The sequence below is a fragment of the Tinamus guttatus genome, unplaced genomic scaffold, assembly GCF_059628265.1.
Source record: "Tinamus guttatus ecotype Peru unplaced genomic scaffold, ASM5962826v1 Tinamus_guttatus_pri_ptg000601l, whole genome shotgun sequence".
Taxonomy (NCBI): Eukaryota; Metazoa; Chordata; class Aves; order Tinamiformes; family Tinamidae; genus Tinamus; species Tinamus guttatus.
Window position 1 is genome coordinate 3,880,884 of NW_028289135.1, and position 288,358 is coordinate 4,169,241.

The window sequence follows — 288,358 nt, forward strand, 5'->3', positions numbered from 1 at the left end:
GCTCCCTCAGCCTCTCCTCATAGGGCAGATGTTCCAGGCCCCTGATCATCCTTGTAGCCCTGTGCTGGACTCTCTCCAGCAGCTCCACATCCCTCTTGTACTGTGGAGCCCAGAACTGGACACAATACTCCAGATGCGGCCTCACCAGGGCTGAGTAGAGGGGCAGGATCACCTCCCTCGACCTGCTGGAGACGCTCTTCTTAATGCACCGCAGGATCCCATTGGCCTTCTTGGCCACGAGGGCACACTGCTGCCTCATGGTCAACTTGTCATCCACCATGACGTCTAGGTTCTTCTCTACAAAGATGCTCTCCAGTAGCTGCATATTTTGATGCAGTGTACATGTAAGTGTACTGTTATGCTTGTTGCCACTCTATATGTCATCTAGGGTCTTCTGGATTTTTTTTTTCTGGGATTCCCAGGAGAAGACACCAGAAACTAAAGTTTGGGATTAATTGATTCATTGTTTTTTCAGGATCCCACTAGCCTTTTTTTCTCAATCTAAACTGGACCATGCTCAGAGTGCTACCAGATGACATGGTGGACACACAGAGTGCTGGACCTTTCTGTTGAGGTACAGAATAGCTAACCCATTTGTCCAGGGGAGTGTTGTGGGGCAGCAGCAATGGCTGCTTCCTCTCCCAGATCAAAAGACAGCACCTTCAGGAAAGTCAAAATTCCTTTTCTTCAATGGCATGGGCTTTGGACAGCCAATTTAGCAGTCTCCACAGCAGTAAAGAAGTAAAGCTGGTCTGGTGCTGCTAATCTGTGCACTTCAGAAGGAAAACTTTTGAGTGTACTAACTGAATAGCAATGCCGTTTTAGACCTTTCAAATTTGTCATTGTAGAATGACAGTGCCATGGGTTTGTCATTACACCTGCACTCCCTTAAGCACCTATTTTCCAGAGTTTCCAACTCCAACTGAAAAACATAATCCAGCGGACAACAATTTGACATCACAAATCTCAGCCTAGCAAGATAAGAGAGATTCAGACACTGAGACTTATGTATCTAGTGCATTTCCTAGGCCTCCTAGAATATCCTGCTGGTTTGACAGATGTGATACAGATGTTACAGGAGACCTGCACCCTGCAGAGCACAAGGTCAAGCTGTGGGCATCTAGGATGGTACTAGACTATGTTTAGCCACCTAAATCACATCTTCAATGTCTACCTAAAAAGGAAAAAAAATGAATTTACATAAAATTCTTCTGTGTAATTTTGGATCAGAAACTGATCAGTGATTTGAAATAGACAGTAGTTCCCTACTGTAATCAAACTATTTCATAAATTGGGATTATTGTGGTTATTATTACAAAAAGAAAATTGACAGTCCTGCCATCTTGGATATTTCAGTATCTTTTGTTACTTGTATTCATATTTTTTTAAAAAAAACAAGCTTTTTGTATAAATTCTATTCTTATAAATTAACATGACAATGTTGAGTGTAAATAAGGAATTGTGATCTTCTGAGCTCTAATCTGTCTGATAACTGTGGTGTTAGTCTGCTTTCATATCTTCCTCTGTTTTCTTGTCCTTAAGATAAGATTGTTACCCGCCATTGCTTTTAAAGATTCATTGGTCTCGAAAATAGGAAAGCCAGAGTCTAAAAAAAAGGCTTATGAGAAAGCAGCACTGGGAAAAGCAATGTCTGATGCCATAGTCTTTTCTTTTTGATTCGGGTTAAAACTAATCAAAAAGCTTTAGGTGTGATTTGTCTTTATCTAGGTACCAGTTTGACTCCCTGGTTATAGGAACCTGTCTCACACACCCATTTCTATTCAATATGACTTAAAGCCCACTGAAGTCAGGGGAGCTGGAAGCACAGCTTGTATGAATCAGGGAAGCTGGGAAGGAAAAACAGGATCAGGCAGGAGTTTGCAGTTGAGCACTACAGATCTTGTGGCTTGAAAGCCTGAATGCAACTTGTTACTGCAGAGTCCCCTTAACCCCCATGTCTATAATTTAAATAAAGACTATATTCAAGCATATAGGCTACATGACACTATTGCAGTTGCTTAGTTTGTTATAATTCAGACGTTTCCTTTATTTGAGTGGCTTGCAATGGTAACATTGTCTGAAAGCATTTTTCTAGCAGCACAGAGGTTGCTGGAACCTTTTATGCAGCTGGGAAGCAGCTGCATAAAAAGAACTAAAGGTTACCCTTAAGGGTAGTTTTCATTCTGCTGCTGGTCCAAGGCCAGATTATAAGGATACTTTGTGTCATTTGGGCAAAACAAAACAGTTGGCAGCTCCTCCATGCTGCTCACATCAATGCATACGAAGTTAAAACTCATATTTTGGTGGCATTAGAAAGATCTAATCCATAAGCTCTGGGTTCTTAATGGTTGTAATATAAGATGGATGAAATATGCTTAAGGGCAATCCTGAATACAGAAGGACCTCAGCACATTACTGCACTTTTAAAATACCTTTTTTTTTCAAACTGGATAATGATACAAGGATCTACAAAGCCAGCCTGCTTTTCTGAGAGTGCTTACCACCATGGATGCGGCACTGAGGCCGACCCAACATGAGCATCACATCGAGAGCAAGGCTCATCAGTCCATGCAAAGATGTAGGCCAAGGGACTCACGTAAGTTCACAGAGGTGCTCTATGGCAGAGGCAGGGGTAGCAAAATTGTTTGTGGGCAGAATTAATCTGCCTTAACCATGGACTTACCTTCTCCTGCCTTAACCATGAGCTTATATTCTCTGACTCACACACTGTGTGCTTTCCCTTTTCTACTATTGGTATAGGAGTGGCTTTACAATCCTTTTTCCTTCACAACTTGGCTTCATTCCTGGAGCATTCTGTGATCCAGAGGAGGAAGGTCCCATAGGTAGCACTGTGTCACCCACAGTGAAGTGTGCACACCTGTACACTTCCAGAGGGCTTCCACACACCTGTACCCTTCCAAACACCTGTCTTTCCAACTCACTCTTCTTGTACATTCCTTGGTGGATAATCATTTTAAGTGCAATTTCCCCATTCCGATGTGGAACAGACACTGCTACATAAGTAGTCCAAAAAGAAACTGATTCCAGCTGAAAAAAAAAAAGGTGAAAACTGTGCTTTTTGGGGCATATACTTTGCTTGGAAGATTTGCTGCATCCCTGAAGTACTGCTGCTACTTCAGAGAGAATGTCAGGAGGAAAGGCAATAAAGCACATCCAGGTATGACATTCAGTGGTACGAGAAGATGGTATGACATTCAGTGGTACAAGAAGATGTTTATAACTGTACTTTTAAATATCCATCTTTCTTTATGGCATTATGATCAAATTAAGTATTATTTTTGTACAATGATAAATCAATGAAACCATGTGATGCAAGGATGGGCTTCTACAGGCATGAAAGGATTGAATGACTCACACAAGGCTCCTCTTGACAATATGGCATCTTTTTTTATTATTATTATTTTTCTGACTTGAGTCTGTCACAGCTCTTTAACTTCATCTTCCCTGAGATAATGCTAGATGAATAAAATGTTGTTTTTATGAAAAGCCTTGTGACAATGAAGAGCTGTATTAAAATGACATTGCTAACAGAAAGGCAGTATGGTCCCTTTTTTTGGCACGTGATGTTGACAGTTAGAAACTCCTAAGCTGGTCTTATACTTTGGAACTAGATTGCTTAATGGCATAAAAATTGCAATGTCTAGTGCTATATGACAGAAGGGAGAGCCTAACTGACTGCTTCTTCAGAGATTTGTGAGGATTTCGCTAGACAGAGTTGGACTCAGATCCAGATCCCAACAGACTTCAGGAGAAAGAGGGCTGAGGTTTTGTCCACTTGGAAAGCAGCTGGAATACCTTTCCAAAACATTTGCTTGACCCATCACTCAACAAGCACAGTCTTGAGAAAAAATGAGCTTTTTATGAAGTTGCAAATGGACGTGTATAGCAAAAGCCTATAAAGCGGGACTCCCCGTATTGAAGTAGCCTATACATGGTCAAAGCGGAAGTAGGGACACTGCATGAAAGGGATTTTTACTGCCCACACCAATTCTGATTCATCCCATAGAAATGAGCAGAGCTATTTTTAAGAGTTATTGTGGGTACTTTGTCTTGATTTGCACACCTAGTCACAATAATAACGGAGCACTTGACTCATTCATTCAGGTGATGCTGGTTTTCTTCCAGGCACTAACTGTAATTTGACAGATAAGATGGAGAACATACATTTTGAATGGTGAAAGTTTAAATACTGTTATGAACAGTATTAAAATCAAGTAAAACTTTTAAAATAAAAACAAGCTATTTTCTCAGGAAGCGATGTGATCTCTGCTTATTTCCCAGGGCTTCCCGGATACTTCAGTTTTATACCTATATCAGTACAAATGCCTTATTAAGCCTTATCATGTACAGTCATTGTGAAGTTGTTTCTACAGCTTCTACAATTCACTTTTATTACCCAAAGTAAAGTACAGCCATAGTGATGTTTGTCACGTATAGAAAGCTAGCACACACATTCTATAGTGCCTTTCTCTAGGGAGATATAAAAATTAACCACGTATTTCAGTTCAGTAAAAATGCCAAGAAAAGTAATCCTTCAGCTTATTTTATTGACTTTGACAAAGAAAACATGAAGCTGGAAAATCCAAAGCCCTGGGACATTCTGCTCAAACTCTTAAAAAAAAAATGCTGCTGTGTTCAAACTTCTGATATTTGAACCACGATACATAGCAGTCAAAAACAGTCCTTATGAAGCTGTTGAAAACTGCTATGTATCTCGGTTCAAATATCAGATGTGCTGGTCTGAAAGGGAAGAAAATGACTAATTAGACTGAAGTCTTGAGAATTCCCAGATTAGAAGCTATGATGTAATAATTTGGCATATTATATGTAATCCTGGAAGTTACAGTGGAAATTCTCTTTTCAGGGAGGGGACTTAGCTGTGTGTGATAGCAGCCTCTGAAGAATATCATGAAAGCAACAGAGAAAAACACTTACAGATAGGATGAATTTGGTGCACCCAGATAGTTCCAACTTCTTTTACATGGAACTTTTCCTAAGTTTATATGGGTGTAATATCACTCCATGCAAAGATACCTGGCTGCTTGCACGTGAGCTGTGGTACTGACAACTGTCATGCATGGGTGCTCTTGCGCAACTACCTTTTTCTTCACTTTCACAGGTTATTAGTTTTTTAATGCTCATTTTCACAGTTTTTGCTTGTCTGTCTTGATGGCAGATCATGATTGAAAGCAGTTACAAAGGTAGTACAAAATATAGAGCTTCACTGAGCTAGTTGCACTGGTAGTGGATCCTTCTTGCCACAATTCAGAATCTTCCTCTGCTTAAGAATTATTGATATCAGAAACTGCACCCTTCTGATTGCTTTGTGTTTCTTTACAAGTCAGATATACTTGATTAATAATAAACAATAAAAAGAGGGGAATTAATATACCATTAGAATAATGAATAGAAAAATAGAATTAATACAGTAATTCTGAGCATGCATTTTTCAAGCTGATAAAATGCGTATGCTTTCCCGTATATGCATCTTTTTAGTTATATCTACCAACAGCTACGTGATACTTGAAACTGGAGACAGAGAAGAGCTCAGTAGTGTTTGGGAGGACCTAGGAAATCAAAGGTTTGCACATTTTACCAACAGACCTCCTAAGCCTGCCCTAAGAGCTGCCTCAGTCTTTGCTCTCTCCAGTTTCAGACCTGCACAGGACGACGTTGCTTCTCCAGCAGCTGCCGGTGGGAGAGGGTGCGAGGGCCTGCGGCAGCGCTCAGCACATCAGTAAGAGCTTCGCTGCTCCCCTTGCAGCGTGCAGCGAGCACAGCTCTGCAAGCTGCCCAGGATGCTGGATACACCAATCTCAGGAGCTGTGGGTACGTAAACTCCACTGAGCCCCCATGTTTACAGTCAAAATAACAGGCAGCAGCCTTAACATGCAACTCACCTAGAAGTCCCATGGTTTAGTATCCCTCCTGGTCTAAAGATCTCTGAAGACTTAGAGAAAAGCCATGAAGTTTATATTTAGAAAACCTTATACCTTTAAAGTATAACAAAATAAATGGAAACAACCTGCTGCTACACAAAATAATTTCAGTATGATGTACCATTTCTGAAAGACTTTAAAACATCCAGTGTGAAGGAAATGCAAAGTCCGATTTCCCATTGTTGGAGAAATGCCAAATTTCTCAAAATTCAGGCTGTTTGTGTATCTTATTAATATGATAATACAAATTCCTAAATGTCAGTATGAAACAGAAGAGTGACTGTCAATACCTGTCTCATACAGAACATAGATTTAGACAAATTACAGGGATGACATACATATCAGTATTCTGCAATATGCAGAATGATCTAGATATCAGCTAAAGTGATTGCCTTTCAGAGAAACCTTTTTTTTTTCTGGTGATGAGATGTTACCACAGTCCAATAAACAAAAAAAACCCTCCCTTGCCCTTCTTACGTGCATATTCCAGAGACATCCATTTCATGCTTAGTTACTGGGGAGGGGAGGGCTGTTTGCAGGCTTTGGGCATTATTGAGTTGTAAAAATGTCCTTTCTTAGCAATATTAAATGTCAGTCAGAACATAATTTAATCTTGGACGTCCTTTATGATGGAAACAACAAACCACTTTCTGCTGAACAGGAAAATGTTTTAAATTCCTAATGTCGTAGGACTCAACAGAATTAATCCAGGAGATAAACTAGCAAATTTTCTGAATACATTATTGTTACTATAGAAACATGTCAGAATCCCGACCTTCGCTGTGAGGTATAAAGGAAGATTTTGCTTCATCAGTCATTTTTACTCTCCAATAAATATCTGTTGGATCGGGGCTGGGTACATGCAGGGCTAAGAGTGATGGGGTAAAACACAGCTCCTGCCCACCAAGGAGAACGGGCTAGACACAGAGCCAGTTCGTTCCTCAGAGCTGAGGTCAGCAAGGCCTTTCCTTCTGTCATCAATTTGTGCAGTGCAAAAGCTGAGCTCCAGAAAGGGTCTTACTCTCCACCAAAAGCTAACTATAACTTTTGAGTTACCGCTTTAAGATTAAAAATGTTGGCCTGAACCTCCTGTGAACATCACAGCTCTCTCACAGCCCCGTTTTGCCAGGGCCATTTCCATGCAGCCATTCCTCAGCCTGTCCAGGAGGCCGGGACCCCAGGGCGCACAAACACATCTGCTCAGCTGAGGCATCTGACGTGTCACACGGGACAGCAGGCCCTTCCGGAGAGACCCACACGGAGGCGCTGAGTTCTCTCAGCACATCACCAAGAAGGTAAAATTATGTAACTTTTTTTTTTTTTTTTTTTTTTTTTTGCAAAAATGGCATGAATTTGTCCATGGTTATGCTTTCTTTGGAAAATCTTTATAGAGTTTATTAAAGATTAAATTGGTACTCTGCTAGAGAAACCATTGTAATAACTACCAAAGTTAATAAGCAATACCTTTTCATTTGAACTATTTCAAGAATACAAATTTAAAAATACAGTTGGAAGGATGAAATAAGTAAGTTCCCCATGGATACTGAGATTTCTAAACTATCTGCTAACTATCTATTCTATCTGCTAAGAAGAAAACCAATCAGACTCTCCTTTTATCAGTACTCTGGGAATCTCCATAAATTGATTAACATCCAAAACAGAAAGCACATGACTTTCCCTATATTTCCTCTGAGGATAAGCTTATTTCTAGCCCTCCTCAGCCCTTCAATTACTCCTAGAAGCTCTTTAGAAACCTATGGTCCTCTCTAGAACAGACATTCAAATTGGGTTTCTGTCAGAGTCTTATTCAAGAGCTACAGCAACCAGGAGTCAACTAATACCTTCTTTTTCTTTTTCTTTATTTTAATCATTCTACAAATGTAGTAGTCCTTAAAATTTTAAAATCCTCGCTTTAATAAAAGGCACAGAATTGTTATGCTTTTCATGCAAATATAAAAAGAAAGTGTCACCAAGTTATAATAATGAAGCTGAAGACCAAAAACTGAAAAGAGGGCATCTATTGATTTTTCTTGGTGAGTAGTTTCCTAAACACCACATTTTATACAAAGTTTAAATGGACCCTTGTTGTTTGTTTTATATACATATACTTCTGGATTACAGCTGTCATTAAAACCTGCCCTTTTTTTTTTCCTCCATGCAGATATTTAAGATGCTCTTCTCTGGTTTCTCATTGGTAACCAAACATATTAGCTCCTATGGTCTTTCACTGTGAAGAGCTTTGTCTAGTCCTTGAATCATTTTGTAACCGTTGTCTGTTCTAAAACAGTTCTGAACAGAACTTCAGTTCTGAGACATCTTTTAAGAAACACACATAGGAGAGCTGGATACAATATTCTCATAGCAGCCTTGCCCATCCATAAAGAATTTCCCCCTCCTTCTGTTTGGTGTACACCAGCAGTCAAAATGACTCACCTTGGCACCTGGTTTCACTAATAGCTCAAGCTGTTTGCCCATGAAGACATATAAGCACCTTTACTTGCCTAGGTAGTAGTCTGGTTGGGGCTGGTGGGGTTTGTTTGCTTTGTCTGCTTGTCCAAATTGCTCATAAGGAACAACTGCTCTAATAAAGTCCCATGATGGTAGGTACATACAAGTGCTTTGTTTTGAATCTTTGCTTTCTATGTAAGTTTTTTTTTTTTTTTTTTTTTTTTTACTGCAAATTACCAGTATTCACTGCAATAGACACATCAAATTTAAAATAATTAGAGGAAATGATTTCTCAAAGTGTCTTTTTAAGAAGCATTACATTATTTGTCTTACAGATTTTGTAATACAGATTTAAAACAAATCCTAGAGTGAAGTCTTGTTTTTGCGTGGGAAATTGTTTTTTTTTTGTCTGAAAGACAATTGTGCTTCTAGCAACATTAGTCTGAGAAATTTGTAGAATGTGTTTGCCTGGATCTCAGGCAGATCTAAACTCATCTCTTAAGCTGATGTCACATAAAATTTTTTTGTTTCTTTGTCTTTTGTATTTTAAAGAGCCCTAATAATGGTTCAGGTTGCAAAGAACCCTACCCTCTTTATTCTATGAATAAAGAAGTAATTGATTCTTTCATGAGAAGAAAACAATATCAAACTAATTGATACTTACATACTCCCTAACCCCCTCTGAATAATTTCTGAGTATTGTACAAATTAATTTAAGCAGGGTGTCTTGTCACTGGCTGGCTTGGAGAAGACCCAACATTCCTGTTAAGTTTGCTAGCACTTCATCTTTGTGTGTTAGTTGCAGTGAAGAAATAAGTGTCTCTGCTTTCAAAGAGTGTATCTATTCATTCAGATGAACAGATCAAGAGAAGACATTAAGATAAGAACTGTGAAGGACTTGCGAAGGAAAGAATAAGTTTTATCTCACTGGACTGTGCAAAACTCTGAGCACTGCTCAGAAACATGTTTTAACAGTTTTGTCCTCCCTCCCCTATATCACAGTACACAAGACAATGAACTTCTAAAATTATGTGAATAAAAAAAAAGTGTCAAATGCTTCTGCAGTGGTTAAAGCTTGATTTAATTCCATAGATTGTGTTAACAACTAGCAATCATTGAGCTTGTTTTCTAATACAATTCATTCAAAGGAAATTACAAAATACAGCGAGGACTAAATTATATGGGTATGTGATTGCATTGCAAGTTATATTGCAACAAGCTTCTCAATTTACAGGCAGGAAATGAGATCCTGTAATTATGCCACAATATAAAATGAGAGTAGCACAATCAGAATGCAGTCCCTTCTCTTCTAGATCTACTTTTAGCAAGTGTGAACTTTATCCATTCTTACTTGTATGTAGATCTTAAAGAGGGGGAAAAAAAAAAAGTATTAATCAGCATCTAATGAGAAACAAGCAATTTAGATACTTCAGAAGAGCCTATCATAGCCAGAAAGTGTAAGGGTACCCAGCTCCAATGACAGGAAGCAGGGTAAGACCCCACATTATTTTGGTATCCTAGTTCAAACACTCTAATGGGACCTAAGCACATATTTTGGCAGGGTAAAGTGCATGGACTTCAATACAGATGGACTAATCTGAGCTAGATTTGGAATCTGTACTGCTCTATGGTGTGATCATGCAGTAAGATGTCATATTCTCTCTGACAAGTACAAATTTAACAAACTTCCCTGTCCCAAAGTAGTCATCATCTCAGGACTTTAAGTTGCAAGCCATAGAGGCTGAATGTTTTGAACCCTTATGCTGCTTAAGCATTATTTAAATGTGATTTACTAAATACAGGACTGATATCAAGAGGATACAATGATATGAGTTTTATATAACATTTTTAATGTAATAACTTATAGAAAGAAAAATGCAAAACGAAAACTAAAGTGAAGCTTAATGTGTAAGTTATTAAGGATTTTGGGCGAAAACAGTTTGAGAGTTGTATGTATAGTATAATGTGCTAGTTTTTATAATGGTGATAGTCCTTGAAGTATAGAATATAGCTGTATATTTCTATTGACATGAATACTTAATATTAAAGAATGTGATCTTTAGAGTAAAAGAGACTGCTTCTGAATACCCTTGTTAGGAATTCTATTTCAGTTAGAGTAATCCATGGTTATCTTTGTGATTGTGCATGTAGAGTAAACAAATAAAAATCTGTTTTTGATGCCCTAAGGCTTAGCTTAGGGTAAGGACTGGTAGAGAGTATCTAGAGCACCAGTTGCGTTGGGCTGGAAAGGGTGAACTGCAAGAATTCTACCCTGAAAATGTCTCTATTTCCAGTAAATGATTTTGAGAGACAGTGATAATGAAACTTGAACAAGATCATGTCATGGAAGGTATAACTTTTCCATAATTTGAGAATAGAGAGTATTTGCGGCTCAAACACTTAATCTTTATTAAACTGGTAAGGGAAGTCACTTGTCACATCCATAATGCATAACTGAACTCCAAAAGCTTTTGAACCAGTTTTCTCCATTAGGTAAGTTCTGTGTTATGCTACTGTTAGTTATGGTCTACTTAGTTTAATAAGAGGAATGAATTAACAAATTTTTCAACTGTCTTGGCAAGGAATATAAATATCCCATCTTTTTCTCTTCCTGTGTGCAGAAGCTATAACTAGTCACTACTGGAATACAAATATTGGTTGCATTAATAAGTAGTAATGCCTTCTTGTAACACAGAAGGATGTATTTAATGTGGAAAGTAGAAATTAGAAATTGCATCATCTATTTGACAGTAATAAAACCCTTTTCAGAGGTTTCAAACTGGACTGCAAATGGAAGGAACAGACCGTAGGTTCCCTGGTCAGATGGGGCTCTTGCTTACTCCGAAGTCCTGCTTGTTTCTTCTTTGCATAAGCAGACTTAGAGTTATCAAAAAGTGGGAACAAGAAGGAAAAAAAAGTTGTGTACCTGTGACTAACACTGCCAGGTCATTGCTGGAGCCTCTGCTTGTATCAGGAGGGTGAAAGAGGAGCAGCACAAAGCAGTTAATTTAAAAAAAAAAAAAAAAAAAAAAAAAAAAAAAGGGAGGGGGGGGGCATTTAGGTGTCTGTTGCTGAAGATAGCAGTTCATCTTCTGAAATAGTCCTAAACATGCCATAGTAGATGCACACACAAAAAAAAGAGCAGCTGACTTTATGCCATCTGGAATTCCTGCACTGGGAGCAGATTATATTGGATAGCTGTAAGTATATTATGAATCTCTGAATGTTCCTGGCAAATGCCATTTATTGTAATTGACTGAGCTTTTCTAAAAACTATTAAAGACTTAATCTCAAATTTGAAGAGTTCTCTTGTATACCCACAGTAGTCACTTAAACTCTCTTCTGTATTTGTGCATCTTCTGCCTAATATGTGTAGACAAACAGCATATTATGGTATTCTCCCCTACTATGTTTTGACAGGTTATTTTAATTAAAATTAACATTTAGGGGGTGGAAGGCCTAGTAAAAAAATTTTTTTTGATGTGATAGTTTGCCTTTTCTTTTTCACCTTCTATTCCTTTTCTTGTGTGGGGGGGTGGGGTTTGTTTGTTTGTTTTTCCCCTTAGCTGAAGTGCTCTGAAAAGCAAACTGAGTGATCAGACTGTCCAGAATATCACCTAAGTAAAGGATTTCAGAGGTGTTAATTGCATCACAATATGATTTTAGTGCTAACGCACAACTGGAGCAGCCTTTGTAGTTGCTTCACAGTTGATCAAAGCATTCAAGAAAAGCGGAAATAATATTTAAAAAGTAGCATGGTGGTGTTCACTATCATTCTAGCACAGTTACTTACAGATATGTTTAAGCAAGCTAAAACAAATCAATTGATTTCATTATACAGGCAACAAGAAATATATTTGTACAAAAAGAGCAACTTACCTTGAGCCTTAAATAAACATTAAGAACATGCTATGAAGAACTAAAAGAGCAGGGGGGAAAAAAGTAGAGCCACCAGCAGGAAGAGCTAAAGATACCTGTACTTAAGGTATCTCAAAGCATGGCAAGAGCAGAACCTTCTGCTCAGCTAGGTGCACCTTCCCAAAGCCTTGCTTTTGCACCACCTGGAGGCTTCTGTGAATTGAACCTCTGCAAACTGAAAGAAATATGTTTTTTTGTTTTGTTTGTTTTTAACTTAGGTATATTGAGCCAGCCCAGCAAGCTGCTATTTGGGACCAGTACACCAGGACTCTGTTATGTTGTCAGTGCAATGTGGCACCAAAAATAATGCTTTATATGCACTCGGCATAATGCTGCTATAATGCTATGCTAAGTGAGTGCTATATTAAGCTCCTCAATTTTTTTTCTCCCTGTTCTCCCTCACAGCAAACTGTTGTGCTATTGTTTGACTATCAAACTATTCATACCTACATGTTTTTGATGTTAGAATAGAATTATATCTCAGATCATACTTCCAGCTACAAAGGAGGGTATAGAAAGCAAGGTCTTGCTTGCTATCTGGAGATATTTGGAGACACTCACATTAAGATATTTTTTAATGATGTATTGTCACCATCTGAAAGGCAGAGCTGAAACTACCTACCGCACAGTAATGCTAAGTACATGGAAGTGATTCTTGGCTAGAAAACATGATGGACAAACCAGTGACTTTCAGGTTGCTGCCAATTCTCAACACTTCCTGATGAGAAAAATCAATTTTTGCATGCTTCAGGCAATTATAATTTTTATTTTTCTTCAAACAGGATAGAAATGTAAGAATTGCTTAACCTCATCTTAATACAGATATCCCAAACAACTCTATTCTGCAGTTGTAACCAGATCTTTATTTATCCATATATATTGCCTGTCAGTTGAAGTGCAAGCAACCTGTCTGAAAGGAGAATAGTTTTACTGAAAATATGGAAGGAGAGATGAACTTGACTTCTTAATGAGCCTCACCACAGTGTAACATGTGTTATCTTGTTACAGAATAACTAAATTGTGTTAATTCATTGATAAATGTGGATAATGCTTGTAATTGCTAGAAGTTATTTAAATAGCTTAAGCAGTTGCTTTCTGCAAAAAAAAAAAAGGGGGTGGGGGGGGGGAGCAGAAACGGAAGCTTCTTTACACCCTGACAGTTTGGGCTAGAACTAGCTATGTGTAGAATCTTGATTTTGAATTACCAAAGCTTGCAAGATTTTATCTGTTTTAATGAGACAAATAGATTCACAAGTTTTTAGTAATCTCACCACCCAATAATTATATATATCAATAATCTAATACTCATGGAAGTTCTCAGACTTTGTTTATTCCCAAAAGCAACTGGTAACTGTTAAAGATTTTGCCTAGCTACTAGAAAGAACAGTCTCAGAATGAAAGCCATGTCGCCTGCCTGCAACTCTTCAGAACCCGTCAGTCTCATTTCATGTGACAGCAGCCTCGGCATCCCTCGTAGATGTTGTTATGGTGACAATGGGAATCTAACACTGAGCACTACATCCTCCTGCTTATCAGTCATTAGCAACCCTGCTGCATACAGCTTCAAAAGGAAGTGAACCTATGGGCTGTTTCTGAAAGCTCCTCAATGATCAAAGAGGAGAGAGATTACAAAACTCTCCTTTTATTAAAAATTTAATGCCCAAGTTTGATCTCAGCTAGAGGAAGGAAGGGGAAGATAAGTCTTTCACACAACTCTGCAGCTAGACTTGTTGCTTATTTAGGGCATATTCGTGTTCCTGCAGAAGGCAGCAAAACTCACTAGCCCTTTATGAACAGTCTTCAGTGGAGTCTGCAGCTTATAGAGCAACTTGGAGCATGAGCTGCTCAGAGCTGTTGTCCGGAGCGCATGGGTGAGGGTGGACACACGTGTATTGCTGGGAAGGCAGCAGCACAGCATAAGGGTGCATGTGTGTGTGCTGGCAGGGGGTAGTTCCATCTCTCTAAATGACCCAGCTCACTCAGGGATGTCTTCAGCCACCCTTGGGTAGTTACTGCACTTTGCTTAGTGTATGACAAAGCAGCAATCATGTCTTGATAGGTAAGCACCAGTTGAATTATTTTTAAGGCTATTTAGGAAAGGCACAGAAATGAAGTGTGTGGGGTGGTATGAGGGGGTGGCCTCTTAAAAATCGCAGGTTAAAAATACAGTTGCTCTTTGAAGTGCAGGTGAATAGTTGCACATTAGTATTTTTTCACTATTAAAAAAGGTGGTCTGGGCCCCACGAGGGACCTTGCTTCTCTCCTCTGAATCTTTATATCACAGGCAATTCCTGTAAGTCACTTGGGGTCTCTTGCTGCCTTCCCTGCAGTGCACAAACCTGTGCTCTTGGTTTGTGTCATGCAGTGACCGCACAGGCCGTGTAGTTTATAGTAACTACTAGACCCATCTGCAGCGAGCAGGACCTCAGGGTGACACACGTGTGCCCTGGCGGGAAACTACAACATTGCTTGTCTGATATTCAGGGGTTTAGAATCCATGTACTAGATGGTGCTCATCAGAAGGCTTAGGCTGTTTCTCATAAAGCCTTCTTTTCTGCTCCTGGGTAATGGGAAGAGGGTTCTAAGTTTTTCTTGTGTTTTTTTTTTTTTTTTTTAATATTTTCCCTAATTATCTCAGGGGCTGATGAAGACATTTTGACTACTCTACCACAACATTCTCTGCAGCTCTGAGTGGGATAAAATGAGATGCAGTTTATAAGTATCCATGAGTAAGAAAGAGTCATGAGTAACTTAATTTTCTCAGATAAAATGATTCTTAATTCTGGAAGAGAGGTGAGGGGAAAAAAAATCTTAGTTCTTAGCCAGAGAATAAGTGTTCACAAAAGGGAAAACAAGTCATTACCCATATTACTGGATTTATTTATTTTCAATCTTCTTTGGTAAGTGAAACGTAATAATATGGAAAAAAGAAGGAGGCCGAAAACAATGAAGCTGCTACTAACTAACACAGCACAACATCTTAAGATAAATAATAGCAGCAGCTGCAGTAACACTTCTCTGGGTATCTAATACTGTGCTTGCCTGTCGTTTTCTGTGGAGCTTGTGGCCTAGTGCATAGAGCAAATTGGGACCAGGGACCCTACCACAGAGCTGAGCTGGATGGGTCAGAACCTGGCCCTTTACAGAAATGTGCCCAACTTTTTAAATACGTGTGATGGAAGTCCAGCACAATTCCTAAGCAATCCACTGATATGTTGAACTATGCTTACCAACAGAAAGGTCTGCTCAAGTTCATGCTAAGTTTTTTTGCCAATATTTAAGGCCCTTACTACTCCTCCTACACCAAGCAAACAGGAAGATCAATATGTCTTTTTCCACAACAAATAGGTTAAAGCATTCATGTTGTTTTTTCCTCAAACCAACAACTACAGTTTAATAAGGCTATGTAGAGATGGCATGTTCTTGCTATGCCCTGCCTATTTATATTCTGATCTGCTGACCTAAGAAAGCAAAAGAAATGTTACTCCTGGGCAGTCCCATTGCCCTGTAGGAATAAAACAGCAGAGAAAGTGAAAGCAACTCCCTTCCTCCTCAAAGCAGTGTCTTCTGAACAGCGAACCTTTGTTACTACTGCTGATGGCACAAGCCTGAAAAACAGCTTTCATCTCCGTCCGTCTCAAAGGGTTTTCTAAAAAGGTTTGTTTGTATATGATCTTGTGGTGTGGTGGCATGAAAAATGCAGGTTTCTTTAATGACATGCAGATTTTCTCTTTGGACTATAAGTGCACTTTGGAAAACCAAAGAGGTAGCTCTGGTTTTTGTACATTTTCTGCTATTGCAGATGTTCTGGTTTCAGTTGTTTGCTTTTTGAAAGGTCTATCCACTAACTATAGAAAGGTCTAATAAAGTCAATCCCCAGTTTTACTAAACAACAACATAGCTAAATAATCACAAATACACTTCATATTAATTTAAATCCTCTATTTCAGTCAATGGAAACTTTTTATCATTTGCATTGTCTGTCCTAGTTTTAGAAAATATTTCAATACTAAAATAACATAAGCAATTGCTGCAGAAATTACTGATCACAGAAGATGAATATGTAGTTTCTAGTGGGAGATATATCAGAGTCTAGAATTAATCTGCTAGTCCACAGATTCAGTTTCAGAAAAAAAGTTGTTGCTAACTTGAATGTTTATTGCGTTCATATGTTTATATATATATCCCTTCAACTTCATGTTTTGATCTGACTATTTCTCATATTTTTTTAGTTTGATCTTTAGTAAGACTTTTGCTTAAAACAGAAATTGTTTCTGTCTATTACAACTCTACCTGTGTGTAACACTGGGGGTTTTACACCTGCTAAAGCTGAGAACGTGCCCAGGCTCCGGTCTCCTCCACAGCTACGGGAGGACGGAGGGAAGGGAGGTCCTGCTCAGCCATGAGCAGATCCCGTGGTTGTGTTTTACGGACCACTGCAGCACAAAATTAACTCGGGGTTTGTGGAACGACATGACCATCTGACCAATAATCCAGGGGGGCTTTGGTCTCCAAAAGGAGATTACACAAGTTCTCAATATAGCATGAGAGAGAAGTTGCATAAAAGGCCTTTTATATTTATGGCATCAGAAGGAATGAATATAACCTTGGTCCATAATTGGTGCAACAAGTCAGAATAAAATTTGTCATGATGAGGGCTTATTTTGCTTTAATAAAGAGGCACCAGATTTAAGGTTACAAGACATTAAATTTTGTAGTGAGTGAGAGCTAGAGCTTTATTGGTGCATATATATGCATGTGAATATGGGAGGATGACAAAATACTATGAGTAGCTCTGTGTTCAAGCAGCAATAATGACTGTTTTATATGCTAATGTTTTATAGGACATTATAGGGAAAATAATATTTTAATTCTCTTTCACTGTTTATAATAAATACATGGAGGACATAAAAATCCCATGTGTGATATGAAGGGTATAGATTACCTCATAAATGCAGAGTAAAGCACAAAATATGCCATTTTTCATTTTTTTCATAACTTATAAAATCATAACTTATCTATTTTGTGTAGTGGGAGAAAAAATGCATAAAATTAGTCTGTTTTTTTTCCTACTTCAGAGATGTGATGCAGCTAAAATTGAGATTTCTGACACAGATATATTTTCTAAAAATCCTACTATAACAATTTGAAATCTTCCTTTTTCTATTTATTACAGATTTTAACCAAAGAATATCAGCTAGAATTCTGGCTTATCTTTATAAACAAATGCTCTATAGAATACAAAAGGTCCTGATTAATGTTTTTCTTCTTTTGGTCAGATGCCTGGCAAACTCTACAGTTCATGGGAACTAACAATGCACCTCCCGTGTAAGTGGTGCTTTGTTTAAGTGGACTTTTAGATCCCCTTCATTTGGTCTGAGGATCATTTTGTTTTAAGGGACACTTTAACACTCTCTTTTTTTTTTTTTGAAAATGGCTGCTTCAAATCTCGTAGGGCACGATTATATGCATTTTTGCCTACCAATGCTCAGACCAGTGGTGCTCAGGAACCCTGCCTGCTCCTCTGCCTGCCTTCCTCACCAGTGGGACTCTGCTCCGGCACTACGGTGTGCCATGATCACTGTCAAAAATCTCTTAGTGACATAAGGAGGCAGGAGACATCGGGTGGGAGGTGCAAGTCTGCCGTAAGTAGTCTGCATTTGGGGATCTCTCACGGAGCATATGGCTGTCAGCACTTCCAAGGTCAACCATAACACATGCCAGCCCCTGAATTTTGCTTTAAGCAATGACATCTTGACAAGTGCAATGGATTCCTACTGTACAGGAAGTTTTTTTTCAAGGACAATACTTTAAGCTAGTCATGGTGACTGCTTCTTTCCTAATTAAGATATCTAAACAGGATGAGATCTCCCCCTCACCTTCAAGCACAGTTTTCATTTGCCTTTCATACATTGTCTCCTGTTTTCTCCATTGCTGAAATGGCTTAATATGGTTTCAAGAAACCTATCAGATTCCCCTCTCAATCCTTGAATGGGAATTTTGCATGGGTCAACACAGGAAATTTTGTATATAAAGGCAGACCTTTTTAACTAGCTCAAAGTTAAGGTAGTCTGGTGGGGGGGACGATGGGGAGGGGGGAGAAGGTGTTTTAGCAGAAAGATTACCTATAAAGGAACATTAGCACCTCTATGATTCAATGTTTTTGATTTTTAGCTTAACAAAAAACACAAGTAGAAGTTACCAATGGTAAATACAAAAACTTTCCTTGCAATCATTTTCTTTGAAAATATGATAAAAGTGACTGATCAGAAAAGCTATACCACTCTTCCACCCGAGCCGTCTGCCTGTGAATTCTGAGGTTATATGCTAAAGCCAGGAAGCCTGCAGAGTTTCACCAATGTGAAATCAGATTAGATTATTTTGAGTTGCTGGATAGCTTTCCCTTAAATTGTAGCGACTTGAAACTAGTATGAACGAGTACATCTCAGCTCTCTTGAGAAACGGTGCTGCTTGTGTCTAGATACAAAAGACCAACTGCATCTGGGAAAACCATTTGTAAACCATATTTTTACTTGCCTAGGATATTCACCTTACATGTGAATGAATAAACTAAACAGTTTACAAAACAATGTTTTGAGGTTCTGTTTAAGAGACTCTTCATTCTGTATGAGAATTATGGTGCAATTCACTTGATAACCTAACTCTGTGCAGGTATGCATGCCATAGATGCATGATTTTCAACAGCAGCTATGACATTCATCTTGATCCTTGTGATCTTTTGGTAGAAAAGATTACGCACAACTGCTGGTACCTTTCATATACTTTTTTTTTTTTTGAGATGTGAATTTTTAAGTAAAGATGAGGCACTAGTGAAAGTTACGTGATGGATATGAATGATCAGATACGAATGTAAATTCAGTTGTCTACTTTTTGATCACCATATGATGCTGCAGTACTTTAGGTACTAAAAAATGTGAGAGGTTGCTAGTGCAAGGTTGCTAGTGCACATGACTCTACAAATGAAGACTTCTGTGGTTAGCTTCCCAATAAGCATACAAAGCAAAATCCAGCTCTAGCTTCCCAATAAGCATGCAAAGCAAAATACAGCTCTGCTTTGAATAACACAAGGAAAAATTGGTCTGTTATAGTTCTGTGCAGTAAGCAGTTCTCACATGACTGTTAAAAAAAATCTGGACTGTTCAGGACTACTGCTTTTGCAAGGTCATCTTCTCTTGACTCAACCTTTAAAAATATGATTTAAAAGCTTTCAGAACATGCCCTTTGGCAGGACTAAACTGCACTGGTGCCAGGCAAGCTCAATACCAAGCATGTTAATGAGGTGCCTTGGGCTTTTTACTAATTCTACAAATAGGGAAGTCCACTCAGCAGTGACTGACAAATTTTTTTTATTTTTTAATTTTCTTTACAAATTTATCATCACTACACTACAAATTTATCATCATCCACTACAGAAATACAGGATGAAATAACTTGTTTTCTAACGCTACTCCATTTTACAGTAACAAGCAGTGCTGTCTTGAGGCTCCCATGGAAAAGTAGTGCTAACTTCTGCCCCTGCGCAGTGTATCTACAGAAGAATATGGAGCAGCCGATATAGAGCAGTAACTTTGTGAACTGTCTGCCAACTGCTTGCAGATTTTAGTATTATTCTTACTATAAATTTGTATCTTTAACAGATTTTTATGAAATCTTCTGATTTCTAAAAACAGATGGGGGAAAAAGCAGTGCAGTGAGATATTGCCCTTATCTTATGTGATGAAATATATGCACTGTGGACAATAAAAGGCTAAGGGAGAGCGCTTTACGTCCATGGGGAAAGAAGCAGCTGGCCTGGGGTTTTGGTCAGCAGAGCAAAACATCTGTAGTAGCTTCTAAAATTATTTCAGGAAGAACTGGAGAAATAAGGATGGTTAACTTTGGAATAGGATTCAAAATGCATAGATAGAAGTTGCTGTACTCTACAGAACCATGCGGCAAATGTGCAATGCCCCTTCATCTCCTGTGCTCTTAGATCAAATATTCAGCTTTGGGATTTTTAACATTTCAGACACCTGAGCAGCTTCAAGCAACTGCCATTAACTTCATACAATAAAAACTGCCTGTCAAGTTGGTCTCCAAGTGTTCCTTTCTCTTCAAAAATTACCCCTGCTGAGAAAACCGCACAGTCCAAGGTTAGTGGCATGTTTTCTGCATCAAAAATGTCAGTTTTAAAGAGCACCTTCAAAACTAGAAGAACAAAAGTTTATCTCAAGATTGAGAATTACCACATTCTTCTTGGGGCTAGCACAATAAGCAACTTTAGGCATAATATGAATGCTGTGCTCTGAATCACCAAAGTGACTTTCTTCGCCATGCACAAATCGTTTTCCCTCTTCACAGTCTGACTGGGGTCCTTCACTCTTCCCTATGTATTTTTGTGGCTACTGCTTTTTTCTCTGTGGCTTTTCAGAGCTAGCCAGGGTCAGTGGCTGTAGCTGGGTTCCCCTCTTTTTGTTACCTCTGGAGTGTTTGGCTTATCCCCGCTCAGCCAAATGATGGCCCTGTTGCATCCACCACAATGTGGAAAGGACAAGCCAGGATGGATATACAGACAGATAGTGAAAAATTGCCAGATCAGTAGCTAGTAATTTCTGTTACGTAGTCCATTATTCATAATATGTATGGCTTGAAATGGGAGAATATAAAGTGATATCAAGCCTATGTAGAACATGCAATGACTTTGGGATTCAAGTTTCTAGCATTTCTCAAAATATGGGATATTGAAGAGATTGGCTGCTTACTACTTTCCATCAATTACACCTCTTACAGCTTTCAGCGTCTCTTGCTGGAAGGAGATCTTTAGATACAAATATTATTTTTTCCTCTGTTAAGATGTTAAATTTCCACGTGAACTGAGAAGCGAAAGAATGGCAGGGCTCACACACTGCTCAGAAATGATGATATAGCCTATTTTTTTCCTGTACTTCTTATCTAATGATAGAGGGGGGAAAAAGAAAAAAAAAAAAAGTAAGCCTATTTTAATTTTCAAATCTAAGGGAATTCTATTTCCCATTGTGTCTGGGAAAAGAAAACAGTTCATATTCAACAGCTTCAAAGCAGTAGATTAAAATCAGCTTTCTATAGAGCTGCAGACTTCTCAGAAATGGACACTCTGTAACGTTCCTTGCTGACTGCAACAGGCAACTACATCATAATTTTTCAGAGTTTTCTAGTTGCTTTCAGCAAGGAGTTATGTTTGAAATCCTGATGCTTTGGTTTTGCCTGTGCATTGCAGGGGTCCCAGAATAACTTGGGCGCTTACATCAAAGACGCGCTGCAACTTGTCTCTGATTCATCTGACTGTGCTCTCCCAACGTCTCTGCTTGAGAAAGCAGGTCTGGTGAGTCTGTTGAAGGTAGCTGGACTGCTTGTGCTTGACCTGTTGTGTGTTTGCTGTTGATTGTCAGCTCTATCGTTTTTTTTTTTTTTTTTTTTTTTTTGTTCTCTGGGTGTCATTAAAATATTGAAAGGTAATATAATGTATTTTAAAAACATGAATGCAAGTAAGATTCTCCAGGATAGACTGGAAAGTCTGTAGCAATATAATATTTTATGTTGGTGATTCAAAATATTTTGCACGTGAAAGAGATCGTGTTCAAAGTTGCACTCTTATTCAGACTGCATAGTATATGATTCCTAAGTCAGTCCTACTGATTTAGCTAGAGACGCTTTGGAGGTATTGTAGCATTATATTCATGTGGATGCCAAATTCAACAGAAACTAGAGAAAATGAGTAGTTTTGCTATATAAGCATTTCCATATATTATATGAGGCTTTAATCCCACACATTGCATTTGTGTCTCTAACACCCCAAAGCCCTTAGAGCATAACCTCTGATTAATGGGTCTGTATATACCTTCAGTGCTAAACATAAACATAAAAAGCAGGTCACACATCAGCTATGCAGAGACCTAGTCAGAATACCTGTTTGGCGGGGGGGAAGGCGAGAGGAGCTGGGTTGCCTTAAAAGACTCTAAACTCCTAAGCATGATTTCTAAGAACTGAAAAAGGAGGAAAAGTTAACTTCACATTGTGCTTTCTACAGTTGTGGTTATGTCATTGCCCAATGAATTAGCTCTACTACATTATCCTACTGCTGTCATTGTATCCTCTAAACACAAAAGTCTCATCTTTTTAAAAAAATCTCACTTATCCTTCACATGAGATGAATAATACTTTGATGAGTATTAACTTCTATCCCAGAGAGACTTTTGGCAAGCTAGTACTGATGGGAGGGGAAAATAAATGCAGTTTAAATCATGTTTTCCTCTGGCATGGCATCATATTGTAGACAATACAGTGCTAATATATCTTAATGGTTGTGTCTTTTAAGAGCTGACTGTAAGTCAAGCATATAATTTCATGTTGTCTAAAAGAGAAGTTTTATATAACAGGTCACCAGACTCTGAAATAACTATTAATTGTTCCCTTGCTGCAGGACACTGCCAGTTTTTAATATATATTATTTCCTAACTATTCACTGCTTGGACGACTGCAGAAAAGCTATTTATAGTGTCTCCAGTTTGGTGTTGCACAGCATACTAGGTGGCTCCAGTTTAAACTGTGAGTGAAATCCTGTTCAGTTTTGGACAGCATTTCCTAAAAGAGCACATGCTGTTCAGCAAATGTTTTCTGTCTAACTTGTTGCTTCTTTTTGGTATCACCGGTAATACTCCAATACCTTTTCTCTTCTCATACTAAAAATGTTGTCAGCTCCAAAATCCCACAAGTATAAAATCATAAAGGATTCCCATTCTAATGGTTAGGCATTCTCTGACATGACATTGTCATGTTTCAGTTTTCATTAAAATGTCAACTTGTAATCACAAAACGCAAACACAAACATATTTTTACTTGCATGTCTCCAGCAACTGCTACTTTTAAGAAATATCACCTACAGCAAGGTTTGAAAATCCTGAGAGCTAGCTGTGTTGATGCTGCCTCTTACTAAAGCTTGAAGTGTCATTTTAATTAACCATTTCCGTTAGCTCTTTTTGACCCCTGGGCGTTCACTTCTCCCTCCCCAGATGCCCGTCTTGCCATGCATGCTCACTTCAAGCTCGCCAGCGCTGCCACCCAGCCTGCCCAGGGCCACTCGCCCGCAGAGGGGAAGGGATTAACACCCGCGTGTCGCTTCACTGACATCGTGAAAACAACACTGCTCGGGAAAGAGTAAAACAGCAGGAAGCGACGCCCCGCGCAGGGCAGCGCCTCGCCCAGCCGCTGCCGGCGGCCGTTGGGCCGGGCGGCTGGCGGCCGTTGGCGGCCGTTGGCGGCGGCGGGGCCGCGCGGCTCCCCCTGCTGGCGGCCGGCGGGCGCGCGCCGAGGTGCGGAGCGGAGCGCGCCCTGCCCGGCCCGGCCCTCGCCGCCGGCGCTCGCTCCGCGGGTGGGCCGGCCGTCGCGCTGCCTCCCGCCCGCCCGCCCTCCCTGCCTCCCTCGCCGCGGCGAGCGCAAGCCCGCGGTCCCTCGGCAGCCGCCGCCACGCTGCCTCCCGCGCTCCTCTCCTGCCTCCTTTTCCCCGTGTCCCGGCCGGCCGGTGAGCGCTGCCGGCTCGCGCCGCCGGGAAGCCTGGGCGCCCCCCAGCCATCGCTGCTGCTCCCCATGGGGATCCGCGAGTTCCCCAACGGCTCCGCGCCGGGCAAAGCCGGCAGCCTGTGAGTAGCTCCGGGAGGCAGCGCGGGACGGCGGCGCCCGGAGGGAGGGCGGGAGGCAGGCAGGGAGGGCAGGGGCCACCTCGCGGCCGTGCCCGGCGGCCGAAGTGGAGGCCGGCGAGGAAAGTTTGCGGCGGCGCCGCCGCCTCCTCCCGCCGCGGGGCGCGGGGCCGCTCACCTGGCGGGGGAGGCGCCTCGGGGCGCGCGGGGCGGCGGTGGCGCCGGGGCCGCCTCGCGCCGCGGCTCACGCGCCTCTCCGTGCCCCGCTCGCAGCGGCATGCGGCGCTCCCCCGACGTGAGCCCGCGGCGGCTCTCCGACATCAGCCCGCAGCTGCGGCAGCTCAAGTACCTCGTGGTGGACGAGGCCATCAAAGAGGACCTGAAGTGGTCGCGCTCCGTGGAGGACCTCACGAGCGCCTCCGTGGGGCTCACCTCCATCGAGGAGAGGATCCTCCGCATCACCGGCTACTACGGCTACCAGCCCTGGGCCGCCAGCTGCAAGAGTGAGTGCGGGGCGAAGGCTGCGGGGCCGGGGGCGGCACGGAGGGACCGGCGACGGGCCGCGCTGCGAGAACCCGGCGTGACACCCGGCGTGACACCCGGCGTGACACCCGGTGCGACACCCGGTGCGACAGCCGGTGCGGCGCCGCGTCTCCAGCCCAGGCACAGGCTGGGTCACCTGAGTGGGGACCACCCCCCGTGCAAGTGCTTTCACTCTCTGCTCAGGATTTTATAGCACAGCACGTTAACAGTTAGGCAGCTTATGGCTAGTGGGAGTGCGGGCTTCAATCACTACAGTTAGATTCTGTTAAGGAAATAGAGCAAGTATTTGACTTACTATTGCGCTTGGTGGAGTATGTTGATTGCCTTATTTGTGACAGCTCTCTCCAAACACCAGTGCGTTCATGCACATACGTATTTTTAGAAGTAACGTTGTCAGTATTTCTTTCCATTGTTCTAAAGGTCTGTCAGATTTTCACAGTAGTTATATTTGATCTGGATTTTATGCCTTTCCTATGTGTACTGCAACTGTTTTTTCCATCTTCCTGCACTTGAGAAAGAAACTTCCTATGATACCAATACAAAGAGAAGCCTAGCCTTACTTCTCCGCCACATACATGATTTACAAAGGAGATAATAGCATGAGAGGCTTTAATATATCAACCAGAAATATGTTTGCATGTAACACTCTTGTCCATAGTTCATCACCACCAAAGACAGTTGCATGAAATGACAAGTTTTAAGAATTAATTTCACTTCCTTAACTGAAGTGAAAAATATTTTGGTTGTCTTAATGCTGTTCATAACTGCAGTTTTGTGTTGTAAGAAGGATGATGCGATGACAGAAATCATTACTTGGACAACTGGCTGTGACAAAGTGACTGTTTCTGTGCTGTGCGTTTTTAAGTAGTCAGTGTAAACATTTTAGAATGTCCATGGATTATCGTTACTAAGCATACTGGCAGGCAGAAGGGGAAAGCTATAGGAAAACACAGTAGATGATAACACTTGTTTGGTTTCTTCATGAGGAAGAACAGCTCACGATTACCTGATAATAGGACTTTGCAGGTAAATACTCCAATGCCTTTTCTGTTAGAGTCCTTTATTTTTCTTTACTGTGATTTTAACAGAAGTATATGATAATTACTACCTTTAATCACAGGGAGTATGAATTTTGTATAAGAACAATTCCATTGCCTGGATCGGGACCATTCCTAAGAATAAAGCTTATTTGGGTCAGTTCTCATGATCAGACCATATACTGATGCCAGAGTGGATTGGATATTAGTGCTTCTATTTGACATAGTGACTAACAATCCAGTTGAAATCACACTGAGCTACTGAGGCTGAGCCTTCTAAAATAATAAACGTCATGCTGGCTGTTCAATTATAACCTATTTGTTGAAATTTATAACTGTGTCTGAAAAAGGAGTCAGACTAAGCTTACTCTTCCAGTTGTGTTTTTTCTGGTAACTCATTTGATTAATAAAATTGCATACTTGAATTTGTGGGGGACAAGGGGGAGATGTCTGAGGTTTCTTAAGTCTATTCCTGAAAATAATAGGTAGTGTGAAATCATTGCCAATTTAAAATCTTGTTGGTAGATATGTGAAAAACAATATTCAGAGAAAACGGACCATCTCTCTCTCTGGTGTAATACAGTATGGCTGAAGCAGAGCTCTGTTTATCTACAGCAGCTGAGTAGCGGACTAAACGCATGTAAATGGAGTAAACTGACAAAAGAGGGAAGCTGTAACAGCTACTTAGAATTCTTTTGAAGATTTCTGCGTTTTGGACTTAAGCAATTAGCTTTGGGATATGAGTCTTTTTGACTTTACAGTTACTAGCTTTAAATTTGCCCAAGAACTGTCAACAAAAGTAATTTCTATTAACTTCAGATTACACTCTTGTACTTTTTATCTTCTTATTGTGCATGTTTGAAAGATGCTCAGATGTTGGCACTAGATAAATAATGAGTATAATTAATAGAGTTCATTAATAATGAACCTGTTTCCTGGGAAATAAATAAGTAATCCAGTCTGAACTGATCAACTTTCATCCATCTCAATGACATTCTTGTTACTCTGTCACCTGTAGGGTTAGATCTATCTGTTTTATTATTATTATTATTTTTCCTATGCTAGATCTATTTTTTTCTTAACATACTTCATTTAGGCTCTTTATTTAAATAAAATTATTATTTGGGCTGTTCAGAAAGCTTTTCACAGTTTTTAGAAAAACTCCGGGAAGGAAATTACCAAAGAAGTTAATTGTCATCAAGTCGGAGATAAAGTATTGATATTTCCCCAAAGCTGGCCAGGAGACTGGCTTTGTGGTTGTATAAATGACTATGTAAAATAGATTGGGATTTTGTAAGGTTGTGGACCAGCTCCAGTATTTAATATACCTATACATGAGATGGTTGTGGTCATGGTAGAATCAAGATTTGCTGAAGACACAAAGTGGTATAGATTGGACTGGACAAGGATTCTGCGCTCCTGTAGAGATTCAGGCAGGTGAATAGCCCAAGCGTTAAATCCCAAATACAAGCCTCGTATATTCCCCCAAAGTGCTATTGGTCTGCCCCACAACGTTTCATATTGCTACATCAGTTCATGAAAGGGGATAGGCAGAGTCAGTAAGCAGTTCAGTGAAAGACCTCTGCTTTTTAACTGCACTTGCAAACAAGATTGTAGGTGTGCTATAGGAACTAGATTAATACGTGTTTGTGTTGCGATATCTTTAAAAAATTTAGTGGTACAACCTGATGAAATGTTATGCAATATTGATTAGCTTCTCCCCAAAAGATAGCAGAAGACTCTGAGATGCGTAAGGAGAAAGAATATGTACAGACAGTCTAAAAGGAGACACTGGAGAGTTTTGGCTGTTTACCTCAAAGAGATTGGGACAAAGGTACATAAAGTGCTGGCAAGTATTGTACAGGCAAAGAGTGCTTTTCTTCTTACTGTATTGTAAGAGGAAAAATGTGAACAGACAATGAAGCTGAAAAGCTATCAATAAAAAAAAAAAACAGAAAAATAAGCATCTGATTTTGAAACTCATTGCCATGTGCAATTTTGAGATCAAGAATTCAAAAGGATTATAATTTATAGTAGTTGCAAGATCTAGAATTACCATAATTAGGAAAGGAACATTGGAGAGAATGTTAAACTTCATTCTGCAGAATACAAATTAGGCTCTTTCAGGCTGAGAGGCAGACCAGCTTCTCGCTGAGAGCGCCTTTCTCTGTAGCTTCTAGCCACCTTCAGAGAGAGGATAGGTCCTCATCCAATTTGGCAGTTCTCGTTTTTTGAAATTCCTACTATTGATTTTCAAGGGAGCTAATTGTGTTACTAACTGTTCTCCAGTCTAAATCAAATATTCATATCTCTCCTGTAGGAACTATTTTGAAGCAACTGGATTTTTTTTTTAATGTGAAAAGGCTGAGGGAAAGAAACACGTGTCAGATGCAGTCAGACTACAGCATCATAATCTGGTGCAGCTGTGTTGATATTACAGCTCTATATTTGTGAAATCTTAATTTTCTATCAAAAATAACATGTGAGGATCAAGGTATTTAATTACAAAAAAAAAAAAGAAAAAAAAAAAGAAAATCCACAGTTCCCAATGGTAGCCTTTTTGTTGCATGGACATCAACATTGGTCAACCATTTTTTTTGATGAGAGCTAAGTAAATAACCAAGAGTTCTACCTCTGAAAGTGTGCATCTAGGTAAGTTTCTGGTTCTCACCAATATCAGTAGTAACAAGCTTTTTTTTTATTATTTTTAAATGTAGTCTCTGGGAGCTTTTTTTGTGCTTAAGAAATACAGATATCACTATACTTCTCAGCTGTCTTGTATAGGTATAGCAGACGATTTCAGTTATGGCAGCAGTTGGCTGGATGTTTCCACCTGAAACATGCACAGCTAGCACCTTTGCCAGACATTCACTCTTCTTTGTGTTAACTATGTATATTTTGTAAAGACTCAATATCACAGTCTGTCATTCTGTGATTAGTGTTTAAAATATGCATGTGTGCCAGAGCCAATTCTTCCCATTTTTTGCAGTCTTTGCCTCTTCTTACAGATTGCCTACACACTTTTAGTCGATGTTTAAGGCTTGAACCTTTCTTCTAAAGCAGAGACCCTGAACTATCCTTAGTATGTGTTCCTAGACACACACGTTTCACGGACAAACCAGGATCTTTCTCCTTTTAGATGTCCAGGGGACCACCTGGCATCCTACTTTCATTCACATATCTGTTTTGTTTACAGACAGATGTTGCTCTATATGCAAAAATAGCATGAAGAGAATATTACGAAGTTTTTACTCCTTTGAGAGCTGTGAAGTAGAAGTAGATTAGTCTGTGGTTCGCCGTTGTGAATATACATTTCTATGAGACCTTGAGAATAGTCCCAAATTGGTCCAATGACTTCCTTCAAGTGGCACCTTGTTGTTCAGGTGAAAGGGAAAGACTGTGTCCACAAGACTAAAGAACTCTGGTTCTGCTCCTCCCTCTTACTTTAAAGATGTATTGCCTATTTTTAATATTTCTTCATCAGTATTTCAACCATAACAAAACAAGCCACATGGTGTTATTTCTCAGACTCTCAGTGTAATACTCATACAGCTTGTAGCACAGTAGGTCTTGACCTGGATATAGATTTTAAGTGCTGTCACCAATATTTATAACTTATTAAAACACGTTGACTTACAAAACTTTTGAACTTTGCTCAGAAAACATAAATGTCTGAGTATGAAAATATTCCGGGTCCTGAACTTTGATAGATTCTCAAGATGGTTCTTTAGAGTTTATTTTATCTAATTAAAAGAATGAGCAGTGTGACATTATAAAGACGGGAATCTGCACATATAAGGTCCAGTGCTTCCAGCTGTTCCCAAGCTTTCCTCCTTACAATCTGTTTTTCACATGCCGTTGAACGCTATCGCTTTGCTACTCAGTAAAAGCAAATGTAATGGGGATATGAATCAGGATAAAAATACTAATACTTGAAATCTGTGCAAATGCTGTTTGGCAATATTTGCAGTTGAGCCAGATCTATGTTTTTGTTTTATTTGAAATGGTGTGCAAGAATCTCCAGAAAATTTGAAACCAGAATTTGAATAGTATTATCTTTTCTGGAGAAAACCATTTTCAGGATAGCTGTAGTAGATTCACATAAGGCATATTCTTACTTTCCAAAGGTTATGCGTTATAACTAATGCAATGCTTGATGATATTGTTCATGTTGCTATTCCTCAGGTTGAGTGATTATGTGAGAATCTCAAGTTTTCAGGTGAAAATGCAGAGTGGTCTCTAGATGTCTTGTTTTGGGAAGAAAAACTTGGATAGCTACTTAAAGGTCAATCCATGGGTCAAATAAAAAAAAAATCCAAGAGCTTAGAAAATAAGTAAAAATCTGCTTTTTATTTCACTGTTTTAAGCCAGCTTTATGGTGTTTGAGACCTAATTCATCTTTTCAAATATACTTCATTGACAGTAGTAACAGTTTTTCTTGCTAGCATAAAAATAGTTAGGGAAAGCATGGTCACTCCAACAGGTGAAAGAAAACAATGGTAAGCAATATTTTGTAGCTTTAAAAATATTGTGACATTCAACTGTCAGCTGCAGTCCCCTGCCACATGCTGAGCCTATGCATGGTGACACACCAACCAGTTACATTACTGATTTATCTCCACATGACAGTTCACATTCAAAATTTAAAGCTATTTCCCCATATTTGCAATATTCATTATCACTGAGAATAACTGTCTCCAAAGCCAATCCTTCTAAAATATTTCAGAGCTTGCCGTGGGTGTCCCAGGAGACATTTCTCATTGGCAAGGGGACTCATAGTCCCAGTGGACTTTTAATTATTTGGATGGTCTTGCAATTGAGAATGACTATGACATAGCTCAACTTGGCCATGTGAAACAGCTAAGAGGTATGGGTGATGAATACTGAGCAACTGCAAAAATATCACATGAATGACAAGAAAAATGGAGTCAGAAATGAAGCCTTTCAGAAGTTTCTTGTTCGAGACAATTCTAAATCGGGCAAAAACAATAAACAAGGAGTCCTTATGCCTTTTTTCTAAGTCAGCATATATCTTTTAGTCTGTGCTAAGCAGGAAATTGCTTCTTGTTAAAATATTTAGCTTCATTAATCAAAAATTTTAGGTTTTAAACTGTTTGCTCTCAAAGTGAAAAGTTTGAATTAAAACCATTTTACGAAACTTTTCAAATTGTTTACTAAATGTTTGGTAAATTGTAAATGGTTAGGGAACATATAATTTGCCTGCTAAAAATTTTCAGTTGTGTAGTGTTAACTTGCCACCACTTTTAACTAGGCATCTAGTTAAGATTAATGGGTTGCTTTCAATGTTTCTTGTATGCAGCGTTAATTACATGTCATAGGTATTAGGCCATTTATATAGAACAGCCCAGAGCAACTGAGGGACTGTTGGTGTCCAGCATTTATTTTTATACCCTTTAATATAAATTTTGCCATCAAATTTTGCATTGTTAGTAGAACATACCACAGAGGTCTCCATTGTGAAAACCTGTTAGTAAAGCGAGTTTAATGTGTAAATGTTTGTAAAACTGGGGCTGGGGTCCACATTAGTAGTTTTGAGAGATAATATTATTTAGCCTTGGAAACGACTTTGAGTGGTGAACTGCATTTTTTTAAAAAAGAAATGTTATTACTCTCAGTAATCAATATGTTGGATTGATAATAGATCATTCCTGAAAACAAAAACTACTCTATATTGATACGGATTAATAATAAGAGAACAAATTAATTTTCTAAACAAAACAAGATTTGGGTAGTATTGAGAATTATGCTCAAATTTGCATCAAATTTATGGAATCATATCTGCTTTACTGAGGGGCTCTTTCATTATGGGTAATATCTGTAAGAGTTTTGGAGTGTACAGTGTGGTATATTTCACATGCAAATCAGTTTAACAAAAACAATTGACTGCATAAGATGGAATATGGCTGCAAAGTTGGTGATGATCTATTGCAATATGTGTTGTGTATCTGGAGTATTACTGAAACACAAAGGCACAAAAGGGCAAAGACCCTCTTGTCCCTCTTGAAATTACATGTACATCAGTCAATCCAGTGATGCTAGTGAGCCCAATAGCTATTTCAGCCAGATTCTGGCTAATGTCTGGACTATGTTGAAGGGAAATTGCCGTTCCCCAGTCTCTCATTAGTGTAACGAGGTGTTTGAGTTTCCATAAATTGGAACCTGCCATTTTTTTGAGGTTGGATGAAGCAACCAAATTTTCAGGTTTTGAACAGTGAGGCAAAGCCCTATCCATCGCCCCACAATGTAAATAATAGCTAGTAGGTTTATCAGCAGAGTAGCTGATAAACCGAAAGGATTTTTTTTTTTTTGCCACATCATTTGGCTCATGCCCTGTCTGGCAGTGATGCTGTTCATTAGGCCTGGTGCAGTCTGCACACTCTGCCACATCCTGGGGCCCTTATTTTAACTGAGCCAGATCCATGTGGTTGTGTGCACAGAGCATGGGCTTGTGGTCAGGTGCAAAGTGAGCTGCGGAGCCGCACCTTCAGAGATGCTGCCCTTTGAGAGGACAGCAGTCTCTCCATGCACATGCTCTGAAACCCTGGAGATTACTCTACTTTTCCAAACAGTAACTTGCATTCAGACCATACAGCTTTTTCAGTTGGTCAGTGGGGATGAGCAGCTTGCAAAGTTTTGCCTAGCTGAAATATTCAGCGCCAGGGTTAAGATCAGCTGTCCAATGTTTCCACCATGAAAAAGGAAATTAGCCTTTTTTTATTTTTTTTTCCTGCAAGGACCGGCCTCTTGTCACTTCTGTGGACACACGTTGTGACTAGGGGACTTTACTGCACAGGACTTGCATTTAACTATTTCTTGCATGCACATGACAAGTGTATTCTGTGGACTGTTTTCAAAATGTTCCCTTTTCCATCAGGGAAGGCGCAGGAGTTGGAGTGAAACGTAAGTTAGCATGGTGTAATAGGGCTGCCATATGCACCATGCTTCATGCTTCAAGCTTTCTGTGAGGCTCTGTGATTCTTGGACAGTTTCTCAGACTTTCCCTGGGAGAATGTATGAGGAGGATGCAAGGACATGTCTTAAATCACTACATTCTTGCAACTGGCTGAAAGGAGTTAAGATAATCCTCTTAGAGGTGCAGCATAGAATTTGACCTCTTATTACTGCTTGTAAATTATTTCCAACTCTTTGGAAGACCTTCAGAAAGGTTGTCTCAGAAGACTATAATGGCATAAAAATTCCTAACTTTAAGTAGAAAAGGACATTCACAATCTTGGTCTTAGTTTTGTTGCAAACTAGTTGCTCAGAAGTCCTTTCCCAATTGCGTTGCTTATCTAATAAAAATATTTGTTATCTATTTACTTTTCTTGTATTAAAGGCATAAATAAAATACACAATGCTTTGCTATTTCAGATTTTGCTCTGTGCTCTGTAATGTGTGATTCAATATCTGCAGAAATTTCTTTTGCAAATAGTGACAGGTAGGACGCTCTGTGTTCTGATTTTGTACACTCCGAAAAAGACAGTGAGAAGTAGAGCCTTATGTTTCATAATATTTGTCCAGATGAAAACAAAAATGGTCAATAAATCATAAATATGTGAACAAGTACATTCCCAGTGTAGAATTGCATGGACAACAAACAGGTCTTGACTCTGGTACAGGGAGCAATGCTTTGGACCTTCCGTTTCTGGTATGCTTATAGTGGAAATGGTGTCTCTTTGGAAATAATACTGCCAAACAATGTCAAGTGTTTTTTCCTTGAAATAATAGAATATGGAAAGATTTTTGTATGTCATCTTGATAGGAATCTTTGATATTGATGTCATTTTAAAATATCACTTATGTAGCAGACTTGTTTTCTTTCTGCATGTCAAATTCTGTTACATCCTACCACAATACTTCTTCAGAAACACAGTATCACTTATCTACATAATAAAAATATGTTGGAAGTGGGAATGATGTCAGAATCCCCAGAGTATAAACCTAAACTCTCTTATGATTCCCTAGGTGCTTCTTTTTCCTTGATGGAATTATTGCACATAAGGAAAAAAGAGAAGAGCTCTTCTAGTAGGGTATTTCTGGCACAAGGTAGTATACTCCTCAGCTCTGCACACTTCTCCTAAGACTACAGATATGACAGAAATAGAAAAGCTGTTGTGATGAAACCCTGGCTGTATCCAAACTCATGGTACTTTTGTCATGAACTCCAGTCAAGCCAGGGTTTCAGCCACAAGGCTTAAGTCTTTGAGTTCACCTTTTAAGCATCCTTCCTGTTTTACATGCTGAACATCTGTTTCTAAGGTGACTGCATCCCATTACACCTACCTCTACATGGTGTTATTATACGTTCCTGAGCAATACTGAGGAGCTCTATTTAAATTTTAGAATAATAACTTATTTTAACAGATGTTCAGTGTTCATTTTCTTTCATCTTGAACTTGGTATTTAATTAGTACTTCTCAGCTTGTCCCAACACGGGTAGAGGGCATCTACAGCAATTGAGGAGAGACCACTTTTTCTTCCTATTGACTAGAAAGGTGACTACCCAGAGCCTTAGGTGTGAGAAGAGGAAGAACATATACATATAGTCATTGTTGGTTTTTGGTTAGAAGCTGAGATTGGAGACCCCTAACAAAGTTTGCAAGAGAATCCCTGGAATAGGAGGAGAACATCCTGAAATAGATCCACTACTAACAGAAAATTTCTTTTCCTCTAACCAGGTCATGCACTGCCCCCAATCCCTTGTTCTTGCTAAATCATTATTTGTGGGTTTCCACTTCAGTTGAGGAGACAGAATCCCCCTGTGGCAATATGAGGGACAGAAAGAGTTGTTTCGAGACAGGAACTTTTTAGAAAGCATTTATTAGAAGCCAGTTAAGCTTTTGACAGTCCTAACTCAAATTGGTCACCATCACAGTCAATTCAGGAGTAAGAGGGAATAAAAATGGGCCTCCTTGCAAATGAAGAGACAGTTTGCAGCAGGATGGAATTACAGATAAATGCAGAAATTAAAAATGACACTAAAGTGAAGTGTTGTTCGTGCGTCTTGCTTTATTTATTTATTTATTTATTGAAGTTTCTCAAATAACTGTCCACTGAGTCCCAGGAGTGAACTAGCCAAAGTATTTTTGCGAGCACAAAATGCTTTTACAAGGTACTTGTCTGTGTCCCTTGCTTTTCCAATGCCTTTTGCACTTCTCAAGTGGAAGTGTAAAGTGCTGGATCTGGCCTCAGCCTCCAACTAAGACCATTCCTGCTCTAGCTCTCTATTGATGCAAACATGTCTAGTAAATCCTTGTATATTCTTCATTCTATTTTCTAGGAGAAGACAATTAGACAGTATGCATTTGTGATCCTTCAGATCTTTGTAAGTAAATGATCCTTCTTATTTATGCTAGGTGAGGCAGTTTGAGAGCAAGGAAACTGTCTTTCTGTTTGACTTTACCTCTTCCTGTTCTGAACCAGTCTAATCTCAGATGCTGTGACGGATTTGATCTTGAAACGTTTACTTTTTTGGAGGGAGGATTGTAGAAATGTGGCCAGTCTTGTGCTCCCAGCAGTAGGAATCGCACAAGCGAAATGAGTGATCCAGGCAAAGAGATTTATGCCAGGTTTTGAATGCATGCATGAAATTTGTAACATCTAGGGTAGTAACTGTTCCAGCTAGATCACTGGGTATTGAAGACTAGTTTTGTAAGGTACAAAACATTAACATTGTTGAAAGGATGCTTTTGCTTTATATACATTTCTTCCTGCTACTACAAGGTAAAGCCATTTGTACTGTCTACTGCTTCGTAGGAGACAGTGCAATAGCAGTTAATTTTACTGAAAGAAAACTGATCACATAGGTCCAGGCTCATTGCTGAGGCCTTTTTTTGTTGCACTTGATTTTTGATAGGCCAAAGTACTTTACCATTTCTTAAGACTGTTTTCATTAGTTATTTTTAAGAGTTGAAATGAATCAACTCTCAACCATTACTTTAAATAATGTTTCTCAAATAACTTTGTGTTTATAAACTCTTGGGATTATATAATGAGCAAAGTTTAAACCCTATGATAGTTACTCTTGATGTCACTTAGCATTTTTATTATGTTTATATTATGCTAATAAAATATTAAGGATCTCGTCCAAAAGCCAATGTACTACCTGAAAATATCCATGGATGTAACTACAGGGTCACATATCTGCTTTACATTTGAAAGGTTTTTATTCAGTATTTTTTCTTCAGTTAAATTACCAGGAAGCTGTGTTTCCTTGGACCTACTGGATTCTAAGGGAATGGTTCTGCAAATATTTGATAACACAAGTAAATATGAGTATATGTACTGCAAAATATATACGAGTAACTTAAGCTGTGCAGGAACTGTGTGACTAAAATTATTCATACGTTTCTTTTAACTTTGGGGATTTTAATTATTTTTATGGACCCAACTAACTGGTTTCTACTGAATGTTAATGTAATATTTTATTGAAAGCTCTAATTTAATATTCTTCATTAATGTGAAATGTCATTTTTATATGTCTACAGTAATTATAGCACTTTAGAAGATTTCATCTTTGCTAATATGCTCTTCATTGAAAGTCAATTTGTGTGCGAATGAACCAAATAATTTTTGTGTTCAAACAAAAGTGTTTCCATTCTGTTTCAAAAATATTTCAGTTCTCTGCTTAGTTCATTTTAGCTTAAAAGTTTCCCAGAATAATTGTTGATCTGTTTTTAATTTCGTCATCAGTCCGGTCTTGTCATTTTTCTGAAATACAATATAATCCAAAGTAATTCATGTGTGCTGAGCAGTTAGGTTTGACAAAATAGTCTGTCCATAAGCAAAAACTTTGTGACAGCAGTTCTTTATAGGCTGTTTAATGCAAATTGAAAAGATGTATGAATTAGTGTTTTGGTGGTTGTTTGATTTGTTTGAAAAAAAAAACCCTGGTAATCTTTCTGATCGAACAATTTAAGCACTATAGTACCATATTGTGGCATTAACTTTCTTTAATACCTCATTTGCAAGAAGCACCATTTTCTTAAGCATAAAACACTCTTCAAGCCAAACACATCCTTCATTTTATTTGACTTGATCCTGTGTTGATTTCAGAGGAGTGCAGCACTACTTAAGCAAAGTAAGTTAGTAGAATCCAGTTTAATATAGGCTGAAAAAAACCCACAGCATTAAGCATTCAATTATCTAGTAGAAAACAAAATACTTCCAACATCCTGAATTCCAAGTGCAACAGGTGACAAAAAATATAGATACCAGATTTTTATGACCAAAGTTAATACAGGGTTCAGGTTTTTCAACAATAGGATAATATAACTCTGTGTGTGTTCTATAGAGTTCTCACTTAAGGAATTATCATCTTTAAATAAACAATATTAACCTCTTTTTCTGCAAGTGATCAGCTAAGATATGAGCAAGTGGAATGGAGAGAGAGAAATGCATCTCCTTTACTGCGAAGCATAGCTGCAAATTTGCCTTTCTGTTCTTCAGCCTTTGCCTTTTCTGTTCAAGTGCTGAATTTATTCACTGCACACAGGAACTAAAGAGCAAGGGAGAAGTCTGTAACAAAGGTGAAGTAAAAATGTGGACAAAGACTCCCATGAATAAGCAGGACAGAAATAAATACTCTATGTATCTTTTTAATTTTCCCATCTGAAAAGACAAATCATTCCATGTATATGATAAGCACTTGCAAGTACTGTGTATATGGTAGCTGACTGGATTGTCATAAACAACTGCAGAGAAATGTGATAGAGTTTTCCTTGTTGAATTTCACTGTACTATGACTCAGGTAACCATCTAATGGCCTTTTTCATGTAGATTTTGGCAAAGAGATCAAATTGGTGAAGACAAGAAAAGGAAGAGTGCCAATTTTTTTTCTTAGATCTAACACACTAGTTGATCAGTGTTTCAGGTAACAAGTGCCAGCCTGATGCAGTCTGGAAAACTAAATATAGTTGAGTTAAATTCTCCAGACTAGTTTTCAGGTTCTGCATATTTGGGCAGAAAACCAGGATGTCCAAAGGTTTCACTGATTCCAATGACAGCCGTCTGAGTATAAGGAGCTGTACCAAAGATTCATTCCACCCTCTTGGACTTAATTTTCTTGCTTGCTGAGTTTCCCTCAGATGTAGCATAGGATCTGTGACTATTTGTGTGTCATTATTCTCTGGCAGGGGCTTTCTGCTGCCTGATTTAGCATCACACTTAATCTCTAGTTTGTAGGCCATTATTTCAAGCTATACCCTCCATTTCATCTCCTTCATTATCTCATTTGCCTCATTTACTCCTGTCTTCCTTCTCTGAAGGGCCAATTATTTTTTTCCCCTTTACTTAGGTTTCTCATCTATTTACCTTTTGATTTCTCATATCCCCAGTAGCCAGCTGTGTTGCACATCTGGAGCACTAGTTGCAGATAGATAAAAATCACACATAGGAGGGAAAAAGACTTAGAGGGCCCAACAACGCACTGTGGTTGGAAGGGAAACTACAGATATATTCTGAATTTTCTATGGGAAGTCCAAGCTGGCCAGTACCAGGATGTCAGTTCTGGAAACTGTTTTTGTTAAAATTTAAAAGGGAGTGATAATAGATTTCTAAATGACAAAAAAGATTTTTCCAAATGTTTTCAAGCTAAAAGTAAAATCTAGTTTTTGTGCTGTGTGGCAGGATCTCTACAACCTTTGGGCACAAAAATTAGCAATACAAAGCAATATTTGTAGCACAGAGGAACACATTTCCTAATTTGTTTGTGTGCAGGTCACTCATCTGTTCCTCAAAAATAAAATGCCAGAAAATTCCATGGAGTCCCTCCACCTTTTTTAATCCAGCCTTTTCTAAAGAGCCTAGGAAGGGTGTTTGCCTGACTTTCATAGCTCCTGCAGGTGAAATGAGAAAGGGGCTTCACGAAGCAAATGCAATCTAAGTTTTCCAAATTCTATTTTTGGTAGTTACGAAGTTCTGAGTTATTCAAGTGCCTATCTTTTTAGCATGAGTATGACAGGGAAATTAGGAAGAAGAAACTGTGGCAAAAAATGGAACTATAAGGATAAAATATAAAAATGTAAACAAACAGTGCGAATCACTTTAGTCAATAAAAAAGCAAAAAAGAGAGTAAAATACACAAACTCAGTGAGATTGCTACAAAAGTCTACAAGAATGCCAGATGAACCATTACACTGCAGAGGGCCAAATTCATGTCTGATACTGAGGTCTGTGAAAATTGATAAGGGAATAAATAGAATAAGAACAGGACTGAAGGATAGAATGATACAGCAAAGGGATGAAAGCTTCAAGCAGTTCTAAAGAGCTAGCACTAGGAAGAAAACTAGATTTTTCTTGTGTGGAAAATGAGTTTTAAGAAGTGTCAGGATTAAGGTGTCTTTATACCTTTTCCATACTCTTATTTAAGTGGATCTTGAGCTGAAATATTAACACACAAACGGATTGTACCCCCAGCATTTTTTTTAAGAGGTGAGTGCTATCTAGGCAATCTTGTAATTGCTGCATTGTTTTGCTTTGTAGGAAGGGAGAGAAAGCTACTTTATCTGACATAACCAAACCAAAAAATCGGACAACTTAGTGGCAGTCAGAATTACTCTTGCCTAGAGCCATGCAAGTTCTAAAGAAAAATGCCAAGAAAATTCCTTCACATTGAATATTTTCCTCTTGTTAAACTATATCTTAACTACCTAAAATAAAGGCCAGATCATAGGTATTTTTTTTTTTTTTTGCTGGCCTAGGAGTAAGCGGATTTAATTATTGTTGGAGTATTTCCTTGGCTGAGTGATCCTTTGGCCGGCAAGTTCAGCTGTTGCTGATACAGGACATGGAAGGTACAGCCATATCCTGTCAAGTAGATTTTAGGGTCAGAAAAATGGAGTGTGGCTGATCATCTCTGCATGAACAACAAGTCCCTTCATGTTGTTTTCTACTAACACTGTTTAGAGTAGCCCAGCCCTGTACCGGTCCAGAATCCCAAGAAAGGAAAGGATGGAGTAACATATCGATGTGGTCTATCCTGACTCCAGATGTGCTGTGTACTGGGAATTTGGCTCAGAAGAGTACCCTTATTCTCTTCCTCTTCAGTTAAGCAGTTGTTTTATACCAGGCAACACTGGAATTCACAGTATTAGCTCCTTTCCTTTGCTTTGTGCCTTAGCCCATGCATGTGCAAAAAGACACATGTCCAAATGAAGATTGTAATCCTCATGTTATAGTGTCCTGGACTTTTTTTGTTGTTGTTAAATACACTGGTTCAGACATGCACACAGGACAAATGCACGCACGTACATGCATATGCACACACGTATGAGAGAAGCCAATTTTAATCAGTCTGTTGGTATTTAACAGCGTAGCGTTGGTGAAAGCTGCGTCCCTGAACAGAAACAGTTAAGTTTGCTCATAACAAGTGCCTTCAGAGAACATTATGTAATGATCCACACTGACATGTTTGGATGGTTTCTTTACAATGACTGATTGTTCTTACAGTTCATTTTCCCCCTCCCTTTCTAATAATTTAACTCATTGCCTTGTATAAAGCCCATTAGTTTTGCACTGAATTTAACATCTCTGGCATAGCTATACATTTGTTCAGCATTTTACAGAAGCCTTAATTTAGCCTTTTCTGGAGTCGCAGCCATGAATATTGTAGTTTGACAACCAGTTATTTCAAACTGCATACAGCATTCCTTGAGTGCTGTTCATGGAGAAATGGAAAAAAATTATTAAGGAAGTTTGATAGAAAGGTCTATGTGCTATGCTTTTTACCTTCTTTTTTGTTTTTCCACCCTGGTAAGCCTCTTGGGAGATATAGAGAGAAGGCAGCAGAAAAGAAATCAGTGCTATTTTCCTATGACTAAACCACAGTCTGATCTGACTGCTGTACTAAGAAGTCTGTAAGCACCCACAATATATTTTAAATTGTGAAAAGGTCACTTGCTTGGACACTCAGTAGAATGCAAAGACATCATTTTTTAAAACATGAATTGGAATGTGCATTAGAAAAGACATTTCAAAATACTGCAGAAGCGTATGTGACAGACATGATGCATAGTGTTGAGGCAGGAGCTAGGTAAATTCTGTATAATTTGAAATAATGTGGCAATAACACCGAGCTGCAGTGTGCCATTAAGTCTGAAATACAGAAATGTAATGCCTGTTTACTTCTGAATAAGGAAAATGTCTTGTCCTCATTGTATGTCTCTCTCCAAGGCAACTTGTTGGGCTTTGCGTATACTCCTAATGTGACATTTTAGGTTTCTAAGTGGTTGCTTACTCAGTGAGCTTCCACATCTACAGACAGGATAGTTGTTGTTACAGAATTATACCATTTCACATAGTATGTTTGCCAAACCCTAAATCAGACACTTAATCTGGGCTAGACTCTTGCAAATCTAGACATCAAACATTAAAGCAATAGCTCATTACAGTGACAGCATTCCCTTGTGGATATAAGCATAGGAATTACCATGATTGATATGAAATGCAGTCCATCTGACTGTTATCTGGTCCTCGGGAGACGGCAATATTAGGCTGCTCCAACAAGTTGATTTGAGACAACCTTTCTAGGAATACTTCTCTCTTAGTTGTTAGCTATTGAAAATGAGGGGTAAGATACTTCTGGTTTTGCATATTGGTATTTTGCAGGCTCAGATATATCCAAAATAATTTATTGATTTGGATAGATATATTTAACCAGAAGAAGGTAAAAAATATTGTGTCATTTATAAATAAATATATGGGATCATTCTCTTAGGCCATACAAATAATAGTAGGTATCACTGGTAAGGTCAGCATTAATTTACTTTAGGATTGTGTTTGTGTGTGCGTGTGTTTGTCTCTATGGCTATAACTATTCCTACAGCAGAATATAAGATATCTGTAAGATCAAGATATGATAAAAATGACTTTAATATCCCCGCTAATATAACAGTGAGGTAAACGAGTGAATGATTGGTGTACCTAAACGTGCAAGTGGATTAGCTGATTCAGTTAGTGATTGAACAGATAAACTGTTAGTGATGGAACAGAGGTGCAAGAGGTATGTTTAAGGGATAGGAATGAGAGACTTTTTAGGGTGTTCACTATGTCCTATTTTCCAGGTTTTGAAATAAACAGTGGAAAACAACTGATTTAGATCTTACCTTCTGCCCCTTGATTTGTGATTATGTTCAGAACCTCTGAACTAAGGCTAGACAGAGCCCAGCTAACATTCATTAGTCTTGCAAAAATCATATCAAACCTGACAGGCTTTTAATCAAAAACAATCTGTCGGCTTACCTCTGTCTGAACCAGATAAGATGACCAGTTCAACAAGCTGAAGTCATTTTTTTATCTCACAGTGTTGTGAATGAGCTCTCCAGTGAGTTTCCAAATAGTATGTATGGTGAACTGTAATAATTCTACCCTAAAGTAATGTAAGGAATTCAATTCATCTTCACATACGCATTTTCTGCTTTTCTGGATCTAAGCTATGCTTTCATATCACCAGATTGTGGCTGAGAAGGAGGAGCTGTGTATGGCTTAATATTTAATAGTTGCTAACTCCAGTGTCAGACAAAGCATTCTGGATTCTGCTGATTTTGCAGGAAAAAAGACATCTGTAGTAGTTGCATAAATGTTTCCTTCTTCTTTAACAGAAAAAAATACTCAAGAGAACTTTCCTGTTTATAAGCTGTATAAATATGAGATTGGGTGTTCTGATTTGCTATAGAAGCTTGTTACATAATGGCTAGCAGTAGAATGCTATTCCGCTTTCATCTTTATCCTGCTGGGTACTTAACAGACCTTACGTGGTAGCATAAGGGGAGACCTGATTATCTTGTGACATGAATGAACTCAAATAGGTGCAAAGCCTTCACACTGCCTTGCAGTGTGGATCTTTTAAAAATGTTTGTGTTTTGTTTCTCTGATTCCAAGGTGGCTAATGTATTTGGAAGGATGATACATTAATTAGCAAGTATTTGATTATTTATGTTCTTTCCCAGTATGGAAGAGTATACTGCAGGAAAAAAAAAATGCACTAACTTTGTACTAATGCACTAATTCTGAGATATACAGTAGCTGGCTATAGACATCAGTCTGATTTTTTTTTATAAACAACTAAAGTCATCTCTGTATTGTTCTTGAGTGTAAGATGAAAAGGAAGGGAACTATGTTTTGTGTGATGACTTCTCCTCGGCTCCTCGCTGTTCTTGGCAATATTTTTTCTTAGCACATGATCAGTTGGCCTGTGAACAGGTGTGTGCAGGAAGCAGAGGCAACTGAACAGGGGAAGTAAACAGCTTGAGTAATGCGCTCTTCTTTCTCTGGCTATTGCTAATGATATCTCTCTCCTGTGTGATCTTTCCCATGGTTTTATTCCTTTAGATATTGGGCAGAGAAGAGAGCACTTGGGACTAGAATGAACTGCTAGGAGGTTTCCTTTCCTTGGTGTTCATGCTTCTGCAGTATGATGGCATCTGTGAAGAAGGCATCTCTTGTTGAATGTCTGATATGGTTGAAATTCTTTATTTCCTTGCATATTCCATGACTTTGGTTTCTTTGAGGCGATTTAGGAGAGTTTTGCAGTGAAGAAATGGTGCTTCAGTTCTGAGGCATTCTGACTTGGGCTGCAAGATTCTAGGGAACTTAGAAACTGCTTAGCAGCACTGCATTGCACTGGCTCCTTTTTAGAAAAAAAAAAAAAGGATGAGATTTTTCAAAAAATCTTGACATTCCTCTTGTTTTCAAGGGGACTGTATGTTGCACTCCTCTCGTATGCCTTTGAAAGTCTTTGAAAGTCATCTTAGTTCCTTAAATCAGTTTGAGTCATTCCTCAGCTCCTTGTTCAGTGCAGTAGATTCTTGCCTGAGTCTTAGGATCATCACTAATGTCTATGACAATGGCTTATTGTCTGGCACTGAGGTTTATTGAATGGCTGAACCCACTTTTATATGTGTAGGCTTTTGTTGGGGAATGGAAAGAATATTCTTCAGATTTAGTAAATTAAATGAGTAAATTTAGAATTTGAAGAAAAGATTGTAAACTTTGAAATTAGAAAAGTATTTTTTCAGCCTATGAATAAAGATGCAATGTGTGATTTTAAGGATCTGGTATCTCTAGACTCTTGACTAATACAATAACTGGACACAATCTGTTACTGTAGTTTGGTTTATTATGAGAAATACATTTCTGTGTTGAATGAACTATTTTAAAATTCAAGATATGTTATGACAAACTAGCTTTTTTTTTTGAACCTAAAATCCACTGCACTTAGCTGTTAAAAAACCCAGTAAAACAACAACAAAACTCCCAGCAAATTTAGCGTAAAAAAGGACAGCTTTGGTTAATTTTATGTTTAAGAAATAAAAAAATGTATATTTATGATCAGACCTTTAATGCAGCTTTCATCTAGGAAGAAACTAGTTAGGTTAACATAAAATAACATGAGAAAAAATATTTTAAAGAGAAAAGTATATAGAAAATAGCTGATCTTTTCACAAGGGAAGCTCAATTAAACATTGAGGCACCAGTTTTCATATAACCATAAAAAGTGTTTGGGCTTTCTTTTAATTTGTTTCTTTTCTGCGCTCTTGTAATAAGATTATAGAAGTCGCTGCCCCAGGATATGTGGAAGCTAAAAAGGAAGAGGATGTGTTGGAGAAGAAACAACGCATTTATGGAGAACAGATCTATAGCTAGTGACAGCCTTGATGCAGCCTCTGGCTTGTGAGGCCTCAGTGCCTGATAGCTGGAGCAGATACACGGGGAGTGGTTGTTCTGCTCTTGCCCCATTCCACTACTTTCCAGTAAGCATCCATAGTTGGTCACTGATCGTACTGGTACTCCCTCGTCCACTCTCCCCCGGAATAGCCCAACAATGAGAAAATGACGAAGGAGAGGGAGATATTTTAAAAAGTGAGAGGCAAAGTGCAACTAGGATGTCAAGAGATTGCAGAGGAACTGGCAGAGGCCAGGCAGCTTTGCGTGGCTGAAGTGCATGTGCACCGGCAGCTCCCCTTGCTACAGAAGGAGCTTCACTCAGAGTTCCCACCCACTCTGCTGTGAACATGCCAGTGGCCACCGCTCCCCAGAGGGCTTTTCAGTTCCCGCCTGCCTGCCCCATGTCTGCGCGGTTAGTCCAGCAGTCTCAGCTGGCGCCTCTGCCTCGCGGCGGCTGCGTCCTGGTGCCCACAGCTGCTGCTGGCCTCACCCCTCATGGCACTTCGTAAGCTCTGATCATTAAAGCTATGTTCTTCTGCCTTCCAGTTTTAAACTGCAGCTCTTCAATACCTCTAAGTAATTTCCTTCTTCTCGATTACTAGCCCCTATACTTAGTCATGATGGTGCTGATCTTCCACAGGTGAAAATTACTGTATTTGAGAGCTAATGGTGAGGTCCAAGGAAAATTAGTTTTTGTCTGTACACCTTCCAAACTTCATTACTCTCCATCTCAAAAAGAAATCACCTCTGGGTTTCTTTTATTTACCGTTTCTTTTAAAAAACCCTTGATTAGTTTTTTTTTTCCTTGCTGTTTGTCTAAGAATGTTCAGGAAGGCTAGGACAGGTTGTTTCTATTGAAGGATTCTCTGAAGTCCTGCAAAAATGTGTCCACAGTGAGAGATTTTCCCATCTGTTTCTCTGAGTTCATATTAAATAGGTTTAGCAGAAATGAAAAGTAAACAAAGAGTTTTAAATAACCAGATTCAACGTCCTCTTTCTCCTTTATAGAGAAGCTGGAGAAGTCAGAAGCAACTCTGCTTTACTTTATCATAATTTCATCCTCTCATTATTTTTCAGTTATCCTGCCAAATCTGAGGAGTTAAGAACTATATTTAATGTAAGAAATGAGGAGAAACACCCTTCATGATCTTCTGTTTGAGTAACACCTTCTTCCAAGCATTCTTCGATTTTTGTAAAGAAGGAATAAAAGGACAACATTTTTGTTTCCTTTCTGCTGTTAGTTACCTTTCTACCAGTTGCTTTTTTTCAGTACCAAAAAATGTTCTTTTTTTTTTTTTTTTTCGATAAGAGGAGTTCTATGGGTAAGTGCAGATAAATTTCAGTGCTGTTTTTCAAGTTAAATATCTATCCTGGCACTGTCTAGGCTTTCCTTCAACTTTTCCATACTGTTAATCATATAATGGCACAATGGAACATGTCACTGTTCCATTGTGATGTTATTGGATTCCATAAGAAAAGAAAAATGAGGTAGAACAGTGTGTGTAGTTAATAGTTATACTTGCTCATTAAATTCTTTGCCTTTTGTTCACTTGGTTACTTCAATAAACTTACTATGAATGTTTCTTTTTTCTGACATTGGTTTTGTTCCTTTTCATTTTTGACATTATTCTGAATTGTTTCTGTATATTTTCTTGCACCTTCTGCTCATCTGTATCCACACATTCTTTTTCTTACAAAAAGCATTGGTAACTTCTCTTTTGTTAGAAGCATGTGGGACTTAGAATGCACTTTCTTTCTAAATTGACAGGGAAAGCCAAGATCAGTAGTAATGCTATTGGACTTTGGAGGATATCTATTAAATTACTGAAACAAGAATAAATCAGATTCATTTAGAGTTTTACCTGAAACTTCCTAACTATTGCTTTCTTTGTTTTTCTATTAGACCAGCCTTATTTCTTCATTTTTCATATCCTTTTTAAAGTATTGCCATATCCTTTATATTTCTTAGGGCCTACTAGATCATTTTTGTCTGTCTTTTGTCCTGCAGCCAAAGTTATGTTAGAGTACACATAAAGTCATGGGTTTTTTTGTTTGTTTTTTTGTGAAGTGTTTTTTGGAAGCACTTAAGTATGTGCCCAAAGCTATCCGTTTTCAGGAAAGTTCGTATGTACCTCTATTTGCCCTCTTCCTCTTAATGGATCTTGTGTTTGTGACACTCCTCTGTTGCAGTCTTCCTGCTTTTGTCTTACAGGTTTTTCCTCAGAAACTGCATCTGACTTGAGGGATGTTATTGTTATTCTGTGGTCTCATTACCTCTGTGCTATTCATGCTACCAGAACGACTGACCTGCATGTCAAGTGCTGAATTCTAAATTATTTCTTTGCCGCTTAGGAGTGTTGGTACCATTATGCTTTCCTGGCAGGGTTACTCTTTACAAGGTAGGTTAAGGTTTTACTGTCATCTTTTCTTTGAAGGTTTATCAGAGGCCAGCCCAAAATACAGTGTGTAACTTTTGCAATGAAGGCTTAGAAGTGATTAAATTATCTACTAGTAAACAGTGTAAAGGAGTAATCCTTTTCCATAGCTTAAAATATTTTGATTAGGAAGACATTAAGGGGATGTGGAGGACGTAGGTTTGTGGTACAATCACATTACTTGTTGCCAAATTTCATTTTGCTGAGATTGATCTGGGGGCTCTTGCTCCTGTTCTACAGCGGTCAGTACTTGATGAGGCGATGGCATAATTAGGTAAGAGAAAACAATTAATTCTGCAACATCCAAAAATTTAAATTAGCACTTTCTGCAGAAGCTCTTTAGTGGCTCTCTTGTTGATATATTGTCAACGTGTATGAAATTCTGACTTAAAATAAATGTTATGCTTTTTTCAAGCTGAACATAGCACTGCATCACTGAGTACATGGAGGGAAGAATTACTGGAGCAAGTAATATATTGCTGGTACAGTTCTACATTTAACACTAATTCTATAGAACATCAGTAGGGACAATGACGTAATATAAAATAGAAATATGGGCTGAAAAAGTCAGCTGAGATTAGAAAAAATGCCAGTTTGAACCAGATCTGTGAGACTTTTGCTTGATACAACTTCAGAAAAGTGACTTTCAACACAGCTGCTTGGTAGAGAGAGGAAAGATCTGACTGAGATGCAACAATAATGAAGGTAGTCCGAGAGTTGGAAAAAATACTGTACACATAAATTTGCAGTAGGATATAAAAATCATGACTGTTTATGCATCATCAGGCCATTCTGGAGCGATGGCAATTGATGCAATGATGAAATTGAACTTAACATACTTAGTTTGTTTCTGGACACTATTTCTTTAGTAGGGAAGTCTTTAGGGAGGAAGTCAAGAAGGAAAATGTGCATCTTAGGTGAATAATGGGACCAGCATACGAGTAAGACTAGCAGAAATTAGTTATTTGTTTTTAAAAAAATACTTAGATTGACTAGGAAATACAGAGGAAAAAACAAAAGTACGATGCTGATATTCTCTTAATTTAGCATTCATATCCCTGGAAGTAGTCAAAAGATCATCCTGCTGTTTTCCACCTGGACTATCAGAAATAGTTTGCCTAAGAGAAACCCTTTTTCAGGAGCAGACTGAATGTGCTTTTCTGCCTGGAAATTATTGCAAGGAAAAATTGAAAGAGGTCTTGCTGAACTGTGTCTTTGCTGGCAGTGATAGCACCATTTGTAATGGAGCTATTGAGCCCTGCATTGATCAGGTAACTATCTTTAGGAGGAGCTGATGTGTACTACCAATGTCATGTTTAAAAAATAGATCCTGAACTGTTTGCAGGCATATAAATAGGTTTTGTCTTTCTACAGGTTCTTATAAGCATTTGAATCATTCTTTAAGGGGTAGGAGTTAGAAGAAATTCATATCCAGGTGGCATGTGAAATACAGCAAATGAATCAAGAGCTTTGAAAGCCTGAGAAACTCAGAGAAAGAGTGAGCCTCCCAAGACATTTGCTTGGCAAATAGCCAAGCTTGCTTTGTTTTCCAGACCATTTAATTTAATGAACAATGACTTTTTGCCCATAATCATGACTGATGGGAAATACTGCTTTGTCTAAAGGTTGAGACCACAAGAGCTGTTACTGCCTTGCAGCCTTGCAGAGGTTACTTTAACTCATTTCCTAACTAGAAAAAAAAAGTCTTTTTTTTTTTTTTTGTAGTAAATGAGGCCTGTAAATATTGCAGCATAGTATTCTAGAGCTCTGCTGCGTCATGGAAAACATGTGAAGGAAACTGCTAGATGCAGCACAGTTGACTTGTGGTGATCCTTCTTTCAAGGGTTGAGGAAGAAGAGTGGCACTTTAAAAAAAAAAGCTCATTTTAAAACTCAAATGTGATGACAATGATACTAACATTGTCTTGAGTTTTGAATGCTATTTTAAAGCTTGTAGGTATGTTGTATATCAATTTTAAAGGAGAAGCTGTGTTCCGGAGGACTTTCATTAGAACAAAATACAATAGTGCTTGTAAAAGTTCTTAGATCCTCTGAGATCGCTAATAATATGACCACTGATTTTAGCACAATTACTGCATGCACCTTTTTATTTTTTGTTGGGGGAGTTATATTTTTTGTTTTTGAAATCTGTTTGGAAATTGTTGTGAGGAATATTCATGCTGAGGTCTTACTCCATTTGTTTTTCTTTAGCTCAACGTTGGCAGCATAAATCTTCATTTGGTTTTAAGGTTTTGTTGTGCTAATGTGTCTTGTAGGTTGATAAGGTCACATATTGAGGTCTTAAATAAACAGCTTGTTTCTTTTTTTCCTCATGTCATGTTTTGAAATGATTTTCTTCCCTTTTCTGTGCATAGTATGAATCTTAATAATGCATAAATGTGGGTTTTGTTTAATAAAAGCAATTGTGTGAAGTCCTGATGTTCTAAACAGGATCACAAGAAAGATGTCAAGAAGCTGCGGTGTCCAGCATCTTTTTGGAAGGCTTAAAAATAAAAGAGAGAATAATGTTTCTTAAAGCTTTTTGCTTTGACCTAGTTTTGTTCCCCTGAGCGTCAGTGGTAGAATTCCCATTAGTTTGCAGAGTAGACAACACTGAGAACTTTGAATGTGCAGAAAGTGGTTTTCAAAAGCATTGAATAAACATAAATTGATCAGCTTAATGCCTGATGCCCCTGAGGTAAGCAGTGATAGCTTAAGGGCTTTTTTTTAGACAAACAAACCAATGATTTGTGAGCAACTTTGGTGAGCAATTGTGGGAGGTTTAAGGCCTGGCCAGACGTTTTCTGATGTATCTTGTGCAGAGGTTTTCAATGTTGTCACCCACAGCCATGCACCCTATGGTAGCCTTGGCAGAGTCCCATTCACAGTGCAGTTCTTAGCTCAGACACAGGGTCACTGGCAGTCTCTACTAGGCTGCTTAAAATGCAAACATTGCACCTAGTGACTGAGAGGTGAGTGTGTGCTCTCTTCCACACGCCTGGCTGTTGAGGAGGCACATCCAGCAAAGGGAAAGAAAGAACTGGAAGTAGAAAAATCTTAAATCACTGCAGCAAGATTGCCACAAAACATCTGCTAGTACTTTTAGGACAAGTCACAGTGGAGGTACGTAAGTTAATGTATATTATATCATTAATAGTGCTTAACAGTGCACACGATCGTCTACATATTGTCATATGGTGATACAGGTGTATGTCTATTTGTTTATTAATTGGACTTGTCTGGTTTTTTTTTTTTTCAAAGGGCATTGAGAAATACCTAATAGGATTGAAGTCATGCATGCCATACTTTGCAAATAAAATGATTTGTGGCTGTTACTTCAGTCATGTGCGTTTTATGTTTTGTTTTCATCTCTTGCACTTGTTCTTGAGATAAAAATAGATGAACTTAAGCATGCAAAAAATTACATCTAAACAATCTCATTACATCTAAATCCAAGCAATCTCATTCTTCTGTTCTGTGAAGTGGCATTGTGCTAAGGGCCTGTGCTACATGAGGTTGAAGTGTGAGCAATGTGTCGTTCCCTTTTCAAATAACACTAAACCTGTGCTTTTTCCTGCTGTTGCCTCATCTGTTGTAATTTCAACCTACTACCAACTCTAGAGGCTACAGTGTGAGCCTTAATTATACCCATCTGAAGAAAAAAATGTCAATGAATCAGCTCTTCATCAGGCTGAATATTAAAATGGCTCAAAATAAAATATTTGCTACATTTACAGATTTAAAAGATTCTTTGGTTGCCTGGCAACGGCAGAAGAAAATGCAAACAGAATGCGGCTTTTCGGTGGTGATGGGCGAGCGGTGCTTAATTGTAACAGCAGGATTTTAAAATGGAAGTCCATGTGTACTAATACAGGTTTCTGCCGAGTAAGACGCATCCAGCTCCTTCTGGACTCTCTGATCTCCGTAGGAAGTAGGCAGCATTTGCTGCAAGGTTGTTCAGCCACAGGAGCAGTTAGTTGCACAAATTGCCAGTTGTATAGCTCTTGTTCATTGGACTTTGGGGGCTGTCAGCGTCTCTAAGCATGTAATTGAACTGCAGCCCCCTCAATATTGAGTTGCGTAGCCACCGGTCAGCATGATGAACAGTTGTTCATCACAAATGTCAAACCTGGATCTGTCTTGCTGTGGTTGTAGCTCATTTGCTTTTGTCTCAGCCACTGTGGAATTATGGATTGAAGAATATGCTTTTCATGCTGTTGAAGAGTGTTAACATGGTCTCCTCTGTCTCCTTCTCCATTTACATCTCTTTGACTTCTCTTTGTAGCTCTCAGTTGCTGGATTTCTGCTTGCTCTCCCTGTTTTCTTCTGGACTCTGTCCAGATGGTCTGCCTTGTTCTTGATAGCTGCTCCAGCCGTGACCTTATCCGTGCTAAAGGTGGACGTTACTAACTGATGCAGTGCAAAGAGGGAAGGACATGCTCCAATTTGCTTGGGTTGCAGGACTGTATGCCCTCATGGCATTGTAGCCAGCAGTGAAATGTGTGCCAGTGGCTTTACCTAAGCTCACACCTCACAGGTGGAGAGCACAGGGTGCTGGAAGAGACTGCAGGGAGGTCACTTTGCGTTTGCCCAGGTGCCTCGCTCCAGCCTTGGCCATCCCACAGTGGACATCACTTACAGTGCACCGGTGCTAATATGGATGCATGAGTAGGTCTACAGGTCTGCACTCCCAGTGCTTTTCTTTATACATCCCAGGCAATACATTGATTACTTTTCTTTACATTATCATCACCAGTAGTTCCTTTTTATCCACAGGAATTTCCCATCAGTATACAAGCCTGCTAAACAGCTTTCAACCTTCTCAGCAAATGGTTGGTGAAATGGCAGAAATTAAGCAGCTGCTTAGGCAGCTGTCTCTGCCTTCCCTGGTGTAGAAATTGCAAGTGAACAGGGAGTAAGCCAGGAGGCAGAAGGATGTAATCACACAGTAAAATGAAGTTACAGCACAGGGAAGGGCAGAGAGTGAAAGAGTATCTAGTGGTCCAGGGGAATAATATCAGATTCCTGTGCCCTGGTCTTAATTCCAAGAGGCAGTTCAAGTGGAGTGGAGTATATGAAGTTGATCAGTGAAGTATATGAAGACCATACTGTATATTAACTTCCTTAACTGTAAAAGCTCCAGATTAGGTAGAACCTTCTAAAGCTTTAGATTGCGTAGGGAGTATTTTTCTTACTAAGTTTAATTACAGAATTCTTGTCTAAGCTGGGATACACAGTTCCAGGCCTTCATTGGTATCCTTAGCACAGAAGCAGGATAGGCAAAGCTGAGGAGTAAAAGGTCTGAGCAGTAGTTGCAGCTGCCCATGCCCTGCCAGATGCAGCACTTCTGCATGTCAAGGAAGCTGATGGCTCATGGTTCTCCAGCAGGATCTGCCGGTGGGAGCTTTGGACCTTGTGCTTCCATGTCACTCAAGCGCTTTTGAAAATGTCACATTAAGCTGTCTGAATATGAATTCAGAAGCCTCACCTAGGCTCCTGAAGAGGTCATTCTGTTTGTATTTAAAAATAAAGTAGTTTAGATGGTTGCAAATCAAGATTACTTTTGTTTCTTAAGGCTAGACAGTTTTCTTGGGGTTTGTATTTTCTGAAAATAAAAAAGTCATAATCTTTAGTGCTTGATGCTACAATAATAATAAACATACATAATTTTAAGCACAGAAGTAGTTTATGGAAGATTTGGAGAGTAACTATGTGAGTAACATTTGGCTAGTGTCTGTTTTGCCCACAGGCTCTTTTTGTAAATTGAGGTAACATTATCCAGCAGTAGCAACATTTAAAAAAATACAGCATTTTCAACTTACTTCATTGTAGAAGTTTATCTAGAATAGGAGCAGCATGATTGTTCAGATGATTTAAGGCTAGGAAAAAATAGATGAATTCTTTTTTAAAAGGAAGTAATTTTAAATCAGTTACTTAAGCTGAACTAGATGTAATCATCATTCCTTGATGTTTTCAGTCATTTCCCTCCTCCCCTTCTTTTATTCTGTTGTTTAGTTTCTCTCTTTTTCATTTCATTTCGATTTCATTTACTGTATTCATTCTTATCTCGGTTTTACTGTTCCATTCCTGACTGATGCAGCATTGCCAGCTCCTTTGATTTGCTTAAACAAGCTGCAGTGTGAGAGACTTGTGTGCTTCAGCTTTGCTTTGAAAGCATGGAGCCTGCCCCATTGTCCTTCAGCACCAAGGGCTGGCCAATGTTTTAGGAAAATGCTGCTCAGCAGCTGTTGTGTGTTACCTGTTATGACTGGTCAGCAGGATTTGCCCTTTAGACTTAGGCCCGCAAACTTTCATATAAAGTGTCAGACATCTGCCAGCAAGGTGCTAGAGTGATAGGCAAAATGTTATGCTGATGAGATATTAATAGGTGGCTTTTAATGGGCGATGATCCCTGCTGGATAGCAGATGTGATTAATTATTCTCAAGAGCAGAAGTATTCTGGCAGCAAGGATGATCAGTTCTCATTCACACTAGCGCATATATGCCTGGGCTGCTGCTGCTTTGCAAACTCCGTACTGCTGCTTCTCAAACTCAGTTCCCTAATAATTTTATTAGCAGTTCCTGAAAGTGCACAGGGAATTCAAGGTGAGTAAGTTGACCGCCAAAGAGCAGAAGCTCCACAGGCTCCCCATGCAGCCCATTTGCTTTAGCTCAGAGAGAAGGCAGATGACATAGGTCAAGGTGATTCATTACCTGTCAGAGACCAGCTGTAGCCCTGGACCTCCCAGGCTCCCTGCCAAGCCAGAGTACTTCTTTGGATATGTAAGGAGGAGGAACGTGCTGACCTGGCCAGGGTAAGAGCTGCTGCAGGGGCAAAAGCAGCAGTGCAGAGGTGTTTATCTCCTGTGAGTCTCGGTGGGGTATCTGCCATCTTTCCATGAAGCAGCTCAAAGGTCTAGGAGAGGAGTAATCAGTGGGAACTATAAGATGCATTTTTATGACTGGCCCATATCTGCTCAATATCTTGAGTCTAGATTCTCAGTGCTGCAAGAGGAAAACCATTTTCTAGCGTGCTCCAGATAAATATTTATTCAAGTTTTCTCCTTCTGGCTGTGATTTGCTTTCAGATTTAGTATTAATGATGGTATTAGTATTGAAGCTGTCTACAGTGGAGGATGCATGCAGCTTTGGTGGCAAAAAAAAAAAAAAAAAAAAGTTTTGATTCAATGGAGTTGGTCAGGCAATGCTATTGGCAAGATAGTTCACCAAGTGGGATTGCCTCTGGCTCTGTTTCCAACCTGTTTGGCTGGTAATTCCTGTAGATCTGACCTTTGCCATGAGGAACAGCCAAGTCTCCAGAGTGGGTCAGGGCGTCTTGCAGATGTAGCCACCTAGGAAGAAATAACCACAACTATGTTTGAGCAACTCTTTGCTTCCTATGGAAAAACTGCACTAATCTCCATATTTGAATACAAAGGCAATTGTAGATTAGTCCTATGGGCCTAAAAGCTGTAATCATACAAAATGCGGAATGCAGCTTGAATTAGACTTAAATGCCAGCAAATCCAGCAGCCAGGAAAAAAGTTTAGGGATTTTATGGTCCAAAAGCCAATTAAGGCTTTACAGAGCTTATAGAAGAGATTTAAGCTTAAAGCCTCCATGAAAGCTTGCAGAACATATGCCAAAGCAGAAAATAGTAACAGTTCGCAGAAGCTAAATCTATTATCCAAAATGAACTCTGTCATCTCAAATTGTCAGTGTTAGCAATCTGAATCAACTACTGAAAGTACACTTATTAGGAAAGGAAAAGTTGAGGTTGGGAAGGTAGTAGGGAAATGCTTAGGAAACGGCATGTGATCACCTATCAGAAGTAAATAATCGTGATTTTTAGATAGTAGCATTGTATCAAGTTCAAGGATGATACTGAATAATTTCACTTGAAAACCAGCAACCAATTAACTTGCATTAATTGTAATTTGCCTGCTATACTCAGAAAGAGATACAAATCTAAGTCTTGTTAAGACATGCTTGTTTGGAAACAGTTTATAGTACAATTGGAAGGCAAGAGAGAGGAATTTCTGATCCTTGAATATTTTTCTTTCTTACCACACCTGAAAAGAAAACTTTGGGAGCCACAGTGTATTTCATAGAACTTAAAGGAACGATTTGTTGGTATACAGTCTATACATCAGTAAGGTTCATTGCTGTGTTGCTTCCAAATATATAGGATTTGAAAGTGGATGCCAGTAGGTGCTTCAGGTGGCTCAGCTGTTCAGAAACAGCTAGGTTAGCTGTTCATCCTAATTATTAGCTGGTCATCCTAATTATTTTCAGTAGGGGAAGGGACCAGTTGAAAACACCCAAGGAGTTTTCACCACTAATAGGTACTGAAAGCATCAGCTATGGACAAGGAGACTATTTCCATGCAAAAGGCATGCAAGAGATCTGGTATAATGTTTCACACCTTTTTATGCATTGTAAAATGTGATAAATATTAATAACACTAAAATAATTTGGCTAAATAGGAGCATTTTGTAACCAAACCTATTGAACAGTGTGTCTCAGGAACCCTCAAACTCTATTATGCACATTAAACTTTTCTGAAGAAAATGTTGAGTTGTTTGCAACAACTCAAATACAGCTGTCCATATGGACCCCCACAAATGAAAGGTTTGTATTTAGCTGCATAAAAATGAGCTTGTGGTCTTTCTTGTGTTGACTGCTGGATTTGTTAGGGTAGACCAGCAATATAGATGCTCCATTCACCCTTTGGTAACTCTTGTGTTGTGCATCAGTTGTGAGAAATTTTCTACATCTGATATTTTATATATTCAGTCTTTACACTTTTTCATATCAACAATTAATGCAGAAAGTAAAGTGGTCAACCCACAGTGACTCTTCAATAGTATATTATTCAAATTTCCCTAATGTTATCCTTACATAGTTCAAAATTATTGGATATTCTTAGTAACTAAACATTTTTAAAATTAAATGTGCTGTTGAATGTGCTTCTGTCTATCCGATGAACTTTTTTTAAAAAAAAATTTGGCAGGAGAACTGTATTCATTCCCACTAATTCCCTTGATGGATTATAGATTTAGGCACTCACTTCCTAATCATTTCACTTATTCAGGAGAGACTAGAATTCAGAAAATGAGCTAGGAAAACTGTGTCTGAGCTGGTATAGTGAAGAATGAACCTGAGATTCAGCGACCATAGCCCAAACTGAGGAAAGTCAGATATGAAAGCAGTTCTTGGGAAATGAAGCAGAAAAGTCTGAGTCTTTTTGACATTTGCCTTTTCAGAGCTGTAAATGGGTTCTGGGATTCATGAATCTCAGCATTCCTTCACAGTTATTTATTAAGTAACTATGCAAACCTGTGTGTGCCTCATGCCCTGGCTGTGCTAATCCTGTAGCTGGTGTCAGCTCACTTAATAGGTGTCTCGCTGGGACTTCCAGAATGATTTCGCCTGGCATGATGAGTTTCAGTAGGATGCTGTGATTCATTTTTTCTTACTTTACTTTCACTTTAGAAATAGCAAATTACAAAGAAATGCTTGTTTAAATGGGTATCACTAGGGTGGAAAAGTGGAGTAATTTTGAAAAGCCAGGCTACAAGTTGTCTGTACAGCCAGGACACGACCGAGTTTGTGTTGGTGGATTCACCAGAGTCCATGAATCCAGGCTGCTATAGCCTGATGTAGCCATTCGGCAGACAGCTCAGAACAGTGGATCTTTCATCTTCTCCACAGACTTCTAGTTGTGGCCATAAAATAATTTTGATCTTGGAAGTTACGTTATAATAAACGTTAGACCTATTAAAGTGAGTAAGAAACACCAATATAATGTGCTGTGAGAAAAGGAGATGGAAGACACTGCTAATGTTTTAGGTAGCTGCAGTAGCTGAAAATTGTCCCCTGGACCGTTTCACAAGGAGGTAGAACACAGTCTGAAATTCTGCACCTAACATGTGAACATGTGAGAAGCTAGGCCAGTGAGGCACATGAGACATTGAAATTTCACCAGGAATTCCCTTGCTACCCAACCATGCACTTTTTTCCATCTTTAACCAACTTCTACTGCTTCAGAGAAAATGGGAGAGAAGTACAGAAACCAACTTGACAAGAAGGAAAACCTCAGATAACTTGCAGAAATCCAAAGAGATGATTAACACAGCGTAAGTATGATGGAAACAGTTTAGTGCCAGCCATCTACAATAATGTTGTAGTTCTTCCTGTGCAATCTGAGCGGGGCTCTGCATCTACTAGACAGCGGTTTGCTCGCTTTCTCCATTGCTCCAGGGCAGGAATTAACTGCAGCCACCTTCACAAGTGCTCCAGGAAGCCTGTACAACATGTCACTGTACATCTTGAGGAGGTACCAGATTTCCTTACCATCCACTCAGCTCCCTGCAGGACAGAGAAATGAGCTGCTCAGTAGAGCCTGCGTGACTCTATTTGGAAGAAGGTGCCTTGATGTACTAAAACAGCAATGGACAGAGATGTTTGCCTTGGTATCCCAAGGTGTTGCAACAGCCATGAGCTTTAGGAGGAGTTGATAACAGTATCAGAAGGCTTTTTACCTTCTGCTTTATGTACTTTGCCTGTATATGTGGTACAGACAGAACTGTTTCTGCAGAGTCGTCTTTGTGGCAAAAGCAAATTTTGTGCATGTGTGTATGAAGTTAAATTAAATGGAAAATGTGTTTAAAAGGCACATGCTGGGCTGGATATTATAGAGATTTGACTATCAGATCTGATGGAAGGCCAAGAAGGCCCAGCTAGAGAAGTGTGGGCCTGACTGCAGCAGCATGAAAGCGGTGAGGAAGAAAAAAACAAGTATAAGCATTCCTTAGGTGTCATGCCATACAGCCTGCTTGTCTGTTTGTACAGGATGCTATGTTTTTAAGAGGCATAAATTTTTGCATGATTATATGCTCTGTTTATAAATAGACATGCTTATACAGAAGAGCATGCTTTCTAATTCAGCTTTCTGTGCTCAGACAGTTTGCAGTATTTAAGTAAACTCGTATGTTCGTTGTGCTCATTGTTTCTTGCATAGAAACTGAATGTCAGTCATTGTGATTTTCAATTCCCCTTTGGCAGGCAAATCTACAACATTCTTTCTGTGTTGCTTTGCTCTCTTTTATGCATTCAAACTAGAGGTTTCTTAAATATGACTCATTTTGATACAAGTCATAGGAAAAATATTTTGTGATTACAGACATTTTGAATGCAATTTGTTTAAGACAATAGTTTATAAAAAAAAAAATATTGATTTTATAAAACCATCCTGATGTTCCATATGACTCCATCAGAATAAAAAAAATGAGCCATTGGATGGAACAAACAGTCACAGTGTATTAACACGCACAAAGCCACACACAACCACAGTGTTTTAACAGTCATATTTGCACACTTGAAAATGTATTTCTTTAGGCAGTTATTGAAACTGTGGTTTCTTTTTGCCTTACAATTGTTCAAGGAGTTACTATTTCTAATAATACTATTATTAGAAATCTATTATTCTAGAATTGTAATAGTGATGTCCTGAGCAATTTTCCATTTCTGAAGTCTCAGGCTGTCACCAAAAAAAACCCACAAACAAACAAAACAAAAAAAAACCCCTTAATTCACAACAATGCCATATGATTTTTTTAAATGATGCTGCTCTTGTTTGCCATATGCTGAATACTTTTTTTTGGGGGGGTGGGGAGGGTAGGTATAAAAATAGATGAGAGTAAAAAAAACAAGAAATGTATCTCTTTATTGCAACTTACTCATTTCATTTTGCAGACAAAATTTGTAGGTTTTCTTGTCAAAGAAGAAATGATAAAAACAATATAGAAATTGAAGACATATTTGAAGAGGTAAAGCTTTAATATCCTTGCTGCTGAATAAAAAGAGAGTAAATACCATGTCCGTGGAGCTTCCAGATGCTGGAGCTATGAATTATTACTAGTAAAGACTAGTGGATAGGAGTTGAAAAGCACACAGAAGGCTATTGGATAGTGCAGACTAATACAATAAGGATTTTAAAAATAAATGCACTGGAGTCTCTAGTTTTTCAGAAGAGATTAAGCAATAGATAGATTCTCAGGAGCAAATCTGCAAATAGTAGCATTAATTAGACCTTGCTTGAAGCTTTTATGATTTGTTTCAGACACTGAAAGTATTAGGAATATTTTTCTACATTACATCTGGTTTTATGAAATTATTACCACTGTTTTGGGGTGTTTTTTTTTAATATATGTGAGTGATAATATATGTGAGTGCACAGACCCTGGGTTAGTGTAAATAGCAGAGTTTATGCTCCAGATTCTCACATATTCTTGCCTGGGATCTAGTCTGGAGTAAATCACAGCTGAAGAGAGTTTTGGTGCTCTCATATTAATCTTCCCTAAATCTCTCTGCGTGTTGCAGAGGCAGTACAGGCTGCAATACAGTTACGCTCTTTTCGCAGCTGTCCCCTGAAAAGTTCCACGAAGAAAACCATGTGTGAGCTGCACTGCTTGACTCAAAGGAACAGCTGTAAAGTAGCCGGAGGTTATGGTCTCAGTGTGAAAACTCTGTTTATGCAGCACCCACCCACACGGGGTCTAACTCTTCTCTTCTACTTGCTTTCATAAACATCCCTACTTGCAAAATTCTCCTACTATTTTTTTTAAGGAATAAGATAAATATATTTCACATTTCATCTCCCCCTCCAGAGAGACTTCCATTTACTGTAAACATCAGACAAGTATGACAGCCTTCTTCCTGTAAAGAGGATGATGAATTCTGACTTCAGAGGGAAACACAGCTCAGCTACAGTCAGTGGCAAAACTCCAGCTGACTTGAACGGAACTAGGATTTGGCCCATAGTATCCAACTGTCTCATTCATAACTAGCAAAAGACAGAATAAAACATGGAAATGCATGTGTTTATACTTTGGATTTGTTCATCAACAAACTCTCTGTCAGGTCCTTAAAACCATCTGTGGATTTTTTTTTCAGCTCAGGGAACTGGATTACTGCCACATTCAAGTTTGAAATATCTAAGGCTTTCAGTGAAGTCCTACACTGAAAAACGAGTATGTGAGAGTAACACTTTGTACCTCAACAGATCAGGAAGCTAAAGTGTGTTTTCAATACCTGTTACTCCTGCTTGCGCTGCAGAGCCTGTACAACATAAAACAAGTGCACATTCTATCCATCCTTTGTTGTCATCTGCACATCTTTCCTTCTCCTTTTTTCTATACAACTATAAAACTTAAACCTTTAACTCCATCTGGCATTTCACAAACTCTTTTCATTCACATGAGATGATGACAAATAGATTGTACAATTTCAATATAGCTCAGATTGGCCATTAGCACCTTGGAATCAAGGCAGTCAGAGGCATGGGATGCAGTGGGTGTCGACTCCTCAGGCCTGCAAGAGTGTTTCAGAGTTGGGATGAAGAGCAGTAGCATACGCATGCTGGAGTTTGTATTTTGGGTGGTATGCAACCTTAAGTAGGCAGCAGTGGCTCCGAGCAGGCAAGACGGTGCATCTGGTTGGGCTAGAGGCATAATTTCAAAGGAGAAGCTAAGATTTCAGTCTTAATCCCAGGAGTCCAGAAACTGGGCCACTAAACATGCCCTATAGCATTAAGGGCCTGTTACTTTTGATCTAGGTTGAAATTAAGGAGCTAGCAGCTGGGAGTTGCCTTTCATTAGCAAGATGAACAGACTCCATCCCATCTGTATAGGATAACAGCTTGTTAACTATATATATATATAGTTAATATCTTAAAGGTTTGAGAGATGAATGTGAAGAGTTTACTAAATTCTTTTCTTAGAAATCTTTGAATAGGAACCTATACAACAATGAGTAATGTGACCGACCAACCTGCCATCTTAAAATGTCATTAGAGATGCTTGTGAGGAATCCATTTTATGTTGTCTACCTGTATATATGTAAAAAGAAACTAGGGTTTTCCTGCAAAGGGTGTCCCTTGCCATGGGACCAAGCAGGAGCTTTATACAAACTAAGTTAAATAAAGAGCTTCCCACTTACTCCTACTTTGCATCAGTGATATATCTCTTTCCCTGCAATTTCAGAGATTATTGGATGGTGTTTTGCTTTTCACTGCATTTTTCTGTAACTGGCTTTCACAGTTTGGAGGTAAAATGAAAAAACAAAAACTTTGTCCCATGAGGACTCGTCCAATTGCCTCTGACATATACAAAGTGTGTATTTGACATGTTTTTCTAATAATCAGAGCATGTAAAAATGTATCATTTAAACGGTATTAAGCTTCGTTGTGATCTTTTTGCTAGAAATACTGGAGAGAGCAGACATCAGATTAGGGAGGGAAAATATGGCAACAGATGGTTATTTTGGATTTTGAAATCTTGCAGATAGGACAATAATCATTTTTTTTTTCTAAACTTACTCTGAGAAAAGAGATTTTTTTAGAGGAGCTGGAGAGGAAGTGACCTTAATGACATCTTGACAGTATTTGTCATAACATTTCTCTTCCCTTTTAATGCTTTCTGCCTTTGCTGCTTTATATCCAGATCTTCTTGTCTCCTCCTCCTTGAAACCAGTCCACTGAACTACCAACCATGCTGAGTCTTACTGTCAAAACACTGAAAAATGTATGTATTCTAGTATGGTGAATTTCCATGTGCCGTTACTGTGCTTGTTACAGAATGAACTTGTAGGATAGTAAATGTAGTTAAATGAAAACAGGGACTTTAGTGACAGTATGGCAGGCAATAGTACAAATAAATGGCAATTTCTGGCTAGAAAGAAACACTAAGTGAAAATGTGAAGATAAGTGCTAGAAGGATGCACAGCAGTGCAAGATAAAAGCTGTTAAGGCAAAAATATGGTAAATGTTGCTTACTTGATTTTCAGTGGGACAGTAGAAAAGTCTGTGAATGGAGAATTCTTTTACAGATATTCTTCCTTCTAACCCATATTATTTGATCTTGTCTTCTGGTAACAACAGAGCTTGTCATCCTTGATGTTAATATGACAGGAGCTGAGCCAAGAAAATATATTGGAAAAGCAATGCCCCCACACAAAACCTACAGATAATTTCTAGAGAGCTCTGTCAATAAGAAAAGCAAAACTGTTCAATTCAGTGAAAGCTGTAGGATCAGTTGAGGAATTAATTAAAGAAAGAATTAAGAAGGTAAAGTGCAGGAGAAATGTCTTGTATGAAGGTCATAGCTTTAATCTAGCCACACTTCAGTTTTAGATGATATTTTGAAATCCCTGAGGAAATGGCTGGAAGACAGTCTGGTCTTCAAGCTAAGAGAACAACTTGGACACCAGCAGCAACCAGAAGTGTTATGAACTGCGGATCTAAAGAGAGTAGAAATCCACCTTAAGGGCTGAATCTAAGATCTCAGGTAGATTCATGAGTCAGGGAGTTTTGTATAGTATAGTTTTGTTCAACACGTATAGTTTTGTTCAAGGAATATGGTTAGATAAGTGACTATAAGCATTCAGTTACATGAGCTATTTTCAGCAAGTTGGGTTAGTAATCTTTCTCCTACTCCAGTGAGGAGTGCTGGATTATGATGGGTTGAGCTGAGAAAACAAACTCCGTTTATGTTAAAATTAAATGAAAGACACCTCTCATTTCAGTCACGCTTCTGTGTTTATGACTGGTGGTCAAATGCATTCTAAAAAGCATTTTGTGTTATTCCAATAAAAATGGGGAAAAAACAAGTTGTTGGATATTAACTTTATGCTTGCAATTAGACTGATTTATGAGAGCTACTGTAATATGATAGACATCAATTCACTGGTGTTTCTCAGAGGCTTTCTAATTTTAAAATGATCAGAAATCTTTTTGATTTGATTGAAGTTGTTTTAAAGTGTTGTAATAAATGCTTCAGCAAGGGAAAACAGACTTCTCTCTGCAGATATTTTTTCTTGTCTGTTTTGTGTAACAGAAAAAGCATTTATAGATCTTTTATGGGTATTTTCATTTCTAGTATGATAGTTAATTTCTACATTTCACTGAAGTTTTAAGGTGTTGGAGTGAAAAATACTGTTCATTTGAATAACCAGCTAGTTCTAGCATCATGGATTCACAGAAGACTTCAGTCTTTCACAGGTCTTTCATGTATGCATATATGTATGCAAAAAATACAATTCCTATTAAATACAGGTTCTATTCAGAACATCACTTTCAATTTCTTAAGTATACATAAATTGTATGCTTTTCTATAAGTAGTTGTAATTTTTTTAATTTCATGCTATCAAAGCCTTTGTCCAAAAATAACTTGGGATTGTGAAGAAGTAAGCTATGTATGCCAAATATTTTATCCAAATTTATGTAGCTATGAGCAGATGAAAGTGTAAATTCTGTGCATTGAGAAAAGAAAAAAAAAACACTCAAATTGTTCATATTGTTTAAAATTAATCCATGTATTTTCAGGATGCTTTAAACCTATTTTTGACCAAATCCAGACCGAACGCTTTTCTCTCTTTTATAAGAATGTATGAGAAAGAGAAGACTTTTTTTTTAAATGCCTTTTTTTGTACACTAGTAATTATTGTGTTTCACTTGCAAAGAAACTTCATAAAATTCAAATAAACCATAATGCACTAAAGAGATGTGGTTTTGAACAGTTCCAAGTCCACTTTTAGAAGTGAAACTACCATATAGATGAAAGCGTTTTAAGATTTTGCTTATTGTATAGGTACAAATCCTAGTGAGGATAGAGGATACGTTTAGAGAGAGATCCTGATTTAGGCACCAGGCTAAACGCTCATTTCAGTAGAACTGTTGTTGTGTAAATGTTTATTTGTTCATAGTCAAGAATAGACCGTTATAAGGAAGGTTTATGTTCAGCCAGTAAACTCTTGGAATCGCAAAAAGAATTGATCTTTTCTTTCTGAATATGACCACTATCGAAGATCCTTGTACCTTTCATATGTATTTGTGCAGTCAAAGTTACAAAGGAACAACTGTCTGTTCTTATTGCTGATAAAGTGAACTCTGGATTGATGCAGGGAGTTTAGCCAAGTGTCACTGCATGAAGGAGAATCTCCGATGGCAAGAGGTGATCAGGAAGCACATCCTGCTGTGTGCGGTAGAGCCCAGCCCTTGACAGATCACTCCAGTGCTGTTATGGAATTCAAACTGAGATAGCCAGGAAGTTGGCTGTGGTATGGAAGTGGGAATAGTGGGATAGCTTTCCCATTATAAGGTGGGGAGTTGCAGTTCCTTTTAACCATACCTTTGAGAGACTCGTGATGTCAAAAGTACATAGGTAAGCATGACTGGGTCAGGGATGAGAGGGAAGATAGAATGTACTCAAAAATTATGAAGAATAAAATGTATGTGGTTTCAGGTGCTTTTCAGGTACCTATACACAATTTTGGTGCCCTTTGAGCTTTCTAGTGATCTCATATATCATGTCTTTCGTGTACTTTCTTTTGAATTCTGACAGAATATTTTGGGAATCTTACCCTACCTACATGATATTAACAGTATTTTTGATGTATAACTCTCTATTTTTTTGCTTTCCATTGCTTGAAGTGACTCCTTGGAACCTTCTAAATAATGTATTTCATACTGTCACTTTTCTTTCTCCATTGATTTGTTTCCAGTGGAGCAAGAACTTCAGCCTGAGATATTGATGCAGCCAACAAAGTTCATGCAGCTCTGAGAGTATGGTTTAACTTATGCTTCCTTCTCTGACTCGTTAGATCTTCAGAAATGGAAGTCCACATGCTGTAGCTGTGGTTTAAAGGGCAGTTGTTTGCCTCATTTTATTTTATTATTTGCCATCAATAGAGTGGTCAGTATTTCTCTCCTTTATGCCTAATCAGTAGGTGCTTAATCTTGGGAATGCATTTCCAATCAGACAATGGGTCAAATAATAGGTTAAGTATGTCAAATTTATGGGGAAAAAAAAAAGCTTGTGCATTTTCTAGTGCCTCATATTAAGTTAATTTGTCCTCCTTCTTGAGTAACTTCTCATCCTGACTACTTCTTATGTACTATAGATTCCATATCTTTATCCAAATGCAAAAAACCTAACTGATCTCTTGAGGATAAAAAATTGCTACTGCCTGTAATCTTAACCACACAGGATTAGCTACTTCTCATCAGGAAATATTTTCTCAAAGCTGATGATTATTAAACATAGAATCATAGAATCATAGAATGCTTAAGGTTGGAAGGGACCTCTAGAGATCATCTAGTCCAACCCCCCTGCACACGCAGGGACACCTAAAGCACGTGGCACAGGACAACATATACAAAGAGATAAACCAAAATAAAATCAAATATAGCTGCGGGGAAAAGCATAGCAACATTCTGCATTTCATTGAATAGAATGCATCTAAATGCATAGTTCTTGACAAAATCTTTTTTTTTTTTTTTTGGTCTGGATTTTAACTTTAAATGTGGTTTGCATTTGAGTAATTTCCCTTCTTTTTTGCATTCAGCAGTCCTGCTTCTGCACAGATCTAAGAGAGTGAACAAGTGTGCTTGCAATGTGTAGTATAGTCCTCCTTGAGTATGTATTCTATGTGCAAGAAGAGCTGTACTAGGTCACACAAATGATCCATGTCCTTCAGTAACCTCTGAAGAACTCTTTTAATCATAGAATCATAGAATGCTTAAGGTTGGAAGGGACCTATAGAGGTTATACATGGTCCCCTAGAGCATGTGGCACAGGACTGCGTCCAAGCAATAATGGCCATAAACTGTTTTTTTGTGAGAAGTAAATTAAGAACAAGCTTGTATTAATACCTCCCTCTGCTCTGCCAGCATCTAGTACCTTCAGGACAGTGACTTCCTGGGCCATATGTGGTTTATTATACTTCGTAATCTCCAGTCAAATTCTCTTCTGTGAACTTGTCCCATTTCCTCTTGAATCTCAGTAAATTGTGTACATCCCACAGTATCCTTTGGCAAGGATATCCACAAATCTACTACGTACTGTGTTTCTAACTACTTCCTTTTGTTTACGGTGAGCGTGATCCCTGCTAGCTTCGTTTGATTCCTGCTAGTTCTTGCACAGAAGAGATGCAGGACACCAATCCCTATCTTTTGTCCATTTATTATTTTATCCGTTTTTATTTTGATGACCTTTCTTGAAGTCATTTCTTGTATGGAAGCCATTCCATAGCTTTGATCATTCATGTTGACCTTCTGAAGCTTTTTCAGCTCTACCATTTTCTTCTTCAAATAAGGGAACCCAGAATACATGCAGTATTCATGATGTACCAATCACAAGTTTATATAATTGCATACAATGTTTCTAGTTTCCTGCTTTGTTCCATTCCTAGTAATTTGTAGCATTTAATTAATTGACTTTTTTGCTGAGCGTTGAGCTGCTGTCATGAGCTATCATGACCTTAAGATCATCAGACTGATAGTGGTCAATGCAGTCCATCATTTTATGTGTGAAGCTAGGATCGTTTTTTTGCACATGCATCATGAATATACAAGAACTGTTGGAATTGGAGTCCCTTGTAGATATCCTGTAGATTTGTCCAGATTACCAAAACAAGACAGTTTGAGTTTGTAGCTGACTAGTGCATTTTATCTGTTTTTATCCATCACTTTAGGATGTTGAGAAATGAAGACACTTACCTTCGATTTAAGTTGTTAGGATTCCCTGCAGTTTCTCCAAAATTTTGCCTCAGCTGCATAGGTAAAAGATGTTGTATCTACATGAAGGATAGAATCAAGCTCAGATCCTTCCTAGAGGGCAAAATGAGTTAACTAGTGCTGACCTGTTCTGAGCTACCTGTGTGCATCTCAAAACATCTTTGTATCTGAGTATCTTCTCAGATTGCTGAGGATGGCTTTAGGGTTCTTCCAGGTACCATGCACTGGGTATTTCATTGATTATCCTTTCAGAGTCAGATCAGAAAAAGGACGACTACTTGTGTGTGTGTGGTTTTTTTTTTTTTTAACAGACTTTGACCTTAGTTCTCATTTATTCAAAAGCCATGTTGTACTATTCACTCAGTGTAATGAGGAATTAGAATAAGCATAAATGGAATTTAAAGACCATTTTTGCTACCATTATTGTTTAAAGTACTCTTGGTAGAAGTGGTAATCAGAGTCCTCATTTTGGACATAAAAATAATTATTTTATCCAGGGCTGAAAAACAAAAAGCACAAAGTGTAATTGTATTCTTAAGCATTATCTGGGACTAGTTCTAAATGAAGATTGCATTACCATAAAAGAAAAGCACTTTTATTCATTTATCTAGTGTTTACTCTTTTGTTTGATGTCTCATTAGAAATTATGTGAACTGAGCGTTAAAATCTTCTTTCCCTTTTAGCATAGGCTGTTTCATTTTCTACTTCTTATTTTGACTATATCTCAGATACAAGTGTCCATTACTATGAAGTACCTGGTCACATCTGCAAGTAATTTTCAAGCTCTTGAACTATGCCAGATCTTCTCTTTTATTAGTTGTATTCAGATTTTCCATTCTAGTTTTACCTTCATCATATTTGTTCATGACATCCATTCAAACAAAAAATACATGATGATGTTACTCAGTGAACAGCTGGGTTGTCTTTTATAATGAAGTTTGCTTTAAAACAAAAAGAGGATAAAAAAAAGTGTATTAATCCTTCCTCTCCCTGCTGAAAAGAATTAAAACAAGAGACCGTGGTGCACAGTCCTCTCATATGTGGGATCATAGGCCCCCATGTATGCCCTTGCATCTTATTTAGTTCATTAATGTTAACTGTCAGAAAAAGTTGCTTCTGCTCTCAGAGCTATTTGCATTTTTATATTTAATAGTCCAGCTTTTAGTTGAATTTTTTGACGTATGTGGAAAGAAAGATGAAAATTGCATACAAGCAGGCACTGAAAAAGAGTTATTTCTCCTCCTGTGGAAGTACCCTGGCATCTTCTGTGCATCAAATGGCCATGCCTCTGTTTTCCACAATATGGTAGCAGTTTATAAGCAGGAATGGCAAATCCTCTCTCTGAGTCTAGAATAATCTGTAGGCCTGGGTCAGGGCGCTCTGTGGGGGTGTGCTCTGAGAAGCCATCTCGTGCTATGTGGGCACTGTAACCACTGAACGCCTGGTCCTGCAGTAGCCTCTCCTGAATCAATTGCTTAGCTGCCAAGTTGCAGGAGAGGTTGGTAGTCTAGGCAGCTCTTTATGTCACTGCCCATCCTCTCTATGGGTTTGGACTGTATTCTGCTCTGAAAGCCGAGCATCATAGTCAACATCCTTTTGTGCATTAATCCCCAGCTCCATTTCATGCTCTGAAAGCAGAGAAATGCAATCTGAGGCCATTTCAGGGCCTTCTTGCCATGCCATGCTTAGTCTTATGTGGCTATGGTTGTGACAACTGTTTGCACTAACTTATGGCATCTCTTGAATCCTTCAAGCAGGTAATAATAGGCAATCTATATTCTGTAGATTAATCATAGATTTTTTTTTTTTTAATTCTTAGGAATGAGAAAATATGCAAAAGTGAATTTTGCTTGTACAGAAGGTGTCTTGTCTTGGAAGCTTTTCCAACTCCTTTATTGTCTACAAAGAAACTCATTAATTCAAATTTCCAAGAATGAAAAATAATCTGAAGCCTTTTCATTATGCATGATAAAAACTCTAGCAAAGCATCCGTTTCTCACCACCTTGACTGACTGTTTTTCCTGTGGTCCTATGGTACTGTCTTTCATGAGGGAGTGCTATTCTCTAGAGGTGGAGTAGATGTGTTTTCATTTAAAAATGCCCACCCTAGTCACAGAATTCCCCTCCAAGGAAGTAGAGGGTCTGGTGGAGGCTATCTAAGTTTTGATACAAAATTTTCTCGTGTCATTTTACACAAAATACACAGTTACATCAGATGAGTAACAGCAAGAACCTGTTCCATGGTAGATAAAAACATGGAACCATGCAGCTTATGCAGTTTCCCTTCCTAGCCGATATGGTGAAGACTGGGTTCACTGCTTCCTGCATTTCTGTCTACAGAACAGTGTGTGTTAAACCTCCCCGGGCAGTCATCCTCAATAAAAAAGACAGTGAAACATGATTAATTTCTGACCATGCCTTAAGGCTGAACCAGTCATTCTAAATGCACAGAAGGTATCTGATTTACTTTACTTTCTTAGTATTTTTATATTCACAACTCAAGAATCACTAGCATTAGCTTTCAGATGTTATACATGGATCAGTTTATTTTAGATATTTTTTAAAAGTACCATGAAGTCTGTATTGTCTACATTGAGTAGCTGCACAGTACTCTAATTCTGAACTCCATGAACACTATAAAAACAAGAGTACAAGGTTTTATCCACTATCTTACCATTTTAACTACAGTTAAGTAGTATTACTATATATTACTGGAAGTTTCAAAAACATTTCACTTTGGAAATGTTGCCTTGATAATTGCAGTTTACCACAAAGGGGTAACTATCCTTAACCACATAAGTTAGTTAAATCACAGTGCGTGGCTTACTGCCCTGGGCTGATTACCTTTCCTAGAGGAAGTCACAAAAAACATGCATAGCACAAAGTTAGACCCACAGTGTTATAAAACAGAACATCCTATCTCTAGGCTGCCTATAAAGCGATTTCTCTGAGTGCTTCCGGGCATGGTGTATTATGAAGAGGGCCTGGTGAAGAATTTTCTAGCAGCTAGCTAGATGGTGCTGGTGTCAGGATCATGTGTTTTCCCTACAGTGCAGCAGGGATGTGTAGAAAACATAATGATGGGCTACCTCTGGCGTATGAACTTATTTTATATGGCAGCAGTTAAATCAATCTTTGTGTAGCTACTGTCTTAGGCTCAATATGTCCTCTCAATATGGTCCTTCGTGCTATTGCTGGAAATTTTAGTAAAGCTATTCCACCTTTTTTATTAAATAATAGGATGCATGAAGTAATATTTCTTTTCTTTAGCTGTTCCACATGATAGCATTATATTTAATCACTCTCTGATAGGAAAGCAGTTCCTCTTTGTAACATAAATCATTGTGTAACTGTCATGTTTGCTTGATTTTGATCAGATCAGATTTCAAATCCTTTAAGTTTACCTTGATCAATATTTTATCATCAATTTCCTGAAAATGAAATTAATGATCATGCAAGTCTTTGATTGTATGTGTAAACTTATTTATTATATTGACGTTTGCTTTGCCTAGGAATGACATCTGTACTATCAGATACAGATTCCCCGTGAGCAGCATGTAAGAACCCAACAAGAGTTAATAGCAAAAGGTAGTAATGCAGAAATGGGGTTCAGAGGGGAGCTGTGGATAAATAATATCTTTCTGTCTCCTGTATACTTTTCCTTGTGTCAGGGTAGTGTCTGAAGGTCTTTTTCTTTGACTTCTGTAACAAACAACCTCCAAAAATCTTATTTCATAACACACTGAAGTGGCAAACACATCAAAGAGCCATGTGTTGATTTATAAGGGTTATTCCTTTCAAGGTTACACTAGAATACAAGTTAGCTGGCTTAATACAAAACATAATTATTTTTTCTGAACCACATGCTTAGTTAGGATTTCAGCTTCCCAACAGAGGCAGATACAGGTAGCAGTTTTGAACCTGTTGAAACCATGTGTGTGCATAAAATATATTTTTCAGAATAAGCAGTTAAAGAACTAAGTTTTTATTTTTTTATTAGAAAATAAAACACCTTCAGCTTCAGGAAATGGTCATTTTAATAATTTGAACCAGAAATTATATTGTGCATGTATTATCATAGAATCATAGAATGCTTAAGGTTGGAAGGGACCTCTAGAGATCATCTAGTCCAACCCCCCTGCACACGCAGGGTCACCTAGAGCAGGTGGCACAGGACTGCGTCCAAGAGGGTTTTGAAGATCTCCAGAGAAGGAGACTCCACAACCTCTCTGGGCAGCCTGTTCCAGGGCTCTGTCACCCTCACTGTTAAGAAATTTTTCCTTAAGTTCCTGTGGAACTTTTGGTGTTTCAGTTTGTGATATTAGTTGTGATATTAGAAGTATCAGAATGTTCAGCTGCTCGAGGCAGTAAGAAAATGCTAAATACTTGACTGCATTTTATCCAGTTTTTAAGAAATTTTATTTTCACACTTTATTTTGGGGCACCAATTAAGTGATACACATTTTATTGTATTCAAAATGTTTGGAAAAGAGTTTGAAAATGCTGTAATGTTTTGTTGGAGATTATTGAAGTGTTAGTGATAGTTACTAGTATGTTTATTTCTGAAATGTTTTTCTGGAAATCATTGACTTGTTAATGATAATTGCTAATGTTGATTTCTGGTTTTTGCAGATTAATATCCCTATTCCAATGCACAGTGCAAGATGGCTTCGTATTGATGAGAATTAATTTTGATCTTTGCTATATCTTTGTTAGGCTTTGCTTCCTGGTGTTTAGAAAACAACCCATTAAGATGCCTGCTGGATGCAAAGAAAGGTTTTCTATTGAAGTACAGATTTTAGGTTAATTTCTCTGAAGCGGTAGTGAATAAAGTAATTCAAGTTACTTTTGTAGAGAAGTGTGTGTGCTTTGTAAGACTTTCTATAAAAATTGACCCAGTTGTAGGTAAAATTAAAAAAAATCTTTCCATGCTTAACTTTAATTTGGTCCAGTTTTGAAAAAATGCTGTCAAGCACTTTTTTATTCTAAAATATTTTCTTATATGTATTATTTTAAAAATTTCTTTTGATTAAAATGAGGTATACAATTTAGCAATGCCCGTTTGTCATAGGGCTTCTGTCTGCTAGTGTTACAAGTTCAACTAACAGTGACATTCAATTGTAATCAAAGGAAGTGAAGGAGAAGATGAACCCATCTGTTACTCGTTGTAGGCTCACTTTGCATGTATTATTTAGAAATAGGTTACTCTTTGCGTTCAATAGTTTTCCATTCTAATTTATGGGAGACTTTTGCAAAACAACTGGGGAAGAGGGAGAAAATAAGAAAATCGATTGTTCAATTACCATGCTGGCTGGAGGAATTAGAGTTGTATTGTAGCTGAAATTGCTCCTCATTTCTTTTTTTCTAAAAAAGTTAGTAAGGCTTAAAATCCACCTTTCCTTTAAAACTAATCCATATTTAAACAGTTTTCTCTGTTCTTCCACAACAGTATTTTTTCTTGTATATTTTACTAGCTTTGATAGAGCATGTTTATGTATTTTGCAATAATTTTTTCTGCAATTTTTTTTAGTGTTACATACTTTGGGGTATGATCTACCTAGGTATGTTTTTCCAGGTATGTCCCATCCTATATTCAATTATTAGTTTTGAAAATAGAAAAGATGTCATTTTAGCAAGCCCAATAACTACATCTTGCTTAACCGTAGTGTTCAGTGAGTTCTGCCAGAGCTGAGCTCAGAGGAATTGCTCCCCTAGTTGCCATGTGGCCCAGCCGCATTTGGCCTTTGTGCTGACACACTGGAGCGAGGACCTGAGACCACTGTGTCAGCTGCAGACTGTGCTGCTCTGCTTCTGCTTGTGGGGTGGGATGTGTGTGTGTGTGTTCACGTGTGCGTGTGCTGTTCTGAGCATCAGACAGGGCCGGGGAGGGCTGAGCTAGTCTTGATCTGCCCTGCTATATTGCTGAGCATTACTGACACCTGTAGTTTGGGTTACCTGCGTAGTGCTGGTATGAACTCTCTTACCAAACTTCAGACATGTTCATTATTTAGGACTAAATTCGTAAAACTCTTTCTGCCTGGGGATAACTTTCCAGGTTTTTCAGCTTACATGGAATTGACAGTCCACAGCATCAAATGGGGTCATTGGTCACAGGATAGAAATATACTTGATGTAGTAACATTAAAATATGTAGCCTTTTTTTGGTTTTGTTCCTAACAGTAGTAGTGCTAGAAACAGCCAGGACTGAGAAGGGGAGTATTTCCCTGACTTAAAATATCTGCCTGCTTTCAAGTTTGAAGTGTTATAATAAGCCCTTGTCAAAATGCATCAGTAAGGGTGGAAAATATGAAGCAGCCGACAACACATTAGGATGCAAGAATGGCTCTGCCATTCCAGACCAAAGGTCCAGCTAGCCCAGGCAGTGCTATTGGCAGACAGCTCAGAAGAGCCTCAGACAAGGCAGGTGTGCAGCTACAGCTCCCCAGAAATCTCCCAGGCTCCCATGATTTGCAGCTCAGGGATGATTTGCTGAAACAGAGGGTCTATCTTTGTGTTTGACTGCCTTCATCCTGCTCTACAAGCAAGCTCGCAGGTGTATTAGGACACAGTTGGCCACTGAACCTGATCCATCAAAGTGAGGAACAATCCACATGCCCACAAACTGCTGCTTGTTAATATGGATGTGAAGGTTCATGCTCATGTTGCAGTTTAAAGCTTTAGAAAGGGTAGCTGTCCATCCACTAGCAGGATTTGAAACCCAGACCTTGCATACTTTATTATAATTTGGTCATTTGAGTTGTACTCAAGTTCGGGCAAACATCTTGAATATCAGGTGCCTCTAGCTGGCTTGCCCCCTTTACTTCACAGGGTAAGACCCAGCAGTGGGCCAGAGCACCAGGGGACACCAACACTCATAATTTAATGCAAACTTAATGAAAGAAAGACCCCATGGAAGCTGCGTCCTGTTAGGGTGAAAGCCAGAGCGTAAGCAATAGTAACAACAATATTTTATTGAATGTGTGAGATAATTGCGAGCTGATCTTGCTATCCCTTTTCTCATTGCATGGCTCTAGGCTGTTTTGTTCTCCCCAGAATGGTGGGAGATCCAGCAGAGAAGGCAGGCAGAACCAGATCCTATTCTTTGACAGATCAGTCCAGTGCTGTTATGGAATTCAAACTGAGATAGCCAGGAAGTTGGCTGTGGTATGGAAGTGGGAATAGTGGGATAGCTTTCCCATTATAAGGTGGGGAGTTTCAGTTCCTTTTAACCATACCTTTGAGAGACTCGTGATGTCAAAAGTACATAGGTAAGCATGACTGGGTCAGGGATGAGAGGGAAGATAGAATGTACTCAAAAATTATGAAGAAGAAAATGTATGTGGTTTCAGGTGCTTTTCAGGTACCTATACACAATTTTGGTGCCCTTTGAGCTTTCTAGTGATCTCATATATCATGTCTTTCGTGTACTTTCTTTTGAATTCTGACAGAATATTTTGGGAATCTTACCCTACCTACATGATATTAACAGTATTTTTGATGTATAACTCTCTATTTTTTTGCTTTCCATTGCTTGAAGTGACTCCTTGGAACCTTCTAAGTAATGTATTTCATACTGTCACTTTTCTTTCTCCATTGATTTGTTTCCAGTGGAGCAAGAACTTCAGCCTGAGATATTGATGCAGCCAACAAAGTTCATGCAGCTCTGAGAGTTTGGTTTAACTTATGCTTCCTTCTCTGACTCGTTAGATCTTCAGAAATGGAAGTCCACATGCTGTAGCTGTGGTTTAAAGGGCAGTTGTTTGCCTCATTTTATTTTATTATAAAACTGCTGCTTGTTAATATGGATGTGAAGGTTCATGCTCATGTTGCAGTTTAAAGCTTTAGAAAGGGTAGCTGTCCATCCACTAGCAGGATTTGAAACCCAGATCTTGCATACTTTATTATAATTTGGTCATTTGAGTTGTACTCAAGTTCAGGCAAACATCTTGAATATCAGGTGCCTCTAGCTGGCTTGCCCCCTTTACTTCACAGGGTAAGACCCAGCAGTGGGCCAGAGCACCAGGGGACACCAACACTCATAATTTAATGCAAACTTAATGAAAGAAAGACCCCATGGAAGCTGCGTCCTGTTAGGGTGAAAGCCAGAGCGTAAGCAATAGTAACAACAATATTTTATTGAATGTGTGAGATAATTGCGAGCTGATCTTGCTATCCCTTTTCTCATTGCATGGCTCTAGGCTGTTTTGTTCTCCCCAGAATGGTGGGAGATCCAGCAGAGAAGGCAGGCAGAACCAGATCCTATTCTGGTTTTCCTCTCTTCCTACGCGCTCTCCTAAACATAGAGGCTGCTACCATCTTTCTACACTGTGGACACACAAAGAAACTGAGCTCATGTATGTCACATAGCCGTGTGGAAAGAATCAGAAATGATGGAGAATGTGGCGTGAATGTTACGTTCATTTGTCAAAGTGGATGTATAAAGGTTTCAGCAGTATAGGCACAAAACCATAAAGAGTTAAATCTTAGAAAACTAAAAACTGTAATGGAAACACTTATCAGAGTATGCAGAAGATTCTCAAAATGTAGTATTTGCATGTAAATAAAGGTAATTCCATTTTGAAAGAGACTCCCTATTGGGAATAATGCTGGATCCAAAGATACCTTTAAAAACAAAAAGTTTTTTCTAACTGTGACCATGCTACATTCACTTAACTGTATCTGTCTGACGTATCCCTATTGCAAGGAATTCCTTGAATCCTAACTGTTATAGTGTACATTCATTTCTTCTTAATCAGGTTCTGGCAATCCATTGCTTTTCACCATTTCAGAGATCATTTTTCTCACATTTGCTTGACTGAAGGGTCTGTCATGCTGTAACTCATCACTTCACTCACCACATCGTTTTCATGATGTCACATCTATAAATTACATTGTTTTCTTTATTTTTCTAATGTTTTTGGTATTAGTCCCTGCAGTATCTGATGTATAGCAGCTTAATACATTGACAAAAAATACTTAAAGGCAGTGTTTCGTACGGAGTTGCTCTGGCAGCAATTTTAAAAGGAAGAAAAAACAGCTCGAGTGGCATGATAAAGGACATTCAGGAGGTAGAAGAGAAAGGAGAAAGAGTAGGGAAAGGGACAAGAAAGCAGTTATTGCTCACCTAGGGAGACAAAAAATCAATTGATAGGAGAGCTAGCAGAAATAGTAATTATTCACAGAACTACAGGATTTGTAGTTCTCTTCACAGAGACTTGAATCAGGGAAGAATAATATATGAAAGAGGGGAATGGTAAATGAATTTTAAAGAAAGGAGTGGAAAATTGTACATGAGAAAATTCCTAGGTTTGGAAGTCTGTTTGTTTTTCAAAGAGAAGCGAAAATGGTAGCTTGTGTTCTTTCTTGCATTGCCCTGATTGATGGGTTTATTTTATCTAGTCTTTTAGATGTGTTCTATTTGTCTGTTTATTTTCATCTATCTGTAGATGACATTTTGAAATAATAAGGGTAAATGTTCCATTATGTGCAATCTTTTGTCACCACATATATATAATCCTGGATATTAGCGAGAAATGTTTTTTTTTTCAGCAGTACCGATTGTGCTGCCTTGAGCAGCTCCACAGAGAAAACAGAATTGCAGATTGTATACAAGCCAGACAACAGAGACAGAGCCAAAATCCAGGTAGGCAGTTAGGGCCAGGGAGACACTGTTGGGATTGGAAAACATTTGAGCCGAGAAATTACAAGCTCCCTTTGAAGCCTTCTGTAAAACACACTACATGTATCCACACTGCATGTATCTCTGCCTTTTTTTATTGTTTTTTTTTAGGTAGCACCTCCTTCTGTATATCTCATCTTCCACTATCCTGGTCAGAAAACTGGGGATCTGTAAATCCCCCTCCTTTACAATGTGTAATGCTCCCTCTGAAAGCCTGAATGTGCTGGTGGGCACTGCACGGATGCAGTCTCCCATCGCTTGCAGGCTGCTTTGTTGCTGGAAAGCTGCACTGTCGCACAGTGTGCAGGGCTGTCAGGCTTTGGCTGGACCTTCAGTGTGAGTAAATCAGGAAACAGGAAAAATCTGCTCTTATTTGAAAACCTTTGAGTGCTCAAGAAGTGAAAAAAAAGATTATATAAAAATTGGGAGCATACTAATGTGATCTCTTATATGAAAATTGGCAATATACTGTGTGATCTATATTCGATGAATATCTTGATGCAGATAGTTTCAAATGGTCATTATTCTAAATGTAATACTTCAATTTACTCCATATTTAAGAAAGCAAAGAAAGTTAGTATTGCATTTGCACTCATACCTAATGTACAATCCTTCACATGTACCAAAGCCTGTAGAATAGACTAAAAAGTTTAGAAAGGACTTGGCTGATTAATTTTGAAAAGCTTCTTCACACTGTTCAGATTGATGAAACAATTGAGTTTTCATGGATGTTATGGTTGTGGGAAAGCTGAATAAACATCCTAGAACAAGATTATGAATTGCCCGAAGAGAATGCATTTAAGATGAAATATTGAGGATTGCCTGAAGGGGGAAGTAAGAGAATTTTTTCCCAGTTCAGGTTATATCCTACCATCACATAACTGGTGGATCAAATACCAGCTAAACAGAGGTGTCCTGTTAACTTGTGTTCAGTTCCGGAGTACAGAAGGACTTTTTTAGAGCTTATAAGTCATATGGTAAATTTCACAGCAGGCATCTAATAAAGTAGTGAAGCTGATAAAATCTCATCATAGAAGACCAAATGAAAGGCAGCAGTTTTTCAATGACAGAGGTAGAGTCTTCAAGGCTGCACCATATACGTGTTCCCTTTTTAATACAATAAATTAAATTGTAAGGAGGAAAGCTAATTGTACGTGAGCTTGATTTTAGCAGGATTCCACTGAGAAAATGTGCTGCTGTAGACTTCAAATTAGACTGATTTGACTTGCTAGAATTTGTCTTTTCAGATTATGTGGAGATGTGCTTCTGAGACTGAGCAGCCTTGCTCAGGGAAAAGAGGCAAAAAAAACAAAAAAACAATTGGAAACCCCCCCCACAATATTACAAGAGTTACATTCAGTGCTTGAAGCTAGGGAATGGGAAGTTTTCCCCCCAGAATTTACATACTGATCTGCACTTTTCACGCAGTGCACTCATCTCCCAGGTGGAGCCAGGGCTGGAGAAGATGTCTGTGTGTGTCTAGACTCTTGCTCTCCCACTAAGATGTTGTTATTTTTGGAAGAAAACTCAGGTTAGTTTTTATATCATGCGAAAGCAATATCTGTGCTGAATGTAATAATAAGAAGGGTCTGCTGGGAAAGGAAATAATTCATGTCTTCTGTCCATAGTCAGAGTGCAATTATAAGAGCTGCAAATTCATCAGCCAGATTTCAGAACAGCTTCTCTGAAGGTGAATTCCTGGGTATACTTCTAGAAACCAAAGCTCAAAATATGCCATCCTGTAAAGAAAAAAACTGCATCAGGGATCAGAGACCTATATGATAGCCCCTGTGATGTCAAGGTTTGCCCAGGAGGAGAAGGCTTGAAAGAGGAAAAGTTTATTATGTCTCAGCTTAGCAGATTCCAGGAGACGTGGTGAGGTCAAGGCCCCTCTAAAGAATTCTCTGACTTGAGTGTAACTCTTCTTACTCCTGAGGAGCTCAGTTGCAATGACTGAGACTGTATTTTGCACTGAAAATCAGCTGCTTTGGGCTGGATTGGGCTTTCTTTAAGAAAATGAATTGCCTAAGGCTGCTTTCTTTCAAATATGACTTTCACAGGTGCCAGTTTTCCTTAAAGGGATAAAAGTTGGTATCTAAATTGACTGTGCTTAGCTAACAGTGCTCCCCAAAACTGCTGCAAAATCACTTCCTGCAAAGCTGCTCAGCCTCCGGCTTGTGAGAGATTTAGATAACACTTGAACAGAAATATGAATTGTATATTAGCTCAGCAATGTTTTTTATTGTAAAATAGTAAAACACATACTTTTAACAATTAAAGTGAAGGTGTTATTTTTTTAATGTCACATCCAGCGTCAAAACATCGGCAGTGTTCTCTGACAATGGAACATCTCTATAAGATTATGCATTAGAAAAAAAAAGTGTGGTTGAGGAAATAGGTTCCCAAATGCTTCTCAGTGTTGAGTGGTTCCAGCTGGCTGCTGATGCCAGGTAGCTGCCCACTTCTTTCAGACAAGCATGTTTTTTCTTTTTGCCAAGCTTGAGATATGCAATCTGCCTCAATATTTGTATGTGCTTTGCATGTTTCTTGGTCTTTAAGTTTTGTCTATAGACTAAATGATATATAATTGGACTCTAGGAATAACAGGTTGCAGGCAAAGTTGTCAGCTTCTTCAAGAAAAGCAGCAACACCATTAGAAAATGTGCAAGTCTTTGGAACTGGCATTTGCATTCTATGATAGTGGTATATACTGTGAATTGTTGGTCATTAAGAAAAGAGATTCTTCATGGTTCAGAGTTCAGATGAGGTCAGCTCTGTGTCTAACTGCTGTAAGTTCCCAAAACTGACCAGGAGGTTCTTTAGGAACTTTAGGAACATTTGTGATATGAACAGGTAAAAATGTAGTTCTTTCTCGAGAGAAGTATGTTTAATATCCTTTTTACATTCAGCAGATGCAGGCTGCGCTGGGGCCATTTAACGCCCAATCAGAAATAAAGGTAGGAAAATCTTTTAATTAATACAGCGAAGCCTGTAGCATCTTCAGTCATCACGACTGCCTTGTGTTTGGGTGGGAGAAGCTTTTTATAGTCATCATCAGCTTCATGGGTAACTTCCCTGAGTTTGTCCAGGTTGACAGAGGATGCTGTCAAATATTTTTGGAGAATCATCATTATTAAATGCATTAACATATATATAAATATTTATATACTTGTATAGATATATAGTATATTGTATATTTATATAAATCGGTCTGTTTTGGGCATACGTTTATATGGATACACATTTATATATATGTTTGGTTGTGTGTGTGTATGTGTAGGTGCATATATGTATAAATACATATTATATATAAACCTGCAGTTTTGGACAAACTGATGAGTATTGACCAAGAAGGTCTTCCACATCAGCTCTCTGTGTGTGTGTGTATGTGTGTGTGTATAAGTCCTTAGACATCCATAGAAACATTTTTATCTGGCGTTCTCCTTATTTATGGGACTCTTTGGAGAGTCAAATTCACACTAATCCATTACAGAGTTCTAGATGCTTTCAAATCATCTCAAATGTCACCATTGTTAGAGGCTTCTTCTGTCAAGCCTGAACTATTGGCTTCATCAATTGCAGATGAAAAGGGATTTTTCATCTTCTCAACCAATTTTGCTATCGAGTGTGGTTTGACAGTTCCATTCAGGATGCTGATAGCTTTTCTTCTAGCCTTCAGATTGTGGTCCCTCAGGGAACACCCAGAGAAGAACAGTAATTGCAACTTCTGGCTGTGCTTTCCTCACCTCTCAGATTGAAGCAGACATTACCTGACGTAAGTCTCACCCAGCTGCCAGGGGACATATTTGTCTTCCAGGTTCTCTGGTCGCTGCTGTTGACACACTGGCACACAGATCAGTTTCCTGGCAGTGAGTCAGGCTGTATCGATCCAGCACTAAGCAATATTGTGTGTATGTGCCCAGGTTGGTGTAGGTACTGGCAGACTCATAGTTATGTCAACAGACTGCTCTAAACTACTTTATCCTGCTTCTTAGCCAGGATGTCTATTTTACATGGCATATTAAACTGCCTGTATTATGTGAAGAGCCCAGTTTAGCTAGCGGAGAATTAGTCCTTATGTCCACATTAAACTGCATCATACTCAGTAGTCATGCTCTCTGCTCTCGAGTAACTTTTGTGGGGGAGAACTATATATTTAGTGTTTCTTATTAAGATGTTAGGCTACTTCTTCCCAACTGCCTGCTTGGAGGTGGACATATATCTACAAGTCACTGAATACTTTTCAGCTTGAAGTTTTTGTCTCATTGAGATATCACATGAATTGCCAAATAATATGTTTGGCTTTTGTTTTTCTTTTCCCTCAAGTATACTAGATGGTTTTGACTGTTGTTTTCCATCCTGGCAGCGAGTGTGTTTAATAAGGGCACTTATACAAGAAGTTGTTTAGCTCTATTAATATCTGCTGCTTTCTCAGGTCAGAGGTTACATGTTGTGTTAAATTACTGCTTCCCCCTGCCTGGCTAGGAGCTTTTAACTGCAAATACAAGTTAGCAGGGTCAATGATTATTTCATCCCCCGCACTGTCTTTTAATCCAGAACTCCTTTTCATCGTATGTTCCTAGACACAACACGTGGGAAATATTATATTTGATGGACCTGAAATGAAATGATGTCCTTTCATGAATGTGATACTTTTATCGTTTATCTGGAGATTAATGTTATGTACTTCCTGAAGAATGCTGCAGAATATCTAACTTGTCAAATTAATATCAGAGACTTTTCTATTAACGGTTTCACATGTGCAAAGCATTGCTTTCTGCCCTAACAGTTCTATTAATGGCATTTGTTCTGGGATTTTCGTATTATATTAAATCTCTCAAACCTATCCTTCGATGTCAGCTGATGGTAGTGATTTTACTGCTGTGACTCAACTCTGAATTGCCTTTCCCGCTACAGTCACAGAAATATGTGATATTAGGAACTTACCTAGAAAAGTACTTTCCAGCTTTCTTCTCTTTTCCTTTTGCCATTGGACACATACCCTTGGTTATGCTCTTAAATTAGGTATATTAGATCCGACTGTGAAACAGTTATAATATATCTTGGTGTTGGTACTATATGCTTGGTCAAGACAGCAAAGGTTTGCCAGGATGGTGTGTCGAACGGCCCAGATGAAGCCGTGATGAAGCTGTGGTGAAGCTGGAAGCAGAGAGGATGGAGGAGGAGCAGGAGGGGAGCGGATAGAGGGGGAAACCCAACCTGAAGAGGCTCCAAGATTCTAATTAACAGGAAATAATAAACAACTGTTCCATGCATTTCTATTACTTACTACTGAGTTGGTTGCTCTGCCACTGAGAGATTGGTAAATTCAACGGTCCCAGGAAAAGAAAAACCACTGAGGCTTATGATGAGATGACTTTACAGCATCTTCACAATTTAAAGACCTCCTAAAATTTCTCTTAAAAACATCATTTCTGTTCATTTGCTATACTGTTGCACCCTTGCAGAACATTTGGAAATGAATTTTGTGTGACTTAAAATCAAGAACACTGTCCCATGCCCCAGACTGGCATCCACATGGTTTCTGTGTAATGTGAACTAGACAGCATAGGTTCATGTATCTACTCCCAACCGCTTGGCTGGGGGAAAGCGGAGGCTCTTTTTTTTTTCCTGTTTTTCCCCCTCCCCGTTCTGCCCCCGGAGGACTGCAGCACAGAATCACTAGCAAAAGCAACACTACAGGCAAGCACTGCGGCCTTCCAGAACCCCAGATCCTTTCTTTTCACTCTGACAAAGCTGCCTGTCGGTGCTGCTTTGACACAATATGCTTGCTAAATGCTGGATGCTTCTCACTATGGGACTGCTGTATAGCTTCTATTAATAATCACCTTTCTAGGCAAATTAAATGAAGAGCTGTGTAATATGTGCATCATGAGACTTACAACAGCGTTGCAGTGCAGGTTTTGCAAATACATATTTCCTGATAACTTCTACCTGCAAAAGTGGATCAGCTGATTAGGATGAGAGATGAAAAACAAATGGGAGAGCGAGGAGGGGTGGATTTTGTTGGCGGTGTTTCAAAGCCTGAAACTTAACAATAAAGCTTGCTGTGCTACCACTGCTATTTCTTGCTGCTTAGTAGCTTAGATGCTGGGTCTAGCACATATGGAAAGGCCTGCGGGCTGCTTGGAGGGTCTGTCTTTAAAGTCCACGTCTGGGTGGCTGGTTCTCTGTGGAATTTGAAGCTCTCACCTCCTTTGGCTCCTGGTGAAAGAGGAGACATGGGTTTCTGTTCCCTTTAGTCTCTTAAGAATCTACTAGCTGCCCTGATGGAGGGCTGAAGTCTTTCCTACTCAACTGTTTCTTCAGGCCCAGATTTTTGGATATATATCCGGGCCTCTGTTTCACTTTATACTGTACTAGTAAATTCCGTACCCGCATACAACATCCTTAGATGTTTTGCATTTTGATTGCTAGGCATTTCAGAACTGCCAGTCAGAAATCAGAGGGGGACTTGAAAATCAGTAGATACAATAATAAACACCTTTTATGCCTCTTTATTTTTGTATTCTAAATTTCCAGAGCACTACATCAAGTTTTTCATCTTCTTCCCCGTAACCAACAGAACTAGGAATGTTGTTAAAGGTAATTCAAGTTCTCACAAGTCCACATGCACAATTACAATGGAAACAGAATAGCGGATGTCCTGAGAATCTCCATGAAATGGAGAGAATTCACAGTGCTGTACATCTCCCACAGAGCCTGAGCTTGATGAAACTAGTGAGAGTCTTATAACAAAGACTTCATAGTGTTTGTTGCTGTGCTTGGATGTCTTAGAACCAAAAATGCATGCATCTTTTTTGGTATTGTTTTGCAATCCTCATAACTGCATTGATACTTTCCCTTGCAAACTCGCTAGTGGTTTGCCATCTTCTGTTAATTTTGTCTTACAAAATCTGATGTTTTCAAAGGTACATGGCCCCACATTTTGTAAGGGTGAGGTAACTTGTTCCTAGTAGCATGCTATTCTTTCTGTAGTATACTCTGCACATCTAATTTCTAATCAAACAAGACAGTTTTGTGCTGTATCATCACTGCGACCATCTGGCTATGAGGCCAGGCCATCGGAGCAGGGATCAGGCTGTCTATAGCAGCCATGAAGCTGCACTCTGCCTGGCCTCGGGGCCTCTCCCCTGCAGCTCATTAGGTCACTTAGCTGCGTGGCCGCGTCAGAGCAGGGCTGAGCCCTCCTGCGAACGCGCGCCGGGCCACCCCAGCCTTGCACGCGAGCCCCGGGAGCCACTCGCCAGCAGTCGCTGATGCTCTCTGCCTCTGAGGAGGCGGCTGAGTGTCCCCACATGTCCAGTGCAAATATCCACCCTTCTTTCTCAAGGGGTAGAAATGCTCGCTTCCTTTGCAATGGAGAAAACACATTTATGCACGCATATAAATATGCATACATATATATGCACATCAAGAAACTCTAGGATTAATTTTACACTAGAATGAAATTCGTATCTCCACTTTTGTTTTTGTTTCATTTCTGAAGCAACAATAAATTCTGCCTGATTTTGATCTCGTATTTCTCTAGCTCCAAATCATCATCCATTTATCTTCTGATTTCAAGCAGCATATGAAGTGGAGTGTTGTGAGTTTCCAAACATCCTCCATAAATTATTTAGAACCTAATGTGTCATGTTGAAAAATAAAAAACAAATAAATAGAGCATCTGGTGATACAACCCTGAAAATAAAACCAGAGGGCTTCGTGCTCCCTCTTTTGGCCATGGCCGGGCAATGAACAGTCAAAATGTTACTCGGAAGCCCATGGTGGCAAATCTTTGCTATGACAGGGTGCTAATGATGAGGGTCATGGCTTAGCAGTGTCCAGCAACTTTGTTCATGCACCTGATAACAGACAAAGCACAGGTGGTGTTGGTGCTGCTCAGAATCCTGCTGTTTCCTAGGATGGCAAGTCCATGACTCCTCCTGCCTCAGGCTCCTTGGAACTTCCTGCTGTCTCCCAGTCCTTCCTCATCCTCACTAAATCACGGCTTCTTGCAGTATGTCAGAACAGCAATATTACTGTGGATGCTGGAAGCATTCTTTCATTTGGGAATTTGGTAAGTCTGTGGGAAAGAGTTGGAGATTTGGAGAGGAGAGTTGGAGAAAGTAAGAATTTTAGAAACCTGTCTCTAATCTTGCAAGCATTGCTCAACAGGGCAGTACCTGTAGGACTTTTACACACTGAGAAGTGTTCTTTTGTTAGGTCAATTCTCTGGAGTCACTTCACAAAATATTTCGGAAGCAGGCATTACCTAGTGACGCTTCTTGGGAAGTGTGGCGAAGCAGTGAACACTGAACTCTAAGCCTCTCCAGTCTTAGGTTCGTACCAAGTGGTGTTGCATGTTTAATATTCATAGTATAAGCAAAGAAATAGAATACTGTGTCCAGCCAACCCCCTGTGTGAACCTGCAACTTCCCAAGGCAGAATAGTTCCTGGTAGAAGCATCACCTACCTATAAGATCCAGTTCATGTGCTCCATCTGTCCTTGCTGTCCATGGAAGCTACATGTGATCGAGGAAGTCTCTGAGCTGTGCTTATTGAAAAAAATCTCTTAGAAATATATGAAAATGTGAGTAATCATAGAATCATAGAATCATTAAGATTGGAAGGGACCTTTAGAGATTATCTAGTCCAACCCCCCTGCACACACATAGGGACACCTAGAGCACATGGCACAGGATTGCGTCCAATTGGGTTTTAAAGATTTCCAGAGAAGGAGACTCCACAACCTCTCTTGGCAACCTGTTCCAGTGCTCTGTCACCCTCACTGTCAATAAATTTTTGCCTAAGATCCTGCGGAACTTATGGTGCTTCAGTCTGTGGCCATTTCTCCTGTCCTGTTGCTGTCCAGCACTGAAAAGAGGCCGGCCTCATCCTCCTCGCTCCCTCCCTTGAGATATTTATAAACACTGATCAGGTCCCCTCCCAGTTTTTTCTTCTTCAGGCTGAACAGGCCCAATATATATGTAAATGAATCTTAAATTTTCTGTGTTTGAGGATGGTATCTAGTTCCTTGTCATAGTGATGGAATGGCCAAAATATGCCTGAGCTCCACTGGAATTCTCTCACTTATACAAGTTGCAGGGTAATTTTCACTTCCTTGGATACTTACTGCATATATATATGCTCCTCTGAGATAACCTGGAATTTTGTAAATTTTCTGTTTTACAAAAAAAAAAAAAAAGCTGCTTTAGTGTTATATTGTGTAAGGAGTGACTGATTGCCTTTTGAGTTTTTGCAGTTCTTTTTGTGGATGGTGGTGAGATGTTTATAAAAGTTGAGGCATCTCTGTGTTGAGAGAAGACAAAGCAGGGTCCATACCAGCATAGAGATCTTTGTGCCCTGTTGTAATCAGATTCCTTTTCTCGCAAAGTTTGTGCATATTCCAGGGACTTTGCTTGTTTCCCAGTTAATCATTCAGTGATTTCTCATCTCTGGGTGAATCTGTCCTCTAAATTACATTCCTAGGGATCCTAGGAAGTTCAGTATATGGAGGTTAATTCGAAAATGTGTTACAAGCAACTTCTTTGGCGCCTCAGTTGTCAAATTAATCCCAGAGACTACCAGTTTCCATGGTTGAAAGGCTTTATTGGCACAAATATAAATTCGGAGGCTTTTAGGATTGGGCTTTTAGGCTTTAGTCATTCAATCTGAACACAAGGTGGCACTGCAGCAATGGATTTTTTATGCGCAGTTTCATTTATTTTCTGAGTTTATGTTTTTTGTGGTGCTCTTAATAGACTACAGAGGATGTTTTTCATATCAAAGTTTTCAAGAATTGTTATGGGTGCATTTACTGTAAAGTGAATAGAAAGCAATAACAGCACCCCGGCTTAAGTGATCACAGGCTGTAGAATTTCTTGTCTAAAAAATCTGAATGATGACACTTCAAATACCAACCATTCTTCCTCCTGAAAGCTCTTTCTTTCTTTAATGTCTACAAAAATTTGAATATGATGAGATTATGGAGTCCCCAATCTGTCGACTATCTTGTTGACTAATATGGGCTTGTTTTCGTGTTTTTTTCTTATCCATATGTTGTTTCTCTCAGTTTCGTTTTGCCTTACTCTTAAATTGTAAACTCATTGGACCAGAGGCATTAATTTCATTCTGTCTTTTATAGCGCCTCACACAATGCTCCCCAGTATGTAATATGACTTCCAGCTGCTGTTAAAATGTGCATTAATTGCAAGTCACAATCAATCATGTTTATTTTGCAGTGGAGAGTCAATCTTAAAAGTAATCTTGGGTACTGTGAAGTTGTATTCTCGGAATAAAATAGAACAGAACTTAAAACGGAACTTACTGATAAGTTTATATTGTGCCTAAGAGAGAAGCTCTCTAGACATGAGTCTTTCTTCTGGCGTATGAAGAACCCTGCCACTCCTATTGAAGCTATTTCCTTTTCAGTCAGAGAAAAAGAATCGGGATATTCTAGTGTTTAGGACACAGTGCTCAGATACATGTACAGAAACTGGGAGAGGTTTATACTTAGGCTCAGGTGGGTTTGGAAGATCTGAATCCAGATAGCTGCTTTGGAGCAAGGGTTTTAATGTGATAGACTATATCCCAGGTAAGTCTTCTGATCCCTAGGGAAACACACATCTATATGCCTTCCTGCCCTGCATCTTGTATTGGGACTCACAAAATTCAGGCTCACTGACAAGGCTGGAGAGGGATCACTTCACAAGATGTGTCCTGCTTTGGCTTTTTAGCTGGTGCTGTGTCTGTGGGCTGCTCATGTACTCTCAGGTTGCACTGTCCCTGAGGATTTGCTGTATATGCCACACAGTGGCTACTCAAGGTCCTACAATAGCAAAGCAGCAGTTTTGAAGGTGTCAGCAGTGCCAAAATAGCATACAAACACCTTTTTTTTACTTTTCCTTTTTCTTTTTCTTTTTTTCTTTTTCTTTTTCTTTTTCTTTTTCTTTTTCTTTTTCTTTTTCTTTTTCTTTTTCTTTTTCTTTTTCTTTTTCTTTTTCTTTTTCTTTTTCTCTCTTTTTCCTTTTTGTTTTTCTTTTTTTTTCTTCTTTTTTTTTTAGTATAGTCCAGGCCTAAATGGCTAGGAAATCTGTTGTACTGCAGATGTCAGCTCAGAGCCACATTCTGGGAAGGCTTGTAAGAACGCTCAGCTTTATAAAGAGAATGTAGGTTTGGAAGTGATTCATAGCTGAATAGTTGCAGGCTTTTTTCCTAAACTAGTTCGAAAAATAATATCAACTGAACTAATAATAAATACAGAAGCTGTATGTCTTTGTTCAGTTGTTCGTTTTCAAATATGTGAAAATGAAGCCTGGAGAGATTTACGTACATTTATTAAAATACTTACCTAGGAAATCCTCAGCGAAATGAATCATCTTGTCTCTCATAGATCCAGAGTTGATAGTTTCTTAGACTGTGTCATACTGAAAATAGAAGAGAAATATGTATTTACTGATTTTTTTTTAGTGTGCCAAACAAGTTAGGCATGTATGCTCATGATTTGTTCTTTGTACTGTTGGCAAGTGTCTAATTTTCCTTTTGGGCATAGTGATTATCAAGTTAAATTGACATCTCCTGCCTGCTAGTTGCACTGAACATCAGCTTGAAACCACTTTGGAGATATTAGGCTCAGTTCACTCTTTGGCTAGATAACTGCACTAGCTAAACATTTCACATTGCTTTTGTCTCAATCTGCGGCTTCTCTGCTTTACCAAGAGATACCTGGTAATTGGTAATAAAACTTGGAAAGGTGGTAACGCGTGGGCTTATTTTAGAGGGGTTTTTTATATATATATACACGTATATATTATATATATAAAAGATAAAATGCCAGCAATCAGAACATCTCAAAAAATAATGCCTGGCAAACAGCAAAAAAAAAAAACTGTCAGTGCAAAAGGGTCAGCTCCACTTCTTCACTTCACTACCAGCTCCAGCAATTCAGGACCCCTCTGTTCAAACACCTGTACCTGCCCTGTTAAATACCATCCAGAAACAAAAGGGAGAGAAGGTGTAGTTACTCATGAATTCCATTATGTGGAAGTCATAGTAAGGTTTGCACCTGCTGTTTTAGTTTGGTGTTTTCTTATTTTCTGAGCGCTTCCTCATGCTCCTCTAACATTTCTTCATTCTTTTTTTAGCATGTAGTATGTATATGTTCCACAAAAGCAGGTGTTGCTGGAGAAGAATATAACAGTTCTGGTTTATGTCAGACAGCAACATTTGATATTTTTTAAAAACAAAAATAAGCACTATATTTACTTACATTTGCAAGGGGGATTTTGTTAGGCAAATGCTGACATTGGAATTTGACTAGAATATTGTTTAAAATATTTAACGTTCATCTACCTCTTAAATGTAGATTGGACATAGCTAAATGGAGAGGTTTTAAGGAAAGGAGAGTCAGAACAAGGAAAAGTCTGTATGGACAGCATTATTTCTCCTGCGAGTGACTGAAACCACAGACTTGCTTCAAAATCCAATTTAGTTTGTGACACTCTGTTTGAATGATAATTCCTCTTCTTTTATTTATTGTTTATCTTAATTCTGAAACAGCCACATTTAATACATAAGTGATAGTGATGATTTTCAGACATTTTCTAAAGGTTTGGTGTACTTTTGAACGCCCTGTAAATACTCTGAGATGATGAGGCAGAATAATTTTATTGGTTCATTATATAGAGCATATTTTGGATCAATCTCAGCTTCTTACAGATTGAGTATAAGATATCTCTCTTGATTTACACTAGAAGATGCTGTCAGCATCTGAAGTGTTTAGTAATGTAAAAGTTTCTTTGTGTTAGTCTCTGTATGCAAATAGAAAATGATCAAGTATAAGCCTAATATACTGCCCTTTGGGCATTTCTGTATTCTGGTATAGAGGTGTGTGCTATGCATGTGGTTTCTCTGGGATTCTTGTTGTCAAAGAACACGACAAAGTTTGTGTCTTATAACATTCTTTCTGTCACGTTCGGACACACTGCAGCTAAAATGGAACAAAGGGAAAAGCAGAAAAAAAGTGCAAAATTCCAAAATGAATTGTTTAAAATAGATCTTTCTCTAATTCTTTAAAGTTTTGTCCAGAAAGTCTAGGAAGTTCATATAAATGTAACAGGGCCACTGTTCACTCCTGTTTTTTTCTCTTAGACAGTACTCTTTGTGAAGGCACCTATCTTCGAAAGATGTCTAGTTGTGTCTACTTAAGAAGCTCCCTTTCTCGCACATACCTTACTTATTCACTGTAAGTGTTGATACTTCCCAACTAGATGTGTACTTAGGAATCTTACTGGGGTGCAGGCAATAATACTGAGGACTGAAGTGTTCATTGGGCCCTTCCAATCAAACCACAAATGCGAGAACCCTGTCTCCGAGCCTCAGAACACATGTTCTTGTGGAGCCAGAATATCTTTTATTTCCCATTGCACTGGAAAAGGTCAGTTGGGGATTCAAAATAATTGTTTATTTTAAAAAAATCCTTGTCTGAACAGTAATGGATATAATGATTTTTTAAGTAATGTTTGCCAAGCAGTTTTTGATGTATTCATATTGTAAACTTGATATGGAAGGCCCGTATATCTGTGTGTATGTCACAGATATACACACAGAAAATGGAATTTAAGATTTAAAAAATGTGATTCCTATTAAATTATTGCAATATTTTCACAAGATACTTCATTTCAGCTACTACAAAAACTTAATCATTTCTCAGCAACGGCATTGTGGTTGTGGTTTCTAATTGGCGCGGTGCCTGTGGTGAGCAGTATGAAGTGATGCTGTTTCACTCTTCTAACCTAAGATAAAAGGTCTTTGTACTTCTGAATACAGAAAAGATAATGGGTTGTTTTTCATATTAAAAGAATTGTTTTCAGGGATCATAACCTACTAATGTCTTCCCATCATTTATTGAACTTCTTATTAGTAGAGTCTCTGGACATTTACAGCCTTACGATAAGGAAGAGGAACTGAGTAATAGAGATAAAAGTCTGATAGGAGATTGTCTTTCAGGAAGCTCGTGCAACACTTCAGAGCCACTTTGCCAGCAATTGGACATGAGCGGGCATTGGCAGCACTCACATTTCTTAAAATCTGATGGCCGTTACTGGGAGCTCTTCTGACTGCTGTCTGATCTGCGTGTCCCGCTCGGTAGATTTTTGAATTCACATCCAGCAGTGCTAACTGTCCCACAGTGGCACTTGCTCTCAGTGGTTTATAGCAGATGGAAATGCCGAAAGGATAATTTGGAATACAGAAGGAGCAAAGCCAGCGCTCCTGTGCCTGCCCCCCAAACAACTCCCTGAAATCACCTTAGATTCGGCACATGAAGGAGACAGTTTCTGTGGGCCACATCCTACATGCTTTCTTTAGGCAAATCACTATCAGCTTTTGTAAGTTTGGGGTGAATAAGGACTACATATATCTCAACTGCATCCATGTTAATAGATGAGACTAGCCTAGCTGGTAAAAACAAATAAAATGACATATTGATGTTGAATATCCTCTGAAACATAGATTGTAATTATTTACTCCTTTACTTTAATTCTATTTAATTATAAAACTACGAGCTTTCTGGACAGGTGTTTTCATGTTTAAAAATAAAAAAATTACTAAGGAGATTTTTTCAGTTATGACATCTTTTAAAGGCTTTCTTTTATGAGTGATAAGTAACAATTGATGTATGTGTTTGAATACTGTACCTTGGAAAAGTCACTTACAAAATTAATAAGTCTAATAATATATATATTAGAAAGGGTAGCAGGAATTAGCTTACTTACCAGAATGTTCATTAATTTCTAATGAGTCATGCTTCATACTCAGAGAGTGATTAGCAGTATGTTTAAATATCCCACTACTTATCAAATTAAATTTTGTTCCAAGTGTATTCAGATGTATTCATAGCATAACAATTTTTGCTTTACAAAACTATCTGCAAAGTTCTGGTAGCCTGTAAGGAATTATTATTAATGAGACTTTGAAATATTTTTCCCGTTGTTTTGAAGGACGTTTCAGCACTGCATAGCTTCAGCTTTTTAACTGCAACTGAGACCCTCTGAGCTGTGCTCAGCATGAGATAAAAGAGAAATGGGATTGTGGGAGACATGTAATTTCTTGTGGTTTGTATGGCCTGTTACAGCAATCCTACAAAGGACCTTTGCAGAAGAAGTGCCTGGGGTGTGGTGGCTGTCTAGACAGCCTCAGCAGTCTAATAATCTGATACCATCTTAACAGCACTGAAAATATCTAATACAATAATTTCCTGTATGAAAACATTTTTACTGTTAAATCAAAACATACTGTGGAATATGCAGACTATGCACTTTTAATTCTTCAGAGAAAAAATCGTTTTACTAACAATGAGGTATTTCATTTGATTTTATTGTTTTAACTTTTAACTTTAGTATATCTTTTACTATAGCCATGGCATTTCATTACTGAATGATGAGACTGTTTCATCTGAAGCTTGAATCATTGTATTGTTTGCCAATTTCAGCTTGGAATTCTCATTTTCCAATTGTCTTATTCCATTTCTCTGAGCTTCAGAGTGTCTGTTTCTTTTTTTATTTTTATTTTTTTTTCAGGCACTCATATTTCTTGGCCTCTTTTTAGCATCTATAGTAAAAGGCTGTTATTTCCCTTAAGTTTTCCCATTACTTGGCTTGTGACAGTACAAATATAGCTCTGAATTCGTAAGTCAGAAACTTGTTTTTTGGGATTGGCAGCAATCTACAGATTTTTTCCTTACCTATTTAAATCTTACATATTTAATAAATCATATAGAAAGACTAAAAAAAATGCAGAATTTTAATTATCATATTTGGAGGCAGAAAGGCCACTGGGAGAAAGATGTCTTTGAGGCTATCCTACTTGGTAAAAAATGTTGATCACATTGGATAGATCCAGCCTGCCTTTCTCTCTTGCATCTAGGTTTTGCAACTCCGTATCTGACCACGTAGCATGCACTTGAATTGTATTTAGTGAAGAAATGCTCTTCAAACAAGCGCCTACGTTCTCTGTCAGATAAATGGAAACTTCTGAAGTGCTGCAGAGATGTATACTCCTGCATACTTGAGTTCAAGCTTACCAATAGGTCTTTGTCATTCAGCTCACCAGTTGAATACAAAAGTATTGTAGTAACTCGGTAGGTAGAAGGCTCTCCTGGTGAGAAAATGAAATAGGAAAACAAAAATCTGCCTATGCAGCCATCTCATCACCGGCATGAGTAGAAGAGGTGATAGGATGTGATCTGTGCATACCTCCATTCAGAAACATTTCCAGGAGCATTTCATCAAGTGCCATTACAGGGGCACACAGTTCAAAAATGGTTATTTTTTGAAAGCTTGCTTAAAGTGGAAACCATAAAAACAAAGAGAATCTCATACCAAATACATTTATCTCAACAGTCTTCTGGAAAATACTGTAAGGAATTTTGATTCATTTTATTATTTCTTTTTGTTGAAGAGCAAAGGATATTGTCTTTGTTGCAAAGGATATTGTGCTTTCGAGGACAAAAATGATTAATTTTTAATGCATTTACCAGGTAAAATCCAGCATATTATTTGATTATTTCAGGATTTCTAGGTTTCTTTTGTTTTAGGTTTTCAATGGTTTTGACTTTTTCCAAAAGTTAAGTGTAATTTTACAATAAGCATTTAAACTTCATGGAAGAGTACAGTTCCATAGAAAGTGTTTAAGATGATACATGTGAACCATGAAAGTAAAACTAGTGGTTCAAAATGTTTATTTGGGAAAGAAGCTGACAAGATGTGTGGATGCTTATAAACTACAGTTATTTCACGTAGTTAAATATGTCCAGTGAGCTTAATGTTTCTTCTTTTAAAGTTAATTTCTTATGTTTCTGTGTGTTTTCCTAGATGTAAATCACAGGATTTAAAAAATGCAAACCATTAATGAGCAGGAGATTCATTGGTATGCTCTGCTCTGAGTTGAATGTCAATTCAAGTGCAGAAAGCAGCAACCGTTCAAGAGGATTATAAAAGTCAATATTTAGACTATTATCAGTGTCCAATAAATCTGGTTATGGAATAACATTTAGCAGTAATGTCAAGTGTACAGAAGCAGATATTTGTCTACAAAAAAGGCTCAGCAGAAGAGCATTGCTAGCAAATATCAGAATAACCAGTGCTACCACAGTCTCTCCTGCTTGGTGGAGTGTGTATTTATATAAAATCAATCAAACTGTGTTGATATTTTCCTGTTTAAGAGGATTAAAAACAATATATTGTTTTTAAGCATCCATCCATCCCTGTGTATCCTCCTTATTTTTTACAAGTGTTTTGCTTCTAAAATAGTGAAGGAACATTTGAAAATACTGTTCTCATATTTTTTATGATAAAAAATGACAAAAAAAGACAAAAAAAATGAAAAGCTTTTGTGTGCTTGCATCCATGCAGCACCTGGAATTAACTGCTGAAAGATGGATTTTGGGGCCAATGATTTCAAGTTATTGAAGCATCTGAAGATGCAGAGAGACAGCAGATAACAGTTCTTGTCAAAAGGGTTTCATGAGCCTAAATCCCATCTACTTTCATTAATTTTAGTGCCAATTGGGCAAATCCTGTTTTAGTGCAAATCATGTTCCTGTTGCACTGGGAGCAGCTCTTCCGCAGGATGACTGGTCTCCACCTCTCTTCTAGGGTGAGCAGCGCCTACCAGTTCAAACCCTTGAAGCGAGAAGAAGACAGTACAAGTGGTGGAGAAATTAAGGAAAAGGGATAAAAGACACATTCCCATGAAAGAGCTTTCTATTCTGTACAGAGCACATACTGGCATGCATTACCCCCAGTGCATACCTTCCAGAGAAATTGTTAATAGCCATCCACTTCTCTTCCTCACTGTATGTGTGTATAAGGGATGCAAGGAGCGCATCCCTGCTTATAGGATACACAGAAATAAACCACAGTTTTATATTTTCTATCTTAAAAATGAATTTAATGCACTGACTTGTGCTTGTTGAATTATCCCCAAAATTGTGTCCCTGCTGTCAGTTTAGAATCCAAGTCTAAATATGATTGGGTTAGAGTTTTCATCTGTGGTCTGTTTTGTTTCATTTCTCTGCCAGGGAAATACTCCTGTATTTCATGATGCTCAATCAGTGTCACGTCTTTCAGAGCAAATGGGTAGACCAGAAATCAAGTCATATGTGGTCTTTCTCCCCCCGCAAAGAAATTAGAATTATTCCTTTTATACCTTTGTGAAATCAGAAAAAGAATTTGCAGTAAGAGGTAGTTTTAAATAACAGATTTCAAGTTTCAAAATACTCTTCTTATGACAGCTAAGAAGTGCTACCACAGCTCAGCTTTTGGGTGCGTCTACAAAATCAGTGAATGAAATTTAGTGAATCCTTACTCAGCAAGAGTAAGGAGAATTGTTCGTTCAGGTAACTACTTTAGACAGGGACTCCATCAAGAAAACAAGGACATTTGAACAGTGCATTTTGAGGTGCAAAGCTAGGAATTGAGTGGATTGGATTTTGTCCATTCAGAAGTTGAAATAGATAATAGTATCTAACCTAAGCTATGTGCGACAACAAAATAATCTCAAAATGACATATTTTAGGTCCTGTGCATAATACTGAAAATCACTTAGAAATCTCTGAGAAGTGCACCTCAGCTGTTAGTCATTGATCAGATTTTTGTCTAGGAGAGACCTGATTCAGCTTTAGACTTATTTGCAAAAGTCAGACATTGCATGTGTCACCTGCAGCAGATCACAGCTGTGATGCTGAGTTTGAAATATCTGGTTAGGAATTGCTATCAGTAGCTTCAGAAAGAAACTCAACCAGTAGGTTCAGGTTATGCTCCTTATCAGCACATTTGCTGAAGGGAGGGATCTCTTTTGCAGCCTGGGAGCCAGGAGGTCTGTGTCTATTCATGGCCTCGTTCTGTTCTGTGACCTTGAACGAGCAAGGTTAACCTTGATGAGCTTCTATAGAGCTGGTGTTACACCTCTATTTAGATAATAGCGTTGCGAAGTGTTATTATTGTAGTGATTGGGCTTCTCTTTTGAGGGCATCTTCACCTTCAGTGCAATGGAAGTGTCAGAAGGACAAGAGAAAGCTTTTTCCTCATGCATTCAGGTGTTAACAACAGCCTCCTGTTCACATGTGCTGAACTTCGTCTGTGTTGCAGACATCTTCCCCCAAGGATGCAGGTGGCTCAGCATCTTCCCTCCACCTCATCCCAGTGCTTAGGGTCTATGAAGACATGCCACTTCCCTTTTTGCTGGGCATCTATTTGATGCTCTGTCCAGGCCCTAGGCAGTCAGCACACACCACCTGAAGGCTCCTGTGTAAGCTTGCTCTAGCCCCACGGCTTCTCTCTGCAGAAGTGGGAAGCAAAGAAACGGCTGTTAACAAGTTCCTGATTGCAGAACCAGTAGGTCATACAAGTGATGCTGCTTACAGGGCTGTGGGTTTCTGTACAGGGCATCCCTCGCTGCATAGGGGGAGGCCTTGTGCCCTCGCACACCCTCATGTAGGTACCCATGTAGGCTACGAGGCCTCTCGAGGCAGCCAGCGGACCTTGCTGCAAAGCCGCAGGCCTCAGCACCCGCCAGGGCTCTGCTCTGCTCTTCATACCAGTACAGAAGGCAGGAAAGGTGCGTCTCTTGGGTTGCTGTGAAACAGTGGGGTTTCTGTTAGCTTTCACTTGTGTAATGAAAATAAAACCATTGTGTGGCACATGTGAACATGTGATGGTTGAGCAGTTTGTGTTTAATAAATAGTACTGTGAGCCTTATGAACGCTCTTCAGTAATGAGCCCTCATATGAACTATTTTTGCTGAAAGAATTTCTGAGGTGAAGCAGGAATAAAATGTTCTCGTATCTATGGGCAGTAGAGGGCAATATAGTTGCTCAAATCTCAATAGCAGCAATTGCAGTTTGAAGATTGTGATATACTGACATTTTTAGTTGCTTACCTGAACAGTCCATCCATTGCTAATCATAGAGATTTCTGCAGATCACACAAGGGACACTCGTTCTTGGTTGTGCATTATTTAATACATGACTTGTATTAAAGTCATATATTAAAGTAACATTATCTGAACAATGCAAAAGGAAAGGATCACAGATCTGATTTTCATTTCGTATTGTGACAAATTCTGTACCATCCCATTCTGAGTTAGTCTTGCATTCAGGCTGTGGACGGGAATTCACACAGGGGTGACTGAACCTTTTCTTTCTGTCCACAAAGCAGATGAAAGGCAGTATTCCGTTTTATCTCTAGCTACGTGCCAGGTGATAATAACAATGTACTAGATAATAATAGCAAAAACGAAAACCAGGTTAGGGAAACTGGATCACTGAAACTACTTGAAAATAACAGTGTTCAGTACTGCTCTGGAGGTGGCTTTCATGGGAGAAGAGGTGGGTGGTTTGGATTTTCTACTACCCTGGGACAATGGGAAGATAATAGATGGAACATGAAAATTAAGCGCTGTTTTCTCTACTGTCTGAGAAGGGGAGCCGTGAAAGTCTGTCAGTATTAATATTACAAGGGATGGAGCCATGTTTCTATTAAACGGATCTGCTACATTTTCTCTTTCCTGCAGTAGCTTTGACAGAACAACAGCAGGAGTTAAAAAAATCAAATGAGTTTACCTGGATATTTACTGCAGATCTTTCATCATAGAACAGTAGTGGGAGGCAAAAATAACAGGAAGACACTGCCATCAGGCAGAAAATTATTAGTGTAGAAAACAGGCTTAAGATCTCAAATATATCACATACTGTATAGGAGCTGGCTCTCAAACAACAGCTGAGAACAGGTCCTAACGCTTAGAGATCACCATGAATTCTCATTTTCCAGTCTGAAGCAAATTGTGGAATTGCTGTACCTGTTTCCCTAGTTGTCTCAGTATTATTCCGGCTTATTTTTTTTAGGAATTTTACATCCTTGACTGTTTATAATTCTGTGAGCACTGAGTTGAATGAACTTCTCATACTTTGGATCTAAAATCAGATCTGAAACTATTTTGCTTTTCTGACAGTTGACAAACTCAGCCTTTGTCTCTGCTGAAGAAGGTATTGGAAATGTGGCTGCACTGGCAGATGTTTATCAGCAACCTTCCTAAATATACACTTTACCACCCAGGAGATTTTTTTGCCTATACAGCTTATAGCAATTCCCAGAAAAAAAAAAATCTCAATCCTAACAGGTAGAATTATTTCAGTGGAACCTCTTAAGTGCAGATCAGGTCTTACTAACACTAGGAAAATACCAAATAACAGCAGGCTTGCTGCTCCACTGAAGCCTGAACATGAGGGATGAGAGATAGTTCCTCTTTCCATCTTAAAATCGAGGGAACGAAGAAGCTCCAGAATTTTTTGGTACTACAATCTCTACACAAACATGGAGCATCTGCGTGCCTAATGCAAAAGTGTGACTTCTGCTACTCTTGTCCCCTGCCACAGCTGCCCTGCATTCCCCTAGCCACGAGGACGCAGGTTTTAGGGCACCCGAGCACCCAGCCGAGGTGCCGGGAGCTCCTGCTGCCGTAGCTGGCGTGGAGGCACCGCCGCCACCGTCCCCCTCAGAGCCCGGGGAAGTGGCCCTGCCGCTGCCGTGTAAACCCCGAGCCTGGGCATTTTCCAAATTGGAGAACTCATGCTGTCGCCCTGATTGCAGATTTATTTGTCCTGCCCTCATTTCCCCGCAGCCAGGCAGGGTGACTGCTGTTTGCTGTCTCTTTAGTCACCCAGCAGCCACAGCAGGTGATAAGCTCCTTCACTCCTGCCTTGCCAGCAAGGTCTGGTTATATGTTTACCTACCCATTAAATTATGCATTTTGTTTCATCTTTTGGTTATTAATAAGATTTCAAGCTGAAGTCTTTTCTCAGATGGCATTGTAAATGGTATTTCAATTGCAACTAATGCATTAGTGGCACTTCCAGTGAGGAGAGGCTGCTTCCCAGAGACATAAATGTTATTTACAATAAAGACAGACAGTTAATTGATGTTGGCATACGTGACATCAGAGTGTTGAAACTATGGGTGCATGACTGCCAGTGAAAGCCGAGTTGAACAGCAAGGGCTACTCGATCCTGCCACTGCTCCCAAGGTCGCGAGATTTTGCTGTGGTTGTGGGGGAACTTCATGCCAGGAGCTATGTCTTGCTTGAAGGGCTTTGGGCAAGGTGTAACAAACACTAAAACCAAATGTTCATAGATGTAGACTGCAAACCTTAACTCTAGCTATCAGCTTTACTGTTCTCCCCCTCACAATCTGTAAGAATTTACCAAAACCATTTGCTGAGGAGTGAAAGAGCCCTCTGTCTCCTCTGTCCCCCTTTCCAGTGTGCTTCTAGGATTGCTAGCCTAGCAGCCCTCCGCTCCTGCTGCCATAGGGCAGGAAAGAAAGAGGTAAGCACCCAAAGGGAGTGAGGAAAAAGTCTCAGAGGAGTCAGGAAAAAGAAAAAAGCAGAGAGCTGTAGTGGGCTGAGGAGATCTGGGAAGAGCAGACAGCCTAGCCCCGAGAAATACTGGATTAGTCATTGCTCATACTGCACAGGAGCGAAGGGATGGGGCTGTCTGTGTGTACGTGTGTGCTTTTTGCTCATTTCTTAGCTGCCCTAAACACTCTCAGAAATTAGATTTGGATGCAATTTATTTTGGAAGGCATTTTTGGAAAGAGTCTCAAGGTATTTTTCTTGAATAGGCTGAATGCCTTCAATCCCTCCTCTTTGCAGCAGTTTTATGAGATCATATTCTGCAGTGTGTTTTTGCTACTGTGCACTAGGTATTACTGAATTAACTCCTGCCATAAAAGAGGTGCCAAAGCATTTGCAGTGATATGCAGATAATCACATGAACTTAGACACGAAAACTAGGTTGACAGACCCAAAGTAAGCACTATTATTGCCAATATATTTAGAAATTAACTGTAGTACAGGAAATTTTGTCCTGGATGCTGGATTTTCTGAGACATTGTGTACAACATTCTCCAGTCACTACCTCAAATCCATTTCTAAAAAATTGGAGTGGGAATAGGATGCATCTACAGTAATAGTGGATTTTTTTCATTCAGTGGATCTTTGTTGGAGACCAAGAATTAGATGTCTTATATCCTAATGACAAATAATATAGTAATAATAGAGCATATGCAAACAGTTTTTTGGGTAACTTATAGAGAACAAATGCCTTTTTTTGTCTCTTCCTTTAGTAAACACTTACAAAAAGAATCTGTCTTCTCATCATGTTCTCAGTGTTAGCAGTGAGCAGCCATTTGTTAGCAATGTTGGGAGACCAATGTTTTGGTAACTCTGGAATTTCAGGCTTGCTTTCTTTGAAAAATGTTTCTCTGTGCTACCAACAGTACAGTTAACTTTTCCTATGTCATTTACAAACCCGTGAGGAGTTCACCTTTTCATATTTATTTGTGCGCAAAGGGATTACCCAGTAGACGGGTAAGTGTTACGGTTAGAAAACAGTGTCAAAGAGCGCAAACCGTGAGTGGCCACGGGACACTCTGGGGCAAGGTGGGGCAAGGTAAGCAGCAGCTGTTGCCATTGCATATGGATCAAAAACAGGCATGTAGCCAACAAGAGCAGGCAAAAGAAAGGACCCGTGGAATCACAGTGAATAAATCTGCCAGTGTGACAGCCTTAGGAATAGGCCTCTGGTGGCTTCTTTGTGTGCGTCCCCTGACTGAGATAGAGATGGGAAGGGAAAGCCTACTAGGCCTACTGAAGGCAGCAGCCTTGGGGCTTTCCCTATCTAGGGATTTAAGGCCACCAGTATTAACTACTTGCTTAGCAGTATGACATACAAAATACAGAGCACATCTGAGAACTTTCTGTCACCATTTCTTTACAGGGTGACCGAAGGTGGCAGGGTCACTCCAGCTCCCCCAAACAGAGTGTTTTGGTGCTCAAGATCCCGCACTCACACCAGTGTGAAAATGTTTAATAATGCTTTGCACTTTTATGAACGCTTACCTAAAACAATTTCATAAAATAGATGAAGAATGAGGGAGTTTATATTTATTTCTGGTTGAAAGGAGAAATCATGAACAAAACAAAATTTACTCTATTTAAATTGCAAATGCTTTCTTTGAAACTGAAGCTCAAAACAGAAGGCTTAGAAGCTTACCTTTGGCTGGTTATTTTAAGCATTTTGTGGGCTGCAGCAGAGTAGGAGGGTATCACTGGCAAATAAGCTTTGTATTTCTGACAAGGAATCTTATGACATTTCAGAAACTTGGATCCTTATGCAGCAACGGGACTGATCTGTGGTAGCATCATTCCTTATGTGTGAGCTTCTTCATTTGGAAAAGACACTTGTGTGTTTGGTAACAAGGCAGCTTCTCATCACCTTTGCAGATGAAGAGAATTGCTGGCTCAAGTTGTATACATGCAAATACCGTGCAGTTTGCCCAAGAAATGTACCGTTGATTCTGCCTGAGGATCAGTTGGTAATCGGTTGGTGAAAGTATAGGTCCACATAGTACTTTCTAAAATAGGAACAAGATTGACATTTTTGGCAGACATTTAATTTACAATTACATTTTTTCTATGTTTTTCAAGTAATTTCATCTCAAAACACATATGAGAGAGAAACTCCTTATTACATTCATGCTCGCTAGGTTTACAAGAAAAATATGTTTTTTTTTCTGAACTGCAAACTCACTGGAGATCTTAAGAAAGAGCTTCACAAAATAACTCAAAATGACAAGAAAGAGTTTGACACAATTGCTCATAATAAAGGTTTTTTAAGTGGAACTTACTTGAAAAGGACCATTGATGGCATGCCATGCAGAATAGAACCTCAAGTGGCTGCACTTGAAGCAGTGCCAGTTCAGCAGAGCTAAGACAAATATAGTTCTAGGTTGGTAGTTTCACCCAAAATCCCTCGAATGAGGAATAGGGCAGGAATGTGCATTTTAAAAAAGGACTTGGCTGTGACTCAGTAGTAAGGAAAGTTGAGATGCACTTGAATTTCAGCCTTTGTATTGCATCATGCCCTGGAGATAGGGAACAAAACGAAAGAGATTTATGCAACATAGAGGGTTTGAGATACTCACACCCAAGTGCAACTGAAGTTAAATGTCAAGTGCACTCATTCCTCAAGGCAGCACTAGCTTATCAACACATACATTTTGGGGGCTGGCTATAGCATTTAGCAAATGAAATCAGAGGAGGATGGCAGAGTTTACTTTAAATGTCAGAAGTACAACCCAAAGCACTGTTTCATGGCTGCTGTCCTACAGACTTCACAGCTCAATGGCTTCTCCTTGAAATCTTTCTGTTTTTATTGTCCATGAAAAGTGTGAGTTGAAGTATATTTTAGCTGATAAATAATCAGTTTGGGGGGGGTGGGATTAGTCCTATTCCATGTATTTGTTTCATGTTACTTATTTTTCCTGCCTTAAAAATGGTGCCGCTAAAAATCATACTTCTTAAAATACTATGTTTTAAAAATATGAGGAGAAATAACTGTTCCCCAGTTTGAGGAGTGGAAGGAGAGGCCAGATGTTCAAAGTCTTTTATCACAAGACTTTTCTTTATCACATAAAGAAATTGCACAAGAGGAGTAGCAGGTGGCCACCTGTAATCCCGTGCTGTGAAATTTCTAGATTCCTTGTGGTAAAAGAATAATTATAATGTGATTGTTTGGACTGGATGCTTCATCTTTTCCTTTTTCTATCCCTTTCCCAAGATATTCAGGAGAAACTCCTGAAGGAGTAGTAGGAGAACCTACTAACAAAAGCAGTGAGAAGGAGAAAGGAGAGGTCTCCTGTCTGAATTGCTCACTGGATACTCTAACCCTTGCATTGGTTCACTGGATGGATCCTTGCGCCCCACGACAAAAAAAAAAAAAAATCTTCTCTTCAGTCCAGGCACAGATTGCATCCAAGACTTTTTTTCCATTGGTTTTAATTAGCTCAGGATCAAACTTACTGAATGGAAAGATACCTTTGGAGGTAGCAGAGAGGCAATTTCCTTTGCAAACAGCTCCTCAGAACAACTAAAATTCAAATTCCTTTTGATTTGTTTTGATTATTGGATGTGTCAATTTGATTATTTTGATCTGTCAATTATTGGATCCAGCTGTAGGTTAGTCCCATGAACTCTTGTTGATGCGGTAGCGTACAAAGTTCCATATAAATACAGTAAACTGTTGAAGTGCCACCATAAGGAGACTGTTAGCAAGTGTCATTGAAGCGTCATTTCTAATCCCTTTATTCTTAAGTTATATTGCAGACCGACAGGCCAGCTAGTGACCATACATTCTATTTCTTTTCCTGTTACTTTATACTATTAATCAGATGTGTAATTGGTCCCTCAGTTACAGTGAGGTGTTTGTCAAATGTGACAAGTTGCACACACAATATTAACGTTTGGATGTCAGACCAATTTTGATTGTTGATCAGATTGCCTTAAAATAATAATATTATGGTGGTAATGATCTAGTGATATATTCTGGTTTTGGGTGGCTGGAATCTGAAGTTGGCATTGGTATCATTTGCAATTTTCATATTCTACTGTAGAAAAAGCAAAAGGATAGTAACTGCTGGGGAGAAGTTTTGTTGGTCATTATTACTGAATTCCTTTTCTCTGGATGGCACTCATCACAGATAAATAATTTTCATTTTCCTGGATCTTCACCTTTTTCCCATGCCAGCTGTGTTGCAGTACTGGGAAGATTGTGCTACAGTGGAATACAGGACTCTATTACAGATCTGCCAATCTCATTACGCAGAAGGCATTAAATGCCCCTAGTGAACATGTGAAGCAGCAGACATCCAAATGGGAGAGTGGAGCCTTTCTGCTCCACTGAAATCCTTCAAACACATCCCTGGAAACAGCAGAGGGAGAAGGGCTCCCTCAGGTTTTCTCTGTGTAACAGTGTGAGAATCACCGGCCCAGGACAGCTACGCAAGGCCTGGTCCTTCCACACTCCCCGGAGCACGCGCCCACGTGCTCCTCATCTTGTGGGCCACCAGGAGGCTGCTCAGGACCCACACGGGTGGGAGTCTGGGGCTGCAGAGTCATGGGGGCTACCTGTGGCCTCTCACTAACTCGTCCTCTAAAGTCAGTATAAGGTGACTGTGTGGAATTTTTGTTATTTGTTTCCACACTGGTTTCCAGTTGTCACAATTCACCCTCCACAGCATGCGCTCTCCTCGCCTGCTGTCTTTTGGGAGTCCCAGCCATGTCTTAGCTTGCAGGTAGCCAGAACGTGTTTGCAGTTCTGCTTTATTTAAACCTGTTGCTTCTGAGAAAGTTGTGTACCTGTCTCATGATATGTAAAGCTGGTAGAGCACATTCCTGGCTATAAGCCTGCAAACACAGTTACAAAAAAGGTTTTTTTTTGTTTATTTTTTTTAGAGAAGATACAAAATAAAACCAGAGATATACTTATAAGTAATTTCTGTCTAAACTGTCATCTTGCCTTTTGTCAAGACATATGCCAGCTGTTACAGCCAAGGGCTAATCCAGGAGGCTGCATTCCAGCCTGGAAAAAATTCCAGGCCCTTTGCATATGATCTCTTCCAGAGCTCCATGTTGGAGTTTTTTACTCTGATACTTACAAGTTGTCAGGCTGACGCATGTACAAATGGTATGTCAAAGCAGGTGTAGGACCTTCTGTTCCCTATTAATCCCTTTTAGGAGGTGTATTGTGTTTGCAGGCTGGGAATTTGCTGGAGAAATTGTATTGAATGGCGTGATTGTGCTTACTGCATTGTTCAAGCTGGTCTGGGCTGGAATGTGCAAACTTCTCGTGATAGGATGCATGACTTCTCACCAGAGCTGCGCCCTCCTGCAGAGGAAGCTGCTTAACCTGCAGTCTCTTTCTGTTCCAGACAGAACAGTTTGTAATGCAAACACGTGCTCATTTTTATAGGAAAATTTATAGACTAATCACATTAAGTCAGACCACCAAATTAAAGAGAAAAAAAAATCCTCAGGGAGAAAAAAACATTTTTCCTGGGCCTAGCAATGAAGTAATATGGTCCCCCTAACTATAAATCCATGATTTATATACATCAAGTTTAGCTGTAGTGGCCAGTTCTGGACATCCTGTCACCAAACAACTTCAGCAGGACCAGGAGAAGCACTGGGTGGGGTCAAGACAAGCCAAGGCCGGAGTCATAGAGATGTTCCAGAATAAAGTAGGAAGGGAGATGGGGATTTGTTTCATTTAGAGAAACATTACCTAGGAGTGAGCAAGGTCAGGGCAGGCAAAATAAAAAATGTTTTAGGAGCCGTATTTCAGATTACTTCAGTTTATGATTACTCATAATACAAGTACAAAGGGAATTGTTCTTGTTTACCTACTCAGGAAAATGGAGAGGCAACAGCTGTGATACTGAAAGAGTATTTTTCACATGGCACAAAACTAACCTGTGGGATTCCTGCATTAAAAAATGATTCGTAGGACTCATGAGGGACTGGGACTTTCACGTGAAGTAGAGTGTTCTCCCAAGAGCATCAGTTGAGAGAAAAAGAAACACATGCCGTAGGTATTGATCAAATAGGTATAGATCAAATAAATCACATGGAGAGAGGAGGCTAATCAACCTCAGTTAAGCACTGATGGTTGTGCTCGGCTTTAAATATCTACTTAAACCCACTCAGCAAACCACTTCTTAGGCAGATACAGAGCTCTGAAGATGTGCTCGAGCCAGATGAAGTTGAACTTCATTCTGAGGCATTTTGTGCATGTGAATGAGCACTTCTCCGTAATAGGAGGCCTGGAACTGAAAAAGGTCATGGGATAATGTCAGCAGCAAGCACACCATTCATCAGATTATAAACCATGCAAGGGACAGAAAGTCTGACAAGAACATTGAAAAAAAAAAAGCCCAATAAAATAGACTCTTGGTTGAGATATACAATAGATCATTTGGATGCAGTCTTCCATCTTATGTATTATACCCAGTTGTTTCAGATCCAGGTATGTTTTGAATCCTTCCTTTTCAGCTTTTGTCTAATTTAGACTTTGTATTCACATAATCTTCCCCAGGGCTGAACAGTAAGAATTTTCCCTACAAGCCTGGACAATCTTCTTCATTCCCTTTCATCCATCTCTGCTACATTCAGCAGAAGTAGCAGTCATCTAATTATGGCATTTCTGTAATTACTAACATTTTATAAATTATCCTGTTTCCTCTTTGGCATGGTCCAATTCCAGCAGCAGATTCCCTCACATTCCTCTACATTACTGGCAAATTATTACATATTTGGCATTCTGCACAGGTAGGGTTGCAAAGAACCTTTCTTTCCTTGTTTTGGTACCTTACTGGGTATTGCACTTTTATTTATTTCTTTTTTAGATGTAGTTTGTTCGTGTTCAGATGCAGTAACATGCAGGCAGAAGAATATCGCATTTTGTCAATGACAAGAGAAGCAGCAATGATTTCTGTTTGCTGTGTAGTACCTTTCATCCCAAGGGTTCCTAAATACTACAAAACAAAACTAACAAACAAACAAAAAGCTTCAGTAGTGACCTGACAGACATTGTCAGGCCCCACTTTGGGGTATTTTTTTCAGCATATACTTACTCTGTACATTGTAGTCTGGGTGGAAAGTAAAAAGGAAAGGACAATTTCTTTAGCTAAACTCAGAGAAAACACAGAAGGTTAAAATATTTTCCTATATCCTATGCTGAATGGGGTAAAACAAGTGAAAGATAAATATGAAAGGCTGAATATAATGACCATAGTTGCTATCAGTGTATATTGACTTCCATACTAACACTTAGAGCAAGCTCTTTAGTGGCATTGAATGACAACTTCTGAAGCAGTGAAAATAATTTTGAAACTGCAAACTGTCTGAAATTGAGACCAGAATAATTCAACTTGTAATGCAGCTTTGCACATTGAAACACAATCAGTTTGCTAATAATGCAATAGGACATGTCGTCTCTTCAATTAAAAGCTCTTTTTAGGACATTCAACCCAAAGTGAAAATGCAAATAACTGTAAGAGATGTAAAAATCTCTGTGAAATAGCACATATATTTTTTGCCACTTTTTATTGAATGACACGAGAGGAGAGTGTTAAGTGCACATGATACACACTGCAAGTAAAGACTTTTTCAACGTGAAATGATGTATTGAATTCTGGTGGCCTTGGATGATTAGAGAATGTGGTAAGCTCTTGTTTGAGAGTAAATTGTGAAATAGAGGCTGCCTAATAAGCAGCAAATTATGGCAAAGTTATGTTTGTTAAGATAGACTGAAAATAAGGATGTAGTGAAAAAAAAGGTATAGCTTGGCTCAAAATCTATGTATTGACAATGATCAGATTGAATGTCATTATCTGAGTGTTTTCCTCACTGAGAAATAATAAATGTTGGAGCAGCTGAGTGATTCTCTGGAAGCTACAGAAGGCTGCTTTTTAAGCAAAAGGATTTAAACCAATAATCCTCACACTGCTTAAGGATTTAGGCAGTTAGCAATAAGACATTAACTAGCAGTTAAATCAGCTGAAGCTTGATATAAGTGATATATATTCAAGACAGACAAAATCTTATTTTCTTATGTTTATGTGCATTATACACTGCCAGAATGGGGGAAGCAGGGTAATCACTCTTTAAAATATGTAAGAATTGCTCAGATGAGGCAGCAGCTATTATTATTATTCCTGCCTTACATGCACTGAAGCACAGAAATTAAAGGTGACATTTCATCTAAATATGTCCCTCCAAAAGTTAGAGATCTAGTTTGGGGGATTTCCCTGTAATCCTTTTGTAATTAGTAGGAAGAGGCTGTAAAATGGATCCCATCCCAAGATGGTTGTTTGGCCTGAATAGGTTATATATCTTCTTGTGAGTGGTAAAGATACTCATCATATACATGAGATGCGGGGTGCAGAGGTCCAGCTAGCCCTGGATCCTGTCTCCAGCCATGACTGAATGGGAAGGCTTATGGAAGCATTCCAGAACAGGCAAACACAATATTTTAGACCAGAAAATCACATTTCAGACAATTAATCTTACAGGTGAGAAATACTCTCCCAGTCTGCTACTATCCGGCCTCTGCTGCTTTAAAATATCATCCACGAATGATGTAAATAGAACATTATTATGATAAAGACAGGCAAAAATATTAAGTTAGCTAGCTCAGCTCATGTTTGCATAAGTACATCACAAGTGATTCTGCCTAGGTGGCAAACACATTATTAATTTTTAAAGCATTTTAAAGTAATTCTTTACACTCTTAGTGAAATGAGTCCAAGCTATTTTTCAGACATTGTTCTGGAATGAGTTCTGTTGCATTTATCTCAGCAAAGCCAACCTACTCTCCCACATTTCGTCTAGTTGGTGGTTCACGTCTTCCCTTTTTATAGTCGTAATGGCACTGGTAAGGTCTGTAGGGCTACCTGCCTGGTGCCTCAGATGGTTATCTTCAGTTATTGCTGTGTTTGTTTTGTTACACACAAAAGGGTCATGCCAAAAATGCTTCCCACAGATATCCCTTTCATGACCTTGTTTTAAACAGTAGTTGTATGAATAGCTCTTAAATGTTTGTATGGCAAAAACTATTGTGAGTTCCTGGCCAACAGAATGGAGAGTCCTGCTTGACTGGTGAGAGTTTGTCTCAAGTTTAGTCACACAGCGCTCTTAGTTCCTTGAAGATCTAAGTGTTTCATTGAGCTCTTGCGAGCCCTCCACGCAGGATTTGGCTACTTGCAACATTTCTTGTTGATTAAAAAAAAATCCAGAAAAGGGCACAGGATGATCTTTTTTTTTTTTTTTTGTGGATTGGAAGAAGAAATCAGAGAAAAGCTTGTCAGTTCTCATATATAAGCTTGTGCCCTGGGATGTATATATGTTTCCCAGTTAGGCTTCCTAAGGCTCCTTTAAGTGCAATAGCTGTGCTCTGTATGGTGGTTAATGGATGCAGTGAATATATGGCTTAAGGGGCCTTATAATCTGCTAATCTCTTATATATGCATTTGATTACTGGTTTTCTTTTCCTTTCTATGTTGTTTTTTAATCCTCTCTTGAAAGTTGATGGTAGATAGATGCCAATACCTGGGGAAAGACCGAGCAAACAGGGGGGTTTATATTTACTTCTGAATGCAGCTGGAGCCCTGGCTTATTCCTAGAAATGCCTGAAATGAATGCCTCAGAGAGGCTGAAATCTGCATAAATGTCTATTTTTTAGCTCTCCGTGAGCAGTATTTAGTATGTTTTACATTCTGCCTTGGAAATACTAACATCCAAGGCAGGCTTAAATTGATGCTGTTTCCTGAACTATTAGTTCTTTTCAATGAATTATTACATGAAACAGCCATAAGTTATTTGCAAGGTGTTTTATACACAGTTAATTGGGAAAAAATAAATTGTTTGGCATTTGTGCTGTTTATTTCCTTTGAGTGGTTGGGGAACTAGTTTTATATTTCAAAGCTCTGAGCAACTGTGTGTTGCATGGCTGAAGTCTTCAGACTGTTTTATGAAAGAAGCAGTTAAGAAAATACATGTGGCTGTTGCTGCCTGAATTATTGCACATATCTCAACAACAAGGTCCCAGGCACATTTGCCTCCTGCCTGAAACTATGATCAAAGGTACTTGTAATTTTAATTACCTAGAGCAAAATTCAAGTGATTTGTTAATGTCAACAGAACCTTAGGACAGAATTATAGCTGTGTTCTACACACACTTTGGGGGTTTGCTGGTGGAAATATTATTCAGGATATAATTCTGCTGTCTTGTTGCTTCACAAATCAGTGGAAATTTAACCTGATATACAGATCTGATTCTGGTGGAATGGAAGGTGGGGAGGGGAGCACAAACCTCCACCTCTAAACGTTGCAGATTTCAGAAAAATGATGGTGCCATCGGCTGCAGAGGCTGGAGCCTCGCTCGTGAAGGCTCGCAGCGCTCCAGAGGGAGATGGGTAGGCAGATTGCCATCTTCATCCTGGCATCGCTCAGGCACCTGTCCAGTTCCCAGCAAAGATCTGAACGTGCCTCGTGCTGGTGCAGATGAGGCCAGGAGCAAATGTTCCCCGCGGTTATGCCAAGAACACAGCGCGCTGGGCAGGGAGCCCCAGACAAGGTGCCGCTCTCACACTCCTCAGTCCCGCTCCCTCCTCCGTGTCCGTGAAGCAAACACCCCTGTGACTGTATCTGACAGGGTTGCTTTGCATGACGGGATGATGCAAGGCAGCCGGATCCATCCAGGAATTCGCTTTGGTGGCTGGGGTGAAAGGAGCAAACTGCAACCAAAGAATGAGCTGGAGGTCTTTCCATAAGGATACAGCTTAACCCCAAACACTGGGTACTACAGGGCAAGCAGCCTCACCGTAACAGAAATGGGTCCATCCAAAAGGAACCACATCCCTGAATTCCCACTCTCTATCCCAAGCACTCATGGACTTAACTCACGCTGGGCAGGTGCTTCAGATCTTCTGATTTAGTCCAATATTCCTTCTCATTTCTGACTGCAAGTCTGCTCTATCTACTGATGCAGTCTGAAATTTTGTCCATCTGTCTTTGGCTTGTCCTCTTGGTGTCTCTCCTCTTCTCTATCTTGAGTATTTCTACTAATGCCTTGCACCCTTTTAGCTTCTGTATGTATTTTTAGCTTATGATGTCCCTCCTTCCTTCTCTACTATCAGCTAGGATTTTTAATGTATCTGCTTTTTAAATTTAGTTTCCTTTTTAGCTGTGTTACTGTTGTATCAGAAAAGACCGTTCCAGTATTGTGTATTTGAAGCGAGTGGCAAAGTTCCCTTTAGTTGAAAATAAAATTGACTGAGTCATGGGAAAGTAAAATCGTGTGGATAATCTTATTACAGAGAGATATCCCTGGTGCTGTCAATTAATGATCCAGATCCATTCCCCAAGAGCATTAGCTAATCGCATCTAGAAGGGAGAGGATTAGGATCATTAAGAAGCACAAGTTTTTTTGAAGAGCCATCTTGTTATTTTGTAAAACACTGGATTTACAGCATAGAATGACACATTTTCAATGCTTATAGCCTTTGTCATCCAAAACGAAGTTGAAATTTCAGTCCAAAGGACGTAAACATCCCCTTTGGTATTTCGCTGAATATGAGGCAATATACCTTTCCGGTAGGTATTTATCTGACGTTACATTCTGCAATGCAAAGGTTAAGTTTTTAAATCATGCACACTGTAAACAAGATTATGAATCAATTTATGGACACCAAACATATCACGATGTAGTTTTGTATTTACAAAATGCTGTTTTCACTGTTATTTCTAAACTCAGATTTTGTTGGTGACTTGAACAACAGAATTGTTTCTGCAGTATTGATAAATGGCAATAATGATACATTCACTCTCTGCACTATTAATAAGTTCATCTGCTTTATTAAGAGAGGATGATAAATTATAGATAGGGTGTTAGATACAGTCCAACTATTTAATAATAATAATTCTTGGCTCTTCTCGGGGCTTTTCATCATAGATTCACAAAAGCACATTAAGGAAGTAGCTAAGCTGCATCCCAGGATACTCATGAGGAATTTGCAGCAGAAACTTAACTCAGTCCATGTGGTGTGTTAATGGCAGGGCCTGGAATGGAATATGAGGATCCTGATGGCTCTACTCTTAATATACGTATCCACTGCGTGCTTTCATATTCTATAATACCAGGGAGGAATCACGTACCACTCCAGCATTTCTCCTTTTTCCCTTTCCTATCCCTCAAGGCACATATTATCCTGGGAAGCAGGCTTGTATTGCTATCTTATCTCATAGTATAATAGCTGGAGCCCACCATATTAACATCTCCCTTATTAGCTGTTGAAATAAGCAGGAGAAGCCCAAATCACAGCGAAGTGGCCAGCAGGCTTACTGAGAAGCAATTAGCCTCTACAGGGGTGGGAGGCTGGAGTGCAGGGTAGGGAAGATATAATTATAAAGCACTTGGTCCTAAAATGTTTCTTTCTATAATGCCTTTTAAATACAAGCTACACTGGAAGCAGGAACTCAGTGTGCCAAACTGGTCTCTCTCTGGGGGCAATCAGCACAGCTACTCATTTTAATCATTCTTTTAGAGGTCCCAGGAAAATTAACCTGCTGCCTCCAGGGCTCTGACTTGGTGAAGGGCCTGAGGGTGAACCCAGAAGTCCCCTCCACAGGACGTCACCTGGAACACCAAGTCAGTTTCTCTAAGGAAGCAGGATAGACTTGAAAGATTGGAGAAGAGACTGTGCCTCTGGCATTGTTTTCTGTCCTCATCTTCAGTTATTGTGGATGTAGCACTGATGGTTTACACCGACAGAAACTTAAAATCAGAGAGCAAAGGGTAGGAGAGCTAGGGAGGTGCACAGCTTTGGAACAGCTTCAGCAAATGTATTTTGAAGCCATAAACTGCAAAGTCTAATGGTAACTCCAAATATTCCAGTACTAGCTAGCAAGGTTTTGATGGAAATGAACAGTAAAACTTTTTTTTTTCTACTTGTCCATGTAACTTTTTAAGTAATGGACACTGCAAAGCTTGTAGCATTAGCATCGGGAGAAATTTGACAATGGAAAGATATGAGAGAAGAAAGGAGGAGACAACTTCAAGCAAAAAAATGTAAAAAGAAAAAAAATGCAGACAGAAAGTACAACTGTGCAGACACATGTCTCTGCAAAGTGCAGAGCACACAAAGAACAGGGAAAAAGTACATTTCTGCTTGGATTATTAGAGTTTTTAAAATTATGTTCTTTAATTTTTTAAAATCAGTCTCCCTGATAAAAGAACAACAGAAATCTGTCTGGACCTGCTGGCTTTTATGTATCTATATCTGGATTTTAAATAGGCAGCAATTTTCTACTGTTGTTTACCAGGCTGGAAGACTGTCCATTCCAAAGGCCACCAGGAGTGCTTACATCCCTGTGTTTGGGATCCTCTTGATGCCCAGCAATGCCAGATAGGTTTGAAGCAACTTAGCAAAGTGAACATGCTTTAGGCTGTTTCCTGTGTATATGTGAAGCTTTATTCACATTTTTTTCTGGTCTCATACCTGCCCATTGACACTGAATTATCTTTTCTTAAAAACTCAAAATAACTTAAAAAACTCACAAAATAGTTCCTTTACAGTATAGGTTAAGACATAAATGTTTCCTGTCAAAATCATAAAGCACAAGTCTAAAAATGAAAGACATACATCCAATATTGAAAATCTGAGACTTAAACTATCTTTTTATTGAATTATGTGGAATCGACCAGAGTTAATACTATTAGAGTTAGTACATTATGAGATTTGGAAATAAAACTCATCAGCTGGGTCTCATCCACTAATGCTCACCACGAGCTATAAACGCAGGAGGTAGATGAAGGAACACAGGCAGGGTAGTCTCATCAGGACTTTACATCCCTTTACAGGAACTGTTGGATATATGGTCATACATACTCCGAATGGACTTTATGGGCATGTAAAATTTGGCTGTTATTTGTAACACAGTATATCTGATCGAATTTGGAGAAAAAGCATTCAGCTATCACAGTTATGACTCGATCGCGGCTCAGTGCAGACCGGCGAACACCTCTAGTCAGTGAGTTTCCCTTCCTGCCTCTTTCTTTTCTATCTTGCTCTGAGAATTGGAGATGTCCTACCTAAGGCAGCTGATCTACTTTGAAACAGAGAAGATCAAAAAGACATCATCATTACAGCTGGGCTAACATCACAGGGAAAGACTGCATATAAATTTGTCAAAATATTTGAATTTGTTTTGAGTAGCTGATATGTAAGTGGAAAAGGACACTGCTGGGGGATGGTCAGACAGCAAATTTTAAATGCATATTCAAAATGATTGCAGGACAGCAAACAGCACTTCCAGAATAGCTATTGTTTGTGTTGGGAATCTGCTTCTGACAGCTCTGTTTATTTAGCTGGGAAATGGAAACAGATTAGAAAGGAATTAGACAGTAGCCAAACAATGCTTAATGCAACATTCAGATAGAACAAACTACTCACAGACAGACTAATAATTATCTGCAGAGAACATTCAACAGATAACTTCAAATGAACTAGAGGAAAGGAAGACCAGTTCTTGGACAAAATGTGGACAGTGTGGGTTTCTAGCTAATGTTCTTGCATGTATTTGGCTTTTTGCAGATTAATTTGTTTCGCCATGATATGTAGCCTGCTATGAAATTAAATTGACTGTGCAAGTTGAAGTCAACACTGTTTGCTTTAGGGTTGCTAAGCACAGTGATTATCCTACTCAGGGTAAGCAGGTACCTGTTCTGCTACTGTGCTTTGTGCCTGGTATTTTTATGCACAGTAAGACAGGAGCCTAGCATGGATCTCGGTTTGTAAGCATGTGCGTCAATAAGGGCAACAGAAGAAATCAGACAAGGCCAGAGTTAAAATGAATCGGAGTCGAGCATGGGCATTTCAAACTTTGTTAGCCCTGATTAGGGCTGCATTTCACAGGCACAACAGGCAAAAGGTTTCCAAGAGCTTGCAAGGTGGTGAGATGTCCTATCTCTGGTTTGAAATCAGTGTTGGATCCTGCTCGTCCTTGGTACCTTTTGAAACCTTCTTTGGGGCAATTAAACTGACCGTTGAGACGGACAGTCCTGCATGCTGCAGTTACTCCAGGTGTCCTCAGAGGAAGGGGCTTTAGGAGCCGCCCAGCCCTCCCACAGCTCCAGCTGAAGGTGCTCCCGTTTCTGACATGCAAAGCACTTGGGTGCCACTGTACCCTGAGCAAGGGGAGGTCCAGCTAGACACAGCAGATGGAGTTATTGCCATACAACCCTTTAACGTTTAGACCAAAATAAAATAATGCAGGCCCAGCTTACCTGAGTTCTGTTCCTCACTGATGTTACTTGGTTCTCTTAATCTGAGGAAATCACCTAAACTCTTTGGGTGTGTTTTATCCACCTGTGGAATTTCTTCACAGAGGCGATGTAAAATGAGTTGATGTTTCAGAGTGTGCTTTGAAATCCTCAGATAAGAGGCACTGTAACCTTGCAAAATATTTATGGACATAACCATCCACTTCTTTTGATGTAAATTCTTTCAAAGATCAGAAACTAATCAGACTCCTACTATAAAATAGCCCAGTGAAACGAGATGGACCAATAGTTCCTAACGTACCTGTGATCTGTAACATCACACGAAGCTGAATGGATCAGATAATCCTGTAAGACCTGGCGATAACACAGAAGCCCAGCTTTTGAGGTCTTAGTGCTCAGCGTCCCAATACTGCCCTAAAGAATCACATGGAAAGGAACCTAATGGTTTTTTGGTAAAGCGCATCCTGAGAGGGTGTTAGGAAAGGCAAACGAACCCCAGGGCTTGATTAGTCTGCAGGTCACCAGATGAGACCTTTACTCACTAACAGTCTGGATGTGACCCTCCAGGAAAGCTCGGCTCTGCAACACCAGTAGCCTGGCTGGCCTGTACAAGGGAGGTGATTTCCCATGCTGACAGGGCTGCTTTTCCATAGCTGCTCTTTACCTAATTAGCAAACACTTTGGAATGTGTGTGGAGTACTGATGGAGTCTTGTTTGCAAGGGGCATTTGTCTCAGTTTGGCCAAATCTTGAGAATCGCTGAGTATTTGCATCGCTGACTACTGACACATCTTGTGTTTGAATTTGGTAAATGCACTATTTGCATTTCCGTAAAAGAAGTCAATAGGAAAAAAAAAAAAAAGTGCTCATTCCATTGTGTCCATTGTGTTCAGTAGTTGCCAAAACCTGATTCTTTGCTTAGATCTATATAATCCTTCCTATATTGGTGACATATTCATTCACTGGACTCCGCTTGCTCATGGAATAACCTGCATTCAGTCCTGTCAGTTTGTACCAGGTAGACTCCGGCATATGCACAGAAGGGTAAATCTACCACAGATGGTTAGCATGCCATGACTGTGGATCCTAAACTCATTTCAGAAAAAAAAAAAAAAAGAAAGAAAAGAAAAAGTTGCTGCATGAGCAGCATCCAGCTGTCAAGTATTGTATTTTCTTCATTTGGTCTGTGAGTAAATACTGAAATACTGTTTAATGCACAGAGATGCCTCGAGAAGGAGTTAAGCTGTGTGAAGAGGATGCTACCACGAGTTATAGTAGTAGCAAAGCAATAGGGCATCCTCATTGTGGATACTGTGCCTGATTTTGCTCCTTTTCTCTTCAAAAGGACACAACAGGACCAGAAAGGCTCTGAAAAGATTTGTGAAATTACAGAAGGCGTGGGTGAAAATCCGCATAGGAGAGCGGTTTGGATTTACTTAGTTTTGGGAGGAAACAGAGGAGGGCTAGAATCTAGACCCCACAGATAGTAAAGCCGGTCCGGGGGGTGCGAATACCCCGGGGGGCGCACGGAGCGGTGGCGGGGGCGCTGCGCCGCGCGCGCCGCCCGGCCGCGGGGCCCGGGCCGGAGCCGGTGGCCGCGCGGGCTCTGCGCGGCGCCCCTCGCCGCGGCGGCGGGGCGGGCGCGGGGGCGGCGCGGGCCGCGCCGCTGACGTTGCCGCTGCGGCAGCCCCGGGCGGGCGGACGGGCAGCCCCGGGCGCCGCGGGCGCGGCGGGCGGGCGGGCGGGCGCTGCGGCACGGGGCGGCGGGCCCGAGCGCTCCGGCGGCGCCAGGATGTAGCGCGGGCCGGCGGGGAGCTGCCGCGGGGCGCGGGCTCGCCATGAAGAAGCACTCGGCCAGGGTGGCCCCCCTCAGCGCCTGCAACAGCCCCGTGCTCACCCTCACCAAAGTGGAAGGTAACGGCGCGGGGACGGCGGCAGCGCGGGCCCGCTCGGTGCCCGCTCGGCAGGTGGGAGCGGGAGGGCGGCCAGCGCTGCGGCGGCCGGGGCTGTTAGCAGGGACGGGGCTTCCCGTCCCCTCGGGCGGCCGGGGCTGTTAGCAGGCACAGGGCTCCCCGTCCCCTCGGGCGGCCGGGGCTGTTAGCAGGGACGGGGCTCCCCATCCCCTCGGGGACCTCTGGGGACTGCAGCCCTAGCAAAGGCGAGGACGCCCTCGGCAGGGGAGCGGAGAGCTCCAGAGCAGGGAGCTGGGGCCAAGCGAGGTGCTGCGGTTGCGGAGCAGAGCCCGTAGGTCATGTGCGAGGGTAGAGGAGCTGAGCGAGGGCTGGGCAGGTGAGGTGGGCACAGGGAGACCCGCATAGGAGGAGGAGAAGGGGGTGAGAGTAGGGAGGAGGAGAGGTCCCTCTGCGGAGTGAAGATGGAGCTGGTTTGCTGGAGGAAGGGAAACGGGGAAGCTGCTGCTTGGGGGGATCGGCTGCGGGTTTTGGTAGGGTCGGGAGAGGACTGGAAGGTGAGAGAAAAAGGCTGGCTGCGAGGAGGGAGAAAGCCAAGGCGAAGGAAAGAGCTCTGAATCCAAAGGGGGATGAGAGTACAGCAAAGTTAAATGTAAATGTGAGACTCTGTGGACAGTTCATGAAAAAGAAAAAAAAAAGGTAGTATTGCAACTGAGGAAAAGGAAAGGGAAATAAAAACACTAGTAATAGCTCTGTGGACAAGAAATGGAGAAAATGCAGAAATACCCAGAGGGGATGGGGGAGTGAAAGGAGCTAAAATCAGCAAGTGAAAATGAAAGATCTGGAATTCCAGGTTGTTATTTTTATTTATGGAGAATACAGCTGTTGCATTCTCCCAGTAAAAAAAATCTCCTGCTGTAGAACTAGGAAAAGGGATATCAGCCTCCTGACTGAAATAAAAAAAGCTGAAAGCCTGATTTTCTTTACACTATAATAAGCAAAAGCCCTTGGACTTAGCCCTATGCTGGGCAGTGTTTGTCTCATGGTTTGCACTGGAGGCTCCTCTGGGCAGGGAGCATTTCTTCCTTTCTCTCACTGCACTGCACATGCCGTATGAATCATAAATAATAACAACTCAGTAGGTTCCAGCTTTGAAATGCGGGTCATATCACTCATTTTCTACCAGTTCAAATACAGTTTATTATCTACTTTCTATAGAAACAGAAGCAGCGATATCTTCTCCTGTGCTGTAAAACTGAACTCTTCCAAGCATTTCCGTGTCTGTTTTGCATGCCAGCTTTTAGCTACCTTATTCCTGCCCAACAGGGACTTTGTGGAGCTAGCTGGACCTTTCCTCCTTTAATTCAGATTCTTGCCTTTCTGTTATCATCACTGGCAACATCTAGATTACCTTGATTGTATATATTTCGGCCCAGAAGTTGTACAGAGGCAAGCAAGACTTGCCTTTGCCTTTTTTATCTCTTTCGTGAAACAGACGGGCTCCGTTTGGGAGTTTCTCATTGCAAATCAATTGACATTTCCTTTGAGACGAATATTGACTAATTTTGCCAGCTGGTGTTTAGAGCCACAAGAAAAAGCCAAGATGGAGTTAATAGGCAAAAACAGGCAGGCAGCGGGCATGCTGTGGACGGCTCTCTGCCGTGGTCTGGCCGCCGCACCTCTGGCAGAGATCGGCCTTACCGGGTTCTCTGCCAGCCCAGCTCTCTTGCAAAGGGACAGTGCTGCAGGAGAAAGAACTTCATTCTGCTCCAGAAGTACCATTCCTGCTCTCCCCTGTGTCCTGCTACTCTCCCCTATCAGCCACCATCAAAACCATTCAAGGATCTGTGGCAGAACAGTGGGAATTTGTTTCACTGCTGGATAGTTAGGCAAGAGGAGCCTTTCATTGATATGCACTGCTCCAAGGCCTTCCAGCATTGCCTGTCTTTTCCGGCCTGTGCAGTAGCTTCTTGCTTTAAAAGGGAGATAAGGACTTTGTGCGCCTTCGGAAGCGTGACTGCCATTTCAAATTATTCCAGAGATTGAATCATCAGTAGGCACTGAGCTTGCTGTACCAGCACTTTTAAAGGCAACTGTAGCTACACGTATCACTCAGGCAGGCAGTAACCATAGAGTGTTTTTTTTTTTTCCCTGAGCCTGGTACTTTTTTTGAGTGTACATTTTGAGAAACGTGCGCTCAGTGCCTGGTAGGTTATGTAGGTTCATGTCCATTTCTCTCGGACCAGCCAACGGGCTGGTTTCACGCTGCCTGCACGACAGCCCCGTGTGCTTTGAGGACTGCCTTCCTCTCCAAGGAAGGTAAATGCTACCAGCTCTGCTCGGTGTCCTGGGATCTGTCAGAGATGAGTGACATCGGCTTTCCCCAGAACATCCAGGGCTGTTACCTTGCCAGAGCAAAGCCAGTCACGGTGCCTCCCCACACAGGTCTCCTCGCTTGCCGGTCCCTCGCGCAGTGCCGTGGTATCACAGCGCCGCGGTATCGCAGCCTCCCCGTCGAGCGCATTTCCAGCACGTGCTTCCATACCTTGATTCGAGCTCTCACTCTTTGCAGAAAATCACCCGGTTGCATCAGATTTTGGACGCTACGGTTGATATCTGACCAACGTTAACTAAAATTGAACTTCCTTTCACGCCAGGGAGGTTAGGGGAAGTTACCCTGGTGTGGAGGCAATCAAAATCAGACCCTCCTTCAGAAACGTTTAACTTTTATTTGGAAACCATCCAGCCATGCAGGATGGTGTCACTCTGTCTTGAATCCAGGGTTGTGAAGAAATGACTTGGTCAAATATAGCATAACCTCAGTCCTTCTAAGGCCATGTCAGATGTGTGGGTATGTGATGGGGCAGAGGTGGTAAGAACAAAAGAACATTATAGAAGAGCCGTTGTGTGGAAGAATGCAGATATATGATATTGATGTCAGTACCATATCAGCTCCACATAGGCTTTGGATTTGACCCTTTTTTTACAGTCTGTCAAGGACAGCAGATCTGTACCATAATTTTGGCCATCCACAAGAAATGAAACTAAACTAACACATGTACAAACACACTCTTTATTATAATTACACCTCATTTAGTTCTTTCTAGTTCTATTTATTGTAATTATTCAAATCTTGTTATTCTTCACTGAACAATGAAACACTTTTGTTGAGGAGTTAGTGGAAGCAAAGAAAGTGTGTCTGGTAATGTTCAGAAGCTGCTTATAATGTAAATGATACATCTCTTCTGTCATTATGTATAAATGTCTAAGCTTTGCTGCTGTGGAGCCAGGTTCTGCCGCATGCTCGTCTGGAGTAACTTGGTTTGCAGCACTGGAATTACAGAGAGTTCGTGCAGGTATAACTGAGAAACTAGTTTTCCCATTAGTGTATTGCATTCCTACAAGGACTTCATGGTGCATTCATCAACATTTTAGTGATAAAACTTTCACTTTTTCAGTAAGTACAGACAGAAGACCTCAAGCACAGTAAAAGCATTCATGACTGGCGATGTGCCTCCCTAAGACATGTGATTTTTATTATCCTTGTTTTGCTGACGGGACAGCTGAGAAACTGCAAAATGATACAACTTCTCTAAAAACAAACAGCACATCTTTTCACAGAACAGAGAGGAAAAGACCTAAGAAAGCATAGAAATAGAACCTGAACTGTTGACCACAAGTGGGCACTCTTTCGTGAAGAGATGCAATATGGGTGCAATGAGGCTCGCTTTTTATTGAAGTCAACCACTTCATGCATATTCCTGATAAAACTTCCTTTTTAGGAAATTAGCTCAATGCAGCGCAAATATATCTCTGAGTAAACTGCTGCATAAAAATTAGCAATGATCTACTGGTCTCATCTAATGGTTTTGGTAACAGAATCTTGCTTTTACTTTCACTGAGCAGTAGGAGAGACCCCATGAAAATTTGGCCCTGGAGTTAATATTTATAGAAGCAAGAGTTATGCATGCTTTTTTTTTTTTTTTCTTTTTAATGTGAGAACATTGAAGTATAGAAATATATATAGCACTTGCTGTTAAACTCTTGTGTGCTCCTGTATTTTAAAAACAGAGCAAGCTGGAGCGCAGGAGAGGCTGGCTGGTGGTTCGGAGCAACGCGGCGGCTCCTGGGTGCAGTGTCCTTGCCCGTTTAAGTGGCCTTCAAGAGGAATGCAGGTGTAGGTTTGCAGGGAACAGATTGTTTGCAAAATGTTTGCTTTTGTTCAGGTGATCTTTGTGCACAGCAGACAGCAAAGCTGATTGTTCTATGTGGGCATTCAATATCAGGGCAGAGACAGTCAAACCCACCCTGTACTAGCTCTACAGATGGGGTAACAGCTTTCAGTCACTCCTGATGGGAGCTGGACTGAAGCAACTGATCTCGGGTGAAAAGGAGTGTGTTTGAGAGAGCTGGGGCTGTACGTACTAGTACGGGAATGAACAAGATGGTGAATTTGTAGTGTATCTGCTTCTGCTTGGTACTGGCCAGCATGTACTCTGTTGTCACAGAGTAAACTAAATGTAGTTTATGACCTTCAGAGAAAAGGATACCCGTCTTCACATTTACTATGGGTGCACATAGGCCGTGATTATATGCCAGATTTATCCTGTAGCAACTTTCTTTTGAGCCTAGTTTTCCAATTTCTTGCTGTTAATGCAATGGTATATTTGAGCAGATGTCCAAGATCTTGTTCCAAAGAAGTGATGGGTTTTTTGTTGCATAACACCTGGCACACTTCCCATATGGCACAGTGCTTTCTGAGACTTTAAACAGGCTCAAAATGAGCTGCTTTTAGCTGTGCTGCTCTTATTCACTGGAGCGTCCAGCCAGCTCATCTCTGATCCTGTCCTGCTGGTTACTTAATGTATCATCTCACTGTGCAAACTCAATGGCTATAGGTTTACAGATGACCCATTCCTTCTACGCTATAGGTACCCTCCCAAAATGATACCAAAAATATATATATTTTTTTCTGTTACCATTTCGATGTTACCAAACTGCTAGTTAATGCCAAAGTAGGAGCTTTAATGCAGCATGAAGCAGTAGGATAAGTTATTAAAATTCATGCAAGGTTCCTTACTTTCAGTGGCTAAAATGAGCCAATATGTACATACAGTAGACTAAGATATTTTCATTTAGAGTGCCAGAACTTAAGAATAACAGCAACCACTGGATCATCTCAGACCTGTAGATGCACATCCTTACATTTCACCCACATACACCTAAATGAAGCAAGATTCATTTTCTAGTCATTTTGTATCAATTTACGTATATACCCAGAAAAAAAGTAAGCAAATTCCTAGTCATATATTTAATTACAGATTTTGCCCGTGAGAAGTCAGAACAAGAACTAGTAAAAATAAAGAAGTCATCAGAATGCACCATTCATAGTCCTCTATTTTTGTTTTATAAATGAAATTTTATAAATCTTGTAAAAGACATTTCTGTGACTCTTTCCTAATGGCTAACAATGGCAGGCAGAGGGTTTTATATCATAAAAGCTATTTAGAGTAAGAGTTGGAGTTCAGAAAAGACTGTGGAAGCTCCTCAGAAAAGCGTACAATAACTCAACAACTATTTCCCAGTTATAAGGCACATACATTATATTACTGGAATTATGGTTGTTGTGTTCTATTATACTCAGTGCAGCAAGTTATGTACTAACTGGTTTCCTCAACTTGGCTGAAATACCATTCCCAACCTTTAGTCCAAAGCCTGGTTAATCTTTGTAGTTATAAACTGTGAGATGTCGTTTCGGACCTGGATAGCATCCTAAGGAAGACAGAATTTGGCTAATAATGGAGTCATTTATTTGTAATGTTCACTGAATTTTGCTGACAGTAACTGCAGCATAAGATCAAAGACTGCAGGAATCTAGGCATTTTTAGCACTGGAGAGTGTGCATAGCTTTCTTCTAGCAGAGATAGCCACCAAATGTGTTGGCACCATCAGTTAATGTTGGTGCCTCCAGTATTAATTGTTCAGTCCCAGGAAGCAGCCATGGAGCTGCAATCTGCCCTGCCTTGTCACTGTGCAGGAAAAGCACCTCCTGCAAGGTCCCGCTTGAGGCATTAACTTCTCCATGGAATCCAGCACCAATTGGTGAGACAAATTTCGCGGTAACTCTTTGTGGAGTAACAGGAGTATGTTTTGCTTATTATCACTATTCCTGGCCAAATAACATATTTGTCCATTAAAAAAACTGTGAGCCCCATAAGCATTGTAATTCAGCTATGGAGAAATCAGAAGTGAGGGAATATGATCTTGAAATACCATTTCCATGGTCACCTCAGATTCCCTAGGGCACCTCACAGCAAGGATAGCATTGCATTTATGGCTGAAAAAAGTGTCCAACTTCTACAGCTGATTGAAACCCATGAGGGACAGCAGGTTGCAAAAGCCTTTCCCACTGAAAAGAGGAAGAGGCAATAATTAGCATGAACTAGAATCCTCATATGTAATTTCTTTTTACTGGGAGTTATATCAAGTGCCCTGCCACCAACATGGTGTAGTCAAACCCAGCCTGGTTGTAAAAGGACCCCCAGCTTCTGCAGAGCCTGAGGAGCCATTCCTCTTCCCTCTTTTGGTCAATCTTTTGCTCATCAAAGATTTGCTCATCAATCATGGGAAGGCCTTGCTGGATATACGCACATTACTCTGACTGCTGTGAGCCCATTCAAGTCCATGTCAAGTCTGCTGTAATGTCTGGTTTTCAGTTGGTAGAGACTGAGAGACTGATGGTCAAAATGTCTTGTTCTGAACTTAGGACTTAAAAAAAAAATGTGTGTAGGTTCAACAGCAGGTTAACCCTGTATCTTAAAATCTTCAACTGTAATGAAAATTTATTATGCAACGAGTAGACTGCAACAAATGTTCCATCTGAAACTAGGTACTTAACCATCAAGCAGTTTGGAATTTTAGAAAGCTCTAAAAGAGAAAAATAACCTTGTCCTGGTTTTGATAAAATACAGCCAGCACAGGCTGCACAATTAGCATGAATTCACTTAGCAGTAAGCATAAATGCCTGTATATATGCACGGATGTGAGTAAATGGTATTTGTGTCAGTATAAATAGCTGAGTCTCTTGGAGATTAAGCTGTTGCTCAAGCAAGACATTTTCTTGCCTATGTGGCACTCAAACTGTTGGCTAATTAATATAAATTTCTCGTAGTCCAGTGTCTTTTTTAAACTAGGACAGACAGTCATCACTCAAATCACTCCAACTCACAGTAGCCCATGGAATCCAGTTTTGATCCTTGCTCATTTTTGTTCTGGCGGAAGCACAGCTTCCACACAGGTACTGATCTCCTCATAGGCAATGGCAAAACTCCCACTGACTTAACCAGGTATTGTGCTGCAAGCTCTAATCCAATTTTTGTTCAAGGAGAAAATGCAGAATAATGAACAAATATGAAATACCTCATTTTCTAAACTATCCAAAATAGGTATCTCACAGTTAGGATTATTCTTCACATGTTTTCCTGATACAAGCTTCCAGTACCACAATGTTGATGTTATAGTAAGCTTCCAGTATTTTCTGTTTTCACTGTGGACTCCAGTCATGCATTCTGATTTAAAATAGAGAGGAAAGCATTTAAGGGGAAAAAATCTAAGTGGAATATCATGTTTTAATGAAACCCAGTTGAGGGTAGCACTTTTAACAGAATTTCTAAGCAGTTGCCTCTGAGGATAAATTAAACTATTCCTTTTTTTGGATTACTGTCCAATTTGCTGCAGTGTAGAATTGATAATTTTTTAGCTGCTCCTATGTCACAAACAGGAATCAGAATATATGTGTTTTGTGAGAATATTTGATGGAAGAAGAAAGGAGTATGTATTCCAGGCAATAGAGTTAAGTGTATATCCAACCATATCTGCAGATTATTACCTAATTCTAACTCTTTCGTTAAGCTTTATTAAAACAAGAAATAGTGTATGATAACCACTAATTAATATGTGATAACCATTGGTGAGCACTAGAACAGGTTGCCTAGAAAGGTTGTGGAGTCTCCATCTTCAGAGAGGTTCAAAAGCCACCTGGGCAACTGCTTCAGGTGATGGTGCTTGAGGAGGAGCTGGACCATGATTTCTAAAAGGCCCTTCCAACCTGAAACACTCCGTGTCTGTGTGTATCGGTCATAGCAAATGGTAAAACTGTGAGTAGCACTTCAGGGTTCAGCAGTTACAAGAAACTCATGTCTATTTACATTAAGCTATGCAAAAGTTACATGCTCAGGTAATATCAGTGGTGGGTTTCCACAGACAAGAAGTCAGAAGAGTCATCTTGACTTTTACTCTGTTGAAATTAAAGTGAAGTGATCAGGTCAAATTTGAACATCCTGCAGTTTATCATAACAGTTTATTTTGTCTAATTAATGAATTTTATATGCTAATTTGCAGTAACAAAAGAAAGTCTTAACTCAGACTGCATTGCTCTCTCTTTGAGCCTTTGTGCTTACAAAGATCCCCATTTACAGATATTTATATCCCTCTTGGAATGTATTCTGTAGCTTCAAGATTTCAGATCTTTTGACCCAATAGGTTAGTTTCTTGGTTTTGTTCTTTAAAATAACCTTTACTTCATGTTTAAAATTATCTCATTTCTTTTGTTAAATTTATTTATATTTTGTACCCACCTAATCATCATTTGCATTATTTTCACATTATGTGGTACATGCATTTGCTAGGTCATGCCTGTATTGATTCATTCTTTATTTAGTCATCCTATTTCATGATCAAATTATAAAGTAAAATTATTTTTGTCTGTTGCTGTAAGAGCAAGGTATTTAAAGAATCTGCTTTAATCTTTTATAGCTTCCCAAACTGTGTCTAAAAATTAACATATGTGCAATGCCATTTTGACCTAATATTCTCATTTAGAAAGTGATTTAATAATAGTTGCAGAGAGGACTTGTCATTTTTACATTATGATACATTAGCCAGTATTCACTGAAAAATAGCATAGTAGTCCATTAGACCTTCAGTAGCAACCTTGGAAAGAAAGTTGGGATGACCTGCATGGACAAGCCATGGTCCTTGCGATGCTGTGCACTGCAGTCCCATCAGTATCTCATGGAGCTCTCCTCTTATGGTTAGGCACCTAAGCACAGCTTCCACAAAAACACACAAGCAGCCACCATGCAGGGTCCAACAAAAGGCCCATCCGGTTGTCTCCTTATCCTGGCTCCAGCTCGGTGGTGGGGTTGACTGACGAGGTGTTTCTCCCTTGTGCTTCTCACATCCCTTGTGCTATGGCTGAGCTGATCCCTGCAAATTCCCCAGATCCTGGAAATGGCTGTATTTTACTGTGTTTTCTTTTTTTGTTCCTCATAATTCGTAGCAGTTAATTTACCTTCATGGCAGAGTCTGGGAGGACCTCATGTTCCCGAGTGGAAATGGCCAGAGGCCATCACTGAGTGGGCAGCAGGAGGATCACTTCTTCTGACCTCTTTAGCTGTACATGCTACGTTTTATACCCAGTCCCTTAGCCTGTGTGTTGTCCCTCACAGCTGGTCCTTACTCCTGCTACCCTGGATAACTTCACTTCATCAGCATGTGTGGGCAGCACCTCACTGCCTCCTCCTTGCTTACGAGTGCGGCGAGTGGTGCAGATGCCGCAGCAGAGCTCTGTGGAACCTCGGTTCCCTCCTTCTCTTGCTTTATTTACTCCTAACCTGTTTCCTGTTTTGTACTGAGCCATTTCTCCATTCCAGTACCTTCCCTGGCTGCTTTATTCTATACTATTCTAGTGTATATTTTAAATACAGAATGGAAGTATTTCTTGGAGATATCAAGAGAATATTAAGAGGGAGAATATGGAGAATATTAAGACGACAGATACAAAGAAATGTCTCTGTCCTGACAGGGGTTAGGTGTAAGGGAGGTGCAAAACTCTGTAGGACCGGCAGCACTTATGCATGCCCCGGAGCAGGTATTTTGGCATCTGAGGAGCTCTAATGGGATTGTAAGGAGGAAACAGCTGGTGCAAGCAGCCTTGGCAAAGCTGTAGCTAATTTGGAGAAGACAGAAATGTCCCTCGATGCAGAAGTCAGGCTCTGTATGTTCTCATTACTATTCTGTGCAGCAGGGGTCGGAAGGGTTGGTACAGGGAGATTGCTGCCTTCTGAAATGAAGTGTTACTGCTCCTTAAGATGAGCTATGAGGACAGTCAGCAAAAGGTGAGACTATCATTGACATAAGAAATCTGCCCTGGCTGCTTAGTGATCTGCCATATGACTCCCTAAGACTTCACTCTGTAATGTGACCAACTGCAGAGGAAATGACTGGGTAATACATCAGAGTCACTATTAACATTGCAGATTTAGGCAACTACAGTGGCAGTTAGAGATGAAATCCACTTTGTAGATTTGACACTTGGTCTTTTCTTCGCAGGATGATATCTCAGGTCTTTTTAACAGCTAGGCTCTAAAATCCCAGGCAGCTAAGTAATGCAGAGTTAGTGTGGTGGAGGGGGGTGGGTTAATAACGCTCTGAAGAGTCTGTGAGCCTCCTACTGAGGCGAGCAGTATTCTGTATCCAGAAAGCTGCCACCAGAAGTCAGCATGTGTATTTTGAGGTATAGTCATAAATGCTATGTAGTTACTTTGGAACTAATTTTCTTCATGTTGTAATTGTTGGAGATGAAGGTGCACACCAGCCAAGGCTGTGAGGAAATATCTTGTCCCGTGCTGACCCGGTGCATGTTCCTAGAGCTCTAACCATTGTAACAGTTTGTTACAGGAGTAGCGTAATAGCCGTGCCTCAGCTCCTTGCCTCCTATTTATTATGAGCATATATTATTTCTTGCAAGCTTTACAAACTCATTCTGTGCAATACCCAAACAGATACAAAACATTTGAAAGGTTGGCCAAATGCAAATGCCTTGAAGATGGCTCATTTGTCATAGTCAGTGAGGCCTGTGAGGATTCTTCCGTTTTGTCAAAATTATTTTCAGAAGCCCCAGTTTAAAAAGCTGCATTAAAACGTGCACATTTGTAGTCTGGGGAGGCCGGTGGAATTATACATCATCATTAGGCACATATTTCGGTCCCTAATAGTCTGGACCTTGCTCTGTGAGGGTCACTTTCTCGCTCTGAAGGATTGGCATGGGCATTTTGCACGTTTGTAATACTTCTTTCAGTCATTTGCTGACTTGCTGGCAACAGCACAAGCAGTTCACCAACGACAGCTCTACCTGTTTGTGCTGAAGGGCTCCCCTCTGAGCCTACCCTTGTTGTCTGCAGTGACTTCAGTCCAGGTTCCTGACAGCAGCGGCAGGACTCATCTCACCCAGCTTCAGACACCTACAGTAGGGACACCTACTTCTGAGCTTGTCAGCCAAGGCTATTTGGAGCTGGTGCGAGAAACAAGCACTTGGAGAGGGTGATTCATCTGGCTTGTCTTAATCATCTGCTTCAGGAGGAGATAAATCGTGCTGTGGAAATGCTTTTTTTTTCCTGTCTACTAACTATGCAGAAAGTGTAAATGAGTGTCTGAGATGTACAGGTCTGCGCAGCAGATGTCTCAAGCTGCTGAGATGAATGCTGCCCTTGGTTTCCATCAGCATTGCAGGTTTGGCCTGTACAATGAGATATGGTGTAGCCCTGTAGTGAGGCTTTGATGGGCTGGCCAGGCACAGGGGATTTAAGCCTTAGAGCACTTCTGAAGTGGTCTAGACAGGCTTTCTAAAGGTGATACCACTGCTGGGGTTGATCTCCTCTACCCCAGTGCAAGTGTCAGTAGTTAGCAAGTGAGGACACTTTGTCTGAGGCACATGCCTTAGGAGAGACGAGTTTCCTTGGACTCAGCAGAGAGCCTGGAGGGTTGAGCTCAGGTGCGGGTGTCTGCTGCAAGTTTGAGAGGAGTCTCCCTCCTACTGGTCCCCAGCAGAGGAACCATAGAAGGAGGGCAGTTTTCTTGGGGCTGCTTCTCTGCAGGTTGTGGAGTGCAGAGGGTCTGGCGCTACGGTGGCAAGGCTCGTTGGAAAAGCTTGCGGAGAAGGTGCAAATCCAGTAATCATTGCAGGATTTGTGTGGAGGACAGCAAACACTGCACTGGCAGCTGCACATTACTGAGTGAAGTTAAGGGAAATAAAAGTACCGCTGTTCTGTAAGGTGAACTCTGACCAGCCTGTGCAATGAATCAGGCAGAAAGCGTTAGCTACATACAGCGATGTAAAGAAAATGTATTAAGGTGATTCTGAGCAAAGTAAGGGTTCACAGACAGCTCTTATTTCTAGCCACTCTGAACTTTCAGCAGATAGGTAGTAACCTTTTCAATATGTGCCTAATATGATGTCAGGTTAACTTTGGATAATCCACTGGCCTGCTGGTGCATCTCCATTTGTGTGGGAAGCTGCTCACAGTTTTCTCTTGAAAACTGAAGTAAGTGATCAGCAAAGTCTCTTTTAAAGCCACTCAGGAAAATACCAAGAAAACTCTAGATCCTTGTGCCTTTGTTGCTATGCTCTTTTATGCCTCCCTTTTTGATCCAGAGCTACCAAAGGGAGGCCACAGTTTTGGAAACCATTCCGAGTACTCAGTATGATTGGGTTGTTTTTTATGTTATAAAATTAGTTGGCTTTAGTGGGCAAATTTACAATGCTGTTAGCTTAGTTCATACATTTCTCATCTGTAAATAAATAAATAAATGGTTATCTCCCCAGCATAAACCCTTTATTTACTAATGTATTATCTTGTAAAAATACAAAATGAAGTAAGAGGTATTATAATACTGCCCATTCAAACTACTGATTTCCTTAAGTATAAGGAAGGATTTTTTTGCCTACAGATCTCTCTTCCCGTGCACCAGGCTAGGGAATAATATGTATGTGAAACTGGGATTTCCAGCCAACATCTTTGGCCCAGTTAAAGCAGGGCAAAGCTGAAATCAGGGTGCTAAGTCGCAGTTGGTGCCTCGAGGGGAAGTTAGGGCTGATGCTCTTCAGAGCACCCGTGGGTTGCTGTAACTGTTGCCCATCGGTTACAGCCTCTCGGGCGGTCCTGGCACGCGTGGTGATCCAGGCTCAGTGTTAATCATGCTACTTACTTTGCAGGGATCACACTTAGCTGCAAGATTAAATGCATACATTAAGTACATTGTCCCCTCTCTCCTCTTAAAGAAACACCACGATGCATAAGCTGCCCAATTCCACATTTTACAAGACAATAATTGCTGCTGTAATCCTCTCTGCTGCTTTATTAATCTCAATGCCATATTTTGCATTCATTTGCACATCCCAGCAGCAGCAGTTTGAGTGGCCCATTGCATCTTTCCATGTACATCAAAACAACATGTAATTTCACTTTCCATTTTGCTCAGTGGTTCCTAAACCTAGAGGTGATAATTATTGTTTACACTGTAATTGTGCCTCAGAGGGGTTGGATGCCTTGTGATGATCTAAAAATGAATGACATGTTGTGGCAGGAGCTGTATCTCATTGCGGTAAAGCTCCGCATGACTTCAGAAGGACCCGGGGTTTGAAAATGGAACTGCTGCCCGGCTCTCCTTGGTAAGCCCTGTTTTTTCTTCTCCGCAGGGGATGAGCGCTCCCGGGAGTCTCCGGCCCCAGCAGAAGCACAGATGCAAGCTGGGGCAGAGGGCAGCGGGAGGGTGAACCGCTGCTGCTGGAAATGCTCCGTGACGCAATTCAAGAAGTTTTTCTGGGGTGTCGCTGTGGTCCTGGGGGTCTGTTCCTCCTGGTCAGGCTCAACCCAGCTTGCAAAACTGACCTTTAAGAAATTTGATGCACCCTTCACTCTAACGTGGTTTGCAACAAACTGGAACTTTTTATTCTTTCCCTTGTATTATCTTGGACATGTTTTTAAGTCAGCTGAAAAGCAGTCTCCAAAGCAAAGATACAGGTATGAGAGTTTTCTTTTTCCTGCTGTGACACTTGCATGCTACTGTACCCCTGAGCAGACATTTTACTTGGATCAGTCTCTTAAAACAAACTTGCAATAGTTTTTCTCTTCAGTGTTGTTAAAGGGTGTGCTGAACTCACTCTGTGCGATCTGCCAGATGGTGTGTTACTGCTCTTAATATAATTTAACTCAAACAGTAGGAAGTCCAGGTTTATTTACAACACAAGTCATTTAATGAAGGTCTGTACTTTCTGTCATTACTTTTCAATAATTTTCTGCCCAAACTTCTTTGACTATCCTTTTTTTTTTTTTTAATTAATAGTGTTCTTCCTGTATGATACAGATGATTTCTTCGGCAGTCTCTGAGTAAGCTAACAAAGCTGCTCTTTCTAAAAGTGGTACTCGTGCAGCTCCTTGATTAGCCAAAGGACAGGTATTACGGTATTTTCCTGGCATTATGCCCTTGACATCTAAGGCCAGACTGTGATCCCTGTTCTACTTGAGCTATTTTGTTTGCTTCCGAGAGGAAGCGCGGTCCTAGCTGAAGACAGCATTTTGTCTTCAGTGCACCTTTCTTCTTTTATAGCAAACCTAAACCTACAAAGTGCAAAGGCTCCTGTGAAACCCCCCGAGTGCCCAACTTCCACGAGGGGTTGGAGCTGTTGGAGCCGCTCGCGCGAGCGTCTGGCAAGGGCTCCAGTATCTCCTCGAGCTCCAGCTCAGGAGCGGGGCCTGGGACAGCTGGGATGACTTGGCCAGCAAGGAGCCCCGTGGCAGGGAGCCCCTGCTCTGCACGGGGCACTGTGAGCGCTGCTGTCCCCTTCTGCTGCACAGCGGCGCTCGCGGCCTTCGCGGAGCTGCTCCATGGAAAGCAACGGGCAAGAAGTGCACGACCCCCAGCTCCCGGTTGTGCAGCAGTGAAGGAAGGAAGAAGGGAGGAACATGGGGTGCTCGTGAAATGCTCTACCTTATATCCCTGGGGCTGAGATTGTAAATATTAAAACTGTGCTGTTTACCTATCGTTGTATTTTCTATGTTTTCTAATTCACCAGGGATATGTGAATAAAGGAATTTCACTGTATGGCAGGTCTTAGAGCAGCACTCAGAATTTTTAAACTTTTGTAAGATACCATGTTTCCTGCTTTGCCCTTCAAACTTCAGTTTCTACTTGTTGTTTACTAAATGGCAAACATGGGTGCCTTAGGGATGAGAAAATATGGAGGTTAGAAAAAGCAAGTGTTTAATCTAAGAACAATAACAAATGCTAACACCAAACAGCTACGTTTTAGTTTCTTTGGTTTGTAAGTATTTTTCTTTCCAGCTTCCCTCAGATAGTGTTTTAAATACTGATAATTCTGGGGTGAGCGGTTGTGGCTCACCATTTCCCTGGGGTTAAAACCAGAGCATTATACTCTTCTTAGCTACAGTTAATTGAGATGGCTGGTAATTTTATGACTTCCATTTAATTAAATGATGACTGAGCTGAGCTGCAGGTGCAAGTCCTACAGCTTACTTGGGATGTAGTGGGGAACGTCACTATAAATAAGCCTGCAGCAGGCTTAGAAAAGAATGGGCATTTGCGTGTCTGAGTAGCAGATTGAATAGGGTTAATTTGCAGGGTTTTTTATTGCTCTCAGGGCGCAGACTTGGCTTTGTTTCCCAGCTTTGCTGCAGATCTGGCGTGTTCCTTTGAGCAAGTCTGTGCAAACTTTTGATTCCCTTGTACTCACCATTCCTTTGGATGGGACAACCCTTCAGAGAGAAAACTGTCCCTGAGCATGTACTTGTGTGGAGTCTGCCTCAGCCTGTCCTTTCGGGAGGCTTTACGGTGGTGCCGTGCCAGGAGTTGCCATAGTAAGAATGATTGTTCACCTGCATTCCCCGTTATGACGGAGATTTCTCATGCACATATCAGAACACACAAGCAGGGGATCCCAGAATCCCTCCTTAACCTCTCCCTTCTCATGCATACGGCTCTGTGTGAGGCATTGCTGTCTTCAGGAAAGGCTGTGCTCCAGGCACAGTGGGACACATTGGGAAGGCTTCCCATGGCCTTCTGAGTGGATGAAGTAAGACAATTCTGACCTGGAACTAACAAGAAACTTGCTCCCTCGCTTGCTTCTAATTTTATCCTCCATCCTCATCAATATTTTATACATTATCTTAGTGCTCTGGCAGGAGTTCGCAAATAGATAAACATGTGGGAGAGTGTATGGTGGAATTACGATGTCCAAGTCACCTCATTAGTAAGGTATTAAATGAAGAAATTCTCATGTGTTAGCTACACAGGTGCTAAAATCCATGGGCACTTAATATTTTTTGGCAGCAGAGTTCCCAAGGAGACAAGCAGAGCTGCTGCTGAGCAGGGTGGACAGTCACCCCCGGCCCTCAGTGTGGCCCGACAGTGCTCTCAGGGCACGGCTTCTGCACGGCGGCCTTTGGGCACACGTAGCTCTGTCCTCCTCCTCCTCCTCGCTTCCTAAAGGTTGTGATAGCAGCTGCTGAGAGCTTGGCAAAAGCCAGCCGGGAAGCGTTATGATGCTATAAATCTTTTGCAGTTCAAGAATGTGTAAAGAAGAACAGCCATTGGGGAAAAAAACATATAAAAGAGGGATCATAAAATGTAATTACGGTGAAAAAGGAGTCTGTCCTCCTGCACACACACACACACACACATATATATATATGCTTATCTCCATTAGTTAACTGTACCATCCAAAAGCCTCAGTATGGTTTTAAATTCCTATTGTGTTATGCCACAGGCATACTATGCCATATATATAATTTTTGAACACTTTGTAATCTCACTTAATAACATACCTGCTGCAGTCCCAGACCAGTTTAAAGCTCTACAGGCTTTTCCCATTTTATAAAACATATGTTGGTAATTAACTTGGCACCAAAACCTTATAGTAGCACATTACGTTTATTAAGAGGTTTATTAATTTTCTGTATAGTATTTTGAGTATTAGACCATAATGTAAGGGATTAAAGATCTCTGACTCAAGCCTAGGACATAGAAAGGAGCTTTCAATGTAAGCACAAGTGGAATAACACTTTTGTCTGCAGCACAGGGGGAGAGTCATTCGTAATTCCATTGAGATAATATTGGATTTTTCCAAACTGTATCCAGAGCATGACAAAGAATAAAATCCCTTCTGGACCAGTACTTTTGGTGATGATCAAGGCAGGCCAAAACACACATGCTCATGTACAAACTATTGTAGATTCCCTCCATAAATTGAAGAGTTGTGGATTAACAGGGAATTAACAGGGAGATTTTGCCCCATGATGGACCATCCATTGGTCACACACGACTGTTGTCTTGGTAAAATGATTCCGCAAATTCTGACAGGCCACAAAAGAGCACTCCAAGGTTATCTCTACTCTCTTCTTGTTCAAGTGTTCACCATCTTAACATAAAATTACAGTAACTAGATTAACATTAATTTAAACCGTTGTCCAGTACAGAAATAACCCATGTAGTGATTTATGGGCCTAATGGATCATTTAAGGGTACTTCATTTATCTTCATACTTTTTGCTTCCAAACTACTTTATAAAATGACACATTCATTTTGATGAGCTCTCTTCCATCATACTTATATTATTAATTTATGAGGTAATCTAAATTAAATGCGCTGAAGCTTAGAACTCCCTAGCTATAGGAAGGATGAAGTTAAAATCTTTGTAAGATGTTATTAGCTTTGTATATTTCTAGGCAGGAGAGACATAGCACAGCTCTTATAAAGATGCACTCTGCATACCAGGGGGAGAACAGCTGGGGCTTCTGTGCACATATTAGCAGCAGAATTCCTCCTTACTTATTTTGATGGTATTGTGGTTTTATCTAACAGTTTTCAGAGCAGGACTTTACAGAATGGTTTGCATGTTTATTTGTTAATGTTATAGATCATAATTTTTATTGCATACCACAATAGGGCTAAAGGAATCTCTTCTACAGCCTTGAATACAGTAGATGTGTCTGGAGAATGCAAGAATCATCTCATAGATTGCTCTACATCCACATTTGAACTTGTTTTCACGTGTTATTTTTCACTAAGTCTCTCAACTGTGCCTGAATTCGCTGCCACTCATCTTTCAGAATTTGAAGATATTTCTTTGTAAAGAAAGAAAAATAGTGTAGAGTAACACTGAAATACCGTTTTTGATGCATATACATAGGGATTCAGAATAGAGACTTAGATCTGTGACCGGAGGTGATCAGTGCCTTAGCTTCACATAAAGTCCAAGAAAATGTGGGCCAATTTTGAAATCTATTTCATACACATTCCTGCATGAAGGAGATGAGACACTAGCCCAGCATCCCCATGTTGGCTCATGTGAAAGTGCCATCAACATTGCGCCCTTCTGCAGCAGCACTGAGGGAACTTGGCCATGCAGGTGCTGGTAACCACCTGATCATGACAAAACTTTTAAGTGGAGATAAGATCAGAGACGAATTTGGCAAGAGTGGATGCTTTTTTTTTTTTTTTTTTTTGCTATTGATTTTAAACATTATGTATTCATGAGTCTCTTTTACACAACAGCATTAAAATGTTCCAGTGTGGTTGACTTCTGGCATCTTACTGATTTATGCTACTACTTAGGTGGGAACATTGCCACCAGAGCATACGGTATTACCACAATCATGAATAAGCTACGAAAACATCCAGACATGATGAATACAAGTGTTTTAGCAAATATTACCCAGTGGAACATCATGTATTTTTTCCTTTCAAAATCCTTCCATTATAAATTCTATTTCAGTATATGAGCATTAAACCAAGGCTTATTTACTTTGTCCTCCTCAAAATAGAATTGTTTTACAATTTAAGTTCATGCTAGCTTATTGGGGTAAAAAAATGGATACAGCACCTGATTCTTGCTTGATTTGGACAGATACAAATCAAGACTAACTGTAAATTAAATCAGTTTGGTCTCCTCTACTAGCCTGGCAGAACTTATCTTCGTACTCGGGATTAAAGCAATTAATTAACAGAAGATGAGTATACTGCTGCCTTGCATAACTAATTGAGGTTTAGTATTATAGGAGAATGGCTGATATATTGTGCAAATGGTTCAGTCAAAATTTTGGTTATTTCTACTGCAGGTCTCAACTGTGGTTGTCCATGTTTTATTCATAGTCAACTGTATCCCCTCAGAGATAGCTTTCACTGGATCTGCACTTTTCTCCCAGCACTTTTAGCTGAAAATAAGGCCAAACTGTACTACTAACAAACACTAAGCAGCAGTAGTAGTGAAGCTTCCTTGTGGAACAACATGGTGTTACTGGTAAGAGAGGTGCTACAGGACATCTGCCAGATGTCCTAGCTGTGGGGCATACAGTCAAGTTCGGGCATGGAGTACTCATTTGGGCTTAGCTGAGCCAAAGCCAAACGCAAATCAGTAAACTTGATCACATGGCCTACACCAGTATAGGAGCCATAACAAGGATGAGCAGTTGTGTATTCTGAGGTTATGAGCTGTGTTTTATGTATCTATGAGGTTCTAATGCAAATGCATTGCACAAAAGGAAATATCTTATTTAAAAAAATGGCAGTTTGGCTTAACTTGTATAAATTATTGGCTTAACTTATATAAATTACCACAGAATTGTTATCTGCTGTCATCTTCAGAGGCAAAGGAAGAAGCAGCAGCCTTACTCTGATAACCATCTAACCCACATACTCTCCTGCTGTTTCGTTTTTCACTTCTGTGGCCATTTTCTGCCTCCTTTTGGATGACCCAGAAGGATGCTGCTTCTGCAGCTGGAAGGACTCACTGGGACTCTGTTGCCAGATGTCTAATTTCAATCCTTCTGGCTCAGATGGATGCTGTTGTTAACCTCAGTTTCTCTAAGTTGTGAAATTACTGCTTCCTGATGAAAATCATGGGAGCCTCTCTCTGTCCTTGCAAGGATACTGTGCAGCTCAGCAAACTGGGAGTCCTAAGGACCACAGTGCATCCCCTCCACCAAAGTTCTGGAGGGAGCACCTACCTGCAGATTTTTGCTTTTGTTAAAGGTCGTAGTACAGCTATGCTGCATTATTGCCAAAATTATCATATATGCCATTAATTCAGCAGTTTCCCCAGGGAGACGTCGCTCAGGTAATTAACGGATAATGTCATAGTTTGTGGCTCTCTGTATCTCCTGGTGCAATTTTTTTTTCTCAACCAGCTGTCTATGATGTGATCACAATATGCCACTTTCTTGCAAAAATACGTACTCCTCAGGCTTCAGAGTATTTCTAGAGCATCTTCCTGTTCACGTAGTTCTTTCCTAGACACTGGACATCACCAGAGGTTAGGTTAGCATGGAAATTCGCCTCAACTGGCTCTGCAGTAAACACATTTGAGGTGGCACCACTGCTGAGGTTTTCTACTGGAAAGATTAAAAAAACTTCTCCCTGACCCCTGTTCCAGCTGGTAGTTTTTCGGCTCCCCATATGCTCAGTAGGAGAGCTTGATACCTAAATCAGGGCTGATGATGACAATGGCTGGTAGATGCCCCAGAATTAATGCCCAAGTCCTAACTTCTCTGGAGGTAGCTCTCACCATGTGGAGGTTGCTTGTGGGTGGTAGGCATTTAAAGTGGCATTTCTGTTCTTACCTTTCTAAATCTGGCCCCAGCTTTTTCCATTCCCTGGAAAGAACTCCCTTAAGAGAATTTCTTTAAAAAAAAATGTGTTTCAAAGGTTTATTAAATCCATCTGTTCAGGTGATTAACACTGCCTGTGAGAGTTATGTCTTAGCTTCTGTGTGAAAACTGTTGTCGTTCCTTTTAGGAAACCAATCCTTTGTAATTCAGCATTTATGTTTCTTGAAAATATGCTTTGAGATCCTCATTGTATTTCAGGCCATGATGTAGTGGAAAAAAAAATCATGTCTGGTAAAAAACTTTCTCCTAATTTGAGAATTTTTCCTCTGAGAAAAAACTTCCTGGCTGTGAGGGTGACAGAGCCCTGGAACAGGTTACCCAGGGAGGTTGTGAAGTTTCCTTCTCCAGAGGATGTGATCCTTCTCCTGCCTGGGTGCGATCCTGTGCAACGTTCTCCAGGTGACCCTGCTTGAGCAGGGGGCTCGGACTAGACGATCTCCGAAGGTCCCTTCCAACCACAGCCATTTGCCATTCTGTGATTCTGTAATTTGAAGATCCTTATTCCAGTGAGCGTCTCCTCTTCTGGCTTTTGTGGCACTCTAGAGGGCTAATAAGGAATAGAAATGAGGTGCTCCTGATCAGAAGAAATGCATGTTCTTCAACTATCCTAGAGCTTGGTTTGCAAAACCTTTCCACAGATGATTAGATTAAATGGTGGCCTGTAATTTTATCTTGTTGTCCCATTAATTTTTCCTAGTAGAAAAAAAGATGCACTCTCTTCCATATCTCCAGCAGATACTCTAACTATATTACATACCTTGTACGAGGTGGTGCTTGCTTGAGGCAAGGGCTAGAAACAGAAGTAATTGCTCTCGTTATCTGGAGACAGTGCACATGTGATGCAACAGTGCGTTTTTGTAGTAGTGTCCTTGCTTGAAAGAATGTCATGTCTTTCAGCGCTGTATGATCTCTGCTGGCATTTAAACTTTAGGCTAATAGCACTTCATTAACTTGCTTTACCACTGGTTAGTAAAGCAAGCTGCTGAACTTCCTTGCTTCTAGGGTTTTCTTCAGGAGACCTCATGAGCAAATCTGCCCATACTGCAAAACTGAAAGTAGCACATCGAAGAAAGCAGGAGTGAAGGGACTTCAGAGGTCATCTCATCCATTCCCTGCCTCAGTGCAGAACCTACATGCACACACAGAAAAGTAACTGCATTTTGTGATTGGCAGAGGGGAAAAAGGGGACCCAGAAAAGACAGTGCAAGTGTGTTTACCGTGTGTGTAAGGAATCAGAAAGCTGATTGAGCATGGATAAGCTGTTTTTCTAAGCACCATAGCATGAGAGAAGGCAGAGTTCACTGCAACTCCCTTTGCACAGGGTTTTACCTTGGTCATCACAGCAAGTATCTTGACCCCCAGTGCAGAAATCTACTGAGGACTATCCTGCAGAGGTTCTCCCATGTTGGTTACAGCAACAACAAAAACAACAAAACTCAGGACACAGTGATAAGAAAGTATATTTCTTTCCCCCCACCCGAGATTTATGTCAAAATATGTTAAGGGCTGCCACCCTTAAATTTGCATTAAAAAGCAAGATGCCTGTATGGTAACAGACTTGATGGTTGTAACTGGTAGTTCTCAGTGAAGACATCTGAGGCAGTAAGAAGTGTTTGAGGCTGACAGTACTAAGAAGCGGAAAAAACCTTTTTGTCCAGCTGCCTAGTGGTTATGTACTGAGTCCAGAGTTCCCATGATTATTTCTGGTCGTATTAAAAGACAGCCTTGTATGAAATCCTGTTTGATCAGGATAGGAGTGAGCTGGACACCCTGTTTGTTAATTAGAGCTATAGCTAGTAAAAAGGAAAAAATAGCCCAAGGTGAAGGTTGGCCTCAAGGTGAAGGTTGACCTCAGTGTAGGCATGGGTAGGTATGTGCTAGGACCGACACCCTGTAGGAACAGGGTTTTTTAAATTGGAAAATCTTGCCGAGCAGTTATTTAATATTGCCTGTGAACATCAGTGGATTTTAGGAGGGAAACACTGAGAAGATATGAGCTGATGGGCAGAAACATTCATATATATGTATTTGCTAAGATCTGCAACCATTCCCGTGTTTTCTGCCAGTCTCGCATCTTTCAAATGGTAGTTTTCTGCCAGATAATCTTCCAAAATGCCATCCAAAATAGCAAAAACAAGCTAAATGTAGTTTTGTAACCTGATTTGCCTGCTTGAGAAGGCAGTTAGTGAAGATTGCTTCTCTTCAGTTTAGCTAAGAAAAAGAAAACAGATCCTGGTGATCAGTTCGTCCGTCTGTAGGCATCAGCTAAAACTCAGTGAGTTTGAAGGAAACAGCCTCATTCACTTTATGCCCTTGGGGTCATTACCATGTCATTTGGGCCTCTCATACTCAGCAAGCCTGTAATGATCAGGTTCACTGTGGCTTTCTTATCCGTTCTCTGCTTGCCACATTTCTGACAGAACTCTTTCCCACATACTCTGAAACATTTGTGTTTAGTTTTATTATTTGCTTTATTTCCCTCTCTTAAATGAGGTTTCTGTGAAATTGGCATTGGTTGCTCGTGGTTTGATTTCTGAGTCGCATTCCTTCTCTTTAGAGCTGAATGTTTGCTTTTTTGCTTAAGCCACTTATTTTGCAACTGTATAGAGATTGCTGTAACAATTCCTTGGCATCTCTGAAAATCTTTCACTTTGTCAGTAAAAAGCTAAGGCCCCCATGAGGTGAATGGGCCCCTGGAAGTCTAGATGGGTGGTGGCACTCCCAGGTTCTTTCATCAGAAACAAACGGCAAAGCGCAGGCACCTCAGGTCACTGTGGATAGCTCCTCCATAGCAGAGCAGTATTCACCTTTCCGTTGCTAAGACAGGGCACCCATGCATAGTGTACACACACATCCATCTGTTACAGTAGAACCTTGTCTCTGTCAGTCTGCTTTTGGCTGTGCATCACAAACAATAAATGTTTTCCTTAACCAGAATACCAGATTTTTTTTTCCTTAAATCTCTTCACTATATCTGCAGGATAGGCCACTTAGGCCAAATGAGAATTGGATCATGCTTTTTATGCACTGAAACTACAGCTTTCTTGACTAATCTGGCTTTTCATGCATTCAGCTGGAATGCATATGCATTTCCAACTACAGATCATTCTAAAAATTATTCAGCTCTCCTGTTAAATAACATGTTAGAAGACAGGCCAGAATTGCGCCTCTATTCTCAGTACCTCTTAATAATACCTTTGATAAAAAGGATGTTCCAGCATTAATGCTGCCTGTTGTTTTCACCATCTAACAACTGGTTGCTGTTGTCAGATCATCTCACTGTGATACGCTGAATGCCAAGTCATAGAATCATGGAACGGTTCAGGTTGGAGGGCACCTCAGAAGGTCTCACCTTGTCACCTCCCTCCCATTAATGTACCCACAGATCTATAGCTGATCATGGAATTTTTAGCAATTAAGGCCAACCCTCTGAAAGTCTTAAAACATTAAACAAAGAGCTATATTGATTTCATGGATTTTTTCAAACAACTTAAGCAATCATGTAGCAAAGCAATGCACTTTATATCCAAGTGACATCTGTATGCTGTAACTTTCAGCCTTGCCAAATTCTACATGACCTTTATAGCAGAGTTGGATTCTGTAGAAGGGATAACCATAAAAGAATATGAAAAAAAGGCCAACTAGATGGCGTCAAACAGGATGAGTGAGACATTCAGACCAAGTGAAGTGTTTTTTCATACTATGTGAGCTGTCAGAGGTGTGAAAAGTGAACATCCTGGATAAATGATTGGTGCATGCGTGGAAGCAGGAGTTGTTGGGACACATGCAGCTTGGTACGGGAGCAGATCGCATGAGCTCTGTCAAAACTTAAAATGAACTGATGGCCAACATACAAACGATAGTTGTATGTAGCAACACCAATAGTTGTAGCAACACAACTTCTTCTGAAAGCTCAGCTAGATCAGTATGTGTTATATTATTCCAAATGACAGCTTTCTTAGTGCATTACAGCTAATGTTAACAATTGCATGACTAAATACAGATTCTTAACATGTGAGAGATGTCAAGATCAAGGCTCAAGAACCACAGAGTCTTCCAAATTGCAGGAATCCAAACTAGTAGCTTGGAAATTGAAGATTTTATCATATCAATAATTGCTATTTCACATGTTAGCAGATTTGTTTCTTAAGTAGAATGAATGCTCAAATAAAACTTACCAACATGTTAAAGATGTTTTCTTGGGATCTTTCCAAAGGGAACATCACACTGGCTTTACTTACAGGTAAACAGGAATCATAATGAGGGCACTCCTCTAAAAGATTATTTCAGTTATATGAAACTTAACTGTGTGTCTAGAATTTGGCTGTCAGGTTTGACAATACTGTATGCCACTTTAAGTTTCCTGAATTTTGTTTTGCTTTCGTGATTCAAAAAATGTAACAACTGGCTTCCCAGATATGCTTGTTGCAAGCAACTGGAGACAAGTGGTTGCAAAAAAGTGGGAAAAAATGTGTTTCCTTCATAGCAATTCTACTGAGAGAAATTTGTCTATTTCTCAGTGTGGCTTTAGATGCTTTCCACTGTTACACTGATGGTATATGAGACCAAAAAGCCATTGTCTAGCACAGAACAATAATTAACCACAGATTTTAGGCACATGTAGGAACATCTCACTAGGGAAATCTGAAAACGGAGAGGAAAAATAATATCTCTGAGTCAATATAATGTCATGGCAAATCTTCCTTCCTCAAGTAACTCAGCTACTGAGCACTACAGATAGTTTGCATTAAGCTACAAGCATGGTTTTCATATGACTTGGGCCCAATGGTGGTCACCAGCCAGCTTCTCTACATGAAGGGTGCTCATGGTACTCACTAGGTCTTGTACAGCTGTCAGGAAAAAGCTGCTATAGTTCATTAATTTTGTCATTCTGTATAATTCATACGTTTTCAAAGGAAATGGTACTGAAAGCTTTGTAGTACTGAAGGTGCATAATAATCACATCAAAATTGCCCATCTGCAGCTAAAGTGAGATAATTGCCTAGGCGTATTCGCCTTTCCAGAAGAGATTTTGAATAATAAATGTTTATAAAACCATTCTGTCATCATATTATCCAGTTCTCACCCCATGAGCCAAACTCTCAATTCATTTACACTCCTTTTAAACCAGAAATAGCTCTCATTGGTGCAGTTCTGAAGTCAGCAAAGATCAGAATCTGCACTAGCTTAAATCAGCTGGTCTTTGCTCAAAGCTCCTCAGCAACCCTTATGAAGCAAATTAGATAAGATTAATCAGCAGAATTCTGATTCTGATACCAGATTCTGGTAGCAGAATTTTCTGTATCTCTAATAACTAATTTAATTATGGAATTTAGGGGCTCAGATACTAGTCTTTAGTGATGGCCCTCCTTCCTGAGGGGCAGGTCTTGTCAAGGCCGAGAAATATGCCCTACTCTGGAAAAAGGCATAAATATCTACCTGTGATTGCAGGGAGACACTTCCTCCTCGGGAGCCTCTATTCTCTCTCAGAGCTAACGGCCTGAGCTGATCCATTCTCACAAGATATAGATGTGCCCACGATATTGTGAGACTGGCAGCAGCAGGTTAGACTCAAGACTGTATTAATTAGCTTTGTCATGGCTGAGCTAAGCTAGTCTTGCAGATAAGCTCATTAGTACAGACTCAGTTCACCCAAGGCTTTGAACGTGGTTCTTGTACAGTTGATAAAATGCAGGCAGCTCTAGGACCAGGTTAAAGTGTATACTTTCCTGTTCAATTCCCTCTTTCTTCACAGTGATGCAGTTTGCAAATGTTTCTGTATTCTGCTATGCTCACTTTTCCTCACAATTAAAAGCTGAGAAACAACAATGACCAGACAGTGGATTTTTTGGTATGACTCTGCTAACGCTTTTCCAAGAATGAACTGATTTTTCCATTAAACTTGATACAAATCATACTGATGCCTTGATCATCCTCAGTAAGCCTGACTGATCTGCTGATCTCTAATAGCTGGCCCATGATCTTTGCAGCACCTCTCATGCCTCTTCCAGATCTCGCTCAGTAACTAGAACTGTGTGTTCGAGCCTAGCCATGCCAAAAGTGCTCAATGAACACAGACGGACAGTTTATATAAAGGGTAAAAAAATGTTTCAGAATAGATGACAAGATGACCTGTTTTCTGCCACTTTGTGCCACTTACTTACCCTTTTGTGTGAAAGCAGGAGCTGCCATTTCTTCTGCAGGATGCCTTCAGCAAAGGAGCCATCTGACCAATATGTATAAGTACCTGAGGGGAGAATGCAGGGAGGATGGGGCCAAACTCTTCTTTGTGGTGGCCAGTGACAGGACGAGGGGTAATGGGTACAAGCTGAAACACAAGAAGTTCCATCTCCATGTGAAGAAGAACTTCTTTCCTGTGAGGGTGACAGAGCCCTGGAACAGGCTGCCCAGAGAGGTTGTGGAGTCTCCTTCTCTGGAGATCTTCCAAACCTGCCTGGATGCCACCCTGTGCCACGTGCTGTAGGTGTCCCTGCTGAAGCAGGGAGTTGGACTAGGGGATCTCTAGAGGTCCCTTCCAACCTCAACCATTCTGTGATTCTGTGATCTGCTTCTCCCGAGGTCTGCAGCTCACGTATCCCTGTGTGCTGCAGTGAGTTCGCAGCGTGGTGCCGCGCTGGGCATGGGAGTCCTGCTGAGCACCATGGCCTGGAAGCGGCCGAGCAGCTCTCCCGACCTGGGAGATGAGGCGGCAGTGCTGGCAGGTAGCTGAGCTGGCGTTCGCGTGGCGCCGTGCTCGCCTCGGTGCGCTGCACACGGGCATCGCCTCGCCGGCCGGGCGCACCGTGTTGCTGCTGGGCAGCTGGGCGCCGCGGCCCCCGCGCTGTCAGCACTGAATTATACCCGTGACGCGGCAAAATCCTCTGCTGTGATCCCTCAGCCACTTTGAATATATCTCCTTTGAATAAACAGAGGCATAGCACTGCGCTGGTGGAAAGCCAGCACGAAGTGCAATCTCCAGGAGTGAGACACTCGCTGCTGATAGTGAAGAAAATACAGTAGCAGAGCAGGTATCCCTTCGCCAGGTTTCTGAACGATGAATTTCGCCTTCAGAATTGAAACCCCATTGCTGTTGTTATTATTATTCCTGTAAAACACTTTCTAAAAGAAATTCAGAGGTTTTGCTAAAATCAGTAACAATATGCACTGTTGTTCAGTACATTTTTTTTTCTCTCTCAAAGGCTTAAGCTTACTCAGTAATGTCTCTCTGTTTCCTCCTCAAACATCAGGTTTTGGTAAAGGGGTGAACCCAACCGGTAAAGATCTTTATTCCAGTTGTATAGCTGAGGTTTGTCAGAACCAAATTGAACCGCATTTACCCAATGCACACTTACAATAAAATGAGCCAAGTTATGTATGTTACAAATCAGGGTGGTTCAGATGGGGATATCACTGTGATGCTGGATTGATCTATTACTGGGACTCAGGAGTGGAATTGTCATGATATTTTAGAAGACTGGTGAAATTTTAATGGCTCAGAAAGAGTCATGGGTCAGTAATGAAGGCTTTGGGAAATGTCTCTTTATGGTTGTGTATCTACATGTGAACCTACGAGAAAAATCTTAGCTTTGCTGTTTCTTCCTCCACAGCCATCTGCACATACTGCCCCTCTTCCTAAACGGAAAATTCTGGCCAAACAGCTTTTTACGACTCTCTTCTGACCTGGGCTCCTATCATGGCTGATGCCATGTTTGAGAGACACAATGCTAACCTTTTTAATCTCTTTTTGGAAATCTAAATTTGATCACTCGTACCTCATTTGGAATTCAGTCAAAGCTGGCAATGTTCAGCCTGCTGAAAAAGTCAGTATGTGTAGGTATCTAGTGATTAATTTATGCTTTTAATTTGATATGACTCTCTCAGCATGTCACTGTGAAGGTAGAGAAATCTAGGAATTCCTTGCAGCTTGCCTGTTTGTGCCTTCTGTGGATTATTTTCTGTGAGTTTTTTTTTTATACTATCTTCATGAGAAACTTGATGAATTTCTTCAACACCAAAACATTTGTCTCTACTGATTTACTTTCTAGGATAATTTAGGAATGCATTAAATGTGATTGCAGCAATTTCCTTACACATATAAACTTCGTTTTTCAACGACCTTATGAGATGCACTTAAGTTTTAGTACCAGGCTCACATAAAACACCCCATTCTGATAGTAAATATGAGAAAATCTGGATACACAGAGCTTAGTAAAATAATCACTGACTTGTTATTTCACAAATTATTCTCTATAATTAGGGAAAAGTGTCTTTTAAGATATGCACTGATTGCGTTCCCCTCTCTTGGTATTGCATCCTTGCATGTGCCATTGGTCCTGAAGGGAAAAAGTTATTTTTTTTTTAATTGAGGGGCATCACAATAATACAAAATCCACATTTAAAAGAAAAAAAAGGAAAAGATTTATTAGGTAGAATTTTTTATAATGTATTTTCAAGGTGCTTTTCTGTGCTTTCCTTTGGGTGGCTAGCATCGTTTGCTCGCCTCTGCCATACAATCTAAAGTTGCCAGCTCAGCCTTTTTCACATGCTGTGAAATGTGTGAAATGTGCTGTGCTTTATGGCTCAATCCACCTACCAACTATTTCAGCTAGTGAGATGCACTGAGCTAATCATCTTCTACATTTGTCAGCTGCTGTGTGATGAAATGAGCAATAAGGACTTACCCTCGGTCTTCTTTGCTGTATTCTCTCTCCCAGGCTAGGCACTGCCTTAACTCAGGCCGTGCACATTTTCCTTGCTAACAGTTCATTCATGTATTTTTGTGCTGTATTTGCTTCCAATTCCCTTCCTCTCCTAGTGTGCATGCGAGATTACATCTCCATTATCTGAATCTTCATCTACTTTGCCTAGTTTATGCAGCCATGTAAGTACTATTATTGCCATGTAAGTACTAATATTTATGTGAAATCAGCTTCCAGCAAATCCTGATCCTTACCAGTGCCTTGTGCTAGGTGCTCTTCCGACCGAGGAGCAGCCACCGTTCCTCTGCTGCAGAGTTTGTAGTTTAGGCTGATGCACAGAAATGCACAGATCTGCACAGAGTTTTCCTGAAATCTGGTATTTTAAATTTAGCCAGTAACAAGGTTCTGACTTCCACAGTGGCTGTTGGAGACCTTGTGTCAGCCAGTCCCTGCAGAGGGAAAGTCAGGGCAGTGGCACAAGGACATTGAGGATATTTTCCTCACTCCTGGATGAGACCTGTGTGCCTGAGAAACACAGCATGTAACACAACAGCAGAGTGGCAGAGGGACAGGGGAGGCAGAATTAAAAATGTCCATGTAGGTGAGGATAACCTCAGGATTTTCAGTAGGTCTGGATCTTCTCCTGCTTGGGATGAGCTTTTTACCATCAAAACACCACAATTTCAACCCATGTTCATGTAAGAATATGATTCAAGATGTACAGATTTTGTTAATGTCAGTAGGGGAAAAAAAAAAAGGAAGGCCTGGGTGAGAAGTAGGAAAAACAGTAAGTTTCACTGTGGATCGCACATCTTGCAGCACTGAGCCCACTGTGGTTTGTCTTTAAGCAAAAGACATTCTTCAAATCCAAGGGCAGGATACTCGGGTTGAAAGAGATCTCAGGGTCCTAGACAGCTGTAAGATGCATAATGCTGAGTAGTTGCCCAGTTAAGTTAATCTATGTCTGACTTCAAACTGGAGTAAACGCTTGCAAAACATGCAGGCTGTGACTCATCCCCAGCAGTGATGCTGCTGCTCTTCTGACCCCCCAGTACGTACGTGTAGGGATTTGCAGGCGCACCAAGACCGGCCAGCCCCGCGTGCCCCCGTCTGCTGCTTTTGGGCAGCCCCAGAGCAGCGCTGGGCTCCTCCTCCCTTGCCTGACGGCACCAGACGGAGCGTTTTCTTTTCCCAGGCAGCCCATTCCGCAGGGCTGCAATTGCACCAACCATAACTGCGACCGAAGAGGACCTGGGCCAAATTACATAGCGTGTTCTGATGTTGGCCTCTAGAACCACAGTTCTGGGCAAGGGCCAGAAAAGCCATCAAAGTCTCAGTCTTGGGGCTCTATAAATCCATTATTAAAAGAAAAAAAAAAAAGGCAGGGAGAGTACATGCACAATCCAGACCTTAATAGCGACTATTTGAAATCCACTTCTCTCTTTGGTAGCAAGTGCAGGACTTGTGCAGGAGCCTGCTCCTGCCCCATGCTCTTTGCAGTGACAGCACCTTTGCACCGTCACAAAAGGGAGCAGATTCTCCCTGACACCTGCACAGCTTCTCTGGAAGCAGCGCGTTGTATTGGAAGTCAGGGTCATCTTCCAAAATGAGGGAAGGAATAAGCACATCATAGCAGTAGCAGGTGGAAGACAGATGGCAGCCGGTAATTCTGTATCTGACAAATGCTTGGGTATCCTCACTGCAGTTCAGCATCCGGAAACAGCAAGCAGGAGGTATTCTCATTGCACAGCCCTTAGACTCTGGCTCGGAAAACCACATCACAGTCCCTGTCCTTGTGGTACTAGACAGAGAGTGCCACAAACTGCAGCTGTATGACGTTTTAGCTAAAAGTGAGTATTGTAAAAAATGAATATACTGCATGCTTAGCTGATGTAAATCAGGAGAGTTTGATTTCTATAGTCAAAAATATTCAAAGAACAGGGATGACTTTTGTGACCCTAAATCAGGTTATATCAGATGAGAGTCTTTCCTGACCTTTTGGTATTTTATTTTAGAGACTCTTTATCATAAGAGCATATTCCTCTGTACTATAGTCAATCACATGGTATCTGAGCATCTAAATGTAAGAAAACTCTTTAACAAGGTCTATTCGAGACATTTTATTAAAGCCATTACCAGAGGCACATCAAAAAGTAATGAACACAGAAGCAGATAATGGTTAGAACATTTCCAGCATGAAATGTGTAATCTGTCCCAGTTAGGGGAAATACAGGTTAAAATTTGTCATGGCACTTTCAAATGCCACATTGGCATTTCTCAGACAAATGCAGGCCGGATGCTCCCCGGTCACGTCAGGTTTGCTGTCAGCAGTCCGATCCTGCCATTTAAGCACCAAATGACTCGATCTCAGGTTTCCCAGGTGCTCTCACTATACAGTGCAGTTCAGCCATGGGTGCTTCTGACTCCATCTCTTGCCTGCAACCCTAACTCCCAGAAGGCAGTTTTACTGTTTTCTTTCAAGAGAGGTAACCCTAGTAAATCCCAGCCATGCTACGGAACAGTGCTGACGTTGCAGCCAGTATAAGGATGTTTCCTTATCACAGCAAGAGCCCCAGGAGCTGGCAGGGCAGCCAGCCAAGTCGTCCTTATCCGGCAAAGGCTGCACTGGGCTGAGGGCACTTCAGGGGGCTTATTGCAGGGGTTTGTGTTGTTCTTTCAGAGACAATAGAGCAGTTCAGAACACTTTAATTAATTAAATGTTAATTAATTCCCACTGCTGCAGAGATTTACAGTCATCCTGCAGGCTGATGGATTTTCCTGTTTGTGAACTTGGAGTTCTGCCTTCTGCACCTTGCTCAGGAAAGTCCTGGCATCATTGCTGCCTACAGATGAGGCCTCCTTGCTGGTTGCAAGTCTTCCCTGAAGTAAGTCTGAACTTTCAGCGACTGTGGAGTAGAAACCCTAATATGCAGATGCACAGCCCAAATTAGGCTGGTGCATTAGACACTAGGGAGGCACCAGTTTTCTCCTCACAGGGACAATGTTTCCAGAGTGATTCTCTGGGCAGAATTGTTTTCTTTATGCGGAGGATCACACAAAGCAGAGCCAAAGGAGACTGTTTAGTAGGCAATACAAATATAAAAGAAAAAGAACAAATACATAAAAAAGTCAGAAGAAGGAGGGCAGTGTACGCTGTAGCAGTCTAATCTAAAACACACTGTCGTTCCCCCTACACGTTCATTGCAATGACCAGACACTACTGCTTTGTATTTGTGTACTTCTGTGGCACCAGCATCTGGCCAGAGGCTTTTCATGTCATTTTGATGATAGCTCCACCATCTCCAGTCTTGCAAGATTAAAACTCTAAAAATTTAAAACCTTCTAGTTAAATATTTTAACATTTGAAAAATGCATAGGTCAGAAGTCTGAAACCCAGTGTCCATGCAAAGCTTCAAAATCAAAACAAGTTTCTGCCTTGACCTTCGAAGAGTAGCTACATATCCCAGCCAAACACATAAATAATCATGGCTAGCGCCCCGCTTCAGAGGAGCACTCATGGCTTTCAGCAGGTTTTACAGCCACACCGACCACTTTGTTCTACTACCCCAACTTCAAGCCTGTTTACTGAATTCATTAGTGAGATGGTAGCAAGTCTGAAGCCTCCTAAAATTCTGCTTCCCCAGAATTTCTGAATATCCCTCACCATTGTTGTCATTTCTAATCTTTCCAGCAACTTCAAATAGCTTTCATTTTCTTACAATATAAACACCTCAGTGTCAAAGTCTTTGTCCACTTCTGGAACTAATCAATTTCTATCTGATCTCTCTCTTCCCTTACATTGCTTCTCTGTTCTTTTTAACATCATGCTTGCTTTGCATCATTTTGAATGAGGCAATCGAGGGCTAATAGCCCCATTAGGTTATTTATATCCTCATTTGTCTATAGTGAGAATGTTGGCTGGAAAGTCTCGAGTAGGACATTGACGGCAGCAGGGAGAAAATCAACATCAGATGTGGTTGCTGTAATAGCCAACAGCGGAGTCGGAACAGCAACCTACGTTTGTGCCCCCTGCACACTTCCAGAAGCAACTAGGTGAGCCAATAAAGTTGCATCATGCTGAAACAAAAATGAGCAGAAGGCTTAATTGCTTTGGCAGCTGATACCAGCTTTAAAGACCTCCTGCATCCAGTGCAACACTACTCATAAACTGGTTGCTGCAGCTCTTTGAATCAGAGGTATTTGCTTGCAGTTCCTTCTCTTAGACCCCAAATATCCATCAACATCAGCAAGGAAGGCTCTGCCTTCCTTCCTCTGCAAAGGACTTGCTCATAGCTCTCCTCTGTTGCTGGCCACATCCCAGAAAAGATGCATATGGGCATGTGGCTGGTAGCATCTGTTGGGTAGCAGACTTCTTTTTACTCCTTTTGCATGCGTGTCCAGGCCTTGTGCGGCATCTTCTGCTTTTCAGGAAGCGAAGGAGCAAGGGCTCTTTCAGAGATGAATACTCCTGGCATGACTGGAGGAGAAGAAACAAAGAACTTTGGTTTCAGTGAGTTTGAAATACAGAAGACTTTCCATGTGGATTTTCTGGAAAGGTGCAAGGAGTTGATGGAAGGAGGTGTAAACTTTTAGAGCTGCTGTGGGATATTTCAGAAGTCAGCATCATTTCTGGAGGGAAACGCCAGTGATCCTGCTCACTCTCATCAGAGGGTGTGAAGAATGACAGAGCTTGAAAATGAGGTTTGACTTCTGGACCGTGTAAGACTGAGCAACCCATTGATCCACGGAAACAAAAAGAGCTTGAAGAAGAACAATGAGGATGCAGTGTCAGGAGTGTCAGGAGGCTGCAAGACAAATAGTTTGCAGCCATTCTTTGGAGCTGCCTTTGGCACTCAGAAAGTAAATGAAGTGAATAGTCTGTACTTTATGTTCTGAGAGGCACCTTCAAAGAAATTCATGCTTTTTTACAGAGCTTCCTCATGTAATACTGCCTAGCATTTTACAGACTTCTCTGTAACTCTGAGAGGTAGGGAGTAGAAAATCCCTTATCGACAGGGCAGCTGAATGGGCACAAATATGATCACTACAGCAGTGCTAGGGTTATGGTTTCTTTTAAAATTTCATCTTAATTATAAAGCTAACTGTAAACCATATTGTTGGGATGTGGAAAGAAAAAGTCTCTTATCTCAAAAGACTAGTTCCATATTTGCTATGATGCTTGGGTCAGCAGTGCCATTTATGCAGTCACATAGAAGAGCTGTTATGGGATAATATAAAGGATAATTAGTAGACTGGACCAGCAGTTATTTACATGTTCTAGGAGCTATTTTGAAATTTCAAAATAAAACTTGTTCCAAATGGGTGAGAGGTGGAATCCAAGGGTATTCACAGATGGGTAATGAAAACAAAACCTCATCCTGGTTCTTTACAATTCTTTCTTATTATCTCATGTTGACTTTGATCTCTTTCATAATTTTCCACTATGGATTTAGTGAACATTCATTCTGATTTTTTCTTTTCTTTTTTAGAGAGAGAGATTTCACTTAAAATATTCAAATGGAACAATTTCAAAGCTTCTTTCAATGTTTTTTATAAATGTTTTCTGAACCTATACTTTTCTTCAAAAGATTCTGTTCCAGAATTAGAATTTTGTTTCATGAAATTGTTTCACCAAACCTTGACTGAAAATGAAAATTTACAACTTTATTAACCAAAAGCTGTGGAACAAGTCCTGGAGATACAAACCACCTGAGTTCCTGCAGCTCTCCTCTGAAGCTGTCTCTACCTAACTTTCCATGAACAGTCTTGTGGAAATTCAACTGCCATGGGTCCATTTCTGCACTACCCAATTTTCCTCTACAAACTCAGTGGGTGCCAGTATTGTCTTCAGTTTTTCCTGTCATCCATTTGGATGAAAAAGTGCTCATATGAAGAGCAAAAAAGTACATATTTCTCCTGGATAGCACGTAATTGATTTTCTCAGTTATTGTACGCCACTCAAGAGACCTAAATGTACCAATAATGTAGAGAGAAGCTATTCAATTAGTGTTATAAATCCCTTTGTTTTGACCTTTTATACTAAGGTCTTATCGTAAATTAATGCAGCCATCAATAAAACCATATTGCACAAAATGTTTTTTGAAGAAATAACCTATTGGGAGAAATGTCAAAACAAGTAAAGCCGTTTGGAAATAGGAATTGTAGAAGTGCTCTACATTCGTATTTTATCGAAATATTTTTTTGACACTAAACCATCAGCTTTAATCTTGTATATAGTATATAAGACTGGTGAGTTTCCGGATTTTTCCCACACTTATTTCTCAAAGATCATTCCATGCTGAAGTGTGCTGTTAACCCAGCCTTTGGGGTTAGTTTAGCTACCGTCACAGTGTTCTTGGCCTTCCTAATTTCACTTCCACAGGAAGTTCAGGACTCATTCTCATCTTCCTATGCTGCTGAAGGACAGAGAATAGGGAGCATAGGAAATAGGATACTCCGACTTCGTATTTAATGGACATCATCAGTACTTTAAAAAGCAAACAAACTTCTGAGAGAAAAGATTCACCTGCTGCTGATACAAGGTACTCTGAAAATGACCATATGTAAAAATAGTTATAAAAGGTTGTTTCCTCTCTGTATCCTGGTTTATTTAATGCATTTTGCTGCAATTTGTGCGTCATAAATGTCAGCTTCTCTGTTGTGTCAGTGAGCTCTCAGCTTTCTTTTCTTTGTATAACTTTTAATTCTTTTCTTTAACTAGATGCCAAGCTGATGCTGTCTCTTGGTATTTCATGAATCACGTGCCTTCCTGTTCCCAGCTGTCCCAGCATCCTGTCCTGGTGCTGAACTATTAGTCATAGGCTCTGAGGCTCATTTGTTTCGCTCCATCTCTGTACTGCATTTTGATGCTGCTATTGAGTCGGGAGTTACTGAGGCCATCGTTTATGCCCACGGCCTGGTGAAGGGCTGTGGACTGGCAATATTTTGCCCATCTGGAACTATAGCTCCATGTGGACTCTTTCTGACAGTCTATCAGCACACAAGTTTAAAGTATATGTACGCTTAAGTGCACATGTGAATATTCATAGGTATATGCTTAAATAGCAGCTATCAGTCTCAGGGTGTTTGTGTGGCCAGTGTCATCACTGAGACATTTCTCTTCTCCTTGCTCTTGCCTCCCTCATCTTGCCCTCCCAAAGCACAACAGTGCTGCTTCCTCTCCTGTCAGCGCCGTGCTTCCAAATCAGCAGATCCCAAACCCCAACATTTCTGGAAGCCAAGAAATCGACCCTTATAAAACCATTTTATTCTTGCTGACTGCAACCGAGCTCACTTTCTGTCTCTCTGCGCTACACCAAGCGCTACATAAGTACAATTCACTGGAGGCCAGCTGGCCAGTTTCTGTGACATAAGAATTTCATTTTTACTCTTCCAAAATGTAGTAGCTGATTCAGGTCACAGCTGAAGAGTGCAAGCTGGATATAAATCAGACAGTCCATGCTTATAAGGTAACTGTAAGTGATCACTGCACAGTTTCAGACTCTGCAGGCCTTTCACACCCAGAACTTCCCCTGACGTCAATGGAAATTTTGGATGATGACAGAGAGCAGTGACAATGTTGACTCCGGCAGTGAAAGGCTTGAGAGCCTACTGTTTATGTTTTCTCTGCCTTAGTTTGTATATGCTGTCCCTCACCACGTTCAGAAGGCTACACAAATGCATGACTGCATTTACCTCAAAACAGTCCTGGGAAATAACAAGCCTTTATCCTCCTGTACAGCTGCCAGGTTGAGGGGACACAGGCTGCCTGGGTGTCTTGGCCAAGTTCATACAGGAAATCGGTGATAAACCTTGTAGATGGACCTCACATTCAACCTCACCTCTCACTGCTCTTTCCACTGCTTTCCCTGGAAGACTTTTCCTTCCAGAACCAGAACTGCTTTAACATTGCTCAAGGTGCCTCTACAAACAGCTGGAAGTTCTCTGCTGCCTTTAGAAAACTGCCTAATTTGCTAAGGTGACATTAAAAACAATGTTGTGGGTTTGGTTTTGTTCTGTTTTGTTCTGTTTTCCAAAGCAAGCACTATTAACACCAGTTTCAAATAACTCAGCCTTTTAAAGGAGTCAAACCTCATCATGCAAAATTCAAATTTGCTAGCTTTGGCCCATGTACAGCGTGCACTGCAGCTTTGCATTTGCAGTGTGAAATTGCTGCATTGAAACTTTTTTTCCCTCTTGCTGGTGCAGCTCTAATGCTTGCCCTCAGACCAAGTCCACTGCTCTTTTAGATGGACATCAAGCAGCGCCACCAATTCCCCAGCGCCACGACAAAAGCGTTCCTGTAACAGCTTCTCACAAACCTGTGGGTGCAAAGAGAAGCCGTCTGCCTTGTCTGCATGGGGGCACATCAAGCAGACGGCAGCACCCACTCCACTGTAGAGAACAAGAGGCCTATGATCTGCCACAGGTCTGCAACACCCCGCAGTACTCGAGCATCACCCCATCCCCGCTGGAGCGAAGCCCCACTCTGCACCCAAGGGTGGCCAGAGGCTGGTGTTGTGCTGCCCTCTGCCTGGGCTGGGGTTAAACTGCATTACCGCTTACCTTTTAGGGAGCAAATTAGGCATTTAAAGAAATGAAATTCCAAAACTGTGGAAGTGCAGTGGGGTAAATTAAGCTCACATCAGAGAAGCACAGAGCCGCCCTGTCACTGGCTTTGCTATAGGAGCACCCAGCTGGGAAGTCAAACGAAAGACTTATGTCAACCCATTTGCTCTGCTGTTTGTTTCCTTTTGCTGCACATGATAAAAGTGAGGAGCAAGAGCCATCCATGTCTCAGTCCCTCTGGAGACTCGGCAGCGTACCTCCAGGGCCATGTGGTGCTCTCATGTCAGCAGTTCAGCTTGAGCTCCACACGGGCATCCAGGAAAATCTGAATTAATGGGCGCTCGATTGCACCACGCAGTCAGTGACCCGTTTCTGAACACTGTCGTCATTGTGTGGTCCTACTGCAATCAGGCTTTAAGAGCACAAGCTCATGAGCCAGTCAGCTGGCTTGAAGACATTCACAGGCATCAGTAATAGCTTGACAGTATAGAAGTGCCTCTTTAGTGGACCTCCCCTGTCTTCATTTCTCTTCATGAACCAATTGCTCCCTGGGCCAAAAGTGGCATAGTTAAAACTAGGATTTGCAAACATATGTATGGAGTAGCTTTCAGAAAGTAGAAGTGCACTCCAGTATGAGCACAAACCTCTTCTTGCAACCCCTGCCTTGTAAATGTAACACAACCCTTGTTCCCAGCTCGCGGCGCAGTCCAGGGTTTGAGTGGCCGGCTGCTGTGCAAGCTGCAGTATGGCAGCTGAACGAAGACTGGTAATGAAGTCCTAACCAAATGTATGTGTGCAACTGCTTTTTTACCTTTCATTGCCTGCCTCACAGCAGATTTCTTCATTGTACATCTATTGTTGCAATGAAAGTGTGGAAGTTAGACAATGACTACGTTGTTAGAGACAAAAACAGACTTCTCTGAAAGAAATAAGAGAACACCCACCATTGATGAGAAGGACTAAGGGCCCTGATACAAAGGTGACCAAATCCAAAATGGGTGGTCATCCACAGTCTTAATACTAATTAGCCTTCCTGTCAATCCTTTGGATCCAGTATGTAGTAACATACAATCATAGCTTAAAAGTGACTCAGTCTACCTTTGAGTCACAAGCTTAATTTCTATCGTCCCAAAACACCTTCAGTGAATGTATTGCTCCTAGAGCTGCTTTTCACAAGAAAATGAGGGAGGAGAGGGTATAAGGAAGATTCAAAGATAGAGTGAGCTCTCCAAGCCAACTGGATTGTCAGTTTGCTGAGGAAAAGTCTGCCCAGAATGATGGAATTCTTTGTTTTTGTTTTTGTTTTTCCACAAAGAGGATCAGAAGTAATTCCATAGACACAGACCTTGTATAATTTTAATCTGCCTCCTCCTACAGAGCAGATCCTAAAATCTAGGAACAGGCTTTTCTGTTCACCTTATTATAAAAATTCCACACTTTTTTCCATAAAAGACCATGTTACCATAACACCTTCGATAGGGTCCCATCACACAGACGTCTGGTGAACAGACTGGCGGAATCAACTTCCCATATGTTCCCTCAGACAAATACAGCAACGATACCTCACGCTTGGTGTGTTACTTGCCATCTAACTCCTCAGCAATGGACAGGGAAGAAAACTAACTTTGAATAAAAAACAATTTGTATTCCTTATAATTCATTTCATTTAGAATAAATATTAGGTGGAATCTGTGTCTTGCTTGCATTTTTCTGTGTGTAAGTAAGTTGGAATCTAAGATGCCTTGAAGATTGATTACATAAAATGCAGCAAAAATTAAGGCCTGGGGAGGCAAAGTAATGTCAGAGTGGCTGTTAATGTGAATTGGGGTCTGGACTCATGCACTTAGTTCCTAACACTCTTAATGCTATGCACATACATATCAGTTCTCTGTCTGATCACTTACATGAAAGATGTGGGTATTGGTGCTTTCGGTAAATAGAAAAGGAAATTCATTTTAAGCATGGACTCTTCTGATTTCCCAATACATTCCTGTCTCCAACTGTTTGAACTTGGGAATTTTCTGAATGAGCTTTTTTGACTGCTCTCATGCACTGCATTGCCACAGAATGGCCTTTGGTGGTCCCAATATCTCAGTCCCAGCCACCAGTGAATGTGAGGATTGGGTTTTGCCACTTGCAGCTCTTCACCTCCATCTGTACACTTCTCCACCTGTCATTTTACGACATCGTCCCTCACAGCTGCCCCTTAGCCCTGCTATCCAAATAATTCAGTTTTTCAGCAGACTTTTTCACTTCATGGTGTGACTGCATGTTCAGGTTGCTTATGAGCACATCTAGTGGTGCAGATACCCCAGCAGAGCTCTGCAAGACCTTGGTAATTTCCATCTCTTGCCTTATTTACTCCTACCCAGTTTCCTCTTTTGTATTGATCCATTCTTCCATTCCATCACCTTCCGTGACTGTTTTAGTTCTCTTAAAAGCCTTTTGATTAGGGCTTTTATCAGCAATCCTTGGAAATTTGCACAGGGTAAATTAACTAGATTACGCTTAGGCACATGCTCACTTCAGTGAACCCCCAGAGGTTTGCAAGGCAGTACTTCCCTAAGCCATGCTGGCCAATAATTCTGTTCTCATCACAGTTTCTACCAGTTTGTCCAGTACCACCATCAGGTTCATGGACTTAGAATTTCTCATCTCTCCCTTAGGTTGTTTTCTGAAAAATCAATGTCATGCATTGGGCAGAAAGATGAGTTCAAAAGCAGCTACAGATCCCTGCTAGAAAATCACCTACATCATTCTTGGACTTTTTTGAACTCCTAGGTAGACACTGGCAACTTGCTACGGTTCATTTTATCAGTTTGCTTCAGAGCTTCTTCCACAGTCACTGCCATTGCAGGCAGATCCTGTGATGGGTTCACTGGATGGAAATCTTCCCGTTCCTTGTCCTATGAATCCTGCTGCCTAGAAATCACTCGTGCCCCCTGCAGTGACCTGCTCTTCTCTGAGTGCTCATGTTGTGTTCTCACCATGAGCTGCACTCACCGGCACTGGCAGGCAGCTTGTTCCTGTGTAGTGGAAGAAAGGTTGTGGTTAGCCGTGATTCAGCTCGCTAGCTGTGCTTTCTTGGCCTGCTTTCTTATGCTTTTGCATGTCACTGTCAGAGTTTATGACCCCTCCTGCTCGTGCCATTTGGACGTGACGTCAGCTTCTGAAGTAACATCCCTCCCTCGCACCCTGCTCTTTAAACAGGCTCACTCCCTTTTGCCCAGCCTGTGGAAGGCAGCTGGAGCTGGAGCTGGAGCTGGGCCTGTGCCTGCACCACGGTGCCCTCCAGTCCCATGCAGAACCCCACACCAAGTCCAAGGGCAGGGCACTAGAGGCAGTGGTGGAGGCCTCATCAACTCTTAAAAAATCAGGATTTTGCCTTCTATCATTAGCCCTTTGCATGTACAAACTGCAGGAGTGACCTCCATGTATAATGTCGTATGGCGCAGGACCATCGCATGGGGCAGTAATCTATGAAGGAAGCTCCAGACTTTTCCCCACACTTTTGCAACCCCAGCCTCCCATCCCTAGTGTTTTCCTAAAGCAGTTTACAGTCTGTGAATTTTCCCTGCAGTTTGGTCTTCTTCTTTTTATTTTGTGAGTGTGTGTGTTAGTTTAAACAGTCTCTCGTTAAGGCGTTTGAGTGCATGTTAAGACTTGTCTTGGAAATAATGTATTCAGGTGGTTTGCAAGATTTGTATTATTTGCTTTTTTTGGAGCCATTCTGATGTATTATGTAAATCCATAGCTGAGCATTTCCTGGGACCATTTATTGTGCAAATGCATAGTTTGGCACATGTACAGTGCTGAGAAAAACCCATTTCTTTTGCCTCTCTGCTTCAGAGAAGAAAGATCAGCCAGGAGCTTTTTTTTTTTTTTAATAGAAGATAATCTTCTCATTTCATTTCCTATCAGAATGGGTGTTCTGCAAATGAGCTGGGAGCCCCTGAAGCAGATAGAAGTTTGCAGGCAGACCATTAGCCCTAAACTCTGGGCAAGAACAAGTAACGTTCAACGTCAGACACACTGGATGGAATTCTGCAGTCATTTCCATGAACTTGTGATTAATAAAGTGCTTACAGAAAAGAATATGTGTGGGCCTATGGGCATTAGCAAACTGATTGGGTAATGTTCATTTTGGGAAACTACTTACTATCTTAGCTATTTTTCAGTTCATGTAATCCTGTGGGTTTGGTGGAAGCCCCAGGTCTACCAGTTGCTGGAAGCTGTAGGCTGTGCATAGACTGCCCTGGCTGTGCACGAATCCAGCTGCAGAGCAGAGCTGAGCAGAGCTGCGCTCCCTGACATCGCTCGGTGCCTGCGTTTGTGCCTGTTCTTGAAGCTCTGATCGATTATTCCCCAAGACACGAGGTCTGGCTCTCAGCCTGGAGGTTTTCCAGCTTCCATGTTTACAGGCATGTTTTTTTTTCCTAGCGGTGGGACGGAGGCTGTACCCCGTGTGATGGGAAGATGTTTCTGATGTGACCATGAAGTGTGCCTGGCCACCTGCCCGCCAGAGCAGAGCACGTGTCCTCTCTGGGCGATGGGTTGATGAGGTCGGGCAGGTTGGCGGGAGGAGAGCAGCAGCCCTGGGGCAGCATCGCTGCCTGAGCAGCCCACCCCATGCTTCTCCAGGCCGGAGATGCCCCTTGGTGAGCGACAAATCCCTCACTGCTTTGGCCCAGAGGTGCAACGAGGAGGCCAGCATGAGACACAGTGGTCTGTGCTTCCAGCCTCCCCACGGGGCTGCTGGCAGCATCCCAGACGCAGCACGTGCAGTGGAGCAAGGGGCTGCTTGGGCTCCCCGGAGCACAAAGTTTGTGGAAGTGCTCTGTATGGAGCTGATCCTGCAGGCAAGGGCAATCAATTAAGGAAAGTCTCTCTGTAAAACCAGCTATAGAAATGAAGCTGTATGAGCACCTGCACTTGTTACACTTTGCTGCCAAAGGATAAGGTGTTCCAAGCTTAAGATTTTCTGACCATGATCATGCATTTATTTAACTCTTTTTAAAAGCAAATCCAATATGGAGAAAATGCCTCATCTTCATGAATCACTTGCTGAGCCACATGATGATGCTCCATCACTGGGATCTTCATATGGAGGGTGTCAGTTAAGAGCACCTTGACGCATGCCAAGCCCTCAGGGCCTGCAAGCCTTTGCCTTCCCTTGGCATTGAGACCTGCCAGCCTGCAGGTCCCACCTCACACTGGATGAGGTGCAAAGAGGAGACCACAGAGCCAAGGAGGCTGGGGCAAAGAGGGGATCAAAGAGGAGCCATGCCGCAAGGGCACTTCATTACTTGAGGAAGCCCACTTTGCAGCATGGGAAAGCACGAGGCTCCTATAGGTAGGTAAGGAGGTCTGCCTCTACACACCTACAGGGAGCCAGGAGTTAGTTTGGTCTCCAACAGTCAGGCAGGATTGGATGTATCCTGGGTGCGTCTCCCAGGAGCAACACTGTTTGGTGGAGCCCGTGGTCCTTATCCGGGCAAGGAGGCCAAGAGCCATGAGGAGCCTCCCTGGTCAGAGGGATGGGCAGGGGCCACCAGGACCACCCAGGACAGGCTGGGATAACTGCAAAGCAGAAGCTCTAAGGAGCTTTATGGTCTCTCAGCATTAGTAAGCAACATCCCTGAGCTTATCTGGACATGCAGGAGGGATGCTGGAGGCAGGGTATGAGGTGTTTTAAGGGCTCTGGAAACAGAGTAATGAAAGTCATTCCATGAATCCTGGGCACTTCTCCGTATAATGCTGAAGCTGGCGGATTTATTTCCAGTGCTTTACAATCTGGGTCACGCCACAGGAGCCTCCATGCAACTGTTCTGCTGGCATGTGAACCTGCAGTGACTCAGGGGAAAAAAGCACTCAGAGGCAGTCTTGATAAGTAACAGAAGTCAGTTATAAAATAAACATAAAGAAATAAAAAGCAAATGCCCAAATCTCAGGAAATGAAGCATATAGGCATTCCTTATCCTGTCTCTTTCAAGCAGTCACTGACTTTACCTGTCATGCTTTGGTCACCATGCCTGTAAAATGGGGATCTTGAAACCAACCTTCACTTGCACAGTTCAAAATCTGTCCATTGGTGAGGCCGAGATTATGCCTGCCGTTTACATGAGCCCTAAGCATCTTCAAGAGAGAGAGAAGCTGAGCTGGAGGTACAGTGCTGTGCTCTTCTTCAGTGATTCTTCTTCATTATGTACCTTTCTGAAGATCTTTTTTTCAGGATATTTTAGCATAACATGTGTTTCGTATCTGCATATCTACACAGTAGTCTTCTACCCAGCACCACTGGTGATCTTAATGCATGGGGCATGCTGAACAAAATAACTCAGGATTTTTTTTTTCCACTTAAAGAAATAAAATGTTGTGGCTGTTATTTCCCTTTCTTCTGTCTATTTACTTGCAATTGTCTAGCAAATATGTTTTCTGCAGAAGTTTTTATCAGGAACAGTGAGCATTAAAGAAAAACTCTCGCTGAAACCTTTAGGGAACCTAACGTCTTTCAAGACTAGGAGAACAGTTCCAAAATCTAATGATAAATTTTTATTGTCTGTGTTCATATTCTTCTTTCCCTTTATTGTTCACCCTTAATTTGAGGTTTAAATTGCTGTATTCGTTTTCCCCATGGGAAATTCCATTGCTTCATTTTCTCATGTTACCTGTTCACTCAGCACAACTGAGGTGTCACTGTGTCCTGTTCACCCCAGAAATACCATCAGAGGCATATAGTTACATGTCATCACCTTTTACTGAAGTTTTCACCCGTCACAGATTGGAATTACTTAGGAAAGCCAACAGTGTCTTTTCTTCTGATGAATTTAAAACTAATTTAATATTGTCTGATCCAGCTGTGCCATATTCTTCAACATAAATGTTCTCTTTTTATCTTTTCATTGTTGTATATAATGTGCACGTGTCTGTTAGTCATTTCTTGGCAAAGCTGTGGCCTCAACCTACATGTCTGCATAAGGAAGACATCAGCTACCTCCAACCAGTCTAATAGAGCACCGATTCTTGTGAGCTGTTTTGCTGTAAGATGACTGGTCAGGGTCTGACTTGGTCAGCCTTGGGGAAGGTCACCAACGCAGAGTTACTGTAGAGTTTTCTTACTCATCAGTCTCAGAGCAGGTTTCAGGCAAGTCCGTCCTTCACTGGAGTTTGCACAGAGGTTGGTAGTCAGGACAGGCTCCAGAGTTTGGCACATTGCCTTTTCCTGCTCATCCTGTCATCCCTGTTGCTACAGCTGCTGTAAAGAGCCGTACAAGTCCCCTGGAATTACAATGCCTTACCGAGTTTTCCAGTACGTACTGAGGCCTGACCACGTTCCAGAGAAATCTAAGGAAGGAAGAAACTGGAAGTCACCTATTAGCCCTCCACCTCCCCAAACACCAGTCTGTGCACAAGAAGAATTACACTCCAGCTTCCATTTGTGTTATTTATTCCTCGTCCTTCTTAGAGGGACTCAAGCCTGCCACTGGTTTCCAGGAGAGGTGCCTGGCCCATCAGGTACAGACTGCTTTGTGAGACCTTCAGGTGCACAGGTTTACCCTGTAGGGAAAAATTAAAGAGTTAGGGCCTCAGGCAATAAAGCAGCAGACATGAGCGCACATCAGTAGCCCACACATTCGGGTACTCCCCACATGCTTTCACATCCCATCGCAGGCGTGAGTTGTTTCAGGCCCAGGAATGTCCTCTCACCATCACTACAGAGCTGCACTCCCTGGACACATGCTCCACATTTACTCTTTGCTACAGGAGTGAGTCAGGACCCACTCGTGCCTCCCCACAGCAGTTAATGTGATGGTTGCTGCTGAGACTTCCCTAGCAGGCACCAGTTAATCCTGACAGGCATCTGCATTAAGTACAGGTGTCCCGGGTACTTTATGGGCATCCTGACATGCCCATGACATTGTGATAGGTCTATAACTCTCTACTTAGAGGCTTCACCCCTGCCAAAGACTTACGGAATCTGGTTCTCAGCTGCTTCTCACAGCATGCGCTGACAACTTGGTGTGCCCTCACAGAAACCTGTAATGCCTCAAGGGAACAGCACTAAGACCTCTACAACGCTGCAGAAGCTGTGCTGCAGTGATAGGTATTACAGAAAACCCTGAGGCATAAAGATCTTGTTGTCTCTATTATTTTACTTTAAACTGTTTGCAGATTCCATAGTCTTTCATATACTGGTTCATGTTTTCCTCCTTATGTTTGTGGTGTTTATCTTCACTAAACCGGCTAAATTAGCTCTGCCCCATTATGTGCAACACAAGACTATCACTGCAACTATGCATCTCCAAATGACATAAATCAGAAGCAGTTAGTGCCAAAATTGCATGCTAAATAAGAATTAAACATATTAAAAGCAGGTGTTGCAATCAAATGAGACTTCCAAATAAAATAGCAGTACAGTGCTACTTCTTTCCCTTTGATCTCACAATTACATGTTTAACAATATTCATCTCACACTGTCTTTAAATCTTTAGCTGTTGTTCTGTAGTTGAAGCTGGTGTTAATGAAGGCATAAATACTACCAAAGCAGAATGAGTGCATTTCACTCTCATTTTGCACAACAGAACTAACTACTGAAGAGGAAAGGTAGGCAAGAACAAGAAGATGCACACTTAAGTGGTCCCCTGGGACAGGGATTTGGCCTGTTGGTACCTCAAAACAAAAGTATGCCAAAAACATATTGGGTTACTGAAGCTACCATTACAGATTTAGGAAAGATGCAGCAGAAATAGAAAACACGTGTGAGGAATACCTTCCAAAAGGGAATGATTGTGCAAATCAGTTAATTTTCCTTTCCAGGTTAACTTTTGCTGCAGTTTTCTCTCATTGTCACAGAGCTAATACTAGAACCTTCTGGTCTGAAGCAGGTTTTGATTTACTGCTTCTCCTAGCAAGTGACTTTCTCCTTTCTGGGTTGCACTTACTCCTTACACAGTGTGCAGTGTCTGCATCTGCACACTGCCCACTGAGTAAGGCCACCTTGCTCCTGATCTCCACCAGGGTGAGCACAGGGCCGCTGAGGGTAACGAAGCCAACAGCCTGCCAGGGAATCTGGCCTCTTCATTAGCTATTGACAGGAAAAACATGCCCTGCTCATCCCTGCACCAATTAGGCCTGCATGGATAATTTGCAGTAGCACTGTTAAATTTTGTATGTTTTCCATTCAGTGTACAAAAAAGAGATACGGACTAAAACTTCATGCCTTATCATCTGGGCAACTTGAAAGCCAGTTACAGCAAGCAGAAGCAAACAAGCAAGACAGGATACCATGGATATTAAAACCCTGCAGACTAGAAGAAGAAATCCCTGGCTACCAAGTTGTGTAGGGGCTCAGTTCTGCAAGGGAAGAACCATCTCCAGGCAGTTCTTGCATCCCGTTGCAGGCGGCATCCTAGTTCAACAGCAAAGCAGGCTCTAAGGAGGCCCACGGAGAGCAGTATCTGCACGTCTGGGTTTTCAGCTCCCCCAGTCCCTCCCCAGCCTGGGTTCATGTGCAAAGCAAGTGCATCCAGCCCGCAGCTGGCCCAACAAAACTGTATCACCAAGCAAGGAGCCAAGCAGGCTTGGGGGTGCCAGGCAAGACTGGCAGCTGTGGGATTTCTGGTAATGCGGCAGGAGTAGGTTGGGTCAGTCTTTGATCATGATTTCTCTTTTAACACCGAGGGTGAGGTTTCTGTTACCAGACATGCCCTGGAGGTGTGTGTGTCTGTGTTCCTGGCCCCAGGCTCCTTTCAGTGCTGAAGGGAAAACATAGCTTCTTCCTGGGAGCAATTCACCCGAAGATATGCATCAAAAGCAGCTCAGGGAAGTGTGTCTCCATCCACTGTAAGCATGGCCTGGGATGCTTGGCTGAGAAGCAATAATTAACTTGTACATGGTTGAAGTTTAGTATGAAACTACCTGCTAACATTCAGTTTCACAAGGAATTGCTGACACTTTGGAGCTCTTCCTGGTTATTGCAACCACAAGTGCACTTAGGGAACTGGTGGAGAGTGTGTGCTGGCTGGGGGGACGCCTCTCTGGCTGGATATCTTGGAGGTGCATGAAAAAGCATACACCTTTCAAGTAAATCAGGCAGCTTTCCACTGCTTGTGCCGTTGTTCAAGACAGGCTCTCCCTCTTGTAGAGGTGCTCTGCTTTCTGGAAAGCTGGCTCCTTGTCCATGTCAGGGTGTTGGGAACAGGCCTCAGCCATGGTCATCTTGGTCGATGCCACAGGCATCAGTTGGGATGCTGGCCCTCAAGGACGCCTTAGCAGAGCAGATGAGGAGAGTCATCATCCCACTTCACCACCTGCCCATCAGGGCTCCCCACAAAGTTACACTGCCTGCGGTGCCCCAGTGGCTTCAGGGTCCTGACGGGGCAAGGGCGAGTGCCTGGCATAGCCCTCATGCATCCAGGTAGCTCTGGAGACAGCAGACCCAGACTTCCTGACAGGCAGATGGACCAGCAATGTTCTGCCCTTTCAGATCCCAGGGAGTGACCCAAGGAGACTCTAGAAGGCTCTGCACCCTCCTACAAGGGATCTCAGATCCCCAGTTAAGTGAAGTTGACTACCTGCAACCTGCCCTTTCACCTTTATTAAGGATATGTGTTTTCATTGTCAGAGGAAATTGTTAAATATTTATACTCAGGGTCTTTGGGTGTGTTCAAGCATGTCTGGATAGCCACAAGGAACAAGCTCTGATGACACAGCCATCCTTGCACACCAAAATCATCATGTTTCTCTTAATTCTGCTCAGATCATTGCATTAAAGATTTAATTTAAGACACTAGGTCTGAGAGGCCTATTTAAGCTGTGTGCTAGCCTCCAGAAGAGCGTGTGGTTTGGCCCGGGTGGCACTGACTGGGTTCAGCAGTCTTTTCAGGCACTGCGCTGGGTGCATATGGGTCCTGGGGTGAGTGCCAGGCTGTACTGCCATGCAGATCCAGTGTCATATGTTAGAAAAGATCCAGTAAGAGGCCTGGAGTGTATGAAAAGCACATGTTTCTTATCATTTCCAAAGCACCTTGTCTCATTAAAGCAAGTTGTAAAATGGAAGTGTCTTAGTAAAAAACACCTATTGTACCAAATAGGAAATGGATTCACAGTGACAGAGAACAGCATCTCCTGAAGTCTTAATAGTAAACCATTTTCTGAATTGTGACATGATTTATGACCTCTGTCCATATTTGCTGGTAAGCAAATCAGATGTTCCTAGATATTTTAGATGCTATTAATTATGTAGTACTTGGCCTCACTGGACTGCTTTCTGTGCACATGCACAAGAAAAGATTACCCTTATTTAGAAGAACTTGAGAAATATATATATAATATATATATAAAATGATAATTATGAGAGAAGAGTTCACAACTCGTTCTTGTGTAGGGCACAAGAACAAGAGGGCAAGGTGCGTTCTGGATGAGAACCTCCATTTCATTAATGTGCAGTTTGATGTTCATCATAATTAACTTCATGAAGAATGGTTTCAGAGACTGCTAGAAAGGAGCTCTGTGGATGGACGCAAAGAGGAATTGGAGTAGTTAGGGATAAAAGACATGGCATGCAGCAGGGGTGCAGGTGAGGAGTGCGAGGGGCTTGGTTTGGAAGGTCCCAGCCTGCCTCCTGGATCTGGATTAGGCTCCTGTTTTGGGGCTGTCATTCCTCTGAGGGCCAATCGAGATACCCAGCTCCTCATTGCACATCTCTGTTTGCCTAGACTGCTCACCTGAGAGCCATGTCAGCGTGATGTGCTGGGCTACATATAATGTAGTGACATCTGATTCCACGCATGGGGAAAAGATTTGGGCAGGAATACCTTTTTTTTTTTTTTTTCTTTTTTCCCTTGGAAAATTGATTGCCATTTTAGTCCTTACATTTGACTAAGACCATCCTGTCCCTCTCACACTAATCTCATTTAGTGTAATTTCATTTAAACCATGCTTGTGCTTTTGGTCTTCAAGGCATTAGGCTGGCTGCCTGTGACACACTAGCAGTTGAGCCCTCATCTGCATCCAGGTTTCTGCCCATAGTTGAAGTTCTGACAAGTTGAAGTTCTAACCCAGGATTTTGTTTCTAAATGTCTCTCCGCATTCACTTCAACTCTCTCGTGTCTCCTATGGCAAGTGACAGTCGCAGCTGGTGCTTTGCAGGGCTGAGTGGGGCCTCCGTTTCAAGTGAATATAATGTTTGTGAACAGGGCTGTCTGCAGAGTGAATCTGCAGCACATGTTCGGCCCAGGTGGCATCTGTTGGTGCTGCAAGCATCTCTCAGCTCCCGCTTGCACTTGCAAATTCAGGCTTGACTCTGCCAAGAGCCAGGGACTGGGAGGAAAACGTCTGTCTGCAACTACCCTAAGACAGGGCCACTTCTGCACAGCCGTTAAGTCAGGCTGACCAGATACCAAAAAATAAAAATAATGCTCTGCCTCTTCGCTGCAGCCTTTTACCAGCTGCAGCAGAAGGGATGTAAGCAGATGGGCCATGAAGGAGGCTCCTCCATTGCACTGACCGCCTGCCTTTTGTTCATATTTTATCTAAGTACTAAGTACTTTGAGGGCTTGGGGGTTTTGCAGGTTTGGAAAGGAGCAAACAGCGCAGGCAGTCCCCCTGTTATATGTGCTGTGCGAACGCGCGGCGAGGCCGCCGCTCTGCCGCGTGCACTGCAGCCCTCCGTGCGCGTGGGCGCGCGCAGGCCGCACTCCCAGCGCCGCTGCACGGCGGGCGCGGGACGGCGCCGGCTTCGCCTCACGCCGCCTGCAGCAGAGGGGGCCTGCGCGGCCGCCTCCCCGAGCCCTTTCGCCACTCGCTTCGACTCCCTTCTCCTTGTCAGGCTTGTCGGAAACAAACCATTGGCGCTTTGCTTTCCTGCCCCGCAGCGGCACCTGCTCCTGCGGCCTCCTGCTTTGGGACTCGCAGTGCCCCGTGCCCTCATCCCGCCGCTCATCCTGCTACCACGACCACCACGGTGCTTTTAGCTACATCCCACCCCTCTGGTGGAAAATCTCAGGGCCAAACTGGGCTCCGAAGAGGCTCCTCCAAAGCCAGCACTGGGTGTCCCGGGCTCACGGCTTCCAGGCGGCACCGAGGCAGAGAGGGTGCCAGGGCCCCTGGTTTCCACAGGTGTGAGGTGAAAAGAACAACACCAGAGTGTCCAAGATGTGCAGCTGTCTCAGTGCTCACCCCAGAGCGAAATTTAACCTCCTGGCTTCACCTCTTGCTGTCCTTCTGTGCTTGCAGCCCCCAGCATGTTGGTGTTCTGTGCAGGTGGTGGCTGACGCACCAAGTGCTGAAACGTGTCGTGTTTTCCTCATCCACAAGATGCGCGCCTTCTCCAAAGGGAAGAGAAGGGGAGAGCAAGCAAGGATGAAGCCCGTATGTTTGCGCTGTGCCTGGCCTGTGTAATAACGCTGCCTTTTTCTCCTTGTTTTAGGGAGTGCTGCCGATTTTTTGGAGACAATGGCTTGACTTTGAAGGTGTTTTTTACCAAGGCAGCACCCTTCGGTGTTCTTTGGACACTGACAAACTACCTTTACTTACATGCAATAAAGAAAATAAACACTACGGATGTCTCCGTGTTGTTCTGCTGCAACAAAGCTTTTGTGTTCTTGCTTTCATGGATCGTTCTGAGGGACAGGTTCATGGGAGTGAGGGTAAGTGCCTCCTTATCTCTCTGTCTCCCTTCCTCCTCCTCTCCCTTCTGCCTTTCCTTTACCCCTTTCCTCCTGATGCTTTAGTTGGGCACCAAGCCCTGCAGGCAAGTGGAAATCCTTGCAGAAATTCTTAGTGAGGGTGAGCGAGTCCTTTCCCACAGATGGGCTGGAAGCACCTAGCTGCAGTTGGATCTCTGGTTTCTGGCAGCCTTTGCACATTCGTCCTCACAAAAGAGGGAACTGGGATGAAGGTTAACTGATAACTGCATTTTGCTGCAAACACTTATTAGTCTTGATCTCTTTTAAGTGAATATCCCCAAGCCTGGGCCGTTAGACTGGTTTCTGTGTGTGCACGCCTGCGAGCCCACACCATGAGCAGAGCATTACTAGTTCCACTTGGGAGTATTTGGGGCCCTCTCCTCTCCTGCCTGCAACAGGGGCTTGGCGCTGGCACCATTGCCATCCGCATCCGTGTTGGTGTTGGGTTGCAACGGAGAGGAACTTGGGAGAGGAGAATGGGCTCGTTTTGCCTTTGGGAATGTCTGAGTGTGCCTCTGGCAGAGGATCAATGTCCAGTGCGTGCACAGGGATCCACCCAGCTTTATGTCTGGCCAGCATCTGTGGGGACCCAAACTCACCCTTGGCAGGACGGGCTGTGGACACAGAGGCAGCCTGCTCTTTCTGGGTTTCCTTATGCCCTTCATCCTAAACCCAGCATAAGCACCTATCCCTCGTGGGAATAGGGCATCTAGCACTTAGCTTGCACAAGGCACCCTGAAGGAGAGGCAGGGTTACCTCAGCCAGGCCAAGGTGAAGATTTAGTTCAGGTCTCCCACTTGTGGCACTGACTGCAGTGAGCAGCAGGCTGCCCGCAGTGAGGTGGTGGGGGGCATCCAGCCCTGCGTGTTAGGGGAAATGAGGCCTCCATGAGGAGGCCGGTCCTGCAGCGCAGGGGCTGCCTGCAGCCCCAGCTCTTGGCAGGTGAGGTGTAAAACCCCACGGCGCCCGGTGCTGGCCAGCCCCACGTGTCCAGCCCCACGGTGCCCGGTGCTGGCCAGCCCCACGCGTCCAGCCCCACAGTGCCTGGTGCTGGCCAGCCCCATGCGTCCAACCCCATGGTGCCCGGTGCTGGCCAGCCCCACGCGTCCAACCCCACGGCGCCCGGTGCTGGCCAGCCCCACGCGTCCAGCCCCACGGTGCCTGGTGCTGGCCAGCTCCACGTGTCCAGCGCCACAGGGCAGCGGGGCTGCTGCAGGCGCTGGCTCCATGCCCGACGTGTTGGTGCTTCGCAGGTCCACGACATATGGTGCCCTCTGGCAATGGAGAAAGGCCAGTTGCCCACTGGCAACTGTGGTGACCCACTGGGCCAGCGCAAAGGTGCTTGTGCTGAGGCAGAGAGGAATTACAATAGAGACCAGTGAGTCATACCTGCGTAACGGCATCGACTGGCAAGTATTAATATTATCAATAATTATGATAATAATACCTATTTTTTCACCCTCCATTTTAGGAGCATTCTGCTCACTAACATGGTCAATATTTTTAGTGCTCAGAAGAGGTTTTTCTACCTTATTGCTTGGTGCAACTGTGAGTTAACTTTACCAGAAGTATTTCTGTCTGGCAGGAGAGCTTGGACAACCATGTAGGTGTTGTAGCCAAGAAGCTGCACAGGGGATCATTGCAAATTGTACCTGCCAAAAGCCCATCCTCTCCAGCTGGTGTCTGCACTTGCCCATTAAACTTCCCAGGTAACCATACTCTGAAAACAAAGCCGTGTTTTTGAGAACCCAGGCAAGGGTATCCTGAAATAACCCTGGGGGCAGGGAAGCATCACTGTTATCCTAGCCATGTTGACAGTGGTCAAAAAAAAAAAAAGGAGCTTTGTGGTTTTCATGGTTTTTCATGGTGCTGTCAGTAGCACCATGTCGTGTTGATCAGACCCCAGGAGAAATGATGTGCAATCAGAGAACTTCTGCTTTCTTGCATTTGCAAGTGGCCCCTTAAATCATTACAGTATGAGACTATACGGGCTATTTCTCACCTCTGGATGTGGCTGGTTTGGGGCGAAAAAGCTGATAGGTATACGGACACACATACAGACACATACATGCAAGACCAAGGACAATTTTGTGAATGGATTGTGCTCTTCTGGGGTATGTAAAAAGAGGGAGAAATCCCCACAGTTCACTAGGAGGTCTGTAGTTAGAGCTTGGCCTTGAGTCACTGGAGGTGGCAGGCACTGAAGGACAAATCCTACTCCAGATTTTTCCCCACTTCCCAAAGGGATAGAAAGAACAGGGTGCACAAAGTGCTGTGGTCTCAGTCACATCTTGCCTTGGGAGAGCTCAACTTGCCAAGCAGGACCGCGCTGGGGAGCTCTGGGGATGCACCATGAAGGGACATGCATGGGGAGTCCCTTCTCTTTCCTCAGCTGACAAGGCACATTCTCTGCTCTCCTTCCTCCCTTTCTGTACAGCTCATGTGAAAAGCAGTTCAGCCTGCAGTGCAGCAGCCAGCCTCGGGTCTTGGCCACACTGCGACTGGGGCACCCCCAGGACCCAGGAGGAGATCTCAGGTCTCCCCACAGCAACAGAAAACAGCCAGCAACTTTCAAACACCTTTAAGCAGACACCATGTAATGTGTTCTCCTTTAGGTAGGAACATACGGAGAGGCAAGGAGTTTTTAATACATGCTAAAATCCCAGCTTTGCTGCTTATGTACTTGTTAAGTCCCTCCATCTCCTGTAATGAAGCTGCGCTTCTCCCCCATTCTGATCCCCTCACCCAGAGCCCAGGTAGGATTGTCCAGGTAGGGTGTGAGGTGTCTTCTTGCTCTCACACATGGCAAACGTGTAATGAAGCTGTGCGTGCCCGAAGCGCTCCTCCTGCAAGCCCTGTCACCGGAGGTCCCGAGGCGTTTGCAAATAGCACAGCCCGGTTGCTTGATGTGCCACCTGCTGCTCATGACCTGCTTGATAGACAGGCTCAAAGGCTCTCAGAGGAAACGTACATGACATTCCTGACATGGTGAGGGGTTACTCCAAGACCCATCTGATAGTCATGGCATACTTGATAAAGGAGGCAGGAACCTCTGCCAGAGCAAAACTGTTTGCAGGCTGGTTTTATCTGCTTTGATCTTTGACTCTAGTGTTCCCTTTTGTGAAAGAGTAAATAAATAAAATAGTTCAGCATTCGAGAGGCCCTGGTTCTCCCGTGAAGAGTGGGCAGGTCACACCAGGTCTTGGATGGATGGATAGTTGCCCAAAGGACGCATAGGAAATGCTGCAGCTATCATTCTTTTTTCCACTCTTTGTCTGTAGTGCAGGGGATATTAAAGGACTGAAGATGCCATCTTTCAGAGGAGCCCCATGCACACGCCTGGAGAGTGCGAAGAGCAAAATTGAGTCAGACGAAAGGTCCATCTGCCCCGGAATCCGGGCTCCAACAGGTGGTCCAGTAGTGGACACCTAGAAAAAAATGTGTCTAAACAGGAAAAGCCTAAAATGATATTTCTGCAGCTTCCAACGATTTGTGGCTCAAGGATTTTCTGAGACAGAAGTGATTTTCATGCAGTTCCTTGATGGATTTTTTACTTCTGTGGTCTATTCTTGTAAACTTTTCACATCCACAGTATCTTACAGCAAAGATTTCAATGGTGAAGACAAATCTTGGTTTGTTCTGCATTTGCTACATGCTACTTTTCACAGAAAATAGTTTCATATTTTTTCTTGCACATCAGTATCTGTGCAGGCTGTCTGGATGCTCCTTTAGCTCTGCCTGTTTGAAATAGCTCGGTTTGCTGTAGAGGAATGCACTGGATTGTTTTCTTTCCTTTTTTTTTTTTTTGGTTGTTTTGTTTGTTTTAATTCTCTTTGCCTTGAGGAGAGAAGCCTGTCTAGCACTGCAGGGCCTATTTGCACCAGTACCGTGCTTTCCATGAGGGATGGATACACTGCAGCTCTGCGTGGCAATGGAATACAGGCCAAGATGGCTTCTCTGAACCTTCCAAAATTCAGCCATGTGCACATCCAGTCTTCGCAGTTTGGACCAGGCTCAGCTCTAATCATGTCATAAATCTTTTGGGTATCTTTTGGGCTGGAAACTGCTGTGTGGATTCAGCATCTTCTGAATGTGCTGCCCACAGGCTTCATCCTGTGAGGGGCTGAGCAGGGTCGAGGGCTGAGCAGGCTGCCCCTCCATAACCCTCAGTTGTGCGTACTCGGCATCTCAGGCAGAAATTTCCAGACTCATAGCCCTTCTTATCGAGGTATTAATCATTAAAACTTGTATTTTTCAGGGTGCCTATTTTTCTGCTCATTCTGCCTTCTTTCAACCTTTATGCTTCTATGCCATTCTACACAAACACCTCTGGAAAGAACATCTTTTGCAAAAATGCACCATTCTGCCTGAAACAGGGATTGTAGGCGTTGGTATCAGACTGTAAGAGCTGCCTGCTTGATGATGTTCTGTGGAAGCTGTCCCAGGGGCCTTTCCAGATCCCAATTTCAAAACTTGACTGTACAGCTCCAAGGCTGAAGTGAGGTGGTGAGAGGAGGCTCTTGGCTGTGCAGGCAACAGCAGCCTGCAGATGGGACTCAAACCCCAGGTCTGGGCCCAGGAAAGGGTTTGTTGGCACTGAACCATTTACCAGCCAGCATAAACTAATTTACTCCATACACCTCAGAAACCTGGCCGTGACTGTGCAGCTGTGGCCCAGGCAGGGTGTCCCTGCATGGCTGCAGAGCCACAGCAAGGCCAGGGCTGCTGAAAGGTCTTGTGATCCAGGAACACCACCTGGAAGGGCCTGAGGCAACTGGCAAGAGTCCCAGGAAAGCCAGGAGCCTCTTTCTGACAGGAAAATCTCAGAGGTACCTTGTTACCCTCCTTCACAAATGATACCAGTCCCTGGTGCTGGTTCTGCAGTCCCAGGTACCAAAATGTCTGAACTCTTCTGCCTGCTAAACCTCCCTCGGCCGTTCTCCTGCTTCTTCCCCATGTAAGGTGGCTGATGGGCTGAACTGGAAAGCAGATACATGAGTTTTATTCCACTGTTTGTCTCAACAGGTCTAAGGTTTCTACGGTTTTGCCGTAAAAAAAGGGCAGGAGCAGATGATGGAGAAATACCGCCATCTCCCGTGTTTGCCCGTGGCGAGGCTGCTCAGTAACACTTGCTCTCTGCTTGTCTCCACGCAGATCGTGGCTGCTATATTTGCTATTGCAGGGATCGTTATGATGACGTACGCCGACGGGTTCCACAGCCACTCCGTTATTGGGATAGCCCTGGTGGTGGGCTCCGCCTCCATGTCTGCTCTCTACAAGGTAAACGCACCGGGGTCTCCTCACCCAGACACAGGCCCGTCACCCCCTGTCGTTGACTTCTCAGGAGCACTACAGGTGTCTTGTGCTTCTTGGAAAAGGAGGCTGCTGGATTTAATCATGGGTGCTGGAAATGCCCTGCAGGAGATTTTGCAAAATCACAGCTGTTTTTCAAGTCACTGCATTGGCTCTCTTGGCCAGTCCTCATTCAGTAACATACATCGTCTGCGCTGGGCTTACATGAGGATCAGGGAAATAATCATATGTTTAAAATTCAAAGCACATGTTTATGTATTTGCCTCTATGCAGCACATGGCACTCAGATAGAAATGAGCATTTTTAGGGTACAGTTCATTGATCCCAGCTCAGATGTGTGCACTGGGAAGAGCAGTCAATGTCTGCATCTCGTCTGCTGAACTACAAGGCCAATAGGGCAGTTAAATGCTGCAGCATTAAGCCTGGCAGAGCAGGGAGACTCGCCACCCTGAGCAGCAGCCAGCCGTGTCCCCGAGCACGGTGCTGGGCTGCTTTCCCCTCGCTTTCTCAGATAGCCTTAAACAAGGAAACTCATGGAATTTCATATTGCCCTTTCCTCTGAAACAGCATATCCTTCCAAGGTCAGGCATAGACACGGCTCTCCGGACATTGGGAATCACCACCGAAAGGCAGAGGTGGTGTTTCCTGTTCAAGGCCAGGGCTTGGTTCTGCTCCATTTCTGCCCGGTTGCTGCAGCATCAGCCTATTGGGGACAAGACGACCCCAGCTGAGGACAAGATGTCAGGCCCTGGTAGTGCTCAGGCCAGCCTGGCTCTTACAGCCTCCTCAGCCAGCCCCCCATCAGTAAAATATTGCTGTTACCAGAGCCTGCTTCTCCAAGGTAGCAAGGCCCTTCCTTTGTCAGGAAAAAAAAAAAAAAGGGGGCTACAAATTAATATAAAACTTTCAGCTTTAAGCCCCTGTGTCCTTCTCTTGCAGGTTTTATTCAAACTTCTTCTGGGCAGTGCTAAGTTTGGAGAAGCTGCCTTATTTCTGTCTGTGCTAGCTGTCTTCAATGTCCTCTTCATTACCTGTATTCCTGTCATCCTTTATTTTACCAAAGTGGAATACTGGAGCTCTTTTGAAGTCATTCCTTGGGGAAACCTCTGCGGATTTTCAGTCCTCTTATTGAGTGAGTACATGTCGGGCATTTGTAATGCTCAGTGGTGAGGGAGCGTGCCAGAAACTAGCCATGGAGGGAGGCTGTGCATCTCCATACACAGGAACTGTTTTTTTCTTCTCAGTTACTGCAGCTTTGCCACCAAAGGACCTCAGCTTGGGTGGGATGCTAAGTGAGCTGCAGACAGCTTTTTGCCGTGAGAAGGATCCAGAGAAAAGAGCCTGTTTGGCTGAATTCTTCTAGATGAAAAATATTTAGTCTTTCAGCAGGAAAAGAGGATCAGTGTAGAAATGGGGAATAGCCCAGGAACCAAGCTCTAACATTGAATGCTGAGAGACAGAAAGTTCCCAAATCTTTCTACCTGCTGCTGGGCCCTTGTGGGCTATACAGCCTGCTAGAAATAGGAATGGCTCAGACACACAGATATGCAGCAGACAAACATCTGTGTAGAGGAAACTTGCAGGAATGCTAGCAGGAGCTAATGTGCAGCCTCCGTGGACAATGTCAGGGGGAGTAATACAGCATTTTTCAGATGACAGTCTTTTTTCCCAGTTTCACTGTGAATCTAATAATAAAAGGTGATTTTCTTTCTCTCTTCAGCATTCAATATTCTATTAAATTTTGGAATTGCTATTACATACCCCACCTTGATATCTCTTGGAATTGTACTGAGTGTCCCAGTAAATGCAGGTAAGCATTTCTGGCTTTTGCATCTCAATGAATACACAAAATCTCTGGTCTTTCAAAAATCGAGTAGGTATAAAAAATGATAGCTTTAATAAATATGTTTTTCATTTTCTCTTTGAAAAATTATGAAGATGACACTGATTAAAAACATATACTTTAGGGTTAAATTTGTACTATGCAAATAGGCATAAAAATTAGTAATTTCCCTAATTTCTTTTAAAGTTACTGACTGAAGAAGTCAGCATACTGAAAAATAAAGTAGATTTGAAGTCACTTGTGTCTGGGTTGGGACGAAAACTCATGGAGGGAGCAGAAATCAATTCTTATTGATTTCCTTAGGGCAGCCTGTGAGATTGCTTACATTGCAGAGCTGCAAATGTATATTAGTAATTCCTCTAGCCCTGGGTAGGTATCATAGCAGGCGGTTAGCAGCACCGGGATTATTGGGGACACTGGACGAGCTGATTTTGGGCACAGCTGGTCCATTTCTCTGACCGTTTTCTGACCCGCTGGGAACCAAGAGGGACCAGGCCGGGGAGGGCCCGTCTGCGTCCCCTCCTGACGCCCTCGGCAGGCTCTGGTCCTGCCAAGGGCTGCTCGGCCCCTCCAGGAGCCCTGTGCACCCCGGCTGTGTGTGGAGGCAGCGGTAGGGTGGCCGGTGTCCCCAGGGAGACACAACCACGCAGGGGTTTCACAAATGCTGCCAAAAGGGAGGTCGGTCTCCTGAGGCTCTGTGAGTAGTCGCAGGAGTGAGAAAAAAAAAAAAAAACCTTCCAGAGTGGGCACCTCTCCTAGCGCTCCCAAACCAAAGATGTCTAAATCCAACGTGATCAACCAGTGCCGTGTGCGGGCAGCAGCTTCCGGCTTTGCTCTGCCTCCGTGCACGCAGATATGGCTCGGGCAGGCACCTACCGTTTTGAATTAGCTGTCACACCTCTAGAGGCACACGGGAGGCCTTGGTGAAGGCAGCAACCATGTTGGGAGCCACCGCATAGTGATTAGGGAATTGTTTCTGAAAATCCTTGCATAGAGTTAGCGCTGAACACAGAGGCAGTGCGGTGTCCTTCCGCCCAAACATACTGCCCATGGCATTCAAATCATCAGAGGTGAATGCCTCACTTTGCTACCGTGGAGCATGGCTCAGTGTGCCCCGGACTTCTTGCTCAGCAGGGCAATCAAGGAGAGAAGAAGAATTTGCAGGAAGATGCTGCTGTGCCAGGGAAGGGAAATGACCCCCGTGCTTGTTGGTGAACAAGCTACTACTATAGAAAACAAAAGTAGCTCCAGGAAACATCCTCTTTTGTCTCCTGTGCTCACAGGCAAATTCCGTCTGCTTTGAACTGGGCTGAATCCCGCTCTGGGCTAAACCAGGAGTAAGAGCAGTCTCCCTGCCCCATCTCATCCATGGCCTTGTGCTCCTGTGCACCATACTCAGCACCTTCACAGTCAGGGAGGTGAGGGAGGGAAGGGCGCCTAACGTTTTGTCCCACATAATAACTCCAGTTCAATGTTCCATACAGTTGTTGATCACTACACGAGTGAAATTGTCTTCAACAGTGTCCGAGTAATTGCCATCATCATTATTGGCCTGGGCTTCCTCCTGTTGCTCTTGCCAGAGGAATGGGACGTCTGGGTGATAAAGCTCCTCACGCGTCTCAAAGTCCGGAAGAAGGAAGAAATCCCTGAAGGAAATGGAGACATTGCATCAGGATTGCCCAATAAAAGCCGGAGAACTCGCCCCTCCATGTCATCCTTTGCTCATTAAATGCTCTTTTTACCAAAACTCTGTGGTTAACCTTATATATGATGCAAAGGTCTTTTCTTTGGAAGAAGCACACCTGTCCAACATGGTGTACATACCTGTACAGTTTTGATATGATCACCATCTAAGGCATCAAGTCTTGGCATGTCCAATTTGCTTGTACTTTTTTCACATCAGACCTTTCACTTAAGTAGTACACTGAAAGAAATTGCAGACCAAGAACCTCTCCTCTCTTTTTAAATGAATGTAATATATAGTCAAAATATATTTGCATAGGTTATTTTAAAGATCGATTTTCATGAGAAGCAGGGTAGACATTTTGAACATTAGGTACTGAATGATGCATTGCACACTGTGACTTAAAAGAAACAAATGCTATGCTACATCACACATTTATTTTTGACCAGATCTGCACTCTGAAAGTTTTCAAGGAACCAAAAGAGAATATTTTTGGGAACGGGAAGAGGGGGGAAGAGTAGAGGGAAGGAGGTTTAGAAATCACTCTGTGTAGATGAGCACGTTACGCTAGAACCAGATGAAAATTCAAAGTGTTAAAATGCTTGCACTAAAGTGCTAGAGGGGGAGCAATCTAGAGCCCAAATCTCCTTATACTGCACATGACTGTAGTCCATGTTTAAAACCATGCAAGAGAAATCCAGTGCCTTCTACAGAACTCTTGTCTTTATCCATGTAGGACCAGGTCCCACCGCCAGACACTCGCAATGAAGGGCTCAGGCTTGCAGCCCTGCGGGATCCCAAATTCCCACCAGCATCAGGAAGTGCCCCCTCATACGTACGGTTGCTTCTGCGGGAACGCAGGGCCCAGGGGGCTGCAAGTTTGAGCCCAGGAGACCTGATTCTCTTCTCACTTGCACAGGTTTTACCCCTGTGTGGAGTTGCACTCGATTAATATTAGTGTGAGAAAGGGGGAATCTTGGTCATGTGTGGAAAAATCTGACTGAAAATGAGCAATGGAGCGACAAGAACGTGGTTGCTACTGTACAGTCGGAGAACACGGACTAAGGGGGTGAATCGCCAGTTGCTTTTACTCCATAATTGTGAGTGTTAAGAGTTAAAAATGTAAGATATTTACATCAAATGTAACACTTTTTATGAAACTTGTAAGCACCAGGATGTTTACTTACGCGATTTTGGTTCGCCATTAAATTTCTATCTGTGATAGATCACATGCTATGTAAAAAGAAAAAAAAAAAAGGTTATAGTTTACTATTTTTGAAGTTTACATTGTTGCATACAAAATTAAAGTGTTCTTTCGAACCATTGCCATAACCCAAGGGTCCCTGCTGTCACTGAGGCCATCTTTGTCTCAGGCAGGGGTGGCATCCACTTCAAAACATTTGAGCAAATCAACTTCAGATTCCATTATCTGTTTGGCAAAGCTAAATAATAAAAGATTTTAAACTCAGTCTTAGTTAATGCCGTCTGCTTCCTTCCTGGCCCTGATTGCACCCTTGTTTCAGTTTTACTAGTATTTAGACAAATGGGTGGGTGGTATTTAGCCAAACCTTTAAGAAGACAGAGGTGAGACCATCAAGCCTTCAGCCAGGTGTTGCAACCTAAGCTGCAGAGAAGGAGGCTTCCCCTCCATCCAGAAACCCACTAACTTCAGACACAGAACTAGCCCTCTGCATGGGCACGGTCTAGGGGAGAACAGGTCAACCCGTACTGTGCAGTCTGACCCTCCAGTCTACAGGCATTGCAGTGATCCATCCGGGCACACCTGCAGCTGTTAAACTGCAGCCTCCATCACCTGGTACCCAGCGAACGTGGCAAGGCACCAAGCAGCAGTGCACACACACTCTTTGCTCCTCTAAAGCAAAGCCTGTAACTTCCCACTGGGACAAACTTGTTCAGAGGGTCCAAACCAGGCATCATTAATGTCTGCTGTGTTTTCTGGTAGATTGTCCTTTTCATCCTCTAAGTATCCCACACTGCTTCCTAAAGTTCCCTGTCTGAGGTAAGGCAAGGCAAGGCCTTGCAAAAAAAATAATAATAATTTAAAGTGTGCACAAAGGATCATTCCATCTTCCATATTCCCTGTAAATTACATCCTCTATAATCTCTGCACTCCATTTACTTTGAGTCTGATGCAGTTTGATAGGTATCTAAAGGGCTCCAAATGCCTTTTTAAAAATTGCACCTAATATGTATTAACTCCTAAAAGGGCAGCAGATTTTTTTAATATTCAGTAAAGACTTTAGAGCTCTTTATGTATGGTAATGGATATCAGCATCAGTAATTTTGTGATTTACAAGATATAATTGTCATTGCTTCTGCTGGCTTATCCTTCCTGAGAACAGGCTAAATAAAAGCAAGCTCTGGGATTTTCAATGGTACTTTATTATAATAGCTCACCTGAGTGGGAACTGTACAAACTAGATTTACCTATTCTAAGCCATTCTAAACTACATGAAGACAAATTACTCACACAAAATAACCTATATATTTAATGCAATACCTTGATCTAAAGATAACCAACAGTTTTGAGGGCAAGCATTTCCTTAACAAAATTTTCCAGACAAAAGAGTCCAGAGAAGGGCTGGAAGAATGTCAAGAAAGCAGCCTGTCCATACGGATAGGTGTGTCACTTTTAGGTGCAAAGTGTTGGATATATGAAGTTGAGGAGTGTTAGAAGGACAACATTCTTCTGACTCACAGAAGAGTAACATGACAAACAACAAACCCATCTGGGATGCAACTGCATCATAGTTTGTATGATGGCAGGATTGAGCTCTCCTCCTGGACTGTTCAGGGACTTGCAGGACAAATTAAGCACCATGAAGGTCAGACTCCCCTGCCCTGGTAAGTCAGTGTGCTGCAAAACGTCCACAGCTCCACGCGATTCAGTCGCACAGTGCAGCTCAGCAGGGCACTACTGAGGGGCACCATGGGGGAAAGCAGCCAAGCCTGCACGTCTAGTCCGTTCTCAGCCACCTCACGTGCCCCCCGAGGCAGACGGGCAGCTCCCTGGCAGCATCGGGCCCGCGTGCCCATCTCCTCTGAGCCGGCCGCCCGCATTGCCGCTGCCAGGCTCCTGCCCTCGGCACACGGCAGCCACCGGCGCGCAGCCCTGTTGAAGTGACCCGGATCCTCGGGTTCCTGCCCACACAAAGTCTCCTGGCTCCTCCAGCAAAGAGGGATTCCAGTAATGATTAAGAGGGCTCGTTAAAGCAGTCAGTGAAATAAATCTTGGGACAGTCAATAGCATCACAACGCTCCATCACAGCTTCCTGCTTTCACTGCTGCAAAATGTAAGGGCAAGGAGGCCAGGAAAAGAGTAACAGTTCTCCTCCTCCCCTCCTTGGCTTGTTGTCTGCAGTGTTGTCTCACGCTGCTGCCTTCATCATCCTTCTTTTGTTGCAGCCCTCTAGTGACTGCAGCGCCTCTCATCACCAGATGAGTCAGAGCCGGGCTCATTATGTTACAGAGCTTCTCCAAAACTTCTGTCAAGGATGGCTGGGCCCATGTCTGCAGCCTTCCAAAAAAGAGCTATGAAAGGCATAGATCCAGCCACAGCACTGAGCAGAAGAACTGAAAACACTGAAACCAACACGTAGCTTTACTGTTTTGGGCACGGAGGGTAGATTAGCAAGACCTGGGGATCGCCAAGGTCTATGGCAAAATGAATGTCTTCTGCAAGCTCATGGACAAATCTGGAGCCCTCAGCTCTCCAGAGCACACTGAAATGAAGCAAATGCAAAACTGTGTTGGTCAGGATGAATATAGACAGTGACATTAATCCACAAGGAAAATAACATCACTAGATTGATCCTATTTCTGGTTAAAAAAGAAAAATCTTTCTGCTCACTGTACTTCCAGGTCTGAAAACGCACTGGAAAGCGAAGGTTTCCTCATGCAGTGAATCCTGAAGTCGTAATCTACTAAACACTCTGTGCTATTCTCAATAAACTCAGAGTCTGCACAGCAGAAACATGTGTGAAAAAACCCGTCTCTTCACCCAAAGGACGTTATAGATCTGTCATAAATGTTACTTATACCTTGGTCTCTGTGCAGACTATAGTCACAAACTATGGGGAGAAACCATCAGGATCCAAGTTTCTGATTTCTACTGCAAACAGGAAGAAGCCCTGCAAGGTCTCCAGAATGAAGCTGCTGCTTGACACAGGCCAAGGTTGAAAAGCTCTTTTCACAATCCCATCTGCATATAAGCAATCCTTGCAGAAACTGCCATCAGTAATAGATTTTGATGGATGAGATTAATTAGCTCATTATTATTAAGAGAAACAAGCGGATTTTAATCTTTATCTTGTATGTTCTAGGGCACTTCTGTAATAGCCTCCATCTTAATTAAGTCTTGAATACTAAAAAGTGATCAAAGTGGTGATTCTGAAGAAAAATAACCATGTTTCTCTCTTCTATATAAAACTCTGTTACAGAAAAATAACAAATATGATCAACTGCAGTCTATCAAACATACCTTAAAGATTTTTTAAACAAAGTGCTCACATTCAGTAGCACAGAATAAGCTTACTCCACATTTGTTAGACTGACTTAATATTAATGACTATCTATGACTATAATGCTATCTATAAAGGAAATATATCACTCTAAGTCAACAAGATAGCAATCAAAATAAATACATGATCTTCCATGGCCTGTATATTTCTTACTGGATACAAAAAGTTATAAAATGCAAAAGAGGACTTTGCATCCAGAACAAGAGCTTGAAATTAGACTATACCTAACTTAGTGAAAAACAAAAGTCCTTTAGTCAGATGAAGTCAAGCAACCTGAAGACATGCAGGGTCCTGCACCTGGGAAGGAATAACCTCAGGCACCAGTTACAGATTAGGGGTTGACCTGCTGGAAAGCCCTCCACAGAGAGGGATCTGGGAGTCCTGGTTGACAACAAGTTAACCATGAGGCAGCAATGTGCCCTTGTGGCCAAGGTGGCCAATGGGATCCTGGCCTGCATCAGGAGGAGCGTTGCCAGCAGGTGGAGGGAGGGGATCCTGCTTCTCTGCTCAGCTCTGGTGAGGCCGCACCTGGAGTACTGGGTGCAGTTCTGGGCTCCCCAGTACAAGAGACATGGAGCTTCTAGAGAGGGTCCAATGTAGAGCTACAAAGATGATTAAGGGACTGAAGCATCTATCGCATGAGGAAAGACTAAGTGAGCTGGGCCTATTTAGACTAGAGAAGAGGGGATTGAGAGGGGATCTGATAAACACCTGAGGCAAGAATGCAGGGAGGACGGAGCCAATCTCTTCTCAGTGGTGGCCACTGACAGGACAAGGGGTAATGGGTACAAGTTGAAACACAGGGAGTTCCACCTCTGTGTGAGGAAGAACTTCTTTCCTGTGAGAATGACAGAGCTCTGATCTCTAGAGGTCCCTTCTAACCCCAACCATTCTGTGAGTCTGTGATTCTGTGCATACTTATGTTAGACCTTGGATTTCTCTAATATTTCAGAATAAGCTAAGTTGGGCTCAGGGAGGAATCCAGATGAAAGTAACGTAGAACCATAGAATTGTTAAGGTTGGAAGGGACCTCTACAGATCATCTAGTCCAATGCAGGGAACACGCAGGGTCACCTAGAGCACATGGCACAGAATTGCGTCCAAGCGGGTTTGGAAGATCTCCAGAGAAGGAGACTCCACAACCTCTCTGGGCAGCATGCTACGCGGCTCTGTCACCCTGTCAAGAAATTTTTCCTTCAGTTCCTGTGGAACTTTCGGTGCTTCAGTTTGTGGCCGTTTCCTCTAGTCCTGTCAGTGGCCACCACTGAAAAGAGACCGGCACCATCCTCCTCACTGCCTCCTTTGAGGTATTCATACACACTGATCAGGTCCCCTCTCAGCCTTAACATCAGCTGATTCAGAAAATATTACCCACACCTACAACGACAAGCTGAAGGGATTGAGTTTGATGAGACCAGAGAGATCAGACATGAGGGAAATTTAAAATCCATCTTTACATATACAGAAGATTATTCTAAAGAGGATGGAGAGCAATATATCTCCGTGCACACTGCAGATATACTAGGATGGAGCCAGCCTACTTTTCAGTAATGGAGAGTGGAACTCATAATGGATAATTAAAGTCTGGAACAGGCTTAAACAAGGCTGGTTCGGGAACTCCCGCTTTCGGATGCTTATGAGAGTGTTAAATATCATCACTCTGGAATGATCTAGGTATAACCCATCGACCCTACTGCTGAACTGGGCATCTCTCAAACTTTCCAGCCCTTGATCTCCAGGTTTCCCTCCCGTTGTAGATTCATCCAACCTCACAGCTGAAGACAACCATCAGTGCCTTAATTGGGAAAAACACTAAATAAAGTGCAGAGAATTTTTCAGGCAAGTGATGCATGGTTAGGCTTAAAACAGACATGTATATATAAATTGAGATATATGTATATATATATTGTATATATATATGGAGAGAGAAATATACATATAAACTGAGAAATTCTTTCCTGAGAACAACTGTTTTGAGCCCCTCACTGTGAATTTTAGTTTTTTTTAAACATGTCCATTACTCTGTATTTACTGATTCTGAAAGTCAACAGCTATTTTACTGCCTACTTACGTGACAGTGAAAGATTCTGTCTCAATTTTAGCCTTTATTCTCCTGAATCAGTAAAAAAATGCATGATCAGGAATTTTTATTTTCCCAACCATTTATTCCCAAAACTCTTTGAAAATCTAAGCACATTGCTTGCCATTCTTTGGAAAAAAAAAAAAAGATGACAACATGGAAAGTTATAAAGTTACCCATCCTTCTGATTGCTCTGAACATGGAAGGACAAAACCACTGAGCACTGAAACCTGCCTCCCCACAGGGAGGAGGGCCTTGGTGAACCTCCCCAGGATGCCCACACCAAACCCCATGTTTTGAATAGAGCAGCATTTTAAGACTTAAAGGGCTAAAAGCTGGACTCCAGGGAGGGCCGAGCAGCAGGATTTGTGAGGACTCGGTAACTTTGGGCTGCAGCTTTCAATTCCTGCCCTACTGGCCGCTGCCAGACAGTCCGGGCAAATTCCGCACGGAGGGAGCTGCGTTGCCCCCAGCAATACATCCCGCTGCCCCTCTGGCAAGGGCTGCTCCTGAAGGCGCCAAGTCTTCAATGATTAGTGGGCAAACAAAAGAAGCCCTTTAACATTCTCCCAGTGATTCTTGGCCATCTTCAATGCTTTCCTGACACGTAAACAAAACCATCTTCTTCTTGTGTGAGTTTGGATTTGGTCAAAGGCATGTAAAATTCCTAGCTTGGCTGCTATGAAAATTGACGTTGATCTTAAAGAACAAATCCTCCCCATGTTTGAGAACTTTGTGGCCCTTTGAGCATTTGAGCATGTGTAGGCGATCCCATGTGATGAAGTGCTTCACTGGCAGTGTTTGTAGAACACAGAGGGGTCATTCTAATCCTTGTAGCGGATGTACTAAACGCAACTACTGAATGTGAGCATTCAGTTGCATCTCTGATAAGGAATTTTAGGATGTGTTTCAGTTTCAGAAAGACCCAGAAACCGCATGTTAGTTTTCAGTAAATAACACGTCGCAGTAATTTGAAGGCACCCAAATGAAACGCTGAATTTTTCTTATTCCTTTGCACGACTTTGAAAATGGGGAGTCCACCTGCAGGAGAAGCCGATGCCCAGCTCCCCATCTGAGCTTTCTTGCAAAGATCTGAACATTCCTGCACATTTTGGTAACCCAATTCTCATAATCATAGCAAATAACAGAAAGGGACGTCCACATTTAATCTATCCCTGGCCAACGTTTATCTTCTCTCTCTGAAAAGCTTCCAGTGATGGGCACCCAAAACCTCTCTAGGACACTTTTTTTTTTCCTAAAATATAAAGACATATGACTGCCATACTTCCCACCACACTTGCTTTTCCATCCAGTGCTTACCCTCCATACACTTAGATACATCTAAGACAAGCTTTAAAGTGAAATACGTTTTATTTATGGAAGAGCTTTCCAGACAGATGGCTCACGTAAAGAAACCTCTGTTAAAACATCTTCAAAAGGAGCAGAAAGAAGAAAAAAGTGCACTCTCTGTAGTTTATGGAATTTCTTTGCTTAACTTCTTCCTTTTTTAATAGTAAAAGTAGGCAGATTTAATCACTACAATTATTTTGTTTTTTCTTTAGTAATTGAGTCCAACCATCACTATCAAGGAACCTTGTGAGACAAATGGAGTGGGAGTTATATCTTTAACCAACATTTGAGAAGGAAGAAAGAGAATATACTCATATATGATTTTCTCATACTACACATTTTTGCAATTTTTGTAATATAATTACTTAGTTTTTAACAATTGAAGAGAATGTATTGGGCTACCTCTGGTGAGATTCTCTGGTATTATTTCTAACAAAATAAATAGTAGAACATAAGGATATAGTACTTAACTTCATTTTTAAATTAAATTCATTACAGATAAGGATCATAATTTGAAGGAGGCCACATCTGAGTCTTCCTATGTCAGGAAAACAAATTAATTAAACTGCTGGTACAAGCACAAAGCTGAACACAGCCGGGGAACTTCAAGAACTGCCTGGAATCGCATGCAACAGGCTAATACTTCAAATGTAAATGCAGAAATAATTACAGTTCTCAGTCCAGAAGCTGTTGGATAAATACTGGGTAAATAAGTCTGTAAGCAATAAGAGACCTGTAAGATGTTAATTGGGAAGCAAAGAATATATCACACTATTCCAATTAAAAACAGGAGGCATAAAAGAATCTGAGAGCTGAAAACAGATACATGAATCTCCCCAGAGCTCACCTTAGTGCAGTCCTGGAATTTCGATGGCATGGCTAGCTATTTATTTAATACCTCAATAATAACTAAAAAGAAATGTAGGCTTCAGTTGTGCCAGACAGCTCACCTAACAAGTCTGGAATTATTCAAGCTTTAAATCTTTCCCAAACATTTTCCTGGCTGTGATTTATTAATTAATGGGCATATTTTTCAAAGACTAAAAATGACTGAGCTGGCACAGGAACAGCAAAAAAAAAAGTCCACCATGTTATGATACCAATTTAACCAAAAGCCAACATTTCCATTAAAAATATGTTAGATAAAAATGCATTTTTTTTTCTATTTATGTAAGTTCTATAATCAGATCACAAAATCAAAATAAAAGCAAGACTACAACATTCCCTTTATAGTTTATAATTAACTTCTAGTTAAGGAATCACCCCAAAAAAGAAATCGTCTTCTCAGGGAAATAGGTTTCTTCCTTAAAACCACGAGAATATTGCTTTCCTCTCTCAAACTGCCCATTTGCGCAGACATTGGGTATTACTTGTATTGGTTAGCCATCTGACATGATGATTAATTCTGTCAGTTAATACTTTACTTCCTTTCTGTGATACCAGCAAATGCATAACAGTATTGAAAAAACTTGAAAAGCAAAGCCAGAAATCAATAATATCTTGCAGGAATGCTGACCCCTACATTTTTACAGTCTTGTTTACAAACATTTCAAGTCTAGTACATTAATCCATTCAGGTTAATGTTCTTATTTTTCCATTAAGGGAGAACCATGTGACCTTTAATACTGAGCTGCACTACTATGTATGCATTTCGCTCATGTTCAAAATTTAAATTCTCTTATCTCTATTAGATAAACTAACAACTAATCCTTTCAAAACCTTAATTGGTTTCTATTCAGGTACTTTTTACTTTAAAAAAAATCTTTTTAGCACCCTCAGCATAACACTTCCCAGCTCTGCAGCGTATGCAACAACCTCCAGCTGAGTGTGGAGGAAGAAGCAGCTGAATCCAGCAGCATCCTCATCCTCCACTGCCACGGCTGGACAGGAGACTCACCTACACGCAGCTCCTGTTTAACAGAGGCAGTGTATTACAAAGACAACTAAAGGTGAGTTTGAAACGCTCAATAAATGTTGCAAATCAGTCCCTGTTTGGAAATAAGTCCTGGAGCTATTATAAACTTAAGCGCTCATCCCAATTCCAATCCTTTGATACTCTTGGAAAAAAAAAATGATTGAAGCCACAACAAAAGAGGTTAAACAGCATTATGAGAAGCTGCACATGGCAGAGCACAGGATCCTCCCTGCACATGACCTGTGGTGGGTCACGAAGGACGGGGCTGACACCTCTTACAGCCTCCCTGCTGATCCCCACGGTTCCCTTCTCAGGGCCGTGGCACCCGTGCCGATGATAGCGGTGAGGTGAGCCGAGATCCTGGCTCCGACCACCTTCCACGGAAAAGGCACGCAGAATCCGGATACTGGCTTCAAGTTTCTTAGAGAAGGGAAGGAAATGCCGCAAATCTGCAAGGATATAATGTAAAACTATCAGAACTAAGGTCTATATCCTACAGGAAGAGATCTAAACTCTGGACCAAACTGCCAACACACATTACAAACATAGTAGCTTTGCTAACTCCAAATACGGACCACAGAAACAAGATTTGCCAGAGCTCGTTCGTTACAACATTTGCTTTTGCAAACAGCCATGAGCTGGGGAGCACCAGCCACCCCACAGCTCCCAGTGACACCATCTAAAAGCTGTTTGTACCTCAGGACTGCTTGGAACTAGGGCCCTGCTAGAAGTGTTTCCCTAGTCGTCCAAGTTAGAACAACCCCAAAACTCGACGAGTTTTGCAGCTCTGCGAGTTACTTTGGAAACAAGTGCCAGGGCTTTTGAGACCACTAAAACATAGAGCAGGTTTCCCAAGTGGCTGATGTGTATAATAAAGGCCATGAGCACCAAACCCCGCGCCTGGGGACACCCCTGTGCCCTCTGCCAGGTGGTAACAGTGCAGGCGGTACTGGAGCTGCCCAACACAGCTCCCTGCAAGGGCCAGGCGCACCTGATCCCCGCTCGGCCAGGCCTCTCCTGCCGCTTCTCACGCTTTGCTCTACTAAAACTAAGCATGAACAGCAACATGGCAGCAGGAGGACACAAGCTAAAAGCGCAGACTCTATTGCAGTAGGAGTGCTGGGGTCCAGGTTCCCAGTTAATGTGCAGTTACCTAGTATGCTACTTGCTGGCAGACTCAAAGACAAGGGTGTTATTTGCGTTTTGCTTCACTCCGAACTCCCCGGCAAATCGCCAGGGGGCTCCGTTCCTCGCTTTTCCCGCTTTGCAACTGCCGCAACCAACCGCCAGGTCCCCGCCGCGCGCCCGGTACCGCGGCGCCGCCCGGGACCGCCCCGCCCCGCCGCCATGGCCACGCCCAGGGGCGGGGCACGCGGCGCCTCGGCCAACCGCGGGCCGGCCCGCCCCCCCCCCAGGGCAGCGCGTGCGCACTAGGCACGGCTTCGCGCGGCGCCGCGGCACTTCCGGCGTTGTGACCTTCGGCGGAGGCGGTGGAGCGGCCGTTAGAGCCGTTGGCGCCGGCGCTGCCCGGCTGCCCCCGCCCTTCCTCTGGCGCCGCGTGCTGGCGCTTTTGAGGCGCGGTAAACATGGCGGCGCCGAACATGGAGCAGAGGAAGGCCTGCTGGGGAGCGCGGGACGAGCTCTGGGAGTGCTTGGACAGGAATAACGAAGATGCAGCCAAGTGCCAGCACCTGAGGCTGTCTTTCGAGTCTAAATGTCCCCAGCAGTGGGTGAGTAGCGACAGCTCCTTCCTGCTCCTGTTATGCCAAGGCCAAAGCCTGTACTGCAAGGATAGAGCATTCCATGTAGAAAGTAACAAGAGTACCGTGTATATTTACCATCCGTATCGTCTAACGTAATTATGAAAAGGTCTGAAAGGTGCTTGGAAACTACTGCTACTAAACAAGAGTTAGCATGGAAGGGAGGTGGCATCCAGGACTTAGAGTAGCATGGCATTGTAAGACTCCCATTTGGCATGTGACAGGGCATACACATACTGTTTTTCATGCAGAATAATTTCACTCTATACCATCTGCTTACCTGCAGGTGTTACATATTCTGTAGTTTAGTTTTCAGAGTCTATGCTGATTTTTTTAAATAGCCATTGCTGTTTTATTACCTTATAGTGTTTGCTGTTTTATTACATTATAGTGTTATGTATGTAATATACGTATTATACATATTTCTGGGGGTTAGAGTGGAACCTTATTTAAGTTCAGTGATCAAAGATACCTGTTTTACTTTGTCTTGTTGCATGAAGCATCCTTCCTCTGCTGGTTTCTCTTGAACAACACAAGCTATTTCTCTTTTGAAACAGATTAAGCATTTTGACAAAAGAAGAGACTATTTAAAGTACAAAAAGAAGCTTGAAACTGAGGGATATTCTCCACTAGAAACAACCGGAAAGTCATAGCTACTCAGCTTTCCAAATACATCGAATGAGAGTAAGTTTAAGGAAAAGAGAAGTGACAGAAGCTGCTTGAGCTAAAAAAGTGATGTCTGTAAAAATGCAGGCTGCTGGCTCTTGCTGCCGTGTCTCCTGGATCTGCCTAAAGATGGTCATGGATGGCTTTTTTCTTCATGAAAGAAATACTTTAAGGCTCTTCATAAACTCATGTGTTTGGATGCAGAATTACAATCGAAAACTATTTCATGAGAATTAATGATTACATAATAATGTAATGAACTTATTCAAGAGTAATAAAAGTGTTTTTCAGTGAGCTATCTTTCCTTAAAATAAATGCCCCACCAGCCCTTGTGAGAAGGGGTGGCATGAGTTTCCATTGTTTACCAGATCCTTGAAAATGTTAGCTTCACCATGAAAGAGCAGAGATAACATATCCTATATGAGAGAGAGAGATAATATATCTTGTGTGTACAACAGTCTTAAGTTACATATTTGGAATACTACAAAAAAGTTATCTATAAGTTTAATCATACAGGTCAATTTTGAATTAACATCTGTACTAGGGCAATTATTTATTATTTTCACATGATGGTCATTACATTATTTAGTATTTTTAATTGATCTTATTGTAGCAACTCCACTAGAGTCACATTTACATTGGGATTAATCAATTTCAACATGAAGGGCACTTGAGTAAGTTAACTTTTTAGAACAGGTTAATTTGTAAAATTGTATATAATTACTACAGCTAGATGCTGCTGGTTTTAAATACTTTACTGTGACTGCAGTTACCTGAAGACACCAATTTCAATCATGGTTGTCACAACGTAAGCAAGCACTGTTAAAATACTATGTTCATGGGTGAGAGTCATGGTACTATGCTGGTTTTCTAATAAAAGAAAATTACATGCCACATGCAATATAAACAATATTTATTATCAATGCAACAGTTTATTTAATGAGGTAAAGTATTAAGGCATTGAAAAAAAAAACTGAACTACAGAGACTAAAACATGCAGAAGTTCAGTATCCTCATTCACCCTGAGTTGTCTCTTATCTATTCAGAATCCTGTGTTTTAGCACCATAAGAACAGCTTCCCTTCCCACACCCCCTCTGGCTGTACTATAAGGCACGAAACTCTCAGCAGTTATTTTTGTTGTCTTTGCTTGATCACTTGCTGTCTTGTGTACTCCCAAATCAGCAGAGCTCCACTTACATGGACATTAAGTGACCGAATAATACCCTGTTGAGGAATTTCCACACAGACATCCAGGTGATGAATCAGGTTTGCTGGGATTCCTTCATGTTCGTTTCTAATCAAGGAGAAACAGTAACTTCAGTTTGTGAAAAGAATGGTGCTCCGGAAAAAGGAAGATGCAGAAGACACAAGAGCAACCAGGAACCATTTAGAAAATACAGAACTATCTGCATTCTATAATTTTGGGGATTTTTTTTTAAGCAGCAATGTAAATGCTATCCCTCTTTGTAACAGACACCAAAAAAAGCACAGGAAGCCTGACTAAGTTTTGATTCATAATCCAACTTTTCATCTCAAAAGCCAAATCATAATTGAAAGAAAATTGACTTTGTCTCAAGTTTGAAGCTTAGGGCTAAAAAGTAACAGAACTCTAGGGAGTCACTTCATCGCTTCAGTGGCCTGCCTGGTAATAGGAGATGATTCCCGCTTTTCCCTGACATCCTCCCCATCTGTGCTTGTACTGTAAATGCCAAACTTGCTGTTTCTTCCAGTGCGTTCGTCCTCCTGTATTTGGTTTCCCCCAGCACCTGTGCTCCTCTCCTCTTCCTCCTTCCCTGTCAAGCAATGCACAGAGGCTGCCTCCTCCCTACGGCCTTTTGGCACTATACTATTAATGAGTGGGTGGTACCTTTGCCACCCCTGGAGAACTAGGGAGGGGAAAAAAAAAAAAAAAAAAAGAGAGAGATCTCACCCCAGCAATAATAGAGACTTCTCTGGGAAGCAATATTCTGTAAGATCAAAACTTTTAGCTGTCTGCTCCACACCTATGATAGTGTAGCCTTCTGTCTTTTTCTGCTGTAAATAATCAACAAGCTGAGATGGTTTCACCTGGGCATCAAGTGGAAAGAAAAATATACAAATATTTAAAACACTGATATTTGTAATCTTCTAAAGTTATTGTAAAAACAATTTACAGACACCCTCTTATAGATTTAACACTTTTTATCCTCAAACACTATGTCAATAAACATGGCTACCATTTCAACTTTCTTCAGCAATAGCACAAAAGATACCGATAGGCAGGTAATGCCAGAAAAATTTGTTCCACAAATAAATTAAAAGACACTTAATTCTGACAGCTACAAACCTTAACCAACATATCTGAATATAAAAGAATTACTCTTGCATAAGGACAACAGGTTAAATCCTTATTTAAACTGATATCCCTTCCTGAAACAATATAATGACTATCCAAAACTGATGAAGAGGCTTGTAAGGCAAGTCTACAACTGTAAATTATCACAACTTTAAGCCAAGAATTTTTAATATTTCCTTTGTCCTAATCTCTAAACTGCCTATTTATATTACATGCCAGTTTTGTCATGCAGCAGCAATTCTGTCATCAGTAGAGTTGTCTACAGAGATTAGTTATGCAAACTTTTAGGTAGAAGGACATACATGTGTCTACTGGCATTCTATTTTATATGTGAAATACAGTATAGCTATATTGTTCTAAGAACAAATCCTAATATGCTGAAAATAAGTACCGTTTAAAAAAATGAGCATTTTGCACTGAAATTTTCAGATGACTTGCCAAAGCCAGTCTTAAAAAACAGGTTATAAAATATAACCACCACTTCTTCCAGAGAATGCATAAGATGCAGGCTGACACCCTTGCTTTGCTAAGATAGATACTAGACTAAGATAGCTAATATCTAAAAGATTAGTACAAACTAATTTCAGGCAAACTCAAGTGTTTATCCTTACTAAGGTGGCAAAAAGCAGCAAACCAATCAAGATAAACAGCTGAAGTTTTGTCCAAGTTTTGTAAGTGAACATTAAATTCCAATGCACAACTATAAAACAGCTGTAACAACGGCAACTCACGTAAACCAGTTATTTGCAATAGCATGACAATGTAAGTAATATTTAAACTATTTATTACCAGGTTGACCCAACAACAAATATTGCATATTTTGGAATAATTAACAAAGATAACAGTGGGAGCATCCATATAATTAAGGGCTCATTTTTATAAGAGGAAAAGAGGGAGACTGCAAACTACGTATCTGAAGATGCAGAGTCCGCTTCCAAGCTATTGAAGCATGATTCCATTTACCTCAATAATGGGGAGCCACTGCTCTGCAGAAACGCTAAGATGCTGAAACTGCTTGTCCTGCATATAATGAAGGCTGCCCACAACCAGTGCAGATGCCCCAAATATTTCGCTTGTGCGACACAAACCTATTAAAGGAAGAAATAAAGTGACTGTTGCATAGAAAATAAAAATATCAAGCTAGAGTGTCTCAGCAAGTGGAAAAGGACAAAAAGCTGAGGAAAAAAAAAGTCTGTTATGTTATCCAGCTGCTTTTAATCAGCGAATTGAGGTGCTTTTATCTCTCTTCCAAGTCAAACTTTTTCCATAAATCAGAAAAAAAAATTGTAGCATATCAGAAAGATATAAAATTTTAAAACCACTGCTTGATTAATATGCTTCTGGAATATCATTAAAAATTGATAGAACACAGCAATGGGTTAGTACGCACGTCAGCTTAGGCAGACGCTCATGGAACAGCTTCCAAGACCTGAATTCAACACCAGTTAACGGCGAGAATGCCGCAGTAGAGCACTACAGTGTAGATAGCACCAGCCTGGGGGCTGCTTCAGCCTCCACAGCTCCACTGCAGGCAGTGAACTGCTGGCAGCAGCAAGGCACTGTGCCAGGGAGTATCTGCAGGATCTGCTGTAGCACAGCTTGCACAGTATTGTGCAGCAGTGCTTTAAATCACAAATGGGCACTTACCTGTCATTAACAGTCATGAGAAACAGTAGCATGTTTAGAAGACTTGTTTAAAAAAAAAAAAAAAAAAAAAGCAAGAGCAAATCATTTGCCTTTAACTATATACACAGTTGAAAGAACTTCACCTGTCACAAAGAATGCACGTACAGAAACCGAGGTTCATTTACAGCAAATTTTTGTTTAACTTGCACTATATATTTTTTTTAATTTAGTAAGTATAAAATAATCTTTTCCAGAATAGGTAAAATTTCTTCTGACGAACTTTTTTTTTTATAAAATAACAACCTATTTCTCAACAAATCGAAGTCTAAAAACACACATTCAACCTTACCTCCTAAATTGGTGGGTTTATCAATAAGTGAAGCCACTACAATCAGTCTGCTATTTGATTTACCAAGTTTAGCTGCACGATCCTGAAATGCCAGTTCCAGGTCTAAATTAGCAGTACTGTTTTTCCAGGGTATGATCTTCTTCTGAACATCTGTCCATTCTGTCTGGCTATTTGTTTCAACTGAATTTGAACCTACGAAAATAAGTATTAGTCATCTGGATACGCAAGTGGTAGTCAACCTATTGCTTCAGTAAAGATCAGTATTCAAGTGATATTACTGTAAACAGAGTCATCTTCTGATGTTTTATGGCACATATTCTGCTCTCACAGCTGTATCTATCTCACAGATACCATATTTCTCTTCAGCACAATAGCATAGAGATCACGGTCATGCAAATATTTTATTTATTACAGAAATGTACAAATACTACCAAATACAAATAACTTCATTTTAATATTTATTAGGTATATTTTACCCGTGTCTTGCTGAGACCAGTCACTTGGTTTTAGATCAAGAAGTTCAGATCGAGAATGACACCACTGAAATGTTGGTGGCAAAGGAATGTCAGTAAATCTATCAAATTTACTGAGCGAGATCCATTCATCTTCGGGAAGCTCTGAAAGTCGTGGAAGAGTGTAAAATATGGTCTGAAACGTAACACAGTGTTATTAGCAAAGTAGCACAAAAAAAGCAAGACATACAAAATTTACTATTGCACATCCTTAATCTGTTAGGCTGGTTTTTATACTTTTTTTGTTGTTAGAAGATAGAATTTACTCATGTATCTCTCAATACTCACCCCTTCACATACAGTATTATCCCAAACTGTAATAATTTTATTCTCTAATGAGAGCTTTTTTAAGAAATTGAATTTATCTAAAAATCTGAAGTACTGAAGAATTATCTGTATACTTTTCAGCAAAGTGGTTCTGAGAATCAAACAGTCTTAGTTTCAAATCCATTACAGTTTGTGAAGTCATTCTTCAGAACTTAAATTAATATTAGTTGATCGCTGTTCACCTTCATAGGAACATATGAAGAAAGTTAAAAATATATCTGAAAATACATGAATCAGTATCTTTTGAACTTGCCTCTAGACTGTAATCCCCAAGTGGATGAAATGTTGAAAAGAAGAAGTGATCTTGGATTCGCTGCCAGTTCCTTCTAGCATTCCTGTAATTCCAAAATTAATGCAGGATGTAACAAAAATTCAACATATTGGATTTTTGCAATTGTCAAATTATAATCCAGCTATCTGATTTTATTTACTGAATGGGAAATGCAGAAAAGATTACTTTAATAAGTGAGGACATTTTAAAAACACACCATTCATGAAAAGTTTTGTGGGTTTTTTTGTGTTTTTATGTGTATTTTTTTGTATGTGTATTTTTTTCTTTGTGTTATAGCCCATAACCCATCTTAAATTCTATTACTAAGAGAAGTAAATTTCGCAGGAAACAGGGTCCCAACTAGTTCCTCAAAGAAACCACAATCTCTGCAGTCTATGATTCAAGTGACCAATTTTAAGCTATTAAAGCTCACTGTCAAAAAACAAAACAAACAAAAAACCAGTTTCCTCCTCAGAGCTTGTTTCTATCTCATATCCTGACAAACTAACTTGTGTGACTAAGCAGTGAACTCAACCAGGATAATCTCTCTTTTTGCTCGGTGATTTTCCAGAAAAGACCAATCTATCAGTAGCAACTCCATTTTATATCAGCTTACAGCATTTGTCAGAAATTCTCAGTAATTTTAAATAACTCGTAATAGGGATAACAAAGAACTGTGACACATAAATAATACAAAGTACTTAATTGTCATATTATAAAAAATAAATAAACAGAAAAGCATTTTATGTAAACCTAATTTAATTATCATGGAAATGATTTTCCTATTTTTTTTTCTTCTGCAAGGTTTATTTGAAAAGTATTAATACTTAAAACATTTCACATCTTAGCGCTTTTTGCCGTTATCAGGAATTTTGGAAGAATGATTCATATTTTCTCGAAACCCACTGGATAAAAAGACAGAGCATACCTGACTGACAGTTTTTTTTTATCCCCATCTTTAACTATGACACTGTGAAAAAGCTTTTAAGCAATGCATAGCTTAAGTCACTGATACTCTTTACAAAGCTAAAAAGTGAAACTTTTCTGAAAAATAAAGTGATTATTAACATAATGCTCATTATAATCATGAGTTTTGTAAACATATAACTAAAACTACTCTCATTTAGACACTGAACAAGTTAATATGTTTGTGCTCTCAGTTTTTGAGAACAGAGCTTGAAGAGTGATGAAATGCTCCTTCCCCAGTGACTAAGCTCACCTTTGCAGTACTCCTGACAGATTCAACATAACCCATTTATATTCTCAGGCACTAAGTAATAAAAAACTTTCTCTTTTGAAAAATGCTAAATGAATTTCAGAACACAAGATGGTTGCCTGGTTGCCAGCACATACTTTTTTTTTTTTTTTTTTTTTTAAGACTCCAACTTCAGAGTCTTATTTCTTTTTAAATGAAACAAAACCACAGAAATTATGAAGTATTATTTTAGAAGATTAAACTTGTTGCAAATGGCTCAGAAAAACAATCTTAAGCTGGAAGTCAAATGAATGTTACTAACCCTGTGCCATGCATGTTTTCTACTTGTTGAAGGCTAGATTCAATAACTGGTGTCAGAGCTTCAAATTCTTCCACACGCAACATTTTGCACATACCCCAGATTTTTTTAAGAGCAATTAATGCGTAAAGTCGAACACTGAAATTGTGGTTGAAACACCACTGTAGAACAACTATGAGGGCTTTCTTCAAAGCTGGCTTCTACAAAATAAAGACACAAACAAGGAACATTCTTTCATTTATATTAAGTCTTAGTGTATAATGTAGTACAAAAGGAAAAGCGGCCCAAGATAAAAGTTTCCTCAAAAAATAGCCTTTCAAGAAAGTCCAAAGCTTTGACAGTATTTATGGGCATACAAAGCTTCACATATGCCCTTCATTTCCTTCATTCAGGATTTAGCTTACAAGTGCATGAAGCTACAAGCCCCACTTGTGCTGTTTTGAAAATGTATTTATTTGCTTTGAAATTTGGTGTTCTGCATACATGGAAAATTTTATTTACATCTGATTTTCCACCACTTAGGAAGCTGGTCTTCCAAATTACGCAAGCAATCACCAAAATTAACAAAAATGTCCAGATTGCTATGGATCTATAGCAGTTGGTTCCATATAGTATCTGAGTGTATTTTATCATCTATTTTGAAAAGTAGTTAAAAAAATAAAAAGAAAGAGGAAGGGAGGGCCTTCTGAAAATATATATAAAAATGTATCGTGGAGTAGCTATTTCCAAAGAATACCATCTTTTAGCATTCTTACCTGGGTCCAACTTCATGGAGATTAAATAAGTAATGTGAACAAGAGGAAAAAAAAGTTAGGAGCACCAACACGTTCAGATATTCTGGAATAGCTATTCTTGAAAAAAAATGCACATGCAATCAGGCCTTATATATTCCAAACATCTGCCACTTACATAATTTTCACTAAGTCAAACAGGAAACAGAAGTGGCAGAAAAAGTTATCTTTCCATAGCAAGAGACAGTGTCTTTGTAAGAAGACATAAATAATAAAAAGGCTCATAAGACTAGACTAGAAAAAGGATTTGTATTTCAAAAATCCACAGAGTGCAACTGAATAAAAAAACATTTCTGGTCAGACTTACCTTCTCAGAGTTATTTTGAATAATGATATCAAAGTGTGCTAAAACTGACAAAAATGTGCAGATGCTTGTTTTAAGCTTTTCTTCATCCTAAAGTAAAGACAAATAAAACAAAGATGATACTAATACAATTAAAATGTCTTTTGTACTCCACAAGCTTTTAGAATATGTTATGCAATAACTGTATTTTCTATCAACACTTACTAAAAATCACGGTGTTTCCACAGGAGGAAAAAAAAGTATAAGAACACACATTTGCCAAACACATTTGTGTTTGTATTAACACATTATCAGAACGAAGTACACAACAGCGCAATAGGAGATTAAATTTAATTTAAAGTTACCAATTTTTCTTCTATTCCTCTCTTTCTGCCCTAAGCCCCCTGAAAAGCATCTCACAATCAAAGAAACGAAGACATCTTTCTCCCACATCCACAAACAAGCAAAGTGGGAAAAAATGCCTTTTTATCATCTTATTCACTCAACTTTCCTGCAAAAATTCTGTAAAAGGAAGCTTAACAAATTCTGTGCTTATGGTATACTCAAAATGGACAGGAACTTATTTCCTACACTTTCATTCTAGTAGTTCATTGTATTAAATTATCTCATCAACAAAACAAAACCGAATCCACTGATATGAACATGGAAGGAATGTTTCCTAAATATCTGTCAAATTCAAATTAGTGAGTACCACTGGATCACACTGTCATAGGATTTCAGCCAGAGAGAATTTTTAATTTATTTAATCTACATATCAAAGGATATGAAATGCAATCGTGTTATTAAAATTCAGATTAAGTTATTGGGCATAAGTACACCTTCCAAAACTATGGTCCATCAATCTGACCTTCACTTTTAAAAATCTCTGCTCTACGTAAATTAATCTGACTTTAACTTTCAGCCACTGATTTGTATACATCTTTCTCTGCTTACTAAGTATTTTTTTCTGCAGAGATTTTTTTTTGTATATTGTAATTGTTTCAGAGACAAAGTGACAAAGTTCTCAGTCTCTTAAGCAAGGCTTTTCTCCAATCTTTTGGAAAAGCATCTCCAAAATTTTTTCACATTCTCACTTTTTCATATGCTTATAAAAACTAGAGAATAGTCTAGTCTTAGCAGTGCTCTGTATTGAAGAAAACACAGTTTCAGTTCAGAGTTTCAACACTCTGGTTTACGATTTACTTCTGTTTATAGGTAGTTTTTATTAATCCTTGCCCCAGCATTACACTGGAAGTTCAGGTGAGTTTTCAGTGCGACCCCAAAAGCCTTTTTGAGAGTCAGCTTTCCAGGATACCTTCTTAAGCTCACCTGTATGCCTCTTCCCTAAATCCACAGGTTTTCTGCTCCCTATATTAAAGCACTATATTTGAATGAGCTTGCTCTTACCAGCATGAAGTCTCTGCAACTCAACAGATGGCCCTCAACTAAGAATTGCTCCAGCTCTTGGAAGGAACCCTGAAACACCATGAAGCTACATCCTTTATAGCACTTTTCATTAATTCAGATAGGCAATGAAAGCCCTTTATGTGCACTTAAATTATAAATTGTACTAGAAGGAATGGATTTTTCCCTTGTGCAGAAAACAAAATAGAACATGTATCGCTAGCAAGGAAAGATTTCCCATAGGGCAGCTCTAAGTATCCATTCCAGTTTGGGGCAAAAATATGTATATACCCAAGAGTTTTTCTTGTTGATTCTTGTCCCACTGTTTGGCTTCCTACATAAGTACAGTAGTAAGTAGGCTACCAACAAGCAAGAGGGCACCTACTATTCTCTATTATGGATAGTGAGGCAGAGGCACCACTGCAAGCCCATCTTTTATATTAAAAATACCTAAATTGTTCAGATCCAGACACACTTCCAAGTAAAAGCAACATTGCAGTTTTTGAGTACTCAAATCCCAGAGTGTCAAATGTAAACTGAATGCAACAAAAATAACGCTGGAAAGACATACTGTACTTTTTTCTTTGCATTCAAACTCCTCTAAGTGAATGCTGAAGTTCTTACTTACATAGCAAAAGCAATCCCAGAATTTTTCTAGAAAGTGGGGGTATTTATGTAGACTCAAGATGATAATCCATTCTATTAAGTATTTCACAGATGCCTGATTGTTACCAAATCCAGCCTGAAAAACTTTATTGAGGGTTTCACACAAAAATATCTGAGAAAACAAAATTAGATAATCATTCAGCATATTTTTACAAAGCTATTTCAATGAATAAAAGTAAATTTTAAATAAAAAACATTCTTCACAGTGATACTATAAACAATCAAACCAAAACATTTTATAATCACCTGATTTTTGCATTCAGTACTGTAAATCAATGCAGGCAATATTTTGGGGCATGTATTTACACAGCATGTAAAAAGGGTGTAGAGGCAGCTGAGATCAGACAACAAATCAGTTACAGAAGTGTTACTACAGCATAGGGAAGTTAAAGCACACATTAGAAACAGGGTGCACACAGTTTTCTATTATATTATTACATATTATTATTGTATAGTCAGTATGGAGTCTAAGCAAGCCTCAACAGAAAAGCTAATTTCCTATAATTTAGAAATCAAAGAACCAATTTTCAGTGACGTCTGGAAATGCATAAAATTCTTGCAGCCTACAGTCACAGGCAAAAAAAAAAAGTCTCTCGTAAGTAGATTTCTTTAAGAATTCAGAGAAAAAAAAAGTGCAATACCTGGTCAAGCTTTGGAAGAAGAACTAGAAGTGTCTGCCATATCCGATTCTTGATTCTATGCTGCAGAGAGTTCGCATAATAACGTGTTCGAGATCTGGATACCAGTTCATCCTAAGAAGCAATTCAAAGCTTTATTACCCATCCCCACAACCTGAAGAATTGAAAATATAATACACTACTGAGAATGTACCATCTACTGCATAAATGGTGTTTGCTAGGCAAAAGATACTTTCATTCATGGATTTGGAAAAAAATTTTGAAAGTTGTTCAGGAGGAGTGCTGAACATTATCAAAATATACAATTCTGTATGTTTTTACTTAATGTAAAATTTATACTTAGTATTTTCACTTAATGTAAAAGCAAATATGAGGTATTTATTTAAAAGAGCAGAAAGTTGAAGAATTTACTCAAGAGCACAGCACCTACTCTACATGAACAGTTAAATAATATTGTATAAATTGCAGTATGAATTTGTCGAGTAACATTAAACACACAAGCTGTCATTAGTAATATAAAACTAGTACTAAAGATCCTAAGCGAAGGGGTAAGTATACAACTGAAGACAATTCTACTTCGATGTCTACACACAAAAAGCAGGTTTAGCAGATAATGCAATGCATTACGTATGCTTGTTACTGCAGCTTTGAGACAGCATCTGGTACTGCGCAACAGAGATGCTTATATGAAAGAAAATAGATGGCACACACAAGCTATTAAAGGATTTAGAATTGATGTTCTTCACTGACTTTAGATTCCCTCTGTTTGGGGCTCCAAAACATATGACTGGCAAAACTATTGTGATACAGTCCCTTAATAATATTAAAATTCAAAGAAATTTTTACATGTTTAATCCTCATATTTAGAAATCCATTTCTAAATTCCATTTCTAAATTCCATTCCATAAAGTGGATTTCCATTGGAAATGCATTTTAAGGCTCAGGCTGCTTTCTCCACTTGATCAGTCTTGCAACATAAATAATAACCATTTTTCTCCAATAGGTACCTAGCCGGAGGGACTGAGTAAAGAACAGCTCATTCCTTGAATTCTGGTTCTATCCTACCAGGATGATTCCTGGACATGGGTGATAATCTAGTTACATCTGTATTAATTTAATACTAGTTTTACACTAATGTCAATGCATAAGCAGATATAATTTAAAGGAGAATCAGTTCCTAGCCTTTTTTCACTAATCTCATTTATAAGGCCCTCTACAGAGAAGACCTTCAATAGCTATTCAAAAGGCACATTCCAAGGGTTAAAGTGAAATTCAACATTTCTCATATCTGAATCATTTCTGAATCATTTCATAGCCTTCATTTCTGCAATTTGGATAATGATCAATGAAACTGGCATATCCACTGAACACTGAGAAACAAACTGGAAACAGACAATTCTAACTACTTCAGTTTTTTTTTTTTTTTAACTCCTGTGTCATATTAAAGAAATGTTTTACTAGGGGAATCTAGACAGGCTATATAAACAACTGTAAATACATTTAGGGTTTCCTTTCAAATAAAAATATTTTGTATTTCAATAGCTATATTGACATTAAATTTATATTTCAAAATAAATAGTTTACTTTATCAAGTAGTTTGATGACAATGTCTTCCATAAACATCTTATGCAAACTATTCGATCCATCCAACAAGCAGAGAAATTTAATAGCACAAACTCGCACATAGTGATCGTCTCTGTTTGTACTGTAAAACATTAATAAAAAAAGTTAAAATTATTTATTCAGACAAAAAGATAAATCCTAAATTATATAAAAAACAACAAACACTATCTTAAACATGCACATGATGTTCTCATGTTGTCAAAGACTGACCCATAGAAGAGATCAAAGGCCAACTGATAGATTCTGTGTTTTAGCAGTTTAAATACTACTGCACACACAAGAGAAAGCCTGAATTCTGAAATACACTATGAACAGTGCGCACATTTTTTGGGGAAAGCTAGAAAAGGTAATTGCAAACACAGTAAGCCTCCTATTTGTCATAAAGGACTGAGTAGTGTTATGGTCATGAAGTTCTCTGAAGTGAGAGTGTACAATACGTCAACATCCACAACTGTAAATTTAAAATCTGTTATTTCAGTCCTATTCAGTTAATAAATGGGATGGATTTGCTTGAAAATACGTATTATTTTTCTGCATCTTCTATTTGATTTCTAAATGTAATGTGGGATATTTGCCTTTTACGAATATTTAAGAAACTGCCTGCAAAATGACAGCATAATTCCCATCCCAACCACAGTAGCAATGAAGACACTATTTAGATTCAATGTAAGATGTATCCTCAAAAAGACTACCTTTCTGTAACAACATTCGCTGCACATTTTTCTCCAAGATTTTCTATGAAGGCGTGCACATCCTGAACAAGTCTTCTCAGATGAATGAAGAAAAATAAATAAATAAATATTAGCAGAACAGCATATGGGAACAGTTTTTAGTTTCAAAATTTTGAGGTAACTAAGAAAACAGAAAGTAATAAATATAATCAAACATTCACATCTGATGATTTTTTTTCTTACCTTTGATCTCTCCTGAACACAGCTCCAAAGACACAAGCCTCTGTGATAAGTTCACAGTAATTTCCAGCATTTAAGAAGGCATTTGTCAAAGCACTTCTGTCATCAAAAGTGGGAAATATCCAAGATCGACAACAATGACTAACAATTACATTGAAGACTCCAGTCCTTGTAGCAGACATATCTATGAACTTGAACATTATCTGAAAAGAAGAAAAAAACTGACTCAAAATCTATGTTCCCAAAATGCCAGAACTATTACGAAAACAAAACCAAAACCATTACTGCAATATTATTCTAATACAGCAGACCTGATTCCCTTCCTCACCCAAGATCTGCTCAGGTTAATGTCTTGAATACACCTACGATTCCCCAATTACATGGGCAGGTGAATGGGAAACCACCAGCCTGGTGCATGTTTGTGTTAACAGATGACAGAACAAGTATCTACATGCACAGCTGAAAGACATATTTTTAATATGAACCTCCTGATGCCTGGAACAAATGTATCCAGGCTTACTTTAATGAGTGCACGAATCTGGTGGCTCCTCTCAAGCCTTGCCACTTTGGCAGAAAACAGCATTTCTAACATGAAGCAAAACTCCTCCATTTGCGGCTCTATCACTAAACCTCTTTAATGACAGCCACCTCCATCTTCTGATTGAACTTCCCAATTTAAAGTGCCCAAGTGTCTGTCTACCAATTCTATAACTTTATTTTTTCTTTTTTTTTTGGTGGTGGTGGGGGAAGGGAAGTAACATATTTAAAACAGAAGATCTAGATATTTAGATCTCCAAAAAGAAAAAACAAACAAACAAAAACCATAATACAACAAGAAAAGAGGTCCCCGAATCTTCCTTTCCCACTCCCTCTACTACGTTAAGCGCTGGAGTAAATTTCAGTTACACAGATTTTTTTTCTAAGTTGCAAGGATTTGGGTGAGGAAGGAGAAGATGCAGAACGAAGACCGCTCAGGTGTATTTTTCATAAATGTGTTAAAAACATCTATTATAGCTACTCTTGAGAATGTTTTTTTCACAAAGTGCAACGGCTCATACAGGATAAATCTTCTCCTCCCTCTCCCGAACGATATGTTTTTGATAAAGTGAAACTTGTTTATCTGCAACTCAGTCTTTACAGAGAGAATGATGTTCTGAATTAATAAGGGTTAAAATGCCAATGAAGAAATTAAAGTACTGAAATGCACTCTAAAGCATATTCTGCACAAAGCAGTAAGAAAATATATATTTTAAGTGCAAATCTTTCCATTAATGCTCAATTTAAACTATCCTGTTTCATCCAAGAGGAAGTAGCACGATATTTACTATACATTTCAAAAAGAAAAAAGGAATGCTTTTATATTATTTCATTACACACTAAAAATCCAACACATACAAAAAAATATATTCTAGCACAGTTAACGTTTTAATACACCACAAGAAAAAGGAGAAAAGAAGCAGAAGAAATGAAGCCCCAAAACACAGTGCTCCAGGCACTTTTGTGGAAGCCCTTCTGTATTTTATCAGAGCAATATTCCATTTTTAAGGCCTCAAAACACTCCTATGCCCCACCCCCTTTAGCTTAGCTAACATTACAAAGCCAGAGTGCACTGTGGTAGACAAGCTTCTAAAACTATTTCTGTAGCAAACCAGTATCAGGCAGTTCCATTTTTTCTGTCTCTTTAGCTAAAACTATATAGCCACTGCACAAGGGGTCAATGGCAAAAGAGACTGCCAAGGAGTGGGATAATAACATACATAAGTAGACACCTGCTTAGGAACTTTATCTTCATTTTCTTATGAAGGGGCAGAAGGTGGCTCGACCAGATGCCCTTTCTTGAATATAGAAGACCTTCATTACCTCCTTGATGCCTTGGTTTGTCATGGTATGTCCCACTGCAGACAATGGGATAGCTGTCATAGAGACTCAAAGACTCTCAACAATTGGCAAAATACACCTTACACAAATATATTTCTGAAATACTAAAACTAAAGATAAAACAGTAGCTCTCAGTATTTAAATTAATTTTAAGATCAATGATAAATAAAAAAACTAACTACAGATCATCAGTTACCACAACCCTGAGCATGTAATTGCCAGTTACAGACATTCATTAAAAGAGCAAGGTAGACAATATCTGGGCTTTAAAGAGATTCTCATTTTTGAATACCAATCTTATTTCATCTTGAGTCCACATTACACCTCTAAATACTCAAATTTTGTCTGTTGCCCAAAATAGATGACAGTAGCATTTGTCTGGAGTAAGTTTTCCCAAAAGATCAGAGAGAAAATAAAACAATACTATCTTTTTAAGATAATTGAGGCTAATATGGACACATTGCACTATTTTAAAATGCTAAGAAGTGCCTATTTTTCTATAGGCAATGATTTTAATAAAAATCATTTAGGGGTAGTTGAGCTGAAAATAAAGCTTATGCGTTTTCTATTATTTAGAGTACAAGTCTGTACACCAGAAGAGCACAGGAGTGAGTTCAAGGCAAACGCAAAGCAAAACACACAAGAATATTTCTAAGCACAGATATAAACTGGTAACTAATTATCATGTATTACTACTCAGGAGAAGTTTTACAGTCATTGTGGACTATTTTGTCCAAAACTTTACTTGATGCTCAGGGGGGAAAAAAAAAAGTTAAAAAGAAAACAAAAACATTAAAAATTATTTAGAAAAGTTATGCAGTTGTCTCTCCTGTCTATAAAGCCATGATGCACCAATTTCTGATTTCTGAATACAGTTTTAGTGACTCAAAAAAGAACTACACTGTATATGCCAGGACTTATAGTACAAGATTACATACAGCTCTCAGAAAACAGTAAAAATTGTATCTTTTGTCTTCCGCAACATGGAGCTGGTTCTACCTTAAAGTCTGAACTATGATGTTTTCTATACCTGCCTCCTCTTCCTCCCACAAAAAAAGATAAATAAATAATTCCTCTAAGCCAGCCAAGTACTCTCCTAAAGATTAAACTATTAGAAAAACGCCTAATATTTCCAAATGATTTCTACCTGGGACAGGTCAGGTGGCAAATCCTAGGGAAAAAAATAGAATTGCTGAAAAGTATATTTATAAAACAATGTTAATCAGACCAACTCCCTTGTCTCCCACAGTTTTTCCTGGGGTTACAAGATACCAAAGAGTCTAAACACTGAAAGGAAGAATAATTTTCATTTCATGTTTTACAAGAACATTTAAAGCTTTTCATCTATAAGCCTTTACTCTGAAGTTACTCAAGTCAGAAGTTATTAAAAGCTAGTGATATTTGGAGATATAAAAATGGTATTTTACTTTTATTGCAGAGGAAACAGTTAAAAGAGAGTGTTGCTATAATTATAACCAGGAGACTAAGTAAAAGGTGACCAAATTAGCATAAAAGTTTCCAAAGTTTTTTTTTACTTTTTGCAGAACAGGATTTTTGCTTGAAGTTCAGATTTGTTTATTCTCCATCTGGCATTCAAATATTTTGTCTTAACACCCTCAAACTACTACCTCTTAGGAAAGGAAAATTTTAACAAAACACCTGAAAGGACAATAAAAAGGTAAAAAAAAAAAGGCACTTCTAGAATCAAATGACAAAACTTACGTCCATTTCCAAAAAAAAGAATTCTCAAACTCACCTCTTTTATTTTGAAATACGCTTGACCCTTTGCACTTGCCGCAACAGCTAGAACCTTGGTATCAAAGATAAACTGAACAAAAGCTTTTAAATTAGGCCAAAATATTAGCTGCGTATTGCTCAAAGAGGATATAATCTTCCAAGCCAAGTCAAAAGCTTCTATGCACAGAGACTCTGCTGACTCCAGGAGCTGAAAAGAAACAGAAGCAGTGCTTTTAAGGAGGAGAAGTAAAAAACAGAACAAAACAAACCTTAGTAACTTGCAACTGTTTTATCTCTTACCTTGGGAACAAGGACTTTCATGCAGTCAAACACAGGTAAGACTTGGTCTGAAGGAAGAATACTCAGGGCTTCTAATGCAGCCTGTAGCATTTTTGTTAACCTTTCAACTGTGGACAATGACATTTCCAAAAGTTTGTCCTCCAACACAGGCTCAGCAGAATGAAATTTAGTTAAAATGAAACGAAGGCAAATCCACTGGTCCTGAACATAGCGTGCAACTATTTTCCCCCATCCTTGAGATGTTTCTTCACATGAGCTGTAAGAACATTACTCTTAAATACTTAATATATCAATGTCGTTTTATTTGGATTACCATGTATATAGCCAGTCTACTAGGGAACAATTTAACTCTACAAACCTACTACATTTCTTCAAGACAATAAAATTTACACAGGTTCAAGGAGAGTCCAGAGAACTCACTGAGAAAAAAAATTACTGAAGATTTTTAAAAACAGAAGAAATCAGCTCTGGGGAGTCTCCTGAGCCATAACAAGTAGGAGAGCGTTTTGTGGAAGCATCATTGTATGCTTCCCTGCTCTTATATCCTTCCCCAGGTATTGCAATACAAGCAACTCCTTGCTTTGCAATAATTTGCCCTTCAGCTGACTTTTGTAAATGCCCAGACATAGCACGTACTGATATTTAAGCCTATGTAAGTATCAGTAGCTTTCAAAATTGCTTCAGGTTACACAGCACTAGAAGCTTCCTAGCTTCATAGCAGTAGACTACTGAGCTGAAAGAATCTATAGTCTATTCTGTTATGGCTGCTTTTATATTCTAAAAACCTGAAGACATGAAGACATAAATGTAACTTAATGAACATTTTGTGTTCAGAACTAAACTTTTTTGACCTTGGCAAAAATTAATAAAGAACAGGAAAAACAGCATTTTAATCACTGTTCCACACTGATAGGATTTAGTAGTTTCTGAAGGACTACTCAAGCTACAGCAATGACTTACCTATTTTTTCCTTCAGTGTAAGATGGCTTCTCTAATACATCATTAAACTGAGAAAAGGAAATAAATTTCTTCAAGGCATCCATAGAAGGCAGAGATTCAAGGTGCAGTTGAGGCTTCTGATCCATAACCTCACAAACTGCAGCCAGTGAGCTCATGCTAGATACTTTTTTAATTTGTTCTGTAAGCTTCAGCTCCTAATAAGATCAAATCAAATATGAACAATCAAACGTATGCCAATTTCTTAAAGTATAAAGTGAATGACCTATTGATAGATTCAGTAATCCCCTGCCCTGACTTATATCACTTGATATATCATAGCTGGCAACTATGCATCATCATACCTCCTTATTTTTTTTATCCTAAGCATAAGGACGTTTTGCTTAGCTGGGACAATGTAATCAGCCACCAGTTGGAAATGCTGAAAAATAATAAGCATACACCTAACAAATTACAGTCACCTACTCATCAAGTGCAGAAGCAATCCTTGACTATAATGGAACACTTCCTTCATACCAGCTAGACATTTATATATTGCTGGATAGCACTCAGGGGGAAAAAAACGTACATATATATATATATATATATATAGATGCGTGTGTGTGTGTATATATATACATACATATGGTGTGTGTGTATATATATGTTGTGTGTACATATACATACACACACCCACACCCCCTACCACACATGCACCCACCACACACAGGTCCCTGTAGTCAAAACCAATGCAAGCGCACAGATAAGATACAGAATACCACATGCTAACTGCTCCAAGAATCTAGAAAGCCAGGACATCCATTATGGTTATTCTGTGTGATGAACACATATTCAAAAGGTGTGAAAATAAATATTAATATTAATAATATATGTATCGGCATATAGTTTCTTAGTATGAAAAGCCCAGTATTATTTGGGATATCTTAAAAGTACTTCAGCTGTCTGGAGCACAGAAAAATTTTTCTCATCTTTATCCAGCACAATTACTCAATGTTGTTTCTTTTTTTCTTTAAAAAAAAAAAAAATCTTTTTAAAAAAAAAAAAAAATCTTAAACTGAAGATATAGCACGTTGCAACTGAAGAAATCCTCATGACAGTATAATCCCTACCAAATTCAAAAGAAGGGGCCCCCAGAGAACACTAAGACTGAAAACATAATTCACATAACCATCAGACAAAAAAAAAAAGTTTTCCTCCTTGTTTCCTTAGAAAAGTAAACCTAATAAATCAAGTACAACAATCTTTTTTTTTTTACGCATTGTTTACTGTTCTTGGTGAATAATTCAGCCCAGAAAATACCAGAAATTATACTGCACAACCAAACTTTGTTTAAATAAATAAAAATAAATCTAGTTCATATATCAAATATATTTATACAAATACAAACCTATTTCATAAATCTATTTCAGATATACAACTATGGAACAATGAACACAACCACACAAAAAGCCAAAGCAATGCTGGGTTCATAAACTTATTTTTTATGCATATGCTCGAGTTTGGAAATTCCATAGTTCATTAACACTAAGACATGCAAATGATATTTTCCTTCAGTTATAATTCCCTAGATAAGACTAGCTCATACCTAAAGAAAAAAATTCCTGAGTATGCAGTCCACTACCACAAGTAAAATTTTATTTCAGTTATATAGACTTTTTGAAAAGCTAATATAAAAAAGCACTAAAAATATAAGCTTTAAATACACTGCAAGTATTTTGAATTAAGATTATACTGCCAATTAATTGAAGCAATGTGTATGGGAATTTTTTTTTTAAACATTCATACGTATATGCCTATCTCTCTCTCTCTCTCTCTGTATAAAAGGTGTCAATCATTACACTACTATAAATTATATGAAATTACCTCCTCACAGTTTGTCTTCTGAAGATTATGAATAGAGGCATTCGTCAGGGAAAAAATGAAATTTTTGATAGATGGTACCTTTTCACAGCTGACCTGCAAGCACAAATTCACTACCTCTGGAAACAAAGCTAAGTATAAGTCACAACGATCCAGATCCTCAACCTAGAAATGTAGAGGGAAAAAAAAAAAAAAAGAGTAAATTGAAGCATCAGGAACAGAAGATTTAAGCTGAAAAAAGAGAAAAAAAAATAGTAACTATGACAGCAGATGAAAAAGAACAGTAACTACAGTGGAACAGACTTTTTTTTTTGTAAGAAAGCAAAAAAGCAAACAAACAAATAAACAAACAAAAACACTTAAAAGAAAGCCAAACTTTTCTTCTCAGGTTTAAGGATCGTTCAGGGCTTTGCACCAGGCCTTAGCAGAGACAAGTTGGAATTCTGAAAGAAATCTCCACAGGGCTCAAAGGAATGGCAGGGGAAAACACACAAACAACGGGCCTGAATACCAGAATGACTGTCAAAAGCTAACTCAGTTAGCAGAACATACCACAGCACTGCAACCGCCACACGTGTCTTGTGTGTCTTCCTCTTGAACTGGATTTTATGTCACGCCTGCATCTTGTACTGTTCATGAGTTTTTGTTCTTACTCTGCCATTCTCTGGTATTTGTGCCACTTCTCTCCCACCCTAATTCCACACCATGTAGGAAGCCATTCAGCCTTGCTCTCTTTTGAGGGAACAACTTCTTTTTGCTCAAGTCTTACGGTGCCCGTTCAAAGAAGTTTGCAAAAGTTTCTAAGTAAATTTGTTTTCTAGGTACCTATTTGATCTGATTTGATTTGAACAGTTCTAAAAGCACTGATAAATAAAATTATCAATAAAAAAAAATCAGTCTTTTAACAAATACTTACAGTACTCAACTCATTTGTAGTAAGTCGCCGGAGGACAAATTCAAGAATACTCTCCACTGGTGTCATTAAAGATTTCCAGATAAAGATTAATACCCCATCTATATGAAAAGAAAAATAAATGTATAGACATATGGAAATACACTCTGTTAAAAAGCTGTATTCCATCATGTGGACTTAATAAAGTTATAATGTCAACATTCTAGAGTAACAGGCATTAAAATACCAAAAAAAAAATCCTACAAAACATCTCTGTACATTTTAGCAGTATAAGACACAAGAATCAAACAGGTAATATCCTTTCCTCTTCTTTACCTTAAGTTATCAAATTAAAAAAGTATAATTTTGCAATTTTTAACAAACACTTTCATCCTATTTTTATCCCTTTCCACAAAAATAAAATAATTTGTCATGAATTTACTCTTCAATAAAAGACAATGTTTCCATATTCACTAATTAACCACATTCAAGAAAAACGTAGCAATCCATTCCTAATATGTATGGAATTGAAAAACATTCTTTCCTACTGTTTAAAGGTTAACAAAGGGTTAGTTCAACTTTGGATAAAGACTAATCTTGTACAACTTCAGTCTAAAATAACTTCTTGTCTTAAAATTTCAAGCAAGAACACAAGGTTATAATGGAAAATATAACGTTTTTGCTAAGAAAAGGCTAGCCTACAATATGCAAAGCATGTCCACAGGACTTTGCAAACAGAAGTATGCAAGTGTGGAATAGGTCACTTGGACATGACTCCAATGAAAACCAAAGTAGTAACATATCAATACTAAAAAGCAGAGTTAAAATTTCTCTACATAGCCTTCTTGTTTGTTCTCAAAGCATCTGGCATTAGGAGACAGCAGGCATATCAAAGAACAAATAACAACATCTAACTATTCTTTATTTGTAAGGAACATTAAACTGTCACACAGTTACAGCATTTAGAAGGATTACCTGGAGGATATGTCTGCCTATTTTTTTTAATTTGATCTTGAGTTACACTTAACACAAAGAATATTACTTTTAGAATACAGAAGACCTTAAAAAGCAAGAAATAATGAACACATTCCAGAAGCTACAAATCTATACTGTGCTTACTTTCACTTCTCCCTGTTAATACGGCACATTGTGCTACATTTGCTGCATACCTAATTTGAACAAACTTAATCTATGTCAGATTATCACATTCCATAATTTCACCTAAAATGATTTGAGTATCAAATCACTAAATAGTATCCTGCAGTTAAAACTCAAAAATTCTTCACTAAATGTAAGACAGAAAAAAATCCAATTCATAAACTGCCTAATGCTGTCAAAAATGTTAGAAAAAAAAAAAACACTTAAGACAGCGACCACAAACAACAGTACATACAGCAGGATCTTATGCTGTTGCTTTATATCACCATTATGGTATTCTTACATAAACAATTTACCAGTTGTTAGTTCTTCTCTTTTACAAGCTAAAAGAAATTACTTTCTTCTTCTTCTTTCTCATTTTATCCTTTTCCATTTGACAGATAGGGTTTCTCATCATCTTTCAATCAATGTGGCAAAAAAAAAAATTGAATTTTACAGTATTATTTTATCATCCTGATGGTCAATTCACACCTCAGGAAATAAGATTTATTGCTTGGCTCTCCAGTGCAGAATGGAAAAGCATGGAAATACCGCAAGAAATAAACAAGCATGTCTTTTCTTAAATTTTCTCAACATGAAAGGATATAATAGTTACAAGTCCAACTCTGAAAGCCTCCTGAAAGACATTGCAGATGATGAGCTGAGTAGAGCACCTACAGGGGCATTCAAAAGGTACAAGCTATCGTATTGCTCAGCACTACAGCACCTTAACAACTCCAGCAGCAGAACTTAAAATGATAAGTTAGGCATCAAAATTTATCAGGTCTACCTCAGCAAGGCATACGACACTAAAGAAAAGGATTTACAGAATAAAATACTTGGTGCTAAAAACCTAACACACGCTCTGTAAGCTTTTTGGCCTTTTGCTTCAGGCTTGTTGTAGTCCAGTACTGTGGTCTGAACATGCACCAGCAGTTGGCACACATCTTTCAATTTTGTTTCACCTGAAATTAATCTGCTTTTGCATTCAGAGATCATATCACAATATAACCTCTAACAGCCTGTATAACAAGTGCTCAAAATTTCAGCCCAACAGCTAGAACTCAAGGGTGCCTGTCTTTGTGTAAAGCACTTTTAAAAATGAGCTTAGGCACTTGCTTCAACACTGCATTTGGACATCTTAACAAAACTGGGATGCAGTCACTGGCTTCATTTAATATTCTAGATCTGTGGATCCTATCCCTTAATTACTTTTGAAATTCATGTATTAAAACCACTGGACTGAGAAAAACTCAAAAATAATATGGGGAACAAAAGTCAAATGCCAAGATTACTCTTCTTCCAGTTGAGCATCCGCATTGTGAGAATGATGTTGCGATTTTCACTTGCTCTCATGAAAAATTCCTAAACCTGATCTAGTTACAAACTAACCAAGCTTCAACAGAAAAAGCAGTGAGGACTCTGTAACTTTTGCTTGAGCACTCCTGAAAAAGCTGCAAGCTGAAGCTGCAAAACTCTTAAACATCACATGAACAGTCTTGTGCTTAAGAGGACATGTCTTTGCTTTTAGCCAAGATCAAACTAAATCAAGCAAGCTAAGCGTGCCATAAGAATCATGCCTAATATCCAGAAAGGACCTAAGCAAGCCTACACAGCACTAGGTGAGAAAAAAAAAAGTGTTTGGGAGTCAACTCAAAAAAGAATATGTGCATAACGACTGCTTTATGGCAGGCTTTATCAGAACCTGACATGAGCAAGCAAGTTAGGTAGGATATTTGTGCTGCTTTCTTTCTGAAGCCTCTAAATGATTTACTGAATCTGTACGTTGGCAAAGAATGGGCCTGTAACTCTTTGCAGCTTGTTCATATTCTCCAAACTCATATAAACTGTAAATCTAATTCTAATGGTGATGAATGCTTTCTTAGATATTATCCATCTTCTGAATTCCCATACCTTGAGACACCTTCAAAAGGGCCCCCGTACGATTTGACCCACATTTTAATTTCCTAAAGGATATGCCAGATTGTCAACTTTTACATTCATTACTTCTAGGCTAGTACTAATTTAACAACATAGCTTTAAAGCAGTAAATACCTTGATTTTAATTAGACTACAGTTAACATAAGACACAGTATACTGAAGGTAACACTAACCATCTTGCAGATTGGAACATTTTAACGAACGAGTCTGCAATAACTTCAACAGAAGCTGTAGGCTTTTATCTGTTTTCAGTGTTGGTATGTAAGCATTACTGCCAAGTTTCATCAAGACATCCAGAAGAGGGTTCAAGTAAGCCTTTAGTTCAATCCATTCTATGTTGCTTTTTCCACTACACAAAAAAAAAAATTAACAGAAAATCTTCTTCCAAGTATCTAACTTAAGTGCTGAAGTCACTTACGGAAATAGGACACAGGTTTCTAAGTCACTTAAATATCTTTAGGAATGCTACCCAGTAGCAGTTGCAGCCACAGTTACACAAGCTCTGAGCAGCTATGAGGTCTTCATAGCATATTTCAGAACCCAAAGTCTTCTGAAATAAACGGATTGACACAAAGAGGCTTTTATCAGACCCTGGGAAAGGAGACAGAGGGGCATTGAGAAAAAGAGTTGTAAAATAAGGTATTTATACTTACCTGCGTTTATTCCTCATCTCTTCTACATCTCCAGCCAACAGTATCATTGTTGCAACAAGCTTAGCTTCAAACCAGTCAGGCATAGAGCAATTTTCTCCTGATTAAAGATATTTTAAGGCTTCCACAGAATTTAAAAATATCTGCATATTAATTTTTAAGCTTTTGTTTTACTTTTATAACTTACTAACAATAATTAGTATGAAAACAATAACTAATGTTATCATTAACATTACTGCTAATTTTTGACATTCTTTTATCTAAATACAAACTGAACAAAAGCAGTTGCATTTCTCTATGCCCTGTAAAAGATGATATTGGTCTACTGGTCTCTACATCAAAATCAATTTTCAGCAATGTGTTGGATAATGTAGTGGCAGACTCTCAATAGACATCTCTTTCACTTTTTGAAATACAGCAAGGCATTCAAATGAAGTTAAGCAAGAGCACAACTCTGCTATGCATCTTTAGAAACACCAGCTGTCATTTTAACCAGCTAAAAGCTAAATAAAGAACTAAAACTGTTCTGTAAAAGGAAATAAAACATGACGAACTGAAGCTTCTTTTGTGACTTGTCTTTTATAGAGGAACACAAGGCTTTTTGTTTTGTTCTGTTTTTGATTTTGACTGGTAGGTTAAGTTTTGGCAATTTACAAATCAAAACAGTTTCTGGAGGTCCAGCACAAAGCAGCTGGTCTTGGCAGGTATATATACGTTCTTTTGCAACTACCTGCTTACAAACTAAGGATGCATATCAACCTATGCTTACAAATTAAGACGCATATGAAACTAGAAAGTTACCAGCACCATTTTTAAAAGGTGAAATAGATAGATGTTTGCCAATATTATCTACAATTCTATGGCAAAGGACAAAACACATTTTCCGTGAAGAAGACTTGACAAAATTTCTAATACTCAAATTACTTTGAAATACTAATAAGTAAAAAAATGCTTACAACATTTCTGACCATAATCAGGCAAAGTTTCTTGGGCCGCATTATCTTTGAAGCTTTTCATCATTAGAAAATTCTGACCTAGTTTTTCCATATTCTATAGGTATACATTAAAAAAATCTTTTCAACATTTGATTTGATAATATTGATTGATAAATTGCCAATTTTGCAGTATTTAAATAGCAAATAATTGAGAACTACACAAATTACAAATGATCCAAACACAGACAACATGGTATTTCTCTTCTGAAGGAAAATGATCAACTGAAGTTATAATCATCTAAAACGTAGCAGAGGATGAAAAATGTCCTTGCACAATTTATCAACCAAGGATACTACAAATTAGATATAAAACAGTAAAATGAAAACATTACTATTCTAAAAACAAAGGATTTTCATATTTTTAAATAATTTTTTAATACTTAATAGATGAATATTGCTAAATATTTAACTTGCCTTCAGGTGCTGGTGTCTTAAGGTACTCTCCCACAAGACTGCGTACATATAAACACAGTGATGACATCTCTTGACACTCAAAATCACAGTTTACAGACTTTCTGAAACATCTGTCATTCACCAGCAGCCAACTGCAAAGCTAAATTAAAACCAGTATGTTACTATTTAAACATATCTGCATGCTCTGTAGTAACTGAACTTGACCAACATAAGAGCAATACATTAAAGCACTGTCAGACATGGAAAATTGTAAATAAGTCAGATTTTGACAGGTATTCACTCGAGCTACCTTGAAACCTAACACACTACTTCCCTTTAATACAGAAAAAGTTTCTTCCAGAGAGTAATTCAGAGTACTCAAACAAGGAGATTACTATTACTAATATAAAGAAAAAAATTCTTACAAATAGCAAGACTGGTAAATACCAACTCATCCCACATAGGACTTCTATGACTAAGTATTACCTAACGAGTGCTACACTTTTTTTTTTTAAATATATTTAACTCTTTTGCTAAAACCAACTTTGTTAGATAACATATACAGCATTCATAACAAGAGGACATTATGCAAGATCACTCTATCACAAATTGCTGTACCCCAAAGTATGGCTACTTATTCAGTTGATTCTAGTGTATCCTCTAACTGAAGATTTATTCTTTGGCACTTTCTCACACCACTGTGCACCTTAGTGAATTTTAAATTTTCAGAGGATGTATTCCTGTGTGTTTCAATCTCTCTTTACATGCTAGGCACAGCTTTTCCTTGGAGATGAGTGTTACTCCTGCCAGCACTGGATTCATCTAAACAACACGCAAATCAGAGGCAGCTCTTACACAAAATTTTGGCACTTATACTGGCCCATTCAGAGACTATCAGGATCCACGTTATCTCAGAGAGCACATTCAAAAATAAGAGAAAGAGAAAACATGCACAGTTCTAGCTCTAAAGATAAAATCAAACTTAGAAAATACTGTTCTTTTCCATCAAGTGAAATTTTACAAAAGACAGCTGAAGAGAAAGGGGAGAAACAGAGAAAGAAGTAGCTATAAAGAATATATAAAATAAACTATAATATGCAGAAATAACTGCTTGTAGAATCTGATGACAAGAGCGACTTCATCTAAGTATGTTGCATCTAGCTTGTATTCTTAATAAAAGGAGACAGAGAAGCCCAAGTCATGGCTCTGTGGATTCCACAAGATGCCCTGCTTTGTACTTTCTCCATGAAGTTACCAACCATCTAGAGGAGTAAGCATAGATCCCTAACAGGAGAGATTACACAGACCAGTACACGATTACCAAACACTGACTTTAGTTCCTACAGTAACAGCAAAGGAGGCAGAAGATAAAGAATGTGATAAACACAGTGAAGTCTCTTAAAGGACCAGTACTAAGGGACCAAAACTCTGAGGAAGAACTGATTCTGATTTGCCTTTGAATATGACTACACCCAACAGTTGCAATGCTGACATGGCCGCTGGGAAACACAACAAACTGGTGCATACAAGCACTGCAGGAAAACATCCCAGCACTTGCGCTGCTCAAAAATCTACTCTATCTCAAAAAGGTTTTCTCTTCTGCAAAATCAAGAACTTCAGTATGTAGACAGAAAAGGCCAAATCCCCCCCTCCCCCACCTTCACCCACTGTGGTGTTGCAACTTGCTTTCTCCTGCTTTGAGTCTGCCGAATAACTTGTTGAGGGTTAACATTAACTGCTCTGTACCATTAAAAAACACAGTTTTCAAATAAAGTATTTCTTATCACATCCAGTAATTCCAGAATGCATCAGTGCAATATACAAATAGATAGTAGCTACCTAGTTTAAACATTAAGTTAGCAATAACGAATCCTGCATTTGTATAGGTGCTGGAATATACCTGATGAACAGAAAAGGAGCTTCAGCTCACCTCCATCCATAACACAGTATCTCTCCTTAGGGACTCTTCTGGTCTAAGCGACATGAGAAAGCTTGCCACTTCTGGGAGGGAAACCTTCTCCTAAAGAAATCGATCAAGGTACAATTGTTGTCAAAACAATATACAACTCGTAACACCTGTATGAGGACTAAGGATATTTGCTTTCATCTGGCAAAGGTTCAAAAGTAAGAAATTGACCTTTTCCTTTCCATAGAACGGGTTCCTATTTTGCCTCTTAGGTGTCAATCTACCTTCATCAAAGAACATAATTCAAGTTTATAAAGTATTGTATCAACACCAATACCTACTGAAATTTAACAAGCCACTGAAAGAATAATGCTATCCACTGATGATGTCTTTTAACAGCACATGCACAGCTAACAACTTCAGTCACTAATAGGTATTATTTCTCTATTTCTGATAGGAAATTCTGCTCAGACATGTTTATAACCAAAGGAGATAACATGGAAATCCGTAATTGAAGGGGAATGCTGACCGTCTACTTATTTGAGAAAAAAAAATGCATGTGTAAGAATCAAAACACCAACAGTCTGATTACTAAACAACTAATTTCTTACTATTTCAACATCAACGACGATTTTACCGTTCTCTTATTGCAAGTACTCTATTCTCTTAGGTACTTCAGAAATTAATTTTGTTACCTGCTGAAACTCAAGCTTATGCAACGAACATCATGATAGAACGCGGTTACGTAAGTAGTAGAACTAGTGGTAGAAACCATGCACCAAAATACAAATGAGTAAATGAAGTGGAAAGGAAAAATGAATTTTAAAGAAAACAAAGTTAGCACAAGCTCACTAATACTTAAGCAGTACAAAGATTTTTGTATTTTTAAGTAGTCACTAACAAAATCACTAATCCAGCAAAATCAGCTGTTCCAGGTTCATTTAGCATAAGAATTTATACACCGTTCAGCCTGCAAGATTACTAGCATTTCACTAGCAAGAAAGTTATTATCCCAGGAAGAAAGACTCACCACATCTGTCAAATGCATAGCCGTCTGAAGAAGATAGCATTGAGCAGCTCCCCGCAACAAAATTTGATGTGTAATCATAGTACACTGTAGGACATCTCTGCAAACACAGAAGTATGCACCATAGAAAATACATATTTCTTTCACTATTTTCATATTTTGATAAACATTTTCAACATGTTAGATGGTATTTATTAAATATTCCAGAAAGAGTAACATTTCTTCTACCCTAAACATCATACAATCCAAAACCAAGACTATTTCTAAATTTCCATTCAAAAAATGAAATTAAAATGTGGATAAAGATATACCTAACGAGATCAAAAAATGGAAAAAAATCCACATGTAAAAATCCTAACATTCACATGGCTAGTAGTATAACTAATAATTAAATACTTGCATTTCCATTTCTCACATATATAGGAGCATTTATGCCATCACATTCTCACTCTAGAACACAATTGAAACTCTACATGTTCTTCTACAGAAGAGAAGCATAGCTGACTTAAACACTGATCCACTGTTTGCTTTTCGTAAGTTACTTTTTTTCCAATATCCCTTACACCACTGGAAAACATTATTTCAAAGTTTGAATTTGATTATACTGCAATAATTCTTGATTTCTATTACCTGTTGAAACCAAAGGACACTTAGGAAACGCTGTAGGTATTACTGAAAACATGTACGCCTAAAATTTTTGCCTAGCTTTTTATTGACAGGTCTTTCAAGTTTCGATTTTGTGGGCTGACTTTTGACGTAACCTCAGCTCCAATAAAAAGGTTTTAATATACTTAGAAAATATAGTTAATATACTTAGTAAAGAACAAACCATAACAAGAACTTCAGAAGACCACTGAAAAATGACATCAAAAAGTGATGGCAAATGAGTAAAATGCAAAACATGTATTAAATCATGCTATGATAAATACAGTTGCTAAACTGTTTTCTTCTGTAAACTACATAAGAAAAAGGAGAGAGAACCTTCTAGTGTCACAGGCAACCACCACTTCTTGTCAGAAATAATGTACATGAATTAAATCCTGGTTTTGTAGCTGTTCAGCACATTTCCCTTTATGTATTATGTAACAACCCAATGAAATAAACTTTTTTACCTTAGAGCATGAAGTCCATCAGCACCCAATACTTTACATGCAGGGATATATGCCAGCGCCATAGAGAGAAACAAAATGGGGACAGCACACCAATGCCTACTTGTCATCTTCTGAATAAACTTTAATAGGAACCTCCCTTAAAAATAAAAGCAAACAGAAAATACAAATTTAAACCTGCAGCATTAAGCACCACTGTGCAGCAAGCCTTTAGTATCACAGAAATACTTTATCAGATTAGCTTGATTCAGTATAGACTTCTGCTTTTATACTAGGAAATGAGTGATTTCCTGTTCTCCCATGTATTTAAATAACAAAGCCACCAGCAATAAAATGTTATGATGCATTTACACTACACATTTAGGATCATTTCTGCAAGATCCACCTTGAAACAGGGAGGCTTACAAATTGTTTTTGACTTACAGCGTAAGGGAAAAAAAATCAAATACCTATTTATGAAATTTTAAAATACAGTGTATTTTATTACATAATAACATACACAATAACATCATTTTATTATGCAGTAACACACAACAGAGAAGACACTCACTTTATTGCTAGCCAGATAAATACTAAACAAAAGTTATAAAGGTACCTTCTACTTTTAAGTATATTTCAGCCATATTCCAGTAGTTGAATTTTTCAGAAAAGGTTGCTTTATTTTTATAAATGTCTACATGAAATATAAAATGTTAAATGTTCACATGAAAAATGGATCCATGGTTTCTAGTTGACTTACTAGAAACAAAAACAAAAAAAGAAACAAACCCAGCATGAAATTGAAACAAACCTTTTTCTTCATCTGGAAGGAGCATGAGGTAAGTGGCCAAGAATTTCTGTAACTTCAATCCTAAAGGAGGACAGGCTCCCATTAATTGGCCTGGTGTCCTGTTGGGTTTTAAAACACCAAATACACAATTTGTATGTTAACATCCTCAACTATGATTGCCCCTAAACAAAAGCAAATGGTGGTTCAGCAGTTAATTCACTCCAGAGACTGCTCCATTACGGCATACAGATGCAGGGCATCAGCTTGCTTTCTTCACAGCCCATTTTTACAACAGCATCCAGCAAACACAGGGAGGTTTGGGAAGGTCCCAACAGCAAGCATCTCCCTGGGCAGCCACAGGGACGTGGTGTGGCATCATCACACTCAGGCTTTCAGGTGCAGCCTCAAGTAAAGCTACCTGCTATTGAGAGTACCACATGCTGAGCCCACATAAAAAACTGCATTGCCAGTTACACTTGATGCAGAGCATCCCCAGCACGCTAGAGGCCTCTGGCTACAAAGGCCTCTGCAACAAGGTAATCATAAGCAGAGGGAATGTGCTTAATCTGGCTAGGGGAGCAATGAAGACAAATTACCTATACAAGTGTGCCAAGAAGCACAGACTTCTCTCTGAAACAAATTCTAAGGCCTGTATAAACAAAACTACAGAAAAGCACAACAAGCTTTAAGCAATGATTCAAGAAATATTCCACAAGACGGATAGATATCACCCACATTGTATTTGAAGTCTCAGATCTCTTAACTATTATAGATTAGGACAGTCCTGAGACAGGTATTACATTAACTGTAACAACTTTGCATATTCGCTTTATACCCAAACGCGTACCTCTCACCTGCTTTCAGATATATGCTTTCAGAGACCATAAAAAGTCACTAGATTATAATTATTCTTTTATTACATCTGACCTTTTTTCCAGAAAAATATTTTAACTGGGATATTTAACTGTGGATATGGGACCTTGAGGCATCTTTATGTTGCTGTTGATAGGATGAAATTCAGCCCATTTCATCTTATTCACAGCAACCCACCTTTCCTGAGAAAATTTCTTCCTATGAAGAAATTTAGCAAACATAGTTTGTATATTGAAGTATTTTGCTTCATATGAGATTTTATCAACATATTGAAATCAACATTACTACACCTGATTTACAATAATATATTTAATAATCAATATCTTACCTGCTATAAAGAGAACTTTCTGAGAGGGCATCCATTAGTGGTCCAATAACAAACTGATAAAAGAAAACAAGGACAACAGCTAAGACTTTGTCCAATAAAAACAATCAACAGTTCTGGAGAGGTTCAGAGGCTCCAGAAATCTGAAGCATCAACATTCCCTGCTGCCATCTACATCTCAAGGTTTTCATATGTGACAAAAAAAATTCAATAAACAGGGTGCCAGCTTCAATTGGAGAGAATTAGTTTGAAACTTGGGGGATAAATGACTGCACTTTAAAAAGTATCCCTACAAGGGCTGCCATTTTTCCAAATAATTTTATATTTGACGCCACTTTCAAGTATTACTTTCACTTCCACACAGCTAAATGTAAGGGCATTTTAAAAGAATTTGTCTCCTATCAGCACTATTGAGGTAATAATGTAATAGATACCACAAGTTAAAATATCTTTGTTCTGGCCAGTGACAGGAAAGGCATCCTTACCTCTGAAAATTCAAGTGGATTTGGAAGATACTTTGTTTCAAAAAGCTCCAGCAAATGAAGAATGCCTTCCTTCATCAATGTTTTATTCTCGCTCTCAAACATTCTTTTATAGATGCACATGTGCCAAGATGGATGAAACAACCAGCAACCTGCAACACAAGCAAATTCTTCTAAACCAGCAGAGAAACAAGTGACACAGTAGCACGCTGTTTTTTGTAGCAGTAAACCTGAAGGAAATGCATTGAACCAACACCCAGCCTACTGATAATCCTAGTTAACATGACAGCTCATGACACTTTTCAGAATGACTAAAAGCATTTGATTTATAAAAATATCCTAAAATATCTCTAATACGACAAATATTTGTTTTTTTTTAACTTATTTCAGTAATTGTAATGTAAAACTATTAACTAATACGAAAAACGTGTCCTCTTCTACAACTGCTCTTTCCCCAATCATTTATTTACCTCCAACACTCAGTTAATCACCTTTCTACTCTACAAATCTCTGAACTTTTAACAACTTGTACTATCTAGTTAGATGTGCTTCATTTTGCTCTATAGAAGATTGTATTATATTCTTCACTGTGCTGCCTCAGCACTCATTTTATTCCTTCCCTCTACTCCCAAGTTTTGGGTTTTTTTTCTGTTTTTCTCCTTTTTCTTTCTCTGAGTTGTCCAGATAACTTCATCAGAAAACCTAGCCCACGAATCGCTGGCTTCTGTTGCTTTCACATTAACTTAACTAGAAAAAAAAACACAGTGGACAGAGACCGTTTTGTTTGTCTCAGTTGACAGAAAAATACTTCATGATATATGATTTCATTACAGGAAGTAATTCTGTCATATGTTTTCTTGTTGTGCATTTTTTGTTACATTGGATCCCTGAGCAGAATGTCCTTCCAGTGCATGTTTGCCAAGCTACTTACGCACAGAACAGACTCCCAAATGATGGCATGATCATCCAGAAAACTGCTGATTTGAGAAACAAAACAAAACCAAGAGCTGCCACTAAAACTAGAGAGAAAGTAAATAGCCAAACTTCGCAGTCTAATGTTCAGAATACATTTGAGAAGAGTTGTGCCTTACCTTTTTTCTCTGATATGGCAAGCTCATACAAACGGTTTAACTTTGGTAACACTGGCTTTATGACATGAATCTGAAACGTAAATCAGATGTTACATCATCAGTTTACATCTCAAGCCTAACCTTGAACATTTAATCATGGGCTAGAATTTACTATCAAGAGCATTAATAAATTAACTGGCACTGTAATCACATTTAAATACATATGTATTTTCTGACCCAATGTCTGTTCAACTGATCCTAGGACTTGGTACACAGCACTTGCGTGTTAAGATGTTAGTTCAGCACTAAATTAAAAAAACATATATATTTACCTTTGCGTCCTTTATGCTACTGTTACACAGGAATACAAATTCCTAACAGCTAATGAATTTATTCATAGAAACTGCAACATGGGGCTTTCAAACAAAAAATAAAACTCTTTGCCAAAAGCACCAGATTTTCAGCCAAGCCACATCATTTTCACAGTGTTTTACTCTAAGGATATAGTGCCCTCTACTGAAAGAATTCAATGAGCACAATAGCCCAGTTTTCCCCAACAACCTGAAGATGCAAGGTACCCACAGCCTTAAAACAAGTCAAAATCCCGGTTTTCCTTTCTTAATTCCATCCACTGTTTTAAACAAATAGTTTCAGACAGATGAAAGTTGTAAATTTATTCCAAACAAATGACACATGCTCCATGTTACAAACTTTATTTTAAATTAAAAAAATACCCTTAATGTATGTAAACACCCTTAAATGTTATAAACAAACAGACTTTATCTAAATAAATACTTACGGTGTAGAAATAATGAATCACATAAGTATCATAAGCATAGATTTTAAGATGTCCTTACCTGGTTTCCTTCCAAAGTTTCCATTATCAAAATGTAAGTTTCCCAAAACTCCAGAAGTGTTTCATTCTTCTCAACAGACCACCAAAACAGACTTGATTCTAATTGAAAAGAAAAAAAAAAAGGTTATTTAAACACAGTTCCTGTAGCACCATTTAGGCAACAGATTACGTGCAAAATCCTGACTAAAGCAGTGAGCGAGCCTTGTTTTATTCCCTGCCTCATTGCTACAGAAATAAAAACAAACTTTGCTTCAGCAAGTCCAATATATAGCAACTGCTGGAACATACTCCATTGCCCTTGTGTTTTCTGAGTCAGCTCATTTGGTTAGAAAGCAAAACGTTACAACAGAGCTCAGGACTCACCCTACTGCGGCTCCCCTCTCACCCACCCCTCAAAACAGGGAGAATGAAACTGGCCGGGCGCAAAACTTGTGCTCAGGCCTGGCAGGAGCCAACACTAACTTTTACAGAATCACTGAATCATTACGGTTGGAAAGGACCTTAAGGATCAGTAAGTCCAACTGCAAATCCATCAGGGGTGTCTGTCATATGCTAAGATTTCTTGTCGAACATTTTTTGTTATACTGGATCTCTGAGCAGAATGCTCCTGCCTGGCCATGTTTGTCATAAAAAAAGGCTCAGAAGATTCATGCACAACAGCACTCTGAGTGCACAAGGCATGCTAAGCTTTCCCATAGCCAAGGCATGCTCCTGAGAGAAGGCAATGCACCCATGCCAGTGTGCACGCAACCCCTGCACCACCCCAGATGTTCCTAAGAAAAAATGCTTTAAGGCAAAAGAGAAAAAACTCTCATTGCCCACTGAGGGCCAAGTCAGGCCTCCCCACACCCCCCTACGAGTGCAATAAGAGGGAAAATAATAACAATAATAGGGGAAAAGGCCTAAGGATGGGGAGAAGCAGGCAGGCTCCCGCCCCGCGCCGTACCGCAGCGCAGCTCGGCGCGCTGCCCGGCGGCCGCGTCCACGGCGCGCTGCAGCAGGTAGCGGCCCCTCTTGCGGCACAGCCCGTCGCGCTCCGCCAGGCCGCGCTGCACGAGGCGCCAGAAGCGCGGGCAGCGCCGCGCGTCCAGCGCCGCGCCGAACAGCGCCTCGCCCAGCGCGCTCAGCGCCAGCAGCGCCCGCGCCGCCCCGCCGCCGCCGCGCCCGCACAGCAGCCCGTCGCAGAGGCGCCGCAGCGCCGCGCCGTTGGCGCCCAGCGCGGGCAGCAGCCGCGCCGCCGCGAGCGCCGCCGCCTCGCCCGCGCCCTCCTCGCGCAGCAGCGCCAGCGCCGCCGCCACGCTCTGCTCCAGCAGCGCCGCCTCCTCCAGCCGCGGCGCCGCCGCCGCCAGCGCCTCCACGGCCGCCTCGGCGCCGCCGCCCGCCGCCAGCTCGGCCAGCGCGTCGCGGGCCAGGCGCGCCGCCAGCGGCGCCCCGCACAGCTGCACGCAGTGCCGCAGCGCGCCCCGCGCCGCCCGCGCCACCCGCAGCCGCTCCGCGCCCCCCGCCGCCGCCTCCCCGCCGCCGCGCAGCAGCGGCCGGCACCGCTCCAGCGCCACCTCCCAGGCGGCGCGGCGCAGCGCCTCCGCCTCCGCCTCGCCCGCGCCGCCCGCCGCCAGCCGCTGCAGGAGCAGGCGCAGCGCCTCGGCGCGCTCCGCGGAGAGCGGCGCGCTCACGGCGCGCAGCAGCGCGCAGGGGTCGGCGCAGCGCGCCAGCAGCGCGTCCGCCAGAACCACCTCCATGCTGCGGCCGCGGCGCGCCACTGCGCAGGCGCCGCCGGGCGCTGGCGCCGCCCTGGCGCGGCGCGCGGCGCGGCGACCGTTGGCGGCCGTTGGGGTTTGGCCGCGCGGCCGTTGAGCGGTTGAGGACGGTGGGGCTGAGCGGAGCTCCCGGGCCCGTCAGGGGTGAAGGGAGGGCGGGCAGCTCCTGTGGAAAAAGCTGCAGGGGTTATGTGGCCGTCACTCAAGCTTTGGAAGGAGAAGGAGCCGGAAAGTTCTGGCGTCGTGATTGTGTTATGTGACAAGCTCACACGCCATACGCTTGCATAGATATACCTGCAAAACTGAATAAAATGGCCAGCACCTGCTCTTCTCCGTTGTTGGAGAAACAACGTTGGTCTCTGCAGACCCTATGTCTGTCTCAAATGACAGTGGGACATGTTCTGGGCACTGGACCAGTGCTGGTCCCCACAGTCTCTTGCATGCGTACAGGTGGCATCAGAGCCAGAAGATGCTCCGATGCAGTTTAATTTGCTATTAATAGCCAGTAGTTTAGCCAAAGGGTAACTTAGTGGAACAAACTTGTTCCCACTAAGCATTGATTCTTAGCCTTTAGGCTAAGATCAAGTGTAGCATCTGTGATTGCTTATTCACTGTACAGATTATGCCGTTCCCATGAAAACACTTTAGGAATCATCATACCAGAAATAGTCTGGAAGACATGGCCTTAATAAAACGGCCAACCTGGTCCTGTCAAAGCAGTGGATAGGAAGTTCCCAGAGCAGCAGCACATGGGGATTACTTTGGCAAGACTGTGGCCTCTTAAGTATCTAATGAAGAAGGAATAATTGAAGATTTTCAGATTAAGATACATTTGATCTTTCCCTCCAGTGTATACATACTTCTTTCCTTTTCTGTCTACCCAGAAAATTTCTAATGTTTAGAAATTCAATATCTTCAAGTCTACCAACTGCAAAATGTCTGAAGCTTCTTATTAAAAGTGGGCCTCTACCGTGACTGTATACATTATGTATTATAGGAAAAGAAAGGATTTACTTTAAACCAGTTAGCTAACTAGCATGATTTGGATATGCGTTAGCCTTTTCTATGTGTTCAGTTAAATATACATAATCTAGAAAAAAAAAAAAAGAAAACAAACATAGTCCAAACTGATCCATTTACTTAAATGTAGACCATAGCACTTCATTTCATACACATGAAAGCATTTATGAGAGGAGAAATGAGCAGGATGCATAAAAATAGTAAATAGGATGCTTGCAGTTGAAATCTCTTTCATACCATTATCCATTTTCTTTGCTTTTTCATTTGCTGTCATGACTTTATTTAGTAATCTTTCCATTTCTTACTTGTGGCATTCAACCCCGATGATTTGTGCGTTTTTTCTTTTATCAGGCTTGAAAAACTCCCAAGGAGGCCATCCCTTCTTTATTACAATGTTAGTCTACTCTTCAGGCTTACCTGGTGCTTAACTAAACGAAGCTTTAAAAATCCACACAAATAATTGAAACTCAGTAGAAAAGCAGGTGCTTTACTCTTCTGCATTGTTGTGTGAATTCTTCCTTGTTTTTATCTTTATCACAAGGAGGTGCCAACTCGAAAGCCCTATTATGTGAAGTTAGACATCAGCAGTTAAATTTGAACCATTTTACTGCTGATTGTCTTAGCAGACAAAAAGCAGAAATGGGTGATAACTTAAGCCAGCGGGAGATTGGGCAGGGGAGCTCCTGCCTGGAAAGATAAAGCGGCGAACAAAACAAAAAAAGCAGAAAAGTGACTATGGAGTAAAGGGAAAGAAAAGGCATAATGGGTGACTATGGAGTAAAGGGAAAGAAAAGGCATAATGGCGATCATAAAAATGAATGCTCTTTGCTCTGACTGGCGCTGAAAACACAGAAAGTAGCTGCGGCTGCAGTAAGAGCCCTGCCTGTCAGGATGCAGATTTCCAAGCAGAGGGCCCCCACACTCCCAGATACTGCTGCTGTTGCAGTTCACTTTTGCAATGGCTGTGGGACACATGGGCCTGGCTCAGCTATGGCCCAAAGTGGGAAGGTACCTGGCAACTTCCACACACCTTGTTGCTGATCTGCACCTGTAGCTGCAGTGGCAACGTGCTGTCCAGGCCTGGACAGATGGCAACGTTCCTGGAGGTCCTTTTGTTGGTGGTTGCACTCTGGCTGATGTGGTGGAGTGAGGCAAGCAAGGTCTTGAGCAAGAGGCGCTTTGCCTGGGGCAGCTGGTCAGCCACCCTACGTGAACACAAACACAGCGCGCCCTGATTCAGGAGGCAGTGGCCGCTGCTTCTGGCTGTGAGCAAGAAGTCCCAGGTAAACTCCCACAGATGGTGCATCCTCCACAGAGAGCAGGGCCCGGCTTTCTGTCACTGCTTTACACATGTTCAACAGCTCAGCTGCCATTAGAGGCTCAAGTGCAAGATGTGGAAGGGCAAGATCTTGACTAAAAGGCAGATGTCTCAGCACAGTGCCTGCTTTACAGGACATGGACAGCATGGCAAAGGGGAGCTTGTCAGAAGACCTGCTGGCAGGCTTTGCAAAGCCCCTGAAGCCCGGGGCTGTGTTGTGCAGTATCAGCATGATGGCCCTTTGCGGGAACCAGCCCATGGCCAGAGAAAGCCCCGAGCACTCCTCGGCACTCCAGAGCACTGGCACTGCCTGCAACACTTACTCCTTCAGCACTTCAGTCTGCTGCTCCTTGCTTGCCTTCTCCAGAGGCAGCATCTACCCCTCATACAGGGCTGTCGACAGGAGCGTGGAGGGGATATAGCGCAGGAAATCCTGCAAGGCCAGCGTATGGAGATGAGGCCTTGCGCGTCAGCCCTGAGCCCAGAGGGACATCCACGGCACTTGGGCTCCCCAGGAGGCAGCTGGCTTTCAGCTCCCTGCTCTCCAAAGTGAGCATGACCCCGACACAAGCTGTGCGAGTCCCTGCTCCATTGGCACAGGCTTGGCTGAGTGCAGACACGCACCTCGTGCCTGTCAGCCTCCCTTCCACGCCAGCATTGCAGCCTTCCTCCCTGAGGAGGGGAGGGGACGAGGAAGAGGAATGAGCTGCAAGGCAGAAGAGTTCACCTTTAGGTGAAGCCAAGAGGCACCCTGGCTTGCTCTCCAGCTCCACACTGCGTCCTGCGTTGAGGGCTTCCTTTAGCTCCTGTCCATCCTCGATGTGGAAAACGCCCCCAGTGGCAGGTCCCTCCCTGTACAATATGGCCAGAAGGTCCTGCCAGGGGAAGTGGAGGGTTCCTGGGGTGCAGAAAGGCCACTGGTGATGGGAGCTGAGCTTCAGGCTTTGCTGCAGAGAAGTGCGTGTGGAAGCCAAGTCCCCAGTGGCGTGGCTGCCGTACTTGGACTGGCTACCCCAGCTCCCCTCTTCCCTGCAAACCCTGTCCAGAAGCTGCCCAAAGAGAGGACTCCAGAGGACAGACTCCACTTCCTCTGGGCGGTTCCCATTGGCCGAGCTGTGTCTTCGAGCAAATGGCCGTGGGATGGACCTCCTCCTTTCGGTAGGCCTGCAAGCTGCTACCAAGAGGAAAGCAATAGTCCGCTTCAATAGTGGGAGCAGAGCTGTGTGCGCTGCCACCTGCAGAGCAGGGCTCTGTATCCAGCGCTAAGGGAGAGGGCAGCTGCCCCGCAGCTCTTCCCAGCTCACAAACTGACTGCATGGCAGGGTCCCTCCTGAGTTGCTGCTGGGACCAGGGCAGCCCTTTGCATGCAACCAGTCTGCAAGAAATGACCCCAGGTCACAGACCGACCCTGCAGCAGCAAGGGCTGCAATGGGGGCCACACACAAGCCAGCCCTGTAGGCCACAGACCCCGGGTACTTTGGGGGCTGCTACATGCCAAGAAAGCTCAGCCTTGCACAAGGTGCCCAAACGTGGCCCAGGGCAGCGCTGCCCTCGTGGGCTGCCTCTAGCGTGGGCAGCTCCTTCCAGGCTGCCCCATTGGGCAGCGGCTGCGGTCCCCAGGCCTTTGACCCTCCTCTCCTGAAACACATATACCAGATGGCAGCATGCACAAGGGCCGGGGCAGCAGGAGCAGCCGCTCACCTCTGCCAAAATCAGCGCCTACACGGTCCAGGCATTCAGCGACACTGACTGGGCAAGAGAGCAAAGGCTTGGCATGAGCAGCTGGGCATGGGGCTCTTCCCCAAAGGCCTGGGCACTTGGGGCGCAGCAAGAAGCCCAGGACACTTACAGGGCCATAGATGCCAATGCCTTGACAACGAGCTGCCCAAATGAGGCCAGGCGGGTGATGCGGGTCCCCTGGTCTCCCAGGCTCCTGCTGGGCACAGGGCAGGCACAAGGGCAGGGCTTAGTTACTGCCAGGCTCTTTGCTCACAGCCCTGACAGCATCACAGCTCCTCCACCACCCTCCCCCTGCAGACCTGCCCACAGCGCTGGCTCATGAACAGCACCTCTCTGCACGGCCCCCGGCCCCCTTGGGCACAGGTCCCCTGGCAGCTCTGCCAAGGAGCTCAATGCACACAAGGGCAGCTCCCTCAGCAGCTCTCCAGCACCAGCAGCCTGGATGCCCAGCATCAGCATTGTTGAGCAGGCCTCACCTCATCATTGCGCTGAGCCACAGCTCCACCTCCTGTGACCTGCAGTGTGGAGGAGAAACAAGCCTCAGAGCCTTGGGGCTCTTCTGCAGCTCTGGGGTCTCCAGGCCCTCAGGCTCGCTAGAAAGTGACCATGCAGCTGTTGCTTGGCTACATGAGGAGGAGGCTGTTAGCACATTTGAGGCCAAAAACTTCCTCCTCATCTTCCCGCCTGCATGTTGCCTCCTTGTCCCCGCACAGTGCCCAGAGGTGGCTGAAGTGCACTCAGTGCTTCAGCAGGAAGGAGCCAGCACACCTGCAGGGAGGAAGAGCAGACAGCACCTTGAAGGTGGTGTTGAGGGGGCAGCCCCATTGCCTGTGGCAGAGCCTTGGGGCAGCCACCCCATGCCTCAAGAGGAGAAGGGTCCTCAGAGTCTGTGCACAATGAGGGCAAATCCAGCCCTGGGTTAAAGGTTTAACCCAGCAGCCCTGGGTTAAAGCAAACACATGGCAACTGAGAGGCTTCCTCCGGATTTTGGAAGCTCTCCAAAGCAGCTTGTGGAAGAGCCTCTTGAGCAGGGTCCCAGCCCCACCAACTGCCCTCCCACAGCAACCCATGGAAATCCAGAGGTGCTGGGGGTCCAGGGTGGCTGGAGGGGCTCCCCTTTCCCTTCCCACAGTCCCTGGATCAGAACCCCTCCAAAGTTGCCTTCAGATGGGGACCCCCCGGGCTGTCATCGACCCAGCCACCGCATCACAGTGCACCCTGGGGGCTCCCGCTGTTACTTCAGCCACGGCCAGTGGTGCTCGTCCCTCAGTTCGGTGCTGTGCCAGCGTGGGGAGACACAGGCTCCCGGCTTTGTGGCACTTTTTGGTACCGAACATCGATGGTTTCACCAGTTTGTTCCTGCCTGCCCGAGTCATCATGGGGCAGGCAAAATGCTGCAGCAGGAGGGCCACTCATGGCCCCGCTCCCAACCCACAGCCAGAGCCCAGGGCGCCAGGCGCCCGCCACGGGCCACGCAGCAGGAGAGCCTCTGGGCCCCCGTCGCCGCTGAGCCGCTGCGTGTCGCGCAGGGACCCCCGGCTCCTGCGCAGCGACCACGCGTGGGTGATGCGGCACCGGCGGGCAAAGCCCAGGCACCTGCTGCTCTTCCCGGAGGCCGTCGCTGTGGCCAGCGCCAAGTAAGAGCAGCAGCCCCTGCCGTGCTCCCTCCCCGCCACAGCCTGCTCCCCCAGCGCCCTGGGGCGCAGGGCCTGAGCCAGCGTCGCTGCCTCGCTGCCCAGCACCATGCCGGGACTCCTGGGGCTCCTGGGCATGCAGGAGGCTCCTTTCTCCTGCCCCAGGCTCTGACCCTGCCATGGCTCTGCCCTGGAGACTGCCGTGGCCACCCCCGCCACAGCCCCCTCCATGGCAGCCCCTGCTCTTGCTCCCGGCAGGTGCCGCGCTGCCTTGTGGCTCCAGCACACGGTGCTGCTGAGCCAGCTGTGGCTGCTGTGCGGCGAGGACGAGGCGCCCAGCGAGCCCCAGGGCAAGAGGCCGCCGAGGAGGCAGGAGGATGAGGAGTGGCAGGAGGCCGAGCCGTTCAGCCTCTCCCACCAGAACACCCTGCTGCTCGTGTGGCCGGGCGGCGCGCGCGTGGTCACCTTCTGGTGAGTGCTGGGCCCTGCCCTGCGCTGAAGGCACAGCCTGTGCGGGACAGAGGCAGGGAGGCAGGGAGGCAGCCTCCTGCGCAGGAGGAAGGGCAGAGCTCAGCCACAAGCCCCCGGGAGCCCAGGGCGCCTCGCGCGTCCTCCCGGCTGTGTGAGCGAGCCCCTGTCTGCAGCCGAGCGGAGGCGCCTGCTCATGGGGAGCTGGGCAGGGAAGGGCGCCCGAGCCCCGCGCAGGGCACCCAGGCCAGGCTCCTGCACCCTGCACAGCCTGTGGCTCTGCTCAGCCCAGGGACACTGCTGGGGGCAGAGCGGGGGCCTTGGGGGTATCTCAGCCCTTGGGAGCGGTGCCCCACGGGCCAGACGTGCTGGGGACTGCGTGTGTGCAAAGGGGGAGCCCCAGCCGGGCCTGAGGCTGTTTCTCCCGTGCTCTGCAGGTCGCACGAGGTGAAGGAGCGCTGGCTGCAGGCCATGCTCAGGTGAGCCCTGCCAGGGGATGCAGCTGCCCGTGGGCGGCACCAGGGCCTGGGGGTGCTGGAGGCTCCAGGGGCAGCTGCCCCCAGAAATGAGGCCGTGGGCTGGGGAAGGGGCCAGCCAGAGCAGAGCCGAGCTCCGAGCTCCCGGGCAGAGCGGTGTCGGGCTCAGTGCTGGGGAAGGAGCTCCAAGGGCACGGAGCCATCCCCAGAGCTCTGTGCGGCCATGGACGGGCAGCCTGAGCTGCCGCTCCGCATTCCCGCGTGGAAGACGTCTGGAGGAGGCAGGAGCGGCGTGAGGGGGTCGCTCTCCTGCACCAGGGTGGCGGGAGTCACTGGATGGGCAGCAGGGAGGGAGCAGGGAGGCCTGAGGCTCACAGAGCAATTCCTTTATTATGCCCGCCGTGCCCAGCCGAGGAGACGAGGGGCCCAGGGTGACGCGCCTGCCCTCCCTGCACTTCCTCATGACGGCCGTCCGCTTCTCGAGTGCTGTAAGTGCGGCCGGGCTCTGCACCCTGCCAAGAGAGCCCCTGGCCCTGCCGAGAGCCCCTGGGCCGAGCTGCTCACGGCGCCTCTCTGTTCTCTTGCCTAGGGGCTGCCTGCCGAGGCGGTGAAGAAGCTGGTCGTGGCGGATGTGAGCAGAGGCTCCTTCCCGCCGGCCCTGGCCGGCTCCTGGCGGCAAGGAGGGAGGCAGGGAGGGACGGAGGTGTCATTGCAGGCTGGGGGGGCTCTGGGAGTGCAGGGGGGCCCCGCAGGTGCCGTGCGTGGGAGCTGCCGCGCTGGCCACGGCTGCAGCCAAGGCCTTGGCCGGGAGCAGCACCGTGGGGCACAGAGGCGCTGTCCTCTCCACACCAAGGGCCTCCTCCAAGGGCAGCTCTCTGAGCAGCTCTGGCTTCTCCCTGCTTGCACACGGGGCCTGGCTGAAGCACCTTGCTCAGGGCCCCTGTGCTGCTGAGGGCGCCTCTGTAACCTGGGCCCGTTTCTCGCAGGCCGAGGCCAAGCAATACCAGGTCCGGCTCCCGGACTTTCTACAGGAAACAACAGTTGGCAACTCGACAGGTGAGTTTGCGAAAGACCCTGTGCAGCTGCCTTCTGCCGTGGGAGATGCCTGGTAGCTTGGCTCTCCGTGTGTTCTGTGCCCTTGCCTAAAGGCCACTTGCCAAGTTGGCCTCATGGCGGTTTGCCGGGGTGGGGTTTCTCCCTCAAGGTGGGCTTGCTGAAAGCTCCTGGGGTAGCCCTGGCTGTTAAACGCACTGCAGGGAATGGCCTTCTGGGAGCCGCTGCCCCAAAAGCACCGCAGACATCAGTGAGCTCAGAGGAGCCAGCCCCATCAGAGCGGGTAGCCTAGGGGCTGCTCTCAGCTGCCTTGGAGCGTTTGGTGTTGTCCTTCCCTGAAGTCTCTTTCCTGCCCATTCCTTGGCTCTTGTTCTCCCTAGAGAAGTGTCAGGCTTCAAATGAGGACTTGAAGCCAAACAGCGTGCAACCTCTGGCTTTGCTTTCCAGAGCTGCCTTCAGAAGAGCACCCCCAGGAGAGAGCGGAGCTGCAAGGGGAGAATCAGGAATGTGCGGTTCTGGCAAGGTCACCCTCGGTCTCAGTGAGAGCAAAGAGCAAGGCCTGGGAAACAAGGCTAAGCGGGAACTCTTTAGTCAGAGGCTCCGAGGCCTTTGGGCAGATCAGGGATGGGGCCTGCTCTCAGAGAAGAGCAGGAGCTGGTGTGAGCTGCACATGCTCGGCATGGCTTCCTCTACAGCACTGCTGTGTGCCTCCCTGGAGCCTGCCCTTGGAGGGCAGCAAGGGAGAAGCAACTCCCCCATCCTGCCCTTCCTGGCTACTAAAAGATTCCTCTTTCTTCTTGTCTTTCTTCTCTCCCTTTCCTGTAGCTACAGGCACAGCATTCCTTCCCTGGCCAACGGAGGCAATGCAGTGTTGCTGGTAAGGACAGTGCTTATCTGCAATAGGAGCACGTGAAAGAAGCTCCCTTGGTCTTGTTGGTCAATCTCAATAAAAGTTACATTATCTCCTTGTCTTCTTGTTTTGTTGTTTCCCCTCCTCCAGTACCTCTTGTGCCTTCTGCTGTGCAGCCTGCTGCAGTCCTTAGAATAACAGAATCATTGTGTCTGGAAAAGACCTTTGCAATCACTGAGTCCAACCGTAAGCCCTTCAACACGCCACCTGTTAAAACCATGTCCCTAAGCATCTCATCTACACGTTTCTTGAATACTGCCACTGCCAGGGACTGTGACTCCACCACTTCCTTGGGCAACCTGTTTCAATGCTTGACTACTCTATGCATGTAGAAATTCTTCCTAATATTTAACCTGAACCTCCCCTGATGCAACTTGAGACCATTTCCTTTTGTCCTATCACTAGATTTTTGGGGAAGAGATCAACCCCTACCTCACTACAACCTCCTTTCAGGTAGTTGTAGAGAGTGATAAGATCTCCCCTGAGCCTTCTCTTCTCCAGACTAAATAACTCCAGTTCTCTCGGCCACTCCTCGTAAGGTCTGTGCCCCAGCCCCTTCACCAGCTTCGTTGCCCTTCTTTGGACACGCTCCAGCACCTTCGTGTCTATCTTGTAGTGAGAGGCCCAAAACTGAACACAGTATTCAAGGTGCTGCCTCACCAGCGCTGGATACAGGGGAACGAGCGCTTCCCTGGTCCTACTGGCTTCACTGTTCCTGACACAAGCCAGGAGGCCCTTGGCTTTCTTGGCCACCTGGGCACACTGCTGGCTCATGTTCAGTCGACTAGGACTTTAAGGAGGGCTTTAAACTAGGTGAGAAGGGGGGAAGGGGAGTGTCACACAGACAGGGCAATCAGTACCACACAGCCAAAGTCAGATGGCATCCAGCGGGAGTATGGCAGTGGGCAAGTGAGGATAGGACATTATTATAGACGGTCCTCTTTCACCCCTCCTGGGAAACCTGCAGACTCGATTCTTCCCTGAAATGCCTATACACCAATGCGCGAAGCAAGGGGAATAAGCAGGACGAACTGGAGATCTGCGTGCGGTCCCAGCATCATGATCTCATTGGAATCACAGAGACATGGTGGGATAGCTCACACATCTGGAACACTGCCATGGAAGGCTATGTGCTCTTTAGGAAGGACAGGCTGGGAAGGCGAGATGGTGGAATTGCTCTTTATGTGAGAGAGCAACTGGAATGCATGGAGCTCAACCTGGGAGTGGAGGATGAGTGAGTTGAGAGCTTGTGGGTAAGGGCTAAAGGGCAGGCTAATGTGGGAGACACTGTGTGGGTGTCTGCTACAGGTCACCTGACCAGGATGAGGAAGTTGATAAGGCCTTTTATAGTCAGCTGGATGTTGCCTCACGGTCACAGGCCCTGGTTCTCATGGGGGAGTTCAGCTACCCCAACATCAACTGGAAGGACAACACAGCCAGGCACAAACAGTTCTGGAGGTTCCTGAAGTGCATTGATGATAACTTTTTGACGCAGGTTGTGGAGGAGCCAACGAGGAGAGGTGGGCTACTGGACCTCGTGTTAACGAATAGAGGAACTTGTAGGAGATGTGAAGGTGGGGGGCAGCCTCGGCTGCAGTGATCATGAGTTGGTGGAGTTCAAGATCCAACAAGAAGGTGGCAAGGCTGTAAGTAGCCTTGCAGCCATGGACTTCAGGAGGGCCAACTTTAGCCTCTTCAGAGACCTCCGCGGAAGAATCTCATGGGCTAGAGCTCTAGAAGGAAGGAGGGCCCAAGAGAGCTGGTTAGTTTTCAAGCAGCCCTTCCTCCACGCCCAGCAACAGTGCATCCCTGTGTGTAAGAAGTCAGGCAGAGGGGGCAGGAGACCTGCGTGGATGAGCAGGGAGCTTGTGGCAATGCTCAAGCAGAAGGTGGTATACAGAATGTGGAAAAAGGACAGGTCCCCTGGGAGAAATACAGGAATGTAGTCAGGGATTGCAGAGATGTGACAAGGAAAGTTAAGGCACGTTTGGAACGCAATCTGGCAAGGGATGTTAAAAATAACAAGAAAAACTTCTTCAAATATATTAACAGCAAAAGGAAGATCAGGGAAAATGTGGGCCCGCTGGTGAACGAGGTGGGCACCCTGGTTATGAATAACACAGAAAAAGCAGAGTTGCTGAATGCCTTCTTTGCTTCAGTGTTTACTAATGGCAGCCCTTTAGAGTCCCAGGCCCTAGGGACAAGAGAAGAAGCCTGAAGAGAGGAAGACTTGCCCTGGGTAGAGGAAGATTGGGTCAGAGAGCACCTAAGGAACCTCCATACCCACAAATCCATGGGCCCTGATGGGATGCACCCCAGAGTTCTGCGTGAGCTGGTGGATGTCATAGCTAAGCCGCTCTCCATCATCTTTGAAAGATCCTGGAGGAGGTGCCGGAGGACTGGAAGAAAGGCAATGTCACACCAGTCTTCAAAAAAGGCAAGAAGTAGGACCCAGGCAACTACAGTCAGTCGGCCTCACCTCCGTCCCCAGAAAAGTGATGGAACAGCTCATAATGGCTGTTCTCTCTAGGCACATGGAGGACAAGAAGGTGCTCAAGAGTAGTCAGCATGGATTCACCAAGGGGAAATCATGCTTGACTAACCCGATAGCCTTCTATGATGAAATGACCGGCTGGATAGATGAGGGGAGAGCGGTGGATGTCATCTATCTCGACTTCACCAAGGCTTTTGACACCATCCCTCACAACATCCTCCTGGGCAAGCTCCGGAAGTGTGGGATAGATGAGTGGACAGTGAGGTGGATTAGGAATTGGCTGGAAGGCAGAGCTCAGAGGGTGGTTATCAGCAGTGCAGAGTCTAGTTGGAGGCCTGTAGCTAGCGGTGTCCCACAGGAGTCAGTCCTCAGCCCAGTCCTGTTCAATTTATTCATCAATGACCTGGATGAGGGCACAGAGTGCTCCCTCAGCAAGTTTGCTGATGATACAAAACTGGGAGGAGTAGCTGATACCCCAGAGGGTTGCCCTGCCATCCAGAGGGACCTGGACAGACTGGTCAACTGGGCGCTGAGAAATCTCATGAAATTCAATAAGGCCAAGTGTAAGGTCCTGCACCTGCGGAGGAATAACCGCAGGCACCAGTACAGGCTGGGGACTGACCTTCTGGAGAGCAGCTCTGCAGAGAAAGACCAGGGTGTCATGGTGAATGACAAGTTGACCATGAGGCAGCAGTGTGCCCTCGTGGCCAAGAAGGCCAATGGGATCCTGGAGTGCGTTAAGAGAGCGTCTCCAGTAGGTCGAGGGAGGTGATCCTGCCCCTCTACTTAGCCCTGGTGAGGCCACATCTAGAGTACTGTGTCCAGTTCTGGGCTCCACAGTACAAGAGGGATGTGGAGCTGCTGGAGAGAGTCCAGCGGAGGGCTACAAGGATGATCAGGGGCCTGGAACATCTGCCCTACGAGGAGAGGCTGAGGGAGCTGGGCCTGTTCAGCCTGGAGAAGAGCAGCCTGAGAGGGGATCTAATCAGTGTCTATAAGTACCTCAAGGGAGACAGTGAGGAGGATGGTGCTGGCCTCTTTTCACTGGTGGCTACTGACAGAACTAGAGGAAACGGCCGGAAACTGAAGCATCAAAAGTTCCACAGGAACTTAAGGAAAAATTTCTTAACAGTGAGGGTGACGGAGCACTGGAACAGGCTGCCCAGAGAGTTTGTGGAGTCTCCTTCTCTGGAGATCTTCAAAACCCGCTTGGATGCAGTCCTGTGCCACATGCTCTAGGTGACCCTGAGTGTGCAGGGGGGTTGGACTAGATGATCTCTAGAGGTCTCTTCCAACCTTAAGCATTCTATGATTCTATGACCAGCAGCCCCAGATCCTTTTCTGCTACGCAGCTCTCCAGCCACTCTGCCCCAAGCCTGTAGTGCTGCATGGAGTGATTGTGACCAAAGTGCAGGACCCAACTTGTCCTTGTTGAATCTCATATGGTTGGTCTCAGGCCATCAATCCAACCTGTCCAGATCCCTCTGCAGAGCCCTCCTAACCTCAAGCAGATCAACTCTTCCTCCCAGCTTGGTGTTGCTTACAACTTTGTTGAGGATTCACTCGATCCCCTCATCCAGATCATCGATAAAGATATTAAAGAGGATGGGACCCAGCACTGACACCTGGGAAACACAGCTCGTGACCAGTCACCAACTGGATTTAACTCCATTCACCACCACTCTCTGGGCCCAGCCATCCAGTCAGTTCTTCACCCAGCGAAGAGTACACCTACCTAAGCCATGAGCTACCAGCTTCTCCGGGAGAAGGCCTCAAAGGCCTTACTGAAGTCTGAGTAGGCCACATCCACAGCCTTTCCCTCATCCACTAGGCGGGCCACCTGCTCATAGAAGTAAATCAGGTTGGTTAGGCAGGATCTGCCTTTCATGAACCCATGTTGGCTGGGCCTGATCCCCTGATTGTCACACACACGCTGTGTGATCGCCCTCAAGATGATCTGCTCCCTAATTTTCCCCAATACTGAGGTCAGGCCCGCAGGCCTGTAGTTCCCCGGATCTTCCATCTAACCCTTCTTGAAGATGGGTGTCACACTGGCAAGTCTCTAGTTGTCTGAGTCCTCCCCTGTTGGCCAGGGCAGCTGATAGAGGATGAACAGTGGCTTGGCGAGTACTTCCACAAGCTCCCTCAGAACCCTCAGGTGGATCCCATCTGGCCCCACAGACTTGTGGATGTCCAAGTGTAGTAGATCACTGACTGTTTCCCCTGGGATTATGGGGGGGTTCTCCTCTTCTCCTTAGGTGTCTTCCAGCTCAGGGGGCCAAGTACCTTGACGAGAACTGATCTGGGTGTTAAAGACTGACGCAAAGCAAGCACTAAATACCCTAGCCTTATCCTCATCCTTGGTGACAATATTCCCCACCTCATTCTAAGTCTCACCTCGTTTTCTATCTGCCAGACATTACTTTGTTGTGACACCAACCAAATTTTGACAGTGGGTAGGCAGTTTATGGTCTGTGACTACAGCCTTCTGTGTGGAACAATAAGCTGATCCCCTATCTGTGTATATCTTGTCATCTGTTTAGATTATATATTTCCTAAAGCCAAAAGCACTGGCTATTGCCTGGTGGCAGTATCCCTGATGGAAATGACAGGTAAGAAAAATAGTAACGAAAGAAAGAAAAAAGAGAGAGAGAGAAAGAAACTGGTGTTGTGCCAAGTCACAGAAACAGAAATAAAAATTAGGCTAAGTCTTGTAGCTGAACTTTTTATAGGAAGAGAGTAAAAGGAAAATGAAAAGGTGCCTCATGGAGATAAATGCTGCAAGAGCTAATTTTTTTGCAAGCTTTTATGCATCTGCACTTCCCCACATACATGCTGACTTGCAATCCATGAAGAGCTAGTTCTGATCCAACTCTACATCAGAACTTTTCAACTAGACCATCTCTGTAGGACTCCTTAGAAAAACATCCAAGTGGAGCCTTCATTATCTCTGCAGAACAGAAGATGGTGCTGTTGTCATTGGCATTTGCCTTCCTTTTTCTGTTTCTGTTGAAAAGGCAAGTTGTAGTGGAGAAAAAGGGGAGAAAGGAAAGATACAGGAAGAAAGGTAACTGCCATTTACCTTATATTTAACATGAGAAGTTAATAAACTCAAGAATTTCAGAAAACAAGATGCAGATGCAATGTTTGATAGCTCTAATCTGCAGTTTTCAAGAGGTGTTAGCAGAGAGGGAGGTACAAAATCAATTAAAAAACAGAAAGGCAGCACAGACCTTATTTTTGGATGCTGTCTTACCCGTTTCTCTCAAGATACTCTCAATTAGGTTTAGGAAGGTGCCAAATACTGTCAGTTCCCCACTTACTTCAAGATGAGCTATTATTAATCATTAACACCTGCAAAGATCAGGCACAGTGTGTCTCAAGCTCCATTTGAAAATGGAGACAACAAAAAATCACATGCAACTTTCCAAAAAATCACTTAAAATACTTGGAGACAGGTGAGGGGGAAGACCAGAATCAGTCAACTAATGAGCAGAAGTGACTGTACAACTGTGCATTAAGCCATGGCCTGTTCATGCTTGCAGCATTATCAGGACCACAGTGCATGGCTTCCTTCCTTTATTTGCTCTAGCAAGAAATGGTACATGAAGGAAGCGCAGTCAGGAAATACCTGATAAAGCAGATAATGCAAAATAAGAACTGCAGAGGAAAGAAACAGTGAGATACTTAGATCATACTGATAACATTGGACTGTGATGTTACCCACATCCAGGCAAGAATTTCAAGTGAGAAATTCTTCTTTTGGTAGAGTAACACAGCTACACTCATCAGAAACACCCTCCTGTGCATGCACCCTTGAGGATGTTCATTTTGATAATGAAGCCAGAGTTCTACAATTCCGACACTTTCAACATCTTCTGTTCTTCAGCAGAATTTAAAGGCAGTGAATGGAAAGCATTTGTGTTCAGTTAAACATTTGTAGTGAATAGGAAGCTGCAAATCTGTACTGTGTGGTTTTAGCGCATAAGCTATAAAGGGGAAGTTAAGCTGATAAATCTTGAGTTAGAATGAGTGCAGCAGAATGGTCTGGAAAGGATGAATTAGAAGAAAGAATTAGATATAATCCCTGACCATCTGTCTTTACTTTGCTAACCTACCTGACAGGATGCTCCTGAAATCTGCAGTCTTTTTTATCTGCTTCATGTAGCTGAAGAGCAGTTGCCATACTGATCGGAAATAAAATGCTTCCCATTAACAGCCTGCTTTCCCACTGGTTGACCTTACTTTTCGTTACCTTTGTTTTATTCAAAAACAAACAGACACATTTCCATTCAGCCATGGTTTACCTGAATCATTTTTGACCCCTCCCCTTCTCTGGGACTCTAAGCCAGGTGGTAAAGCTTAAATAGATTTTACTTGGGTATTTTTACTGGAGTCTTTAAAATGTATAAAATCCATGTTCTCCAGCTCTCAGTCTGAAAAGCTTATTTAGGTCTAGAAGAAATGCTAGCTGAAAAGCAGCTGAGAAAATGTCCATGTTGTATCACATAATTTCTCCATTAGAACAGCCTTTGTCTATAGGTCTTTATCCAGCAAATCATGTAAACAGGAGCTTAACTCTAAGCACATGCCTAAGTATTTTGCTGCCTCTGGATTTTTGTGTACAGAGGATTCTACTGGTAATGAACCAGATAAGAGGATCTACTGTAGTGGGGAAAATACTCCATACCTTCTGCATACAAATTTACCAGCTGCAACCCCAGGAGTCCTTAGTCTTTTTAAAAGCTTGATGATAATACAGGGAGTGCAGCCTTACTACAGGGAGGCTGATAAAAGATCCCCCCCACCCCCCCAAAAAAAAAAACACAACATCATTTCTTCACTTCAGGAGAAATTCAGTTCTCACTTATTTCAGGGGGAATAGATCAGATTTCCACCTTATTTTGGAAAAAAAAAAAGGAAAGACAGGAAGGGAGGGAAGGGAGGAAGGGAGGAAGGAAGGGAGGGAGGGAGGAAGGAAGGGAGGAAGGGAGGAAGGGAGGAAAGAAGGAAGGAAGGAAGGAAGGAAGGAAGGAAGGAAGGAAGGAAGGAAGGAAGGAAGGAAGGAAGGAAGGAAGGAAGGAAGGAAGGAAGGAAGGAAGGAAGGAAGGAAGGAAGGAAGGAAGGAAGGAAGGAAGGAAGGAAGGAAGGAAGGAAGGAAGGAAGGAAGGAAGGAAGGAAGGAAGGAAGGAAGGAAGGAAGGAAGGAAGGAAGGAAGGCTCTACTTTATTTCCTAGCTATTTTTCTTTGCAAATCTTCATCAAAATCTTCATCAAAAATTCATCTTTAGATGAGTGGAGAAATTGGCCTAGCACTGGCTGAGCGCAAGGTCATTTCCTTAGTCTGAAGTTGGCAAATGAAGGCCATAGTCCATTTCTGCTCTCCATCTTCAACAGTCATTTATGTTAAAATAAAACAAGGAAAAAACATGTTTAGAATCATAGAATGCTTAAGGTTTGAAGGGTCTAGAGGTCATCTAGAACAAACCCCCTGCACACTCAGGGTCACTTAGAGCACGTGGCACAGGACTGCATCCAAGCGGGTTTTGAAGATCTCCAGAGAAGGAGACTCCACAACCTCTCTGGGCAGCCTGTTCCAGCGCTCTGTCACCCTCACTGTTAAGAATTTTTTCCCCATTATGGTCCATAGTACTTTAAGTTTACCTGGCACTGATTTAACTAATATTTCATGCTATAGAGTAATAGTCATTTGTGTCAACATGTAATTTTTGCATTTTGTTATGTACATTTGACTTGAGAAAATACAAGTTTATTTTGGATTTTCCATACTAAAAATAAAGACACAAAATGGCTCTTTGGTTTATCTGAGAATGGCAGTTTTGAAAGCAATAGGCAAGGAAATCAAGTATTTTGAAAACAGCCTGTAATGCTGTTCTTTTTCTTTAATGGGGACAGCTCATCCTCCCTGTTTTCTCATTCTCCCAGTGATTTTCTCAAAATGGAAGCTTGCCAAATATGCTGCAAAACTCCTGACTCATTCCAATATCATTCAGGGTCTTCTTAATTGATTGCAGAATATCTTCAAAGTCAGGGGAGGGCTCTTCTTTGATATTGTAAAAGGCTTTCTAGGAAGTTACAATGTCTTTATTTTTTGTAATTTATTTTAAAGATAATGGGATCATTATCTTTAATGGACAAACCCCAGATCAGTTCATTTTAGAAACACATCACTTTTAACACATTGCTTTTACTTCATAGTAAAGAGAGCTTTTTATTTTTATTTATTTATAAACTTTACCTTGTATATCCACTATGGGTCCTTTTCCTGCCCTTGTAGAGGAATAGTAAGCAACAGGTATCTGTTACATTTGCAGAGCATTTCTCCTTTGTTTCAACCTTTAAATCTGTAAAAATGCTAATAGTACTTTACACATCTATGAAGTGCTCCATTAGAGTCCATTTGAAGTACACAATAGTGTTGAAGTTGACAATAGCACATAAAGCCTCAAAACACCCTGCTGAGGCATGTATTATTACACTTTACACTTAGGGGAATGTGCTAAAAGAATCACGCAACTTGAAGACCAAAATAACTAGTCATCCATAGAAACACTTTGGTGGAACCCACTATCAGAAGCCGCATCATTTTCTGAAAGTATGGAACTCCCAGGAGCTGTCCAGAAATGGAGGCATCCAAAATAGCTATGCATTTCTGAGAATTTTTACCTTAAGATGTTTCTTCTACACCCCACCACTACCTCTAATGAGTACTGCTTTTTATTCAGTGTATCAAAATTCTTGAAACTTCCCATGATAGAGCATAACATCATATTCTTTAAAAAAAAAAAAAGAAAAATGCTTTTTTTTTTCTCTGAAGCATTTAACCTTAACCTAGTGCCATCCTAGTCTTCACCAAAATTAATGTATAAATACATGTTGAGCAAAGCTGTGTCTGGAGTCCTTGCAGTCTTTTTTAACATATAATACATGATCACACTGGAGTTACATTTGGAAGCCCACTCTAGAGATGTTTGATGATTCTCTACCATTTGGACTTAAAAAAAAAAAAAGATTTACAGATCTTGGTGCCGATTATTCTTCATAAAAACATGTTGAAAACAAAAGCCATAGAGAAATCTCCCAACTTTTAGTTAGTTCTGCAAGGAAGTTGTAAGATGAGCTAGAATTTCAATGTCATTATCAGGCCAAAGTGCACATTCCTGCTTTACCTTTCTGATAAGATGTCCTTACATGACCAGTTAGAGAAATAAGGAGATAAGAAAAAGTAAATTAGAGGTGATACAAAACTTGTTTTTTTATCAGTACAATATGCTTTTACTTTAGAAAGAAAAATAACCATAAATGTCATTTTTATCTGTTGTCATAACAACAGATCAAATCTTTTTCTTAAAAAGATCACCTCATATCTGGCAATAATTTTGGTAAAGGACATCATTTCATTAAGGATCAGCAATATATTTATTAATTCTGCCATTCATTCAAGACATCCTAAGTATCCTTAAGAAATAAGAGAAAGAGAGAAGATTGAAAAAAAAAACATATTAAAAAAAACTCTAAATTTTGATTACTGAAATAACAAAGAAAAACCAGCAGATGGCAGAAGGAGACTACAATGTTGAGAGGAGCGCTCAATATTTTGTTCCAGTTAAAACCATTAGCCCTTAAAACAAATTATTGATTCAGTATCCATAATTCACTGTAAACATTTTAAACAAATATAGGACTAGAATTGTTTAGACGATGCATTTTGTACTTAAAAACTAGGTGAAAAAGTGTAAGACTGATTTTGACTAACGTTGCAAATATTTTAAGTGTGGAGCTTAAACTTCATTTTAAAGCTAACTGACATCATAATAGTAAGAAATAGTAAGAATAATAGTAAGAATAGTAAGAAATCTCTTAAACTAATAAAAATGATGGTGGTTGCTTTTATTTTGTGTTTGATGGTTGCTGGAGAAGGAGTATATTCTGTCTTCTTCCTGCTTCCTTCTTGCTTTGCATTTGGCATTATGGTTAAGGTGAGTGGCTGAAGATCCTATCCGCACGACCCAAAGATGTTACAACAAGGAAAGACATTACACTTTCTAGTTCGTATTTCTGTGCTGAGTGACAAGACCCTGCAGAGCTGCACCCTCTCCAGCAGCCTTCTGTTGTGACTGGTAAAGACCTAAAATCCAGGAATGTGTCTACTGTAATCCTAAGAAATCTGCATTTAAGGATGACTGACATTTTGTTTTATCTGATTTGTTCTTTAAATATCATTTCTAATTTCCATTTCTTGTTTACGTCATGTAAAGACAGACGTTAAACATCTTAGAGACAACCCAGAATAGAAGCACCTAGATCCTTCTGTGTAAAAGATGAACTACTATAGAAAATATCAGTGCAGAGCACTACTTTAATTTTGGTGGCACTTTCAGCAATCAGAATGGACGTCAGAAATACCAAGATCAGAATGTAGGCAGGTGAACCCCTCTGTGCTCTGCTCTGGGAAAGCACTTGGTGACGAGTTTTGTCTGAGGTGTCCATACATCTCACCTATTCCTCCCCGTGGTCGACCCCAGGGTTGGCCAGCCCACAGACACCTTGAGCACTCCTTGGCCTTAGCAAAGGCCCATAAAAACACACAGCTTTCAAACAACTGAAATTATCTAACTACAGCAGGCTGAAAATAAAACAGATGGGAGTGTAGGCCCTCTTTTGGTTGGTTGGACCTCCTAGCATCCCTCCACATGAGGCCTGCACCTCTTGCTGTGTGGCCCGAAGTGGCTCGTGGTGGTTGCTCCCTTTCGCAGACTGGTGGAAACAGCCGGAGGGCTCCTGCCACTCCATCCTGGAAAGCTTGGCATTGCGACACTGTCTTCTACAGACTTCCAAAACAAATATATATCCCTACCCATATATATATAAATATATACCCATAAAAGGATATATTTATAAGGTGCTCTTCCAAGGGCTCCCAAAACATGCTACTGACACGTCCGTCATTCCTTCTGCCAAATGCGGTTGGCAGGGGAAACTGGAGCGACCACAGTGCAGCATGGTCACGGGGCCACGCTGCTGCCCGCTCCAGCCTGCAGCCTCCCTGACAGCAAGGCTTTAATGTCGGAGCCGTTCCTCAGTGCCTCATGTCTTTCTCACCAAACACTTCACAAAGTGACATTATCATGTACCTAAGTGTCCATGTCCATGACAAGTCCCAGCTGGGCACCTCACTTTTGTAACTTTGCTTCTGTGGCATTCAAGAAAGCAGAATTAAACATGAACATCATAACCCGTTTATACCCACAATGAGCCATTTCATACCCTTCACATCTACCTCATTACATAGATAATGTGCCACTTTTTTTTTTATTCTGAATCTTAACTTCTTTTGGGAGCAAAGACACATTCCTCTGTGCCTGTAGGGATTGTTCTTTCATGCCCAAGTATGGTATTCTCTGGAAGGGGCTAGGTGTTGGAGGGAGCACAGACAACTGGCTTCCGGTTGGGTTTTTCAGCAGTGTGTTTTCTGTTCCTGTATTCACTGCTCTTTTTCTTCTGCTTCGATCTGTGCCCTGCCAATCATCTCTCAGCAGAGTGCATAATTCACTGCTATCTTTGCGTCTTCTATTCATAGCAGGTTAATGTATACAAGGTTGCACTGAAATACATATTTACAAATGCTACACTACAAGAGCAAGAACTCATCTGTTCAAGAAAATGATCTGCCCAGAGGACATAGTTTTGATATAAATACCTTCTCCTGGTGGTAGTTATGGGAAGTATTTATTTCATCACTCACAGGAGGCTTTGGCTTTTATACATTTCTTCTGGTTGTCTGTGATTCTGTTCATTGCTACTAGTCATATTAATGATACCACTTGTCTAGGCATCAAGAAATGTGAGCAGATAGAGATGGGCTTTGTGTGAGATCATTTCTCCATTCAAGAACAGTTACATTGTGTATTTTCCAAATGTTCTTTGGCATTAGTGAAATTTTAGGAATTTTAAGTGCCAATTTGGCTTTGCCGTTTGGTGGCGATACTATAGCGATAATTGAAGTGAATGAATTTGGGGATGAATTACAAGCAAACAGATCTGTGTTCCCACAGCACAGAATATTCTGCCTGCTAAAATGTTTCACTGCTTTAAACTCCTTCACTGCCCAGAAGATTGAACAGCAGCCAACAGTAACCAGATTTGGGGAGGTGGCATTTCCATTCTCCCCACAGACCGTGGGGATGCTGTGTGTTCCCACCACTTCTTTTGCTGGTTGGCCCACACATTGCACAACTGACCATCAGATGTTGGATACTCTCAGTTACATTAGGTCAAGATAGGGTATCACTGGCTTTCTGTATCCACACTGCAGTTCCCTAGAGTTTCCATTCCCTGGAAGCTGGGTATTGTGTTTTCCTGTACTCTCAACCTGCCACGATAGTTGCAGTACTCTTGAAAGGCAGTGGGGACATTTCTCCCTTGCTTTCTGTTCATTCCAATATAAAAAATCGAGGTGAACGCATCATTTACTCACAGATATCTTCAAATCCCTGAAGAAGTGACCTTGGCTTGGCTGAGACTTTCTGTGTCTTAACATAATTTCTGTCAGATTCACATTCAGCTGCCGTATTTCTGGGTGGGGTGCTGGGTCCATGTGGCAGGGTCCATGTCAGTCTTTTTCTTGGTTTTGAATACTCAAAATATAGTGTGGATGCTTCAGAAGCATGTGCTGAACATGATGTGGGCCTGCCACCAGCAATTTAAAAAGTTGTTTCCTATTCATTACCTGCTCCATTTGTAAAGACTATTGAAAGATACAGCTTTTCAGTTGGGATGTAGCTCTCTTCTGTTGGAGATACTAAAACTAAGATTAATAAGTGGAACTTGCCTTTTTTCCAAGGGGTAACCTTCTTCATTAGCAACATGTCTGCCTTTTTGTTAAAGGTGGGATAATTCATGAACTGCTCTTCTACGTGTGTGATAGCTGCATCCTATGAAGATACCAAATGTTTACACTGCATCTTTGTCCAGTAGCTATATCAATGATCTGCACGTATGTGAAAAACGTGGAAGAAATTTTGTCAGGCAAGTCACAAATCCCAGTAGACTCTGAATGCACTGCGTGTATTTAAGAGTAGGAATCTGCTGTATTGCTCTGTTTTGCTGAGGTCAGTCCCAGCCTTTGGGAGACCAACAGATGTCTCGTGCAAGGCACTGCCAACTATTCCAATACTATTAGGGTTTTATTCAACTTTAGATCTATTCCCTGACTCTTTTTAAATGACAGATGAGGATGGGAGCAAGATATATCACAGCTTCTGCCACAGGATCTCTTCCTCCATCCCCCCGAACATCAGCAGCCATTACACTGATCCCTCAGCGTCCTTTTAATACATCTTGCTGACAGTGTTGATGCTCTCCCTCCTCAGGGCTGACCCGGTGGCATTCTCAGCCATCTGCGTCTGGGCTTTTGGGATGTGGTGAAGTATTTACTTTCTGTATGCAACAGTTATCCCATGTGCCATGAATATATTTGTTCTTGCCAAGCTGGGTATTTCCTCAGCTATAGGAATTCAGCTGAACATGTTTTTTAGTGCTTGTTAAAGCTACCTCAGCCTTTGAAAAGGGGTAGCCTGTCTGGCTTCTCAGCAGCAGACATACTACTTATGTGACTTGTGGCAGCCCCACAACATTAGCACAGATGCCTTCCTTTCCCATTCCCTCTACTGCTCCAATTATTTTTTCCTTTAATGCTGTAGTTACTCCTAGAGGCAGGAGTTGTAAAGATGGAAATAGATGAAGGTGCTTATACGCCTGGAAGACATCCTCCCCTTTAAACACCTCTTCATATGCCTCCGAATAGATTCATTGCAGGGATGCTAGTGCATATTGCCAGCTCAGCATTTTATTTTTAATTTGTTCTGCTTGCATTGACTGTGTGAATTGTTTGCCTGAGACTGAGCACCGCTGTGTGTTGATGAATTCACTGGGTGTAGCTGAAAACAGAGGATTTGATCTTTCTTGCAACACTGAAATATCACCACTTCCAAGGAATTTGGGTTGCAATTTACTCTGCCTAATGGCATGCGGACATTACATTGCTTTAATTCAGCTTTTTGCGGTTTTAATTCCCTTTCCCTCTCTAGCGAAGTTCTCAGGAAGCCTTTGCAGCCGAGCACATTTAGTAATGTCCTCCTGTCTCCCCAGCACTCACTCTCCTTCCTGAGTGTTGGAGTGCTGCTGCTGCTGCTGCTGCTGCTGCTCTCTTGGCACACAGCTGAGAGCTTTATTTTTGCCCTTTTGCACCATATTAACGTCATCACTCTGCAAACTTTCCTATCCTGTGCACATTTTTCTCACAGCACCCAAGGTCTTCCCTTACATTCTCTGCTTCAGATTTATGCGTTCGCTTTTGATGTTATTTTATGCATCTGAGTTTTACCTTCTGAGCTGGTTAAGTCCACCTCGCTTAAACTCTGCTTCTGGATGGCTGCTTTTGCAGCAGTTTTAGCCACACCAGTATTTCAGTAGTAGTGAGGACAGCTTTTCTTTCAGCATTCTCTCTGCAGCCTCCTTTTTTCCCCCACTTATGAATCCACCACTAATTACTTCAGGTTTTGAGATCTCACACTCACATGAGTCAGCCATTTTCTGCACAGTTTGGCAGCACACCAGGCTATTGTTTCCCCAGATCCCTGATTACACAGTTGAGGGACAGATACCTTTTGTATGTGTCATTTTTCTGAAGACTGGAAATGCTTCTGAGACATTGCTAGGATTTTACGTGGGCTTCTTCCAGTTTGCAGTTGATATATACCCAGATGCAGCCGGAGCACGTGGGAGCCATCGCCCATTACAGCCAGCAGTGTGAATGAGCTTATTTTGGCTTCCTGTTTACCCAGCCCCACGGCAATGCCTTAGATTTCCCCTGGGACTTTAAAGAATGGCTAGCTGAGCTATTGCTAATATTTCCTTTTTCATTTTCTGCAGCTTTGAGATAGGAATCTCATGCAGACCCATGAGGTCTTCTCTGTATCTCTATGTTTTGTGCGACTATGAGATTATCTTTTTTTTTTTTTTCAGTCTTCATAGCTGCCTATGGTGGCACATGCCAGATTAATCTCTTCTGCCATCATATTAAATGTCCAGACAGAAGAGAGAGCCAACGCTGCAGTGTTTTGGCTTTATTCTTGCCTCCTTCCCCCTGCATTTACCACCATCTTTTCTCAAGCACTCTGGGTGTGAGGTGTACCTTCATGCCTGTCCACTCCATTATGTATAAGCATAAAGTCCCCACCTCAGCTGGCCCTCATGCTGCAGGAGGCAGCAGTGACCTGTCTCCAGGTCACTGCTCATGCACCTGTGCATCCAAGAAGTCCGACCTACTTGAACTTCTTATCTTGCATGCTAGGAGATAGAGAGCCCACTTCGAGTAGTCACTGGCCTGGGTAATGCCAGTGTCCATCAACAGCACAGCTGGTGCAGAGTGGGAGAAAGATGCCTACTAATGAAACAGCAGGTTCATTTCTGTGTCTCAAGTAGGGTCAGGTGCATCCTGATCTACGTATGTCTCGAGGTACCTTCTCTGCTCCCCTGCTTAAAAGCAGAGCCATCTTCTCTCCATCTAGAGCTCCCACAACCCATCCCAGAAAGAAACTGCTGCTGTTCCTTTATGGAGCTCCAGGAGGTTAGGGCAGACACTAACAAAGCAAGGGGGAAGGGTTGCTATAATGGGGACTGTGGATTTTGTGCAGGAGTCAAAGCAAGAGGCAGCTGTGCAGTCTGAAAGATGATCAGAAGATAAAATGGCAAAGGCTGAATTTTTAAAGACATTCTTATACCAATTAGAAGCCTGAAATCTTCCTGGCTTGCCCTGCCCCTGAAATTCAGATCAAATCATTCGCTGAGTTATTCCCACAGAAAGAACTGGAAACTGAACCGGTCAGATCATCAGCTAGAATAAATCCACTGACTTCAAGGGAGCTGCTCCCCCTGTCATCAGGGAATCTGGCCCCATGACTGTGAGCTGTAGATTTTCCACATGGCTATTTCCTTGGGGCTTGCATCATCCCTCTGCACAGCAAGGGGAGTCCAAGGTCCCAGTGTAGGAGGACTTTAAAGGAAGCAAAGCAAGAGACCCAATAAAAGCCCAGGTTCACGCTGTGCCTCCACTACACCACCTGGTTTAGTAAACTCTGGGAGGAATATCTTCCCACAGACCCCATGTGATTGGTGCAGGATCTCGGTGCTGAGCCTTTAACTCACTCCAGAAGTGGGGGCCCCACAGAGCAGCTGTGCCGTAATCTTTGCTGCCAGCCATCTCCCCATCATCCCAACTACAAAGCAACACTCACAGAAGCAGGGTGCTCATAAAGAATGACTTAAAAGCATTTTTTTTCCTTATCCTTGTCTTCTGGCCTGGTTCATTAATATAGAAAGGTGTATTCTATATCTCAGCCTTAAGGTGAGAACCCGAGTCATAAAATAATATGTAGGGTTTCTAAGGAATAATGCTAACAGAAATGAATTTTAGAAAGGCTGCCTGAAATCCCCAAAGCATGACATTCACCCCTGGGCAGACAGCCTACAGACACTTCTGTGCATCAATTAATAGGTGTTAAGTCACCCATTCAGCCTCATGTGGGCTGCTCCATCAGTGAGATTCAGCTAAAAATCATAGCTAGGAAGAATGTCAGTGCTACTATGAAGAAGAATTATGATTACCTAATACATCTCTCTTTGCAAAGGCACGAATTCAGTGATTTACTAGTTCCTTCCTACTACTAACTACTGTGATTTTGTACGCTGTATATCATATTAACAAAACAAGAGCTTTGGTGTGATCCTTCCCCACCCCCTACTGTCACCCTGAGCCTTTTTATGTGAGGGCTGAAATTCTAAACTGCTTGTTTAAAAATTGTCTAGATAGCAGAGAAAAAAGTCTTAAAAATGAGCCACTAATTATTAATGTGAATGCTTTTCACATCCATCTCCTACGAACTATCTCAATGGAATGATTCAGTTGAACATCGCTTTGTGAGAAGATCCATTTGTCATACTTCTTTAATTTTTTATCCATTTGTAAAGCATCCCAAAACCTAGCCAGCAATAAAACAGCAAAGAAATTGCCCAAGGCACCCTCTCTGAGAAGCAGTATGGGCTGGATTCTGTTCTACCACAGATCGGTCTCAGTCAGTAGTTATTCCATGATGTCAGTGAAACTGAACTGCGAAATGCAGAGGAGAATCTGGCTCCATGATCTAATTCCATGATGAAATTGCTAGTGTAAATAATGACTGTTGCTATTCAGCTCTTTTTTCCCCCTAAAGTGCCTTAATGAATAATGAATTTTATGAATAAGCTTTAATGAATGACTGAGTGCATTTTAATGGCTAAACTAATAAGATCACAAGTTAGAACACTTTCCTTCACACTTTCCTCCTGCACCCCCACTGCCTTTTGCTTCCCTTGAAATAGAACTGCCCCTTCTAAACTACCCATCAATCACATAGACAATTACCACATCCTGATGTGCCAATTTATAATTCCAGGAAAAGATGTTCCATGTTTGCTTTAAACATGCAACTTACATTTCAAGATGCAAGCGTTCAAACAGAACAAAGTTTTAAGCATGTATTCCTTCATTTTTCCCCCTGAGATTAAAATCCGTTCATTTCAATCAAGTCATTCAGAGGAGAGCTGTAAAATGAATGACATAATTAGCCCACTTTATATAGTGCATATGGAATTCTAATTCCAACTGAAAATCAGAGAGGGTTTTCTGAGCCACTTCTCTGGAAAAAAAAAAAAAGAAACAAAAAAGTGGTATTTAAGGCAGCTAATGTTTTTCATTTTAGTGCTGCTCGTCGTGTCTGGACTTCCTACTACTACAAGCATTAATGAATGAAACTTCTTGACTTCCATGGGAAGGTAACATATATGCCACTGGAGATGGGAGAAGTCAGGAATGCAGTGAGACTAAGGAGCAAGTTTTGCCAAGTTATATTGCAAGCACAAGGAACCGACTGTCTACACTTCTTGTTAAGCACTGAGGGAGCCAGTCTGGGGGGCTGGGGCCAGTTCCTCTCAAATTCCTTTCAAGTGGCTCAAGCACAATGCTCAAAAATGGAGGCACATCCAATCAGTCAATACTTCTGGAGGGACTAAGTCATACACCCAAAAGTGTATCTGATCCAGCAGCAGTTTTCACCAGCGCCTGCTGACCAAAGCAATGGGATGTCATGGGCGGAGGTTAAAAAATAATCAAGATAAACAAATAAAACACCCCTTAGAAGAGAGCTGAAAGGCACCTGGGCAGTTTGCTATCTGATCTACTTGGCTGTCTTTGTAACCGGTTCATCCTCTATAATCCTGCTGGCCCCCCATTTCTGTTCTGCTTGTATCAACATACTCTGCAGGCCTTTAACAATGTCACTAAGTCATGTAACGCTAAAAGATGACCCATTAGCCAGTTAGATTAAATAAGAGACACTGAACAGCAGGTAATAGCCAAAGGGTAGGGATTGAGAACAAGTCAACATTACTCAAGGGGTTAGCAAGATGTTCCAAAGTGTAACCCTAGTGCTCATTTAGTTAAGTAAACATACAGTCAGCCCCCGTTTGCCCAAGCCTTCATCACATGAAGTAATCATTTCTCAGGAGAACAGCCACATACCAGTGTGGAGCATTGCAACGAAATATTCTTCCCCAACACACCCTCTTCAGCAGCAACTTCATTTACCTGCATTGCTTTGACTTTCCATCCATTTCTTTCTGATACATTTGCAATTGTCACAGCTGTCCCAGAAGGAAGTGCTATATGAAAAAAAAAAAAATAAGGCTCAGGTAATGATGGGCAAAGAGCAAAACTATATTAAAAAATCAATTTTAAAGCGTTGAAACCCCATGGCATTGGTCTGCAACTCAGATTACCTCAGTCATGGTCTTTTTTTTTTTTCCTTTTTGTGTGTGTGTGTGCACGTACACAAAAACCAAAGCAGCTATATTAAAAATATGCTTACTGGTACATTTTTTTCCTTTTTAAATTCTTTTTTATGCAAGGATTGCACTAATCTGCTCTTTATATTTTGGCTTCAACATGGAAGTTTTTTTTATTTCCCAGTGTCCTATTTTGTTTTGAGTGAGGGGGTGAAGAAGAACATCCTGATCCAGGCTCATGGAGATCTTTGAGGGTTCCCGCATGCCGTATTATGTCAATCACACACACTTAACCAGTTGTGTAACTCCAGTCACTGAGTACTGTTCCGTGAACAACCTCATCTGGCACATCTAGACACCGGGGAATTTTTTTTAACAGAACATGCTCAGCAAAGCAACAGCAAGTCTTTACAGAGATCAGGAGTATCTAAATTCTAACAGTTCATGGGGCCACCTTCCCAAAGAGTTGTCAGAGTTGAGCAGAAGAAACACAACATCCTCTGTCACTAGCAGCACATTCAAGATGGAAGATGTGCACCTATATGTTGGATATCTTTTTTTCTTCTGTGCCACATAAGCAATAAAAATCATCAGAGTTGTGGATTTTCCAGGGGAGAGGTACAAGCCTTGCGACACCACTAGAAGTCCCCTTATAAGACACTAGTGCAGTAGCTTAGGCCGGCAGTTTAGAGTCTCACATGCCAACCTTTCACTGCAATTGCTACACAGAATTGATTGGGAAACAGAAGGGAACAGTCCTGTTTTTCCAGTATTCCAGCTCTTGGCCTCTTGGGGACTTGGTGCTGAGGCAAAAGCCACTGCTCTGATCTTTTGTGTAACCACACTGCTGGCCTTGTACTCACACTTTCTGTTAACCTCTCAAGCCCCTCAGCATTCCACACTGCAGCTCTCCAGCGCCGTCTTCAGCTGTTAATCATCAGAAAGTGAAATGCAAACATTTTATTTTTAGGTATTGATAAAGGTCCTATTACAACATACCTCCCTGATATAACAATTAATAAAATGCACAGCACAGGCCTGCACACTCACTATACTATAGAGTTAAACAGTACAAGACCGCCAGAAGCGTCCTTTCTGAGCAGAGCCTGAGACAACACAGAGCTTGGCATCACACTCTGAAAGTCAGCATATTTGGAAGCAAGCGCGAGGTCAACCACCGATGTCTGGCAGTTTTGGAGGTATAATATTACAAAGACTCATAAAGCGAGTCTCAGAGTGCCTTGCTTCCATGCACCATTTTTTTCTTCCCTTTAATTATTTGATAACTTAGACCATAATAAACTCCCCATCCCCTGCGACTGAGAATAACTGTGTCTCAGGGAACACAATCCTTTTAAAGTTCATGCGGCTGCAAGGCTGCTCTCCCGCGTCTGTCAGACACGGTGTCACTGCACATCTGAATCGCCACAGTCTTCTCCGTGCGTGCCCTTCTCTGCTGAGGGATCACCTTGATAGGATGCTGCCCTGCCTCTGCCCAGCTGCTGGTGAGTTGCCAGAATGGCACCTTTCCAAGAGAAGAAACTGATGAGCCATCACCTTTCCCCAGCAGGGCCCTGGCTTCAATGCTCTCTCAGAAATGCTCTGCCCAGATGGAAATTCCCACTTGAAGAACACTCTCCTAAATGGAGGCATCTTAAGGACATTAGTGGGCGAAGACAAATGGATGAGCCTGTCTCCTCGCTACCTTGACTTCAGGCCTAGTTATTCCTGTTGTGCTTATTGCAATAGCTTACCACACTTACAGGAAGACCGACCTGGGCAGCCAAAAGCTGAATGACTCAGCACGGTTGCACCTTAAGGACTCCTTTCTGCCCGTGGACAGCCAGAAATCGGCACGGAATATGGCATTACCAGCAGTCAGCCTCAAGCTGCTGCAGAACGCAGCTCTGCTTGCCCTGCCAGGTAACACTCCCCAACCCACTCTGTGAGGTGCAACACACATGCAACCCGACAACTTCAAGCTTTAACATGCTTTCCCACAGTATTAAATCTTGAACTACTGGCCATGCTTGCCACTTCTGCACCATGCTTCTCCGCTTCACGTTACATACCCACAGCAATCTCCTAATCTCCTTCTTCAAGAAGTCAGCAAAACGGGGATTAATTATAGAAAAATGTGGAATGTCTTGCACAATTCATATGTTTTTCGTAATGGCAGGTGCAAGGAAAAGTAGTAGAAAAAGGGCATGAGGCATGATCTCAGTACTGGCTGCCTGGGAAGACACAACCCCTGCATATTTTCCTGGGATGCCATTTCAAACATAATGCTTTTACTGGGATTTGTATCTTTACAAATCCTATTTTAGATAGCTATTCTACTTTAGATAGCTTCATCTGAGCCAGCCTGCCTTTATATTTAAGGAGGAGACATAAGCATGTCTGAGGTATGAATCATCTGATTTACTTTATACATTTCCTTTAGACTAAGATGAATCACACCCTAGAAGTGCTTATTTTTCTCAATTGACTATAAAGGGAGTCAAGATGAATACTCAGATACAGGCATTTACATTTGGTCAGATGACTCCTGCCCTGCATCTTGTGGGAACCAGCTTCAGGTAACATCCTGAACATGGGCAACCACTGCCCTGCCTCTGTCTGTCACTCACCCAACCCATAGCCTAAAACCAGCACGGCTGTTCATTCCTCTACCCATCCCAAAATCCATCATCCATCCAAAGCCCACACAGATATCTGAACATCAGACTTGCTAAAAGTATATGAACCAAAGGGGGAAATTATGTGAAAATATATTACTCTATTGAAGAAATCCCAGAATGGAAAAGTAAAATCGGAATAAAATGCATGGAGGGATTTATCTTAATTGATACAGAGATGGGATCCCATAAAAAAACTAAGTTGGAGGCACAGGGTGGTCTTATTTCCACTGGCAGCTGTAAAATGAAAGACCACAAAAAAAAAGAAGAACCAGCAATGTTTAATTTTTTGACAAAACACAAGAAAAAAAGAAAAAAAAACACACACACAAAAGGAAGACGGTAGTATTCGTTTGGGGAAATTCACCCCAGAATGGCCTGTGAAGGCAAAGATGAGTAAGGCTGCTTCCCAGAACCCCAGCACGGACAGAGCACAAGAAAATGGCTGTGGCAGAGCACCTCTTAGTATGACTTACAGCACCCAGCTCACATTGTGTTTTTTAAATGAAATCAAATAGAAATATTATCTTGTTCATGACACATTCAGTACCCACAACAAACACGAAGCCTCTTAATACCTCCCTGGCTCTGCTTCCTTTACCTGTCAAGGCATTTTCATAGACATCCTTTGTGAATGTCCTTAGGTGTCAGAAAGTCTCTCTGTGTCCTGCTCCCAGGCATGTCCTCAGGAGCACTCCCTTGCCCTCAGAGGTGTCCCAAAATACTGCACACACTTCTCACGAGGCATGTACTTGCTGGAAATAACTAGTATTTCCATTAGGCATGGCTATCTACTCTTTGGTCTTCCAAGAATTCACGATACCCACATTCTTCAGCCACACAAGGGAATATTAATTTGCTCCTTTCTCTGGCCCAAGTAGCCAGCAGGAATTTTCCTAAGTCAGGGCACAGGAGAACTAGCTGGATTTTTGAGAACGGCAAAAAGAATCATAGCACTGTTTATATCTATTAGCACACATCTATAAAACATCCAGGGCAAATACAAGTTTTGGTTAAAAGCAAATAAGACCTTTTTTTAATGTTGATGAAGTATTAAAAATATTTTATTTTTATAAGGACTATTTAAAACATCTGGAATCTCAAGTAAATCTCTAGATGCAACATTTTAGCCCAAGTTCTGTGATATTCATGGATTTTCACCTGCACTTAACTCTTAACTGAGCTGCGTGGCTGAGGTGAACCAGGCTTCTTCTCTGTGTTAGGAGAAACAGCTGGACACAGACCACTGTTCCTTGTGAACAAACACTGTTTGCTGATGATCTTTTCTTCGTATGAAGACATTTGGCTGAACAGCCACCCCAAAAAACAGATTTGAGATTTGAATGAACATGGTGTCATGAAAGGCCTACAGGTTATCCCTTGTGTTGAGGCCTGCCACCCTACCTGTGCTGCGATGGTGCATGTTGCCCTCTGTGTGAAACGTATGAGCTGACCCATCTGCAGAGGACCAGTTTCAAGGGACACGAATACTGAGCTCACTAGTATACAAGTTGCCTCCAGTGCTATCATTTCCTCTTCTACCAGAGGGAGAGAGAGGTGACCCCAAGGCAACTCTGTCCTTCACATTCCAGCCTGAGCACTTGTGCTAACCAGCAGAAAGCCATTCCTTCCTACTTGGCATTTCCTTGGGCTGCTTTTGACCTTATCTGTTTATTAGGAGAAGAAAGTCATGCCTTATGATACCTGCCCAGAATACTGAGCGTTTGGCTTAAAAAGCAGAGAGTCACAGGGAAACACAGCCATTAAACCTCTGCAGACGCTATTGAATTGGCATGGAGGTACATAGCTTCCAGTGCTAATTTTATGGAATATTGCTGCAACACAAATAGAGGCTGGGACATTGTCTAGTTTTCCAATGACCGGTTTCAGTGAGCCAATTCAGACCATCTTGGAACAGAACAACTCAGGTTATGTTGGTATATTTGGACCAGGGGAAAGAACATGATGTGACAAATACATGCCAAGCTCTGAGGACAGCCTGATTCAGACAGTCATATTTAAAACCTGGTCACCATAGGCCCTGAAGCCTTTCCCAGCCATCCTGGCATCACACAGGGAAAAAGAAGATAAAACACACAGATTATACAGGGCTTTGTAGATTGCTATCGATGCTGGGAGGCCTACTCCTACGTCCACTGAGGTCAGTGGCAAGGTTCCCACTGACTTCTGTGGTAGCACAGGCGATGAGTGTTGAGCTGCATGCAGAGGCAAGGAGCGAGCACAACTCAGAAACAATCTGGCACTGACCTGCTGCTGCTGTAGCTACTCAATGAGCAGTACTCTTGTGTAGCAGAAATTTCAGGGACTCAAATATCACTGGGATTTTCAAAGCCTCACTTTCAATGGTGCAAAAGACCTCAACTTGCAGATTTCTGGCAGTAGGAGATCGTTCATTTGGAGCACCATAAAAATTCAAACCTATTCAAAAGCTGACCTTCACTCAACTCCCCATCTTAATAATGACACAAGCAATTAGGATAGAGCAATTGTGTTTTCAGGGCTCTATTTCTGAAGGTTTTGCCAAGTATTTAACTTTACCTCAAAAATGCCCTCTGCAGAAGGTGGGATTCTTGTGTTATATATAGAAGTGCATGGTAGCAAGAGACAGACAGGAGCCACAGGGCTGCCAGTAGGGAAGGGCTGAGGCTTTGAAAAAAAGATTTGTCTTACTCTGAGAGAAATCTGAGGTTCAAAGCAGATGAAAGAAGGAAGGAGGCAGTCCTGGGGAGATGGATTATGAGCTCTGTCTCAGAGAAGGAACCATTTCAGTTTTCCCTGCCTGCTGCATGCCTCTAGCCCTGTCGCAGGTGCTTCCCCTCGTACAGGTGGGTTCACGGGACAGGGGGACCTGCACAGCAAGGGACCAGAGCCCTTCAGTATCTCCTGCCCACAGTGGCCTCCACAGTAGCCAAATAAGGCAAAAGCAGCTACAGCGAGGGTCAGTCCTGCCTCCAGCATCTTCGTGCACTGTGTTGAGCGCAGCTGCTCAGCTGTGGCCCTGCTCCTCTCTCTTGCCAGGTGGGTAACCTACAGCCAAATGCCCCTCAACTTGGAAGTCAGCAGTGTCCACCTGCCTCCAGCATATGACCCTGTCTCAGTTTTGGATTACTCCTGTGAGCCATGTTTTTTTCCACCTCCCTCTCCGCCCTCCCCAGAAGAGCGGTGCTACTGCCAGAGGTAGCATAAGGACAAGGGTACAGCAAATGCCCACCAGTAGCTGTCTTTGACACTGAGCAGGAGCAGATCTGCAGTGATGCTGGGACGAGGATCGAGCCGCTGAGCGGTGTTTATTGCTGTGTGGCATCCAGGCGTCACTGAGCCCGCAGGAGTGCCAGTTCTCCAACCTCCTCTGGAGAGCAGCTTTGCCCATATTCCCTGGGGCTGCTTGCCTCCCGCTGCAGCCCTGTAGTGAGGGTTTCATGTTGTCCCAGGTAAGGAATGGGCAGATTGAACGGAGTCACCAGGTCTGTGTAGAGTAAAAGCAGGCATGTCTGTTGGAAACCAGCCATGTGGCGATCAGAAGCACAACGAAGCACATGGCTTAGACAGGAACACTGGTCTCTGGAGATATATGTACATGGGCACATGCGAAATCTTGGCTCCCAGTCTGAAGAACAGGGTTGTTTGCTTGCTGCTAAATCAGGTTGCACAGGAAACCCTCTTCCACCCTGCAACTCCGACATAACTGCAGGCAGAGACCTGGGGTTGCTCGATCCCCTGCGAGTTCCTCCCTCCTGCTGCTGCCTGACCATTTCAGGCATACTGATATCCCATGCAGCTTAAGGAAACAGCTCTCTGTGGGGTACTACGCAAGAGGCACATTCCACCACTGAGGTCAAATTCCTTGAGCAAAGCATTTGGAAGTCCTTCAGTATTGGATAAAAACTGCAAAATAACAGCTCATAGTCTTCCTGGCAGAAGTGAACTTTAGCCAGCAGAGCTGCTTTCTGATCTGACTCTCCAGTGGATCGTGTGAAATGCATATGACAGTGATAAATTAACACAAACGCTTAGTGATACTTCTTGACCAAAATTAAGTTACTCACCAAGTGATTTCTTCGAATGACTTCTTCAGCTTGTTCTTCCCAAACTATTGAATTACAAGTGTGTGATTAATTACAACAACAACTGCGCTGCAAACTTAAAATTGTTACTTGAGAACAAAAGGTCTTTAAAATAGGAAATGTTTACTTTCAGCTAAAAGGGCACATGTTCTAATGTGGTAAACTGTACTCGCATTTTGATTTTTCAAGTAGAAAATAGCTGCTGGCAACATGGAGAAGCAGAAAGGTGAAAATGTCATTGGACAAAAACTCCAGCTATTTCTCAAAATTGGCACTAACAAATGTTATCCGGAAGCTAGAGGTCACTGCACACACAGTCCTAGAGCTTTCAGGCATTAACCTGAAGTTATTGTATTTAACTTGAATTCCTAAAGCAAGGTCAGATAGCTTATCCCGAATGTTAGCAAATTCTAACAACTAGACTAACACAGATGCTTTCATTCTCTACAGTGAGACGTTTCACAGGCAAAAAAGGAGTGGTTTCACGCAAGACTGTTGCTTTCTTGGTTCATGCAAACAGCAATCACACTGCAGACAGGCTTTTTGCTTCATCCAAATCTGAATGTAAAGACTGTGACCTTCCCCCAGAATGTATTAAGCGTGATCTACAAAGATATATACTTTTTTAATGCATAAGGCAACAGGAGACACTAGATACCCTGTCACTGAAGTGTTTTTGGAAGAGGAAAAAGAGCTATTCAGCATTAAAGATTCAGGAATGTCTGTTGACATATTAAGGAAACAACCTCGGGGGACAGCTGACATGGCTCCAAGAAGCATTACCAAGGGAACAGTGACGCAAATGTGTTCCATTTTTACAGGCTGGCAGCTCGCCAGGTTCTCTCGCCTGATGCCTGATGTAATGCTAATCCCTCTCTGGGTTAGCGCTCAGATATCAAGCATAGCAGCTCACTCTGCTGTAATCAATATAGCACACTTTTTATAGAACAGCCTATAAAAAATTCTGCTCTAATATACTAGGAATATATACAGTAGAGTAACAGCAGGGGAAATCTAATGGCTAACCTAGAACTCACCCAGCATGTGCTTTTGTAAGCGTACATGTGTGTGCACAGACCCCAAATACATGGTGAGCGATGGCAGTCTAAGTGAGGGCCACACATTGCTGGGAGGCGGGGAGAGGGCTGTTCGTCACATATAACAAGCAAATGCTATACAATTGCTTTACTAAAGCAGAAGAAAACATACGAAATAGGCCTGGAAAATAAAACGTGCTGTCAGTTACAGCATTGAGAAAAATGTTCTTACATGTAATTATGACAATATTTTGCCCTTCCGTGAATACCTAAGGGCTCCGTGGATATTAACAAGGCCTCCTGGCTATTATGGAGAGTGGACAGTAGAGCCAAGGTACAGCTCACAGAGCCTAAGAGGAGGACTTGCAGCAAATCACTTCATTCAGCACTCACGACCCATCAACTTCCAAGTCAATGTGACAATTTCTTTGTTAACTGTCGCTAGCACCAGTACTTTAAGACAAGAATTGAGCAGGGGAATATTCAGCTGAGGAATTCAGGGATCCTGAACTACCATGTAATTGTCTGAGGAGTAATTTGGCTTGCTCATAAGAGAAGAATGATGAAATCTTCAGTAACCTCTAGTGAATACTGTCCAAGCTTTACATCTCATACAAAGAAAAGTCCTTGCAGTCCTTAGTTGCACACTAAAAGCACCACTGACTTGCTACTAACTAACTTGGACTAACTGATAGCGCATCTTACTGGATCATCAACCTACCTCCTGTAAGCAATAGTTCCACACCAATTTATCTCACAGGACACTTCTCATTTCTAAAGGGTCTTTTTGCCTCGCAGAAATTTTTGAAATAACCTATAGGTAACAAAGTAGACGAGTTCCAGGATCCAACACTTGGCGTAATGTGCACCTTTACAGGCCAGAGCATTGCTTCCTTCTACTACTCTTTTACTGGGTAAAATTTAAGGTGAATTCTAGGAAAACAGTATGTTAAAATAGAAGCTAAGGTTCCAGTAATATCAATGCTTGAATTAACTCCTGGCAGGCATGAAAATAATATTAGCTTCCTCATCAGGGTTTCCTGAGGAGGTCTGCTTCACAGAACAGCCAGCTAGCTGCAGTGGTATTGTGCTGCTTACAGGCAAATCCCGCTATGGAGACTGAAAGGGCAACATGGTCAGCCACATCCTTTCCCATGCCACTCAGGGCAACTTTTCCATAGCAGACAGGATCTATCTGACCTAGTAGTTGCCCTTGCATTTCACTGGCACAAAAAATGGAGAGATTCGGCATCCTGCTATATTAGCCCACAATTCAAAGCTGCAACATGGTGTCAAGCTCCCTTGACATGCTTACCAGCACCCTGCTGCCATCTCACACATCCGCCAGGCATCTCCACGCACTTCTGACTCCCTTTAGCTGGGAGCTGCCTTGGCACAATACTGTTTCTGGCTGCATTATCCTCTAATAGCTGGGCACTGGCCACAGCAGTACTTGCGGGCGGCGGGTGGGAGGCTGGGGCGTGCAGAGGATGTTTGGGGTCCCTCTAACAGGCAGAAAGGCTCAGGAGAGAAGAGCTGGGCACAAGGTACCGATAAGGGCAGGGCAGATGTGAGGAGGGAAAGGCAGGACAGTGTTGAGACTTGTAACACACTACTTGACATGTGCTCCTTCACTCCTCAAAAGCCACAAAACCTTGCGTTCACACTGTCTCCACCATGTCTTCTCCCTTGCACACCCAGTCCTCTTTCCATCATTGGCACAACTCCTGTTTACCATTCTGTCTCCTTCGACTTCCACACCTCCATCTGTATTTGACATGCACCTACATTCATCCTCCTGCGACTTCTTTAACCACTGCACAGGGAAAGAACTCTTTTTAGGTAGAAATAGCATTTTCTCTCTGATCAGAGATGGGTTTCATATTGCTGCACAAAATTCAAGCCTGGTTCTGGTCTACTTGAAGGAGGCTGAGCCAGGGTGAGGACACACACTTCTGGGAGGATGAGGGGAGCCAGCAACAGTACCTGTAGGCCTACTACATCTTCTCAGTGGGGTTTCCCAGAAGAATGAGATCAGATGTGTACCCATTGACGTGCCTCTGAAGATGATCTGCAGCATTTAGCCATTCCCTGGTTCCTTCCACGTTGTGTCAGCAGCATTCCTGACAGTGTGTACCCAAACCAGCCCTTTGCTGTAAGAAATATCTGAGTTTCAAAATGAACAAAAAGTGGCTTCTGCAGTAGTGCAATACTTTTTTAATAATCAAGCAATTACCTTTAGTTTTCAAAAATGAATACCCTTTAAATGAATCGATAGTCTTGCTGCAACAGCCTCATAAGACAGACAACTGGAGAACATTAATATAATCACATTACCTTCTCTCTGATTTGTGAAGAGGCAAAATGTTTGATGACCAAAGAGTCCTTACTTTTAAACAGATAACTTAGCTGGCTTTGCTTACACAAAAGCAAAGGTAGAGCCAGAGTATATTTCCTTTCAAAATAAGTAAGAAATAGGCAAAGAGTCTAGAATCTTTCAAGCAAGAGAAGATCTATCTTAGCACGCCATATGCACGCCAGTGATCCAGGCATGCCTTCAGTTTGTATCACATGCACACATGACAGTGAGGGAACTGCAGGCCCAGTCCTCCTCACTGGCAGTCAGAGATGACCTCATGGAATCATGATACAATGCCAATGTGCAAATCAAACCAAAGTGCTTCCTGTGCAATCTATAGGACATTTGCACAACTTTTAACATATGTGTTTATATTTCCTTAATAGTTTTTGTGGAATGCTTAAAGAACAAACATATTTTGAAAATGTTGATGTAATTTTAGTTTGTTGTGCTTGAATTCTGAATGGAGAGCAGTTTCCATTATTTTTTCCACATGTCCATACTACATTATATTAGAACCATATTCTGTTCAGTCAGACATGTGTTGTGTGCTTTATAAATACTTTGCACAGTTGGAAACATTCATGTTTAGCATGTAACATATTAGCAGCAAAAAATCTGATTGCCATCAACAAAATGCAGAGAACTGCCTTTGCAGTTAATGGTCTACGTTCTGGTGGTAAAAGGTGATCATCAGGGAATCGTGCGTGGCCAAGGGATCAGTTCTGGATGCACATGCAGCGCAGATGCATTACTCAGAGTGGTGGAGTCTCCTCTCCAGGCAAGGCGCAAAGTCCACCTGAGGAGAATCCAAACAAGTTAATAGGTCTAGGTGGAGTTGTATTCTTAGTTTTTAAAACACAAGATACATATCTGTTAGTGTCAGTGCCCTGGAAGGTTCATTGTCTTCTCAGACTCTCTTGCACTTACGGTGTGGTCCGATAATCTCTGACAATCCCATTACTGTGACTCAGATGTGACTACGCAATCTTTCTTACTCAAATCATACCACTTCAGTGGTGTCCTGGAGTTATTCAAAGAATGAAAACAAGATCATCATGTAGGGTCTTTTCTTTTTTTAATGTTCATTCAAGGCTGGTATTCATAATTTCTAGTGGACAGTTAGTAAAACTCAGCGTTATGCAAGGCAAAGTCCTTAGGCAAGCTTCAGAGGAGTGAGAAAATGGCAGGTTTTCATTCTCAAAGCAAAAATGGTCCTGTGTTTTCAATGCAGGAATCATCTTTACTCAGGCCACTCAATACAGCAGCTGGGGATTTCCACATTTTTCCTATGTATAAACAAAATAAATCTGGGGTGTGAATTGGTCTCCTGTTCCAAACCCTCTGATTCTGTTCCAAAATGAAGGCCCAACAGGGGCAAAATAAACTCCACTTCCCAACTAGATTAATATGTGCACTACGTGCAGAGGCTGAGTCAGTGGGTAGGTGGAAGGATTCACGTTGGCTTCGTATTAATACAAGGAGCAGAAAGAAAATACTACAGTGTTATGTAGACCTTCCTTTTAGGATGTATCATTCTATGCCACATGAATATGTATGGCCAGCTTGTGAATGATACAAGCCATACTTTAATGCCTGATGACATCTTGATATGACAACAGCATGGTTTGACAGCATGCAGGAAATATGTTGATGGAAATAGGCATTTAGCAAATGAAAAACAAGCTTTTTTATCCTGAAGAACACTGAAATGTGAGCATCCTTTCAGGACTTCATGGGACTGTGTCTCCTTTTAGTCCTGATAACAGCTGTGTGGCAAATGGTGATAGTTTTCCTCACTGATTTTCATGTTATGCTCTCCTTTGGGGCATGTGGTTCCCTGTTCCAGACATACGGTTTTTGTGGGCATGGCTGAGATATTCAGATTCTCCTGTGCACTTTGCCAAAAGCACTACCTGTGCTCCCAACTAGGTGCCGTGACCATGGTCTGGGCAAACTCCCCACCCTTTTAAGCTCATGTCTTTCAGACCAGGGCTGGATGTATGGATTCAGGGATGGATGCATCCCCACATGTTCTACTGGATGCAGAACAAGACTTTTCCAAATTGGAACAGGAGAACCACACAACATAAAAGTCCTGTTTCTATAGCTAGGAAGAAACCAGCTTTTACGTCTGGGTTTTATTTCACACTCCTGCACAAGCATAAATTCGCTAGAGAGGGAGTTGCTCATTCTCTTGCAACAAAATTCATGCAAAAGTAAATGAACACTAATCTTGGTTTTAACGGCAGTGCCTGCATCAAAGGTGCATTTCTTACTGTCCAAACACCCATCAAGGAAACCACTTGGCCCTGTGCTGTGAAGCGAAAGCATGGCTTGCTAGAGAGCTGCACCAAGAACCAGCCTAGCAAACAATGTTCAAGGAAGCTAAAGAAAACAACAATTCCTTATCCTACCTATTATACATTCTTGCTCTGGTCTGCTGCGCATGACTGCCCTGCTAAGTCCCTGGCCACCAGAGGAGCCGTGCACGGATCTGACTAGTTGGAGCCACTCTACCCCAGGTCAGTACACGATGCAATTATGACTCCAGACTTAAACAAGATGTAGGAAATCAAAGCACAAAACTCTTAACCTCTGATCCTGTCTCTAAAACAGACTCTCTTCATGGTTTCAGGAAAGGTACTTAACATCTCTGCCTCAGTTTTCCCATTTGAGAAAGGCAGCTAACAATACTCACCCACCTATTCCACAGCAGAGTTCAGAGGATTCATTACTTAATGTAAAATGGCTAGAAGATGAAAACTTTCATGTAACTGCCAAGTGTCATTACAGTTACCCAGTATTAACTTCAGTTTTTAAGAACTGCTTTCATTTTTAAAGTGAGGGAAAGTATTCCTTTTAGTCTACCAAAATTAGTGTTCTGCACTGCATTTCGTACAAAACTGGGAGGGGAGACTCGGGAGTATGAGTGAAATGGGGAAAAAAATATGTCCCCCAACGTACCTTTCAATTCCTCACTGGAAATTGATTTGAAAGTGCCCAACACTTGGTGCAATCTGCTGCAGTCACAAGGCAAAAAATTTTACTCTTTCAGGAATGTTTTATGAGCCCCAGGAATAAATCAGCTCTAGCAGGGATGGTTAAGCACAATGTGGAGAGTCGGATTTTCCCCAGAGGTAGAGAAATCATTCCAAGCTTTTTTTCAACTTAGTCATGAAACTTTAACAAGAAAATACTGAGGGCCCCTTCTGGCACATCACTAGAATATGTACATTAAGACAAACCAAGGGGAATGCTTTGTTTGAGCAAATTATTTCCTTCTATCTCAAACGAATTAAATGTTAGATTTTAAGTGACAGTTCCAGCATGGCAAACTGCATTTATGGCCATGCAGTCAATATAATGCTTGGTCAGCAATCTTTAAACACACCCACACAACCATGTTTGACAATATGACAACGATGGAGAACAGAAGAACCGGTCATTCTCACAGTAGCTGTGCTGTGAGTACAAACTGCAGTACGTAAGTACAATAAGCAAAAGGACCAGTTCAATATTTGCAAATGCTAAGGTTATTGGAAACAAAGGAAATGTTTTTGTCCCAATGTAAAAAAGGGCCTTTAATGATTGATCTGAAAAGGCCCCCTGCCATGAAGTGCTGCCATCCCTAAGAATTCCGAGCACGCAGCTAATGTATATGCCTGTGCTTCTGACTTCATTAATGTGAGATTTTGGCACTACAGGAGCACCTCATGTACATATTGGATCAAGATCTGGTCTAAGCACACAATGTGTTTCTGCTGATTTTGCCAGAGCACCCAATATGGTATTTATGCCATTTTTTTTGCTGACTGGAGGATAGAGGTTACCTGATTCAGTATGATGTCTGCCAGAACATACTTGAAGCAGCATATTAAATTTGTGCTAGTTCAGTGCTTTGCAGCACATGGCTGTGATATTCTGCTGCAGCACAAGGTACTTTATACTAGATTTACTGTCCCATGGAACCATAGTTTAAGACATACAGTGCAGTTAACATGTCTTGCTTACATTAGTGTGTGTGCCCCCTCAATGCTTACATTAGTGTGTGTGCCCCCTCAATGTAAGATACTGCTTAGTTCCCATATGCATAGCAGGCATTATATAATTCCAGAGAAAAAAGCTCTTCTTTGATGTGTGCGTCCAGGGCTCCAGGTTTCTCGGTGATGCAGTAAGGAGGTCCATGTGCCTCCTGGATTTAAAATGTTTCTGTCTCATTTGAGTACATAAATAAAAGACACCAAGTTAAAATAAGCAAGGCATAGAAAGTAGACTCAGATCAGAACAGAAATCTACTGTCCACTCCTGTTTTTCTGACTTCTCATTAAGGCCTGTGAAGAGCCAAGCCACCCTGCACTGTGAGTTACTCCACTTTCAACAAACATTGGTCAAATCTTGGAAGATCAGAGCCAGCTTTGGGATACTGATGCATGCTGGCAGGAAAACTCCCTGGGATCCTCCCTTCTCCGACATCCCTCCCAAGCAGAACACAGCAGTACTGCAGAGTGGGTGGGAGCTGCAGAAATCTGTGAGCCCCCACAGCTTGCCCAGGCGACAGCGAGGCCAGCCACACAGGCACTAGGATCTCAGCATCTGAGACATTTTCTAGCAACAATTCCCTCTGAAGAGAGCAGCCCTTCAGGCAAAACGTTGTGACACATTCTGGTGAATTTTAGGCTATTTTCTCTTCCTTTTCTTCTAATTACTTAGTCATGGAATCCTGAATAATCAGCCATAACGGGTCACACACAGAAACAAAATGGCCCTTGGGACTTTGCAGTACAATGTGGGACCAGTAAAAAGAAACTCAACTAACACAAAAGCAGTGCGAGTCTCTCTTTTTCACTTGTTTTCTCCCATATACCTCTCTCATTTTTCCTCCTTCCACTGCTGATATTTTTGTCTTCTCCGTGTCATTTTTTCTTCTCTTGCTTTTTATTCCATCATATAAAAATACTTTATTTGTCTTGCTTTTCATGTACTCCTTTTCTTTTCATGTGGTATTACCTACTTCTCTCTTTTTCCCCTTGTTGTTCCCATTCATTCCTGGCCACCATCCTCCTCAGTTTCTTTGCTTTTGCTTGCCAGTTCTCTCTTGCTGAGACTTTCCTGCCTGCTTTTTTTTTCTTTCTTTCTTTTCCTTCAGTTTCAGATTCGGTTTCTCTGGGGAAATGCAGCTCTCTCAGACCAACACTCGTATTTTCCTGTTCCCCATTCTTGTAGTCTTTCCCTTGGTTACACTTTGTTATTCTCATGCCCTCTCACCTCACGTCCCCCCATCTTTCCCTTTGGGCTAATTGGCAAAATGTCTCCCAGAAGCCAGGGATGCTGCAGGTGCCATAGTCAGGGGAGCGACATCTCCAGAGAAGAGACTAGGCTGAAGAGAAGCTCTTGTTGTAAACGAGTGAATTCATGGGGAGGTTATTAATTGCACTTATCAGTTTCGTATGGTTTTTCTGAGAGCAAAAGGTGGGTCAGCAGACAGGAAAATCTCAAACTTCTCTGTTTTTCTTTCAGACAGCTGTTACATCACTGTTATTAATGCTCTCCCCCTTTCCCAAAAAACATCACTGATGCTACACAAGCTACGGGATGCTGGTTCCCCCTTCCTTTGCCTCTCTCAGAGGTGGGGATGGTTGCTGCGGTCAAAGGCATGCAGTCTAGAGTCAGATCCTCTCCTCCTCTTATGCTGGCATGCAGCTTGAAGCCGCGTCAGCACTTTGGATGAGATGCTCTTTCCTGTGGTTGGGGGTTGCATCAGAAGCTCACCGCAGGACAGCTGAGCTACCAGCCATCAGCCAGCTAGCAACTGGCAGGGTGCTTGTGCTGTCCTTCCACTAATTTTACCCAGAGAGTTCCCTGCCATTCTGAGAGCTAATTCAAAAATGGGAGAGCTCCAAAGTACCCAAGTATTGGGGCTGCTTATTGGCCAGATAAAAATTATGCCCAATATGTTCTTAAGCAACTATATGTCTCCTCTGCTAATAGTCATCTTCCATGCTCTCTTCACAGAAAAAAAAAAAAAAAAAAGTCTGGAAACTACCAGGCACAACATCACTAAGTCAACAAAGTTGTGGTGGAAATACATTTATCCCATTGTTAAGGATGGGAGAGCCAAATGTGACAGGCATGTTTAAGGGACAGCCACAAAGATCCCTAGATACTGGGCGGTCAGGCTGAACGCTCCAAAAGCCATTGACTTGCAAGAGCAGAAGCCAGGCTCTGTCAAGCAGCTGATGAACATGTGCTCTTCAGCTTCATGTCTTTCCCAGGCCTTTCCTTAAGTAGTGTGGAGTATTAATATCCATCTCTTATGGATGCAGAGCCCAGATTCACACAAACATGCATGCAAGAGGCAAGCAATACCTCCACTAAACCCAGAGAGAAGCTCAGATGTCGAAACAACTCACTTCTCTTGGGTGAAGTACTTCACCCAGGTCTCACAGGAAGGTTATGGGAGAGCCCAAACTAGAGCCCAGACCTTCTGACTCCACGTCGTGGGCCCTAACAAAAACACCATTCCCCCTCTCCAGCCCTCTGTTCATACGCTACATTGACCAGACTGGAAAAGGCATTCAAAGTAAATAAAGCCCCCTTCTTCTGCCAAGTTTTAAAAAACATTTTCTTGTCATGGCTGGTTGTTTTTCTCTTGCTAGACGTTAGGCAGTCTCCATGAAGTGAGACAGCTTTCCTTTCAGAATCCTCCAGGAAACACAGTTGTCTCCCACATGTTACACTTAATGTAACTCAAACAAATGTTTTAGGAAATTCCCCCTAATTCAGTGAAATTGTTAGCTTGGCAGTGGTGCACTGGAAACAGGACTGAAAGTTAGTGTCGGATTTTTTTCCTTTTTAAAGTGTACAGGAGAGCTCAGGCTTAAGCCAGGCTGCTGAGGAAGACAGAAATTCATGTTACATATAAAGGATTTGGCAGGCCTGAACACAGAAATTTCCAGAAGTGTTTGCGTGGCAACAGCTCTGTGCCAATGCACATTTTTGAGCTATTCTGGCTGGATGCCCAGCCGACAAGAAAGTCTTGTATCTCCACACAGTTCACTGGCTTCCCTGAGGAGTTTCCATACTGCATGGCAACATTGGATAATCTTATTTGTGCGCCAGAAAAACTCCTGCTACTTATACTGTTACTAAATACCAGATGTGCTTAATAAAGAGTAAGTGGAGCCAAACCTAGGGTAATCACATAACCTATCATTAACATTTTCTAAAAACAAAAATGCAATTGGAACACCAGATTACTGTTTTGCTTTGTTTGCTTTACACCCTATTACTGGAACCCCTAGGGTGCTGGGAACAGAGCGCGGTAGGAGTAGACAGCTCTGGCATGGCTGATGACATTGTTTACAATCACACCCCTGCACATCTGAAACATATGTGAGAAAGTAAAGGCTAAGCAGATTTCCTTTGCACTCAGCACAAGAGCCGAGAGGGAGGGGAAAATTGCAGCAGGAAGTCTATGCAGAGTGAGAAAGTGCTGGAGTCATATTTCTTTATCCCGCGGAGCCGGCTACGGGAAAAGAAATAACAGCAGCAGCATGAGTTTGGTCCTTCATGACCTGCACATCCCCAAATCCCTGATGCACAAGAATGCAGAAGTGGGCCTTGTTCCTTGAGGTTTAATGACAACCCAAATCCTCCGTGCCAGTTTAAAACACATTTTTGTGTGCGTCTGGGGCCTAGTCATCACACAAAATGTGTGCGCACATTTATTATGGGTTTAAATGGATGTTGCACATGTGCATATCTGATGCTGACCAGACCCTCGAGGAAAACAGTTAAGTCATGGCAATGGCAACTGAATTCCGCTGGGACAGGCTCTTAAAAGAAGGAGTGATGCAAACACACTGCAGCTTTTATAGCCCCTGTGCAAGCCCTCAAAGCAGAGGCCTGTTGTGATTCAACTCAGAGCCTGGAAGAGCTGTGAGTCACCCCATGCAGATGGGGGAAACGAGATGCGGCGGAACAAGCCAGTTTCTCCCGCAGATATTTCTGCAGTTGACATACAGGAATGGAGTTAAATGAATAGAAAAATAGTTTGTAGCTTTATATTAGTGTCCACCGCTAACCAGATGGAAGAGAAGCCTGGCAAACATGCATTACCAGGATCCTCCCAAGGCTGGCCCTGCCTCACTTATCTGCTTGCCCTGAGCACCAGGAAACAGTGGTGACTGGGGATGGGAACAGGGAGAAGCCCAGATCTTGCTTATTGTGTACACAAAGCTGGGGAGCCGTGAGTCATCCTCATGATGCAATATCCACAACGGTGCCGTCACTCTAGTCCCTAAAGGAAAACTGTGACCCACATCAGTGGGAGTCACAGCTATGCAAAGGTGACATATCTGATCCCAGGAGCCTGGCCAAAGCAATGGGTGAGGAGGTCACAGGGCAGCCACCTGCAGCGTTCACAGCTCTCAGTGTGGCTTAACCCCAGGGCTCACTAAAGGCTGTCTTCTGCCTGCAGAAAGAGAAAAGCTGGCTGGTCAGGATAGCATGACAGACCTGATCCTGCTTAGGAAATCAGCAGCCCGTGCCTTTCCCGCTTAGATCCATTTGTTGTATGCGTTTTGCAAAGTCTGGCCCATTTCACCTCACAAATTCAGCAGTGCTCGTGTTAAAGGCTGAGGCAAAGTAACACGAGTCGCACTGCCGCTCTGTGTTGCCCTGAGGCCAAGGAGACGGCGTAATCCTCCGCTACCCTACAGGAGCCAGCTGCACGGCAGGAGAGAGCAAGCAGCTGCTTCTGCTGGCTTCAGGATTTTGCCTGATACAAATATTGCCAGGCTGGCCCTTAGTCACCGGCATCGGAGCCTTAGGGCAGCAGACTATTCAGGGCAGCAAAACAGCTGTGTCTCCACTGCCTGCTTTGCCTACACCATGGTGCTGGAGGCCTGGGTGTGCTGCAGCCACCCTTGCGAGGCTGGACTGAGGAGAGCTCATCTGTGGGGAAGTGGAGCTTCCCTCACAACAGATCCATTTCCTGGGTCCTCCCCAAAGTCACTCCCTTCCAGCTCTATCCTTTCTCCTGTCCTCCCCTTTCCCACAGCTGGAGTGGCTCTCAGCCGTCAGGACTTCATGTCTCAGACTGGCCAAGCCCAAGTGTCCCCAGCGACTCTGACTGCCTCCCTGCAGCACCAAACACTGCTAGCTATGGTGATGGGTTTCAGATGGGACTCAGGGCACCCCTGGAGAGCAAGGAGAGCTGTGTGTTACCTGAAAGCCAGAGTCACTCAGAGCAACAGAGAACAAGCCTGCTACACCCACAGCAAAAGCACAGAATGACCAGCTTTCCCCACTTAAAACCCTGTGACAGTAGTGAAATATCCAGCAGTTTATTCCCTTGGCTCCCATGTCCCACTCCCTGTGATCCAAATGATTTGGTATCAGTAGATGGGAGCCTCACCCCACCGACAATAGACGGTATGTAATACAGCCACAAGGAAATCAGGTTCTGGCTCCTCAACACTGCATCATTTTTTTTCCACTTCAGGCTTTAAGGATCTTCTGAAAGAGTCAAGAAATAGCACAGGAGAACAATTCATGCAACTGTAGAAAGGCGCTCCTTCCCTCCTCTCCCTGCTGCTTAGACGCTCAGGTCCCCTGCCAGCCTTTCCCCTAGCAGCCATCTCCACGCAGCTGCCTCCATCTTGGCTTCCTCTGGGAGGCTGAGAAGGAACACAGACACTGTATCGCATGGGCTACAAGGATCCAGATGCTGCCCCTATAAACACCCTGTCAAATCTCCCTGCCACACTGCATGGCCTTGCATAGGCCATTGCGTTCAGTTTGCAGCTGAACCACCAAAAAGACGCTTTTCCTACAGACACTTCCAGGAGCCCAGTGGTTTTACTGTTCTTTGGAGTTTGGTTTTTTTGTCTGTTTTGAAGAGGGATCCATCCCATGGTCCTGAAAGTGAACACCTAACTCCATGCCTAGTTGGCAACTAGAAGTTTGGACTCCTGCCAAGCACTCAGGAGGTACTCCACAAATTTCACCTCTCCACCAGGAAACAAAGTCCAATTCCAATAGGAAACCCCATTCTGTTTCCTCTGGCTGCAATTCCCATAGGCTCAAATTCATGCAAGGTCAAGTTCTTGCTGCTCAAGATTTTGGTGAAGGCCTCTCTTCTTGCATTTAGTGCTGTCACTAAATTTATTTAATACTGACATATTGTCTGTCATTATAATCTCTTTCTTGCTACGCTTCGTATTCAAGGTTGCCACTCTAGAACCACAGGATCCCAAAAACACATGGAACCAGCCCAGTCCACATGATAGAAATATCATAGGCAAATTTGATACAGAGCACTACTGAAGTTTACTGAGTTTTATGGTGGAACTGGATAAATAAAAGGTTTTTCTGTTCTACTGTGGCAGTGTATAGAGGCCAGGCTTTAGTAGATCTCCATTTTGTAAGGCATCATACACGTCTAAAACATGGGGCAGTCCTTGACACAAGGAGCTAACTCCAGCAGTATGAAATAAAAAGGGAATTAAACAAGAAAGCAGAGAGGACAGAAAATTAGTTTGCAAGTACTGTCTTAGTGCAATGATCAATGTGAAAAGAGGGCATTATTTCTGATGATGTGAAAGTATTATTAGGGCATACCTGGGGAAAAGCTATGAGGAGGTCATAGGAAGGAAGGAGCAGGGACAGCAGATGAGAGGAAACTGGGAGAAAGAGGAAGACAACATGGACAGGTCCCAGTGTATCTTCTTCTATTTCCCAGTAGCCAAAGAGCATAGAGCTTCAAGGGGCACAAAAGGGAGTCCATACAAACTCCGCAGTGATTCAGGGAGTCACTGCTTCATCACTTCACTTAGCTGGTGAGCCTCAGCTGACCCCATCTTCCTCCTCGCCTTTGGGTTTCACTATCTATTTAAGCAAGTTCCGCTAGCTTCCATCAAAGCCAAAGCTAGAAGAGTGGGCAACAAAATGTCAGGAAACAACTCCAGACTAATGTGCATAGGAAAGATCTGCTAGAGCTCTCAAACACATCAACAGGTTTTATCTTATCTGTTGCCCGTCATGACGAAAAGCTTGAGGGACAGTAAAGGTTAATCAGGCCCTTAAAAGAGCTCAAAACAAGGGAATAGCCAATTACACTGAAGGACATCATATCTGCAATTAAGGGTGAACTCCAAAAGCACGCTAATGAAGAAAATGAGCTGTTTCTCTTCACCAGCCCTGCATAAAAAAAAAAAAAAAGAAAAAAAAAAGCTGTCTTCTGGCCACACAAACAACCATGTGGAAGTGTCATTCTCCTTCATGAATTCCCACTGTCTCCTGAAGGACGGAGGCTGAGCAGTAAGCCTGTAAGTATTTACAAGAAAATGGCTTAGTGCAAAGTGCTTCTGGGCACAGCTCAGTTGCCAGTAAAAGGTATGATGAAAAGCATGTTTTCTTTGATGAAGTCTCAGTCGAGTGGTTTATGGGTAAAGGTGAATCTAGTATATATCATATTTGTCTGATGGTAAACAGAGACCCTTTGTGAAATCCATCTGTCTAGATGTTCTGAGAAAATCTTCAAGAAACATCTGTGAACTTTGAATCACTCCATTGTTGTCAAGGTTTCAGCTGGAAATTGTTCTGGATAAGTGAGAATGTTGGGTCACTAATGTCTTATTAAATGCTTCAAATTTAGGGGCTTTGAACATATGTAGATATTTTTCTTATTTGCAGATTCACATGAAGCAAAACATTATGTGAAGATAAATAACAGAGCAGCTTGTCTTTTGTTTTAGTAGTAAAGAATCAGGTTATTTCTGTGTTAAGAAAATACGTGAAAAGTATTTTTGGCCCCCTAGAACAGAATGACTCCATTACTAATCTAGGTTAACAGGCCCTACAATTTAACTGCTCTAGGACAAAAAGGAAATTAGGCATTTTGACGAGACCCTGGAAAGAGACTAAGTATATCTAGTGTGGGACTAAGTATATCTGGGGCTCTGTATTTTACATCCTAACATTTTATCTCTATTGTTTCTATAGAGCAGAGTATTTGAGAGCACAGATATGAACTGATTATTTCTGTGTTTACAATTAGATACACCCCCGAATGTCTCTTAAATCCTATCAAAAATAGCAGGCATAATGTGTCTCTACCTCTGCAAAGGAGACTCAGCTCTACTTGGCTTTCCTTCCGTTCAGCCTGGAGACACCAGTTTCTCACTCCATAGGAACCCTGAAAGGAAATGCTAAAAAGATATAAAGGCTGCTTCTTCTAAACAGCCTTTGAGTAAGTTCTGCTCCTGTGTAAAGCTTTATAGGCTATCTCCAAGATTTCACTGGGGGAGAGGGGAAACACAACTTTCCTAATTTAGTGTCTCCTTGTTGGACTTCCCACTACTTATGGCCATCCATGAGTGTCTATGTCAGCCTCACCCTTTGCAAATTCAGCCTTCTCTTGTTTTTCTCAGGTTTTAAATGATAGTAAATAACTTAAGCCACAGTGAAATAGGGGACTTCTACTCTGAAACAAGACCTCTATGAGTACACCTCTCAAATTGAAAAAATGTGTGAAATACAACTAGTGTAGGCACTGGGTCTGTGTGTCACGTAACTGTGATGCTGACTTAAAGCTGGCAGTGGTAAACTCACCCATGCACGCTACTAAATCAAGTTCAGATGCCCTCTGTAAGAAATTCTCCCAGCCTAGGTGTCTATGTTTAGTTAACCAGTGCACATCTGTGGGTATACCAGACATGTTTGTATTTTTCCCTTGCACACAGAGACTTGAAAAGAACCAGGAGCAACCACCGGCCTGGCCACATGCTGCAGGGCATGGCTAGGAGAGCCCAGAGTCCTACCCCGTCAAGTCTGTGGCCCAGCTACGCGTGTAAGCTACACTCACGGTGGCTGTGGGCTGATTACATCAGGCTGGTTCGGGGTGATGCATTCAGAAAGCTGTTTCACAGGCTCACCCTGGGATTGCTGTGGCTGACTGTGCTTGTTCGCATCACCTGCCCTGCCTGGAGCAAGGTTTGAGCTGGCTGCGACTCATCATGACGGCTGCTGGGACACAGGTGTTCTTACGGCAGCTCCACCAGGAATTTCACTGTGCTTCCCCCTTGAATGCTGCCGTACAGACGAAGCCAGTAACATGCCGCTCTGCTAGGACTAGATAGGAACAACAGGCTCAAGTCAGCTCTCTTCAGCATCACATTGGGAAATGATCAGGAGCCTCATCTGTTTGCTCCCATCCATGGAGGCTCTCCCTCCCTTCCCCACTTTTCAGCTAAGTTTTGACAGCTATGAAACATTTGCAAAAAATGGTGTTCAAACACCTGAGAGAGAAGCTCTTGCAACTCACCGGAGCAATAACAGTTATGGACGATTCTACAAGATTTGGCCCAAGCATAATCAATTGTTCTTAGCACGACTAAGCCCAAACTGAGGGCAGACCGCCTGCTAACAAAAGCACACTAAGAAATCATCCCATCTCTCAAAGTTGAACATTTAAAGAATTATGACATGGGAAGAAGATGAAATAATTTTCTTCCCATGTCACTTAGGGGTTACTGAGGCAGAAGGCTACTGGAATCTCCCAGTATCACATAAGAAACATGTTTGGAACAACCCCAAATTTCTTCATTCCCAGTTCCACAGCAGTCGTTGCACTGGTTCCTGCTCGGTACTGGCTATCAGGATCCATTTTGCCTTTCGAAATGGCAACTAGCTTTTAGTGGCATTGCCTATCTTACTCCAATAAGCAGCATCTTTCTTTATTTTACAAACTCAATTCAAGTTTCCTTGAGTACCCTGCTGACACAAGGGTGAATTTCTGAGACTAATCTTTCCTCCCTTTTCCCAGAACAGCAAACATCTGGGACTACTGAGATATCATCTTGTGGTATTGGCTAACTTTATTTTTAATGAGTTTTTGTGTAACAACTTCATGATGTTTTTCCTGGGAGGACAACTGTCTCATTTAAAACCTTGTCTCACATATTCCTTTATAGAAGGTTGTTTTATGCTAAAGCTCTTGAAAGAATTTCCTTTTGTGCTCTGTCCCCACCTTTCTCTGTTTAATTCTTGCCAAATGTCTCTCTGATGCTTAACCTGCAGGTCATCATATTCACCAAAACAAAGCAAAATGCTGGTTTGAATAAGCTCAGGATACACAGATGTCACTTTTGAACATTAGTGGGCCACATGATGCAACCAACTTTATTTGATCCTATTTGCTGGAGCAGTCTGGATTTCTCAGGGGCAGGTTTTTTATCCCAGTACATTACTGTTCAAACCCATCAAGCAAATAGGAATGCAGTGGAAGCCTGAGTGTGCTTGTTTATAATAAACAGGCAAAAGCAAGCTAAATAATCTATCTGCAGTGTAGCAATCCTGCAGTAAGGTTGTATCTTCCCTGTGCTGTTCTTTTTCATGAAAATACCTTGAATTTGCTTGAATTTCCCCTCTTTGAGGCATAACAGACAGTCCAAAGCAACTGTGACTGTTGTTTGTACAAAGCTGTTGTTTAACATTACGTAGCATTGCTAACCTTGGTTATATTAACCTTGTTTCAAGTTTGGTACCCAAGTTCTGCCTACACCAGCACCCTCATGGTTGATCTGTTTACTGGGACTGCTTTGGCAAGAGTTATATTAAACCACCGCAGGGAAATGCTGGCATGGTTAAATCTCCAGCGTCATGCTGACTGCCTTCACCCAGTGCAAGAAACCCTTGTTGACCTTGTTGAGAGCCTCTTAGGTGGATTAATGGTCTGGGGAAACCAGGCAGACAAAAGTGAACCTTATTTTAAGGATATTTTTCATCCTACTTGGCCCTGCTGGGAAGACCAGCCCTGGGGCAGCTGTGCTCTTTTCTGTGAGCAACAACCAACCTCAAGCCCAACCTCCAGCCTTGGGATCTGCTGCTGGTACAGTTGCAGCTCCCCAGAGGCCTGCCTGCTGCCCTGGAGAGCTGAGGCATGCCCTGAGCCCATGGCATGTGCCAGGCTTGGGAATGCCCCTGTGGGTTCAGGAGCTCTGCTGGGCTTTGTTTACTCCCCTGCCTCCTCCCACAGTCGAAATAAGGATCAAACCCACAGCTGGCTTGAACTGGCTCTTGTAAATTCAGTGCAGTCCTGCCAGTTTGCAGCAGCTGAAGAGCTGGCAGCAGAATCTATTTTTATATGTAAAACTCGCTGCTTTGCACGACCTTTGCTTTCACAGCAATGCCAGCAAAGCATCCAGGCTGCATTCCCCCCATGAACGTGTGAACGCAAGAGCTTCTGCTGGACACTTGCATCAAAGAAGTGTTTGAGATAGATAACGGCTATTATCTGTCACGGTGCCATTTTTACCCTGAACAAACAGCGTGGGATCACGCTCTGTCCCCCTGTTCCTTGCCTGCTACAAAGCAACTGAAACTAATTACATACCAGAAATACCAGCGTTCCCACAAAGCCTCTGCTGTATGGAGGCTCTCCCTCTCTCCCTTTTTTCCCTTCCCTTGGATTCACCAGGCCTCTGGCAGCACTACAGGATTTCGGGGGGGAGGAGGGGAAGAGGAGGGGGGCTTGGGAGGGAAGTGACTTCCTGTGCATACCAAGAGCCTCATTTTGATCTGAGATGCTGCGTGCTCATTTCCACTTCACAGATGGGGCTGCGCTGCGCCACAGAGAGACAAATCCCAGAAGTGGAAGGCAGCATGGTGGGGAGAGGAAAGATGAAAGCAGGAAAGAGCTGCATTTATTAAGCTGTTTTTCTTTGGGTGAAAAGAAGCATTTATCAGTGATTTCATATATCATGTGAGACGTGGCTTCCTGCCAATTTCTAAGGATCCAAACAACCCACTGACATCATACGCTAAATATAGAACAGCTCCTGCTTTAGGTGAATAAATAATGCAGATGCCAAAGCACAGGTCTTCAGTCACATATTTATTATGATCAGACTGTCACATTCTTACAATCTAAAGAATAACATCCAGCTGCAGCAAGGAGTGATAGGTGAAGAATGCAAAACAAAAAAAAAAGCAGACAATAGGTGATTAAGCAGATTTCCTTGTTCTCTGTTTTTTCGTACAGCTACATTTTGTTTCTGCAGTAAACCATGTTAAAGCTTTTCCAACACAGCACTGCTGTGTCCCTCCCTTTTCCTCAAAGCCAAGCTGTAACGACAAGACTGGGTGGGGAGAAACCAAACAATGAACACAGCCAAAATGTGGAAACTTCCCTAGGCGCTTAGCAGGGGGGAAAAAAGAGAAGGAAAAAAAAAAAAAAAAAAAGGCAAGCGAGCTCTGGTGAGACTATGCAAACAGTAAATAGCATCTCAGTATGAAACAGAAGTTTTCCATGCCCTTTCAGAGAGAGGTTTTAATTAGGGTCTCCCAGTGCTAATCATTCTTGATTCCTTTAGTATTTTTAGTTAAGGTACACATTATAACCAGACGAGCAAACCTGTAGCTGGCTCTACAGTAAAATATATTAGGTCTCAAGAAGCATCCAAAGAAAGACTAGGATTCATAATAAAATACTTTTTTTTCCCCCTTCTTTTCCTTCAGATCAAAGGCACTAAGTAGGAGGAAGAGTCTGAACCCATTTTACTTTGGAAGAATGGAGAAATTAGAGCAGGAAATAAGAAGACAATGCATCATAAAAGCTGCCGCAAGGTGTTGGATCAATGACAACATCTGCATGAATTCTTTTCTTTGCAGTCTTGGATACAATAGAAGTTGTTACTATGGAAACTGGTGCAAAAGCGTGAGGCAGAAGGGAGAAGGCTATAATGAAAGGTGGAAAAGTGAGAGAGAATATTTTTAGATCACTTAGGAGGAACGCTACAAAGTGACATCATCCTATCTCATTATTTGCTCTGGTGCTATACAACACATTGTGGTGTCTGCCCCAGGCTGTTAAATGGAGAAATGTTATTGTGTTTGTGAATTATAAATACTGCGGTAAAACTTGAGCTCGGAAGTTATTAGACATCACTATTCTGTAATAAAAAAGAACATTTAATACAGCACTGTGCTGCATGGATTCACGGTAGGATGCAAGAAACATTATGTCTAGGATTTTAATATTCCCAGAAAGTAATTATGACTCATCCTTTCATTGTTATTAAGAGGTAAAGTGCAAATAATTTTACACATTTGATATCCCACATATCAGCAAGCCTTTTGCACCAGAGAAACATGACCTAATTTTACAGGGTGCTGCATGCTAACGTGCTCCAAGCAAATGTGGAGGTAGCCATAAATCTTCAGGACTGCCAAAAATTCTACCATCCATTTCACATGTGAAAGCCTCCTCAATTTCACTAATACCAAGTGTACATTTCATTAGCTGAATTTAGCTTGTTGGGTAGGGCTAGACTCCATTTAGAGTTCAGCACACAGTGATACCATAGGCATCTCCTCAGTATAGCCTTGATTCAGAAAAAAAAAAAAAAGAAAGAAAAAGAAAATCCCCAAACAAAATAAACAAATAAACAACAACAACAAAATCAGAACAGTTCTGACAGATTTGCATTAGCTTCCCTGAATCAGGAGGTCCTTTAAAGGGAGCGTGGGAGAGTGATGAGCATGTCTGAAATGAATCAGATTAGCTAGCTAAGCACATTCCCCTAAATATATGCATATATACACACACACACATATGTATACACACACATATATACAGATGCAGCAGCATTCATGTGTGCCTATTCCCAAATGTTAGCCCCAGCAATTCACAGAATCAGCTCCCAACACGTACACAAACCTGACAGGTCTGTGTCTTTCAGACACTGATCCTGACTGAAAAACAGAAAAAAAAACCTCCAAACTTTAGAGGTGAAACAGGCAGCGACTTGTCTGCCTTGCATCAGAATGCGGGTGCCTGGAGCCTGCTGCGCTTGAGGGAGTCGAATCATTATTCTGGTCACACCACGAGCAGTAAAGTTAGAAGGGTAAACCCAGAGGAATGTGTTTCTTGTGACTGCAAAACTTGGAGCCTGCTCACTGCGCTAGAATAATGATCAGTAAATGCCATGCTCGGCTAGAGAGTATATGGGAGCTGTCAGGGCCACTGGAGCCTGTCATTGGAGATGGGCAGGGACTGAAATTCCCAAGTCGTGCAGATATCCATGGACACTGCCAAAATATTTCTGGGTGAGTGACAGGGCTTGCCCTAGCTTTTGCCCTGTGCAAAGTAAAACACGTGGGTCCTCAGCCATTTGTTTTCACACTTAGGACTAAGCCCTGTGTCAGCAGGCATGAGCAGGAGCCGAGTAACCAGAGCCGCACCGCAGCCTGAGCCAGCGGCGCAGACATGGGCACGCGCAGTGTCATGGGGCCCTGCCGCACAGTGAGCTACGCTGACGTCATTTTGCAGTGCTCCTCCTAGGTGAGCTAAAAATACCCTTTCTCGCTTTCCCCCTTTCATCCTCCCTGCTGCATGTGCCGCCCACCCGAGGGTGGGCCCGGAGCACAGGCAGAAGGATGTGTCAGGGCTGTAGGTCCTCACGCGCGGCCTAGCCAGCTGTGCCATAAAAGGCACTCACGCACGGCCTGACAGAAGCACAAACCAAGTGGGGCAACAGCGCAAGAAATAGCTCAGAGCCTGATGGTGGACGGGTGGATGAGCAGAAATACAAACAGGCCAGAAAGTTACCATTCAGCTGTAGACAAAGACTGCTTAAAACAAAAGACAACAGGTAGCAAAACCTGATTTTTCCCTCCCCCCGTCCCCCGTGCTTTCATAATGCGCAACTGCTCTCACTGAGTTCTCCCTCTTCACAAAAGATCTGGCTCCTTAAGTATATAATAAAAAGTAAAGCATGCAGATGTATGGGTGCTACTTCCGATCCACCATCAGGGGAGTGTAGGTGAACATTACCCCACATAGTATCACTTGGGCTACCAAGAGCCCCACAGATGAATTCTGTGCAGCAGGACCAGAAAAGGTGAGTGAGTTTAGCTGAGCTAAGAAAACATAAGAACATATTTTTTTCCCAGTGTAAACGCAGTCTTTTAGGTCTGACATCTCTGCCTACGTTGTATATAAATATCCTGACTCAGCTAGGCCACGATGGAGGCAGCAGCCTTTGTTATGTTTTGATCAGCTAAATCGATCTATTCTGTGCATTGACTACATTCAGCTTAACATCAACTGCTTTTCCTAGTTAGGATAATGCCCGGAACAATGTTGAATAACTGTTCCCGTTTTCTTCTCACTGCTCTTTTTTGGCTCTCGTCATTTTATTTTATTTTTGAAGAAGGAGGTTAGGTTTCTACATCTTACAATATTAGTGTTGGATATGGATGAAACAATGTTTCATGTAATTTATCATTTAATTTGTATTATATGTTAGCTTTGGCAGTGCAGGCATTGTAATCATGCCAGTAAAGAAACTTTGATCTGAATGGATGCAAAACTCAGCCAGACTTAAAGTATGGTTGCAGATAATAATTTAAAATATTTAACAACTGGTTATGACTTTCGGGATACAGGTGCTGTCCATGTGCTAAATATAACACTTTAGAAGAAATACAACTTCTTTGCAAAAATCAAAGACCATTTTAGGACAACAAATGCCTTGAGACAAGGAGTTGCTTTCATGTTTGGAATTTACCAGACACATTTTGGGTACTGCCCCACTCTAAATCACTGTGTCACAGACACGTATGGCCAGAAGGACCTGCACAGATAATCCAACCCTTCTTCCTCTCCCCTTTCCATTCTCCCTGTCTTTCCTGATACTTGTTTAACCTTTCTTAAATATCTTTAGCAACAGGGACAGCCCTTTCATAGGGCTCCTGCTAGTAGGAACATGCTTTTTCCTTTAGATCTTACATTGGTTGCTCTCACTGAAAAACACCTCACCTTCTTCTCTATCTACCCGATGACTAGTTGGTCTCACGGCAATCTTTACATATTTGACATCTTGCCATGCCTTTCCTTATCCTCCTCTTTTCCAGACCAGACAAACCAGTTCTTTTAACCTTTCCTTGTAAGCTATGCCTTCTAGACTACAATCATTCCCCTGCTTTCCCCTCAGCTGGCTCTTATTTGCCTATGTTGTCTCTGGAGTGTGATGCCCACAGCTGGACACAGTCCTCCACTTGTCTCAGTCCTGAGAAACAAGGAATGCTGACTTCCCAGGCCCCACATCTGGCATGCCTGCTTGGCCTCCCCCTTCTCCTTTCTAAAACAGTGGCACACTGCTGATTCATATTCAGCATGTGATCTGCTCACCCAAATCTTTTCCTGCTCCATCACTGTCAGCCTGGACCTTCTCCATGTTGTGTGTATGCGTTTGTTTTCTCCTTCCTAAGTGTGTACTTTGCACTCTCCTGTGTTGCATTTTATTCTATTGATCTCCGACCATTTCTCCCATTTGTCAAGGCCGCTTTGAACACCAGCCCTCCAAAGTGCTTGCAGAAGGTGCCCCCCCCCCACATGGCATTACCCACAGATTTTATAAGCGCACTTTCTATTCCATTATCCCTTTCAGTAACGACAGAAATAACAGCAGCACAATCCAGCTCCTCCAGTGTGCTTGTTGCTGTCTCTTCCATCCCTCTGAACTCCCCTTGGTATCAGGCCATGAGTCCCCTGGCCTGCGAGCCGCAGGAGGCAGCCGGTTTACCCCAGGCCCCACAGACAAGGGCGAAAGCGCGATGTCTCAGGCACAGCAGCTCAGCTGGTGCCAGCAGCGGGCACAGAGCCTGATGTCCAATGCATTCATGCCTCAGACTGGAGCTGAAGTGTCGCCTTCCCCAAAGAAGGGGTCTTTCCCCTACACTTCTGGGGAAAAAAAGGCCTTTTGGACTTCAGGTATCTCCAAACGGGCAGTACACACACAAAGGCAGGACCACCTAGGGCAGGACTTGTGCAGGTTTTGTGGTTTCCCAGAGAGGCAGAGGCAGATTCGCCATGCCAGGCCCCAGCTGAACCATTAGAGGAAGCACCAGCCCAGGAGCCGGCTTCGGTTGCAGCACGCTCACAGCCTCGCCCTCCCTGAATAAAATTAATCATTCTCGCTGATTCTCTAATCAGCCCAATCCTCAGAGGTGAAAATTAGACCGCCAGATGCATAATCAGGGAAGTTTGCCAAATAAACCTAAAAAAAAAAAAAAAAAAAAAACCAACCCCAAAACCTGACAACCCAGAAAACTGACAATTCCCCCTCCTGGCGCTTTGACCTGATGCATGGAGCAGGTAATGGCCACCCTTGGAGGCTGATGACCCCTCACCTGCCAGAAGCTTCCACGCTGAGCAGAAAGGGGGAAGAAAAGGGCAAAACGCGGGTCGTGCATCTGCCGCCTCAGATCCAGGGGTGCAAAGGGAGCTTAGGATACAGGCCTGCCTGCTCCTTCACATGCCTACTGTGTTATAGCTTAAAATAAAAAATAAAAGGGGATTTCAGACCAATAACAGTAAATATTTGATGATATAATTATGCCTTATTAACATTGCGCTCTTTATTTTTGCAGATTAAATTTTCACAGGAATTCATCACCCATTTTGTTTTTATTATTTAGGCAGCATCGCCCATTGTCTGTTTCATAACCATTTGATTAATATTAAATGTTTAAAATGAAAACTCCATTTATATTTTAGTCGCAGTGGTCATGTGAAAAATATGGCTATGAGCGAGTATTTATGGCCTGCATTAGTTGTTAGTATTGCTTTCGATGTTTTTATTGAGGCGCAGGACACGCACAGTTCATTATACGTGAAAAATAGTTTAATTTTCAGCGGCTTTGTGAGGGTCTGTAAAACAGAGTTTTTGGCGTCCTTGTGGCCCTGCCTCCACGTCAGCTGCACAACGGGCGGCCTCGCAGCCGCTCTGCTGCTCTGGCCTCCTCACGACGAACCCTCTGGCAACCACGGCGCAGGGCTGCTCCTGCTCCCCGAGACCTTCTCAAAGCCCCTTTTCTCCATGCTGCTTAGGGAAACTGGGCCAGGACTTTCTGCCAGCAACGCATGGAGTCTGACCTTGCTGCTGGGGCAGAGAGACCTTCTGCAGGGGCAGTTAGGAGCAGTGAAACTTCACTAAGCACAGGGTGGATGACAGGCAGTCTGGTAGGAAGGGGAAGAGGGAGCAGGAGGAGGTGAGTGAGCTCACCCTGGCTGAGTGTGTGTGCAGGACTACCAAGGTGCTGCGAGTTTTGGAAACCATCACAGCACAGGTATCGTCCACCCAAACTTACACATCTGGACCATGATGGAGCAAGAGCTGAGGAAAGCGTTAAAGGCTGGTAATTGCTCCCACTGGTCTGTATAGTATCTTCCATGTCTGTTTGGTGTTGTAATAAAACTAAACCTGTATGTTTTATAATTGCCTGGTGCAGAATTGCTCCCTGTGGTTCTGGAAGGTGATCACTAATAGAAGAGTAAGCACATTGGGGTTTTTTGCTGTGGATTTTAATTTCTCAGCAGGCGTATATGAAAGACTCGGGTACCTAAGACACAGGGAGCAGAATTATGTTTTCTGCTGCAGTTTCTGTGTTGGTTTTGAGTGTTTTCCTCCATACTGCAGAGCCGTGCTGTGGTTTCTAGTTCAAAACAAAAAGAAAAAAGAAAAAAAGTAAGAAATCAAGCAGCGAAGCCCCATCCACCCTACCCCCTCTGCAGCTCTTGGCCAGTCCGCTACGAATCAGGAGATAGCATGCAACGTTTTGGGATGGATTGGAAATGCCACAGTCATTAGTGTGCATATGTAGAATGTTCATCCCAAAACAGATACCTCTTAAGGCTTTATTTGCCTTTTGGTACAACTATCTTGGCATCCGATGGAAAAAAACATCTTTGACAACTCCTTACAGATTTTAAATGTCTCTATACTTCATACCAGACACCGGATGTGTGCAGAGGGCGTCTACTATCCCATTCTAGTTATGTAGGATTTTACTGGCATGCTAACACTTTGCCTGCAGGAAGAAAATTGGGTTCCAGAATTGGCTAAACATACTAACAACAATAGAAGACAAGGAGCTACAAATGACAACATCCTGTCTCCACTATGCCTTCCACTGGTGGAAAATTACAGGTCCCAGTTTCCTTTGGACAATATCACACAGCTTTGCTTGCCTGACTTCCTCTTAAGGGCTTTGACGAAACAGGGCTTCTTCCAGGTTTCTTACGCGAGACACAGTGCACTTCTGTTGTTTACCTTGTACTCTTTTACAGTGGCACAAAGTGAATATAAAACCTTCCCTTTTATCACAATATCTTCCTTTCCAGTTTCCACTGATAGGACTGACTAGCGAGGCAACCAGACTGGTCCATGACGCAGCAGTATGGTTCTGACATTTGCTCATGCTATTCCTGCATGAAGATCACTAATGGTGCTAGACTTGTGCAAGTTTAACAGTCATGGTAAATATTTCTCCACTTTAAGCCTATTCCTCCATTTCTGAAATGCTGCCAGACAGACTTCCTACTTCTGTTAGGGGTAATATCCCTTACAAGTTCACTTAGCAAGGCAAGCAGACAGTACACAGTCAGTAACAAAAGGCTTGTGTTCTCTTCTGTGACTGCTGAAGTGACATTTCAAATAAGCAGAGGAAATGTTACTGAAGTTACAGAGATTTAAGTACTAGAGGTAAAAGTGACTGCCTCTCTCTCACAGCGAGTGCTTGTTCTCAAGAGCTTGTCCTGATTTTAATTTCAGCAACGTGCACTTCAGAGGCAGATCAGCTATGGCATTGCAGCGAGCCAGAACCTCTTGTTTTGAATGTTTAGCAAACTATCTTCTGCCAGAGGTGGCTGAGGAATGTTCAGGTTGTGAGAGAACAGGCAGAGTGTATATGGTCCCACACCACAGACATGCGCACACACTGTCTCTACCTGTGGAGATTGCTGCACAGGATGTGCATAACCATGACTATTTTGTTCCAACCTGTAGTGGACCATTCAATCTGGAGAGGTGCACCCAGATCTCAGTTTAGGTGGGAGAGTCGGGAGTCCATGTCTACATATTGTTGAAACCCATATCAAAGGTGTGGAGTGAGTCTGGCCTTCTCCTTTGTCAGCATTTTTCTTTCTTTTTTTTTTTTTTTTTTTCATTTAAGCATGGAGATCGCAGAAAACAGTGTGTAAGCAGCATACAGTCCTGGAGAGCATTAGGAGCACAAGGAAGCTCACTGCAGCACCAAGGCAAACGCAACACATCAGTGGCAGAGCCAAGCAACATCTGGAACAGAATTTGTGCCTCTCAATTCCCAATGCCATGCTCCATTCACTAGGCTGCCTCTTTCCATTAAGGGCAGAGTGCTCCATATTTCTTAGCCACCTTTGTAAAATAGACTGGGGACAGGGTGTCAAAATGGGAAGCTTGATTAATTTGATTTGAGAGTAACAGCTGCCATGCAAAATAGATGGCCGTTTGGCCCCTGGGTCCCATCTTGCATCTCTGCTAACTTGAACAGAAGGCTGTTTTCCTCAGGTCAGAACTTATGCTTCCCTTTGGCTGGGGACTTCAGGAGATTTGAAAAGAAATGGTATGGAAACCAGCTGCAAGAGCTTGGGAAAAAAAGTGCATTATTCCATTAAAAATACAGCTCTTTGGAAGACCTGAAAAAAAAAATGTAGTTGCTTCTTACTGATTACAAGAAAAGATACTGCCTCACTCTTAGCTAGTGCTAGATAGTGCACACTATCTAGACACTGAACGACTGACAAGGCACAGCAGGGTGAAGCCAACCAAGCCCCTCGTCCCTGTGCCATTCACGAAGTGCAGAGCCTTGCTGTTTTATGTGCTGGTATCGTGCAGCTCTCTGCAACACTGCCAAGGCCACAAGGCTGCCTCTTGCAAGCTCTGTTTGTTTCTGGAAACTTAAATACCTCAGCTTTGAAATCATGACAGGAGAAGGTGCTTTACTTAGGGCTGAAATTGGAGCCAAAATCTATTTCTGGCAATGACTTGAAGCTAAACTCAAGGTCACAAGCCCAGAAAGAGTTCCTACCCGATTGGTATGTGCTATTAGACAGACGCTGTTGCTGCTCTTTCTCTGACAGTGACAGATTTTATCGTATGCCACGTATGCCACCCTTTCACAGACATTTGTTTGCTCCTCCTCTCTGCATTACTCTCCTAATCTTTGCCCCCAAACCAAGTTTCACCTACTTTTGCCCTCCTCCAAAAGATGCAGTAAAGTGTAGATAGTGCAGATTTTTACAACAACAGCAATGTTGTTCCTGACTACAGATTCGAACAGCAATGAGATGGCAATTTTATTTTTTAAACATGCCCTGAGTACCCTCTGGTGATGATACCCAGTGGAGCAGTTCACATGCAGCCAATCCATATGGAGCACTTGCACCAGATGCAAGAGGCCAGGGATAGCAGCGCAGGACTCAAAAGTTGACTCTCGTGTGGTAGTCAGCAACCAGCTAGAGCTCAGGCCTGAGCTCAGCACTGGAGGACAGCTGAGGCATCCATGGAGATCTGTCCCATCACTGTCCTTTCTCAGCTGGCTGGATCCAGCACCACATGCTAACCTTTGCAGTGGCTTTGGGGAAAATGGCCAATGTCTGCAACACAGAGGATATTGCTTCTTTTGTTAGATACACAGTGGAGATCCTCTTCAGGGGCACTGCCTGGCTCCAGGTCTCCACACACTGCATAAGATTTAAGCTCCCTAGACACAGAGGCAGTTTGTTACTATTCCCACCTGGACATTTTCATTTGCTCTTCTCTGGAACAAGATACCCATCTCAGTGCAAGGCTTAATGAAGCTCCTCAAATGGCTGCTCTGCTACCCCATCCCAACTGTTGTTACTTCATCTCAGGAGGACTGTTTTTTAAAGGCAACTTTTGGTGGATATTTGGCAGTAA

At 41.7% G+C, this 288,358-nt stretch overlaps 3 protein-coding genes and 1 long non-coding RNA gene across 5 annotated transcripts; 3 read left to right on the plus strand and 1 right to left on the minus strand.

Moving 5' to 3' along the window:
* Positions 1-23,927: 23,927 nt before the first annotated feature.
* Positions 23,928-177,386, plus strand: SLC35F3 (solute carrier family 35 member F3). Of its 2 annotated transcripts, XM_088534894.1 has the most exons (8): positions 23,928-24,001; positions 24,272-24,501; positions 129,139-129,463; positions 166,820-167,039; positions 172,233-172,358; positions 173,331-173,523; positions 174,112-174,201; positions 175,719-177,386. In XM_088534894.1, exons 1-8 carry the CDS (start codon positions 23,949-23,951, stop codon positions 175,961-175,963), a joined length of 1,482 nt encoding a protein of 493 aa, XP_088391020.1. In that variant the 5' UTR covers positions 23,928-23,948; the 3' UTR covers positions 175,964-177,386. The 2 variants fall into 2 exon arrangements, with proteins under 2 accessions (XP_088391020.1, XP_088391022.1); XM_088534896.1 differs by lacking the exons at positions 23,928-24,001; positions 24,272-24,501 and adding an exon at positions 115,452-115,605.
* A 9,974-nt stretch (positions 177,387-187,360) lies between these two features.
* Positions 187,361-188,314, plus strand: COA6 (cytochrome c oxidase assembly factor 6). Its single transcript, XM_010228297.2, has 2 exons — positions 187,361-187,534; positions 188,122-188,314. Exons 1-2 carry the CDS (start codon positions 187,391-187,393, stop codon positions 188,215-188,217), a joined length of 240 nt encoding a protein of 79 aa, XP_010226599.1. The 5' UTR covers positions 187,361-187,390; the 3' UTR covers positions 188,218-188,314.
* Positions 188,315-189,277: 963 nt separating this feature from the next.
* Positions 189,278-224,386, minus strand: TARBP1 (tRNA guanosine 2 -O-methyltransferase TARBP1). The gene is made up of 30 exons (XM_088534903.1): positions 223,585-224,386; positions 222,640-222,737; positions 221,804-221,873; positions 220,716-220,864; positions 220,234-220,286; positions 219,054-219,151; positions 218,267-218,402; positions 217,158-217,254; positions 216,152-216,241; positions 214,243-214,381; positions 212,837-212,933; positions 212,357-212,532; positions 209,130-209,227; positions 208,217-208,378; positions 206,357-206,550; positions 205,397-205,652; positions 205,116-205,304; positions 201,485-201,684; positions 201,263-201,334; positions 200,532-200,652; positions 198,951-199,061; positions 198,272-198,421; positions 196,264-196,350; positions 195,169-195,365; positions 193,634-193,715; positions 193,018-193,189; positions 192,542-192,733; positions 191,530-191,654; positions 190,162-190,298; positions 189,278-189,525 (listed from the first exon to the last, which is right to left on the minus strand). Exons 1-30 carry the CDS (start codon positions 224,375-224,377, stop codon positions 189,360-189,362), a joined length of 4,707 nt encoding a protein of 1,568 aa, XP_088391029.1. The 5' UTR covers positions 224,378-224,386; the 3' UTR covers positions 189,278-189,359.
* Positions 224,387-231,444: 7,058 nt separating this feature from the next.
* Positions 231,445-232,084, plus strand: LOC148592440 (uncharacterized). The gene is made up of 3 exons (XR_015913937.1): positions 231,445-231,539; positions 231,641-231,682; positions 232,038-232,084. It is a non-coding gene; the product is annotated as an uncharacterized LOC148592440 (long non-coding RNA).
* The last annotated feature ends 56,274 nt before the right edge of the window (positions 232,085-288,358 follow it).

Coding starts and splice junctions, on each gene's coding strand:
- SLC35F3 (XM_088534894.1), top strand. CDS start 23,949: ATGGGGATCCGCGAGTTCCCCAACGGCTCCGCGCCGGGCAAAGCCGGC. Junction 167,040..172,232: donor ACAGGTTCATGGGAGTGAGG/GTAAGTGCCTCC, acceptor GTCTCCACGCAG/ATCGTGGCTGCTATATTTGC. Junction 172,359..173,330: donor CCATGTCTGCTCTCTACAAG/GTAAACGCACCG, acceptor CTTCTCTTGCAG/GTTTTATTCAAACTTCTTCT.
- COA6 (XM_010228297.2), top strand. CDS start 187,391: ATGGCGGCGCCGAACATGGAGCAGAGGAAGGCCTGCTGGGGAGCGCGG. Junction 187,535..188,121: donor CTAAATGTCCCCAGCAGTGG/GTGAGTAGCGAC, acceptor CTTTTGAAACAG/ATTAAGCATTTTGACAAAAG.
- TARBP1 (XM_088534903.1), bottom strand. CDS start 224,377: ATGGAGGTGGTTCTGGCGGACGCGCTGCTGGCGCGCTGCGCCGACCCC. Junction 218,403..219,053: donor CCTTCCAGATGAAGAAAAAG/GTTTGTTTCAAT, acceptor TTTATTTTTAAG/GGAGGTTCCTATTAAAGTTT. Junction 216,242..217,157: donor CTATGCATTTGACAGATGTG/GTGAGTCTTTCT, acceptor CGATTTCTTTAG/GAGAAGGTTTCCCTCCCAGA.